The sequence below is a fragment of the Lutra lutra genome, chromosome 8 (assembly GCF_902655055.1).
Source record: "Lutra lutra chromosome 8, mLutLut1.2, whole genome shotgun sequence".
In the NCBI taxonomy this organism is placed as follows: domain Eukaryota; kingdom Metazoa; phylum Chordata; class Mammalia; order Carnivora; family Mustelidae; genus Lutra; species Lutra lutra.
Window position 1 is genome coordinate 51762081 of NC_062285.1, and position 280427 is coordinate 52042507.

Sequence of the window (280427 nt, forward strand, 5' to 3'; positions counted from 1 at the left end):
CAAACTCATCCACTCAATGTTTATTTCCTGAATATAGCTTATGCTTAAAAAATAAATTTATTTATTTATTTATTTATTTATTTATTTATTTATTTGACAGAGAGAGACACAGTGAGAGCAGGAACACAAGCAGGTGAAGTGGGAGAGGGAGAAGCAGGCTTCTCTCTGAGCAGAGAGCCCTATGTTGGGCTCAATTCCAGGACCCTGGGATCACAACCAGAGCCGAAGGCAAACGCTTAATGACTGAGCCACCCAGGCGCCCTAGCTTATGCTTTTCTACCTCAGTGTCTAAGTTCGCTATTATGATGCTTTCTATGTTCAGATAACATTAAAGGCAGAAAACATACGTGACAATTTATATTTTAATATGTAAAGAGCTCTTACAAATCAACAAGGAAAGACAGTCACTCCAACAGAAAAAAATAGCAAAGTACATAAACAGACAATTCCAGTTGATATGGTTGGATTTAAATCTATCACCATGCTGTTTGTTTTTTATTTGCCCTATTTTTTAAAAAAGATTTTATTTACTTATTTGACACACACACACAGAGATCACAAGTAGGCAGAGAGGCAGGCAGAGAGAGAGGGGGAAGCAGGCTCCCTGCTGAGCAGAGAGCCTGATACGGGGCTTGATCCCAGGACTCTGGGATCATGACCTGAGATCATGACCTGAGCCGAAGGCAGAGGCTTTAACCCACTGAGACACCCAGGTGCCCCTGTCCTATCTAATTTTGTTCCTGTTTTCTTGCTAATCTTGGATTGAGTATTTTTATCTTCCCTTACTAACTATATATATTTATTTAGTAGCTGCACTAAGGCTTACTATACACATCCTTACCTTACCACAGACTGCCTTCAAATAATATTATATGATTTCATGTGTAATGTAAGAAATGTATAGTAGTATACTTCCATTTTCCCTTTGTACATTCTTCTTGCTATTGTTGTCATACATTTAATTTCTACATATTTATCCCACTCTATATTGTTACTATTTTTGTCTTAAAGAATATTGTTTTTATTTATTTACTTATTTTAAGTAATCTCTACACCCAATGCAGGGCTCAAACTCACAACCCCAAGATCAGGAGTTGGGTGCTTTACTGACTGAGCCAGCCCAGTGCCCCAAAGAGTCAATTATCTTTTATTTATTTATTATTTATTATTATTATTGTTATTTATATTATTATTATTTTTAAAGATTTTATTTGTTTGACAGAGAGAGACACAATGAAAGAGGGAACAAGCAGGGGGAGTGGAAGAGGGAGAAGCAGGCTTCCCAGGACCCTGGGATTATGACCTGAGTGGAAGGCAGTCTTAATGACTGAGCCACCCAGGCACTCCTCAATTATCTTTTAAACAACTTTTTGAAAGTGTCTTTTATATTTACCTACATATTTACTATTTACATTCCCTTAATTTGTTTGTGTTGATCTCAGTTTCCATTTGGTATTATCTTTCTTCCATCTGAAGAAACTCTTTTGACATTTCTGGTAATGTAAGTGATAATTTTTTCAGCTTTGTTTGTCTTAAAATTTGTTTTTTGTCTTCATTTTTACATCCACTGAAAATACTATCATAAGTCAATATTTTTTTCATTTAGCACCTTAAAGGTGTCAATCCATCGTCTTCTGTCTTGAATGTCTTTGTTTTGTTTTATTTTTAAAGATTTTATTTATTATTTGACAGAGAGAGACACAGCAAGAGAGGGAACACAAGGGGAATGGGAGAGGGAAAAGCATGTTCCCCACTGAGCAGGGTGCCGGATGGAGGGCTTAAACCCAGGATCCTGGCATCATGACCTGAGCCGAAGGCAGACGCTTAATGAGCCACTCAAGCGCCCCATGTCTTGAATGTTTCTGATGAGAAGTTAATGCTTATACTTGTCTTTGCTTCAGTATTTTTTTTAATTTTTATTTTTAAAAAAGATTTTATTTATTTATTTGACAGAGATCACAAGTAGGAGAGAGAGAGGGGGAAGAAGGCTACCCGATGAGCAGAGAGACTGATGCGGGGCTTGATACCAGGACCCTGAGATCATGACCTGAGCCGAAGGCAGAGGCTTAACCCACTGAGATACCCAGGCACCCCATTTTGCTTCAGTATTTGTATCTCTTTCACTGTCTTCTTCTCAGATTTCCTTTTTATCATCGGTGTTCAGCAATCTGATTATGCTATGTGTCTAGGTATAATTTTGTGTTTATCGTGCATGAGGTTCATCACATTATTTGGATCTGGATGTTGATATTTCTTCACTAAATCTTGTGAACTTTTTGCCATAATTTCTGCAAATATTCTTTTCTGCTCTCCTTGTTTCCAGTGCTCCAAATTACGTATATGGTAGAATGCTTGATATCATCCAACAGATCACTGAGGATCTCCTTATTTCCCCTCCAGCTTTCTTTTCTCTCTGTGTTCAGTATAACATAGTTCTTATTTCTATGTCTTCAAGTTCACTGATCTTTTCAACTTACTCTAATTTTCTGTTAAGGCCATACAATGATATTTTTCATTTCTTTTGTATAGTCTCTGTATCTTTCCTCATTGGATTCATGGTTTTCTTTAAATATTTGAACTTATTACAGATGTTTTGAAAACTTTTCCTATTAATTGCATAATTTCTATCATTTCTGGGTCTATTTTTACTGTCTAATTTTTTCCTGGCTATAGACCACGTTTTTTTTTTTTAAGTGCTTATTTATCTATTTATTTATTTGATGGAACTTGTTTATTAGACACTGGACATTCTAAATGTTACATTGGAATTTCTGGATTTTATTGTCTTTCTTGAAGCGTACTGGGCTTCGTTCTGACAGGCAGTTAATTTACTTGCATATCAACTTGATACTTTTGAGGCAAGTTTCTAAACTTTGTTAGGGCAGGTCTAGAGTAGCTTTACTCTTGAGTTTGGCCAGTTTCAAGGAGTCTCCCCTCTCATGCCATGCATGTGCCGCCTACTGTTCAGCCAAAGACTCACAGGACCTCTATGTAAATTTGTGGAGCTCTTTCTTTGCATAGTTCCCTTCTCTCCAGTACTCTCCCACACAATCCAGCCTCCTCAGCCTCCTCCAAATAAAAACTCTGTCTTCTCACCTTAACAAAGTCAGTGTACTTTGCTTGGATTTCCCATCCTTGTGAGATATGCATATAGATATAGATAGATAGATAGATAGATGATAGATATAATCTGATGAGAAATTATGGGCAGATAGTTGGAATAATTGGAAGGTACACATAATTTGGTTTTTCCTTTTCTCTTAGGGATCACAATCTTATGCTGCCTTTGCCCAATATCTTAAAACAGTAGTTTCATATATTTTGTGCAGCTTTCTAGGTGTGTGTGTGTGTGTGTGTGTGTGTGGTGGGAGGGCTAGTCTGAGCCAGTTACTTTGTCATAGTCAAAAATAAGAAGACAATTCAATTTTCACTTGATGTAGATTCCAGGTTTTTCTTTTAGTACTTGAAAGATGTCATTCCATTGTCTTCTGACTTGTATTGTTATCTTTGTTTTCCTATGTGAAATGTTTCTTTATCAGAAATGAAAAGTAAGGGGTACCTGGGTGGCTTAATGGGTTAAAGCCTCTGCCTTCAGCTCAGGTCATGATCCCAGGGTCCTGGGATCGAGCCTCACATCGGGCTCTCTGCTCTTTGGGGAGCCTGCTTCCCCCCCCAACCCCCTGCCTGCCTCTCTACCTATTGTGATCTCTGTCTGTCAAATAAATAAATAAAATATTTGAAAGAAAAAAAAAAGAAATGAAAAGTAAAAAACCAGATACACTTTATTCTTATGTTATTAAAGGGAAAAAAAAAAGAGCTCAGTGTGGTATCAGGGAAATGGATACATTCATACTTCTCATGGTATAAATTGTCAAAGTGTTCTTGTGGGGACAATCTGACCTAAGATACTAATCACCCAAAATATTTTTCTAGGCACATAGGAGAATAAATATATATAAAAGAGCTTTTTAATTAAAAAGAAATAGGAGTCTGCTCCCAAATGCATCTGTAATTCAAAATGTCACACCCATACCTCCAAACTATGCCCTTCAATCCCAGTAACCCCTAAGTCTTCTTTGATGTGGATATTAGAGGGGAGCAAGTTGGTCGAACTGTCTTAGAGTTGTTTGCAGATGTACTCAAAACTGCAAAAAATTTTTGTACCTTGTGTGCAAGAGAAAAAGGCATTGGGGGCGCCTGGGTGGCTCAGTGGGTTAAAGCCTCTGCCTTCGGCTCAGGTCATGATCCCAGGGTCCTGGGATAGAGCCCCGCATCGGGATCTCTGCTCAGCAGGGAGCCTGCTTCCTCCCCACAACCTCTGCCTGCCTCTCTGCCTACTTGTGATCTCTGTCTGTCAAATACATAAATAAAATTATCTTAAAAAAAATAAAATAAAAATAAAAAGGCATTGGATCCACTACTGGGAAACCTCTCCATTTCAATGGATGCCCTTTCCATTAACTTATTAAGAATTTATGACTCAGGGTGTAGACTTCTCATATCAAAATGGGACTGGTAGAGAAAGTATTTATGGTGAAAAATTTGAGGATGAAAATTTATTTTTTATTTTTATTATTTTTTTAAAAGATTTTATTTATTTATTTGACAGAGATCACAAGTAGGCAGAGAGGGAGGCAGAGAGAGAGGAGGAAGCAGGCTCCCCATGGAGCAGAGAGCCCGATGCGGGGCTCGATCCCAGCACCCTGGGATCATGACCTGAGCCGAAGGCAGAGGCTTTAACCCACTGAGCCACCCAGGGGCCCCTGAAAATTTATTTTTTTTAAAGATTTTATTTATTTATTTATTTGAGAGAGAGAGACAGAGAGACTGAGAGCATGAGCAGAGAGAGAGAAGCATACTTCCTACTGAGTAGGGAGCCCAATGGTGGTCTCTATTCCAGGACCCTGAGATCATGACCTGAGCCAAAGGCAGATGAAAATCTACTGAGCCAGCCAGGCACCCTGAAAATTTCTCTCTTTTTTTTTCTTTTTCTTTTTCTTAAAGATTTTATTTATTTATTGGACAGACAGAGATCACAAGTAGGCAGAGAGGCAGGCAGAGAGAGAGGGGGAAGCAGGCTCCCCGCTGAGCAGAGAGCCAGATGTGGGGCTCTAACCCAGGACCCTGAGACCATGACCCGAGCCGAAGGCAGAGGCTTAACCCACTGAGCTTCCCAGGTGCCCCCCTTTTTTTATTTTTAAAAAATATTTATTTATTTATTTTAGAGAGAGAGGGCATGAGCAAAAGTTGGGGGAGGGGCAGAAGGAGAGGGAGAGGAAGAAAGTCTCAAGCAGACTTCCCACTGAACGTGTAGCCGGAGGCAGGGCTCCATTTCCCGACCCTGAGATCATGACCTGAACTGAGATTCATTCAGAGGTTTAACTGACTCAGCCACCCAGATGTCCCCGAAGATGAAAATTTCTATTATAAGCATGATCAGGGAGGTTTACTGAGCATGGCAAATGAAGGCCCCAATACAAATCGTTCTCAGTTCTTTTTCACGATAGTTTCAACTCTTCATTTGGATGGGAGAAAGGTGGTATTTGACCCAGTAATTAAAGGAATTGGTGTGGCAGGGATACTGGACAATGCAGACATGAAAGGTGAAAAACCTGCCAATTTGTGCATTATTGCAGAATGCAGAGAATTGAAGGGAGGGATGATTGGGACATATTCCCAAAAGATGGTTCTGGTGACAGTCATCCAGATTACCCTGAGGCTACAGATATAGATTTAAAAGATGTAGATAAAATTTTATTAACAACAGAAGACTTAAAACAGCAGAAATACTTTTTTCAAATCCCAGAACTGGGAGATGGCCATTAAAAAATATACAAATATTTTAAGACATGTGGCAGGTTCAAAGACTGTTGTTGAGAAAGCAGATTGAAGCTGCTACCGATAGCTTTAAACTGTGTGCTGAATATTGGTGCTTGTAAACTGAAGAAGTCAAACTGGCAGGGAGCAACTGACAGCTGTTTGGAGGCTCTTGAAATTGACCCATCAAATACCAAAGCATTGTACCCTAGAGCTCAAGGATGGCAAGGAACGATCAAGCATTGGCTGATCTTAAGAAAGCTAGCACCAGAAGATAAAGTTATCCAGGCAGAATTACTGCAAGTCAAACAAAAAATAAAGGCACAGAAACATAAAGAGAAGCAACATATACAAAATTGTTTGCCTAATAAGGAATTAAGTTTTACTTAAATATTATGCATTGATTATATAAAGGCAATAAAGAAAATTTAAAGGTTTTTGTCTGTTATATATGATCCCTGATGTGTTTGCTTTGATATTTCAGTTTCTCATTATTTACAGTTTAGGAATACTAAAGAAAGTTCACTCTTAAAAAAAATTGTTACAAAAAACAAACAAATGCCACAAAAAAACAACAAACAAGAAAACCAAAACAAAAAAGAAATCATACTGATTACATTTACATAAACTACAAAAATGAGCAAGACCAATTACTACTGTTAGAAGTTAAGATGGTGGTTACATGGGGCGCCTGGGTGGCTTAGTGGGTTGAAGCCTCTGCCTTCAGCTCGGGTCCTGGTCTCAGGGTCCTGGTCTCAGGGTCCTGGGATGGAGCCCCGCATCGGGCTCTCTGCTCAGTGGGGAGCCTGCTTCCTCCTCTTTCTCTGCCTGCTTCTCTGCCTACTTGTGATCTCTGTCTGTCAAATAAATAAATAAAGTCTTTAAAAAAAAAAAAGATGGTGGTTACATTTGGGGGGTAGTGATTAAAAGGGACTTAAAGAAAATTTTTGAGATACTAGGTAAATAAATAAATAAATAAATAAATAAATAAAATATTTTTTTAAAAGATTTTATTTATTATTTATTTGACAGACAGAAATCACAAATAGGCAGAGAGGCAGGCAGAGAGAGAGGAAGGGAAGCAGGCTTGCTGCTGAGCAGAGAGCCTGATGCGGGGCTCGATCCCAGGACCCTGGGATCATGACCTGAGCTGAAGGCAGAGGCTTTAACCCACTGAGCTACCCAGGCGCCCCAATAAAATATATTTTAAAGATTTCACTCATTCGTTTATTTATTTTAGATTTTATTTATTTATTTGACAGACAGAGACCACAGGTAGGCAGAGAGGCAGGCAGAGAGAGAGGAAGGGAAGCAGGATCCCTGCTGAGAAGGGAGCCCAATGCGAGGCTCGATTCCAGGACCCTGGGATCAGGACCTGAGCCAAAGGCAGAGGCTTTAACCAACTGAGCCACCCAGGCACCCCTAATTTATTTATTTGAAAGGAAGAGAGAGCACACAGGAGTGGGGGAGGAGGGGCAGATAGAGAGGGAGACTCAGAGTCCCTGCTGAGCAGAAATTTTTTTTTTTTTCCAGCTCCTGGGATCATGACCTGAGCTGAAGGCAGACACTTAACTCACTGAGCCACAGAGGTGCCCCCGATATATATATATGTAATATATATATATAATATATATATAATTATTTTGTAATTATATTGTAAAAACCCCAAAGCAAACAAAGAAAAACTTGGTCACTTTTAGAGGTTTCTAGGTTATCAACTAAATATTCCTAAACTTTATAAATAGAGGAAAATATCAAACATATATTCTAACCTGTAAAGGACCTAATAATTAATAAGAGAAAAAAAATTTTTTAAGTAGGCTTCAGCCTGGGAGTGGAACTCATGACCTTGAGATTAAGAGTCAGATAACTTGGGGGAAAAAAATTTTTTTTTGAAAAATCACAGCTAACAACTGCAGAAGGAATTAGGGAATTCGAAAATCACCAGTAGGGGAGATATAGGTTTTATATGAAGTTTATGCATTTTGACAAATCCTTTTTTTTTTTTTTTAAATTTTATTTATTTATTTGACAGAGAGAAATCACAAGTAGGCAGAGAGGCAGGCAGAGAGAGAGGGGGAAGCAAGCTCCCTGCTGAGCAAAGAGCCAGATGCAGGCCTTGATCCCAGGACCCTGAGATCATGACCTGAGCCGAAAGCAGAGGCTTAACCCACTGAGCCACCCAGATGCCCCACTTCTTTATTTTTTTTATAAGATTTTATTTTTTTAAGTAATCTCTATGCACAACATGGGGTTCGAACCCACAACCCCAAGATCAAGAGCCACACACTCCACCAACTGAGCCAGCCACACACCTCGTGCCTTTTCATCATATCTTTTTTAAAGATTTTTGACAGAGAGAGAGAGAGAACAAGCAGGGGAAGTTGCAGAGGGAGAGGCAGGCTCCCCAGCAAGCAGGAAGCCTGATGGAGGGCTGGATCCCAGGACCCTAGGATTACAACCTGAGCTGAAGGCAGATATCCAACCGACTGAGCCACTAAGGCGCTCCAGCCTTTTCATCCTATTGTCAGTCATTTTGTTCTACTTTCTTGGAGATTGCATTCACTTTAACTTTGAACTTTTCTAAGGGAATGTTTTTTTTTTTGTTTTGTTTTGTTTTTTTTTGGCTACCAATTTTTAATTTTCATGACTTCTTTCTTTTTTTATTTTTAAAGATTTTTAAATCTTTAAAACCCAGAATCCTGGGTGTGCTTAGATGGCTCAGTCAGTGGGTTTTTGACTCAGGTGATGATCTTCAGGTTGTGAGACTGAGCTTGCTTTGGGCTCCCTACTCAGCAGGAAGTCTGTGTCCCTCCCCCTCAGTCTCCCTCTGCCCCTGGCCTGCGCATGCATGCTTTCTCTCAAATAAGTAAATCTTTTTTAAAAAATTGTATCCTGTACTTGTTTCATGGTATTGTTTTTTTAATCTTTCTGAAGATATGAATTATATATAAATATATAATAAAAAGATTTTCCTGTCATTTAGTCTTTTTTTCCCAAGTCCCGCCCTTCCTTTACTGTTGTTTGTTTTGGTCTCAGTTTTCCATATGGGAAGCTTTTCTCAGATTACCTTGCGAAGTGTGAATTGTGACTGTCCATTCATCTGTGAGAGTTTGGAACTGAAGAAAAAAACAACAATAACAGAGAAACAACCAAAAACGGTTAGAAGCTCTGTGTGTTTCAAAGGTATGTTGATAGATAAGTTTCATTGTGGGGTGAGCAGGCAATGAGTTGGCTTTTTGTTGAGGGGATCCCAAGTATCAGTAGCTGTAAGTTTCTCTGGAGTTACTCAGTCTCTCCAGAAAACACTCCACAGTTTTCTGTGTTGTAGGTAAAATTGTGGCTTCCTTCCCAGCAGCTGGGAAGGAAAAGGGGTCTCAATGCTTCAGTGTAGCAACTGCAGTAGGCACAAAAAAATACACCCTCCACAAGACACATTGACTTTCTAGTCCCTAGAACCTGTCAATATTATATATCAAGAGTGACTATTTCCTTGTATGGAACGATGTAAGGAAAAGAATGATCTAAAGAAGAGTTTATCCTGGATTATCTGGGTGGACCTAATGTAATTACACATATCCTTATATGAGAGAGGCCATGTGAAGCTCGAGACCGAAATTGGAGTGATGGAGCCATAAGCTGCATCTAGAACCACCAGAAGCTGAAGAGGCAAGGAATACATTCTTCCCTAGAGCCTTTGGAGGGTATGAGACAGCTGACACTTTGGTTTTGAACTTTTGTTCTCCAAGCTATGAGAGAATAAATCTCCGTTGTTTTAATGCCACCAAATTTATGGTAATTTGAGAGTGCAGTCCTGGGAAATGAATACAGTGACCTTCACTTAAACCCCTGTTTTCAGTCTGATTTCATGTCCTGCTCTCCTCTGGGTCCTCTGGCTCAATTTCTCTGGAGGAAGAACTTTATATTTCCTCCTGGGAAGTTCCCTGAGAAAGTTACCTGGCTGCAGAAACATGGGAAAGGGGATCTTATATAAACTATATAAACTGTCCTTTTCCACTGCCATGCGAGGGACTGGTGCCTCCAAGCTCTGAGGCTTCTGGAATGAGGGGTAGGGTGGGGTTGTAAATTGGTTGGCTTCTTATTGGTTTCATCCACTGTGGGTATTTAGGCTTCAACTTGCTCCAAATTGTGAGGTTGTCCCTCCTCTATTGGATTTCCTTCTTCCAAAATGTGTCATCTCCCATAGACAGTTGACTTTTTTCCTACTCTCCTTGTCCTTGTGGGTTTGTTTCTTTTTTATTCCTTTACTAGCATTTTTGAGGAGAGAGTATTCTATGTGCATGTTTAACTGTTTTTTTTTTAACTTTTCAAACTGATTTTTTTTTTCTATTTCCGAATTTACAATTGTTTTTGGAGATTCATTTATTTCCCTTAGAGAGAGAGAGAGAGAGCATGAGCAGGAGGGCAGAAGAAGAAGGAAAGAGATTCAAAAGCAGAACCCATGCTGAGCACCCTGAATCCAGTCGTAGGACCCCAAGATCATGAACAGAGCCAAAACCAAGAGTTGGACATTTAACCAACTGCACCACTCAGGCCCCCTCTATTTCTGAATTTTAAATGTTTATTTGATCATAATGGCTTCTGGGTTTTGCTTCATGCTTAAGAACACTTTTAAAGAATACTTTTATGGTTCAATAACTTGCCTTTCAATCACTGCTTGATGTGCAATTTCTTTGAGTTCATTTAATGACATAAGATCTAACTTTTCTTTTTCAATGGCAAATAATTACCCTAATTCTACTCACTGAAAAATCTACTCTTTCCTCACTGACTTGAAATATCCTAGTTATTATATGTGCTATTTTTAAAAAAATATTTTATTTATTTATTTGACAGACAGAGATCACAAGTAGGCAGAGAGGCAGGCAGAGAGAGAGAGGAGGAAGCAGGCTCCCTGCTGAGCAGAGAGCCTGATGTGGGGCTCGATCCCAGGACCCTGGGATCATGACCTGAGCCGAAGGCAGAGGCCTTAACCCACTGAGCCACCCAGGCGCCCCATATGTGCTAATTTTTTTTAAAAAAGTTGTTTCTTTGATTAATGGGTAATATTATTTCTAACTTTAGAAGGGCCGTCTTATATTTATTCCCATATATACACTAGTAATGTTTTAAATTAATAAACTTTATTTTTTTAGAGCAATTTTAGGTTCACAGCAAGGCTGATTTGGTACAGAGAGTTCCTATATACCCCTTATCCCCACACATGCAAAACTTCCCTCACTATTGACATCCTAATCACAGTGATTACAATGTTGAACCTATATTGACACATCATTATCACTTGCAGTCCATAGTTTACATTAGGGTTCACTGTTTTGTTTTTTTTTTTGAAGATTTTATTTGTTTATTTGACAGAGAGAGATCACAGGTAGGCAGAGAGGCAGGCAGAGAGGGAGGGGGAAGCAGACTCCCCGCTGAGCAGAGAGCCCGACGGGGGGGGGGGGGGGGGGGGGGGGGGCTCAATCCCAGGACCCTGAGATCACGACCTGAGCCGAAGGCAGAGACTCAACCCACTGAGCCATCCAGGCGCCCCTAGGGTTCACTCTTGCTGTTGAATGTGCTACGGGTTTTCACAAATGTATGATGACATGTATCTACCATTGTAGTACCATACAAAATAGTTTCACAGCCCTAAAAGTCATCTGTATTTTGCCTGTTTGTCCCTTCCTTCCCCCAACCCATGGCAACCTGTATTTATAGTTTTGCCTTTTCCAGAATGTAATATGTAACCTTTTCAGATTGGTTTCTTTCAGTTAGTAATATGCTAACATGTAATAACATGGTTCCTCCATGTGTTTTCTTGGCTTGATAGCTCATTTTTTTCACCACTGAAAAATATTCCATAGTCTGGATGTATTACAATTTATTTATCCATTCACTTACTGAAGGATGTTTTGATTGCTTCTAAGTTTCGGCAATTATGGGTAAAACTGCACATAAACATTCATGTGCAGGTTTTTGTGTGGACATAAGTTTGGCTTCATTTGGATAAACAGCAAGGCGTGTGATTACAGGATTGTATGGTAAGAGTATGTTTAGTTTTGTGAGAAACTGCCAGTCTGTCTTCCAAAGTGACTGGACCATTTTGCATTCCCACCAGTGGATGAATGGGAGTTCCTGTTGCTCCATATATTTGTCAGCATTTGGTGTTGCCAGTATTTTGGATTTTGGCCATTCTAATTGGTATGTAGTGTTAACTTGTAGATTTAATTTGTAATTCCCTAATGATATAGGATGTTGAACATCTTTTCATATGCTTTCTTGTTATCTGTATATCTTATTTGATGAGATGTCTAGGTCTTTCACCCATTTTTAAAAAAATCAGGTAGTTCGTTTTCTTATTATTGAGGTCTTTAAAAAAAAAAGATTTTATTTATTTATTTGAGGGGAGGTGGGGCAGAGGGAGAGGAGAGAGAGTCTTGAGCAGACTTGCCGCTGAATGCAGAGCTTGACTCAAGGACTTGATCCCATGACCCTGAGATCAGGACCTGAGCTGCAAACAAGAGTTGGAAGCTTAACTGACTGAACCATCCAGGCGCCCCATCTTATTACTGAATTTTAAGAGTGTGTGTGTGTGTGTGTGTGTGTGTATTTTGGATACTAGTCCTTTGTCAGATGTGTCTTTTGCAAATATTTTCTATCACCCTGTGGTATATCTTCTTTTTCTCTTGATATTATCTTTCTCACAGGAGAAGTTTTGTTTTTTTTTTTAAAGATTTTATTTATTTATTTGACAGAGAGAGATCACAAGTAGACAGAAAGGCAGGCAGAGAGAGAGAGAGAGGGAAGCAGGCTCCCTGCTGAGCAGAGAGCCCGATGCGGGACTCGATCCCAGGACCCTGAGATCATGACCTGAGCCGAAGGCAGCGGCTTAACCCACTGAGCCACCCAGGCGCCCCCAGAAGTTTTAAATTTTACTGAAGTTCAGCTTATTAATTGTTTCTTTCATCGATCATGCCTTTGACATTGTCCCTGAAAAGCTTTGTCATGCTCAAGGTCATCTATGTTTTCTCCCAGGAGTTTTATAGTTTTATGCTTAGATTTAGTTCTGTGATCCATTTTGAGTTGATTAAGATCTGTGTCTAGATTCATTTCTTTTTCATGTGAATTTCCCCATGTTGAGACCCTTAATTTTATCACCTGTAAAGTCCTTTGTGCCATGTAAGGGAACATATTTAGAGGTTCTGGGGATTAGGACATGAACATATTTTGGGGCCATTATTGAGCATACACATTGGGTTACAAGGAGTCAAGAGCAAGGATGCATCTGGTTTTGTGGGGCCATCAAAGAGATAATACCATGAATCCAGGCATGTTCTTCCTCTCTCTCCTCTTATCTTGCCTCTGACCTTCTGTTTTGGGCTTTCCTAAGAATAGGCTTCTTCTAGTTCTGTGTCCTCAGAGGAGGGAAATATAGCCATAACTCATTGTGTGAGCTTTACATGTTTCAGATCCAGTCACATGAAGAGACTAACTTACTTCTTTGTCAGGCCCAGTTCCTAGGGGGTGAGGGGGAATAAATCTGCTTGACTCAGTTATCTATCTCTGGTTCAGTTAGCTGGTCTGGACGGCAGAGTTTTTACATAGCATAAATATGGCTGCTGGCAGTCACCCATTTAACCATGTGGAAGGGGGACAGAGAAAGGTGATCACTATGAGATGGGCAAATTTCCCAAAGAAGTAACCACTGCATTTATGTACATATACCTTTACCCTCTGACCATATATTTTCATTATCTACCTGGGGAATATTGGTGGAAAAGTTTTAGAAGCACTGATAAATTCACTGATAAAAAGTGAAGCAATGAACGACAGATTAACCCAAGCTAGGTTTAGCTTCTTATGCTCCTTCAACTCTCCAATCTTTTACTCACTTCTTTTTCACACTCTTTTGTCACTGGCCTTTCCCATTGACCTCATAGTAGAGGGCTAACATGCTTGCTTATCATTTCTTTCTCTTATCTTATTGACCACCATGGCTACTCTGGTCAGGGATCAGCCTTAATTTGTGACCAGTGATCAACTAGATATTTCTCCATCTGTTCCAGCTCTTGGTTTCCAAACATCTCTCAAATCTTTCCTCCCAGTGTGCTTCTATCCATCAATATCCAGCTTCCTTTTTGAAGGCAGGCAGTTAGGTATCATCTCAAGTTTTTACAACAGGGAAGCATCACTCCTATAACAACCCCCCCCCCCCCAGCACACACACACACACACTCCTAGTGGACAATAGGCAACAAGCAAGAATACACACCCTTAAGAATAGCTTCTGGATAAAAAACCTGAGAATACATGGGGTGTCTGTGGTTCAGTCTGTTGGGCCTTCAACTCTTGAATTCAGCTCAGAGCATGATCTTTGGGTCATGGGATCTAACCCATGTTGGGCTCCATGCTCAGTGGGAGTCCGCTTTTCTCCCTCTCCCTCTGTGCTCTCCTGTGCCCCTCCCCCTGTGCTCTTCTGTGTGCTCTCTCTCTAAATAAAAGTGCATAGATAAATCTTAAAAAAAACAAAAAACTATATATAGAATATAATGTTCTTTAGGATCAACAGTCTTCTTTCTCAATTATCTTTTTCTATTTCCCATTTCAAAAACTTCTTTCACAGCCTACGGATAATGCTTATTATGCCAAACCTGCTTGCAGCTTGAACTCAGACTGGAACTTTGCCCCTTGATGCTTTATTATTATTTTTTTAAAGATTTATTTATTTACCTTAGAGAGAGCAAGCACAGGATCAGGGAGGGGCAGAGGCAGAGAGAGAGAGAGAGAGAGGGACTCTCAAGCCCATTCCGTGCTGATCAGGGAACTCAACATGGGGCTCGTTGTGGTACTCAATCTCATGACCCTGAGATCAGGACCAGAGCCAGAGTCAAGAGTCAGACACTTAACTGACTGAGCCACCCAGGTGCCCCTTGCCCCTTTGATGCTTTATAATCCTTTAGCTCTTTCTTGGCACCTGGGTGGCTCAGTGGGTTAAGCCTCTGCCTTTGGCTCAGGTCATGACCTCAGAGTCCTGAGATCAAGCGCCGCATTGGGCTCTCTGCTTGGTGGGGAGCCTGCTTCCCTCTCTCTTACTGCCTACTTGTGATCTGTCAAAAAATAAACAAAATCTTTAAAAAATAAAATCCTTATCTCTTTCTTGCTCACTATATGCAGGATACACTTGTTTACTATGTTGATCCTTCCCCCATTGTCAAATTAATAAATTCACTAAAAAACAAAAATATAACCACACTGGTCAACCCTCCACTATCCTTCTTAAGTAAGTTAGGAACAAAACAAGGGGCACAAAGGAGAACCTTCTCCCTATGTGCCTCCACCCTTAAGGGCTGCTTTCTTACCCCACTAGTCTTCTCTGCAGTTGCTGGCCTGGCAGAAGCAGAATTGGGTTATTTCTAGGTCTCCTTCCCCCATTCAGTTACTACCCTTTTCAAAAGGGGAAGTCAGTGCTGAACTATTTCCTTTGCCAACCTCCTACCAAAGCCTTTTGCCAATAAAAAAGGGATCCAAACATGAATTCTCCAGGCTCATGACAGTTCCCAAACATGAGGACAGATCTGTTTCCTGGGATCACAAAGTGAGGGCAGGAAGCCAACGTACTTTCCCACATCCCACTGTCATTGGGAAAAACAATAAAGATAGTTTGGTTTTCATTAAGAAAAAGGCAGTCACTTCCAGAAGGAGCAAAAATCCTTTGTGTTACCATCATTTCCCTATCATCCTAGTTGCTGGAAGAACATTTAAGTTTTTTCCCCTTTCATTAATTATTTTTTTAAAGATTTTATTTATTTGAGAGAGGGAAAGAGAGCACAAGCAGGAGGGAGAGGCAGAGGGAAAAGGAGACTCCCCCTCTGAACAGGGAACCTGACTAGGGGCTTGATCCCAGGACCCGGGATCATGACCTGAGCCAAAGACAGCCACTCAACCAACTGAGCCACCAGGCACCCCTTCTCCTTTAATCACTTTTTAAAAAATATTTTATTTATTTGAAAGAGAGAGAATGCGAGCATGGGGGCAGAAGCAGAGGGAGAGGGACAAGGAGACTCCACACTGAGCATGGAACCTGAGGCAGGGTCTTGATCCCAAGACCCCAGTATCATAACCCGAGTCTAAATCAAGAGTTAGGTGCCCAACCTACTGAGCCACCCAGGTGCCCCCACTTGAGCTTCTTATTCCTCTACTTCCTCCTTACTCCAGAGGCTAGAATTGATCCCTTCAAACATGCCTTTGGCACTGTACTGGGTAATGGGATAACCAGCAGAAGCCTCCAGCAATCTCTAGAAGAGTCCTAGGGGATGATACTTTCTCCTCTACACTGGAAACAAGGAGCAGATCTTGGTCTTCCTCACACTTTGACAGGAACTGGAGAACGGAGAATGTAAGGATTTGGTCTGATATCCTCTCAACTGAGCCAGTTCGGGCCAGTGCCTGAGTATGTGTGTGTTTGAGGAGCTGTAGGTGGGTGGAAATGTTTGTGATGGGGAAGTGCTTGTAGGGGGCCTGAGGAAGTCTGGAGCATCCTGGGAACAGAATGTACTAGTGCAGCCCCTGAGCCATCCCCAAACCCCTCCCACTTCTCTCGTCACTAACCGGTTCCAGCTGTGCGCAACCCAGGCCATTGTTTCCTATCGGGCTTCTAGGAACTCATGATTAATTAAAGGAGTGTGTGTTGGGGGGAGGGTCCTCTTAAAAACAGAGGTTTCCAGGGTAACAGCTTGGAAAACTCAATCTCATTCAGCCAGGGAAAGTTCCCTCTCTCCTGATTCCCTCAGGGCTCAGGGGAAACAGGCCAGAAGCTAAGACCGCATTTCTCTAAATCAAGAGCAGTGTCTGGGCTGGTGAGTTATAACTTATGTTTTTCTCACCTCCAGTTTCCAGTTTCAGGTCCCAGACTTGCTCTTTACACCAGGATGTCCAACCCCTAGGGGCCACCTCATTCGGGTAAGGGTGGCTGTCAGAGAGGGCGGGTGGTGGTTTTAGAGACCCACTTTTCTTGGACTAAGAGACTCCTGACAAACCTTTACCATACAACCCATAGCCCTATTACCCCCCTCCACCCCCATCACTAGAAAATACTCTAAGAATCTAACCTACTTCCTCCTGTTATGGTTTAAAATATTTTAACTAAAAATATTTCCATACACAACCCTACAACCACATTCTGTGGATAGAGAGGGAAACTAGTTTGCAGGAAGGGAGCAAGCAAGCCAAAGAATGCAGGAGTTCTTTCCCTCGGAATCAAGTTCTCTTTTTGGGGCAGGCAGAGCACATGTCCTAACCCTTTGCACACATCCCCATATCTCCCGCAGCGAGAGATGACAAATTCAGAGGGGAAAAGAGCTGGGTCAGCCTGGCTCAAGGGGTGGGGGGTTGTTGGTAGGGGTGGCCATGATGTCACTATGGGACCGGTTAGTCATCTGTCCTTCCGCATGTGCCCCCCTGCAGCTCCTGGCTCTAGGGGGTTTTGTCTGGGTGCCTGCGGGGAAACTCGGGAGGCTGCAAAGATCATCACAGGTTGAGCCTGAGGCTCAACTGCTTCCTAGCTGTGTGACCTGAAGCAACCTATCAGAAACTCCGTTTCTGAAGGTATTAATACCAGCCCTGTTGTTGAGGGTAAATGAGGTAAACTATTTCGCAGCTTTTACTATTTTACTCTATTCTCTCCTGGCTCCTTAATATCTAGATGTGGTTCCATGCCAGAGTGAGTGCCCACCTTTTGTAATCATCTCTCACTAATATATTGTCACAGGTTTTGAAGTGTCCTCCCTGCTCTTTTTTTTTTTTAAGCCCTCACCTGAGGTGCCTAAAGGGAAGGAGATCAGCTATCACATTCATCTTACTTCTTTCTCTCACATCCTCCCTGTCTGTATCCTCCTCTCTCCCCATCAGTCTCAACTCCTGTCCCTCCTCCATCATCACCATCATCATCACTATTATTATTGTTGTTATTATTATTTTACTATTTCTTATTGCTTTCTCTTCCATTCTAGCCCCAGTCCCTAGGGGCTGAGTCTGGACAGGCTAGAGCTAGAGCTGAACTCAAAGCCACAGAGTTGCAAGAAAATGGCTCAAATTGTTACTAGTGATTCTCTTCTGGGTAACATTTACTGGTGGTTTTCATGTTCTTCCTTGTTTATTTTGGTATTTTCCAAATTTACTACAATGAGCAAAGAACAACTTTTATTCAGGAAAAAGAGAAAAATTTACTTATTTATTTATTTTTATTTATTTTTTTATTTTTTTTTTTAAAGATTTTATTTATTTATTTGACAGAGAGAGATCACAAGTAGACGGAGAGGAAGGCAGAGAGAGAGAGAGAGAGGGAAGCAGGCTTCTTGCTGAGCAGAAAGCCCGATGTGGGACTCGATCCTAGGACCCTGAGATCATGACCTGAGCCGAAGGCAGCGGCTTAACCCACTGAGCCACCCAGGCGCCCATTATTTATTTATTTTTAAAGATATTATTTATTTATGTATTTGACAGAGAACAAAAGAGCACAAGCGGGAGGAGCACAAGCTCCCCTAAGTGGGAGCCGGACGATGTGGAACTCCATCCCAGGACCCTGGAATTATGACCTGAGACCAAGACAGACGCTTAACAGGCGGAGCCAGCCAGGCACCCAAGAGAAAACTTTAATCAGAAAAAAATTATAATTTTCAACTGGACCATGTCCTGTTCTCAAAAAAGGAGGGAGTGAGGGGTGGAGGGTGGAAAGAGGGGGGAGAAGAACAAGGTTGCGAAAGAACCCTGCAGTGGGCTGAGTGAGAGGATAGCTGGTTCCTAAACCCCGTCATTTCCTGGGGACATCAGCCTTGATGATGGCCTCAGTCATGGCCTTTGTCACTTATCGGTCAGAAGGTCTCTGTACTTCCTTGCCTGTCACTGGCCATTTGGGACCTAGTCACCTGATTATTACCCAGTTGAGGGCTGGGTGGGTCAAGGGCTCAGCATCATCGAGGGCAACAATATGAGTCAGGAGTATTCCTCACCATGACCCAGGAGTATGAAGGGTTCCCCTGTAAAGCCTGCCAGTTTTATAGCATAGCATATGCAAAAGGACTTGGCATTGGGGTCCTACTGAGAACGTGAGTTCAGTAACCCTTTCTCCCAGTCCTATCCTTACTTCTTTGTGCATTTGAAGGATATGCAAATGTGTGGCGCATAAATGAGAGTGGAACCCTTAGTGGCTCCTAAACATTTGAAGAACAAAACTGAGAGTCATCAGTGTGGTGGCTGGGAAGAGTATGGGTTATGATAGGTTATGGAGTCAGCAGAGCGATTTGAATCTAGCCAGATCAATTGGGAGCTTCATGTGCTCAGTCAAGTTCCCTCTCTGGGTCTCCATTTCCTTTTATAAAAAATGGCCAAAAAAAACAAAACAAAAACAAAAAACAAGAGGCAAAACAAAAACCTAACAAATGGATGCCTGAGTGGCTCGGTCGGTGAATCTGCTCCCTTTGGTTCAGGTCATAATCCCAGGGTCCTGAAACCCGAGCACCTAAGCTGCTCCCTTCCCCTTTAGTTTTATTTTTTTTTCCTATTGTTGTACAGACAGGGACCCATGAAGGTTGAAGATGAGGAGTTTGCTGTCCCCAGGTTCCTGGGGCACAAGAATGTCCAACTCCAGGGGATAGTCATGGTCCCTACCCTGGTCTCTGCTGGGATTCTGCTTCTCCTCCTGCCAGGATGCTCACCCCCAGGACAGTGTGAAAAGTCTTCCCATCTCCAGGGTAGGACTCTGTGGGAATGGACTCTGCTGGGGGCTCTTCTTGACAGAAGCTCTGTGGCAGGGCAGGGGTTAATGGTGAATTGCAACATATCTCTGGGCTGAGTCACCTCCCACTGCCACTCCCCCCAATTTCCCTCCTCTGAGGTTTTATAAAGAGGGCCAGAGACTGGAGAGTGGCAAGAACTGGAGGCAGGAGGTCCCCCGACCCAATCTGCTCCCCCAAATTCCCAGAGATCTCAGGGCAGAAGGCCCAGACAGCCTTTGGAGTTGTTGCCTGGTTCGACCATGGACTGGCAGTGGCTGTGGCTGGTTTTATTACTCCCTATGACAGTCTCAGGCCGGGCCCTGGGGCCTGCAGGGAAAGAGACAGCAGTGGTGAGTTCTCCAGGGAAGGAGGGACCCAGGCCCAGGAAGGGATTGGGGTATTACGCCACAGTCCCACCCAAGCCTCCCTCCTGACCTTCAACCTGCCTTTCTCTTCCTTCTTCTGCTCCATGATCTACTCCTACCCATCTCACGCTTCTTGCCTTTGTTCCACCTGAGCCCCTTCCCTGAGATGCCCTTCCTTTAGTCCTTCCATGTCTGCCCCCTCCTATCCTCATGAGTCTGTTAGGCCACTGAGAAGTTTTACCCTGAGACTCATTCCCCTTTTATTCTGCTTACCGTGACCCCCATCATAGGATTACCTGTTACAATATGGGTACCTGCAGAAGCCTCTAGAAGGATCTGATGACTTCAGGCCAGAAGATATTATGGAGGCTCTGAGGTGAGAGGTCATAAGGCACATGCCTTATTAAGGGTCAAGGTTGCAAGGTCATCTTTCCATCTGCTTTTTCCATCCCTTCCTCTCACCAGGCCCACTTCTGCCTGACCCCAATCCATGCTGGGGAGCTAGGGAATGGGTTGCTATCACTCTTAGGGGGGTGGGGCATGGAATGAGATGGGGATTCAAAGATGAGGAGCAGTCATTGGATCTTCCTAGACCCTGAGCATCCCTTTGGAGGCTCCATTCCACATTGTATCCAATACACTATTAGCGACATACCACATGAAGCATAATTTATAGATAAAACTATGAGTCGAGTTGATTTGGAGTTGAGTTGTTGGGATGATGTTGCTTTTTGTGGACATTTAATTCAGCATTTATTTCTATTTTGAAGTTGTCTTTTCCTATTTTGGATCTAATGGGTAGTTTTTCTTTCTGCTCTCAGCTGTGTTCACAGTTCCTTGAAAAGCCGCAGTGCCTGCAGGGCCTGAGCTTTGAAATTGCCCCAGAGCAGGCTGGGCTGGGAGGGGAGTCCAGCCATCAGGAGAAGGCTGAGGGAGGACAGGTTCTCAGGTTGGACCAGTGGTGGGAGAGTCTCCAGAGCAGGGGGTGGGGCACTTCCCCAGAGCAGAAGAAGTTTAGAAATTGCAGTAGGGGAAGAAGGCTACACCTGAGGGAAACCTTACACAGATAAGAGACTGAAGATGGGGAGGTGAAGCTGGAGTATTGCTATTTCTGCAGAACAGAAGAGAAAGTCCTAATTATGAAGACTGGATACGGGAGTGACCCCATCAGTTTCAGAGATCCTGTGCCATTCTCACCTACCACTGTGGGCAGAAGGGGCCAAGGAGCTATCCCCAGTTTCCAGTCATTCCAGACTCCCCTGCCCTGCTGGGCCCATCCCTCTCCCTCTTTTCAGAGCTTTTCAGGAAGCATCTGAGCTGCCAGTCTCAGGTCAGCTGGATGATGCCACAAGGGCCCGCATGGGGCAGCCCCGTTGTGGCCTGGAGGACCCCTTCAATCAGAAGACCCTTAAATACCTCCTGCTGGGTGAGGACTGAGACTGGGAAAGGGAGGGAAAGGAGCCTGTGGCATAGCTCTGGAGTACAGGTGGCATTGGGACAGGCTGGTCCAGCTCAGTGTTGAATGGATGATCACCTGGTGATTAACTGATCATTGCCTGCCTGGAGACATAACTTTTTTGAGTGAATGCCTAGACTCAGGGGAGCTCTTTGGGGTTGGCAGAGGATCTCTGTTTCTAACCTATTTTCTGTCCAATAATCAGGCCGCTGGAGAAAGAAGCACCTGACCTTCCGCATCTTGAACCTGCCTTCCACCCTCCCGCCCCACACAGCCCGGGCTGCCCTGCTTCAAGCCTTCCAGTACTGGAGCAATGTGGCCCCCCTGACCTTCCGGGAGGTGCAGGCTGGCTTCGCTGACATCCGCCTCTCCTTCCATGGCCGTCAGACACCATACTGCTCCAATTCCTTTGATGGGCCTGGTAGGCACCAGCTCTCGGTTCTCACCTCACAGACATTTGAGATGATCTCTGTCCCCTTGAGCCAGTGACTCTGCAACCTTAATGTTCAGGCTGCTCCCTATGCCCAACTGCACCCTACACTCTCTAACCACCTTCTAATATTTTCTTAGAAAGCAGCTGGTCACCTCCCTGGGGTCTTATCAAGCTTCCTCTTTGAAGCTTATGCTTTAGTCCTTGGTTTAAGTTCCCCTACTCAAGACACCCCTCAGAGAGGACTGGGCCAGAGAGAAGAGAGTGGTTGAGAAGTATAGAGACAGAGGGATGGGCAACGCAGAGAGAACTGGGTGATGACAAGGGAAGGTGAAAATTGAGAGAGAGGCATCTGAGAGACTGAATACAGTTGGAAATTTAAGGGAATGGAGAAATTGGGGTTTATAACATGCAGGGGATACTTTAGCCTAGGAGACTCTGACCTCCTTCCTGTCCACCTTTGTCTTTGTCCAGGGAGGGTCCTGGCCCATGCTGACATCCCAGAGCTGGGCAGTGTGCACTTTGATGAAGATGAACTCTGGACTGAGAGGACTTACCGGGGGGTGAATCTGCGCATCATTGCAGCCCACGAACTGGGCCATGCCCTGGGGCTTGGGCACTCTCGATATACCCAGGCCCTCATGGCCCCTGTCTATGCTGGCTACCGGCCCCACTTCAAGCTGCACGCAGATGATGTAGCAGGGATTCAGGCTCTCTACGGTTAGTTTTTTCCCCAGGTTACGGCTAATCATGACCCCTAGTGATCCTGAGGTCAGTGTGACCAGCATCTCTTCAGGCTGAAGAGACTGGTCTAACCTCCATGGTGGGAAATGACTTGGCTTCTTTCTCTTCCTCCTGCCCAGTTATTTAGGCTTCTTCATTTTCAGGAGTTGTTTTTCTGACACTTCCATGTCTGACCTTCCTTTCAGGCCTCTCTCTCCTCTTACCCATTCTTGGGGATGAAGAAGAATCAGTGTTCCAGCAAACTTCCTTCCTCCTTTCTGGTGCCTCTCAAAACTAAAATGTGTCTCCTGTCGATATCAATATGATCTTGCCTCCCACCAAGAGAAATTCTCTAGGATTCCCTTTTCCACTTTCTATGGGAACTCTGAGGCAAACTTAGAGAAGAGTGGGGAGGCCAGGTGCTGTGAGTTCTCTCCTTGAGCAGCATTATGTGGCCTTGCAGGGAAGAAGAACCCAGAGATAGAAGATGAGGAAGAAGAGATGGAGCTCCCCACTATACCACATGTACCCACAGAACCCAGTCCCATGCCAGACCCCTGCAGTGGTGAACTGGATGCCATGATGTTGGGTGAGGCCCTTCCCCTCCAGGCTATAGGCAGGCAGCAGCAGCAACCCACTGATCTTGAGACCTGGACAGATAGGAATGACGTGGGACCTCAGCATGAGCAGAAGAGGTTAGATACCAGACAGGGGTGAGTGGCCATGGAAGAAGGCACGTGGCATGGAGAGGAAGGCTTCAGAGCCAAATTAAAGGTGGGCTAGGTGGGCATTTACCTCAGTGTCTTCCCTATAATGGCCAGCAAAACATATCTGGTAATATAGCAAGGTGAAGAAAACTCTATTTCTTAGAATGTCTGTTATAGAAGGTATCATACCTGCATGGAAGGACAACTTGGAAGCTACTTGGAATAGGAGGTGAGGTCCCCAAAGGTGAGCTATCTGCAGGGTTTTTGTTTTATTGAGTGAACCAGAGCTGAATTGGTCTGAATAACAAAGAGGCTGAACACGGAGTCTTCCTTTTCTACCTTAATCCTCTCTTTAAGTTAAAGTTGAATAAAGTTTTGAGGCCCATTCTGTGGGAAGAGAGCAAATTATCAGCCTGCCTGCAGTGCCCGTAAGTCTTATTTGACCCAAGTCTTTTTGACTTGTCCACACTTTACCCTCAGGGCCCCGCGGGAAGACTTATGCCTTCAAGGGAAACTACGTGTGGACGGTGACCGATTCAGGGCTGGGTCCCTTGTTCCAAGTGTCTGCCCTTTGGGAGGGGCTCCCAGGAAACCTAGATGCTGCTGTCTACTCTCCTCGAACACAATGGATTCACTTCTTTAAGGGTAAAAGAGAATGGTTTACGGTGTGTTACCTGAGGAGGGCCTACGATTAAAGAAGCCATAAAAGGGAGGGAGAGATGAGAAGTTTCTGGAAGGGTGGAATGGGAGAACCAAAAGCTATCACCTGGAGACAGATATAACCTTGTTCTTTCCTTACCGGCTCTCAGGAGACAAGGTGTGGCGCTATATTAATTTCAAGATGTCTCCTGGCTTCCCCAAGAAGCTGAACAGGGTAGAACCCAACCTGGATGCAGCTCTCTATTGGCCTTTCAACCAAAAGGTGTTCCTCTTTAAGGTACAAAGTTCAAAGCAAGGGCAAATCCCTTCTTAGGAGAGGTGGGCTACCTCACACTGAGAAGCGGACTTGCTCTTGAAGGGAGATCATTTGCAGCTGGGGGTAGATCTGGGTATCTTTAAGCTCTCTCCTTATCCTCTTCTTCTCCCTACCCACCCTACTCCTAGGGCTCCGGGTATTGGCAGTGGGACGAGCTGGCCCGAACTGACTTCAGCCACTACCCTAAACCAATCAAAGGCTTGTTTACGGGAGCGCCAAACCAGCCCTCTGCTGCTATGAGCTGGCGGGATGGCCAGGTCTATTTCTTCAAGGGTAAACAATACTGGCGCCTCAACAGGCAGCTACGAGGAGAGAAAGGCTATCCCAGAGATACTGCCCGCCACTGGATGCACTGTCATCCCCAGACCTCAGTCCCCACTCTGTCAGGTTTAGATGCCACTTCTTTATCCTCAGGTACTGACCACTCTGCCATAGGAACCACCTTGGGTTCCACTTCCTCAGCCATAGGTACCACCTTGAACACTGACCACCCACCCAGAGATCCTATCTTGGACATTAGCCCCTCAGCCACAGGCTCCCCCACCCTTCCATTTCCTGGTAATGTCACCAGCCCTGCCCGGAGGCCTGAGAGGAGTCAAATGTCGGTTCCCTAGGCTGCGGGGCTGCAGCAGGGGGATGAACAATAGACTTCAGGGCTTGAAAGGTCCCAGCTCCAGCCACCACTCCTCTGTGCTCTTGCCCTCCTGGGCAGTGACTCCCTAACTCTGGGTCAGCTCCCAACTTTATACATTCCTTCGCTCATCCTACATAGCTCCTTCCAACTGTGTTATCTACTGTCTGGAAGACAGCAGTAGAAGGAAGGCATCCCTCAGGACCTTGGCTGACAGGTGGCAACAGCTGGGAAGCTAAATGCCTGGGTCCCATTCTTCCCAGACAAAGTGCAAGAAAATGGCATGGCCAGTAAAATGAGCAAGGGCTTTGGAATCCTTTAAGAATCACATTTATTTGCTTATGACTTTGGGCAAGTTAATTAACCTCATTGAGCCTCAGATTCCCCATCTGTTCAATAAGGTTAATACAGGTCCCTCAGGGTGTTTGCATTAAATGAAATACTTTTTGTGAAGTGCAGGGCACAATGTCTGGCACATTTGTGCTTAATAAAGGCTAACTCCATGTTTGTTAAAGAGGACTGAACAGCTCTTCCTCTGGCTATGCGTGTGTGTAGCTGTGAGTCCGGTAGTCCAGTCCGGTGAGGATAGCCGTATCAGATCTTTAGGGGACAGAGGACTTATCAGTCTGGCTAACTGTTTGGGGGAGCAGAGAAAGAAAAGAGCAGCAACAGCAGAGGCTGGACTCCCTGGTTCAGTGTTCAATGCCATTTTATTCACATGCTCCATGTTCTTCCTCCCTCCCATCATAGCTTTGTTGCCCAGGGGAGGAGCACATCTTCCTTCATGCTGTCCGGGGAACCAGGGAACAAACTCTGAGCAGGAAAATCAGAGGAGGGAGTTAGAATGGTTAGTGGCTGGGATAAAGTTCTAGTGAAGGAGATGAGCATCACCTACAATGGGAAGCAGAGAAGGCACTTGTCTCCCATGCAGCGGTGAAGACCAGGCTGCTTTGGGCAAAAGGGCAAGACTCTGGCATGTGTGCCAATGGTCTCCCCTTGGAGAAGTAGACAGCTGTGGGGGGAGGCAGGTTCTGTGCCATGCATTGCCCCGTGGTCTTCCCCACATTAAGGAGAGAAAGGCAAGCACCATGGAGGACGGTATTCCCAAATGAGGTAGGAGAACGGGACTTGAGCCTATGGAAGCCAGGAGCTCCTCTGTGCCCTTCTCCCCATCAAATAGCTATCAAATGCTTTAGGGAGCTACCTGGTTTTCTGTAGGTCCTACAACAACAAAACCCCCTATTCTACCATCGTGAGGCACACTGAGGCAAGTATGTAAAAGGCTCTTTGGGTAAGGGCCCTCCTTGGTTTGGAGGGAATTAGGAAGCCAGTTACTCTAGGGGCAGGGCACCTCTATTAGTGGACAGAGGTAGGTACTCATCCTTCCATTCCTCTCCCCTCCTCACAAGATTCCCCTTTATCTGTCCCTGAAACATATCCCTACAGGACTGGTCTGGTTTGGAGTACAGATTCTATCCCCAGTGACAGAGGTGGGGATGTTTGTGTGTGGGTCCTGTGGGCTCAGGCCCTGCACACTTGGTGTTCCAAGGCCCTTGCTAGGGGTCGAAGCATCAGTGGAGGTTTAGGCTCAGGTCCGGGTGGAACCAGAAGGTGTGGTGAGGGGTACAGTGGAACCACAGTCGGAATCCAGGTCCAGGACGGTGTGGGGGGCTGTGGCCTGGGGGCCTGGTCCCAGTTGGCGCTCTCGAAGGCTCTGGAGATAACTCTGGAGAGGCACAGGGCAGAGAGGGCAGAAGGTAGGGCCTGGGTCAGAACCCCCCATCCCCGACCCCAACCATCCCCATGTGCCCTCTGCTCCATCCCCAGGTGTGCTCCTCCCCTCACTCACGGGAGCCAGACTATCAGCGGGGCTCCGGGTGTTGGGGGGAAGCTGGCGCCGGTAGCTGCCTTCACAGAGCCCCACCCCAGCAGATGTCCGGTGCAACTTGGCCTCTTGCTGGCGGATCCGAAGGAGTTGAAGATGCCTTCGCTGGTGGCTCAAGACCACTGCTTGGGAGGGGGCCATACGGAACTCAGGAAGGCCCCTTGAGACCCCGAATTCTACCCCCAAACACCTTTACCCTCTACAGAAACCCATTTGATCTCCCTATTGTATCTCTCTCAAACCTCATTTCCTCCCTGGTTATTCTGAAAGAAACTCTTCTTTGGAAACCTCCTGCACTTTCCTCTTGGGCTTCCCTGAGACCTTTCTTTCCTTCCATAATAGTGCCCAGGAATTAACTCCTCTCTGCTTCCTCTGACAATTTTCCCTCATTCTTACCCAGACCGTTGGCTCCTCCAACTCTAACTTCCTTTCAATGCCCTACCCATTCATCTCGGACACCGCCACCCTTAAATATATTTTCCCCCTTCCCACCCCGCTTCCCGCCACCGCCTGTCAAGTCTGGGAACTGGGGACATGAGAAGGCACAGGTTGGCTGCTTCTGTACCATGGCACTAACTCACCATTGGCGTGGCCTCCATGTTCCTCATCCATGAGCTTCCACTGGGCCAGGGCCCCAAGGGCCCCCAGGGCTGGCCAGGTGCCCAGCAAGACCCAGCTATACCAGCAGAGAGGAGGCAAGGCTGGAAGTGCCTGCAAGCGTTGGCCCAGCCGACTGCCCAGTGCCAGCCCCTCTAGGAAGTAGTCAGCACAGGCCACCAGCACCGCAGCACCCAGCAGGGCTGTGCCCAGAACTGTGAATGGACGTGGCCACCGAAGCGTGAGCAGCGCTCCCAGAAGTGCCAGCCCCACCAACCCCCCAGCTGGCACCCAGGCTGAAGGTGGTTGGTAGATGGGCTCTGTGCCCAGCAGGGCCCCGGCACCCAGGGTCAGGCCTAGCAGGAGACCAGTCAGGAAGAGCCCAACGCTGCGAACCAACATGGTGACCAGGCCACAGAGGAGTCCGATGCCCAGCGCAATGCCCGCGCTCACCTCCAGGCTCAGCTGTGTCTCTAGCACTCGCTCCTTGTGGCACAGCAGGAAGATCACCAGAGCTCCCGACAGCAGGCCCGAGAGAAACATTACTGCCTTGAAGCAGCGGTAGCCTGGGAAGGGAGGCAGGAGGCACTGAGAGACAGAAAGTAGACATCTATAGGGACGGCTCTGATGAATTAGAAGGGAGAGGAGTGGCTAATCAGAGGGGCAGAAGACAGGAGCAGCAGCCCAGGGACCTCAAGGCAAGGGGCAGAAAGGGATCATCTCAAGAAAGGCAGGGACCTTCCGAAAACTGTGAGGAGGTGGGAGGAAAAAAATCAGGAGGTAAGATGGATACATTGCAGGGAGTAAATACAGAAGGAAGGTTTAGTACTTCCAGGAATGGTAGACAGGAAAAAATCAGCACAGGCCAATTCAGGTTATTGGGGAAGGGTTGAAGAAGACTTAAACATGGAGGATAATGTGGGAATGGAGTTTTGAGGTAGGGGGAAGGGAGAGGCAAGTGAGAATTGGCAGGGGTCAGAGCTAGAGGGCATGGATATAGGGTGTGGACAAGAAGAGCTGGCACCACTGAAGGTAGGGATCCCCTGACAGAAGAATAGAGGTGGCTCAGGAGCAAAGGAGAAAGTTGGCATCATCCTTGAGGGTGACAGTTTTGGGCAGCTGCCCCCCAGAATCCTGGCCCTGCCCTCACCGAAGCAGCAGTAGATGATTCCAAAGCAGCAGCAAAGAGCACACACCAGGGCGGGTGCCAGTTCAGGATTGTCCTGGGGTTCCAAGACACATCTTGGGTCTGGAGGCTCTGGGAGTTGTTGATTAAAGGGCCTGGGGTCAGAAGTCATGGCCAGGGGCAACAGGGCTTCCTCCATGGCCGAAGAAAAGGTGATCCCAGAGGGGAAGATCAGTGTCAGCTCCTCTCATCCATCCATGAATGTCTTGAGGGGGATGGGAAACCTGCAAGGGGGTAGGGGGCAGGAACTCAGGTGCCCATGAATCTTGAGAATTCTGCACCTCTGGAAGAAAGGCCAATTTCAGGAGGGAGTATGGCCTTGCTGGAGTAACTGAAAAAATCCACAGGATTGGGTCAAGAGGAACCAGCTGTCTTTTTACTACCCTCTGAAACAAGGACACGAAGTAAAACTTAAACTATCTTATAAATCTTATAAGGTTATGAAACTTTATCTGCTCCCTAGCTTCTCAGGGTGGGTTGGAGAGAGTAAAAAGTCCTAGGTCGGTGGAAGGAGGGGCCCAGGGACACTAGTGAGACTGGGTGCTAAAGGCCAGTAGCTTGTTCCAGCTAAAAGAAAGCTTGCTCCATCTGCAGCTGGGACTCAATACTACCTCACTGGACAGGGAAAGGTGGGGTTAATTGAGGGGGTAGGAGGAGAAAGAGAAGAGAATGAGTCATGGTGGGGTCTCTGGACAGCTGTTCCAACCCCAGGGAAGGAAGAGGGGAGAAAAGAAACAGACACTAAAAGAGTTTGGGACAAGGAATCGAGTAGTGAGAGTCCCCACACTTTGCCAAGGTTCTGAAGCCCCAGCTCATGTGGAGATGGAGTTGTTGGGGGGAAGGGGCATCTGGCCACAGTCCAGTTCCCATGGTCCCTCTTGGACTAAGCAGGCACCTTGCCCACAGACATCTCACATCCTGGTACACCGCCTCTTGCTCCTCCTCTCAGGACATTGGTGGGACTTTTCCTACCCCTCCCTTTCCCCCCCGGGGTGTCGCGGCTGCCAGTAGAATTTGAATTCGGCTCCTGAAAGAACATCAAGGAGGGGCTGGTACTGGGGGCACTGTGGGAGTAGGGTAGGAGGGATGCAGGCACTTTCATCCATCTTCTTTTGGACACCAAGGTCCTAACAGTCTAGAGGGTTGGCGTGGGGATTCCCTGGGGCTCCTCTCTTCAATCCGCTTGGAAGTCTAGGCACTCTAAACAAGGACAGATTGGGGAAGGAGTGTTAACTACTCACCACCCTGCCAGGACTCAGGAGAGGAGGGGGTAGAAGTGCTTCCCTAACCCCCCTGCTGCATCCTTGCCCGGAGGTCCTAGGCGTCGGGGGCGGCTGTCGGGCCTGGGCACCCCCAGGGTCACTCTGTTCGTTGCCCCCTAAACTCTTGCAAGCCGAAGCCCAAGCCCTGTGAGCTAAATGCAACCAGCCTGGGGGTGGAGGAAGGGGACAGGGTGTGTGGGGGGTGACATCACGGGGCGGGCCCCTCCAACTCTTTTCCCTTTGGGTGGGGGGGACCCAGTTTGCCCACTGCTCTAGGCTGGGACCAGAGATCCCCCACCCATAGCAGGGACAGGTTTGGGGGACACCACAAGACGTTTGGGGAAAGATCTCTGAATGCTCAGGCGATGACTCTACAACTAGACGCTCTCAAACTCCCAACTGGGGTCCCAGCGCCCCCCCTAGCCCGGGCTTGGTTTCTTCCACTTCCCAGAGAATTGGAGTATTGTCTTCTGGAGAACCTGGTGGTCGAGATCGGGGACCCGGGGAAGGGGCTTTTACAGGACTGGGGGCGCCGGCGAGGGGCTCATGGGCGGAAAAACTTGCGGAGCAAGACGGGGTCTGGAAGGGGGACTAACGAGAGAAGCGCGAGCAGAGGAGGGGACCCAAGCTGGGTCCGCGTGGGGGCGGGGGCGCGTGTCGACGTTGACCGAGAGCTGCTCGGTATGCAAATGAAACGCAAAACAGCATGTAGATGAATGCAGTGTTTTTTGGCACTCCGCTTGGGTACTGAGCCCAGCGGAGGTACGCTCCTAGTCGCCCAGAACCGCTCCGTTGATAGTGCCTTGGAGCAGCGTCCCGAGGGGCGGATCCGGGCCGTGGGAGCTACAGTTATACCGGGCAGTTCGCCAGCTGGGTCAGGCGCAGTGGAGGCCGAGGACTGCTGGGAAAGAAGGGGTAGTGCAGGGAGGCCAGAGTGGGGGCTGGCCCGGGGCGTCCTCCCCTCTGCTCCACCTCCGCATGATACAAAAGGGTCTCTGTCCTCGCTACAGGCAGCAGGGAAAGGATCGGGGTGGTGGCTCTTCTACGCTCTCTGGTTTTATCTGCAAGGGAAACACTGTGGCTCGGTGGCTGTCCTCAATCTCCCAGTCTCGGCCAAGCCCGAGAATACAGCCGGAGGAACCCTGAAAAAAAAAAAAAAAAAAAAAAAAAAATCTGTCCCGCGTCCACAGGCACTGCTACAGCGCCCACCAGTGGTGCAGCCTGCGGAGCTATCACTCCAGCACTCGGAGGGTGGCAGCAGAGAGCCCTTTAAGGGGCGGGGCCAGTTCTTCCTCAGGACCTCCTCCTCTGATTTGAGTCAGCGCTTGCTCAACTGGCTCGCGCCTCCGCCAACCGCTTTTTCGTTTCCTTCCCGTCTCTTCCCTGGTGACCCCGGAAGTGGAAGTGGGCGTAGGTCGGCGGCCACGGCGGGGACGGAAGGCGGAAGCAGAGCTTGAGCGGGAGGCGGAGCCGGGGGAGCTGCTCTCGTAGCTCCCCCTGGCCCTAGGCCCAGCTGCTCGAGGGGGAGGAGTTACCGCCGCTCTTCGGGTACGTTACCTTCGCCCCCTCTACCCAGCCCAAGGGTTTCTTGGATGTCTTTCTCATGGGCAACCCCAAGCTCCGCCCCCAGGTTTTCTTTGAGAGCCGCACGATCCCCACCCTTTTCTGGCAGCCTGCGGCCCCCCCTTTCCAGTCGTCTTTCCCATTTTACCCAAGAGTGACCCCCGGACCACACCCTTTGAGTTACCGCCCTCTTTCCCTCATTCTGGATTATGACTTTCTGGGGAAAGAAAAAAAACTAAGGGGTTTTGGAGGGGGAAAGGGAGCACGGTTGTGGTTAATGTAGTATTGGCTTATTGGTAGGGATAACGAACGCTCCAGAAGAATTAGAAAACAAGGGAGGTGGGTGCATTAATTATATCCTCAAATTAAGGTTATTTAATCCCTTTCTCGGTTCAATTCTGATAATCCCCACCTTGATACCTTTGTTGCAGGCATCAGAACTTATCATGATGGCTGTGACCTAAAATCCTCAGGAAGCCCTGGGGTCATGGCCCAGAAGCACCCCGGAGAAAGAGGGTTGTGTGGAGCCCACCACAGTGGTGGTGCCTCCTTCAGGACTTTAGGATCCTCTGTGGACCCTGAAATACTTTCATTCTCAGGACTCAGGGACTCAGCGGAGCCTGCTCCTAATGGTACCCGCTGCCTCACAGAGCACTCTAGTCCTAAGTACACACAGCCCCCAAACCCAGCCCACTGGTCGGATCCAAGCCATGGCCCCCCAAGGGGTCCAGGACCCCCTAGGGATGGAGAGGACCCTGATCAGAGTGAGGCATCTTCAGAAGAAGAATCAGGAGTGGACCAGGAACTCTCAAGAGAGAATGAGGCTGGGTACCAGGAGGATGGCAACCCTTCTTTTCTTTCCATTCCATCTGCTTGCAACTGCCAGGGAATCCCTGGAATCCCTGAAGGGCCTTACTCTGAGGGAGGAGATAGCTCTTCTAGCAACTTTTGTCACCATTGTACCTCTCCAGTTTTGGGGGAAGATGAAGAGTTGGAAGAGGAATATGATGATGAGGAACCTCTTAAGTTCCCCAGTGATTTTTCACGTGCGCCCAGTGGGAAGAAACCACCCCGGAGACAGCGGCACCGCATCCCGGCCAAGGAGGATACTCGGGAGGGTGGACGCAGAGATCCCAGGTCCCCTGGCCGACATAGGCTGGGCCGGAAAAGAAGTCAGGCAGATAAGCGCAAAGGCCTGGGATTATGGGGAGCAGAGGAACTGTGTCAGCTTGGGCAGGCAGGCTTCTGGTGGCTGATTGAACTGCTGGTATTGGTGGGAGAGTACGTGGAAACTTGTGGCCATCTCATCTATGCATGCAGGCAGCTGAAAGGCAGCGATCTGGACCATTTTCGAGTCTGGTTGGGAGTCTGGGCAGGGCGGCTGGGAGGCTGGGCCCAGGTAATGTTCCAGTTTCTGAGCCAAGGATGTTGCTATGGGGCAGGGCTGTTCACCCGTTTTCTTAGGCTACTAGGTGCTTTGCTGCTTCTGGCTCTGGCCCTCTCGTTGGGCTGTCTACAGTTGGGCTGGCGGTTTCTGGCGGGACTGGGTGACCGGTTAGGCTGGAGGGGTAAAGCCACTTGGCTCTTTTCTTGGCTGGATTTTCCCACCTTGCAGCGTTGCCTGATTCTGCTGAGAGATAGCAGGCCATGGCAGCAGTTGGTAAAAATGTTTCCGTGGGGTTGGCTGGAGTTGCCTTGGGTCAAGCCAAGGACTAATAGGCAGGGGAATGCACCTGTAACTGGTGGTCGCTACTGCCAGCCTGAAGAAGAAGTGGCTCGACTCTTGACCATGGCTGGGGTTCCTGAGGATGAGCTAAACCCTTTCCATGTGTTGGGGGTTGAAGCCACAGCATCAGATGTTGAACTGAAGAAGGCATATAGGCAGCTGGCAGTGATGGTGAGTATCTTTCCCCTGTTTCCTCTTCCTCTTTGTTGTCTTATTTTCTATTCCAATTTTAGGAAGAGTAGGATAAAGAGAAGGCAGAGTTAAAAAGTCAACTTGAAGCTGGAGCAACATTAATTCTTAGGAAACAGTCATAAAGACTTTTTCCCCTCTGCTGTGGCATCTGACTTCCTTCATTTTAAGCTTTTTGTCTTGAGATTCTTTTTTTTTTTTTAAGATTTATTTATTTGAGAGAGAGAGAGAGCACTAGAGAGTCTGCAGGGCAGGGGGAGGGGCACGGGTGGCGTGGGGGAGAGGGAGAAGCAGACTCCCTGCTGAGCAGGGAGCCGGGTGCAGGGGCTTGGTCCCAGAACCCCAGGATGTTAGACCACTCACCTTGGAATATCCAGGTGCAGTCCCTCTAACCACCCTGTAGGGTGGAAAAGAGGCCTCATTAGAAAGCCTGTCAGTTCTGTACCCTGAACTAATGAGGGTTTTTTGAACAGGGGGATATCCAGCTATCTGTCCCAGATAGGCAAGTGTGGACTTAGTGTGGGAAGGTTCAGGGGGTGCATGTGATTGTTCCAGGACTAGGTGAAAGAAAACAAAGTATTTCAAGACCAGCAGTCTAGAATGGAAAAGGGAAAGAGAATGGAACATAAACCATGGAGAGGCATGTGCATCTGTATGTCATACATATGGCTGTTTTTAAAGATTTCATTTTTTTTTTAAAGATTTGATTTTTTATTTATTATCTTGACAGAGAGAGAGAGATCACAAGTAGGCAGAGAGGCAGGCAGAGAGAGAGAGAGAGGAGGAAGCAGGCTTCATGCTGAGGAGAGAGCCCGATGCGGGGCTCGATCCCAGGACCCTGGGATCATGACCTGAGCCGAAGGCAGAGGCTTAACCCACTGAGCCACCCAGGCGCCCCAAAAGATTTCATTTTTAAGTAATCTCTACACCTGATACGGGGCTCAGACCCACAACCCTGAGATCAAGAGTCTCATTGTCCTACTGACTGAGCCAGCCAGGCTGGCATGATATGGTTGCTTTTATTGATTGGGGGGGGGCGGGAGGGGGTGGTACAGGTGGAGTTGTGATGCCCCATATGCCTAAGGGAAATGTTTAATACAAGCATGCAAATTGCTATTAGTAGATATTAATTTGCTATTTTTAGATATGATCTTTATTGCTTTTTCTGTAAGTAAAACTGTATTATAAGTAATGTGTGTAAATTCCATTGGAGGCTGATTTGAGTGTATGGAACTGGACTGGTAAAATTATCATGGTGTGCAAATTACGCCAGTGACTGCATGGCAACAAAAAGGAATGGGTTAACCAAGGTGTCCATTAACCATTCAAGACACAGTAAGGTACCAGGCCTGTAAATTAGCAGAGGACTAAGTTTGGTGGGAAATGCATGCCCCTTAGTGGATAGACTGGGATATTCTTAAGAGTGGGGAATGGCAGTTTACACTCAGATTGTTACTAGCAGTAGAGCTCTTTTCTCACTTTCATGTCTTTTAGCAAACATCCTCTCTTGGGGAATAACATTCTTAGAAGAAAATTTCATTTTCAACTTACTTTCTTGGAGTAGAGATATAGTTAAGTTCCCTGATCCTCAATATACCTGCCCTGCACCTCAAAGTACTCCCTTGTTCTGGGCCAGTGTCTGTGGGCTTCTTTTACAAAACCTCTCACTGTCCTTATGAAGCCTCAGAGTGACCATGACTGAAAGCTGTTCTGTAAGCTTGGGTATGTGGAGTATTAACGGCATTCCCTTTATTTGGCATCATCAGGAGATTAGCTTTATTCTGTTCTTTTGGAAGAGGAGGATGGGAACAATCAGGAAGCTGTAGGAGTTGAGGATACTATTTGTCTTAGAGGAGAGGCTGAAAAGTGGATAAAAAGCCTGTGAGGATCACAACATGCTAATTCATTTCTGGGACAGAAGGGCAAACCATTATGGGAAGTACATACTAGAATTTTCTAGTTAGAATGAGTTTGAAGATGTAGTATCTTTGGAACTCTTACTTTATGGTTGACGATAGAGTTAAAATGTGAGGGCTTAGTATGCATTTACCAGTAGGGTGACCAACCATCCCTGCTTCCCGGGATTGAGGGTTTCCTGAGACATGAACTTTTAGTGCTAAAACTGGGACAGTCCCAGGCACACTGATAGGATGGATCACCCTAGTGCCAAATTCTGTGTATATATGTTGTGAGTATTCTCCCAGTAATCCATGATAAATAGCTAATAGTGACAGAGCTAGAACTTGATCCTATATATGTGTCTGCAGAGCCAGAGCAATTAGTCATTAAGTTATATTGATTCTCTAAAAGGGTGATGAAAGAGAGCCATTTGATACAAGGGTTATTATTATTATTTATTTTTTTTAAGTAGGTTTCATGCCCAGTGTGTAGCCCAAGGTGGAGCCCAACCAGGCTTGAACTCAGAACCCTGAGATCAAGAATCAGATGCTTAACCCACTGAACTATCCAGGCATCCTGATAATGAGGTTATTTTGACCTAAGATGGGGAGATGGTTGGAATGGATTTGGGATGAAATCTTTGTCTTGGTAGGTTCATCCTGACAAAAATCATCATCCCCGGGCAGAGGAGGCCTTCAAAGTTTTGCGGGCAGCTTGGGACATTGTCAGCAGCCCTGAAAGGCGGAAGGAATATGAAATGTAAGTTGGAAATGGGAAATTGTCAGGTGGGATGAATGAGTAATCTTCAAAGTAGAGGTCCCTGGACTTGTGGGTGAAGCTCTCTGAGGTGGAGAGAACAGGGTTGCTTATCTTTCTAGCTGGCCAGGGGCCTCAAGAGGGTTAAAGGTTCATCTCCCTTTGTCCCTTGATCAATACCTTCTGATTTACAAAGGCTTTCTTCTCTTAGGAAACGAATGGCAGAGACTGAGCTGAGCCGGTCAGTGAATGAGTTTCTGTCCAAGCTGCAGGATGACCTCAAAGAGGCAATGAATACTATGATGTGCAGCCGATGCCAGGGAAAGCATAGGTATGAAATAGGGCAGGGATGGGACAGTCACAGATTAGCCATTGGGTAGCCAAAGACTTCCATTTGAGTATTACTGGTAGTTGGGGGATACAGCTGATGAGTAAAAAGACCCTGAGGTTTCTACTTTTGCCAGTGTCGAGATTGGGAATTTGAATTTGTACTAAGAAAAAAAAGTTAATATTTTTAGTTGTAAGAGAGAAGGTTGAGGGTACGGGTGTTTGTAGACATATGTAACAACTGAGTGGAGATAATTTTAGATATATTAGCTATTTGTCAATAATGATGACACTAAACACTTGATCTTAGCCAAAAGGCCAAAAAATGATTATAACGATGATAGTATAACAGTGTTGTAGGCTTGACAGATGAAAAGGAACTTTCCTTTTGTTGGGTTGTAGGAGGTTTGAAATGGACCGGGAACCTAAGAGTGCCAGATACTGTGCTGAGTGTAATAGACTGCATCCTGCTGAGGAAGGAGACTTTTGGGCAGAGTCAAGTATGTTGGGCCTCAAGATCACCTATTTTGCACTGATGGATGGAAAAGTGTATGACATCACAGGTATTCTTCTGTTCTCTAGAAATATGGGCTCATGTATGCTCAAAACTGTGATGTTTTGGCTAATTATTTCTCATGCTTGTAGAGTGGGCTGGATGCCAGCGTGTGGGAATCTCCCCAGATACGCACAGAGTCCCCTATCACATCTCCTTTGGTTCTCGGATTCCAGGCACCAGTGGGCGGCAGAGGTAGGTGTTACTTCTTTCAACAATCTACCTACTGTTGTAGTTCTGAATATGATTTCAGATGACATGCTGCTTAGGACACCTAGAGGTCTTACCCTTAAGTTTGGCAGCTGACTCAGTATATCTTTTTCTTTCCCCCCAGTGCATCTTTAACTTAGGTGTAAACAGGTAACAGAGGTAACCATATAACTCTTAATAGCTCTTGCCTCATAATGTCTTATATTTTCCTTTCAGAGCAACCCCAGATGCCCCTCCTGCTGATCTTCAGGATTTCTTGAGCCGGATATTTCAAGTACCCCCAGGCCAGATGTCCAATGGGAACTTCTTTGCAGCTCCTCAGCCTGGCCCTGGGGCCACTGCAGCCTCTAAGCCCAACAGCACAGTACCCAAGGGAGAAGCCAAACCGAAGCGGCGGAAGAAAGTGAGGAGGCCCTTCCAACGTTGACACCCCTTCTCTTCTTTCCTCAGATCAATGTCAGGGAGTCAAAAGGGCTGTGTATAGCACAGGATGGAGTTTTGACTTGTTTATTTTTAAATATTTAAAAAAGGGAAAATTTTAAGCTCAAATTGTTCACTCAGTACTTGTAGGAAGCCCCAGAACCACTCTCCCTCCTCCACCAGCACCTAGGAACTGAATCTTGTCTTCTGACAATACCAAAGAAATAGGGGGTGGCTAAAGCAAAGATCCTAGGCCTGGACCTGGGCTGGACAATATCTCCCATGCTAGTGTGGGAACTGGTATTTCCCTGGGGTCTGTATGCCTTTGTCTCTTGCTTCTAGAGCAGATGACACTTTCCCCCCTTTTTTTAAACTACGAGTCTATCTTATAATTTCTTGACCCATTTCAGGAGGGAGCCCCCTCCTTTACCCCAACATTCTAGTTAAAAGAGAACAAGAAAGCATGTAGCCCTAATTATAGGAGATTATACATAGAGTTCAGAGAGTGGGAACTTTGAATTTTTCCTCTGACATTCACCTTGTGGGTAATCACCCAATTTCATGCTTGTTGCTGCAGGGATGGCCAAACTAATAATTTTTAAAAAGCAGACTCATGCCCTCTGCCCTTGGGTGAGGGAGAAGGATAAAGGGGCTCCCAGAAGCCCCCTTATGATCCAAGGGTTTGTATTTTTTTAAGTTTGTTCATATTTGTATGTACATATCTATTTAAAGCCAGGGGATTATCTTTCTATAAATATATAAACTGGCAACCTGTATCTTTCCTCTCTTCTTTGCCCTTTTTCTCATTTGAGAATCCTTTCCCTAAGTGTTAGCTGAGTGAAGGGCACCTCCTACTGGATCAAGGGAGAGGGGATTAAAACAATACCTTAGAGAAGTTTTATATAATAAGTTGCTATTCCTTGTTTCTTCCCCAGCCTTATGAGGACATCTCCCTACCCTTCCTGCTGACCAAACTATAGCCATATCTCAAACAAACAAACAAACAAACAAACTTTATTATAGGGAAAATACACAGCAAAACAGAGTTGGCAAGTGGTGCAGGTAGAAGATCTGGAAAAACTTAATCACCAAACAAACTGCTCAAACATGGCTTCCTGCTGTGAGGGAGACTGATTTGGCCCTTATCTTTGCCACCTTTCCTGATTCAAAGAAAATTTGTTTTTAGTAGGGCTGAGCCCAGGGAGCCCCATTTTCCAGTCTGTTTTCTTCCTGGGAGTTTGGGAAAGGTTATGTAGTTCTCAGGGTTTCAAGATAAAGAAGACAATACAGAGAAGGAAAGGATGTTGCAGCCCTTTGGTCCAGTGTTATTCCCAGCCCCATCCCTCAGTATTTGTTGATGCCAAAGAGTCGAACCCCATGGAATTGGGGTAACTTAGGCAGCAGTACGCTGAGCAATGAGGCTGTGTTGATGAGGAAATGAGCAGCATCATACTTGGTGTAGAAGCTGGCCAGGAGGTAGCTGGGGAGAGAAGAAATGGGTTAAGTGAAGTTGGCCTTCCCTAGTTGTTATTTATGGCTTTGCAGTGACTTTTCTCTTCTATTTTTAAATGACCAATTTTATTGCATGTAGTCCTAGAATATCTGAAAATATTCCAGTTAAATTAATAGTATTTACTTTGTCATTGGGGAGATAATCAGCACTTTTAGCTGGAGATTTATAAGTTAGAGAGTTTTTCATTGTTAATGATGTGGAAATGACAGCTGAAGTCTATGTGGCTGTTAGAGTGCTTTTGCTTCAATTCCCCACAGTTTTCACAGATTTATATCTGTTCTGCTTTATTTATTCATTTCCTTTGAAGTGTAAAACCATTTGGTTTTGCTTGGGTGTTTTCTCAGTCCTTTCTCCATTCCCCTACCACCAACGGGCAGCAAGGAATGCTTGATTACTATCTTCTACTTTTTATTGCTCTCCCTAGATTCAGACCATACCATAATATCTTCAAAGGGTCTAAGTGAGAAGTCTGCTTTTTTAAAGCTTCCCTATGGAGGTTTCTCCTTGATGCTTGGAGCATTCCCTGTATCTCCCCCTAGACTCACAGTATGATAGGAGAGATGCTGAGGAATTTGCGGGAAGAGGTAAATTGGAGCCCGTAGTCCATCTGTTCCCAGTGTGTCAGTAGCCGAGCCTTTCCTTGGTCAGGGGTCTCAAAAGGTGTCCCTTTCACCGTATGTAAGAAGACATACATAGCCTGGGAGGAGGGAAAGGCGGGGCGGGGGGTGCAGTGTGAGGAGGCAGAAAGTAGTCCGTCAGCCCAAGAATTATGCTGAGATCGCGAAACGAAGACATAAATTCCCAAATAATAAGTGATTTGGGGTTTTGGTTCGGAAAGGCCTGGGTTGGGTATAAGGGTATGGTTTAGTGCTCACCAAGTTATGGATGACGTTGGTCAGGGTCCAGACAACAGGAATGCTGAAGAAGGGGATGCTGAGTAGAACCACATGAAGCAGTCCTACCAAGATGATGTAGGCCAGCCAGATGCCCCGGCTATTCATCACTCGAGTGTTGGGGTTTACTTCGCTGTGTGCCACCCCCACATTCATCCTACCGCCATGGGGGAATCAGGCAGGAGTCCAACTCAATTTCCTCTTAACCCCTCTTTGAATTAGTTCCCCCAAGTTGTCTCCTGGATAGCCCAAATCCCCTTAACTCTACTGGGAATAAAAAAACTTACCCATTGTGCACAAAGGAAAAACTGAAGACTTAGGAAAGAAAACTTAAAAGGCAAGACGGGTGCTCTCTACTTTTAGAGACATTAATGGTAATCTTTACTCTGATCCTTACACTTCAACTGTAACCTAAGGGGTCTAGGCTTGGGGCAGGGACTTCTGACAGCAGGGGTTAACAACCACCAATAAGGGGTAAGGGGACAAAACTACTTCTAATCCCCACCTCTTCCTATGTGGCTTGCCCGTCCAGTCTCCCATCCCCTTGGCATGTAAGCAGACCGCATCCCAATCCCTTTCTCAAGCGAAGGGCGCTGCCGAGTATTTACCCAATGGCTTTTGGATTGAGCTAGGAAGGAACCTGAGCTCAGCATCTCGAGTCACGGAGCCTTATTCCCGAATCAAGGGGCGGCTCTGATTGTCTGAACTTGGCTCTTTAAAATCGTGCTTGTTGATGTCAACTTGGGAAGCAAATCTTGCTCGCCCGTCTTTACCTGAAATTCCTTAAACCCTAGTGTTGAACCCGCCCCATGCCCCTCCCAGCTTCCCTCTCAAGTTTGTCGTTCTGTTATTCTCAGGGGTCTCTTCAGAGCTCCTCTCGGTATTTAGGTTGCCGACGTTCCAACCTCCCTCCGACCCCGCCCTCCATCTTTCGCCCGGCACCACTTTTCCTCTGTCCCATTTCTAGTCTCCCGGCAGCCCCTACCTGCAGGCTTCAGAAGCCCGTCGGACTCGAAGAGCGGCGTTCGCTTCCACACCTGTGGTGTCCAGGAAGCACACGCCCTCGCCCATCTGCGCTCTCCCTATTCGTGGAACAGAATCGGCGCTGCCGCCACCCATTGGTTGGCAGTTTGCAATGGTGATGCGCAATTGGCCGCCATTTCCGCCGTTCAGGACGTTCAGAACCCGCCCCTCTCCCTGTCCCACCTTTTGAGAGAGGTGGGGAAAGCTGCTAGGAGGAGTGAGAACGGCGTCCGCTATTGACTAATGGGAAGAATTGATAGTGTGAGGTGGGAGTAAGAGTGACAGCGATTGGTTGGCCGTGGTTATCAGCGCCTAGGCGGGAGCTCCTGGAAGCGGAGGCAGTGGGTGGGGGCCTAGTGGACTGGAGGGTAACAAGATGGCGGCGGAGACGGTGGAGCTCCATAAACTGAAGGTACCGTGAGGCGGGGAAAGGCTAAGTTAGACCTTTCTGGGGACTGAATTCTGCCGGGTGGCTTGCTATTTTTACTGCATGTTCATCTTTCAGGCTTTTCCACTTCGTTTTTTGGCTCCCGCCGTAGTTCTTTTCTTTTGTGCCTCCTTTCTTCCCACTACGCCTTCCCTAATTTCCCATTTCTCCGTTGCGGTTTTACAGTATTCTTGTTATTTCGGCCCTTTCTTCATCGTTGTATCATCCGTCACTTCCCCACCGGTATGCAAGTGCTTTCAACCTGTTATACTCCTTTCACGTTTCTCGTCAGAGCTGCATTACGTCAGTGGTCCCCTCCTCTTTGCCCCATGCTGGAGCCAGGACCCCCTTTTTCTTTCCTGGGTCGATGCTTTTCAGTCTATTGTCCAAAACTGGGGTTCCCGTTAGCAAACGATGGCAGCGTTGTGTATTTCTATCTACCCACATTTCAAACAGGATCCAGAGAATGCTTCCACTCCTTTTTTTTTAGGTGGGGTTACGCCCTCGGAGCTAACTTTGAAACCTGAGGAGCGGCCTCAGAAACTAGGCCTCTCCTGAGAAGCCAGGGATTTCGGAGACCTTAAGGGTTAGTAAAGGCATAGATACCTCAGATTTAAAAGTTTCTCGAATTCTCACGCGGTTCTCAGCCCGCCAGCCTTACCCCCTACCCTTATACCTTATCATTAGAAAGACAGCTCACTCGTAACTGTAATATTTTGGAAGAGCAGTTCCGAGGTTAGGTTTATCTTTTCCCATTTCATATCGCAGATGGACCCTGCATCTCTTGGTGTCACCACTGGGTGACACTCTCAGTCACAGGGCGGTTTTAAGTTGTATCTTTTGGGAATCTTGGTAGCTTCCTCACATTGAGATTATTAATCTCCTAGAAGAAATGAGTAGTTTATTTTAGGTGAATTAAGAGAAGATCTTGATTAGTTGTCCATGTGTGGTTTCACAAGTAGTTTTTCCCATCAGATGTTTTGGTCGTATCATCCTGGGAACCTGGACAAACCACGCTGATTTAGCCAAAGCCAAAAACTGATCGTTTAAAGTTTGATGAGCTTTAAAAAAAAAAAAAGGAGTAAAGAGAATGCGGGTAGGGAGTACACATGCTGGTTGATACCAGTTAGTCTTTCTGTGAAATCTGATTTCTCACCCATGGATTTTAAACTGTTCTAGTGGGTTTTCGTGTATCATGGAGTTACTGTTAAGTTGGTAGCACTGAAATCTGTAGATTATATCAGTGGTCTCTTAAAGCAACAAGTAAAAATTGAGTAACTACCTCTGTTATATGTCTCCTTACTTAAATTATGTTCTGCCATACTGTTACGTCTGTTATAAAACATACCAAAAAAACTAAAAATATTTTTAAAGATTTTATTTTTTTATTCTACAGAAACAGTGAGAGGGAACACAAGCTGGGGGAGTGGGAGAGGGAGAAGCAGGCTTCCCCCTGAGCAGAGAGCCCGATGCGGCGCTCCATCCCAAGACTCTGGGATCATGACCTGAGCGGAAATCAGGAGTCAGACACTTAGCCGACTGAGCCACCCAGGCACCCTGAAAAGAAAAGTTTTGAGTGAGATGAAAAGGAAATACGAATAGACAATTTAGTATTTTCTTTTTATTAATTCCACTTTTGAAGTCCCTGGAGTAAGTCACTAGTCTTGTGACTTGCCTTTGTGGATTTTGTGTTGGTTTGTGGAGTGATTCTTTCCATAAAATCTGTTTGTCAGGTCTGTATTAATTTGATTTTGATAGGATAATGTCCTCCGATGTGTTTTCAGGCATTACAGTCTGAAAGAATATGAGACCCTCCTGACAGCCTGAAAAGGATCCACTTTTTTTTTTTAAGGTTTTATTTATTTTTAGAGGCGTGAGGGAGAGAGCATGAGCAGGGGGAAGGGCAGAGGGAGAGGGAGATGGAGAGAGTAAGCAGACTCTTGGGGAGCTGGATACCGGGCTCATCTCCTGACCCTGAGATCATGACCTGAGCTGAAATCAAGAATCGGACACTTATCCAGCTGAGCCACCCAGGTGTCCCTGAAAAGGATTCACTCTTTTAATCACGTTTGCTTGTCTTTGCTTTTTCTCTAGAGCACTTCTTAACCTTTTGGAGGTCACAGATATCTTTGAAACTCTGATGAAAGGTATGAACCCTCTTCCCAGAAAAAGGCATGTACATATACTTTGCATGCAATTTGAGGGGCTTCATAAAACTACGTTGTAGCCCTGAGGAGTCCGTGGACCTCTGGTTAAGAACCTATGCCTTTAATTCTGACTTCCAGGATAGTTAATGCTTGGTTCCACTGTTAATCTTGATGGAGTGATCCTGACTTTTGCATTGACCAGACTTTTATCTCTTTTTTAAAAACCCCAGTTTTATAAAGAGAATTTGTGGCTTTAGTATAGAGTCTCAGATGGAAGGAACAAGCTGTGAAATAGGAGGGAAAAATATTATCTGAATTGATATGTAACTCTATATCAACAGCAAATTTCTGAAGATTTTGTAGAAATGTAGTCATTCTAACAGTGGGAGAGAGAGACTGAATGTGGGTGAAAATGTCTTGAACTGTAGTGATACCAGATTTCCATTCAATGGTGAAAAGAGGGATTACTGCAGAGGAGAGAACCACAAGGATATTTAGTGTCAGAGTGTTGAGAACAGTGAGACATTTGTAATATTGAAGCATAAAGTACATTTGTGTTGGTGGTTGATGATAATTTGGAAGGAAAGGTAGGTGAACTGTGTGACCATAAAGGTAGAATGGAATGATATTGAAAAGGGCCTTTTAACTTGTGTAAGGTGTTTGGTTTTTGTCACATAGGCAGAAGGTGAGGAGCCTTTGAATATTTGAAAGGAAGAGCTGATGTGATCAGTTTGTGTTCTTTTGGCAGTATGAAGGATGGGGTCTGGAGAGCAAGAGATTTTTTTTACCAGTTAGATTTTTATTATAGTAGTCACTGTGCTGCTTAAAACCTTTTAATTATACCCCTGGCAATCTCTCCAGCTTAGTTTCTCACACTCCCAACCACTGTGCTTTACTACATTTCATTCCTCAGAATAGTTGTGTTCATTAATTACTAACAGTTACTTAGAATTTACTATGTGGCAAGGTCTGGTCGAATCTATTTACATACATTACCTGATTTAATTCTCATAATAATCTTGTAAGGTAAATGCCTTTGTTATTCCTGCTTTAAAATAAGAAAAATGGAAGCTCAGAGAGATTGAGTAACTTGCCCTAGGTTGCAGAGCTAATAAGAAGTGGTGACTCAAATCCAGGTAGTCTGTCTCCAAGGTCATGTTCTTAATCACTGCACTACCGTTTTTCTTTAGCTCAGAACCCAGAACTGTTATACATGCTTTCAGCTTTAGTGTTCCTTGCCACCTCCATCCCCCATACCTTTGTCTAATTAAGTACTAATTCCCTTCAGATATCAGCCAAACATCATTTACCCAAGGAACCCTTAGGTTAGATAAGTTCTCCATATCCACACACATGATCAGACTACTTTTTAAAAACTTCTGTAGGCCCCAGTACCTTTTTATATTAAACATTAAGTATGTGATCATTGGTTGCCTTGTTTTCTTACTAGATTGTAACCCTCACATGAGCAAGAACTCTCTCTCCTTTCTTTATGATTATTTTTCTTGTGTCTAGGATAATGCTTGATGGAGTGAGTGCTTAATCACTGTCAAGTGAATAGACTTAGTAAGATCTAAATTAAAGTAGTGGATATTAGAATGGGAATGAATTTGAAAGAATTCGGGATGTAAAATTGTAAGTATTTGTAAATGAGTTAGATGGGAGAATGAAAGGTGAATCCAAGGTTTGAGTAGTCTAGGTTGAGAGAAGCCAGTTTTGGGCAACAGAGAAGGTAACTTCAGTTTTGTACTTAATGTCTTTGAGGTTTGCACTTGGAGATGTCTAATAGTCAGTTGGAAATATAGGTCTCCTTTTCAAGAGCTGAGAGCTAATAGTAAAGGTTTGGGACTTATTCAGGAAGTATTTATGGAGTGCCTACCATGTGCCACTGCCATAGGTTCTGGGCATAGAGCAGTGAACAAAGCAGACAAAATTCTTGTTGTCATGGAGTTTATATATATATATATATTTTAAAGATTTTATTTATTTATTTGACAGAGAGAGATCACAAGCAGGCAGAGAGGCAGGCAGAGAGAGAGGAGGAAGCAGGCTCCCCGCTGAGCAGAGAGCCCGATGCGGGGCTCGATCCCAGGACTCTGAGATCATGACCTGAGCCGAAGGCAGCGGCTTAACCCACTGAGCCACCCAGGCGCCCCCATGGAGTTTATATTTTACTAGGGGAAGGCTCAATAAATAAGTAAAATTTACAGTATGTTAAATAGTGGTAAGGTCTGTAGAAAAAAATAGGAGAGGTGTTAGGTAGTAGTACTCTGCGATTTTGGGTATTGAAATTTTAAATAGGGTGACTGGGGAAGGCCTTAATGGAAAAGGTGATGTTAAAGCAGAGACTCGGGGGTAAAAGAGTGGGGTGTTTGTTTGTTTGTTTGTTTAAAGGTTTTGTTTATATATTAGAGCACAAGCAGGGAGAATGGGAGAGGGAGAAGCAGTCTCCCTGCTGGGCAGGGAGCCCGATTTGGGGCCCAGTCCCAGGACCCTGGGATCATGACCTGAGCTGAAGGGAAAGGCTTAACAGCTGAGCCATCCAGGCGCCCCAAGGAGTAGGTCTTGTGCAAAGTGTTACAAGAAGACCTTAAGGTGATCATTAGGATTCTGGCTTTTACCCTTGAGATAGGAAACGAGTTGGAGGGATTTTGAAAAGAGGAATGACATGTTCTGACTTTAATTTTTTTTTTTTCTGACTTAAATTTTTTAAAGTTCACTCTGGGTACTTTGTGGAGAATAAACTGTGATGAAGTGCAAGGGTTAAGAGTTACAGTAATCTGTATGAAAGACCAGAATTAATTAGATTCTGGTTATACGGTAGTGTCCTCCACCCCATTCATGGGGGATATGTTCCAAGACCTCCCAGTGGTTGCCTCAAACCTAGGGTACTGAATCCTTATGTATACTATATTTTTTCCTATAAATGCACACCTATAATAAAATTTAGTTTATAAATTAGAGACAGTAACAGATTAATAACAATAACATTGTGGTCTCTTTCAAAATACCTGCTATACTGTACTCACCCTTTTTGTGATGCTGTGAATGCCTACGTGATGAGATGAAGTGAGGTGAATGATATAGGTATTGTGACATAATGTTAGGCTATTATTGATCTTATGAATGAGCCAAAGGTCGGGGGTTAGTGACTCAAAACTGGTGGGGGCTGAGATTTCAGTGACCAAAGGCAATGGCAGGGCCAGTGGCCAGCAGTGATGGATGCTATCCACGCTACGCAACCAGTTGTACCAATCTGTCAGCTCCCAAGTCTAAATCAGTAACCTATGCAGAAACCATCACTGTCCATTTCCCTGTCAGGGAGTTTTTGTAAACCTTGGCTTTATGTAGGCACAATTTGGGGAAGGAAAGAGAAGGGAAGAACAACTCTGTTAGAACGTTGAGCTTTGAATTGCCTGAATATTTACGAGCAAGCGTTAACTTAAACCCAGGGTGGTGGTGGGGAGGAATGGAGGCTTCTGAGAAAGATTAGGGGTAACAAGAGATAAAGAAGTTGTGTTCTTTGTAAACAACAGCACCCTCTAAGCACACGCACACAAATGATATCCTTAAAATGTTAGATGATGTCCATTTGCTGGGGTTATGTAAGACTTTTATTTTCTTCTGTACTTTTCAGAATTTTCAAACTATTCTACAGTAAACATAATACTTTTATAAAAAAGAAAACTTTTTAAAAAAGATTATGTTTGGGGCACCTGGGTCGCTCAGCGGGGTGTCTGTTTCTCCTTCTCCCACTACCCCTGCTTGTGTTCCCTCTCTCACTGTATCTGACAAATAAACAAAAAAGCTTAAAAAAAAAAAAGATTGTATTTATTTGAGTTAGTGAGAGAGACGGTTCACGAGTGCACGTGCGCATGCAGGTGCATGCAGGGGGAGGAGCAGAAAGAGAAGGGGAGGGAGAAAGAATTTTACGCTGACCCCATGCGTAGTGATGACCCTTACATGAGGCCTGATTCCACGATCCGAGACCATGACCTGAGCCCAAACCAAGAGTCTGGCGCTCAACTGACTGAGCCACCCAGGTACCCCAAACGAATGAAACTTTTTATTTTTTTATTTTTATTTATTTAAAAAATTTTTAAAAGATTTTTATTTATTTATTTGACAGAAGCAGGCAGAGAGGCAGGCAGAGAGAGAGAGAGGAGGAAGCAGGCTCCCCACTGAGTAGAGAGCCCGATGCGGGGCTCGATCCCAGGACCCTGGGATCACAACCCGAGCTGAAGGCAGAGGCTTTAACCCACTGAGCCACCCAGGTGCCCCACGAATGAAACTTTTTTAAAGTGTAACTAAGATCAAAAGCCTTGTTCTCCAGGAAGCAGAAAGAAAATGAAGAAACATGTTACCAATGTAGGAAAGATCCAGGTTCTTAAGAAATGGACCTTAGACATCATTTAGAGTCTCCATTCTAGATTAATAATATTTAGGATATGGTCTGAAGGCCAGTGTAGGGTCATGAGCTGTTACTGGTTAGCAATAAGTTAAAAAAAAAAATGAGTAAGCTTTTAGAAACTTTTATAGCAGTTTGGCATCACTGCTACATCCAAGTGTGTGATCGTTTTCCAATAACTGGTTTTTATTGTTTTTTTACAAACGTATCAGCCCACCTGGCTGGAATATTTTAAGAAGTTGGCAGCCCCAATCAGTCTGCCTAATTAAAAATATATTGATCTGTGAAATTTGGAAACCTGTGAAGCAGTGATTCTGTCTAATCTTGTCTAATCTTTAACCCAGTGTCTAACACTTATGAAGTGCTTACTAGCTGCCAAGCACTATTGTAAAAGCTTTACAAATATTACTGATTTAATCATCCTAACAGCCCTAGGGACTAGGTACTGTTGCCTTATCCCTATTTCATAGGCAGCTGAGGCACAGAGAGGTTAAATTAGTCATCCAGGGTTACACAGCTATAGGTGGTAAAGCTGAAATTTGAACCCAAGTGACTTTAGAGAGGCCATGCTATGCTTTTAATGGGCGATTTACTACCATGTTTCTCAGTAGAGGGTGCTGTTTGTTGAGTAAGATAGTTCTCCACACAGTATCCCTGCTTGCCTGACCAACTCACTGAATGCTCCACCTGCCCAGTCATTGTATTGGGGGAAAAAGCGCCCCTCTCCATTTTCAGATGCTCCCTTGGTTGAAAGCCTTCCAGAGATGCCTGGCATATTCCGTTAATTGTAAAGTTCTTTCTTTTATAGGGATCTGCTTTCTGACTTCTCCTGGTTGATCTTAGATCTGTACTTCAAAGCCAGTGAAGTCGTCTTTCAGTGCCCATCTATTTGTGCACTGATCTGCATATAGGATTTCTGGAGCTTTCCCTTTTCTGCTTGTTCTCCTTGGATCAGCGTGTCATTATGCTTCTTAAAATAAGAATCAAATAATCATTTAATGTAGATTCTGTTTTTCGGTTACCGTAACATAGAATTACTTTTGGTAGCAAATCATACTGTTAACCCTCTTTGTACTTGTAATCATCTAAAATCCTGAGGTCTTTATCCTTTGAGTTACTGTTGAGTCAGATCTTGCTCATCCGATTTTTGAACAATTTAAGTTTTGAATACAAATGTAATACTTTATAGGGATACCTAGTCCTTCCAAATAGAATCTTCTTTTTGGCTCATTGCTCTCTGAGGAGCTCCCCTTCTTGCCCTCCCTGCCCTTTAGTTCTATCAGTAATCTATCAAGTCTTCCTTCCTCCTTCTGTTGTTTGCAAAGTTGGTAAGCATAGCTGTTATATGTTTAGTCAAGTTACTGATTTAAAACTTCCACAGAACTTGATAGCATGCCATTAGATATTTTTCTCATTTTGAAATAGATCCTTTAGTTGATCCATTGTTGACATTAAACTATCTAATATATACGACTACCTAATTCTTTAGTGGTAAGGCTTATGTGCATGTAAATAGTAAATTGCAGTAAGGGATTTGGGATAATAGATAGTAAGAAGAATCTGCTTTTAGATGATTCATTTTTTTCTATATTCTAGCTGGTACAGTAATGGGGGGGTGCAGACACCATCCCATCCCCAGAAATACCTAGGGATTTGTGATGATAAATAGTTGCATGAATAGGTAAGAATTCTATTAAAGTAGGACATTTATTCTTCATCATCTTTTAGAAAAGTCTTCTTGCATATTGAATATCATTAGAGAGATCCAACTTTGTGGATCTGGAGGGTTGGTGGGTTTAAGAGTGGTAGTTTGGGATTGAACTTTTTTGAAATCACCAGGTTCATTCTGTTAAACTAAGGAAAAGCTTTATTCTTTTTTCTCAGCTTGCTGAACTTAAGCAGGAATGTCTTGCTCGTGGTTTGGAGACCAAGGGAATAAAACAAGATCTCATCAACAGGCTCCAGGCATATCTTGAAGAGCATGGTGAGTGTTTTGTAGAGGTAGAGTGATACGAGTGAAGGGTTTAATTTTTTTGCCTCTGCCATATAGAAGATTTTTCCTTCTTTAGGTTGTTGGTGATATAAGCTCTCAACTCTATCAGAAAACTCTTGATCATCCAAAACAGTGATTATAAAGCAAAGAAATACATCCTTCCCTTTTTTTAAGACATTAAATTTTATTTCAGCAAATTGTTTGAAAGGAAGTATGCTAAAACAAGTATCAATAGACTGAGAATTGGAGAATTTGGATTCTGATTCCTCTTATGCCAGAGATTTACTTCACTAGGTGTCTGTTCTGATCTATGAAATGAGACAAATGTTGCCACCCTTGAAATTCATAAACATAAGGAATCTCTGGTCCTAACTCTGACATTCTATAATTCCACCTTTTTAAAAACCAACAGAACCAGCTTTATTTAAGGCATATTATCATCCCAGCTTGTACAAGGCCCCGTTCTAATTTTTGTTTCCTTTTGTACCCATTCCTTTTATCCCACCTCCTTTAGGCAGCTATTCTAATGTGTTTGATATGTATTTTTTGTCTTTGTCCTTGTATAAACCTTGTGGTATTGTTTGGTATACAGTATTTTTTTATAATTGGCAGTGAGGCCATAGCCTTACTTTGCTTCTCACTTGTTTTCTCTAAGTACTGTGTGTTTTTAGGATATATTCATATTTGTGTGGCCTGTGGCTGTGTAGTCATCTAGTTTATTGATTCAAATTCTTGTATAGTGTTCTATCATGTATGGAATCCACCACATTTTACTTAATTCACCTGGCAACAAACACCTATATTGCCTCCTAGACTACTTCTTTCATCTTCCTTTATATTTCTGTGTGAGTGTCTTTCTGGGGTACATGCTCACGTGTGGGATTGCTAATTAATATCTGTTCATACATGTACTCTTGGTATGATAAAGCACTGCCAAATTGTTTTCCAAAATCGCTCTGTAAATCTACACTCTCATCATCAGTGCATAGGGGTTCTTTTATCTCCTCCACATACCTAAACTTGACACTATCCTATCAAGTGAGTTAATTTTTGCTAATCTTTTGGTTTGATTTACATTCCTCTAATTATTATAAAGTTTGAACATTTCTTGTGCTTATGGTTCTTAGGGTTTTTTCTTCACCGTGGTTTCAGTGGGGTTCCCCTGAATGTAGACATTTTGTACTCCTGGCAACTGGTCCCTTTTGGTTTTAGAAATAAATACCTTCTTCATCATTTCTTTTTCCATGGTGTCCTTAGTTTTGGAAAATCTGCAATTTTTCATATATTACTTTTGCTTCAGGGTTTTGTTTGTTTGTATGTTTGTTTCTTTAAGAAATCCTTCCCCACCACTAAATCTTAAAGAGATTCTCCTACATTACTTTTTATTAATGTTATAGTTTGACCTCATTACAGTTTTTTAGTCTAGCTGGAGTTCAATTTTATATTAATGTTAGGTAGAGAATATAGTCTTAATCATCTCCATGTAGAGCAGATTTTATAAGCATCAGTTCTGCCTTCCATTATTGAATTTTATTTTGGGAAAGCAAAATGATTATAATTTTAGCTTAAGTACAGTGATCAAGATGGTTTTTTAGCAGGGCTTGACCTGAATATTTTAATATTCTTTAGCTGAAGAGGAGGCAAATGAAGAAGATGTACTGGGAGATGAAACAGAGGTGAGTTGGAGAGAGTAAGGTTAGTCACTGGCCTGGCAACGTGCTGCTACCTTGGCCATATTGCTTAACATCAATCAGTAGAGGCCTTAAATGCTAACTTGTTAGGGGAGCATAGAGGGGGAATGAAGGTTCTGGAAAACTGGTTCATTTTTGAGTTCTCATATTCTTTTATTGATGGGTATTTACTGTTGATTTATATTAACCATTGTTTCATTTGATTTTAGGAAGAAGAACCAAAGCCCGTAGAACTGCCTGTCAAAGAGGAAGAACCCCCCGAGAAAACTGTTGATGTGTAACTATCCCTTTTTTATGATCTGACTACAGGGCAGATAGTTCTGGGTTTTGGAGGGGTTCAGTCTTTCATCTGTTTACCTCTTACACATTCCATTGGCTTTTTCATTTCTCATTAGATCATAAATTTTCAGAAGAGTCTACTTCATTTCAAATACATGGTCCCAGGGAAGCAAGTTAGTTTGTCTCTGGGTAATATAATAGATAATTAGGATGGGGAGAGTTCAATCCCAGACTGAGTTTAGTTCTAGTCTTTGTTGTAGTACCATAATAGATGATTCTTTTTCTTTGTAGAGAATCGTCTAGATTCTCTGTGTATAAGGAATTTTGTAAGGGAGGAGGGTGCTGAGCAGAGATGATGTCTCTTAGGTAACTCTGTATTCTTTCTTCCTTTTTGATTTACAGTGGAGGAAGGGAGGACAGAGTACTAGAGTGGAAAGTGGACCTTGATTTATTTAAACTGTCCCACAAGGTTGATCACAAACTAAAGGTTGATCATAAACATTTCTTGGTGGGGGCTCTCAAATCCAGCACATTAGTAACAGTTGAATCCTTGTTAACATTTTTGTTCCTCATAGCTGTATTTATGCACTATAAAAGACAGTATATGTGCTAGTGAAAAGTCAAGCACTACATAGAGGAGTATATAAATTAAAAATTATGTATCCCTTGTCTCCACCCCCTGTCTGACCTCCAAGAGGTTTTCAGTATATTCTTTTAGAATGTTTCATGGGAAGTTTGTGTATATGTGTATATACAGATACATAGACGCACTAGGTGTATTGTGGGTTTCTTGATTTTTCTCACATCTTTTTGTATCATTATACAGTAATGTTTTTATTTAAGTGTTAGTTATATACAAGGCAGGATTCTAAGTGTTTTACATGTATTCTCATTTAGTCCTCACATCAACCACATAAAGTGGGGTAATTATCTTTGTAAATGGTAGGTCTCTTTTTTAGCTTGTTATTGTGGGAAATTGCAAGTATTTCCATAAGTTACGAGATAAGTATAGTAGACCCACATATACCTATCACCCAGATTTAGTAGTTTTCAGCTCAGAACCTTATGCTTTCTAGCAGCTAATAGTACTCCATTCTACGGGTGAACAGTAATTTCACCAGTCTCTTTTGATGAACATTTAGGTAATGCATAATAGCAGAAAATGTAGTGCTGCATGTCCTCATGCAACTATTTTTATATGATAAATTCCTTACAGTGGATTTGCTGCATCATAGGAGATGTACATTTAATGTTTCATTAGATTTTATCTAATAATACTGCCTTCCCCTCACCCCTATTAAGGAAGGGGAGTGAGGGGCTAAGGGAGAGAGAGAATCTTAAGTGGGCTCCATGCCCAGCACAGAGCCTGATGTGGGGCTCGATCTCATAACTAACATCATGACCTGAACTGAAATCAAATTAAGAGTTGGACACTTAACTGACCGAGCCACCTAGGCACATCTAATAATACTGCTTTTTAAAGCCAGGTAATTATCTTCCATCATAGGAGATTTATGGTTAGATATAATGCCTTAAGGAAATGCTTAGGAATACCTTTAAAGTAGCGATGTTTGGGGGACCTCTGGAGCAAAAAGGAAGATGAGGTGAATACAATGATAATTGGCTTGTGTGGATTAACAGTGAAGTTTGAAAATTTTATAGAAGTTCATTATCCTTAGAATATGTAAAATGTGTGATTCCCTTATTTAGAGTGCTTAAATTTTATTAAAGAATTTTTAAACAAGGAAATTGAAAATGTGTATGCTGGGAGGATGATTTTCTTTTTAGAGTGATAGTAGTGTTTAGACTACTATGTATGTTAAGAAAGGTTCTGGGTCCCGATAGTTTGGAGAATGTCTCATATGTGACTGTGGGTAGGCGAGAAATTTCTCAGCGAAGAGAATAAATTTCCCGTGAGTTCCAGAATGTGATTTGTTATTTATTGCTTGAGCTTAATTGTACCTGAGGGAGCTGGAACACAGCAGAAAGAAGCATCCTTTCTGGGGTTCCCTTTCTGCCACGAGGTGTACTGCAGTGATTGTGCTTCAAGATGGGAATGTGAAGAAAGTCATTAGCTTAGGGGTTGGTGGAGAAGACTGTTGTCTTAATGGCACTGGACTTAAAGTAAAACATCAAACTTCAATGTCCCTTTCTATCTGAACAAGACCGAGAGAGGGTTGGGGAAGTGTGGATGACCGGCAAATGAGAATTCAGGAATTTCTTTAATAATATTCAGGGCTAATTTAGGTACTTTGAACATTCAAAAGGAGATGCCCTTCATCTTTGGCTTGAGGTTCTCCAAAAATATGCTACTGTTTCTTTCTAGTTTGATTCCTCTCACTCCCCTACCCCTAACCAGGGTAGTTAAATATTGTAGGATGTAGTTATGGTCAGCAGGGGGCACCCATTGCTTATCTGTCAGTCCAGGGATCTCCAACAAAAGGATGGAGAGAGTAAGTTCCTGTTCCAGAATTGCTTCCTCTGAAAATGCCATTAAACCATTACTACCTTTCAGGGCATCAAATGGGAAAAGTGTCCGGGATATTGGAACAAAGGCTGCCCATGTCTCTAAATGAGGGACCTTAATGAGACTGGTTATGACCCACAGTTTTATGGGAGTTGTTTGGTGGATGGTTAATGCCCTTCCATTTATCCTGGGTACTTCCGAACTTTGTCTCCCGCCCCGATGGTCCCCCCTCTTTTGTTTTCTCTTAAACCTTTTGACTAGTAACTTAGCCATGTTTTCCTAATTCAAACTCCCCTTAGCCTTTTTTCTTCCCACTCCCTCTGGCATTTTTATTTGTCTCAATTTGACTGTTCCAGCTGGAGCTACACTCCCTGTGGGAGAAATAAGGCATTTGTAAAAGAAGGAAACCAGAGCTTGTAGAGCACTCGTTAATTGTTGTGATGAAAATTGAGAACTGCCATTTAAATGAGGGTTGGAGAAATAGTCATTAGTCCAGAAGTAAATTTAAGGTTCCTAAAAGTAAAAGAAGTGGTTTCCGGTGTCCTTTGAGTGTTTCCTTTTCAAACCAGTATATTTAACCGGACTTTTTCCTGATTCCTTTTTTATAGTTTAGCAAAGTAGGTTAGTCTACTGTCTGAACTCTTATCAATAGATGGCAGCTCAAGGAACTGAAGTTCTAATGGGCTTTGTATTTTTTTTTTTGGACTAAGGGGTAATGGAGAGATACGGGACAGAGGACATGATTCAGGTGAATTCTTACACATTCTAAAGTTGTGGGTTAGAATATCAAGTTTTCTGGTTTTAAAAAAATTTCTTCTTTTCCAGGGCAGCAGAGAAGAAGGTGGTAAAAATTACATCTGAGATACCACAGACTGAGGTAAGTATTTTGCTCCCTAGAAGACCAGCAGTCTCTCTCTGTATCTTTCTATTTCTTACCTTTTGTTTTACCTGTATGATCACTAAAAAATTGACTCATAGGCAGAAAATCAGTATTGACAGATTTTGGTATTGATATATTTTTCTACCACCTTACTTGGGAAAATATCGGGGCTGGCATAGTCACCTTCGAAGTCCTAGTTTTTTTGTATATAGTCCTAAGGCCTTAGTGTTAACTCTATTTAAGATGTTTACAAACTAGATTAGAGTTTGGGAGGATTATTCCTTAGAAGAGATGAAAAGTAATAAGGGAAGATGTCACTACTTCATAGCTGGTAAGACTGAAATTTCTCTGGATTCTGTGTCAGTATCTCTGAAGGTCTCCAATTGAGATCTCTGTGGAGTTTTTTTGTACCTTTTAAGTAGAGATGACATAGGACAATGCTGCCTCATTTCTAACTGAAAGAGTACCACTAATGTTGGAATCAAGCTGTTCCTTTGATCCCCTTTCAAAGGTCAACCAAACACAGCTTTTGTCTTCTTGGCTTCGTGCAGAATGTGGGTTTTATTTTATTCCTTTCCTTTTGTTTTTGAGGACATGAATGTAATAATAGTCTTTTGTGTTTGCATTCTGGAAAGGGCTGTTGAGTTAAGCCCTGGATAGATACAACCTGATAATCCTCTAGAATTGTCGGTATTCTCAGTTTAGACCTTGTGAAATATACTCCTCATGTTCGAAAGCTACATACTTCTAAACAACTTTTCTCCTTAAAGAAGGAAACCACACATTAATTTTTCTCTTACCCTTTTTTTGTCTCTTTATCACCTAGAGAATGCAGAAGAGAGCTGAACGATTCAATGTACCTGTGAGCTTGGAGAGTAAGAAAGCTGCCCGGGCAGCAAGGTGAGTGTCCTAGACTTTTGGATCTGAGACAGTGATAGTATGAAGGCCCTAGGTTTTAAATACAATTGTTAATTTTAAGTAGAATAGAGACTTTGCTGAAAAGAAACGCTTTTTTTGGCTCTCTTCAGAATTCTCTGCTGATTTGCATGTAGTAGCTATAGATTGGGTCTCATCAAGCAGGATTTTTGTAATAGGTGAAAGTCAGGAACTGACTGTTACTCCCGGTTTTGATAAGGTTTCCTTTTAGCTTTTTCTCTGGTCTCTTGGTGAGAAAAAGAGTAAACTGAACCTCTTTCATGGGGTTGTTAGAATTAGCTAATGATTGCAAGTCTTGAGATCACAAGCAAGAAGTGCCATATGTACACTTGACAAGGAGACAGACAAGCAGGAGTGTGAACAGCTTCCTAAAATTTAGCTTGTTTTTCTTTGTACAGATTTGGGATTTCTTCAGTTCCATCAAAAGGTAAGAATACAGAGACTCTTCTAAAAAAAAAAATTATATTTTAACTTTTCTGTCCCGACAGATCTCATTTCTCCAAAACAGTCACCTTTTTGCTTTGCATAAGACCATACTTAAGGCTTCCTTGGCACTTTAGAGAAGGTGCTGAAGTTATGAGAGAGTGGGAGGAAGTATTGACATTTGTTTTCCTTTTCTTGGACATCTTTAGAGAAGTTTCTGGTACCTTGCCTGCTTATTCTGGTGTCTCAAGTCAGTGTGTAATTATTACGTACCTGTCCCATGTTATACTGCCTTGTGTAAGTGGTGAAAGAGAGAAGAGAGTATCTTTTACCTCAACAATCTTAACTTCTAGGAATTTCCAAGGAAATCATGTTGGATGTGCTTAAAGACCTAGTTAGCCGTAAGGATTATCACAGCATTATTTTTCGTGATCAGTAAGTAGAAATAATGTAATACACAGTAGGGAATTTGTTAAATAAATGTCTACCATGGTATAGTAGACTATGCAGTTTTTAAAATGATATTGAAGAGTATTTGTCAGAAAAATATTAAACATAAATTATAAAATTAGCAGTATATTTCCCTTTTGGTAATAGAAGTGCATGTATTTATAGATAAATAGGTTTGGGGGCTCTTGGGTGGCTCACTTGCTTGAGTGTCTGCCTTCAGCTCCGGTCATGATCTCAGTGTCCTGGTATTGAGCCCCATATCGGGCTCCCTGCTCAGCGGGAAGTCTTTCTCCCTCTCCCTCTGCCCAACCCAGCTCCCCCAGTACCCCACTCATGCTGTCTCCCTCACTCTGTCTCTCTCTCTCTCTCAGATAAAAAAAATCTTTAAAAAAAAAAAAAGGAATTTTCTTAAAAACAGGTTTGGGGGGGGTGCCTGACTGGCTCAGTTGGTGGAGCATGCAATTCTTGATCTCAGGGTTGTGAGTTTGAGCCTATGTGTGGTGTGAAGTTTACTTAAAAATAAACATTTTTTAAAAATGGGGGGCACCTGGTGGCTCAGTTGGTTAAGCAACTGCCTTTAGCTCGTCATGATCCCAGGGTCCTGGGATCAAGTCCTGCATTGGGCTCCCTGCTCGGTGGGGAGCCTACTTCTCCCTCTCCCTCTGCCGCATCCCCTGCTTATGTGCACCTACTTTCACTCTGTCAAATAAATAAATAAAATCTTTAAAAAAAATGGTTGGAGGGAATATGTGCTAAATCCTTAATACTCATTGTCTCTAGTTGGAATTTTGAGTGCTGCTTTCTGCTTGTCTGTGTTTTTTAAATTTCTGCAATGAGTATCTTGTAATAAATTAGGAAGAAAGTTACATTTATCTATTTATTTATTTATTTGAAAGTTACTTTTAAAAAGAACATAGACCAGTTTTAGAGACTTAAATTTTAAATGTAATCTCTTAATCGAATTTAGTTTTCTTAGTGATCTGTCCATTTGAAGTGTATTAAGATGTCCTCTAAAAATGTAGCATTTTGCTCTGCTTTTTAAAAGACTAGCAAGAGGGGGCGCCTGGGTGGCTCAGTGGGTTAAAGCCTCTGCCTTCGGCTCAGGTCATGATCCCAGGGTCCTGGGATCAAGCCCCACATCGGGCTCTCTGCTCAGCGGGGAGCCTGCTTCCTCCTCTCTCTCTGCCTGCCTCTCTGCCTCCTTGTGATTTCTGTCTGTCAAATAAATAAATAAATCTTTAAAAAAAAAAAAAAAAAGACTAGCAAGGGGCGCCTGGGTGTCTCGTGGGCTAAAGCCTCCCAGGGTCCTGGGATCCAGCCCCACATTGGGCTCTCTGCTCAGCAGGGAGCCTGCTTCCTCCTCTCTGCCTGCCTCTCTGCCTACTTGTGATCTCAGTCTGTCAAATAAATAAAATATTTTAAAAATAAATAAATAAAAGACTAGCAAAATTCTGGCCACTATTGCTACATGTTTTATTTTATTTTTGTTCCCAAAGATTTTATTTATTTGAGAGAGAAGCGCAAGCTGGGGGGAAGGGCAGAGGTAGAGAAAGAAGCAGGTTCTTCGCCAAGTGCAGAGCCCAGTGTGGGTCTCGATCCCAAGATCCTGAGATCATGACCTGAACTGAAGGCAGATGCTTAACTGACTGAGACATCCAAGTGCCCTCACTACATGTTTTAGAAACAAGATATTTTCCGGCTTTTAGTTATATCAGATATCAAGAAAGATGCAGTAGGATTGGTGGTAGTACAGCAAAAATTATTAAAGACCTTAGGTGGTGCTATTTGAGGAAAGACAAAAGTTAAAATTAATAGTTTCTAAAAAGGAAACCTAGGGGCACCTGGGTGGCTCAGTAGGTTAAGCCTCTGCCTTCAGCTCAGGTCATGATCCCAGGGTCCTGGGATCGAGCCCCGCATTGGGCTCTCTGCTCATCGGGGAGCTTGCTTCCTCCTCTCTCTGCCTGCCTCTCTGCCTACTTGTGATCTCTGTTTGTCAAATAAGTAAATAAAATCTTGAAAAAAAAAAAAAGGAAACCTGATCAATAAAATAACGTATTGATAACATTTACAGTATCATTCATGTAATTCTGACATCTTTAACCTATAGAGTATCTCTTAAAAGAATAGAGTTTGGCAACATTTGAAAGGAAATGCTTTTTATGAGTAAGAACATAAAAACATCTAACAGTTCCTAGTACATGGGTTGTGGCAAAAGTTGAATCTGTACCTGAATGTTTATAATGGAGAGTTAGGGAACCAATTATACAAGATTGTGATGACTTAAAATTCTGAAAAGGTGTTTTTTTTTTTTTTTTTTTTTTTTTTTGCCTTAAAGATTTTATTTATTTGAGGGATGCCTGCATGGCTCAGTTGTTGGGTGTGTTCCTTTGGCTCAGGTTACGATCCTGGGGTCCTGGGATCGAGTTCCTCATCGGGCTCCTTGCTCAGTGGGGAGCCTGCTTCTCCCTCTGCCTGCTCTGCCTGCCACTCCCCCTGCTTGTGTGCACACACTCACTCTCTCTCTGACAAATAAAATCTTTTTAAAAAATTATATACTTATAATTCAGTGGTTTTTAAAAAATACATTTACAGGGTTCTGCAACCATCATCTCAGTCTAATTTTAAGACATATTTATCACCCCAAAAAGAAACCCTGTACTGATAAGCAGTTGTTTCTCTCTCCACCCCCACCCAAGCAAACACTCATTTTTTCTATGCATATTAATTTGCTTTCATATAAATGGAATTGTACAATTCATAGTTTTTTGTACTGGCTTCTTAGCACTAACATATTCAGGCTTTGTTCATGTGTGATACATTAGTACTTAATTTATTTTTATTTTATTTTATTTTTTTAAGATATTTATTTATTTATTTGACAGACCGAGACTACAAGTAAGCAGAGGAGACAGGCAGAGAGAGAGGAGGAAGCAGGCTCCCCGTCGAGCAGAGAGCCCGATGTGGGGCTCGATCCCAGGAGCCTGGGACCATGACCTGAGCCAAAGGCAGAGGCTTTAACCCACTGAGCCACCCAGGCGCCCCCTTAATTTCTTTTTAACGTTGGATAATATTTCATTGTTTGGGTATACCACATTTTACCTATCCATTCATTAGCTGATGGACATTTAGGTTGTTTTCACTTTTCGGCTGCTATAGATAATGCTGCTATGAACATTCATGTACAAGTTTTGGTGCGGATGTATGTTTTCATTTCTCTTGTGTGTATCCTATGAGTGGGATTACTGGGTCATATGGTAAACTCTGTTTAACTTTTTGAGAAACTGCCAAATTGCTTTCCAGAGTGGCTATACATTTTGTGTTCCCATCAGCAGTGAATGCAGACATGATCTCTAGATGCAATGTTTGCTTTTTTTCCCCCCTTTTAAGAGAAAGGATAATTGTCCTTTATACTTTTTCTATACTAATTTGATTTGAAGACTGTTAGCTCCCTTTATGATTTTTAAAAATGTTAAGTAAAACTTGTGTTTGCTTCTTTAGGTCTGTCATCTGATGCCAAGCCTATGGTAAGAAATCTTTTTTTATACCTTGAGGGACAAATCTTAACTCTGGTTTTAAAGTTGGAGATAGCTCCCCAGATCAGAGGAATTTCTGAGATCATATGAGTTTGGTGACTGTTTTCAATACAGTGTTTTATGTCCTGAATAAAATGGATTGAGTACTAAGAGGTCAGGAAAATTGCTATATATTTCAAGTCACTATAGACATCCTCCTTCCTGTCATTCCTCTTGAAAAAATGAGTAGATTTTGTTAGCTAGAGGACAGTTCATATAATTCTTTGTTTTATGGTACTGTAGTTTAGGCCTTGTCTAATGGCTCTGAAAAATGTCTAATTCTTAGTTACCACAAACAGATCTCTGGAAGCTGCTTATGAGTTCTGACTTTATGAAATCCTGCTCTTGAGTTTATAGTGCAGTATGGGAAATGAAGCTGAAATGTAGGAGTAGCAGAAAATTGAGTTGGGTTCTAGTGGTAGATTTGTCTTCTGAAGAAAGGAGAGCTGTGTATAGAGTTAAGAGCTACTGAAGAGACTATAAGATTTAATGATTTTGAACTGTGAATAGTGGACTTGTTTGGAGGTGATTATTTCAGATATTTGCTTTTTTAAGCAGTGTTTGGCCTGCTTTTATCTTAAACCCTCTTTAGGCCCTTGCCACCTTTGATGAACAAAGGAGGCTGAGTTGAATGTCCTATTGCATTCCAGAAGAGGTCTTTTAATAATTAGTGGCATGGATGGGTGCTGCTTAGTGTCCTGATTTGCCATATAGGGTATCTTTGATATTGTAGGCTTATTTGAACTCTTAGCTTTGGACTATAATTTCTGCCTTTTGTATCTTCTGATTTTTTAGAATATGGGTTTTTCCCCCTGTGTTTTTATAGGTTAACCTGGATAAACTAAAGGAAAGAGCTCAAAGATTTGGTTTGAATGTCTCTTCAATCTCCAGAAAGGTAAAGTACTGTTTTTGCCACCTTAGAGCAGCTGGGAGACTACATAGCCTGGAAATGACTGTCCTGAGAATATAGCTAGCTATTCATATTCAGCACTTCATTTCATGAAGTTTTTTGACTGTCACCTCCACTCGCGCACTGTTGATTACGTTATAGGAATTATTTCACATAGCAAATAGGTTTTGTTTTTATTTCTTGCAGATTTTTTCCATAGCTTCCACCCAAGCTGTTAGAACATGGTCTGTATTTCTCTTGGTTAAGATGTTGTAGTCATTGATGGTAAAAACTTACTACATCTACTTTAACTTCTGATATAGTCTTTTTTTTTTTCCCCCCAAAGATTTTATTTATTTACTTGAGAGAGAGTGGGTGAGGGAGCAAGCATGGGCAGGGGGAGGGGCAGAGGAAGAGGGAGAAGCAGACTCCCTGCCAATTAGGGAGCCCAATGTAGGGCTCTGTCCCAGGACCTTGGGATCATGACCCAAGCTGAAGGCAGTTGCTCAGCTGACTGAGCCACCCAGGCACCCCTCTTATATAGTCTTAATGGAAACAGGAGACGAAAATCCTGTCATTGGGTCAAAGGTACTTAAAAACGAAGTTCCCTAGAACAAAAATAAGAAAGTTATTTCATTCTTTCTGCCTCTCTGCTAACTGACATTATTGAGTTTATTAAGCCAGTGACTTTGTTGACACCGTGCTGCGTGGAGTGATGAATTTTATAGGGCATTGTTGTGTTTGTGGAGTTTTGCCAGGCACGTTCTTTTGGAGAAGATGCTGAGGATTCTCCTTTGCTTTGAGCAGGTAGTCTCTTAATCTGTGTTCTGTGAGAATGAAAGCACGTTTCTTGGTTGTGGAAGTGGGGGCAGGGTTAAGGGAAGACTCTTTCAAACCAGAGGAACTATCAAAAGAAATAAAGTCATTGGGGCACTTGGCTGGCTCGTTGGAAGCAGATATGACTCCTGATCTTGGGGTTGTGAGTTTGAGCCCCACGTTGGTTGTGAAGGTTATTTAAGTAAATAAACAAACTTTTTGAAGGGTCATTATTTCCCACTGAGTATGGAAACATTTAGCTCTCTGGAAATCCATTGGGAAGCACTGTCCTCTGAAAGTGGCTGTTAAAATTTTTGCTCAGGGGGCGCCTGGGTGGCTCAGTGGGTTAAGCCTCTGCCTTCGGCTCAGGTCATGATCTCAGGGTCCTGGGATCAAGCCCCACATCGGGCTCTCTGCTCGGCAGGGAGCCTGCTTCCTCCTCTCTCTCTGCCTGCCTCTCTGCCTACTTGTGATCTCTCTCTGTCAAATAAATAAATAAATAAAATCTTAAAAAAAAAATTTTTTTTTGCTCAGGAGAAAAACTGAGCACTGAAAAGTACAAACACGTATGCCCCAATGGGACTTTCTAACCTTATACACAACTGCTACATTTTCCTTCCGTTTAGGTTACATTTTTTATGTTTACTGAAGCATAACATTAGGTCTTTGTGCCCAGCTCGATGCTGAGACCGTAGGTGTTCAGTAGGAATATTTCCTAGTTTATGTGAAATTTTTAAAAATTCAGGAGTTCAGAGTAGACAGAGTATGTGTTTCTTAAGCCACATGCAGCTTTTTTTTTTTTTTTAAGATTTTATTTATTTATTTCACAGAGAGAGAGATCACAAGTAGGCAGAGAAGCAGGCAGACAGAGGAGGAAGCAGGCAGACAGAGGGGGAAGCCGGCTCCCCCTTTTTTAAAGTAAATTTTTCCCCAAAAGTTAGTTATTCTAGATCCAAATCCTGAAATTGCAGCTGGCTACATTCTCAGTGAAAGTTCTTTGGTTCAAAATCTAGTGTTTAACTGTTCTCTATCACCAGAGATGATTTGCTACCTAGTATTTGGTTGGTCAAGGTTAGTGATATGATTAAGTTTGTATTTATGGAACAACTAGGTTAGTATAATGTGCCCACCTCGTCCTGGGTTCCAGTATAGACTCCTCCTATATAATTCGGTCACCGTCTAAGTTTTACAATTCTCTAGGCACAGATCTCTTTCAGTTAGATAAGATGCAAATGGTGGAGAGTAGCAGGTAGGGTAGAGATTTCTTTTCATCCTAGTATCCTGAAAAGGGCAACAAGAAGTAGCACCTTCTGTCGTGTCTGTTGCATGATTTTGCTTGATCCAGCTTAAGGCCCAGATTTCTTGTGATTTCTCTTTGGTAGATTTCCTCTGCAGACCAGTGTGTATGATAAAGAGAAAGTGTGTGAGAGGAAGTGAGCCATGGAGCAATAGTGTTTATGACTGATTTTTTGTGTGTGTGTGTGTGTGTGTCATAGTCTGGTTATCTTTTCTTTATATTTTGGATTTATGTTTTGAGCATTTTGCAAATTTGAGGTTACCAAATCACCTCTCTTATTCCTAGGCTGACTTTTGTATGACTGCTCATATATTTCAACGTTCAGCTCCACTAGTATACTATACATGTTAGGCGGCACACAGAAACTTAAAGAATTATCTGCGCACCCACCACCCCCATCTCAGTCATCTTCCTCCTTTCCCCCTGCCCAAGAAAGGCCTGTCCGTTCATGTTTCCAACTCAAGTCTCAGTGAATAGAATCCTGTTGGTTTAGGATAATGGGAAGTGACAGGGCAAAGAATGGCACTGGCATTTATAGACATTTTTTACACAAGAGGCTGTAAATTGTCCCCTCCAACTCTTTGGACTATTTGAGGATAGAATGGCATGCCTTTTCTCATATAAGCCTCATGGTGACTATGGGCTGAGAAACATCCCACCCCCTCAAACAAAACAAAACCCAGATAAATAATCTCTGCCTGGTTGGTTCTGATTGATCACCAGTTAGGTTTTCAGTCTTGTGCTTGACTGGTTGTTTTTATTGTTTTGTTTTGTTTTTGTTTTTCCTTCTCTCTGTCAGTTTTTCCGTGCCTCCCAAGAGAAGTAGTGTTTGGGTTAGTCCTATTGGTGAAGGACAGGGCTTGGCTTGAAACATAAACTCATCTTTAAAAGGAGTGAGAGATGGATGGAGGGAATAGATGGGAAGCCAGCTCAGTTAGTAGATGATGGTCATAGGACATTAGTTTTATAAAAACTAAGTCTGGGTTTAAAGTTAGGATGTAAACTGATAATAGCTAATTTGGATTGTTTTGTTTTCTTCATCCCCTCCCTCCCCCCGCCAAATTGGCATATTTGGGAAAGTGAAACTTGATACTTCAGGAAGTTATAGGACATCCAGCTAAGTAAGTATTACAAGCAAAATAAAACCCAAGCCCAGGCACTAAGTAGGAAACGGAAATGTGGTTTATACTCTTTTCCCCCTTCCCCGAGAATGTGAGGGGCATGTGTTACTGCTTCTTGGTTCTTGATTAGTAGTAGAAAATATAGGCATCTTTTATCCCTATTGACGTTAGTACATCTTCCCCACTTCTCTGCTGCAATATTATTGTGTTTCCCTATCTGTAGCTCATGTTAAGGTAACTATCCTAATGAGTTATCATAAGGCCTATAAACAATAAAAGCTGCTTTTCCTGTGTTGGGATTTTATCAGTTTTCTTCCCTAATGATTTTGGTCTGTGTTATACAGACCTATAAACCTATAAAAAGGTTAAAAAGTTAAATATCTCTTCATTGGTCATTATTTTGTTGTTGAGGCTGGTAGCTAGAAGATTGTTAGGTGGCTGCAATGATTAGTTTCAGGAACCTTTCGTATAAGTATAGATTTTTGCTCACCATTGCTTGGGGATGAACCACTTCAGAATGAGAGAGATAGTGGACTTTCCTTGAATTTGAGGATCTTGTCACTGTAATCTGTTGAGATATCAAAGAAGAAGCTGTGACGGAGTCACTTCCAAGCACAGGAGAGCACCAGTGTGTCCTAGCATACAGATTTCGCTGTGGCTAACTGATTGTGAGCTGGTCTCCATTCACTCTTCTGGAATGCATATTTGATTTTATCTAAATCCCTTCCACCATCTGAAATAAATGAAATGTTTGTTCTTCTCTTTCAGCAGTGGGTTTTGGTATAGAGGGATGTGGAAGGAAGAACGTTTATTCTATGGATTTAGAAGTTGGTCACCAGCTTTCTCAGAGGGTTTATAATTGTTAAGAGTTTAGGTATGTGTGTATAAACCTTTTCCAAAGGAAGAACTGTGGGACAGCCATGCATAGGACATTGCCAACATGGTGCCGTAAGACCCTGAAGAACCATAAACCATGGTGAGGAGTTTGGCAGAATTTTTTTTACAGGGGTAGTGGTAGAAGATTTAGATCCCAAGATAAGTTGGAGAAGTAGTCTGCTAAGTGGTTTTGGGTTCTTTTCCATCCAAAATACACTCAAATAGCAGTACCTAGGCTAAGCACACCAATTAAGTCTCTATTCCTCTTTCTTATGCCCCATGAGACCAAGAGAAATGGACATAGTAGGGTTGTAGATGGGAAAAACTTTCATGTAGATCTTCTTAGACATTTCATTGAGCAAGAGTTTGGGGAGAATATCCCCGCCCCTCATCCTAGATTGTTGTTTTTTCTAAAAATGCTTCTTCCATTTGAAAAATTACTTCTCTTAACTTATATTAACCAATAAGAAAAGGCAGTAAGAATGGGAGAGAGAGAGAGAGGGGTGTGTGTGTGTGTGTGTGTGTGTGTGTGTATGTATGTGTGTATAGTAGATAGAGATAGCAGTTGAGACTGTCAAGGTGAATTTCAGGAAGAGCTAAGATCCAAACCCATGTAGGTTTCAGCATTTCTTGCAGCATTTTGGGGCTCAACTAAAATTTAACCAGTCTTAAATCTTCTTCTAGTTAATAATGATTTGAAAATTAATATTTGGTCTTTTTCTGCCTTCTCTCCTCTAAGATAAAAACTGCTGTTTCTCCACCCGCCCATTGGAACAAACCTTGAGGGAGTGGTGAAGGAGCTGTTTAAAGAGGAAACAATAGGGAAAACTCTCTGACCTCAGTTTATCCCCTCATCTGGTTCTTCATTTGTCCCTGCTGAGGAACAGAACTTGTCTTTTGTCTGTAACACAAATACATCTTCACCTCCCTCCCTTCCTACTCCCCCCCCACCACCCGCTCTTCTCACTCCCTTCTATTATAGTTCCAATCAATGATGTCATTATGTGTGCCATTCAACTGCTGTTGAGCCACTTGGCTATAGGAATTTGGAAGAGCAAAGAGGCAGAATGGAATTTTTCTCTGTCCTGCCTAGGGCTCTTGAAAATGTATTCTAATTTTAACTTGAGAAGTAAGAGTCAGATTTTTCTTTGCTTAATTTCTTCTTCTACCCTCCCACTCTATGTTCTAACCCTTAAACACAGTTTTTACTAGCTCTGTATGAGGAAAAAAATGGATAAAAAATGTTAGGAATATAAATTGAACACCTTAAGAGGAAAAGCTTTAAAGATTTGTGCAAGCAAGATGAAAATTTTGATGCCTTGTCAGGATTTATGCTGTTTTGCCCTGTTTATTGTAAGCTGGGCCTTTGAGAAGTTTCTGGTAGAGGGTTATACTTCCCTAGGGTGTATGGTTGAAAACACTAGGGATCTTGGACCTTTTCATTTTATTTTTTTTTTTACATGATTTTATACATTGAGTTTGAATCCAAAGAACTAGAAGAGGTAAGAAAGCTTGTAGTAAGAGAAAAATGCACTCTTTTCTGTCTCTCCTGTTCAAAATCCCACCCCCACTTAGGTCTTTGCATTCCTTCTTCTAACATGTCAGAACTGATGACTTTGATAAAAAACAAGTTTTATGCCTTTTTGTGGTCCCCCTGTAATCTTCTCCCCAAGAGTAAATACAGCCTGGAAAAGGAGGGGAATGAGTCTGTTTCACTTTTAATACATTTAGTTGCTTTTGCCAGCCAAGTTCTTGAGATGGGATCCTTCTGAATGTCAGTTTTTAAAATTAAAAAAAAAAAAAAAAAAAAGTTCCACTCATGGTACATAAGATAAGTAATTTTTAAAATTTATTTGTAAATATATCTGTATATCTAGTTGTATGTCTAATCTGGGGGTTACCAGTACCTGTGTCTAATTTGGGGATGACCCAATAACTGGCCTGGCTTTTCTAATTATAGCAATATCTAGTATCTCTGTCTGATTGCTCTCAGATATTCTCCCTGCCTATGGTGAAATGTGAGCCCACTTTCTGAATCCAAGTCTGTCCATTCTTCAGAATCTGTATGAGAGAAAAGAGAATGGAGTGGTTTTTTTGTTTGTTTGTTTTTATTTTTGTGTGTGTGGTTTTTTTGGTGTGTGTATTGCTAGTTTTTGGGCGGGACAGGTAAGAAGTTTTGGTATTCAAAGGTTCTTTGTGATGTGAGAGCTGTAGCAGTATAAGGATGTTTAGGATGTATTTTAATACTTGAGAGGCTAACATTTAGCTAATAGTGTTCTTTGGGCTGACATTGATAAGAAGAAGTGACCTTTTATTTTTGAAAATTATAGGTTCATGTGGTGCCTGGGTGGTTCAGTCAGTTGAGTGTTCTGCCTTTGGCTCAGATCGTGATCCCAGGACAGGATTGAGCTCCGCATTGGGCTCCCTGTGCGCACTCGCTCTCTCTCTCTCTCTTCCTCAGATAAATAAATAAAATCTTAAAAAGTATATATATATATATATAAGTAGGTTCAATTCAAGTAAAGTTTTTTCAAGTAAAATTTAAAAATTACATGGCAGTTCATTTTCTTACATATTCATTATTAATAGCAAAGTTGCTTTTCATGTCTGATAGCCATAGGAGATCAGAAAAATCCAGTAGTATTTAGAGATAGGAATGGGATGAGGCAGGGCATCAGATTGGGAGATATTTTATAGGGGGACATTTTCTTGTAATGTTTGCAAACTAGCAAAGGCCCTGTTTTGTTAAGTTTTTAAATTTTTTTAAGTAATCTCTGCCCCCAACTTGGGGCTTGGACTTACAAACCCTGAGGGTCGTCATATGCTCTGCTGACTGAGCCAGCCAGGCACTGTGAAAGCCCATGTTTTTAATAAAATCTGAGGTGTCTTGTTAAGATCTAGAAAATGTTAACTCCTTTCACCCCTCCCCTTTCCTTTGTTACTCTTTTCTCACATTTTTAAAATAGTATTTTAACCAAATTTTACCTTCTCATACCGAGAGCAGACTCTTAGGACAGAAATGGAAATGTATTTTCAAGATATTCTACACTTGAATTCATATCAGACACTGAATCCTTAAATCCCTAGCAGTGAAGATGTGTTACTGAGAAAGATACTGTGTTTGAAATGCTTGCTGTCTGGATTTTAAAAAACATGGATGAAGAGTTCATTGAGGTATAGAGTAGAGGAGGCAGTTATAGAATTTTCACTACCATATTCATGCTTAGGTATGAAGTAGTTGAGGAAGTACACTAGAAGTGAAGAGAGCTGTAAGATCAGAGAGGCCTCTTTAGTGCTGTTTCAAAGTGAATGAGCAAAACACAAGCCTAAGACAATTCCTATCTGTTCTTCTTTCTGATCTCTACTTTGTTGATATCCCCCTTGTACTCTGTATCAGTTCTGCAGTGGGAAAAACAAACAAACGAACAAACCACCTTTGTGTGCTTGAACCTAGTTGCTTGTGTTTCCCCCCCCCTCCCCATACCTGAAGTTTTCCCTGATCTTGTTTTGGCATGTTTTTCCTATATTGAACTCCCTTGTCAAAGAGTCTCTCTGTTCCTCTACTTGAATTCTATGAAGGCAAGCAATACAGGTGTGCTTCGTAGAGCCAGTTGTGATTTCTTCATAGTTTCTTTTCCCCTTCTCATTCCCTGTGGCTGAGAGACCCTATTTGTAGGAGCATAAACTTTTTTGGAAGGCCACCTAGTGCTTTGGGGGGGAAAACTGGAGTGGAGTAGCAACTTTGCTTGGACTTGGTGAGATTGATTGATTGATTTTTTGGGCTGTGCTTTCTCAAAGCCATTTGTAGTTGTTCCCAACTATAGCAGCACATAAGGGTCACCAGGGGACCCTTTTTAAAATACATCTCCCTAAGCTTTTCCTTTTGAGATTCAGATTTATTAGTTTGGGTGAAACCAGAAATCTTCATTTTAAAATATTACAGGTGGGTCTCCTGGCTGCCTCAGTTGGTAGACCATGAGACTTGGGTCTTGAGTTCGAGCCCCATATTGGGCATAGAGCTTACATTAAAAAACAGGTAGATAAAGATATATTTTACAGGTGAAAAGAGCCTGCTTTCCTAGTGCTCACTGTAATTTCTGAATGCTTAGGTAACTGTCCTCCTTCATTCTCTGTATATTTGGTTAAGATAGCATATACCTCCCTTCAAAGTTTTTAGCTTCCCTCTACTGACATTCTTGACATTTTGGTAGCTCTGCATCGCTTATCCTTAAAAGCAGCAGCTTCCTGGCTTTAAGGGAGGGAGGTGGGACTTTTAATTAGAAACTTGGGTTTCCGGGGGTCTCCAAGTGTAAAGCCTTCATTTCCTCCACTTGCTTTGCTTTGTCCTACAATCAGCTAGAGCAAGACCGAGACGACCTCCTCTGGGGTTGGAGAGGAATGGGGGTGGGGGAAGAGCTTGTTTTGGAGAAAGAGAAAAAGTGATGGGAGCTAGTGACTGAGAACAGTGTTTGGTTCTGAGCTGATTGTGTTTTGGGGGCTTTCAAATCCTGTAAAGATAAAGGGATACTACAGTTTCTAGCCGTCTCTAAATCTCATGTAGCTTTAAAGTTCCTGGCACCCTGATGGCCCTAGAAAGTTGATTCTGATCTCACAGTTAAAATTTTTGAGAGTGGGTAAGATGGTTTTATTGGAGATACTTTTTTGTTACGTGTGTGGGAGTGTTAGAGTGTCTCTTTACTATCTATGTGCTAAAATGGCATAACCTTTTACTAGTCCAACCTTTTGCTTTGTCTTGCTTAGTTAAGGCTCTGTGCATTAGTTTTTAGGACCACCCTCATGTTTCCTTGGTCTGGCTGACATAAAGGCTCAGGAATAAACTTGTTCAGATGAAATTTCAGAAACGGGGGCAGGGAGGTGACAGCTGTGTGTTAAGCATTGCAGTGGTTTCTGAGAGAAAAACCATCAGTTGGCTGTCATTCACCCTGAGAGTATAAAATTGGAAGCCCACTTACCCTGGAGTGTTTCATAACCTTTACCTCAGGGGAGTCAAGGCCATATCATATTAATCTACCATCGCCTGAAAACCCCCAGCCTCTGCTTTTCATCCTGCCATCAGTCATGTAGCAGTGAGTCAGAAAAGTGACCATAAAGCGCCATCCTCCTCATTTTGCCTCACTGTTTTACATTTCTTTGGAAAATCAGACTGGTCTGAGTACTATTAACATCTTCATATCGTTAATTCATTTATAAAAGGAAACAGTTAGAGCCACCACTTGGGTGGCTCATTCGTTAGACATCTACACTTTGATTCAGGTCGTGATCCCAGGGTCCTGGGATCGAGCCCCATATTGGGCTTCTTGCTTAACGGGAAGCCTGCTTCTCCCTCTCCCAGTCACCCTGTTTGTGTTCCCTCTCTGTCAAATATAAATAAATAAAATCTTAAAAAAATATAAAGGGGTGCCTGGGTGACTCAGTCGTTAAGTGTCTGTCTTCGGCTCAGGTCATGTCCAGGGTCCTGGGATTGAGCCCACATCAGGCTCCCTACTCAGCAGGAAGCCTGCTTCTTCTCCCTCTCCCACCTTCCTGCTTGTGTTCCCTTTCTCAATTTCTCTCTCTATGAAATAAATAAATCTTAAAAAAAAAATAAAAGGGACAGTTAACTTGTTATTTTTGCAAAATGGGACCATCTTAGCTCACTATCAGTCTCTTTCCCATCATTTCAGGAGAAAGACTTCTGAGAAAATAACTGTTAAAGTGGGGTACATAAAGTGGCAGAGTTTAGGTCTTGATGGAAATATACAGCAGACTCTTACACTGAAGAGTGTTGAATGTGAAGAGTAGCTGTCATTAAAACAGCCATATGAGGGGGCGGCTGGATGTCCCAGTTGGTTCAAGCCTTCCGTTGGGCTCCACATTGGGCCTGGAGGCTACTTGAAGCAAACAGACAAAAAAAAAAAAAAAAACAAAAAACACAGTTATAGGGACACCTGGGTGGCTCATTCAGTTAAGTTTCTGCCTTTGGGTCAGGTCATGATCCTGGGAGTCCCGGACTGAAGTCCTGTATCAGGCTCCCTGCTCAGCAGGGCGTCTGCTGCTTCTCCTTCTGGTCCCCCCCAGCTTGTGCCTTCTCATTCTCTTTCTTTCTCCCAAATAAATAAACAAAATATTTTAAAAACCAAAACACCAGTTATAGGAGAACACCCAGCTCCAACTCATAGCAGTACCTGAGTTGAGCTTCCCTGAAGTGCTCTTTTCTGCTTATAAGGATACCTCTGACTGAATTTTTTAGATTGTAATTTCTTTTTCTTACACATGTGTAAGGAGGGATGATGAGTGAGTGAGCTGTTGCACTGACCAGGAAGAATGTCTGGCTTGGTTAATTCTTTTGGTCTCCTCTGAGAATAGTGAGGATATCTCATATTTAAATTCAGTAAGTACTTCAGCTTTGGGTTTTGGGAATTATAGTTCCTTAAATAAGCCTAAGTTACATTTGGGCCACTGCTTTGTTTTTCCTAGTTTCCTTTTTTTTAAAAGATTTTATTTACTTACTTGACAGAGAGATCACAAGTAGGTAGAGAGGCAGGCACAGATGGGTGGAAGGGAAGCAGACTCCCCGATGAGCAGAGAGCCCCATGCGGGCTCTCCTGATCCCAGGACTCTGGGATCATGACCTGAGCTGAAGGCAGGGGCCCAACCCACTGAGCCACCCAGGTGTCCCCCTCCTTTTTTCCTTTAAGATTTTATTTTTTTAAAGATTTATTTTTGCATTTTGGAGAGAGAGCACAAACGGGAGGGGAGAGGGAGAGAATCTCAAGCAGACTCCACTGTGAGCGCAGAACAAACATGGGGCTGGATCTTACGGCCCTGAGATTGTGACCTGAGCCAGAACCAAGAGTCAATCAGATGCTTAACCAACTCTGCCACCCAGGCACCCCTGATTTTTTTTTTTTTTTAAAGATTTGATTTATTTATTGGGGGATAGGCAGAGGAAGAAGAGGAGAGAGAATCTCAAGCCAAGAGCCTAAATTAGCAGGGCTGGATCCCAGGACCCTGAGATCATGACCTGAGCCAAAATCAAGAGTTGAACGCTTAACTGACTGAGCCACCCAAGTGCCTATAAGATTTTATTTTTTTAAGTAATGTCTACAACCCTCGTGGGTCTTGAACTAACAACCCTGATAACAAGAGTTGTACACTCTACTGACTGAGCCAGCCAGGCACCCCCTCCTAGTTTCTTTTTATGATCCAGAGTGGCACTGGTAATAAAATTAAAAAGGTGTATGTTTTCAGTACATAGCCCATGGAGTGCTAAGTAAATCAAAGTAGGCTCCTCTTGGCAGAGCAAATAACCCTGGCACACTAAGTTTGGAGTGGTGTTCTTTATTGTTTATTTATTTTATTCTTTATTGTTCTTTTACAGGATAAGACCAGTAAGTTTTGAAAAATGTTCTCTTGAATTTTTATCTTGAAGAAGCAAGTTGGGTTTGGAGGATAACAAAGCCACACTCTACTCCCATCTTAGGTAGAGATCTAATCCTTGGAACTCTGCCATAGAACAAAACAGTTTAGAAAGTAACTGTGATGTTCAGGCTGCCAGTTGTTGTAGCTGATCTTCCATTTGGGACTTAATTCCTGGCTACAGCGTATATGCCTTGGAAACCATTGACAAGAGTCCTTAATTTAAAATTTCTAGGGGCTCCTGGGTGGCTTAATCATTAAATGTCTGCCTTTGGCTCTGGTAATGGTCTCGGGTCCTAGGATCGATCCCTCTATCAGGCTCCCTGCTCGGCAGGAAGCCTGCTTCTCCCTCTCCTACTCCTCCTGCTTGTGTTCCCTCTCTTGCTGTCTTTTTCTCTGTCAAATAAATAAAATCTTTTTTAAAAAAAATAAAATTTCAAATGATAACTTGGTACTTCCTTCCCCTCTCTTTTTCTTTCTTGGAGGTACTGAAGTATTTTTTAATTAATCCCATTATATTTAGAGAGGAGTAAGTTCTTAGGGGACCAGCAGCAACCCTGTAACTAACTGTACTTCATCTTCTAAGTTTCTGCCTTGGGATCTAGGTGTTGGATCCTTGTCTTTGGATCTCACCTCAGTACTTCTCTCTCACCTTAATACATCTGGCTAATAGAAAATATTTTCAAAACTGCTTGCCAGAGGCAGGCCACACATTTGGCTCCAAATTTTATAGCTGTCAGAAGAAAGAGGAGAGCAGTTAAAGTGTTATAGTGATTCACAGAGTTGGGAAGATGAAAACTTAAAATTTGCTCAGCAAAACCATAATTACATGTGGTGACCAGAAAGAAGATATCCCTGTGGGTCCTCATAATGCAGTAATGTAATGAACAGGGGCTCCTGGGTGGCTCAGTTGGTTGAGCATCTGCCTTCCACTCAGGTCGTGATTCCGCGGTTCCAGGATCAAGGCCCCCATCAGGCTCTCCACTCAGCCGGGTGTCTGTTTCTCCTGCTCCCTCTGTGATGTCTCTCATTTTCACTCTCTCTCAAATAAATAAAATCTCTTAAAAAAAAAAACCTTAAAAAAAAAAGTAATGAACAATGGCATGCATCTTCACTTTTACTCAGTCTTAAATTTGTAAGTCCCATGAGGTTTAGGATCTTTGTCTTACTCATCTCTTATTCCCCATGCCAGAATAGTTGCCTAACCTAAGGAAGACACTCAGTGGATATTTGAAAGACTAGTGTATGAATGGATTAATTTTGAATGGATTAATGGTTTAATTTAAAATGTTGATGGGTTGGGGCGCCTGGGTGGCTCAGTGGGTTGGGCCGCTGCCTTCGGCTCGGGTCATGATCCCAGGTCCTGGGTTCGAGCCCCGCGTCGGGCTTTCTGCTCAGCGGGGAGCCTGCTTCCTCCTCTCTCTCTGCCTGCCTCTCTGCTTACTTGTGATTTCTCTCTGTCAAATAAATAAAATCTTTAAAAAAAAAATAAAAATAAAAATAAAAATAAAATGTTGATGGGAGCAGATGTCTATAACTCATTGAAAGCAATTCTTCAGGGGCCTTTAGAGTACCTTAAATTGGATCTGCAGAGTTAGAGTTTGGATCCTTGCTCTGTTCCCTTGAATATTACCTAGATTTTTTTTTTTTTTTTTGTCATTATTAGTTTGATGAAATCAGTAAAGCCTAGCAGCATAGATTTTTTTTTTTTACGGTTTCATAAGCAGAAGGTGGTTTAATAGTACCACTGGTAGAGATGATTATGGTTTTGGCTGGTTTCTTATTCTGCCACACTTTACCCCTAAATCTGCTCATCAGTCCAAATACTTATTTGCCTTGATGCTAATGGGAATTCCTTGTATTGGTAATGAGTCTAATTCTTACCCACTTTTTTTTTTTTAACTTTTTATTTATTTATTCATTCAAGTAATTGCTACACGAAACATAGGGCTCAGATTTCACAACCCTGAGATCAGGAGTTGCATGCTCTTCCCACTGAGTCAGCCAGGCACCCCAAGATTCTTACCTACTTTTTTTTTTTTTTTTTTTAAAGATTTTATTTATTTATTTGACAGAGAGAGATCACAAGTAGACAGAGAGGTAGGCAGAGAGAGAGGGAAGCAGGCTCCCCACTGAGCAGAGAGCCCGATGTGGGACTCGATCCCAGGACCCTGAGATCATGACCTGAGCCGAAGGCAGCGGCTTAACCCACTGAGCCACCCAGGCGCCCCTCTTACCTACTTTTGATGACTTTTTTGTTTGTTTGTTTGTTTGTTTCAGGGGTAGAATTTAGTGATTTCATCAGTTGAATGTAACACCAGTGCTTTTATTACAAGTGCCCTCGTTAATGCCCATTACCCAGTTATCCCTTTCCACACCCACCTTCCCTCCAGCAACCCTCAGTTTGTTTGCTAGAATTCAGCATTTCTTCGGATTTGTGTCCCTTGTCCCTCTCAATTTTCATCTTGTTTTATTTTTCCTTCCCTTCCCCTATGTTCATCTCTTTTGTTTCTTAAATTCCACATGAGTAAAACTATATGGTATTTGTCTTTCTCTAACTTACTTCATGTAGTGTTATATCCTCTAATTCCATCTGTGTTGCAAATGGCAAGATTTCATTCCTTTTGATGGTTGAGTAATATTCCTTCATAGATAAGCACACCACATCCATTCTTTTCTTTCTTTCTTTCTTTTTTTTTTTTTTTTTTAAGATTTTATTCAGTTGAGACAGAGGGAGACAGCACAAACAAGGGGGAAGATGGAGAGGGAAGGGGACTGAGCAGACTCCCCGCTGAGCAGGGAGCCCCATGCAGGGCTCAATCCCAGGATCCAGAGATCATGACCTGAGCGGAAGGCGGACACTTAACTGACTGCGCACCTCGATGCCCCTTGATGCCTTTGCTTGTAATGTAGAAGCTTAGCTTCAGAATTTTGTTGGTGGTTTCACACTCTGTTTCAAAGACCAGAAGGAAGGTTGCAGTAGAAATCCTCGCTGCCATTTATTGAGGAGCTTTGTGAGAACCCCTTTATTCTGAGCTGCAGTTTCACACATGTGATTTGTGTCTTGGGGCAGCCTTGAACATCTCAGCCTTTTCCTGCATCGAGCACTGTTTTCTTTATGTTGCTTGAGGATTTTCCAAATATGAAAGGGAAACAAGGAGAAAAGTGAATTTGAAAGTTGAAGACGTTGTCTGAAGAGCTCAGTTTAGAATGATCTTATTCCAGGATGGGAAATACAGTGATAGGATTCATGGGGGGTACTTGGCTTTATTAAATATACGTTCTGCTTTCCATCTTGTGCTTTGAATATGGATATTCTCCTCTTCTGCACAACTCTCTTTCTCATTTTTACCAATGATCTTCTAAAAAGAAAAACAAGGCAGCTATTGGGAGATAGGAGGATTATGTATGCTGAAATTACTGATGTCAGTTGGGTTGCTATTTAAATCTTGAGTGAGAGGACGGGCAAGTGAAGTATATGGATCGATCTGAACATCCAAGGCCTGTGTTTAGTCAGTGAGGACGGGTTCCTCCTCTGGTTTTGAATGCAGGTTGTATGTTTTGAAGAGTTTCCACTTGATAGGAAATAAGGGCACTTCGGATTCCAGCACTGTTCTTCCCACACAGGAGCATACATGGGAAGAAAAAAAAGATTTGCTGGTGGTTAAGGGATCGCGGGAGGGAAGTGGAGGAGGAATGAAGAAGGGAAAGGTTTGCAAATGCATGACACTGAGCTAGAGGGGTCAGTGCTGCCTGCAGATAGTTGCACAACCCCATTTGTGCACTTGAGCATGGCCTGAGGGAGCATTGGCCTGATGAATGCAGAGAGAGATGCGTTTTGACCGAGGTAATTTCCCTCAGATGGGTCTCACCATCCCATGAATCAAAACCTGTCAGCAAGGAGCTAAAGATGGAGTGAAGTTTATTGTACGTTTGTTTCCATGCGACACCGTCACGCTAGAAGGGTCAAGTGAGAGAGATCATTAGAACTGTGTTGATTTACTGGGCCTGTTGTGCACTTTCCCTGCAGGGCAAGGGGGAAAGAAGCTTTAGGAGGGAAGCTGAGGGGCTCTGGGTGGGGAGGGAAGGGCAGGCATGCACAAAATAAATAAAACCCTCACTGGTCTCTGCGGACGAGGGGTGGGCAGGCTGTTTGTAGGCGGGTGGGAGGATCTGTATTGTTTTGTTTTGTTTTGTTTTTTTTCTTTTCCCTAGAGACCCTGGTAGATTTGCAGCAGATGCTCTGCCTGGATGTCCAGGAGAGACACCAAAGGTCTGATTAAAAAGGGAAGCTCATGGAGAACTCTCCCATCTTAGCCTTAGTGGCTAGAGACGTGTACCCTCTCACCTTCCCTCTCTCTATCTTTCCTCACCTTTGAGCTGAAAAAGAAGCACAGAAAATTTAATTTGGAAGTCAAAATCCCTGTTTCAGGTTGTAGCAAAATAAAGAACCAGAGAAAAGGCTGTCCACACATTCTAAATAGACATAAGCTTTGTGATGAGATTGTGGTAGGGAGTGGCCCCAGGGTTTGTGCTGAAACACACACACACACACACACACACACACACAAAACCAGCTGGGTTTTGAAAGTACCATCTCCGTCTCTCTGATTTGAACTGGCTGAAATAACCTTACCTCTGAATTGAATGAAAATAAGTATGTAGTAGTAGTTCAGCAATATAAAGGTCTAGTTCAGCCTTTCCTCAAGAAGGATATGGGATGCTCCTTTTATTACTCCTAACACTGTACTTGGCCTGGAGACTTAGTGAACTGGAGATATTTCACCTAGAATATGCTCTAGAGATTCTCATTTTGAGTGTCCATTTTTATCTCTTACTCCTTTAGTCTTAATGGGTGGTAGATAAATTAAAGAAAACTTTTCCTAGTTACTATATGAGGGCTGTGTTCATTGGAAACCTTCCTAATTCTTTTATTACAGTTCAACAGATGGAGTAGCCAATTGGCAAAATTAAGAAACAATTCATTAGAGGAAATCTTTAGTGTAAGATTACAAACTGGAGTCTTTTCCCAGATCCCAAGTAGTTACAAAGTTGAGGTATACGAAGGGGGTGGGATCCTACAGTGACCCCAGGTTATTTGAGTGATACGGAAGTTGTTGAACTAGTTTTACAGCTGCCTTTGTCTAAGGATCCTTGCGATCCTCTTCCTTTGGGAATTAAGCACTTCTTCCATTCTGCTTTTATTCTTCCAAGGAAAGGGTTGTGTGAGATACCTGAGGAGATGGTAGAGCTAAGAAAGTGGATTCTTGAGTAAAATGTCCTGGGTCCCATTCCTGGCTCTCTGCCACTTACTATTTGTGAGACTTTGAGCAGGTTACTTAATTTCTCCAAGTTTCTATTTTCTTATCTGTGAAATGAGTTTAGTCATAGTACCTACTATATATGTCACAAGTACCTACTATGTTTGAGATTATTAGAAGAAGTAAATGAGGAGTATCTGGTTGGCTCAGTTGGAAAAGCGTGTGACTCTTGATCTTGGGGTCATGAGTTCAAGCCCCACATTGGGTGTAGAGATTAATAAAAAGATAAACAAATGAATAAACTTAAGTAAATGAGATATTTCATGTAAAAAACTTCATACAGTACCTGGCACAAAGCAGACAACTCAGATGTTAGTGACTATAATATTATCATCATTATTTTAATTTCTGATTATGAAAAACAAGAATACTTTTGGGGGGGTGCCTTGGTGGCGCAGTCGATGAAGTGTCCAACTCTCGATTTTTTTTTTAAGATTTTATTTATTTATTTGACAGAATGAGACAGCAAGAGAGAGAACTCAAGCAGGGGAAGTGGGAAAGGGAGAAGTAGACTTCCTGCCAAGCAGGGAGCCTGATGCAGGGGTCAATTCCAGGACCCTGGGGTCATGACCTGATCCAAAGGCAGATGCCCAACCACTGAGCCACCCAGGCACCCCGATTTTTTTCTTTAAGATTTTATTTATTTGAAAGAGTGAGCAAGAGAGAGAGAGAGAGAGAGAGGAACGGGGGGAGAAGCAGACTCTCCTCTGAGCAGGGAGCCTGACTTGGGCTCTGTCCTGGTACTCCCTGATCATGACCTGAGGTGAAGGCAGACAACTGACTGAGCCCCCAACTCTTGATTTTTGACTCAGGTCACGATCTCAGGGTCCTGGGATCGAGTCCTGCATTGGGTTATGTACTCAGTGGGGAATCTGCTTGAGAATTCTCTCTCTCTCTCTCTCTCTCTGTCCCCCCAGTTTCAAACTGTTGAGAGCCTTCTGTGACTTTGCTGGGCATTCATAATGTTTGGCTTTCTTTGTACATTCTTCAGAAATACCACTCTGGCCTCTTTGTCTTCTTCCATCTTTGGCAAGTAAATGGAATTTGTAAGCAGTGTTCAAAAGTAGTTTGGGTGCCTTCTACCAACATTTTGTCTTCATGTGTTACCCATTTAAGCCTCAGTGTTCCATAACTCTGAACTATTAGAATTTCTGCTGAAATTTGTTGTATTTGTTGTGGGTAGTTCTTATGTTTTCTTGACTCCGTGTCTCTCATGAATATTGAAACCCTACTTAAAATTAAGTTTTTAGTCATTCTTAGGGCCAGCATACTGTATGCTTCCTTAATCAGTTTCCTGTCTATTTTTTTGTGTGGTGATCCTTAGTTTTTGGTATAAGGTTGGCTGGTATATTGTAACCATTAAGTTAGAATTTCATCTCATGAGTGGAGGCTAGCTTGTTTCAATTCTTTTCTTTGTCCCTGAATAGTCTGAAGATGATGAGAAGCTGAAAAAGAGGAAGGAGCGATTTGGGATTGTTACAAGTTCAGCCGGAACAGGAACCACAGAGGATACAGAGGTAAAATATACCTAGAGTGCTTCATAGAGCCCTTTCTTGAAAGGAAGTGAGGGTGAAGAAACATTATTTTCCTGGCCTGCTTCTTAAGTGCCCAGATAATAAGATCTTTTTGTTCTTTGCTTTATATCTGTTCTCTGGGTAAAGTAGCCACACTGAATTCCATCAGTATACTTAATTTGGTGTTAGAGCCATTTAGCCTAGAAATGAGCACAAAATTTGGAATCACAAAAGCTTGAGTTTGAAAAGTGACTCTGCCACTTCGTATTACTTACAAGTTATGGCAGTTCTCTGAGCCTGTTTCATCATCTGGGATGTGAGATAATACCTACCTCAAAGTGGTATTTTAAGCATGAAATTATTCTATGTAAAAAGGGATGATACTATGTAAAATGCTAGACACAAAGCCTGTCTATTACATTTGGTAAGTAGCAATGTCTCTGATTATCGGCTAGCCATATTTCTTTGATCATTTAATGAAGGCTTGTCCAACTCAGACACAAGTATAGTTGTGCCTAACTCCCCTCTGGAATACCTCAATGGACTCAAAAGAGATTTCTTATTCTTATCACTTTATCTATAACTCGTTTCTTAAATGAAAGAGTAGCTTTTTTAATTTTGTTTTTGTTGTTTGTTTTGTGTTTTTTGTTTTGTTGTTGTTGTTTTTAAAGATTTGTGTTTGTCTATATCCCAGCTTCCTCTGGAGTAACTCACATTAATTGAGACCCTGAGCATTGGCAAGACTACTCAGAGGTTTGACAGACAGTATTGATTCCAATACTGATTTGGTGATTTAACAGTATATCTATAATAGGGGCTGCTGGCTCGTTCGGTAGAGAATGTGACTCTTGATCTTGGGATTGAGAGTTCTAGCCCCATGTTGGGCATAGAGATTACTTGGAGCCGGGGGCAGTGAGTATTTATGATGTCACCAAAGGTGTACATAAAGAAGAGTTGAAGTAGGGGCGCCTGGGTGGCTCAGTGGTTAAAGCCTCTGCCTACGGCTCAGGTCATGATCTCAGGGTCTTGGGATCGAGCCCCACATCGGGCTCTCTGCTCAGCAGGGAGCCTGCTTCCCTTCCTCTCTCTCTGCCTGCCTCTCTGCCTACTTGTGATCTCAGTCAAATAAATAAATAAAATCTTTAAAAAAAAAAAAGGAAAGAAAAAGAAATAGTGAATATGTTTAGAATTCTGAAAGTTTCTTGGGTGGTGAAGAATTTGCTGTATTCTTTCTTCCTTTAAATATACCTCTGGAGGTGGCTTTTGTTTGTTTTGTTTTAAAGTAGTCTCCATGCCCAACATGGGGCTTGAACTCAAGATCCTGATTTCAGGAGTTGCATGCTGTACCAACTGAGCAAGCCAGGCAGCCCTGGAGATGAACTTTGAAAATCTATTACCTCACACACTCAGAATCTTATAAAGTATTTTTATGAATAGATAACCAGAGTGAGTCTTATAAATAAACCCTTGTAAATAAAACCTTGATCAGTTTAGATCTTCATTAGGAAGAAACTTGAAAGACTTTGTATTCTTTGAGCTAGTAATTCAGAATAAAGCATTACTTGTTGTATCAGCTTACTTATTGACTTGCCACGATGAGCTAGAAGTAAACTTAAAGGCTTGTTTCAATTCTAGTAAAATTACTCCCCCTTTGCCAAAGAAACTGTTGAACCATCCATATTTACTAAGGTAGTACATTTGGCTTCTCCAGGATAATACAGATGATTTTGTTGGTTGACAACAAATAGTAGCTTTTGTTGGGAGAGTCAGTGCATATAAGGGAGTAGTAACTTTAGATGTTGATGGTGTTTACATGAAACAGATGACTAATTTATTTGATTCCAAAGAATTGTGTCAGTAATCCAGGTAGAGTGAGCTGGGCTTATACACACTTTTCTTTTCTTTTTACTCTAAATTAAACCTGTGTGAATGGAATGGGGGAAAAAAAAATCACTGGGCACCTGGGTGGCTCAGTCAGCTAAGCATCCAACTCGATTTTGGCTCAGGTCATGATCTCAGGGTTGTGAGATCAAGCCCTGCTTCAGGCTCTGTGCTTTGTGTGGAGAACCTGCTTAAGATTCTTTTCTCTCTGCCCCTCCCCCTACCGTCCCTCTCTTAGAGAAAAAAAAAGTTCCCTCTTGCTGGGGGCAGTGGTTTGAATCAGCCTGAGGGACTCACTGCTGTTTTCAGTCACTCCCGGGAACAAAAAGTTCTTTCTCTCCTACCCCACTTCTCAGTTTGTGCTTCTCTCCAGTGCTGACTCCCTTGAAGAGATCCATGTTGGGGACTCCCCTCCTTCCCATTTATTTTTTTGACACTTTAGATTTGTATACCTCTCTGTGGATTTGGAGGCCCAAGGAATAGCTCCTGCTTGGGCCTTACTGCCTAGAAGGGCATCCCCTTCACCTCTATGAAAAGATAGCATTTGCCAACCCTTTGACCTCTGAGATCTCCCATCTCCCCGCTGACTGGAAGATTCCCCAATCTGTTAAGAGTCCATTGTTTCCAGACTAACTTGCTATAAGGCTGAGTTGCCTTCTCTCCTTCAGGAATCTACTACTGTTCTCTTCCTCCTCTTCCTCCACCCCTACTCCTCACAGTCTTCTCCCCTTCGTTCCCACCAAACCTCCCCAGGTCTACTGGATAACTAAGAGATTCAAGAATGAAATCTCTGACTGCCAAGCTTAAGCATGGGTCTTCTCTCCTTCTTGGACCTTGTGATAGTTCATCTGAGTTTGGATTAAAGCCGCCAGGAACCCATGCCACTGTTGTCTTGCAATCTAATTTTTTTCTTCTTGCTTCTTTTTCACAGGCAAAGAAGAGGAAAAGGGCAGAGCGCTTTGGGATTGCCTGATGAAAAGCTCTTAATGCTTTCTGTTCTCCAGTGGTTTCCATCTCTCTGACTTTTCTTGGTCATATATATACATAAATGCACAGTCATGTGCCTAGGCCCTGCCTTGCAATGAGATAGCATGTACCCCGGGTACATCCAGGAACTTCAGCAGCAGTTTGACTCATTGCTGTTCCAACTTTAAGGTTGTTGTTCTTGTGTTGTTGTTTTTTAATTATTATTTTGCTTGTTAATAAAAAACAAATAGAAAAGAAAACAGTGTGTTTTATTAGGTGCTTCTTTGAGTTTTTAGAGCCAGACTAGACCAGATAAGGGGAGCTTCAGGGACAAATACTACAGGGAATTAGTCATAATGCCTTTATCCTTTAGAAAAGAGAAGAAGGAAAAGGATTTGAGTCTATTCCTTTAAGCCTATTTATTCCCTTCTCTCATACTCACAGGCATCCTTTTTATCCTTCATGAAGAGGCCAAGTTTCACCCTGCACCTTTGCTTCAGCAGGTTGGCATGACCCATTGGGGTACAATAGGGGGAACACTGAGTTTTAGGTATAGAGAATATAAATATAAGGACTGATGATTGGTAGTCTGTTATGGACTGGAGTCTAGAAGGACTCTGTTTTCAAGAGTGACCTAATGAGATACTGTCTAGTTTCAGCCAAGGCCAATATGTAGGACCCTGTTGGTTATGCAGTTCAGGAAAGGAAATGGGTTGGGTACTCCTCAGAGCTAGAAGAAAGTGGAAGGATTCAGAGCATGACAGGATGTTAGAGGTGTTAAGCATTGTTGTCTAGATCCCGTTGAGAACATGAGCAGTGGACTGGAGGCCTCTGTTTGTGTGTGTGTGTGTTTATAATCTCTACACCCAGTGTGGGACTCAAACTCACGACCCCAAGATCAAGAGATTAAAAGCTGCATGCTATTCCGACTGAACCAACCAGGTGCCCCTGGAGGTTTCTACTTTCTAATCAAGTCCTGTGCTAGTTTGTCTTCCTCAATTACAGAAGTATACTGTTGTGGTGGCAGCGTTTCTTAAATATTACTAAAATCCATTTTCCTTGCTGAGCCTTCTACTTAGAAAGGTTTGATTTTCTCCAGGCAGGCTGCTCATTTGCATTTGATATTTCACCAAGATCTGAGACATGCTACTTTTCTTTTTGGGTATTTTGGTGTACGGTTTCTCCTCCTAATATTTGTTTCTGCACATCTCTATAAAGTTCATTTTTGGTTTTTTTGATTATAAAACTTAAGAGCCTGGCACCTTACCTGAGAACTTTATAGGGATCAGATCCTGTGTTGTGATTTAATTCCTTATTTCCATTTCTACTACAACCTGTCTGGTTTTTGATTAATAGAAAAGTAATAGTTTGATCCCTTCCTAACAAGAATCTCTTTTCAATAGAGTCTTTTCGATTGCTGAGTAGGGCAGGAACCCAAGTTTTGATGCTTTAGGAAAACTGCCTTGGAGAGCAGAAGCAAAGTTTGCCCATTTATTGTGAATTTTGCCCCAATTTGACTTTGGAGAGGTGAACAAAAGGGAGCACTGATTAAACAGTTCTTCCCTCCCTTCCCTCTGGCCTCTTCTTTTTGCCTGCCTTTTTTTTTTCTCCAGACCCTGATCTTGAGGCTGACTTTTCTCTCTGTTCTGTTTCTGTCTGAAAACAGAGCCACAGAAAATTAGTTGTTTATAGCTTAAGAGAGATTATAGATTCAGTAAGGGTTTTCTACCCAAGAATGGAAAAATAAGAAATAGGTAAAGGAATAGAGCACTGGGTTCTTCAGAAATTTTCTGTACTTTGTCTCTATCTTCTGATTCTCTTTTTGAAGCTTAATCATTCTTTTCCCCACTCAGCTCACTTCCCCAGATCTTTGGTACTGTGTTTTTTCTCAGTTTCTGTGGATTTTTAAATAACTTTTTTCATCCCATTCCAGCAGCTGTTTTTCTGTCAGTCAGAAGTCTCTCCCCTGCAAGCCTGATCACCATATCCTCCTCTTCTTGTCTCATGGTAGTCATTCCATGCATACTTTCTGAGTATGAAAGTTCAGGATGCCTATGTCTTTTTACTAATTCAGTCTTAAAATAGGAAGTCCAGGCTTGCAGTTCTTTATCTGGGATCCAAGTACTCTTCCTTCCTATCCCCCAGTATCCCTGATTGAGGATTCATATGCAGTTAGCTGACTCTAGTCTTTTCCTTATCCTGAAGCTGTGACATTCTCTGCATACCTGGGAGCTCTTAATGAGGGAGTCTATAAAAGATGTGGAGGGAACTAGTTTCCTCAGTGGTAAATCTGCACCTTTTATGGTTCTCTTAAGAACCATGGGATCTTTTCCTTTTTCCTCCCACCATCACTCTAAACTGTCCCTTCCCTCCACTCCAACTCCTGGGAACTTCTGAATTACAACACTAGAAGCTTCTACAGGGGTGAGAGCTATAGGAGGAAGATGTGAATAAGAGCAGGACTTCTTGGGTTGAGTTCCATTGCCATGTCTGATATGAGAAACAGATGAGGGGGAAGGGAAGGAACTTCTGTAAATAAGGGAGAATAGCCTTTCTCGTCTTTTTTTCCATGTGGGCCTCTGACAATGTTGTTCCCTCTGATTATTGAAATACTAAACTCTAACCTCTCCTTCGTGTTCCATGTCCATTCTTGTTTTTCCTTTCAAAGGAACTGAAAAATAATGGCAGGTTTCATACCTTTGCAGACCCTTTGTGCCCAAGGTAGATCCCAGCTTTCTCTTTATTTTTCTTGTCCCTTGCTCTCCCTGCCTTTAGTTTTTTTTCTCAGATTACTATTAATAGAGTAGATTACAGTGGAATATTATTAGTATTTAGGTGTAATTTGTTCTCCAGTACTAGCTCTGCTGGCTCTGAGACTGGGCACCTCATTCCATGACTCTCCATACTGTACCAATAGCAAGTGACCCTATTGTGAAGGCTGCTATGAGGACAGATAATAGATTATATACTCAGCACAATTTGCTTACTATAGTTTTCATAGTAATCATTCAGTAAGCTCTTAATTTTATTAGGTGATTTACAGGGGAAATTTTTCTTTTCCCTGAGTAGGTTCTAGCTAGAGGGTAGAGAGGGAGCTGAGAGGACTCATTTGAACATGGGGGAGGAGGGGACTGCATGTATAGGTGAATTTAGGGCTTCTGAGAGTGGGAAGAGGTGAGAGCCCCAGTTGCTCCTTTACCCCCACCTCACAGGCAGGAAAGCTGACCTTGTGGCCTGGGGCATCGACTTCTCACTACAGATGAGAAGTTGTAAATGCTACTGCCTGCTGGTTCTTAGCTTGGGGCTCTGCTGCCCAGAAAAGAGGCCAAGGAACAGTATAGGATAGCTAGCTACTTGTGCATTGAGTTGGAGGTTGTTTAGGGATAAAAGTCATCTGGCAATCTCTTCTGGGTGTCCTTTCAACATAGGAAACAATGAGCAGTGAGGGAGAAAACCTATTTTTAGCTCAAGCCAAAAGCTAGGAGTAGATGTGGATAAGACAATTCCTTGGGAAGATACCGTATGTAGCACGTTGATCATCTCTCAACCTCACTCTTGTAGTTGGCCTGAGGTGGGGTCAGTCTACTGACAGAACTGACAGGGCAGGGAAAATATGGTGGCACACTGACCCCACAGTGGCCCTGGCCCCCATCGTGGATCAGGTCAATGTGACAGAAGCTTCCTTCCCCCCCCCCCCAAATGTGAGGCAAGATTCTTTTGTTTTACACAGAAGACATTTTTATGGGGAAATCAAAGACCATTTGAGATGCTTAACCATGTTGGTACATTTACAATTTGAATGGCTATGTTGGTTTGGTTTGTGGATTTTGGTGAAACTTAGTTAAGGGAACTCTGGGAGAATGGGACTGACATTAGCTGGATCATCTTAAGAGAACTTTTAGATTCTGTTATGTGGAGGCTGGGAGAGGGTTTTGGTAATCTTTGAGACTGTTTTGGATCAAGTTTTCCTGAGAAGAGTTGTTTTAGGTCCCCTCCCTTTCCCATTGTCTGCCCTTCCTCCCTTGGACTGTATGTTCCCACTCTCATCCCAAATACACTTAGTGTTTTTTTCTTGCTCCAGACCCCCCGTGTTCTTATTCTTTGAACAAAAGGGTTTCATCCCCTCTCGGATCCTCATTTGTTCCTGGTCTCCAAGGTATAAATGTAGCGCTTGGTTAGGGAGAAGATTTCATCACTGAATTCTAAACTCTTTGCTTTTATTTATTTATTTTTTTCAGGTTCAAGTGCTGGATTGTGTCATGTGACCATCCCAAAACTCAGAGCACCCTATGGCCATCTTTGCCCTCTGTCACATAACTTGAAAACTGCCTGATGGCCTTTTTGCAATGGTTCCCTCCAGGAAGCCTTGATCTCAGTGAAGAAGTCCTTTCCCGGCATTCCAATGCCCCTGTCACCCCCATACTCCTCAGTCACCCTTAACAAACAAAGGCAATCACACACATGGTGTAACAAATACACAAAGTAAATAATAATTACACTACTAATGATCAGAGGGGCACTGGCCAGGTCCACACACATTATAAAGTGGGAGAGGGGTTGCTAGTTCCCACTAGGTTGCTGGACTGTGCACCCAAGCCTCTTTACCCCATGCCTCTTGGGGGTGAGGAGGACAATGGAATGAAACTTTGACTCATAATTTATGTTCAGAAGAAAAAGACCCTCCCCCACCCCAACAAAGGTCTTTATTTGGTGGTGTTAAAGGGGGATATTGTAGGTGTCCCCCAAGTCTAATGCTCCAGCTCTCTAGAATTTGTAGAGAGAAGTCACCTGATGTCTATTGTCCAACCCCCACCCTGTGCCAAGATCAAGAGACATGAGCATTTGATCTTGGAGGAGGCATCTTCTGTTCTCTGTTCCTCTCCTTCAACCAAGGGAATATGAATGGTGTTTGTTGATGGTCAGGTGTATCTTGTTCTCCGAGGTTGGGGTAGAAGGAGGGATGGAAGAACAGGGCCAGAGAGGAGGGGCTGGGGGCTAGCATTAGCTGTTACATGGGAGGCAAGTTGAAATGCTTAACAGCCCCTGCCCATTCCTGTACCAAAATACCTCATCTTAGTTTTTCACAATGGGAATGGGAATAAGATACTAAAGCTCACCAACATCACCTTCCCAAGGGTGGTCACATACCTTTGCCCCTTCCACCATCTGGGCCAGACAGGAGAGTCATACTCTTGGGAAGAACAAGCCTTCCAGGTCAGGCTTTAGTACTGTTTGCATCAGACCCATAACTGCAGGCTCTACTTAAGAGTGGCAGTTTTGCTGAAGGTTCCGGACCTCCTCTCTCCACATCCTCTAGGCTCTTGCCCAGAGCCAAGAGGTCTGGTGGTGAGGTATGGGTAGGGTGTGGATCAGGAGATATCTCAACTCCTTGGCTTCAGGCACTGTCCATCTGGGAGGCAGAGGGGAACTTGTACTCTGAAGCCTGTGACTCTTCTAAGCCTCACATCTCTTCACCACTGCTCTGGTGCCCTGGTCATCTGTCCCACAGCGAGAGGTATTTTATGTCCATAAAGTGCCCGTGGTAAGTGCTCAGAATTCATCTCTTGGCTGTGGCGGGTGCTGCTATTTCTCATTCCATCGAGGGGAAGAAACTGAGGCACAGTGAGTCCAGAGGATGGTGGGTCAGGATTGTGGGGGGGATGAATAGGCCTAGCTAGTGACTGGGAGTGGCGACCAGTCCCTGCCTGCTTCCTAGCCTTCCAAACCATGGAGTCTCCATCCTTCCAGTCCTCTGTTCTAACTGGCCTTGTCAGATGCTTTTCCCTTCCCACTGTATTGTTCCCTCCCTGCTGCCAGGTACTGCTAGATTCCAAAAATAAAAGATAAAAATAATTATAGACACTCTGCTCCCTTGTTCTCCCCGCTTCCACCCTGAGCTTTGGGGTTGGGGGAACTAAAATGTCCCCCCTCTGGAATCCCTTCCATCTTGGTCTGCTGGCTCTATTCCCTAGCCCAGAGCAGTGATTTGGATTCAAATGCCCTGTAACCTTTAATCTCCTTACTACTCCTTTCTTGACCCCTCCTAACCCTTCCCAGACCTGGGACTCTGGGATCTCTATACTCTTTATTGACCTGAAGATAGAGGCTGGGAGTAGGGGTATTCCACAGGCTCTTTGGTCTCTCTTGGCTGGGGGGAATTCGGGCATATGTGGGCCACACCCTCTGGCTAAATAACTCAGGACTATGAGGGTGGATCTCAGGGTAAGTTTAGTAGCTCTCATAGATCCTGGATGTTGAGGGCTCTCCTCTCCCCTTCCCCCCGACCCCCAGCTCCTAAACCCTAACCTCATACTGTTTCTGTGACTGCTGGAATTTAGTTCAACCCATTTGGCTCAGGAAGGTCAAGTTGGGTAATTATGGGTTGGAAAATTTCATGTATTAGCCCTCTTGCCCTCTGCTCCCATTCCCAACCCTGGAGGCTTTATACAAGTGCTTAAGTAGGTGGGTATTGAGGGAGAACAGGGCTTTGGGGAATAAGGGGGAAATGGGGCACAGTGGGCAGGGGCCCTTCGATTTCAGTAAAGCCAAATACCAAAAAATGAAAAGTCACAATAAATAAATAAATAAAATTCCCAAATCCTTACTTTTGTCCCTGCCCTCACTTCCCTTCCCTGGCCATTGTTGGAGGGAGAAAGGGAAGAAGCTAAGAATGGATTTTTGATTTCCTCCTAATGAGAATGGTAGTCAGGGGATCTCCCCAAACTATACCAAGCCCCTCACTTTGCCAGTGGAAGAAAGGAGGCTGGGTGTGGGGCTTTCTCTTATTACTCCATTTCAGCCTCTTTCTCATCATTTACCTCTGCCTGATCTCTGTCTCTTCTGCCTCTCTCTCCCTTTGCCTTCTCATTGCTGCTTTTTGTTCCTCTGTCTCTATCCCTCTGCTCTACCTCTGTCTCTACGTCTCTCTGTCTTCTTGCCAAACCTTCTCACCTGCAAACCTCAAACACTCCCCACCTGACCATGCCCCCTCTTCCCCCTGTTCCCCAAACCCCTCACCTGTCAGTCCCCACCTGCCTCCCTCTGTTGTATTGCACACTGCTTGGGCAGGGAACAAGGTGTGATGTTCATGGAAAGAGGTGGAGGGAGCTCTAGGGTCCGGGGGTTGGGGGGTCAGGGCTGGGGGTCTAGGGGTAGGGTCTATGGGGGAGGCATCCTCTGTCCCCCACCTTAGGAGCAGCCACAGCGATCCACCACCATGCCAGGGATCTTGCCGTAGATAATCTGCTGCTTGTCATTGAAGTAGAGCATGTTGATTGGGGACATCTTGGTGGGAGTACAGCAGGGCCCAGCAGAGCCTCTTGGATTAGCCTGTTGCACCAAGTGGGTGTGCGGATACTTTTGCATGAACATGTACTCGCACTGGCCGGAGCAGTAGTTGGCCTTGTATCGTTTAGGCGCAATGATCCAGTCCCAGCCAAAAGCCTCAAAGTCCACTGTGAGGGGATATCGGCAGCAGCGGGACTCACTCGAGTGCTCATCGCAGTCCAGGCCCAGGTTCCGCCGGGACCGTTTTGTGTTCTCTAGGACCCGAAGCTCCATGAAAGGATGCTGGGGGTGAGGGAGAGGAGAAAGAGATGTGATAAGAGACTCGAAGAGCACCTACTCCCTTTCCTTTCTCATTTGCCCCTGAACAGGGGCATCAGAACAGACAGTCGCCTTCTCAGCTTTTCCCCTGCTCCTATTTCCAGCCCTATCTTCTACTCACTTTTCTCACAAGCTAGCTATGTCTCCTTCAACTCACCCCTAATTTTCTCCTGGCAACCTCACCCTGATCGCCCCCTTGGCCCCAGGCTTCATCAACAGACCATTTTTGTGTTTTCTTGGATCTCCCATCAACACGACCCCAAATCCAGTTTCCACCTGTTGCCTGGCTTGTATCTGAAAAGTGATAGCTGCCACTCCCCACCCTATCTGCACCCCCAAAACTGCTCCTCTAGAATCAGCTCCTGGCCCCAAAGAAATAACGCTGGTGCCCAGCCCCTTCTCATTCCTGGTCTACCTTTTCCAACATCCCACCTCCTCAGGGCCAGGTTATACATATCTGGCACCATCTCAGGCTCCCTGCTCACCAGCCCCTCAGCTCCCGGCCCCAGGGAGGTAACAGCCAGGTCTGTGCCACTGGGATCAAAGGCGTTGATCTCGATGCCCCAGTTGCTCTGTGGCTGTCGGAACCAGCTGTGTAGCACTTGCTTGAAGTCGATGCTCTGCCAGTGGCCTGAGCGTGAGTGCAGCTCAATCTTGAGTGAGCGGATTCGGATGTGACGCCGTCCTCCGCCCCCTCCCCCTGCAGTCCCTTCCCCAGTTAGGGGTTTCAGTCGCAAGATCTGCAGGTAGACTGTGGCTGGGCGGGGCACCGGCCGTAGATACACCCACAGCTGGGCCTTCAGTACCTTTGTGAACATCACCTTGGGGCTGAAGTGGAAATGGCAGCAGAGGGGGCTGCCATCTGTCTGCACCGCAGGGTCCGCTGATAAGAGAGAAGGGGGCACAGCATCAGCAAAGGGTGTTTGTGAAGGGCGTCAGCAGCCCTGGGTGGCACTGGCAACTTGAACGACTCAGCCTGAGTTTTCCAGTTCTTTACCCTTCTCTCGTGTTGTCTTGTTGACTACTGTGTCACTGGTACTCAGAACAGCGCCTCCTCTCTTTCCCTATAGGATGATGTTTCTATCAGGGCTTTCTGATATGCATCCATTCCTTAGTCCATTTGTCCTAATACATAGGCCCAGGTCTATAGATAACCTGCACAGACAGTTATTAGGGATATCCCCTCCCACCTGCAGCCTTCCATTCCCCCAGCATGTAGGGCTCCAAATTTTTCAGAACTTTGATGCTCTTCATAGAACCCAAACCTCATCACACCTGCTCTTCTTAGGTCACCTTGCCCCATTTCTGCCCTGTTTTGTGTGGTGGCCAGGTGAAGCCTTGGTATAACCCCCACCCCCAACCAGATGTCTCAAGAGTGGGTAACCAGGGTCCAGATAGGGAGCAGGGGCTAAATGTATTTCATGAGGTAAGCCAGAATCTAGATCTAGGCTTCTTAAACCATTCCTGCCAGAAACAATACACTCAGAAGAATGGATCAACTCAAGTGCTGACTCTTGTATATCTGACTCCCCAGTCCCTTTAATCCTGAGAACAAGTTTCCTCAGCTGTTTCCTCCTCCTTATCACCGTTACTGCCTCAGTTTTTAAGGAAGGGAAAAACTACCTCCATGTTGTTTACGCCCATTGCCCAAAACTTCAGAAATAATATTCAACACATCAGATCAACTGCAATGTCTTCTTTTCTCCCCTGAGCTTCCTTTGGTTTCTCAGTCCAGTGCCAGTAAGTCTTTACAAAGGTTTAACATCCCAACTTTACATTTTGGCCCATTACATCTTGTTCTAGACCAGAAATTGACCCTTCTTGGGTCAAAAAGCTGATTCTCAGCATCTGCCACTGCTTCCATTTCAGGTCCTCTGGGTTTCCCTTTCTAATCTCTTAAGTCAGTTGGAAATGCCCTAAATCATGTTTCCACTGGACAGGAATATCCATTCTTGCTCTAAATAGACTGAGAGAACAAGAGTCAGGAATGAGCTTCCAGAACTATGTAAGTATGATCAGGAAGTCCAGCCCTTATGTATCACTCCAGGTCTTGAGTTCTGTGTAATTATGGAGGACTTAGCATCTGTTGTCTCCCATCAGCACTCCCCCACCCCAGGAGAACGAGGATCCTCCAAGTGAGATGAGGAGGCAAGTGCTCAATGATCTTCATATATTCAGGAATGAGACACACATTTCCTCTGGTAGCTTCCTTTCCCTTGGTTCTTCTCTGAGGTTCCAGGGCACTGGTAGTCCTCCCAGTTATCCACCTGCTGGAGCTGCAATGCTGGCACAATGAGGGAGGATTCAGGGAGTAGAGATTCAGAGATTAGGAGAATTAGGAGAGTAGCTGCGGCAGGGAAACTGCTGGTGAGATGGGGCTATTGTGCCTAATTTCATAGGGTTGTCTTATTTTCCCACCTGTCTTCGTTATTAGCTACTAATCTCCACGAGGGTGGACACTTGACAATACTGTCTGTTTTGCTCACCATTATAGCTTTAGTGTCTCCCATGTTACCAAGCAGTGTTTAGTAAATGCATGCTGAATGAACTCCCTTACCTCCAAATCTTAAAATATACAGGCAAATGCCTAAAAGTTCTTCCTGGCATCTAAACACTGTTCTTAGACTACAAAGTGGGTTCAGTTACTGCTCGACTCCTCATTAACATGTATCTGACCTTTCCCACCCAACAGTCTCAGTGATACAGATGATAATTCTTGTTTCATAGGAGTGCTGAGCATTAAATAAAGAATGAAAATAGTAGTAGCTTCTCAATAAATGCTGGATTATTGTTAGTTTTGTAAGCTCTAAGCATACTCCCCTACCTAAGCTGGCCTAGGGGATTGGACATTAGGGCCCCATCCCTCTAAGTCTTTGGTTTCTTCAGAGTCCCCCACCCCTACCCCAGGGACTCAGCATGCACTTCTCTCCCAGGGAATGTGCAGACAGTTGGTACTACAAGAGGCCAAGATGGATGGAGAATGAAAGGGAAAGGGGAAGAGACAGGATAGAGACTGGAGGTGGTGAGGGAGGTAAGAATAGAGAAGAGACTGTTAGTGATGAAGGCAGTTGGGAGAGATAGTCAAGAGAACTGGGAGAGAGAAGGAAGGGAGAGAGAAAGGTCATGGTGGGGCGAAAGAAATAAGCTTGGGAGTTGAATATTGGAGAGAAGGGGCAATGTGAAAGGAGTAGACCAGGGATAAAAAGTGAAAGAAGGAAGGTAGCTAAGCCTTGTGGGGTAAAGAGAAAGGATAGAAAGATACAGAGAGAGGAACAAAGAAGAAGCAGGTAGTGCCACAGAGGGAAACAAGAAGCTTGAGAGAGTCCCCAACACACACATATAGGCCCAGATCCCAAGGGGAGGGGAAGGAGCCACATCTGTGTTGGATTGATCGGGTTGGTGGCAGGCAGCAGGTCAGGTTTAGTAGGCGGTGCTGGTCTGGAGAGAGGTCATTGCACTATTTTCAGCAAAAGCCCAACCCCCTCGAAGCTCACCACCTCCTCCTCTATGGCGCCCCCCCCCAACCCCCTACATACTCTCCATACCCAGGCTGGAAGGCCTAGGGGCAGGAGGTTGGGCTGAGAGGGCAGGGGCCTCTTGGTGTAGGAAAGGAGAGAGAAACTGAGGGGCTGGGCTTGGCTCCCAGAAGGGCAAGGGGGCTGGGTTCCCAGGATGAAGGCTGGGGTGGGAGAGCCTGAGAGGGTGGAGGGAACTAGGGCAGGCACTGCAGCCTAGGAGAGGTGGGGGCTGGGGTCCAGGGCTGAGTGCTGGGGGAGGGGAGGAAGGGGGAGGGGAGCGGAGGCCATCTCTGCTGACAAACACCTCCCCCGATTAGCAGAGCACAAGTCTCTTATTAAAGCGGGTCCCTGGGGATTAGACTATAAAAGTCTCTTTTTCCTTTTCCCCTCTCTCCCTCCCTTCCCCTCCGCTCCCCCTCCCTCTCAAAAGAGCTCAGCTTGGCTCTTAAAGGGGACGTACAATACCTGGCTGGAGACCCAGTTCCCTAGTTATCCAAGTCCTGAAGTAGAATGAGGGCGGAAGTTGGGGTAGAACCCCACCTACTGGTGTCCTTCCTGGTCCCCCCCAACCTAACCTGCAATGTCCGATCCATGCACGCAGAGTGTGCTCACTCCCTGCATCCCCATTCTGAGGGCTAACTCTGGGCTCAAGCCACTTGGTTAAGGGATGCTAAGGATAGAAAGAGACAAGGGGAAGTCCATAAATCCATCACCCATTCTGAAACTCCACATACACACCAAACCACACAGACCAGAGTGTGTTTTTCCTCTGTACCCTTCATCTTCTTCCAGCATACTCTTCTTCAGAATTCCTCCACAACTGTTTCATAGAATCCCCACCCCCACCCCCGCACTCAGTCAATCTTAGACTGACCCTAGCTTCTATAAAGCAGAAACCTTAAGAACACAAGGGAGGGGCGCCTGGGTGGCTCAGTGGATTAAAGCCTCTGCCTTTGGCTCAAGTCTTGATCCCAGGGTCCTGGGATCGAGTCCCAGGGTCCTGGGATAGAGCCCCTTATCGGGCTCTCTGCTCAGCGGGGAGCCTGCTTCCTCCTCTCTCTCTGCCTACTTGTGATCTCTGTCTGTCAAATAAATAAAATCTTAAAAAAAAAAAAAAGAACACAAGGGAGACTGAGGAACATAGACAGATCCCAGGCTTTCACCACCACCACAACCCTCCTCAAGTTTTCTAGTCCTTGGGGTTTTTTCTTTATCAGCCTAGCCAAGTATTGTGGAGTTAGGGTCTGCAGAGAAACTGGTGGCAGTATGAGGCACTCAGCTTCACAGATGCACACCTGGGTTCCTGTGCCTCTCCCATGGGAGTGGGCCACTAGGAGTCCACCTCAGCCCCCAGCTTTTTATGACCCATGTGCCAATAAACCAGTCCCCCCCTCTTCTGTTCAGAGCCATAAAACTGAACTATGGAGTGGGGGAGCGACTTTGCCAAACCACTAGGGAATAAGAGAGGGCCTGGTTCCCTGGAGTTGGAGCAGGGAAGGGGTGAAGGGACCTCAGTGGGGGAGGGGAAAGGGAGTCATCTGACCCTAGGGAGAGCTGGGAGTGGGGTGGGGGGTGTTGGCCTGGATTTTCCAGGCCATAAAATTTCAAAGCAGCTCAAGTCTATTAACATGTTCATCTTCCGTTTGGCCAGGAGCTTGAATGCCTGGGTTCCCCCTCCCTCCTTATCTATTTCTTTTTCTCCCTAGGTCTCCCTCTCTCTCCTCAAGTCCAGTTTTGAGTAGGGGCGGGCGAATAGGGAAAGGAATGATAAGCTTAGTGTAGCCGAACGGGTGCCCTCAACCCCAGTGCAATGGAGTTGAGTTCTCTGAGCCCGGTCAGTACCAAGAAAGTACAGCTTTCCCAGCCCTGGGAGACCGGGTGTCAGAAGGGCTCTGGTGAAATGGGTGCCAGCTGGGCTGCGAGGAGAGACACTGGGCTCTGGGAGGGACCTCGTTCCTGCTAGAGGGAGAGGAGCACTCAGTTCTCTGCAGCCCGGTGGGCGCGTTGCGGAGCCAGAGGTGGAAGGGGCGGAGAGTTGATGCCAAGGGCCCCGGTAGCAGACAGCTCTGCAGCCCGCCTGGGACTGTGGGGGTCCCGAAGCGTCCCGATTCTGTGCTCCAGCCTCTCCTCCATGGCCCTTCAGGACTGAGTTGCTGCCCCTTCCATTCCGCTGCGACTGGGCTCTAGCTTCCCCAGACTCCCCGCAACACGGGTCTTTTTTGAACACCCGGGTGGGAGGAGGTATCTCGGAACCCTCTCACTGTTTGCCGTCCCACCTCGGGGAACGGAGGGTGCACACAACTCCGCGGCCATCTCCAAGCTCGAAAAACTTCTATGGAGCAGCCCCCCCTCCCCAATCCGTCAAGTTTTCTCAGAAAAAGCTTCTGGGCCGGAGCAGCCGGGAGCGCCCCGCTTCGGAGCGGGAGGCGCTCACTTTCCCAGAGCCAGCACCCCACTGCTCGCGCCCCGCCGCCCACTTACTCTCCTGGGCCATGCTAATGACAGTCTCGGTGGTGGCGTGGTACTCGTCCTCCTCCAGGAAGTCTTCGGGCTGCAGCGCGTCTCCCTGGAAGTCGTGTAGGTCCAGGATTTGCTGCAGCGGCGGCGCCTTGGGCAGCAGCTGCTTCACCACCTCGCGGCTGATGTTGGGCGCCTCCTTGAGCCGCAGTTTGCTCAGGATCTGCGACTTGATGCTCTCCAGGCGCAGCTCGCGGCTGTGCTGCCGCCACACGCATACGGGGCAACCGTCGGGCTCGGGCGCCACGGACGGGGCCGGCCGGCTCGAGCGCTCCCCCCCGGCCCCCGCCGCCGCCGCCGCCGCCGCCGCCGCCGCGGGGCCCTCGGCCGCCTCCCCCCGGGGCCGCAGCTCCAGGGCGAGGAGCAGGAAGCCCAGCAGCAGCGGGGCCGCGAGCACCATGCTGGAGGGGAGGGAGGGAGGACTGGGGGGCGGGGACGCCGGAGTCCGCAGGGAGGGGGCGGAGGGAGAAGGGAGGGAGGAGGAGGGGGTCCGGGCGGCGCGGGAGTGGGGGCTGCCCGGCCGAGGGGGGGCACGGGGGGGCCGGGGGGCGGCGGGCGCGCGGGCGGGGCGGGCGGGCGGCCGGGGCGGGCGGCTGGGGGGGCCCGAGCCCGGGCCAGGCCCTTTATAGCCCCGGCCCCCGTGTCGTCAGCGGCGGCGATTGGCTGCGGAGCCAACAAAAGAGGCAGCGCTGTCATCCGAGGCGAGAGAGGGAGCCGGAGAGAGCCGAGGAAAAGAGAGAGAGAGAGGGAGAGAGAGAGAGCGAGGGCCCAGAGAGAGATGAAGAGGGAGATACCGGGGTGAGGGAGAGGAAAGGAGAGATAGAGAGAGAAAGTAAGAGTCAGAGAGCCCAAGGAGAGACAGAGATAAAGGGGCAAGAGACAGATGAGACACAGAGATAGGTAAAGCAGGAGGAAGAGGAGAGAGAGAGAGAGACAAAGGGGGGATAAGAGAGAGTCAGATGAGAGAAGACAGAGGAGAGACTTAGCTGGAGAGAGACAGAGACAGAGAAGGAAAGAGACTGGTATAAACTAGTGGGAGAGTTAGGGGGAGAGAATCAGGGACAAAGACAGGGGAGAGAGACCAGAGGGAGAAGAGAGGTATGGCTAGACAGGAGAAGGGATGGAGGTCCACAGAGCCTGATCACAAGAGGTCAAGAGTGCAGAGAGATGGGAATAGGGACAGAGAAACTGATGGGACAAAGACCAGAGTCCTGGGAAAGAGAGGGAGAGAAATCAAGAAGAGTAGGCTTGGGAGATGCCAAGGGAGCCCCTGAGGAGGCAGACACAGAGGATCAGGGGAAGGCAGAGATGAAAAGACAGACTTTTGAGGAGAGGAGAGACAGCACAGTGACAGGGTCAGCCTTGGTGGGAGTATGGAGAGCCTGAGGGGGAGAAAGTGGGGAATTTGAGCCCAGAGGAGCCCCAGCTACTGGAGGTAGCCCAAAGAAAATGTTTAAAGAAGCCCTGGAGGGCAGCATCAGGCTGGGCTCATTGGGAGCTCAGAACAGATGGAAGGATGGGACATGGGGGTTAGCAAGGAATACAAGGAGAGAAGGAGGCCAGAGATAATCGGAGCAGGTGGGGAAGTGGTGGGAAGCCCTGAGACAAGAGCAAGTCTTAGATCTGGGAAGAGCGTGATCTGAAATTGAGGGATAAGGGAGCCAGTAGGCTGGAAAAGGAGAAAAAGCAGGAACAAGGGACCACTGGGGGCCACTGAGGGAGGGTGGGTGGGAGGAAGCAGGCTGGAAGCCACTATGCTTGCGGACCTCTGAATTCCTAGTTATACTTTTGCATCTGCAGGGTCTTAGAAGTCTGAGAAGGCTCTTGTAATTGTAGGGGTGAAAATGAGAGAGAGGTCTTCCCTCAGATGCCTGAGTTGCAGACAGCAAGTTACAAAGGGAGAAACCTAGTTGTGGGACCAGCCCTAGTTTCCAGGTGTGACCCTGGGTACAGCCAAAGGGCAGAGTGGAAGAGTGTTAAAACGCTCCCGAGGTACTTGACTTCTGGTTCTGGAGTCCTCTTCCCAGTCCTCAGTTTCTCTAGGCTGATTTCTTGAGTCCAAAGCCCTGGAGATCAATAGACAACCAATAGATTGAACATGTTTGGGGGTGTGTGCCTGGGTGGCTCAGTCGATTGGGTGTCTGCCTTTGGCTTGGGTCCTGGGATCCTGGGATTGGGGGGAGGGCGTGGTTCTCTGCTCAGCAGGGAGCCTGCTTCTCCCTCTGCCGGCTGCTCCCCCTGCTTGTGCTGCTTCTCTCTCTTTCTGTCAAATAAATAAATAAAATCTTAAAGAAGGAAGGGAGGTAGGAAGGAAAGAAAGAAAGAGAGAAAGAAAAGAAAGAAAGAAGAAAGAATATTTGAGGGGATTAGGTCTTGCTTGTTTCCTGGTATACACGATGTTTATTGAGTAAAGAGATGAATGTTATTGGGCTTCTCAGGCAAAATAAAGAGACGCCAGTTTCGTCTCTGGATTAGAGCCCAAGAGAATGTCTTTAAAACGGGCTTGATGGAACACCAGGCGTAAGGACAAAGTTGGGGGGTGCCTGGGAGGCTCAGTGGGTTAAGCCTCTGCCTTGGGCTCAGGTCATGGTCTCAGGGTCCTGGGATCGAGCCCTGCATTGGGCTCTCTGCTCAGCTGGGGGCCTGCTTCCCCCTCTGTCTCTGCCTGCCTCTCTGCCCACTTGTGATCTCTCTCTCTCTCTGTCAAATAAATAAATAAAATCTTAAAAAAAAAAAAAAGGACAAAGTTGGGTTGGGGAGCTGGAGTGAAATGAGGAAAGAAACTGGAGGTTCGGGTATGAGGAAGGAAGGTTGGGTAGGGGTCAGGAAGACCAAGCTGGGGAGCTTTGAAGAGATGAACATCTCTGTGGAGTACAGGAACTAAGACCACAGCACAATGCAATAAATTTAGACAGCGGGTTCTCTCCCTTGCTTTGGACCAAGACATGGGTCTTTCAACATTTCATCACCTTTCTTCGTCTATAAAATGAGCATCACATTGTCCCCCTCAACTAGTTGTGAGGATTACATAATAATCAATCAATAGTGGACTTCATGGGATCTTTCTTTCTTTCTTTTATTTTTTTTTTTAAGATTTTTATTTATTTATTTGACAGATATCACAAGTAGGCAGAGAGGCAGATGGGGGTTGCTGGGAGAGGCAGGCTCCCCACTGAGCAGAGAGCCTGATGCAGGGCTCCAGAACCCCAGGATCCTGACCTGAGCCGAAGGCAGAGGCTTTAACTCACTGAGCCACCCAAGCGCCCCCGTGGGCTCTTTCTTATGATTCTTTTCTTTCCTTTCTGATTTCTTTGAGTAGCAACTGCCTTTACCACATATTCTGGCATAGCCTGTTCTCCAAAACATTTCTCTGATGTCATTTCTTCAGCAAAATTGCAAACTCCTTGAGAGCAGAGGTGGTGTCACCTCCTTCAACTTCCATGGAGTCAGTGGCTCAGCCTTCACTTCCTCACCAAGTGTGTGTCTAATGGTAGGTCTATGATAGATGCAAAGACAAATTTTCTCAGGAAACATTTAGACTGGACAGAACACTAGATAAACAGTGTACAAGCCAAAACTCCAAGCCAGGGGCTCCTGGGTGGTTCAGTTGTTAAGTGTCCACCTTAGGCTCTGGTTACGAACCCAGGGTCCTGGGATTGAGCCCTGAATGGGGCTCTCTGCTCAGCAGGAAGCCTGCTTCTCCCTCTCCCACTCCTGCTTGTGTTCCCTTGCTGTGTCTCTGTCAACTAAATAAATAAAATCTTAAAAAACAAAACAAAACAAAAAAACAAACAAATCCAACAAACTCCATGCCAGATAGATGCCTCTTTGATATCCATCTGGATGTCCCAAGGCACCTCAAACATCATGGGTTAAATATGATAATCTGAGAACTCCTTCTCTCCCCCGAAAATGTGCCCCATCTTGCTGAGGCACATTTTCATTTTACTGAATGACAATCATCCCAGACCAGAAACCTAGAGGTAGACTTCATCTTCTTTCTCTTGATCATCTCTGAATCTTCGCATAAGTTTTCTCTTCCTAGAACAACACCCCTTCCTACCTCCATTGCCCCCATTCCCCAGTATCTTGGCCAAATTTGTTCTTTCCTCAGGTTTCAGTATAGACGAGATTTTGGACACGTGTCTTCCAGGAATCTGTTGCTGACTCCCAAGCCCAGAGTAGATCTTCTTCCTAGCTACATCTGCACCATTCTGTGTGGTATGGAAGTTACTCTAGCTTCTAGACCAGAACAAGGCTGTCTGGGTTCAAGGTCCAGCCCTCCCACATTTCTGGCAGTGCGAACTTGGCTCTGTATGCCTTGAAGGGGATAACAATATAGTACCTAGTACCTTTTTCATAAGGTTATGAGGATTAACTGTCCGATATGCAATTCCTTTTTTTCCTGACATGCAACCCTAAATGAGTTAGTCATTACTATTATCCCAGCTTATCACCCTTACACTGTGAGTGGGACCCAAGAGAGCAGGAAATTTTTCCACTGAAGTGTTCCTTAGCTCCTTTGAATGAAGAATGAATGAATCCTGTTAACTGGATCTGGTCAGAGCCGGGTTGGGGAGAGAAAACTGGGTATTTATGGTCATGAAGAGTTATGGGTGTCTGCCAAATGCCAGAGAGTCAGGAACAGCTTGTGAGACAGAGGATTTCCACCTCCCCGCTTCATCCCCACTAGTTTCAGGACTGGACTTAATCCACTGAGTGGGCAAGACTGCCATCTGGTGGTAGAATCCGGAATTTTAGCTTCTTGGAGGTGGGACTAAAACTGGTTTTGCATACTTCTTTAGATTTCTACTTCAAGAAGTTCTATATCAAAATGCATTAAGCCTTGTTCCTCTCTCCATCCCCTCCTACATCTTGCTTCTTTCCTTAGTTCCCTCAGGTTTGGTTACTGTTGGGTTTCCCTGAGTTGCTGGAACTAATCCCTGGGAGGTCTCTTTCGGGAGCTTCAGACTTCCAGCTGCCCTAGACCCAGTTCCCAGGGGGGTGCCCTGCAGGCTTCATAGAAAGGAGCTGGGAGAGATCTGGACCTTTAGATCTTTTCTCATCCCAGTACAGGCTAACTGGGGTTTAGGGCCCCGCCCACTGTGCTGGTCTCCCGGGCAACTGTCTTCCGCCGGGGGTGCCCCCCCACGGCGTTACCCAGGCAACCTTCAAGGCCCGCCTCCTTCAAGGTCCTGACTGGTTCATAGCAAATGTGGGTCTGGACCTAAGGGAATGCGTTAGGGTTGGAAGACCTCGAGTCGCCAGGAGAGAAGCAGGAGGTGTCCCAGGGAGAGGGAAATGAGGTTTCAGGAGCTACTGGAAGGAAGAGAGGCTTGTGTAGCCTCGGGTAGAGGGTCAGTTCCATCCTCAGGCAGAGGAACTATAGGTCTTGGGACTGGTCGTCAGGGTTCAAGGCCAGAGACACCTGGGCTGCTCTCAGAGCAGCAGACCCCAGAACTGGGAAATCTCTGTAAGGAGGAGGGGCTCCTGTTACCCTGCATCCCCACCCCACAGACCACCCCGCACACCCAAACTGCACTGTCTATCAGAACTGGGCCAGTGGGCTGCAACTTGGGATCCCTAATGGCATCTTTTCTCACTTTTTCCTCCTGAAGTCCCTATTTCTAGGATCAGTGGCTCATTCTCTGGCACTACAGGTCTTCCCAAGGAGGGGAGGGCCTGGGGTCATTGAGAAGCTGCTGAGGGGTTTCCCTACCAGGCTTGCTTCACCCTTCCTCTGCCCTCCCAGCCTGACCCTTTGGGAATGTGGTATGGGGAGGCTATTCTGGGCTACGGCTGGAATGTTAGTGGAATGGACCCCTCCCAGGTCTCTGCCCACAAATCCTGAAGCCCCCAGAGAGGACCTCACTGTGTAATTACCGTCCTCTTGCACACCACGCTGGAAATCCTATAATTATCCTGCTGGATTTCCTAGCAGGCCTGGTAAACTCCTTAACCCCCAGGCTCTTGAAGAGAAGTTGCAGGTCAGACAGAGGGCGCCAAGGAGCTTGTATCTGGAGGGTAGCTGGTGGAGGTGGAGTACAACTGGGGGAACTCAGAATCATTTGGGGTCACACCTTCCTTTGCCCTGGGCCTTCCAGAAGACTGCCCGGCCTGCCGCCCTCAGCTTCCCTTATCCTCTTAGGGCAGGCCCAGCCCTCCAACTCTACAGATGTACCTTGTTTCCCACGTTCACTCAGTCTCCCCAGGCCTCTCCCCTCTTTCTGTCTTTCTTACCAATTGCTCCCTCTCCAGGCCCAGGCCCAATATGGGGTCCTGCTGGGGGTGGTGGTCAAGGCTGTCCCCATGCCCAGTTTGGCCAGGAGGAGGCACCTGCTGGTCAAGGGAAAGGACAGGTCTGAGCCCAAAGCCTGCTTCTCATTCTCCAGGGACTTCGAAACGCTGGGAGGCCTCTGCCACCACAGAGGTGACAAAGTCTGATGTGGGCTGCCAGGGGAGGGGAGCTGGAGTCAGGAATGCCCAGAGGGAAGCTAATGTCCAGGAGAGAGTGCAGGGCAGTGAAAATCAAGGTTGTTGCCAAGTGAGGGGGGTGTGTGTGTGTGTGTGTAGCAATGGTGAGGGTGTGTGGGTGGCCAGAAGATTTGGCTGAGGTCTGGGAATGGGAACCAGAAATTAGTAATGTGAGAGCAGAAAAGACTTCTCTGGACTCTGGCTGGCAGTGTCAAGGACCTCACCCCTGCCCCCTCCCTGGCCACTCAGACCCTGCCTGTCTCCTCACTTCTAGTTCCCTGAACTGCAAGGCGATTTGCAGAGGGAGGAGTCTACGGTGTGCACAGCTTGAGTGAGTGCTCCCCAAGGCCTTCTGTGCTCTGCTGCATCCCCCCCACCTATGTCAGGTGGCCCCTGGCATCCAGGACTGCTCTTTGGCACAGCCTTCCCCACACTGTACTTTTGTCTGTGCCCAAAGGTTGTAATCACCTCGAAGGCTGAACCCTGTCTCACTCGTCTCCATAGAGTCCCAGTGCCCAGCATGTTTAGGGCTTTCAGTGGAGCATGGGTGGACGGATGGATGGATGCCCCAAGGAGCAGGAGCTGGAAGTAACCACCACATCCCAATATTGCTTCTTCTCATCGCTGCCATGTTCCTATCTGCTCCATTCCAGGGGAAAACTTTGTTGTGCGGGTCTGTGATTCTCAGGAGGAGACCACCACCTCCTGAGCTGGCTCGGATCAGAACCACACAGCAGCTGACCTCCTGGGCAAGGCTGTGCTTGAAGATGCCATGGGATGGGGCTGCTGCCCTTCTCACTCACCAGCTGCTCACCTGGACTGACCCCACAGGCAATAGTGAGGAGGCTGAGGCAGGAGCCAGACAAAGTTGGGGAGAATGAGGAGCCAGAAGTCAGGGGCTGGGGCCCAAGGAGCAGGGAAAGGAATAGGCAAGGACAGAGGCAGAGTGCTGAGGAGGGAACCTGAGCAGTGAGGGGTAGCATGGGGTGGGGTTGGAACCAGAGCTGAGCCCTAGGGCTTGAAATGGGACCCTGGGCCAAGGCCAAGGTGGGAAGGACTGCTCTCCCTCCTAACCTGTCTCTTGGCCATCTTGTCAACTGAGGCGGAGTCCAGATATTTATTCATTTATTTATCTATTTATTTATTTTATTTTTTATTTTATTTTTAAAGATTTTATTTATTTGACAGAGAAAGAGAGAAAGAGAGAACAAGCAGGGGGAACTGGAGAAGCAGACTCCCCGCTGAGCAGAGAGCCCACCACTGAAACCAAAGTGGGGGCTTGATCCCAGGACCCTGAGATCAGGGCCTGAGCCCAAGGCAGATGCTTAACTGACTGAGCCACCCAGGCACCCCAAGATTTTTCTTATATTTAAGTAATCTCTACACCCAACATGGGGCTCAAACTTACAACCCTGAGGTCAAGAGTCACATGCTCTACCGACTGAGCCAGCCAGGTGCCCCAAAATCTCAGTTCCCTGATTCAGACCCAACCTTCTGACCTTAAGTTCCAGCCATCACCCTTCCTACCCTCCCTAGTGAAGAGATGGCCTTGGTGCTAAGGCACCCTTTGGTTTTTCTATCTCCCGCCCCTCCCTCCCTCTTCCTCCTCCCCACCTTTTCCCAGGCATCTGTTTTCCCCTCTCTATCCCTTCTGTGCCTTCCCCTATTCTCCCCTGCATCTTCCAGCTGTCCTCAGCTCTTCCCTTCCCTTCTCTCTCCTCCTGAACCCCACCCCCACCCAACCTCTGCAGGTGGCAGCTCCTAGTTCATAGACCCTCTCCTACCAGCCTACCAGGGTGGTCCTTATCCACTTATCAGGCTTATCCCTGAGGCGGCCCCTTCTAGTGGGGTGGAGGCAGGTGCAAGGGGCCTACTGGGTGGAGGGGAGAAGGTATGCATGCAGCAGGTGCTGGGCTCCCTGTGTGGATGTGGGCTTCAGAAGGCCTTGGGTGCTGGGGAGGGGCAAGCGTGCTCACCCCAGCTCACTAACTAGCAGGCAGTGTCTGGCTCCCAAGGGACAGGGGTAGGAGCTAATCAAGGCAGGTGCCCAGCTGGATGGCATATCTGGATGCCAAGCACTTGGAGCAGGCGCTGGAGTCTCTGAAGGACATGATGTGAGGGGCCGGGTCCCAGCCAGCTGTTTCCCTGCTCAGAGGGACACAGGGCTCTATGCTGATTTTCCAGACTAGGGGAGTGAGCCATTTGTGTGTGTGTTTGTGTGAAAATACATTTGATATAAATCTACCAATCGAACCATTTTCAAGAGTACATCGCAGTGGTGGGCAACTATCTCTGCCATCCATCTCCAGAACTTTCTTATCTTCCCAAACTGAACCCCACTGATCACTAATCCACCCAGCCCTTGGCAACCACCTTTCTAGTTTCTGTCTCTATGAATTTGACTAGGCGCAGGCTTTTCCCCCTTCTGGCTCCACACTGGCTATTCTCCAGGGGTCTCCCTGGCCCTACCCTTTCCCATCTTCCCTGCACCATTCCTTCTTCCCCTTCCTTGATGGAGCTGCTGCTGCCACTCTGTGCTCACCGCCGTTCGCTCCGAGCTTCTTTCCCTGCTGCTCCTCTCCTAGGCCCCCATGCTCCTGACATTCACCTCAGCTCTGCCCTTGCCCACCTGGATGTCTCCACCTTCCTCTCCTTCCTTCCTGGACCTAGCAGGGGGTCTGGATGCTGCCCTGACACAGCTCTGGAGAAGGCCACACCATCTGATCACCTTCTCTTGTTTCTCACTCAAGTTGACCTTTCTATACTGTTCAATGCTCCTGGCCACTGTCCCGTCCTCCTGTCATGACGTTCTCTTTTCTCTTGGCCCCCAGGAGAGAGTGGAAGAACCCAGGCTTTGGAACCCTCAGAGACCTGGGTTCCAATTCTAACACCGCCCTTTACTGGCTTGGCCTCTGGGCCTGTCAGTCCCTGTCACAGAGTCTCAGTTTCCTCATCTCTAAAACAGGACATGTCATACAGATCTCGAAGGATTGTCCTAAGGGTTAAGTGAGCTAATGGGTATAATGCCGGCCCCAGCCCAGCAGCGTGTGGGGGCCAGCTCCACACCTTCCTTTCTCTTCCGCTCCTTTCCTGGCTACTGACCCCTCCGGCCTGTTCCTGAGATGTAAGTGTTCCCTGCAGCTCTTGGTTTCCTTCTCTTGCTCCGGCCCTCACCTGTCTAAGAATTTAGATAGCACTTTTTCTCTCTAGTCTGACTACTTCTCTCCTGCGTTTCACATCCGCAGTTCCTGGTGGACGTCTCCACGTGGATGCTCCTTGCGGGCCTCCTGCCTTGGGCGACCGCCACCTTCTCCTCTGGGCATCCAGGTTCAGAAGCTCTGAGTCATCTTGGGCTTTTCTTACTTCCTCTCCCCTCCACAGGTAAGCAGTCATCTAGTCCTTTATTTTCTCTCTGAACTACCACTCAGACTTCTCTGTCTTCCATGGTTCCAGCCTTCATTACCTCTCCCTTGGATGGCAGCTGTAATGTCTCAACTATCTTCTGGGCCACCTGCTTTTCACTTCCCTTTCTTTCCTTTTTTTTTTTTTAATTAATTTATTTATTTGTCAGAGAGAGAGTGCAGAAGCAGGGGGAGTCGCAGGCAGAGGGAGAAGCAGGCTCCTTGCTGAGCAAGGGGCCCAGTGAGGAACTTGATCCCAGGACCCTGGGATCATGACCTGAGAGAAAAGCAGATGTTTAACCAACTGAGCCACCTAGGCACCCCTCATTCCCCTTTCTTTTTTTTCTTCCTCCCTCTCTCCCTTCCCTTCCTTCCAGGTTTTTTTTTTTTTTTTTTAAATTTGAGGAGAGGGAGAGACAGTGAGAGAGGGAACACAAGCAGGGGGAGTGGGAGAGGGAGAGGGAGAAGCATGCTTCCTGTTGAGCAAGGACCCTGAGATCATGACCTGAGCTGAAGGCAGATGCTTAATGACTGAGCCACCCAGCTGCCCCTCACTTTTTTTTTTTTTTTTTTTTAAGTAATCCCCACACCCAGCATAGGGGTTGAACTCATGACCCCAAGATCAAGAGTCACATGGTCTGGGCGCCTGGGTTGCTCAGTCATGTAAGCATCTCAGCTCAGGTCAGGATCTCAGAGTCTTGACATTGAGCCCCGCACTGGCTCCATGCTCAGTGTGGAGTCTGCTTGAGATTCTTTCTCTCTCTTCCTCTGCCCCTCCCAATCATGCTTTCTCTAAAATAAATAAATCTTCAAGAAAAAAAAAAAAGTCCCGTGCCAGCCAGGACCACCCCCTTATTTCAATGTAGGTCAAACCCCAAGATCCTTCACCCTTTCCAAAACACCCCACCACTCCCCACCGCCTTTAGGACATTCCCAACCTTGGGGCACCTGGCTGGCTGAGTTGGTAGAGCATGGAACTCTTGAACTTGGGGTCATGGGTTTGAGCTGCACATTGGGCACAGAGTTTGCTTGAAAACAACAACAACAACAACAACAACAACAACAACAACAACAACAACAAAATACAACATAGCTTTCTAGGTCCTCAATAGTCTTATTACGTAGTCTCTTTGCTTTTTATTTTTAAAAAACTTTTTTTTAAAGTTTTTTTTTTAAAATTTTATTTATTTATTTGACAGATAGAAATCACAAGTAGGCAGAGAGGCAGGCAGAGAGAGAGGAGGAAGCAGGCTCCCCGAGGAGCAGAGAGCCCGATGCGGGGCTCGATCCCAGGACCCTGAGATCATGACCCGAGCTGAAGGCAGAGGCTTTAACCCGCTGAGCCACCCAGGCGCCCCTATTTTTTAAAAAAACTTTTAAATTTTTATGATTTTTATTTTTTTAGGGAGACAGTTCATGCACACACTAGCAGCAGGGGAGGGACAAAAGGAGAGGGAGGGAGAGAATCTTTTTTTTTTTTTTTTAAAGATTTTATTTATTTATTTGAGAGAGAGACAGTGAGAGAGAGCATGAGCGAGGAGAAGGTCAGAGGGAGAAGCAGACTCCCCATGGAGCTGGGAGCCCGATGCGGGACTCGATCCCGGGACTCCGGGATCACGACCCGAGCCGAAGGCAGTCGTCCAACCAAATGAGCCACCCAGGTGTCTTGGGAGGGAGAGAATCTTAAGCAGGCCCCACGTCCAGCAGACTGATGCAAGATGCAAGGCTCAGTCTAACGACTCAGACCATGACCTGAGCCAAAATCAAGAGGTGCTTAACCGACTGAGCCACCCAGACGCCCCAAGACTCTCTGTTTTTTGCTTCATCATTTTGTGAAGTATTCCAAAGCAAGTACAGATATGACATTTCCTCTTAAATATTTCAGTATGCATCTTTTTTTTAGTATGCATCTTTAAAAAATAATTTTCTTATATAATCATACTATCATCATAGCTAACAAAATTATATTTTCTCATGTCTAATTCCCAGTCCATATTCAAATTTCCCCGGTTGTTCCCAAAATGTCTTTCCCAGTTCGTTTGTCCGGACAAAGATGTAATCATTACACTTGGTTATTAGGTATCTAAAGTTTCTCAATCTTTTTTTTGGTAAAGATTTTATTTTTTTATTTGACAGAGAGATCACAAGTAGGTGGAGAGGCAGGCAGAGAGAGAGAGAGGAGGAAGCAAAGCAGGCTCCCCACTGAGCAGAGAGCCCAATGCGGGGCTCAATCCCAGGACCCTGGGATCATGACCTGAGCCGAAGGCAGAGGCTTTAACCCACTGAGCCACCCAGGCGCCCCTAAAGTTTCTCAATCTTGACTTCAGAACACTTTCCCGTCCATTTTTCACCACATCCTTCCTGAACCCTTTGAGCTAGCCATTCCCAGCCTGCCATCAACCTTGAAAACTACTTTTTAAAATACTTTTTAAACTTTTTTGTACTTGGGTCTTTCCTTGTCTCTGGAACTGAGAGCTTGTTTCTTTATTCTATAAAGTCACCTCCGAAAGTATCACCCACCTTTGTGATACCAAATCTGTTCTTTTTCCTCTGGGGCAGAAGCAGCACCTGTCCCTCCCTCTGAGAGTGTCTACCCTCCACCAGGGGACTGTGTGTCTGTTCACAGTGTGGGCTTGGCTCCGAGTGTGGGCAGATGGCAGGGCCACTGTCTCCCTTGCCTGCCCCCCCTCCCCCAATCTCCTGTGGGTGGCATGTGCCTGGCCTCTAGTGGCAGCACAATAAAAAAACTGATGAATACTCCTTTTAGCATCTTCGCTCCTCTTCTCACAGCTTGCCTACGTGATAACTGGGGAGCAAAGTCCAGAATGGGCTTGGTGTCCCTTGCTGGAAGGTTGTGATCCTGGAAACTGGTTCTTAGCCTAGTCCAGATCTCTTTCCTTTTGCTTTTACAGTTTCTTTCCTTCTTTGTGTACACATACAAAGATTCAGGAAGTGGTTCTTAAGTCAGGACTAGAAGAACCTGAGGGGTGGGGTCCAGGCTGGGTAGCCCGGAATAGTGGCTGGTTCTGTCCTTGGCCTGTTCACACAACTTCTGGGAACCACCAGGGCACACATCGGAGGGAAGCAACCCGAGGCCGCCACCTCCCTTTCCAGCCTTCACCTTGCTTTACCCCCTGGGATGTGAAGTGCTGCCTGCTAGGCCGGGATGGGGAAATCCAGAATATCTATCCGCGCCTGCTTCAGCGTCCTTCCCCAGGCCTCCATCTGATAAGAGGCTGATCCAGGAGTGGTGGGAGCATAGACCTTGTCCACCCTCCCCCGGAGGGAGGGACCGGACTGTGACTGCTTCCTCCTGTTCTCAGCCCGCTACTCCGGAGCCCCAGAAAATGGAGAAGGGACTAACAGAGGGGGGAACAGGAACACCCACTCCAGAATGCTGGGGGACTCCCAGAATGTGAGGCCAGGGACTTTCTGGAAGTGTTCTGAACCCACCCGATCCCAGGGAGCTAACAGCGCCCTCTGCCGACTCGGGGATGGGGGTGGGGGGGCTTCAACAGAGATGGGAGTCAGAGGAAAGAAGTGGACTTCAGGTGGAGGACCAGGAGGCCTCTTGAAGACCACCTCGTCACCTTCACGGCCCAGTCTCCCGGCGCGGGGCCTAAGAGTGTAGCTCCGGGCCGCTATCCCCACCTTGGCTCGCACACGCTTCCTCCGCTTGCCCGAACCGGGCAGAACTAGGCGACGCTGGGTCCCGCCCTCCAAGCCCGAGGTGGCGCGGGGACCAGGGCACCAGGGCACCAGAAGGACCCCAGGCACCCTGAGATCCTGCCCTCGCCGCTTTCCCTCCGCGGGGGTGGGCGCTGCTTTCCGGCTAGGGGCCACGTGGCCCCGGCCGGATGGGGGGCTCGGCCCTCCCCTCATGGGCCGGGTGACTCAGGCCGCAGCTGTTCCCGCGTCACATGAGGGAGGCTGGCGGCCACGGGGCGGAGGAGGCGGCGGGGGAGAGGGCTGTGGCTGGAGGCCGGGGCGGGGCCGCGCGGCGGGCGGGGCCGCAGCCGGGGGGCGTCGCTAGAGAGCCCCTGAGCCGCGGCCGGAGAAGAGCGCACAGCCTCGGGGAGCCCAGGTGAGGCCGCGGGTTCCGCGGCCGGCCTTTGTCTTGGGTGGGGGGAGGTCGTGGGTAGCTTCCTCCGCTGCGGCTCGCCTCGGGTCCCCGAAGACCCGCCGCGCTCCCGGACGCTCCCGAGGCCCTCGCAACTTTGCGGAGTTCCGGAGGCCAGGGAGGGTTCGGTGGGGGGCGGGCTGCGCTTGTGTTTTGGGGGAGGTCAGAGCGCAGGGGAAGACGGCTGGGGGTCGCGCTTGGGCCGAGGGCCGTTTGTAGGGGCTGGCTAGGTGGGGAGGGGATGTTGGAACGCGGGGGGTGTTGGCGGGCCGAGAGTGGTCGGCGGGCCCCGGCCGGGGTGGTGGCGGGGCGGGTCCGGGCTTCGCGGCGGTCGCCCCCACCCCTCTCCAGCCTGGGAGAGGAGGGGGCTGGGAGACGTGGATCTGACCGCGGGTTTCCGGGTGGGAGGGGCCGGGAATGGGGGCCGCGCAGGGAAGGCCTCGAGGGCCGGCAGGGAGCACGGAAACCGAGGTCCCCCTTCGCCCGGTTCTCATCCCCCTGCGCTCCCCTCTACCCCAGGCCCGGCAGCCATGGCGGTGGAAGGAGGAATGAAATGTGTCAAGTTCTTGCTCTACGTTCTTCTGCTGGCCTTCTGCGTGAGTGGGAAAGGGGACGGTGGGGGGCGAGCTGGCAGGGTGCGGGGAGACCTGGATCCGGAGTGGTGAGGGCTTAGGGGCCGAGAATGAAGGCAGCTGGAGACCAGATGTGGAAGGAGAGCCCAGGCCGAAGACAGCATGGCCACCCCACCCCCTCCAGCTTTCCGGGTCCTCTGAGGCTTGTTTGGACCAAGAATGGACAGCGTGGGTGCCTAGCACCCTCCCCCTCGCCCCTCCTGGCCCTTCCTGTCTGGTGACCCAACCACTTGTGATACCGGGCAGTGGGGCAACCAGCCAACGGCCGGCCTGATAGCTATCGCCGTGGGGCTTCCCTCTCCTCCCCACCCTTCCCTACTCTCTCCCTTACTTCTCCTTACTTTCTATTCCCTCATCCCTCTTCACTCCTCTCAGCTGCTTGGGGGTGGGGAAGGGCTCTCTACCCACAACAGTCTGTTCCTGTCCTGGGCTCCTGGCTTCAGAGGCCGCCCTTTATTCACGGAGGGGCACCCCACTCCTGTCTCTTTTTCTGATCTCTTCTCTTCCCTGGCCTAGTGGGCCTGAGGAGCCCTAGAACAGCTGATGAGGATGGAGTGGGCACTAGAAGATAGAGGGCAGTTCTGGGATCCCTAGAGGCCCATAGGAAGCACCACTCTAGATGAGGAATATGTGCCCTGGGGTCAAGGCTTTCTGGGAACTTCTCCTTTGGCATTTGATCAAATTGTGGGGAAATATGGGCCATCCTCTTCCCCTGCAGTCAAGTTTCCTGGAGGTATGAGAATCCGTCTCTCTGGGATGGGGCTAAGACTGTGTCCTGGGTGAACCCACTGTGCTCTGAGGGCTGATGGGTTGTGGGTCTGGCCTAATTCTGACCTGCCCTCCTCACAGGCCTGTGCAGTGGGACTGATTGCTGTGGGTGTAGGGGCCCAGCTGGTCCTGAGTCAGACCATTATCCAGGGGGCCACGCCTGGCTCTCTGTTGCCTGTGGTCATCATCGCAGTGGGTGCCTTCCTCTTCCTGGTGGCCTTTGTGGGCTGCTGTGGGGCCTGCAAGGAGAACTACTGTCTTATGATCACGGTGAGCTGGGTGTGGGGCCAGGGTGGGTATCTGGGACTGCGGGGAGGTTACCCTACGGAGGGGGAGGAAACCTTCATGAGTGAACTAGAGGCTGGCTGGGCCACAGCAGGCCACTCTCACCAAGACTCCAGCCTGACCCTTGTCCACTGTGCCTGCAGTTTGCCATCTTCCTGTCTCTTATCATGCTGGTGGAGGTGGCCGCAGCCATTGCTGGCTATGTGTTTAGAGACAAGGTAAGCAGGGGAAAAGGGGGAGGGCCCTGCCTCAGAGGTCTCGCTGCTCTGGGATGCGTGTGCCCTGGAGTGTGACCTCAATAGTGCCCCTTCTTATTCCTAGGTGATGTTAGAATTTAATAAGGACTTCCGGCAGCAGATGCAGAATTACCGGAAAGATAATCGCACGACTTTGGCCCTGGACAAGATGCAGGAAGATGTGAGTGAAGGTTGCTGGGAGCAGGGGTAGAGGGGGAAGAGGAGTCTTATCTTCAGTATTGTAGGTGGAGGTGCACATACTAACCTTCTACTCCGTATTTCTTCTCTCCCGCAGTTTAAATGCTGCGGGGCAGCGAACTACACGGACTGGGAGAGCGTCCCTACTGTGCCCAGGGGCCAAGTCCCTGACTCCTGCTGCATCAATGTCACAAAGGACTGTGGGGCTTCTTTACAAATAAATAACATCTACTCTGAGGTAAGGAAGAAACTGGGATAGAGGGGACTTGGGAGACCTGGGAAATATTTCAAGGGTTGAGATAGAGAGAGGGACCAGGGATGGAGGTGAAGAGGGTTGGGGCCCTGGGATGGGGAGGAGGTCTGGGAATGCTAGGGGTAGGGTGAAAGGTAAAGAGAGCGGGGGAGAGAGAGGGAACAGAGAAGGTAGGTGGGAAGTTTCTGATTATGTTCTTGCCTTGTGTGCCTACTACCTTTCAGGGCTGTGTGGAGAAGATCGGGGGCTGGCTACGGAGCAATGTGCTGGTGGTGGCTGCAGCAGCCCTGGGCATTGCCTTTGTGGAGGTAAGAGGCACCTTTGGGACTCATTCTGGGGCATCTGGGCACTAGGGGCAGTGGGAGGAGGGTGCTGGGGAAGTCCTGGCCTGGGGACAGGGGCCCTGGTGGTGTTTGGGGTCTGCTGGGTGGGTCTGGGATACTTTGCCTTTGTGACTCCTTTCCACCCCTCTCTCTTTACTTTAAGGTACTGGGAATTGTTTTTGCCTGCTGCCTCGTGAAGAGTATCCGGAGTGGCTATGAAGTGATGTAGGGTGTCTGGTCTCTTCAGTCTCCTCATCTAAGGGAGTGGGGTAGTACACTCCAGGTTTTTCAATTAAACGGATTATTTTTTCAGACTGAAAAAAAAAAAATGGTCTCAGTTTGTCTTGAAGTGTGATATCCTTTCCTTCTCCTCACCTGTGTTCCTGTCCTCTGGGATCCTGTTCTATATGCACCTCAGTAAAGAAAGGCGTATGGTGGTGGTGGGGGGTGGTTGTTGGGGGAAGGCGGGTTTTGCTTAAGACACTGGTGGGGTTGGCAGTGGAAGTGGGGATCTGGAGGGGCTGGGGCCCACGGCCCTCCCTGTCTCCTAGTCCTGTGCTGCCAACTTTGGGGCTGCAATGTTCATGAAGCCATCTCCTGCCAAAGTCAGAGGGATTCCCCACAATGGCCCTACCTGGGAGAGGCCAGCCCACATCTACCAGGGACATCTCCCTGGTGTTCTGCCCACCTCTGAGGGCCTAGCAACTCCCTCCCAACAAAGGGGACCCGGCTCCTTTTAGGGCAGTGATAAAATGCTATCACACCTTTGTGGCCCGTATCCATTAGATAAGAGGACAATTTAGGGGTTCCTGGTTGGCTTGGTCGGTTGAGTGTCCAATTCTTGCTTTGATTCAGGTCATGATCACAGGGTCATGAGATCAAGCTCCATGTCTAGCTCCCAGCTCAGCAGGGAGTCTGCTTGCTATTCTTTCCCTCTGCCCCTTCCCTCACTTGCAGGGTCTCAAATAAATAAAAATGTAAAAAAGGAGGGGGCGTATGGGTGGCTCAGTCAGTTAAATGTCCTGCCTTTGGCTCAGGTCGTGACCCCAGGGTCTTGGGATTGAGCCATGTGTCAGGCTCCCTGCTCAGTGGGGAGTCTGCTTCTCCCTCGCCCTCTGCCTCTCCCCCCCAACTCATGCTCTCTTTTGCTCGCTCTATCTCAAAGAAACTCTTAAAAAAAAAAAACAAAGGGGTGCCTGGGTGGCTCAGTGGGTTAAAGCCTCTGCCTTCAGCTCAAGTCATGATCCTAGGGTCCTGGGATCGAGTCCTGCATCGGGCTTTCTGCTCAGCAAGAAGCCTGCTTCCCCCTCTCTATCTGCCTGCCTCTCTGCCTACTTGGGATCTCTCTCTCTGTGTCAAATAAATAAAAAAATCTAAAAAAAATTAAAAAATGAAAAACAAAATTAAAAAGAGAGGGGATAATTTAAGTTGGTATTGCCTTTTTTCCTTCATGGAAACCACCCAGCCTGATCCGGACCCTTCCTCACTACCTTCCCTCCCTCTTAAGAAAAATAGGTACTCCTCATAGAAAATAAATGTCCAACAGTGCCCTCTGGTGGCCATTCCAGGTGCAGCTTCAAAGGACCCATACAGATGCCAGAGGGCCTGGGGTTGGGGGGTGATACCCAGTGGTTGCTAGTGGCTTTGCAGATAATAAACAGGCCAGAGACTCCAGCATCAAGTCAGCTTAGGGGGCAGGGCTTAAATGGGGTCAGTCTCCCACTGGACAACTTCATTTCTGCCCATCTACAGTGTTTTTTGTTTTTTAAGCAAGACATTTATTCAGTACATGTTTTATGCCAGTCATTAGGCAGTACCTGGGTGGGGACAGAAGGCTGGCAGGCTGGATTCAGCAGACTGCCTGGGCAGGCTTGGGAAGGAGCCAGGTGAGCACAGCATCCACCAGGCTGGCTGGCAGGTAGGAGGCTGGCAGCCAGAGCAGCTTGGCGTCCCAGCCTGGGCTGTAACGGGTTCTGGGGTAACGAGCAGTGAGGGCATGCTCCAGGCACCTGCTCACCTTGGTCAGGTCTGGATCACAGATCAGGTTCATGATGCGCTGCTGTACTTCCAAGTCTGCATTCCAGGAGATGGTTGTAATCAGTGTCCCTTCCCACTCCGGCCCATCTCAGGCCCTATATTCTGGGTTCTAGAGCTGGTCCCCAGCAAAGGTCAGAGGGTTCCTTAGTGGCTCCCCAGTATGGCAAGTGGGCAGGTTCCAAATGGCCTGGGTGTTCTTCTCTGGCACCCCAATTCACCCTCACCTCCTCCCAGCAGGCTGGTGTAGGATGGGCCTTTCTGGCGCTCTCATTTCCCTTCATGTGCCCGTGTGGGCCTAGATACTCACATTTGGTGAGGAAAGCCTCCCCATAGCGGGCCTGTGTGGCAGAAGGTAGCCGTGCCCAGCACTCCTGCAGTGTATCCTCCAAACTCTTGAGATTTGTCACAGGGGTTCGGAAGAAGCCAGGCTCCACGATGGAGACTCGGACCCCGAAATGAGCCACATCCCGCCTGGATGGGGATAGAGGGAGGTTTCTGGCTTCTTCCCCTAATTAGGAAAGGGATCCTCGGGGACTTGGTTGTAGGGGCTAAAATGGGAAAGTTATCACAAGCCAGAGACTGGGGTCCTGAAGGAAAAGGGGATCCCTGCTGTTCTGGGATGGGGGCAAATGGGCCATGTATTTTTGAGGTTTGTTTCCCTTTGTACTCTTAAGATCTAGAACAGGGGTCAGTAAAAATTTTTTTTTTTTAAAGATTGTATTTATTTATTTGACAGAGAGACACAGCAGAGAGAGAGAACACAAGCAGGGGGAGTGGGAGAGGGAGAAGCAGGCTTCCCATAGAGCAGCCCAATGGGGGCTTAATCCCAGGACCCTGGGATGACCTGAGCCAAAGACAGACGCTTAGTAACACTGAGCCACCCAGGCGTCCCAGTAAACTTCTTAAAGGGCTAGACAGTTAATATTTTTGGCAACAGGGGCCTAAAAATTATTGATATCAGGTAGGTACTTACATAACCATTAACAATGTAACCATTTAAAATTGTAAACACCAGTGGCACCTGGGTGGCTCAGTTGGTTGGGCATCTGACTCTTGATTTTGGCTTGGGTGGTGATCTCGGGGTCATGGGACCAAACCTTGTGGCAGCTGGGGGCTCTGGTTGAGATTCTCTCTCCTCCCTCTGCCTCTGCCCCCATGCACATGCTCTCTCTCTCAAATAACCTTTAAAAAATAATAAAATGTAAACACCATTATTAGCTGGTAGGCAATTGGCCAGATTCTGCCTGAGAACCAGTTTGCCAACTCCTGACCTGGAACTACTCCATTCCCTAGGTCCTAGAGCACAGGGTTGAGTCCTGAGTGCTGGACATGAAGGGTGTAGACTGGTATTTGCTGGGGAGACTGCAGAGACACATCTAACCTCCTTGACACAGATGCAGAAATCCAAGTATCAAGCATGTGTTCCATGATGCTGATTGGAAAATTAAAGAACCAAGGGATAGGGACGAAAGTATATGAAATTCTTTGCTGAGTGATGGTGTAGAAGGCAGACTTCCTACAGAAGGTGGGCTGGCTGGGAGGCAGGCCCTGCTCCTGTGTGGTACTTGTCAAGTCTCCTTTGTGTTCTCATGGGACTTTGAACATTATTTAATTTTAAAAAATTTCTTTTTTTTTAAAAAAGGTTTTATTTATTTGAGAGGGAGAAAAAGAGTGCGCACTACAGAAAGCAAGCAGGAGTTGGGGGCAGTGGGAGAGGGAGAAACAGATTGCCCATGGAGTAGGGAGCCCAACATGGGGCTCGATCCCAGGACCCTGGGATCATGAGCTGAGCTGAAAGCAGCTACTTAACTGACTGAGCCACCCAGGCACCCCTGAACATTACTGTTTAAAGATGAGGGCAGGAAAACATAAAGATGAGGGGCAAGCAGATCTGGGGTAAGTCCCACTGCTTCCACTAACTAGTTGTGTGGTCTGGGGTAAGTTATGTTACCCTGCAGATATCAATGCCTATTCCTTAGAGGGTTGCTGGGAGAAATAAAGGAGAGAATGTTCTGTAAAAGTACTAGTTCACCATAAGTAACAGTTACTAATAATAATACTAGGGGCACCTGGGTGGCTCAGGTGGTTGAGTGTCTGCCTTTGGTTCAGGTCACGATCTCAGGGTCCTAGGATTGAGCCCCAGTCAGGCTCCCTGCTCAGCAGCGGGTCTGCTTCTCCTCCCTCCGTCCCTTCCTCTGCTTGTGCTCGCATGCACATGCTCTATCTTCAATTAAAAAAAAAAAGAATACTAATAATGATAGCAGACTTCTTGGGGCATTTTCTACGTGCCAGGCTCTATGGCAGCCTTAGAAGTACCTCATTTTACTCCCAGCACCCATGAGGTAGATATTCTCATCCTGATTTAACAAATGAGGAATGAACTGGTGTAAAGAGAGGTAACCTCTCAAGGTCATGAAGCTCCCATGAGAGGAGATTGGGGTTTGAACCCACAAAGTTGAGCCCTAATGTCTCCTCTTCAGGATCCCACTATGCTGTGTTTTATTTATTTTTTTTATTTTTATTTTTTTTAAAGATTTTATTTAGTTATTTATTTGACAGACAGAGATCACAAGTAGGCAGAGAGGCAGGCAGAGAGAGAGGAGGAAGCAGGCTCCCCGCCGAGCAGAGAGCCCGATGTGGGGCTCGATCCCAGGACCCCGGGATCATGACCTGAGCCGAAGGCAGAGGCTTTAACCCACTGAGCCACCCAGGCGCCCCCCACTATGCTGTGTTTTAGTCATCTCTGCAGGGCAGTCCAGGGCTCTGCACCCCTCACCTCAGACAGTCAGAGAAGGCCTCCAGGCCAAACTTGGAAACACAGTAGCCCCCGCCATTGGCTGCCAGGCGACCCAGAACACTGGTGATGTTGACCACCCGGCCCCGGGCCTGCTGCAGCAGGGGCAGTAGGGCAAGGGTGACACCGATGGGACCCAGTGTATTCACGTTGAGCACCCGATGGAAATCGTTCTGTGTGAGCCACGGGGTGGGCCCAATGATCCCGGCCACACCAGCGTTATTCACTAGACCAAAAAGCCCTAAGGAGAGAGGAGACAGATAGCACAGGGTAGGTAAGGCATTCCAACGCGCTCTCTCCAGATTGCTCTCCTTCCCCACGCCGTCCCTCCAGCTTCCCGAGGCCCCTGTGAGCACCCTGCACCATGGTACCAGTGGTCCCACGGTCCTGGAGGCCCCGCGCTACTCACCTGCTTCTCCAACCTGTGTTTCCACCCACTTGGCTGCCCGCTGGACACTCTGGGGATCCGTGACATCCAGCAGGGTGGTGTGGAGGCGGGAGGAGGCCACCCGCTGTAGGTCCTCTGCCCCTGAGGGCGTCAGGCAGCTGGCCAGGACTCGGAAGCCTCTCTGGTCCAGTCTCAGGGCCAGAAGCCGGCCGAAGCCTGAGTCACAGCCAGTGATGAAGACAAAGGCGTCGCTGGCGGGTAGGCTCTGCCGGTCCCTGAGCAACCACAGTGCTGCCCAGAGCAAGACTCCCAGCAGCAGGGGCAGCCACATGGCCAGAGCCCAAGCAACCTGCAGGTGGCAGCCGAGGCTGGACGGGAGAACTTGTCTGGTTTACTCGGGCTTGGAAACCCTTGCCCCTATTATCCTCCCTAGCTGGTAGTCCGCTCTGAGCAGACTGAGAAGTTCTCTGCTTGGCAGGGAACTGGCAAATTCTGGCTCATTTAAGCCAATCAAAGATCCAGGCAGACCCTGTATCGGGGGCTACCTTAACTAGAGCCTGAGGGGCCGGGGCCAGGGTGCAGACTCTGGCACACACGCGAGCAGAGGAATCTGGCTGGCTTTCAGCTCTCCTGCTCAGCCAGCGACATCTGAATTCTCTCCATGTAAACTAGGCCTTATTTTTGGAAACACATACAGGGCACAGAGCACTTCAGCCCTGTTGGCCACAAACTTACTGTGCGATGCTGAGTGTCTCACCGCATCTCTGAACCTGTTTTCTATTCTACCAGCGGGGCCAACACCAGCCGTGGCCCAGCTGGGAGCTGTGGAGGGTCAAGGGCAATCAAGTGTGAGGAAGCGCATGAAAAGCTTCCGGCTTTGACTTATCAACACGTGCGATATCAGGTGAGCCCCCTCAGAGCACCCAGCTCCCGGGACCCTGCTTACCTCCTCTGGGGAAAGCTAGCAGGCAGTACAGTGCCCGAAGCTCCTTCTCGTGCTCTGTTTGAGAGACTTTGCTCCCAGTCTTTCCAGGCTCCCCGCACTAGCTACTGCTAATGCCAAAGTCCACAGCGGGTGGCCTGGGTCCCAGAGGTATTAAGTATGTGTGGGGGGTTGTTAGGGGAGAGGCTGGGAGGAGGAGCCAGGGAAGCTGGAGCCTGGCAGTCAAAGCCAATGCTTGGCACAGGCCAGGCCTGCCGCAGCCCCCAGCCGGGGGGTGCCTGACCGCCTCTGTCAGGAGGAGGGATATGTCAACGACATCAGCTGCCCCTCTCTGTTGGTGACCTTGGACCTGCCACTCCTCCTCCTTCCCAGCCCTGAAGTGCCCCCATGCCCAAGAATTAATCCCCAACCTGGTCCGGACTCATGACACTGCTTAGCACCAGGCTGGGAGAGGCCACGAGCACGTGGAGAGGCAGAGCGCCAGAGCGGGGACCAAGCCTGCTCCCTGTCATATTTCTCCTCTGCGGGGAACCAAAGTCCTGAATTAGGAAGCTTGGGGCATAGCCCACTAACCTTCTCTGGGGAGGTGTGGGAAACTTCCGCCCTCTGCTCATGCAACATGCACCTGCACCAGGCCCAAAGAGGGAAAGAGGAGTGGGATGGTAAGAGGACGCTTGCTCCACCCTTTACCCAAAAGGTAACTGTCACTTAGGGAAACGGTCTTTGAATCTTCCACTCCTATCCACCCATGCTGGGCTAGTAGCTCTTTGAAACATACCACACAGAAATGGAGGCTTGTGTTTTATTATTGGCCTATCAGCTTCCCCCATGGAGGAGGCAGGAGGGGTGGGGTAGGGGTTAGGAAGGGGGGAGGGGCTAGGAGGGGGCAGACTGCAGCTGCCCTTTGTACACATATTCCAGTGCTGTGGCAATGGTGCGCATGTCCAGCTCGATGCTCCGAGCCCAGTTCTCCACATCCCCGATTTCCTGGGAAGGGGAGGAGGTGGGAGGCTTCGAGTCAGAGTGTGTAGGGTAGAGTGTGGCTCTAAGGAGACAGATAGGGGCACTTTCCATCCATCCCCTAGAAAGGGCTCTGCTTGAACCCACCAATTACTTTTATCTCTCTAGCTTCTCTGACACTGGGGCCACAGATACCAACCATTGCTGGGAGCATCCCCATTTCCTTTTTAAACTGAGCCCTGAACTGACCTGCCTGGAGGCAGTTAATAGGGTCCCACGGATGTAGGGAGTGTGGCCCACCTTGAGTGCCTGATTGAAGTTCTCCACCATCCCGATCCACTGGCCTGTTTGCTTGGCAAACTGGGCAGCCTGGACCTGCAGGGTCTTCACCTCATGGTCCAGCTTTCTCTGGTTCATGTAGGCCTGGGCCACACTAGAGGTTGGAAGAGGGATGAGATCAACTCCCCCATCCAATGGGGAGTGGTCTCCCGGACTAATATTCCACTGCAAGGGTGGGAGGGCAGCCAGCAGTCAAACTGGGGAAAACCGTGTGATTTTGGCCGTTCTTGGATGTGATGCAAATGACTACCGTTCATGCAAATGAACCAGCTTCTTCCTCCCACTCTCAGCATTCCCAGGAGAGCCTAGCTGGGAGCTGACTGAAAACTTACCATCTCCTACCCCATCAAAGGAATTCCTAAAGCTGGGTGAGAGAAGGGAGGATTAACCTGGAGGGAATATCCCTGGGGAAGAAGCTGGAAGAGTAAAGGAGAAGCTGGGAAAATCCAGCAGCAGGGAGAAATCTGGCCATGCTTGGAAGCCCAGGGATCTGTGCAAGAAGTTGGGAAGGGAAATTGGGCCCCTCCCTGAATCTGGGGTGGGATGGGAGAGCAGCCCCCCTCCCCAGGAACTCAGGGTCAAGGGAAGATATCTCAGGGGCTTCTTCTTGGCTCTCAGTCTCTCTCCCAACCCTTCTCCTTTCGCCCACACAGATGAAGGAACACACACACATACACACAAACATACACACACACACACAATCTGTCTCTCTCTCTCTCACCCTTTCTTCCTTCTGCTCTAGGCAGTTTTTCTTTTTTCCTCAATCAAGACTGGCTGCAGTTATTGTTAATGCCTTGAGGTTGCTACCCCCAACCCCCTACACTGCCCCTCTTCCCCCAACCTCCCCATCCCACAACTACTGTTCTTTCTCATTGGTTGGAGAGTCTTTGACTCCCCATCCTAAAGTTCTAGGTCATTTGGGAGACTCCACATCCGGTGCCCACCCCCAACTGGAATCTGTGAGGGTTGGAGGGGGCAAGGGGTTGGGGAGGGTGGAGAGAATGGGAAGGACACCTGACAGGGGCTGAGATAGATTGAGCCTTTGTTTTCCTTTCCAGGGAATGAGAGGACCCGTGGGCAGCAACACAAAACCCTTTCTAATCTGGCTTTGGCTTAGCTGTCCTCTAAGCTGAAAGAGGGGTGGCCCCTAGCAAAGGAGGAGCGGAGGGAGAAGCCTGGGCCAATCTCAGAGCACAGCCCAAGAGGCGCCAATGTGGGAGGGAGGAAAAGGGGGCAGACCCCGTCCTTTCTCTTTGGGAGACAGCTTGGCCATAGTACAGGCTGGTGCAGGAGCTCAAACAGCAATAGCAGGGGGCTCCCGATGCTTTAAGAGATTCCCCTGGGAGTTCCTAAAACCCTAGTTTTTCCTGTTGACCTCCCACTTTCACACTGAGTGAAGGGAGAGGTCTGCAGGGGAGGGAGATCAGAGGCCTCAACCACAGGCTTGTCCCCTAATCTTCCCCAGAGATGAGTAATTAAGATGACAGTCCCTGCATGGCTCACTTGGGTGACTCAGTCTCTGCATTCACAACCAATTATTCTATTTGTCCTGGGGTGGAAGGCATCATACTGCCCCTTTTCTTCCAGTCATCATCTCAGCACTCTTCTGGGTTACTCAGGGTCAAGAGACCATATTCTTTGCTCCTTCCCAAGTCTTTGGTTGTTACTGGCATTCTCCTATAGGATTGGCGCAGGGGGGCGGTCTCTGGAGACTGGGAAGGAAGGGACAAGAAGGCTTGGCTCTGCCAGAGCTCCTGGTGTAGATTCTGCCCTCACCCTCACCAGCTGCGCCATCTCTTTCCTGCCAGCTGCTCCCCAGGCCTGCCTGAGGGTGGGAGGTAGAGAAAGAGAGGGTGGCAAGTTCTGGCGAAGGAGGGTGCTCTCCCTCCCGCCAAAGTGACAGCTGGACTTGGAGGGATGAAGGGAAGTGGGCAGATGGCATCAAGCTGCGAGCACCAGGGAGGTTATTGTGGGGAGAGGGGAATCTGGCTGCTTCTCCAACCACTGCAGCTGCTCCTCCTAGTGCAACGTTAGAGGTCAGAGCTGAATCAAGCCTCTCCCCATAAAGTTAAGCTGGGGGAGGGGAGGGAATGATGGAACATCCCACCCCCTCAACAGCAGTCTGAGGGTTGGACCTTGCCAAAGCCTAAACTTGCGGGGGGGTGGGGAGGTAATGGTGTTGATGGGAAGAAGTTCATACCCCACATTGAGGTGATCCACCAAAGCTTCTGTCAGGCAGGTCGCTGCAGTGATAGCCTCTCGCCTCCTCTTCTCTAGGGATGAGGGGAAAAGGGATTGGAGTAGAGAATCGGTTTTTTGAAGGGTGGTGCTAAAGGGCCGACACTCATTGCTATTCCGCTAGTAGCAGGAACATCTCAACAAACCTTACAGTGCTGGGGCTGAAACGGACTTTGCAAAACATAAAGCAAGACTTTTCATTTTATTAAAAAATTTTTTTTTTCCCCTTTAGTCTTTTCTTCTTAGAGGTGAATTAACTGGTACCCTGGGAACGGAAGCGACTCGCCCAGAGACGCTAACGAGTCAGTGGCGGCGCCCAGGACTCCAGACCCCCGGCACTATTTTCCACTCTCCTGGCTTGAGGATTAGGAACTCCCCGATTCCCAGGCCAGATCCTGGAAGGGCCCCACCCCCATTTCCGTGGTTTCAGGCCTCCAAGAATCTCATCTCAGCCTGGCCCCAGCACGCTCCTCCCCCAGGAGCGTCCCTTCCCACTTTTGGGACCAGAGGCTCCCTGGGCCAATCCGCACAGCGCTGTTCCTCGCGCGAGGGCCAGAGGAGAATGCGCGGAAACTGAGAGTGGGGGGCGTTATGGGGGGGGCGGGGGGGGCGGCTCGCAGCGTAGTCAAAGGCACTAGAGCCCGCTGGCAAGGTAATGGCATTTCCAAAAAATCGCCCCCACCCCCTCTCCGACGCCCGCGCCCACCAGCCCGTGTCCTTCCCAGGATCCGGGCCGTTACTCGAGCTCCAGGTTCCGGGCTGAGGCTAGGCCGCGGCGGGAGAGAAAACAGCGGACGGGGACGATCGGCTCACCCTGCAGCTCCTTGCGTTCGTTCTGCTTGGCCTGGTGTTCTTTCAGCAGACGTGACAGCATGGTGGCGGCGGGCTGGGGGCTGGGCGCGCCCGGCCCCCTCCGACTCTGGGAGCTGGAACCCGTACCTCGGCTCCCGCGGGGTCTGGGTCACGTGACCGCAATGTCACGTGAAGCCAGGACCGCCCCTTTTTGAGGCCGCAGGGTGGAGAGCGTGGAGGAGCTTGGCTTTGAATGGAGGGACTAGCAGAGGGTTGGGGGCAAGTGAACTCTGGTCTTTACTGGGCGGGGGGGCTCCCTTTTTGGTGAGTGTTGGGAGAAGTTTTCTTTAGTACCCGTATTGCAGAGCCCGTTTTGATCGTCTCCTTTGGATCTCAGGCCTCCCGGGAGGGTCGGTACTTCCGGACTGTGCATCATTGTTCCGTTTTGGGGGAGCAGAGGCTCCCTGGGCTCATTGAAATTCTTTTCCTTTCCTCGCCTTTCCCTCCTGGCAGCTCTGGTCGGTTCTCCGTTGATTCTCAGCACCCACCCCCTGGGAAGGAATGCTTTCCTCTTTTTTCCAGCCCCTTCGCTTCTCACCACCCTGCCAAGATCCCTCAGCTCTGGGTGATCACGGTGGAGAAGAGGCATTTTCGGCATTTCGAGCGACCTCTTCGGGAGCTTTGCTAATTTGGCTGGCTGTGTATGGTGAATGTATAATCCCATCTCTGTCCTTATGTGGTCAGGGAATGCGAACCCTTTCAGTCTTACCAGAATAATGTCTCAGTAAAAGGTAAATCATGTAACACCTCTCTGAACTAAAGAGAAATGCTCCCGGGATTAACTCCAACAGGAAAGAATTATAAACATCATCAACCTATTCTTGCTATTGCCATCAGCTCTCTTGGTGCACCAAGCACCAACCGGCTGAGTGTCTCTGGGCAACTTGCTTATGCTCTGGATTTGGTTTTCTCCCTAGAAAAATAAGGGGATTGGATTAAATCAGTAGTTCTCAGCCCTCAGCTAAACATTAGAACCACCTGGGGAAGTTTTTAAAAATGCCCTGGCCCTAGATTGAGTAACAGGATCTCCAAGGAGTAGAGCCCAGGCAAGTATTTTTTAAAAAGTTGTTCAAGGGCGCCTGGGTGGCTCAGTGGGTTAAGCCTCTGCCTTTGGCTCAGATCATGATCCTAGGGTCCTGGAATTGAGCCCCACATCGGGCTCTCTGCTCAGCAGGGAGCCTGCTTCCTCTCCCCCACCTGCCTGCCTCTCTGCCTACTTGTGATCTCTGTCTGTCAAATAAATAAATAAGATCTTAAAAAACTTTAAGAAGTTGTTCAGCTGATTCTAGTTTGCATTGGACTTTGCCAGTCACTGGACTAAACCATATCAAGGTCTGTTCCCAACTTTGGCATTCCCTCATTTTGTGATTCAGTTACATAGTAGAAAATTGGCTTCATGATATATACTTAGAGGGGAAGAGAAATAGGTGCTTATTTATTTAGGTGTTAGAAATAGGTGCTGATTTAAACAGACATTCAGCTGTTTTCAGAGTAGCATCTTAAATCCTGGGAGGTGTGCAACCCTTGAAAAGATTAGTGAATGAAATGTAAAGTGGTAGCATAAAGCAGAGCATTAAATGCCACCAAGAGGGACGACTGGGTGACTCGGTCAGTTAAGCCGCTGCCTTTGGCTCAGGTGATGATCCCAGGGTCTTGGGATTGAGTCCCACATCGGGCTCGCTTGGCAGGGAGCCTGCTTCTCTCTCTGCCTCTGTCTGCTTGTGCACTCGCTCTCTCTGACAAATAAATAAATAAAATCTTAAAAAAAATGCCACCAAGATAAAAATTCTGAATAAAAATGTTCAATACTGCATATGTAAATGTCTATGCTTATATGTGTACTGGTTTATTTTCCGAGCATTTCCAGAGTACTTACCATAGGTCAAACACTTTACACATACTAATTCATTTAATCCCTAGAACTATCAGAGGCAGTGAATTACTGTTGCCCTCAATTTTCAGATGAAGAATCTGAGGGACAGAGAGGTTGAGTAATAGAGCTTGGTGGCAGAGCTAGGCTACAAATCCAGGCTATCTGATTTCAGAGCCTGAGTGTAACCACTGTCCCATGCTGCATTAACTGTGGGAAAGAGACACCAGGATGGGAAGTTCTGTGTCTTGTCACTATGCCCTTCTAGACTGTGGGTACATTTGAAGGAAATCCTGGTAGGGGAGGAGTGTTTGGGAAGAGGCCTCGCTCCAGTGGGGCACTGATCAATAGAAGCGGGAAGAGTGAGAGCATCACTGGGCAGCCTAGTCCAGTCCTTCCCCCAACCCCCGCTTGGCTCCAGCTTCCAACTGCAGTGAGCCAGCAAAATAGAAGCACATTGGAAGATCCTTGCTGCCTCACTCCCAGAGCTGTGGGGCCTGGGAGAGAAGAGCAGGGGTTGGAGGGGGTACCAGAAAATAGTTATTTGGGGATGTGAAACAGAGGGCAGGGGCTAATGAGGGGGTTGGTGTTGGGGGTTTCGGTGGCGAGTTTGTGAATGTTAAGATTAGGCTGACTCAGGGAGAGTGCCAGCCCATCCTGTATTGCCGTCACCCCCCTGGCACAATCGCCTGACATTTTCACAATCAGTATAGAGACTGCCAGGAATCTGCAGACATCAGCCCTGCCCCCCTACCCATGCACTGGCTGTTCCTTTGCCCTAGAGCTGGGCAGAGAACATGGGGACCTCGATCTGGGGACCCCAGCTGATCGCTCCAGCATCATCCTCCAGATGCTATTTTTTTCTAGGCTTTTGTTGCTCACTGTGTAACTTCAGTTTCTGCTGAGTTGAAGCTCAGCTCCCCACCCGCCTTTGGTTGATTGGACACAAGCTTCATGTGTTTCTGGAGAATGACTCTTGATGTTTGAAATCTCTTTCTGCCCACATCTCCTTAAACTCCTTCCCACCCCACAGATTATTTTCTCTTAGAATGAATGAATCCAACTCCACGCTCCTTTCCCTCCCCTCTCATTTCTTTGTTCTTTTGAGGTCTTCTTGTGAGTTGGCTTTACTTAGCAAGTTCTAAACTGAATGCCTGGGCCAAACATGAAGGCCAGAAGCTGCTGAGTTGTTAAGGGTTGGGTGAGGAGGACTGAAGGAGAACATGGAGTGAGTGCAGGAGGCTTCTCATACTGGGAAGTCTGGCTGGGTTTCAAGGGGGCGGGAGGGTACTGTTGGTGGTGTGGCCAAGTTCCAAATGTTGGCCTGAGGCCAGTGCTCAAAGAAAAGGGGCCCTCAAGACAGTCTAAATGGCTCCCTGTGGGAAGTGACCTCCCAGTCCTCCAGAAAATGCATGGGTTTCCCTTGTATCCTCAAAGATGAGAGCAGTCAAGTCATTTCTCCAGTGATTCCTCTCAATCACATTTATATTCTCTCTCTCCCAGCCACTCCCATAGTTCAAGCTTTGGCTACAGCCAGAATTCAGACGCAGGCAGAAGGATTCCAGTGCTGGAGAGGTGGGTGGGGTGAGAAAGTCCTCCTGTTGTGTGTGTTGGGGAGGAAGAGGCTGACCCTGGGACATATGCTCTAAGACTCTGCTGCCAGATGAAGTGGAGGGAGAAGTTAACCCTGCAGTGTGTTCTGGGAGTGTTTGCCTGTAAGCTAGAGGCAGCAGCTGGAAAATGTGTAATCCAGGGAAGCTGAAAAACAGGGATCCCAGATGGAAGAGAAGAAGGTTGTTAAAGGGGGAAGGGGCTGGAGAAAGCCCCAGCTTCCGCTCCAATTGGGGTGAAGCCTTTGCTGGGCCTGGACATTAATCAATTTTTAAAATTATTTTGAAATAGTTATAGACTCAGAGGAAGTTGCAAAAATTGTACATGAAGTCCCATGTACCCTTCACCCAGCTTCCCTTCCTGGTGACATCTGATATAACTGTAGCACAATATCAAACCCAGGAAGCGGTGTTGTTAGTTTCAGGTGTAATGTGCTATCTATTTATACTTACCTCCTCCCATCCCTGTCCCCTGGCAATCACTAATCTGTTCGTCATCTCTATAGTTTTAATTTTGTGAATTTCCAACTCCTGACTCAAACACAAGATGTTCTCAGCAGGTTTGTTTATTCAAACACGGAGCTTCATTCTCCAGATCCCTCTAGCTTCTTCATTCTGTGCCCCACCCCCCTTCACCTACAACATTGTGTCCCATTCCAACAATCTGGTCTCACTTCTCCTTTAGGGAAAACCGACATGTCTAAATTTACTAGGCTGGTCTAGGACTCTTACATTCCCCTCTTCTCACCCTCCCTTGCCCCACTATTTATAGCCAGGCTAATTTTGAGCAGCCTCTCTCTCTCTCTTTTCCTGCTCCTTCCTCCTGTGGCGGGTGAGATGACTTCTCAAATATTTGGGCAGAGGAGGTCAGAAGCAGATTCTTGGCATCTGATTTAGCCCTGGATTTAGCAGGAGCCAGCAGGGTGAAGATGAAGGGTGGCAGACATCACAGGTGCAGCAGAGAGGAAGGCACCTGGGCTTCTGAAGGCATTTGACCTTGGTAGGAGATCTCAACTCAGAGTCAGGAGTCCTGGGCTCCATATTGATTGTACTATTCTGCATTCTTATATCAGCTCTACTGTGTTGGGGCTCTGCGATAGAAAAGGGACAAAGAGGGCAGATGTGGGGGATAATAAAGTAGGCTCCTGGTTCCTGCTAGTTGGCAGCACATGTGTTTCCTCGATAGTCCCTAGTTGGAGCTGTGCTAGTCCCCTGGAGGGGATGTCTACAGTGTATTGTTGCAAAAACGGAGACCCAGATATTCAAATGTATAGTAACTTACCCAGGACAATGATTGTCCCAGGACCAACAGAGTGAGAGGCTACCCTTCTGTTTGTTTTTAAAAGTATAATCTTGGGACGCCTGGGTGGCTCAGTGGGTTAAAGCCTCTGCTTTCGGCTCAGGTCATGATCTCAGGGTCCTGGGATCGAGTCCCTCCTTGGGCTCCCTGCTCAGCGGGGAGCCTGTTTCCCTTCCTCTCTATCTGCCTGCCTCTCTGCCTACTTGTGATCTCTGTCTGTCAAATGAATAAATAAAATCTTAAAAAAAATAAAATAAAAGTATAATCTTGGAAAAAGAAGTAAGAGAGACAAAGGGAGCATGGGAAGAGAAATTAGGTAGGGGACATTGGGGCTTTTAATAAAGGGAGGTGAAGAGAAAATATTTTTTCTTTTTCTTTTTAAAGATTTTATTTATTTATTTGATAGAGAGATCACAAGTAGGCAGAGAGGCAGGCAGAGAGAGATGGGGAAGCAGGCTCCTCACTGAGCAGAGAGGCCGATGCGGGGCTTGATCCCAGGACCCTGAGATCATGACCTGAGCCGAAGGCAGAGGCTTAACCCACTGAGCCACCCAGGCGCCCCAAGAAAATATTTTTTTGAAATAGTTCATATTTAATCTTTCCCCCCAGCATGGGGCTCAAACTTATGACCCTGAAATTAAGAGTTGTGTGCTCTACCAACTGAGCCAGCCAGGCACCCGATGAGAAAAGAAAATCCTAAGGATATGATAGAGACATTGAGAAATCTTTGGAGAAGGGTTCCAAGTGATAGAGACAAGAAAAGGGACAAAAATAGAGTTTGGGATGAGACAAAACCAGATAGTGAGAGAGGGAAGGGAAAGACGGACAGGTGGATATACACAAGACCATCACCAGTGAGTAGAGGAGCCAGTGAATAGAGGAGGTGGGAGCAAGCAAAGTTCCAGTTGTGCCAAATTATTTCCTATCTCTCCTCCTAGCCCCATTTCTGGATCAGAGTTATAAATAACAGAGGGTTGGAAAATGTCCCCCCTCCCTTTGCTTCAGTCCCAGCCTGGGGGGAAGGGAGTGGAAGAGATACAGGCTTGTGGGTCCCTGTGGAGATCCTTGCAAAGCCCCACTCAGATCCTGCCTGGACCAGCCCAGGGAAGCTGCCTTCTCCAATTCTTTCCCGTCAAAGGGGGGGAAACCGACATTTCAGGGAAGAGGTCTGAGAGCCAAAGACTTCCTTTTCATCTCTCTGCCTCTTGGTACAATCTTTTTCATCCTTGCCCTTGCCCTTCTTTGACCTCAACTCCCTTTTCCCCAGCTTAATTAATTTCCTCTTCCTCTATCAATCACCCTCAGTAATTTTCTTTTCTCCCCTTCATTCCAACCCTCCCCCCTCTTTTTTTTTTTTTTTTTTTTTTTTGGTAAGCTCTGTGCCCAAGATGGAGCTGGAACTCACCATCCCCAAGAGCAAGAGTAGCACGCTCTATAGACTGCTCTATATGCAGTCAGGACCATCCGCGCCCCCCCCCCCCCCCCCCCCCCCCCCCCGCCCACCGCACTCCCTACCCGCCCTAGCCTCCAAACCATTCTTTATTGATCAAACTCTTGCTCTTCTTTCTCCATCTCTTTTCTCTGTTTTCTTTCTACCTGCCTCCTTTGCTCTTTTCCCCAGACCTGGGGAATTTCTCTCTCTCCTCTTGCCTCTATCATGACTGCAGACGATGTGGCTAGCATAGCCCTAGTCACTGCCGGGCTCTGAGGGGTGGGATGGGATGGGGCGGGATGTGGTTTGATTCGAACAGCATGCTAGGCGCTCTACGCGATCGCGGAGAGAAGGGAGCACCAAAGAACCACACAGGACCCTGCCCTTTCATCTCCCTGTGTACATCTCTCTTCCCAGACTGTCCTTTAGCCTCAAGCACTTATCATTTCTTACCCTCCTTTTTCTTTTTAGATCCCTTTCTTTCTGTACTTCTCTCTCCCTCCCCATTCCCATGCACCGCCCCCACCACTCGCGGGCTTGGGCAGGAGTCGGGGGTGGGAGGACAGGAGAGCGCAGGCAGGGCCAGGGCCGAAGCCGGGGTGGAGATCCTGGCGTGCAAGGCGGGTTCCCACCCGGAGTCGCCCGCCTGGATCTCCCTTTACCACGCCGCGAAGCCTCCACCTGCCGCTCGAGCGAGGGGCGGGGCAGAGGGCGGGGCCGGGGCGGTGCCCCCGGGAGCGGAGGCGGGAGCCCGAGCTCTCGCCCGGGAGGCGGCTGCTGCAGTCATCCTAGCCGGTGCTGGGGCAGCCGGGCAGTGGGGAGGTGGAGCAGCGGGGCGGAGGAGCGGAGGGAGAGGGGCGGCGAGGAGAAAGGTTGCGAGACCCCTAAAACACCTGCGAGACCCGAGACCAAAGACCGGCCGTGGGGGACCTGCGGCTCCGGGCGCGAGCGAGTTTTCTTGCGCTCGTGGGGAGCGCGCCCAGGGTTCGCCGCATGGCCGGGACTCCGGGCCGCGATCCTCGGGGAGGCCCCGGGATTTGTTACTTTCTTGGCTCCCTGATGGCCGGACTGCTCGCCCCGGGGGCTGTGGCCTTCAATCTGGACGTGATGGGCGCCCTGCGCAAGGAGGGCGAGCCGGGTAGCCTCTTCGGCTTCTCTGTGGCTCTGCACCGGCAACTGCAGCCCCGACCCCAGAGCTGGTAAGTCACCGCACTCGCCCAGAGTCCCCGTGGCCAAGCCACAGATTTCCCCCCACCCCAACTCCATCTCTCAGTCTTCCAACCCCACGACCACTCAGGCTATCCACAGATATCTCATACTTTAACCTTGCCTTATCTCTCGGGGGTTCAGAGACGTACCCTTAGGGCCTGAGACCCGGGTCTTGCTTTGTGGTTGAGTTGGAGAGTGAGGTTCTTGTCTTGGCAGGTTTCCCCCAGCTTGCATCCTTGCTTCAGTCCCAGGGTCTGTGACTCCCCTCCTTCAGAGGGCTAGAGTCCCTCAGGAAGGGGGACTGGACATCTTATGTCTCCTTAGGGCAGGAGGAGAGGGAAAGGACAGAGAGGTTGAAGACACCATGGGAGGTTGGAAGGTAGACTCCAGAAATAAATTCCGGTCAGAGCATTGCCATGGGGTGGAAAGAAGACAGTAGGACACTGGAGGCCAGGAGAGCCCTGCCATTTTATTTTGCGGCTCAAGAAAGGTTGGAAGAGGACTTGGGAGGGGAGGGTATGGCAGCCTGTACTAGATGGTTTGATGACAGAGTGGCAGGAAACAGAGCCCCCCTAAGTCGCAGCAGCAGCAGCAGCTGCAGCCAGAGAGAGACCCAGGAGGGATGCTGGCCAGGTTGTTCCCCTTCCTCCTCCAGGTCTAGGAATCTCAGCAGTGGGGGAAGGCAGGGAGGAGTGAGGGGCAGAGGACAATTCTAGTTATTTTCTAGTCAGTTCAGGACTCATGGGAGATGGATACATAATGTGTGGGGCCTGTGTCTGTCATGTTTCTTGTGCTCTTGGCTCTGCTACATGTATGATTTTAGAAAGAGAGACAAGGGGAAGAAAGCTTCCCACCCTCTCCTGCCAGGGGGCTTTTCTCTCCTAGGCTGGTGCCTAAGCCACACTAAGTGTCCATTAATGGGATCAATGCTGTCCACTGGGACTGTCTTCTCCCCCATACTATTGGCTTGGAGGCAGAGGACAGGAGATCATTTCTCTTCCCTTGCTTGCTTGAGGAGGAGGGGTAGCTCTAATCTTCCTTTTTCCATTATCCCTGTCATCAGGGAGCATAGTCAGTGGTCCCCCAAACTTTGGGAGAGATAGAAAGCAACTGACTTCATCTCTTCCTCAGCCTTCCATCTGCTTCCTACCTCATCTCTGTTTCCCTCCCTCCCTTCTTCCCCCATCTGCCAGAGTTCCAGGACTGGAGGCCTTTTTAGGACATGCTGAACTCTCTGAGCTATTTCTAGGCAAATTCTAGGTTATTTTTAATAGCTTGGTCTCTTGTTATTTCCCCCTCCTCTCTGAAGGTGGCCCCTGGTTCGGTCTCCCTGAGCCAAGCTGGGGGCTTTCCCCAAGGAGCCTGACTGCCTAACCCTGCTTTTGCTCCAGCAAGGGGGTGCTCCGCTGCCTCGGGGCACGTGAGAGACCAGGTTCCTTGCTCGTTGGGTCTCTACCTTTTGAGTTGCTAGTTGCCTTCACCAGCATCCACAGATTGAAAGAAAGGCTTCACCCATTTTGATGACTTTCAGTCTTGCCCCTGGATGAGACCTTGAAGTCTAACCTTTGCTCTGTAGCTTCAGCCTCCTTTATATCTTTCAGTTGTGAAATGGAGTTTTGATAGTATATATGATAGTACTATCAGATAGAGTTGTAGGATTTAAGAGTTCTTAGTATATACAAAACCCTTAGAATAGCGCAAGGCCCAGAGGGAGTGCTGTGAAAGTGTTAGCACCGTGGTTCTCCTATTGTGCTCCGCTGAGCTAGGGAATAGCTTCAGTGCCTTACTGAAAACCTGGATCCAAAGGCTTGGCTAGATCACCCTGGTTGAGTCAGCCTTCAGGCCAAGCACCCTCCCCAGAGGGCCACCCAGATTGAGAATCAGGAAGGGCAGGCCTTGGGTCAGAGCCCTGGAGTGTGTGCAGAATCGGGAGGTGTGGTGGTAGTGGGCTACTCCTTTGCTTCCACTTAGCCAGGCCCCCTGGGAATCCCGCTGCCCCCAGCTGCAGACATGATGGTGCTTTTGTAGGCAGTGGCTGCAGCTTTGGCTCCTGTTCTGTCCAGAGGCCCGGGTGGCTGGGGATGGTGAGAAAAGTGTGTGGCTGGGGCAGAAATGGAGAGACTAGAGAAGCTGTGTGTGGGAACTCTTGTTCCAGGAAAAGTGGGCTGGTCTGTTCTCTACTGAGAGTGAGGTTAGCCGTATGTATGCACACCAGCTTCTTCCCTCCATAGGGACCCCTTTCCTCCAGCATCCTCCCTACTCTAGACCTCTACGGGAGATGTGAACCCTGAATGCTGATACTAGCTTCTCCTGGTGCTTAGCTATGTGCTGACCAGCGGAGGTGCTGGGTGAATAAGAGAGCCCCAGTCCTCCAAGAGGTGGCCATCTCTGAGTTTGGAGGTAGGGGGGATACTCCGGACTTGTCTGAAGGTTGGCCATACCACCTGGTTTCCTTTTCTGTGTGGGGTACCCTCCCCTCACCTTCCTCCTGTTCTTTTCCTGGAGTGGCCTGTCACAGTGTTCTGGAGATGGCCCGTCATTAGGTATGGTGGAAAACGCATGGGTTTTGGAATTAGGCAGGCGTGGATTTGAATTCCAGCTTCCTACTTAATGCATCTCAGTGGGTTTCCTCAACCGAAAGACAGAAGAATCCTCACATAGGATTGTCGTGAAGCTTCAGTGAGAGAATGCATGTAAGTTGCCTAGCCTAATGTCTGAGCGTTGGGTGGAGGGTGACCAACGTTAGTTCCTCATATCCCTGGCATCTAGCCTAGGGCCTGACCCATAGTAGGTGCTGGATACTATTACTTCCTGGTCTCGCCAGTGCCTGACACGGGGCCTGGCCGATGATAGGTTCTCAATACATAGCTGTTAATGAATGCTGAACGCATGCCCTCTTCCTTGCTGCTCCCCGCCCCCTCCTTTCTCTGGACACTGGCTCTGATGCGGGATGACAGCTGCTAAGAGACCAGAGCTGTGGGAAGGGAGAGTGGCTCTGTGCCCTTCCCTCCCCCTCAGAACTGGCACAGTGCCCTGTAGATGCCTGTCTGCAGTATTGCTGGACACAACTTCAGGCCTTGTCCCCCAGAAAGGGAGATGGAGGAAAAGAATGTGGGACAGAGGCCTCCAGGTCTGCCTGCTTCCACTTTTGAGTCTGTCCTTCTGTGAAGAGAGATCCTTGTAGTCAGCTGGGTGCCAGTCACCTCACCTTACCCCTTCCTTCACTCCTGGCCTGCGGTTCAGCCCCAGGAGACCCAGGCAGCCTCCATTCCCAGCATAGTCCTCCCTTGGGGAAGAAGCCTTGGCTGTGATCATGGAAAATTGTCCTGCCAAGAAAGTTGTAGCTGGGAAAGCATCTGGGGGGAGGTAGGAGAGGGGACAGGGTGGGGGCAGGGAGGGTGGGAGGAAAGGGGAAAATCATGGATGTGGGGAAGTATGAGCAGAAAATGGGGATAGGATTGGGGACAGATGAGAAACTTGCCCCTACCTCTATGCCAGCTAGAGTGACAGAGAGAATCCCAGGCTGGCAATGTTGCAGGGGGGATGGGGTCTCTGATGGGTCCCTGATGAAGGGTTGGGGGACAGACCCATATCGACCCCTTTGCTTGGCCTCTGAAACTGGTCCCTGGGTCACCTCGTGGTGCCAGTCAGGGCCCCTGTTACTTTTGCTCTCAGCATTCCTGGTATTTCTGGGAGGGCTCCAACTGGACTGGGTTTGGGGAGGAGGGCAGAGCCTGAGGTTGGGGCCAGGAAATGGATAGGGAAGGCCTGGTCAGGAACAGGTGCTGGGAACAGGCAGTTGTTTCAAACTAGCTGCGCTGGCCAGGCCACTTGGTTTGGTGTGCATGTGTGTATCTACAGTGCACATGGGTCCTCATCCAGATAGTATGTGCATATGTAATGTGATGATTGTGTCGCCAAGTGTATTAATTTGCCTTTGCCAGGACTCGGGGAAACTGACTTCCGGCCTTCCTCCTTAGTTCTTTTTTTTTTTTTAATATTTTATTTATTTATTTGACAGACAGAGATCACAAGTAGGCAGAGAGGCAGGCAGAGAGAGAGGAGGAAGCAGGTTCCCTGCTGAGCAGAGAGCCCGATTCGGGGCTCGATCCCAGGACCCTGAGATCATGACCTGAGCCGAAGGCAGAGGCTTTAACCCACTGAACCACCCAGGCGCCCCTCCTCCTTAGTTCTTAACATTGGCTTGGTTCAGAGGGGTCAGGTCTGGGCTGCACTGGGGAGGCACAGCGCTCTGGATGCTAACTCCGCCCCTGCCCCATTGTGCAGGCTACTGGTGGGCGCTCCACAGGCGCTGGCTCTGCCTGGGCAGCAGGCGAATCGCACCGGAGGCCTCTTTGCTTGCCCCCTGAGCCTGGAAGAGACTGACTGCTACAGAGTGGACATTGACCGAGGAGGTGTGGACCCCGTGGGGCTGGAGAGGGAGCATGGCCCGGGGAGGGCAGGAGAGGACTTGGCCTCCTCTTCCCTCTCCTCATTCGCGCTGTCCTGCCTCCAGCTGATGTGCAGAAGGAGAGCAAGGAGAACCAGTGGTTGGGAGTCAGTGTTCGGAGCCAGGGACCTGGGGGCAAGATTGTGGTGAGTACCGCTCTTTGTGACTGTATGCAGGGGTGGGGGGTGTGCGCGTGATGGTGTGTGCATGTGCACAGGTGTGCTTATAGAACACAGGCTGGCGTGTGGTATGATGGCCTGATTCCCAGGACCAAAGGTATAAGACATAGTGCCTGTCCTTACAAAGTTAAAACCATCTAAGCATCCATCTATACATTTGTCAAACTCTTACTGAGAACCTTTTAAGCATCAGGCATTGTACTAGTTACTGAGAGAGGAAACATAAAGATGGAGGAAAAGCCTGGTCCGTGGGTCACAAAGCCTACTGCAGAGTTCTGGAAACTCGTTCTCTGTTTTTATGTGTCTGTTTCTCTCTGTATCATCACTAATACATGAAAATACAGTTAATAATCCAAGTTACTGTGGGAGCAGAATATGGTTAATTTTTTTTAGATTTTTAAAATTTTTATTTATTTGACAGAGTGAGATAGAGAGAATGTATGGGGGAGGGGGAGAGGGAGACGCAGACTCCCCACTGAGCAGGGACTCTGATGCGGGCTTCATCCCAGAACCCTGGGATCATGACCCCAGCCGAAGGCAGATGCTTAACTGACTGAGCCACCCAGACGCCCCAGAATATGGTTAATGTTAAGTGAGCGGTACAGTCTCCAGTATGTGAAAGTCCAAAGGAGGAGTAGTGAGAAAAGCCTCCTGCGGGGGGAGTAGGGGGTGGAGGGTAGAGTTCAGCCAGCCTTTCAAGAATAAGCAGTCCTTCAAGAGTGGAGAGGGGAGGAAGTTCTTTGCAGGCAAAGTGGTGGCACTGACAAAGGTCCAGAGCCAGGAACAGCTTGGCATGTTGGGGATAGGCTCATAGGGCGTGATCACGGAGGCATGAGTGCCCTGTGCTGGCTTGGTGCCTGGGGGTCCAGGCAGAATGTGGAACAAGGCGTCTTCCTACAGCGCAAGGCAGTGAGTGCAGACGGGACAAGTATGTGTATATTGCCTAATGCTGGGCGGGGTGGGGGGTGGTCCCCAAATGATGTGTATGTGTCCATGCGCTTGCCAAACGTCTCATGTGCGCTGTGTGGCTCTGGCTGGTCACGGCCCACATGGGGCAGGGTGTGGGGGGGCATGACCCTGCGTCGCCTCCTCCCACAGACCTGCGCGCACCGATACGAGGCTCGGCAGCGGGTGGACCAGATCCTGGAGACCCGGGATGTGATCGGTCGTTGCTTTGTGCTAAGCCAAGACCTGGCCATCCGCGATGAGCTGGATGGTGGGGAATGGAAGTTCTGTGAGGGGCGCCCCCAGGGCCACGAGCAGTTTGGGTTCTGCCAGCAGGGCACAGCTGCTGCCTTCTCCCCCGACAGCCACTACCTCCTCTTTGGGGCCCCGGGAACCTATAACTGGAAGGGTGAGTCACTCCTCAGGGAGGGGACAAGGGAACCAAAATGTCCTCTGACCTCAGAGGCGGGATTGGGGGGCAGCACGTGGCCAAGCATGCCCACACATTCCCTGCCACGGCGCCCTGGGGCACCGCCACGTCTGCCAGCCCCCTCACGCCAGCACACACACACACACACACACACACACACACACACACACACACGGGGGTGTCTCCTCTCCTTCCAATGGCCGAGTGTTCCCCACCAAGCCAGCATGAGCCCCCACACGCATGGCTGGGCCTGCTTGCTCCAACACCTCAGCCCCACCGCGTCACTCCCATTCCCGTCTCCGCACGCCACCGCTGGCTGAGCTGACACTCGGTGAGTGGGGTGGCGAGTCTGTGGGACCAGAAGCTTGGGCTGGGCCAGGGGCAGTGAGGGGGCTGCAGAGGAGAGGAGGGGCTTCCCCGTGTGCCTGTGGAGCCAGTGTCTGGCCTGAGAGGGGCTCCTCGCTCCCCCGTCCTGGGCACTAACAGGTCTGTCCTTGCAGGCACTGCCAGGGTGGAGCTCTGTGCACAGGGCTCAGCGGACCTGGCACACCTGGACGACGGGCCCTACGAGGCGGGGGGTGAGAAGGAGCAGGACCCCCGCCTCATCCCAGTCCCTGCCAACAGCTACTTTGGTAGGGACCCCTCCCTGGCCCAGGGCTGCTCTAACCCTCTGCTCCTCTTTCTTGTCCTCCCTCTCCACACTCCCATCCTTCTGTCTCTGTCTCTGTCTCTCACCCTTTCTCTCTCTGTCTTTCTGTCTCTGATTCTCATCTCCCTGGTCTCTTTGTCTCTCTCATATTCTTTCTCTCCCTCTTCCTCTTCTACTGCCTTCTTCTTGCCATTATGTCTGGCTCTGTCTCCCCATTCTGTGGTCCTTCCTCCTTCCCTGGTGTGTCCCCCCACCTGCCCCCGCAGGGTTGCTCTTTGTGACCAACATTGATAGCTCAGACCCTGACCAGCTGGTGTATAAAACTTTGGACCCTGCTGACCGGCTCCCAGGACCAGCCGGAGACTTGGCCCTGAATAGCTACTTAGGTTTGTAAGCTCCCACCACATCCCCCTGGGCCCTGTGGGCTTGGCCTGGTCTCCCTTCCTCTCCTGTCCTGCCCTCACTAACACACACCCAGGGAAAGACATATTGGGCCCAAATTTCAAAGAAGCGCTGGGCCCAGTGACCAGGCCTGAGAAGATGCCCCAAGGGGGGACGGCCTAGGGGGCTGTGAACAGGGGTCTCCATGGAGAAAGAACCAAGTGGGCTGAGACTGTACTGGAAAAGGAGAGTAGAGCTCTAGTGGGACTTTCTCTGAGAGATGGATGGTGGGCACATGCCAGAGAAAGGTCTATCCTTGCTGGTAAGTCTCTTTCATTGTCTCGTCTGCAACCCTCTGCAAAGGGGAGGAAACCAGGCCTGGGAGATGTTTGGGTGAATCAGGTTCTTTCCCACTCCCCCTTCTCTCCCGTTTATCCATGTGAAGTCTTCCTCTCCCTGTGAGCATGGTGGGAGGAGGGGCAAAGAAGGTGCATCCGATGGGGCTGGGGCCTCCTGGGTGTGCAGAGGGGAGAGCAGCTCCCTGGGGGATCTTAGGCGTGGTGCCCTGCTCTGCTCTTGGCCAGCGGGCTGGACTTCCTAGCCATTGCCTTTCTCTTTGTTCCCCAGTCCCCGAGGCTGATCTCACTGCACGTCTTGTGCCAAACTCCAGTTTCTGGGTGTGGGAGGACAGCCAGGCCCCTGGAGGGGGAGGCAGAGCAGTCTAGCTGTGCTGGTGATAACTTGGAGGGCACCCTTACCTTTTTGCTACAGACCTGTGAGGAGGGGGTGGAGTCGGGGGAGCCCAGACACACCTTGGCTCCTGAGTCTTTCGGGGAGGGCTCATTGCTAAGTCACCCCACTCAGGTTTCTCCATTGACTCGGGGAAGGGTCTGATGCGTGCAGAGGAGCTGAGCTTTGTAGCAGGGGCCCCCCGTGCCAACCACAAGGGTGCTGTGATCATTCTGCGCAAAGACAGTGCCAGCCGCCTGGTGCCTGAAGTTATGCTGTCTGGGGAACGCCTGACCTCTGGCTTCGGCTACTCGCTGGCTGTGACTGATCTCAACAATGATGGGTGAGAGTGGCCACAGGGGAGTGGAGCCTGGGAGAGGCTGGGGAGGGAGCCACACTGACTGTCTCCGTCTCTCCGTCTCTCCCTAGCTGGGCAGACTTGGTAGTGGGCGCCCCCTACTTCTTTGAACGCCAAGAAGAGCTGGGGGGTGCCGTGTATGTGTACCTGAACCAGGGGGGTCACTGGGCTGGGGTCTCCCCTCTCCGGCTCTGTGGCTCTCCTGACTCCATGTTCGGGATCAGCCTGGCTGTCTTGGGGGACATCAACCAAGATGGCTTTGCAGGTGTGATTGGGAACTGGAAAGCCTTGGGGGAGGGAGGGGCAGCGGCAGGGATGGGAAGGGCCTCAGAGGTCCAGGGAGAGGCCTTCCGAGGGCTCTGGGACAGAAGTAATCTGGGCTGGCGTCATCTTGAGCTTTACCAGCTGTGTGACTTGGGTCAAGTGAACTTTCTGAGCTGGTAATGTCTGCAGAGAGTAGCTAAGAGGCTTAAAAATGATGTGTGCAAGGTGCCCAGGACTTAGTAGCCTCTCAGTAAAATAACAAACATATTATATAGAACTCAGTGACTGAGGGAAAGTTAGGGTCTGGATGACCAACCCCCACCCCCCGCCCCAAGTCTGACTACCTTTTTCCCATACCCACAGATATCGCCGTGGGGGCTCCCTTTGATGGGGATGGGAAAGTCTTTATCTACCACGGGAGCAGCCTGGGGGTTGTTGTCAAACCTTCCCAGGTGAGGGGGTTCGTTGGGATGAGGTGTGGGGGAGAGTGGGTGTGGGGGGAGTTAGAGGGAGCACAACAGCAGAGGGCAGGGGGTGGAGCTGGGGGTGCCGCTGTTGGGGAGCTGATGGTCTGGTCCCGCAGGTGCTGGAGGGTGAGGCTGTGGGTGTCAAGAGCTTCGGCTACTCCCTTTCGGGGGGCCTGGATGTGGATGGGAACCATTACCCAGACCTACTGGTTGGCTCCCTGGCTGACATGGCTGTGCTCTTTAGGTGAGGTCCTCTGTCTCCTCTGCCTCAGCCTCTCCCTCCCTGAGGCCCATGCCTCTCTTTCCCTGCCTCAGAGTCTCATGTTCCTTGTGCTCAACTCCCTGTTCCCCAGGGCCAGACCTGTCCTTCATGTGTCCCACGAGGTCTTCATTGCTCCCCGAGCCATCGACCTCGAGCAGCCTAACTGTGCTGCTGGCCACTCGGTCTGGTGAGGCGGGGCCCGAGGGAGGCAGGGAGCTTTCAGGGCCGACTTCTCCCACTCTCCCTTTCCCTGCCCAGTGTGGGGCTGCAGCTGGGGTGGCAAGGAGGCGCTGGCCGGTCAGCTTTGCCTGGCTCAGGAGTTCCCCTTGCCCCCACAGTGTGGACTTGAGGGTCTGTTTCAGCTACATTGCCAGCCCTAGCAGCTACAGCCCTATTGTGGGTGAGTGAGGTCCCACTGCTACTTCCCACTTGGGTTTCAGGGTGGGTCACTCTGAGGTGGAGAGAAGCGAGTCTCAGAGATGGGGTCAGATGAGAGCAGTTCCCCAGCTCACTGGTTCCTCTCTCCTCTCCACACGCCACAGCCCTGGATTATATGTTAGATGGAGACACAGACCGGAGGCTCCGGGGCCAGGTCCCCCGTGTGACCTTCCTGAGCCGTGGCCCAGATGACCCCAAGCACCAGGCCTCAGGCACTGTGTGGCTGAAGCACCAGCATGACCGAGTCTGTGGAGATACCATGTTCCAGCTACAGGTGGGCCCTGACCCTTGGCCTCTGTGAGTCATTGTCATTGCATGATTTCTTCTCTTTGATTCCTTTTAGCTTCCTCCCTAACATGTTCACACTTCATTCTTTGATCTCAACTTTTGGGAATCTTCCCTTCTGGGCTGACCTCCTCCTCACCTGCTGCCTTCTGTGTCTTCTGCCTTCTGTGTCCAGAGTATAAGTTCTGTCCTACCTGGAGATGGAGATGGCAGTTTCCTTTGTCACACCTGGTCCTCAAAGCCCTGAATCCTGGTCTCCTCCCTTTTCCACCCCAGTTGCTCTCCCTCCCCCTCACTCTGGTCTCTACCTCTCTCTCTCAGCTTCTGACAGCTCTGGACAGCTCTTGACAGCTTTCAGAATCTGTCCTAGGTCTGGCCAGCGCCTGAGGATTGTTCTAGTATGCATGTCCATCTTTCCTGTTCCCAGGAGAATGTCAAAGACAAGCTTCGGGCCATTGTGGTGACGCTGTCCTACAGTCTGCAGACCCCACGACTTCGGCTACAGGCTCCTGGGCAGGGGCTTCCCCCAGTGGCCCCCATCCTCAATGCTCACCAGCCCAGCACCCAGCGGGCAGAGGTGAGCATGGGTTCTGGCTTAGCTCAGAAGGAGCTGGAAGGAGTAATGATCATCATCCCTCATAGTGACAAGCATTCATAGCTTCCAGAACTCTTTCACATGCTACCCTAGCAGTTCCTCACATCTCTAGGTGCTGTGACAAGTAGATCACAACATGGTAAATAGCTCAAGTGATCACATGTTCCTCATTCGAGGGGACACTAATCCTCCATTCCATGCATTCATTCAGGGGCCTGGGCTGACGGGGATCTGCCATCTTCAGACATGGCCTCCAAGGTCCTTAGGTCACCTCCATCCCTGTCAGTTGAAAGGGGGAGCGTGAAGCTCTTCTGGTCAGTCTGGAAGTGATGTTTTTCACATTCGAAATCTGGAATCAGTCGCATGCAATGTTGGCTAGGGAGATGTGGTCTTGTTGGCTAGGGAGATGTGGTCTTGTCGTGGGCTGTTCTGCTGGCCTCTACCTTAGCATCATCTCTTGCTCGCTTCACTGAGGGCCACGTAGCTCAGGGTGGTTCAGTGACCAGCTCAGTGTCACACAGCTAGTAAGCAGCAGATCTGAGAGTCAAAACCCCCTTGCTTCATCTTGTGATATGCCACCCCACTGTGTCCCATGGCGACACATTCACCTCTTGCCTCACCCCTAGGAATGACTCTCTCCTCGCCTCTCTCCCTAGATCCACTTCTTGAAGCAAGGTTGTGGCGAAGACAAGATCTGCCAGAGCAACCTGCAGCTGGTCCATTCCCGCTTCTGTGCCCGCGTCAGTGACACGGAATTCCAGCCTCTGCCCATGTGAGGGGAAGTGAAGGGTGGCGGGGGCGGGGGTGGGAAGGCAAGAGATCAAGGAAGAGAAGGAAGCCCCCTCAGGAGGGCCAGGCCGAGGGAGGGCGGAGGCTGATAATTCAGAAGATGAGGGTCAACAATGGGGCCACAGAGTCTCTCTTGGCAAGGAATACACCTTCCCAGGATGTATAATGATAATGGTAACTCCTACCATTAGCTCCTCTGTGGATGGAGAACAGGGGCCTAAAGAGGTTAGGTTCCTTGCCCCAGGAGAATAGGTAGAAGAACTTGGACTGGAACAGCGGTCTCCTGGCTCCCTGTCTGGTTCTCTCAAGTGTGGGAAGGCCTGAGGCTTGGACTGGTGGGGAGGGTGCTGCGGGGGAGCCAGTGGGAGGAGAGGCCAGGGAGCGGAGGTGGGAGAGGAGGAGGCAGGAGAGGGAGAGGCAGAGGAAGGCATTTAGATTTAGAGCGAGAGTGGGATCTGACCTCCAGGGATGCAGATGGGACAACAGCCCTGTTTGCCCTGAGCGGGCAGCCAGTCATTGGCCTGGAGCTGACGGTCACCAACCTGCCCTCGGATCCAGCCCAGCCCCAGGCTGATGGGGATGATGCTCATGAAGCCCAGCTCCTGGTCACCCTCCCTGCCTCTCTGCACTACTCAGGAGTCCGAGCCCTGGACCCTGTGGTGAGGGCCTGTGGCAGGGTGTGGTGGGGTTCCTCTGGGGCTCCGGTAACCCAGACTGACCTCTCCCTCTCTCCCCACTGCAGGAGAAGCCACTCTGCCTGTCCAATGAGAATGCCTCCCATGTCGAGTGTGAGCTGGGGAACCCCATGAAGAGAGGTGCCCAGGTTGGCGTGTCAGCCTTATCCCTGTCTGAGTGCCTCTCTAAGCCCTGAGCCCTTCTGCACCCCCTTGCCTTCCCAGACTCTAATCGCTCTCCACTCTTGGCCTAGGTCACCTTTTACCTGATCCTTAGCACCTCAGGGATCACTATCGAGACCAAAGAGCTGGAAGTGGAGCTGCTATTGGCCACGTGAGCCTGGGGGCACCTGGCGGTGGTGAGGGGAAGGGCAGCTGGGTTGATGTCCACCTGGATGGGGCTCTGCTGTCTTCACCTGAGCCCTCGGGGTGGCACCTGTGCCCCGTTGCCCAATGTGTGCTCCTGCACACTTACCAGGATCAGCGAACAGGAGCTTCATCCCATCTCTGTCCGAGCGCTTGTCTTCATTGAGCTGCCGCTGTCCATCACTGGGTAAGCTCTGTCCAAAGGGGCACATTGGCCCAAGGGGTGGGCACTACTACTCCCAAGCTCTGGCCTGGGCTCTGCCTCCTGGCCCTCCAAACAGCCAGGCCTCAGGCCTCCTCAGCGCCCCCATTCTGACCCTTCCCCACCAGGGTGGCTATTCCCCAGCAGCTCTTCTTCTCTGGTGTGGTGCGGGGTGAGAGTGCCATGAAGTCCGAGCGGGATATAGGCAGCAAGGTCAAGTATGAGGTCACGGTGAGTGTTCTGGTGAGGCCCCTGGTCGGGCCCCTTCCTTCTTGGTGCAGAGAGAGGCTGAGACATGTTGCAAGGCTGTAGTTCTCCTATTATATGGCGGCATGATAGTCCAGTGAGTTCAAGGCCTCCCCTTGCTCCTGGACCTTGATTGTGGGCAGGTATTGGTGTTGGGACCTTGTCATGGTCATCTCTGTGTGGACATCTCAGTTGCTGGTCTGGGTAGGCCATGAGGGTCCTGGGAAGCTTTAATATCAGGGGCTTTGGCTGAGGGATGGGGCCGAGGGGGAGGAGGACTGATGTCTCTCCTTAGAACTCTGCTCTTGTTTGGCTGGGGCCACCCCACCCTCTCAGGGACATCTCCAGGCCTTCCTGGTTTTGGGGTAGGAGAGAATGATGCCTAGTGGGGTCTAGGATCCCAAGTCTTTGTTGAAATTCTGCTTCTGGGGGGCCGTCCCCTCAGCTCTTGTCCCCACTTTCTCTGCAGATCTGTGACCCACTTAGAAACAGAGTGCCCTCCCTTCACACTCCCTTCTGCCCACAGGTCTCCAACCAAGGCCAGTCACTGAACACCCTGGGCTCTGCCTTCCTGAACATCATGTGGCCCCATGAGATAGCCAACGGGAAGTGGCTGCTGTACCCCATGCGGGTGGAGCTGGAGGGCGGGCAGGGGCCCGGGCAGAAGGGGCTCTGCTCCCCAAGGCCCAACATCCTCCAACTGGTGAGGCTTAGGCAGGGTGGTCAGGACCACTGAAGCAGGGTGGAGGGGGTTAGACCTCGGGAAGGATGTTGTGGGGGCTGTGGGAGGCCCATGGGAAGGCAGTGGGGAGGAGATGCCGTCTTGGGATTGCTGCGTTCAGAGTGACACTCACTGCTCACATTCCCCGCATCCAGAATGTGGACAGCAAGGACAGGAGGAGGCGGGAACTGGAGCAGCCTGAGCAGGAGGAGCCGCCCGAGCCACCGGAGCCCAGCACATCCTGGTGGCCGGTGTCCTCCTCTGAGAAGAAGAAAAACATCACCCTGGTGAGGGCAGGGCAAGCATGGGGCAGTCTGAACGAGAGGCGGGGGTGTTGGTGATGAGGATGCGGGGGGACAGGGAGTTTTAGGGTGCTGGGTGTCCAGGAGGTTGGCCCATTGACAGTCATGATGGTCACATACCTGGAGTGAGTTGACAAGACAGTTTATATTACAACTGTGAAGCAGCTGCTGCAGCATGGGTTCCCCTGTGACCACCAAGTATTCTCCAGAGGGGGGGGTCTTGGCTGGTGGCCAGTTGGCCACACAGTCAGTTCCTTGTTTGGCACAGTTTTATTCTTCAAGTGGATGTATTGAGCCAATGAGCATGCACTCTGTGCTCATCCCTCGTAGGATGGCACTGGCCGTGAGTGTGGAGCGGACAGATTGTGGGTATTTGGCCTGGTTTCAAGGAGATGGAAACCCAGGTGTGGAAGGGCAGGCAATAGAAGGAGTCAAAGAGACTATTGGTGGGAGGATGTGAACAGCTGGGCCAGGTTTGGCGTTGTCTGTCTGGAAGGGAGCTCCACTGTCACACCCTGTCTCTCATGGGGGGCCCTCAGCTCCCCTGCTCTTGGAGAGCGTGGTGGGAGGCAACATGAAGGCACGTGGGGGTAGCGTAAACTTGCGTCATGGTTGGTTCCCTGTTACGGATATTGTCCTGCCTTCTCCACGTGGCTGATTTCCCCCTGAAAGGCCTCCCTTTCTAAGGAGAACTTGGAAATGGATTCTTTTACTTAAAATTACTTTTCGACAAACTGACCAAGGATTCTTGAACTGCTCGAAGGTGGCAAAATGAAAGACGAATCAAAGAACTCAAATGCTCTCAAAGCCCTTCTCCTGTACAGGAAGTGCAGTGCATGTAACATAATATTTAGAAAAGATTTTATTTATTTATTTGACAGAGAGAGACACAGTGAGAGAGGGAACACAAGCAGAGGGAGTGGGAGAGAGAAAAGCAGACTTCCCTCAGGGCAGGGAGTCTGAATCTGATGTAGGGCTCGACCCAAGACCCTGGGATCATGACCTGAGCCGAAGGCAGATGCTTAGTGACTGAGCCACCCAGGCGCCCCTGTAACAATTTTTAGGCAGACTGGATCATCAGGTGGGATTGGGCCAAATGGATGTGGGTCAGATCTGGAAGGAGATGGGCTTATGTCCCTGGTCCCCCAGCAGCTCCTGGGACAGCCTCCACCTCCTTCAGTGGGTTTGGGCTTACCATAGGAATGCACAGACCTGGATTCAAATACCTGTTCTACCGCTTACCAACTTGCCAGCTGTGCGAACTGAGCCAGGTCACTTGGCCTCTTTTTTTTTTCTTTTAGAGAATTTATTTTTGGGGTGCCTAGGTGGCTCAGTGGGTTAAGCCTCTACCTTCAGCTCAGGTCGTGATCTGCTCAGCAGGGAGCCTGCTTCCCCCTCTCTCCCTGCCTTTCTGCCTGCTTACGATCTCTCTCTGTCAAATAAATAAAATCTTAAAAAAAAAAAAGAATTTATTTTTAAGGGGCGCCTGGGTGGCTCAATTGGTTGAGAGTCTGCCTTTGGCTCAGGTCATGATCCCAGGGTCCTGGGATTGAGCCCCGCATTGGGCTCCCTGCTCAGCAGGTAGCCTCCTTCTCCCTCTCCCTCTACTGCTCCCCCTCCTTGTGCTCTCTTGTACTGTCAAATAAATAAATAAATAAATCTAAAAAAAAAAAAGAAAAAAGAATTTATTTTCAAGTAATCTCCACACCCAATGTGGGGCTTGAAGTCACAACCCCAAGATCAAGAGTCTCATGTTCCACTCACTGAGCCAGCCAGGTGTCCCTCCCTCCTCTCTCTCTCTCTCTTTTTTTTTTAAGATTATTTATTTATTTGACAGAGAGAGAGAGATCACAAGTAGGGAAAGAGGCAGGCAGAAGGGGAGGGGAAGCAGGCTCCCTGCTGAGCAGATTTGGGATTTGGGAATCGATCCCAGGACCTGAGATCATGACCTGAGCTGAAGGCAGAGGCTTAACCCACTGAGCCACCCAGGCACTCCCCTCCTTTTTTTTAAAGTGATTTCTTGGGCCAACATGGGGCTTGAACTCATGACCCCGAGGTCAAGAGTTACATATGCTCTATGGATGGAGCCAGTCAGGTGCCCTGCACCTGGCCTCTTTGAACTTTAATTTCCTCATTTGGAAAATGGGGGGTGATGATAATATGCACCTTGCAGGACAGCTTTGATAAGTCCCTTGCAGATAGCAGGTGCTCAGTAAATGGGACTGTTGTTCTGTAACACAAGCATTAACTGGGGAAGCTACTCTGTTGCTGCTGTCAAATAAGAGACCTCCTCCCTGCTCCCCATGTATTCCAAGGCCAGACAGACCAGATTTGGGTAGACTGCTCTTTTGGACCATGGGGTTAGTCTGGGAAGACTTCCTGGAGGAGGTGAGTTTGAGGTCGGGTGAGGAGAATGGGAGAGAGAAGAGTGAGGAACAAGGGCAGTAGGGGGTCCAAGGTGTGGGAGCTCATGGATGGACGGTGTGAAGTCTCTGGGCAGATTCTGTGTCCATGTGAGCACCTATATCAGGGTGCTGGGCCCTGGGGAGGCTCAGTGGGCTGGGGCCAACTGGCTCAGAGCCCTGCCTGTCCTGGTCCCTAGGACTGTGCCCGGGGCACTGCCAGCTGCGTGGTGTTCAGCTGCCCTCTCTATAGCTTTGACCGCGCCGCTGTGTTGCATGTCTGGGGCCGCCTTTGGAATAGCACCTTCTTGGAGGTAAGAGCACCGTGGTCGTGGGGCTGGCATCTTCTTCCCCAGACCCACTGCTCTTTCTGCCTTCTCCTTGTCTGAATGCAGCACTCTCTTAACCCAAGACAGGCAGAAATGCCCTCTGTGTTGGGCACGATTCCACTTACAGTTTTGGGAGCTGGGGTGGGGGGCCCTGGAGCATTGAGGAGAAGGCGGTCCTCCTCTGCTCCCGTAGGAGTACTCAGCCGTGAAGTCCCTGGAAGTCATCGTCCGAGCCAACATCACCGTGAAGTCTTCTATCAAGAACTTGCTGCTCAGAGATGCCTCCACAGTGGTGAGCTGCGGGCCTGGGCATGTTGGTGTGGGGAATCTCTTCTTTCCCTCTGCTCCAGCCCCTGTTCCTTTAACTCTTCATTCCCTAGATCCCCGTGATGGTTTACCTGGACCCTGTGGCCGTGGTGGCAGAAGGAGTCCCCTGGTGGGTCATCCTCCTGGCCGTCCTGGCCGGGCTGCTGGTGCTGGCACTGTTGGTGCTTCTCATGTGGAAGGTGAGGCTTGGGGCTGGGGATGCTGGGCTCCCTTGGCTGGCTGCGGGCCTTTCATGCTACGCTTCTCTGTCCCACCTGCTCTCTCATTTCTTTGGCCCACCTGCACCAAACACTTGTATGTCCCAGGGACTCTGTTGGGCTCTAGATGATTCAGAGAGAAGTCAGATGCAGATCTGATCCTCTGGGAGTTGATAGTCTAGTGGGGGTGGCGAGCTCTGTAGGAAGGACCAGGCAGAAGGCACTAAGGCAGGAGAGAGCCATGGGAGTTCAGAGGTGAGAAAGCTGGAGATCATGGGGCTTAGCAGAAGGTGGGGTCATAGGATCTGGAGGTGGGAGATGAGGTGGGTGGGACCGTGGGAGGCAGAGCCATGGAGGTGGGGGAGTGGGGTCTGATTTAACCAGAGCATGGCAGGGAAGGCTGGGAAGGAAACTGTGACAAAGAAGACACAACAGCACAGAGAACCTTCTCCAGGGACTGCCTCCAAGACTGAACTCAGACCCTCCATGTACCAGGCTCTACATGGAACCGTCTTCATACACACAGAGTGTAGACAGAATCCCGTTTGTGCCAGGGCTCCCACCCAAAAGCACACGCATGCACATGTCAGTACGGGAATCACTTCCATCACCCATTGTCATACCCTGAACTGCATGCCACATTTGGGCTGTGGGGTACCATGCATGTCTTTGGGGCCCTCTGGAGAACTGCCCCCCAGTCCTCCCTGGACTAGTTGCAGAGCACAAGTACTGTTTGGCCAATGTGAGTCATCAGCGGACTGGGCCCCTGGATGAGCTTCAAGTTCGGGAAACCTGGCCAGCCTTCGAGGAGGTTCATATTTTCATGAAACTGGCTCCAGAATCCCTGTTCTCTGCTTTCTTGGAAGGGGGACAGAGTAGATAAGGGCCCCATCTCTCCTGAGTCTTCCCATCCTCCACCTTTTTTGCTCCCCTCCGCCCTTGATATCCCAGTGTGGCTTCTTCCATCGGAGCAGCCAGAGCTCATCTTTTCCCACCAACTATCACCGGGCCCATCTGGCTGTGCAGCCCTCGGCTGTGGAAGCCGGGGGCCCGGGGACTGTGGGGTAATTGTGTGTGTGTGCATGTGTGTGTGTGTGTGAGTGTGTATGTATGCGTGTGGTAGAGCCCCCAGCATTCAGGGGACCAGGGTGAAGAAATGAGATTGCACGAGGGTGGTGTGAGCTCTAGGAACGGGGGTGGGAGGTCATTATAAGGGTGAGTATCCACAACCGGAGGCACGCGCAGTGGGTTGGCTGGGCTCATGCAGTGTGAGCATGTGGGAGTGCAGGAAGGTGCTGTGCATGGCTTCTCTGTGGGCATGAGACAAATGTGCAAGGACATGCTGTGCAGTCTGAGCATGTAGGAGCCTCAGGTGGCCCCGAGTGTGCAAGGGGCATATTTCCACCTTGGTATGGAAGGGCCAGCATCTTCATGAGGTAGGGAGGGGCGAGGCCACCCTATTCACGGACCAGAGGGCCCTGCCCCAAGGGAAATGCCATTTGGGTACATGGGATGAGTGTCTGGGGCTTGGGAGGACTCATTCCCAATAGGCAGGGGTCTAGAAAGCCATCATTTGGTCTCAGATCTTGTTTATGTTCTGGGGCATGCTGTTGGGTCTCTTAAAAGGCTTGAATGAGGTCAGTGGTCCTGCTGTTCCATCTTCAGCCCCCTCTTCCAGGACCCAAGGTAGAGGTCCTTGGTCCTGCATCTTTGGCCCCTCCTGGTCTTTCTCTGGCCATGTGCGAGGACCTGGGGGCCTGGCATGAATTGTGGCACCTGTGGGGGCCATGCACTGCATGGGACGCTGTCTGCCCCAGCTCCTTCCTGCTGCAGCGGTGGAGGCAAGGTGCTGGGCTGTGCTGGGCATCTGCCCCGGGGGCCTCAGCCCTGTAGGCTCCTCACATCTGGCCTGGGGTCCTTACAGATGGGATTCTTCAAGCGGGCGCGGTACCCCGAGGCCACCGTGCCCCAGTACCACGCGGTGAAGATCCCGCGGGAAGACCGGCAGCAGTTCAAGGAAGAGAAGACAGGCACCATCCTGAGGAACAACTGGGGTAGCCCCCGGCGGGAGGGCCCTGATGCGCACCCCATCCTGGCTGCTGATGGGCACCCTGAGCTGGGCTCCGATGGGCATCCCGTGTCAGGCACCGCCTAACACCCTGTGTCCCAGCCTGGCCCACGGGTCCCCTCCACCCTTTCCCCAGATATGGCTCCTTGGGGTGAAGAGGGTAGAGTGGGTTGTTGGCATCCCATCAGGATGGGACAGGATCTGCTTCCTCAGGGGCATAGGCATCCCCCGCCCCAACAAGGAGCATCCCCCAGGACTTCCCCTTAGAACACTGTGAGATGAGGGTGGTAAATCAGGAATGGGGTTGTGAGGTAGAAGGAGAAGGACAGTGATGTCCTGATGAAAACGTGGGAGAAGGGACCCTGATCCCTCCCTCTCCCATTCATCCTGTTTAACAGGACCCCGAGGACCTGTCCCCCGGAAAGTGCCTTAAGCCCAGAGGGTTGGGGAGGAGGTTGTGTTGCTGACTCAGGGGCTTTTCCTTCCCTAGTTTCGCCTCTCCTCTGACCTTAGTTTGCTGCATCAACCTAGTGGATTTTGTCTATTTATTAAAAAATATTTGAGGACAAAACTTCTGGCTTCTTTGCTGAGTGTTGCTCTCCTGCCTCCAGGGTCTCCAGGAGAGGACTGCTTCTCTGCACCCCCACAGCTCAGGACAAAGGTGGCAGTGGGAGGGAGGGCCGGGGGGCCCAGCAGGAGCACATGACTTTTGTGACCAGATCCTGGAGGCACATGGCTGTGGTCTCAAAGAGGAAGGGGACCCTTACTATGGGAACAAGGGAGAGGGACAGGGAACCACCTTAGCAGTGGGTGGGCAAAAATTGGGAGACCCAGTGTAGGAATTTGTTAAGGATATGACAGGATATTGCTTTCCTCCCTGTGGTCAGGTTAGGAATAGAGCTTTTATACTTTGGAAGGAAGGATTGAAATTAGATGCCAGGCAGAGATGGGGGAAGGAAGGAGAGGGGCTGGTGGGGGGAATGGCTTCTCTGACTAGATCCCTCTCAGGAGAAGACAGGTTAGTCGGTGGGTGGGATTGCTCTGGCTGGAGGCAGGAATCTGGGAAGGGTTATTTCACAGCCTTTCCCATGATGTGGGGCCCAACAGGCAACCACTTGAAGGGAGGGGGCTGGTGTTCCATTTGGAGTTGAGAGAACTGGGCACTCTCGAGGTCCTTCCAAGTCTCTCTGGTGAGGCAGCAGCCATCCCCAATATGTTTCCAGGTGGGCTCTAAAACTTGCTGCCACAGAAAGGCCCAGCTTCCACGTGGCTCAGCCACATGCTCCCAGAAAAAAAACACTCCTCCCTGGGATAGAAGAGAAAGTTAGCGTCACTTCTTTGCTCCATTCCACAACCTTCCTCCCACCTCACCTCCACCCTGCTCTTGGTGAAGTGAGGGTTCCCAGGTTTATGAAGCACGTTATTCTGCTTCTGACTTTCTCTGTCGGCCCTGGCTCCTCCCCTCCCACTCAAAAGCGCATGTGAAGAGCTGCCCAGTGGGGGTGATGGGTGAGCCATCTTTAAAGGATGACTGAGGGACAGCCTAGCAGAGGGCAGATGGATGGGGAGCTGGAGAGAGGGGAGCAGAGATCTCACTGTAGGCTGAGACGCTGTCTTCTACACTTGATCTTAGCCAAAAGGCCTAGAAGCGATAGAGACGCTGTCTTCTGAGACTCAGACGCATACATCCAAACTTATCCTTTGGCCAACATCCTAGGGGAAACTTGCACCTGACTCATGACTAATACTGGGGTTCCTTCCGCCCTTCTCTCCTTGCTGAACCCTCTCTAGGTGATCTCATGCACCCCTGTGCTCTGAATTTACAGCTTGTAACTTCCACATCTTTCTCTGACTTCCAACTGCCTCTATGGCTTTCCTGCCTGCCTGTTTCAGTGGTACCTCAGACCTAACAAGTCCCAAATAGGTTTCTCTCATTTCAGCAACTGAGACTTCCCTCTACCCTCCCTCTTTCCCTCCAGCAGTCACTAATGCCAGAAACCGGGAAACCGTACTCAAATCCTTTCTTTACCCATCCCCAAATCATATGGATTCTATGGACTCTAATATCTCTATCCAGAACCCTTTTTTATTTTCCTCACTTCCCCACATCCTGCTTAATCCCTCAGATCTCAATGTAAACATCACTTTGTTAGGTGTCTCTGTCCCCGGGCCCCGGCAGCTGCTGCTTTAGGTGGCTCTCCTGTGGGCTTCTACAGCACCCTATTCTATCCCTTTGGAGGCCCGGTCATGTTCACTGTTGACCAGCAGGTGGCGGTGGATGGGTGTCTCACATGCTAGCACACCAGAGTCCGGATCCCAGAGCCACGGCTGTCGCTTGCCCCACGCCCATTCCCTTTCCACGCTGCTCACCGGCCTCAGCACTCTGTGGACTTCCTGCAGGACCCTTTTCGGACTCTGCACGGAGCACAGCACCAGGGTGCTGACCACCACATCCATGCAGCCGTCCGCCAGTCCTTTCATGTCCTCTCCGGAAGCCACCATAAACTGTTCATACTGGAGGTGCCTGTTCTCTGCCATGCTCTTGATCAGGAACTTCTCGAAGTGGGGGTTTGGGTCCAGGCAGGTGATCCTGCAGCCTGCTGGGTAGAACTGGAAGTTGGTCCCAGTGCCGCAGCCCAGCTCCAGCAAGGACACCTTCCCGGAGGTTCCCGCAAGCCCCTTTATCTGGATGAAGAGCTGCTGTTTCTTACTCTCCATCTTGCGGTTGCACTTGGCCGTCAGTGCGGACATCAGGTAGGGGAAGCACATTTTGCACAGGGGCTGCCAGCAGCCCAGCAGAGCCAGCAGGTGCAGGGGCAGCGTCAGGAGCAGCACCAGCAGCTGCAGGAAGCGGACCAGGGCGTCCATGACTCGCCAGTTTGGAGCCAAGTTCTGCTGGGACACTGGCCTTTTCTCTGTCTCCAGTGCCACAGACGGGAGCCTCTCCCCCTCCTGGGTTGGGACTTTGTTCCCTGTGTCCTATTTGTCAGCTTTCTCTTTGCCAGGGTACAGTGGGTGCATGGAATCCCTCCAGAGGGCACAGGTCCTACGGCCCCATAGTTTTCTGTGGAGTGAAGGGACAGGTGACATTAGTGCCCTGAGTTCTGGGGCGCTGTGTGTTGAGGGTAGGGGTGTGCTGATCATTTCAGAGAGGAGTGGGAAGGGCAGAAGGGGTTAGGTCTCAGATCGCAGCTTTGTGGGGGCCAACCCGGGACGGGCCTGACTCATGGGCCTGTGCTGGCCTCATTCTGTCTCCAGAATCTGGTTATGCAAGCTGGGAAGTCTGGTTGGGTTCCCCTGGCACACCCCCAGTGTTCTGTAAACTGTAACATGCCTTTGCCCCAGATAGAAGCCAAGCACAGAGGATTCCGAGTAAGGCCAGATTGGTCAGGAGAAGGAGGGAGACTGCAGGTGAAAAGAAAGGCATTTTCTCAGCTGACTGGTGTTTATTATTGCATTCAAGACTGCACTGCCCCAGCAATAGAAGAAAAGAAGGGAGAAAAAGACAGTGTGGGGAAGAAGAATCAACAAGCCCGGATCCCATTATAACTTGTCGTGTCTCTTTGGGCAAGTCTTTTTACTTTCTGGGCTCCAGCTTCTCATCTGTAAAATGAGGAGATGAAGACAGATTGGATGGGCCTTCTGTAGTTTCTAAGGGCTCCTTCTGCTCCTGCATTCGTGTGATCTAAGGGGAGTGGGGGAGGACAGGCGGCAGGTGACCCCAGCTCTCCTCACAGCCCAGGATGGTACCCCCAAGACTTTGGTCCCAGGCTGCCACTGAGGCAGGGCAGTCTCAGAGCCCAGACTTTGGGGTCACAGGCATCTTAGCAGAAAGTCCCCACATGATTAAGCTGTGGCTTCTCTTTGGGCGGAAGCGTGGGGGAAGCTCCCCACAGACAGTTCCACAGGCTGCCCACCAATTGCCTAGTGGCCAAAGGGAATTTTGTATAGAGAAAAGAAAATCAACAGCTTGGCATTATATAAGAGGGAAATGACAGTAGTCTAAAAGATCATGAGTAGCATTTCCCAGGGCCACTGATGGCCTCTGGGGGAGGACTGAGTTTAAACAAGTCTCTGGTGGAGAGGGCTGCTCTGTCAAAGCCCACTGCAGCAGCCCTCCAGTCGAGCCCACTAGGGGATCTGCTCTGGACTATGGGGGACTTAGAGAAGAGCTGTGGGGATAACTATGAACTATTTCAAGAAAGTGTCTTTTCCCACACAGAGCTGCCCGAGCCAGGGGCAGCCCCTGTGCTGCTGCTCAGGAGAGCAAAGGTTTTGTGACCTCCCACAGTCAGACGCAGCCTTCTCTGGGCTTAGCTTCTAATGTGACTGTAAGGGAGGCAGCATTCTCCATAGCAGGGGTACGAGCTCAGGAAGGAAGTAGCAATGACCCAAGCCTGGTCAGAACACGGTGTGGGCACCCAGCGACCTTCTGCAGTAGTGAAGAGAGTCAGGGGAAGCCAGGCCAACTGGGGGCTACCTCTTTCTGGAATGGGTGAGGCGCTCAGTTTAGTGGAGAATGGGGTGAGCTGGAGAGGTGGTGGGAGGTGAAGTCAGAGAGTAGTCACTCCTGACAGGTTTCTTTTTGCTTGTAAAAGAATCGTTAAACTCTTTCTTGGAAAAGTAATACATTCACATGGCACAGAATTTAAGAGGTACAAAGAGATTACAGAGAAAATTCTCTCTTCCACTTTAGTCTCTCAGTGACTCAGATCCTCTCTCCTGAGGCACTAAACATCACAAAGGCAATTTCTTGGAATCTTTCTGGAGATGGAGATGATCTGCAAAATAGCAAATGACACACCCACCGCACATTTAGATGTGTACACACGTGTGTGTCCACATATTCCTCTTTCTTTACACAAATGGTAGCACATTGTCCACACTCTTGAATACCTTGCTTTATTGGGTTTAGCCGATACTGCCAAAGGATCTTCCAAAGTAGCTGTTTTTTATTTTATTTTTTAATTTATTTGACAGGGAGATAGAGAGCACAAGTAGGCAGAGTGTCAGGCAGAGGGAGAGGGAGAAGCAGGCTCCCCGCTGAGCTGGGAGCCCTATGTGGAGCTTGATCCCAGGACTCTGGCCATCAGTATAACTGACTGAGCCACCCAGGAACCCCCAAAACGGCTATTTCAATTTACACTTCCACTAGTAACATTTAGTGTTATGCATCTTTTATCTATCTATCTATCTATCTATCTATCTATCTATCTATCATCTATCATCTATCTATCTATCATCTATTATCTATCATTTAGCTATCTATCTGCCTACCTATCATCTCTACTCATTCACTCATTTATATTACTATTGACTCACAGATTTCCTATTTTATTCAATGGGTTGTAGTCTTGATGCCCTCTTTAGGTACAGTTTTATTGATGTATAATTATGAACAAGAGAACATACATAGTTACAGTGTATGCTTGATGGATTTTGACATATGAATACATCTGTGAAACCGTTACCACATTCAACACAGTGAACATGTCTACCAACCATGAGCATTTCCCCACGTCTCTTTGCAATCCATCCTTCCCTCTTTCATCCCCATCTTCAGGCAACTGCTGGTCTGCTCTGTCATTATAGGTTAGTTTGCATTCTCTAGAATTTTATATAAATGGAATCCTATAGTATGTACTCTTATTGTCTGGATTCTTTCTTCCTTCCTTCCTTATTTTTTTTTAAAAGATTTTATTTATTTATTTGAGAGAGAGAGAGCAAGCGAGAGAGTGCACACACAAGCAGGGGAGCAGTAGGCAGACGGTGAAGAAGGAGGCTCCATCCCATTAAACAGTGACTGCCCGTTCCCCCCGCCCCCAGTCCCTGGAAACCACCATTATAGTTTGTCTTTATGATTCTGACTGCTCTAAGTACCCCCTATAAATGGAATCATACTGACCTATTTTGCTTAGCCAAATGTCCTCAAGGTTACCCATGTTGTAGCATATTGAAGAATTTCTTCCTTTTTAAGGCTGAATAATATTTTGTTATATGCATATACCACATTTTGCTTATCCATTCATCTATCAGTGGACATGGGTTGCTTTCATGATTTAGTTACTGTGGATAATACTCCTACAGACATGGGTATACAGGGGTACCTGGGTGGCACAGTGGTTAAGTGTTGGACTCTTGGTTTTGGCTCAGGCCCTAGTCTCAGGGTTGTAGGATCAAGCCCACCTCGGAGTCTGCTTCAGATTCTCTCTGCTCCTCCTGCTCATGCTCTCACTCATTTTCTCTAAAATAAATAAATAAATCTTAACCATCCGCCCCCCCACCCCATGTAGGTGTGCAAATATCTCTTTGAGACCCTGCTTTCAGTTCTTTTGGGTATATTCCTGGAAGTGGAATTGCTGGATTATATCATAATTCTAGGTTTGATTTTTTGAGGAACCACCACACTGTTTTCCACAGCACCCATTAAGAATGACATGGGGTTGGGCCACCTGGTGGCTCAGCCAGTTAAGTGTCTGCCTTCGGCTCAGGTCATGATCCTGGAGTCTGGGGATGGAGTCCTGCATCAGGGGTCTGCTTCTCCCTCTGCCCACTTGTGCTCTCTCTCTTGCAAATAAATAAATAAAATCTTAAAAAATCCTTGTGTTCAAAAAGTAGTTACATTTAAGATAATTTTACTTCTTCCTTTGCAATTCTGACGACTTTTATTTCTTTTTCTTGCATTGCTTAGGCTAGAATTTCCAGTACTGTGTTAATACAAGTGGTGAAAGCAGGCATTCTTTTCTTATCTATCTCAGAGGAAAATTTTTAGTCTATCACCATGGAGTGTGATGTTTGCTCTGGGTATTTATTAGGGTTATGTGAAATATATTTTAGGGAGAACTGACATACTTTTTTTGTCTGAAAGTATGTTATATTTCCTCAATTGTTCATATCTTCTTTTGTCCTGTCAGTAGTATTTCAAAGATATCTTCATGTAGGTACCTAACATACATTCATTTCTTTCTTTCTTTCTCTTTCCTTCTTTCTTTCTTTCTTTCTTTCTTTCTTTCTTTCTTTCTTTCTTCTTTTTAAAAAAATTTATTTGACAGAGAGAGACAAAGTGAGAGAGAGAACAGAAGCAGAGGAAGTGGAAGAGGGAGAAGCAGGCTTCCGGCTGAGCAGGGAGCCCAATGTGGGGATCAATCCCAGGACCCTGGGATCACGACTTGAGCCAAAGGCAGACGCTCAACAACTGAGCCACCCAGGCGCCCCAGATACCAAACATTTCTTAAGCTTATTTCTAGTTATATTACTTTTTTTTTTTTACTAATACAAAAGGAAGTCTCTTCTTTACTTCTATCTTCTTACAGGTTTCCATTTGTATATATATCTCATCATTTTTGTTTCCGAATGTTAGTTTTGTACCTAGTCATCTTATTAAATGCTCTTATTGTTTATTATTTTTATTTGATTCTTTTTCAAAAAATATTTATTTATTTTAGAGAGAGGGAGAGGGAGAGTGCGAGTGAGGCGAAGGGCAGAAGGAGAGGGAGAGAGAGGGAGAGAAGCAGACTCACTGCTGAGCTGAGCATGGAGCCCCACAAAGAACTCAATCTCAGGACCCTGAGATCAAGACTTGAGCAGAAATCAAGAGTTAGACACTTACTGACTGAACCACCCAGGAGCCCCTCTTTGGGTTCTCTAAGCATAACATGATCTGTGCCAGTGATAATTATTTACCTCTTCCTTTTCAATTTTTATATCTTTTATTTCCTTCTCTTGCTTAATTGCTTTATCTAATTCCTTAGAGAAATATTAAATAGTAGTATGGGTACTAAATCTTTTTGTTCCTGAAATTAATGGGACTGCTTCACATGCTTTACAGGCTGTATCTGTTTTCCCTCAGCTTTTCACCCACCCTTTTATTCTTTGCTCTGTTATTGCTGGCGTTAAGAGCCTACGTTTACTTGGCTCACTTGCTTGCTGGCTTCTTTGTGAGTTCTGCAGTAATAGGCACTGCAGGGAGAGCAGACTGTGGGAGGAAGAAGGCGTGTTCGTGCTGCCAGCTGCACCGTGTGGCAACTGTTGGCAGTGGTGGTTCCATAGGAGCAGTGGAGATGGGGTGCTTCCAGATTCCATCTGCCTGAGCCAAAAGCTGCACCATTTCAGCCACTCCAGCTGTGCGCTCTTCAGCAGATCTAGAACATGTGACATTGTCTGCAGGACAGTGGCAGGATTTGTGGGTTCCAGGGAAGTTAGCAGTTTATGATCTCTGGGTATCATCTCTTATTCCTCTTGTCCCCCACTCCACTTCTTAATCTCCCTTAGGGGGGAGGAAATATATATAAAACCAAGGGGGAAAATATATGTGTATGTTTTAAACCAAGGGAAAAACATATATATATATACACACACACACACACATATAATATATGTGTGTATATATAATATATATGTGTATATATACACATATATATGTTTTATATATGTGTATATATATACACATGTTATATATTTATTATTATATATATTTATATGTTATATATATTTATATATATAAATGTTATATATATATTTGTTTTATATATATATTTATATTTAACATATATATTTATATATATGTATCTATGTTAAATATATATTTAAATATATCTTTAAAATATATAAAACATATATATAAATATATATGTTATATATTTAATATATTTATATTAAATATATAACATATATATTTATATATATGTTTTATATATTTTAAAGATTTTGTTTTTATTTATTTATTTGAGAGAGCCTGAGAGAGAATGAAAGAGAGCAGGAGCTGGGGAGGAGAGGGAGAAGCTCAGCAAGGAGCCTGACTTGGCTTGGGATTCGATTCTAGCACTCTGGGATCATGACCTGAGCTGAAGACAGATGCTTAACTGACTGAGCCACCCAGACGCCCCCCCCCCCTTTTTTTTATTTTAAGTGCCCAGCATGGAGCCCAATGTGGGGCTTGAACTCACAACCCTGAGATCAAAAAACTTGACCTGAGACTCTGAGATCCAGACTTGAGCTGCAATCAAGAGTCAGATGTTTAACTGACTGAGCCATCCAGGGGCTGCACAGCCAAACTTCCGGAGTCATCTGCTCATGTTATCTCAATGTACTCCCCATTCACTCTTCCACCCCCTCCAATCCAACACTGTAATAAAAACTGTTCTTATCTTATTTGAACATTGCCAGATCCAATAGCTCTTCCTGTCCTTATCTTACCAGCCTCCGGAACAGTTGGCTACTACTTCCTTCTTGGAATACTATCTCATTTAAGCTATCCCAACATCATGGCCTTCTTGTTTTTATACCCCTGGCTGTTCCTCCTCACACTCCTTTCTTAGGAGTCTTTCTTATCTACTCAGCCTCTGTATTTTGTTTCTTTAGGTTTAGCCTTAGATCTCCCTCTGTCTACATTATCTCATTAAGTAATTTCATCCATTTTCATGGGTTTAATTATTCACATATTAATCTTTTTAAAGCAGATATCCCCCTCCCCAGTTTCCTTCAGATTTGCATAAATCCAACTGCCTACTTGACAAATTCCTCAGCATGTGTCCTGAATGTGTCACTTAACACACCCAAAATGATCCTCTTCAAGTCTCTTTTGCCCATTCTCCTCACCATCTCAATAAATGACACCATGAACTTCTCAATTGCTCAAGCAAAAACCTAGGGCTTGTTTTATTTCTCTTTCTCTTCCTTCTTTCACCCCTCTTCCCCCTCACCTCTTCGTTCTCCTCCTTCTGCTGCTTTCTCCTTTTTAAACTTTGTATAACGGAAGATTATGAATACACACGAAAGTTGGCACAGTCACAGACCCCCGTGTATACATCATCCAGCCACAACACAACCATCAAGCCCTGGGTAACCCTGCTCCATCCACACCCTCATCCACTGCTCCCTTCCACCCTGGGTATCGTTTTGAAGTAAACCCTAGACATGTCATTTCATCTGTAAATATTTAAATACATATTCTTAAAAGATATGTAACAAAAAATATAACCAGAATATTATCACACCTAAAAAAGTCTAGCATAATTCCTAGGACTCACTTTTTTGAGTTTCTTTTTCCCTTACTCCCCTATCCAAGCTCTCCCCAAGTCCTGCCAGCTCTATGTCCCCATTTATCTTTAATTCAAGCACTGCTAGCATCTTCACTGGCACAGAGCAGGCCACAGCCCTCGTCTGTGTGGCCCATTACAATAGCCTCATAACTAGTCTCCCCACTGCCACCCCCTGCTTAAAATCCTTTAGTGAATTCTCATCACCATTAGCATAAAATCCAAAATCCTTATGGTGGCCCAAGCCCTGCAGATCCAGCCTCTGCCCACTTCACCCCATTCTCCCACACTCGCCAAGCTTCAGCTATACAGTCTTTCACTTTCTCACATTCTCACTTTTTTGCTTCAGTGCTTTTGAGCTTGTCATTTCCTTTGCCTACCATGTCTCTTTTTCTGTGGCAGTCCTCTTTTCCCTCCTGCCTACTTAACTTTTACTTACCTTGCAGGTCTTAGGATGAAAGCATCCCTCCCTTTCCCCCATCGAGGCCAAGAACTCTTACCTCAGTTTGTAATGACTGTTTGTTGCTGTTATTATCTAATTAATATCTGTCAATAAGTTCCATGAGAGCAAGGACTATGTCTTTTTTCCTTATCATCACATATCCAGCACCTAGCATGGTGCCGGGCAAGTAGTAGGCACTGAAAACGAGACAGATAAACTAATGGGACGCCATGAAAAGCTGCTTTTTTGTTCCTTTTCCTGCTTCTGTTCTTGCTAGGACCTATAGCCTAGCCTTACACCTGCCTTATAGAACAGATAATGTGTGTCCTGCCCGTAAAGGTCAAGGAGTTAATGATGTCTTTTGATTCTTGCAGCACAATAGACAACATCTAAGGAGTGATGGGGTGGGGTTGTCAGAAATATTTTCCAAGACCACTGACTCACCAGGATCCCTGGCTGCAGGACGTAAGTGCCTCATGGAGGACACCTAACCACTTGTCTTTGTTCCTGCATGCCTGAGAAGACACATCAGGATCATGATCCTCAACAAGAACCCAGGACCCCAAGCAAAGATGAGACTCACTCTCCTTTCCTTTCCCAGTCTCCCAGACACTCTGTATTTATCTATCTACACTCTCTCTGTGTCTTCAATAAACTACTTTCACTTCCTCTCAGCTTGTATTTGATTTGCATACTGCATGAAGACAAGCACCTTCTTGGCTGGTCTTGCGTGACCTCCTCCTCCCTCTGGTCCTTGGACCCAGCCAGCCTGCATCAAAAACATGTGTGGTCAATAAATAACAAAGAGTTTTATCACAATTTATAATTGAAAACTTTCTGTCAATAATTTAAAGCGTGCTGTTTCCTCTAGTGAATTAATGCTACATTGTCAGAAAGCATATTTTCCTCTTCATTGCCTTATATACTCAGAGCCATTTCCAGTGTCAGTCTCAGAGATCACTCAATCCATCATATTTATTAGATGGATGAATAAAAGGTCCATATCCTGAAAAAGGGCCCATTTCATTGAGAAATGTATCATTGAGGATCTTATATGCCAACCTAAGGTGTTTGGATCTTATTCTATAGGAAATGGGAAGGAGTCATATGGTCTGATGGCTTGTTGGAAGCATCTCTCTGATGACTGGATTTATAGGAAAAAAGACTGGAGGATGGGATACCAGCTGAGAGCTGATTTGCATTGACATCAGCTGTAGAAACATTTTTTCCTAGATATATCTCCTTTAGCAAACGAAGCAAAAGCAAACTTAAATTACCAGGACAACACCAAAATATAAAACTTTTGCACAGCAAAGGAAACCATTAACAAAACAAAAAGATAACCCACTGAATGGGAGAAGATACTTGCAAGTGATATATCTGATAAGAGGTTAATACCAAAAATACATAAAGAATTTATACAACTCAATGCAATAACCCCCAAATAATCCCATTAAAAAGGCAAAAAATATGAATAGACATTTTCCCAAAGAAGATATCCAGTTGTCCAAAAGATACATGAAAAGATGCTCAACATCCCTCATCATCAGGAAATGCATATCAAAACCACAATGAGATATTATCTCATGCCTGTCAAATGGCTAAAATAAAAAACCTAAGAAAAAAACAAACATTGGTGAGGATGTGGAGAAAAAGGAATCTTTATGCAATGTTGGTGGGAATGCAAACTGGTGCAGCCACTCTGGAAAACAGTATGGAAGTTCCTCAAAAAAGTAAAAATAGAATTACCATATGATCCAGTAATTCTCCTACTGGGTATTTACCCAAAGAAAACAGAAACTCTAATTCAAAAAGTATATGTGCCCCTATGTTTATTGTAGAATTATTACAATAGTCAAGATGTAGAAGCAACACATGGGGCGCCTGGGTGGCTCAGTGGGTTAAGCCGCTGCCTTCAGCTCAGGTCATGATCCCAGGTCCTGGGTTCGAGCCCCACATCGGGCTTTCTGCTCAGCAGGGAGCCTGCTTCCTCCTCTCTCTCTGCCTGCCTCTCTGCCTACTTGTGATTTCTCTCTGTCAAATAAATAAATAAAATCTTTAAAAAAAAAAGATGTAGAAGCAACACAAATTTTCAAAGATAAATGAATGAATGAAGAGGCTGTGAGATATATATATTATATACAGATATAATATATATATAAAATGGAATATTACTCAGCATTAAAAAAGAATGGGATCTTGCCTTTTGCAACAGTGTGGATGGGCCTAGAGTGTATAAGTGAAATAAGTCAGAGAACAACAAATACCATATGATTTCACTCATATGGGCAATTTAAGAAATAAAACAGATGAACAAAGATGAAGAGAGGCAAACAAAAAACCAGACTCTTAAATACAGAGATGAGACTGATGGTTGTTGGGGATGAGGAGGGGGTTGGGAGGAGGGCTGAAATAGATAAAGGGGATTAAGCGTACTCTTATCATGATAAGCATGGAATAATGCATGGAATTATTGAATCACTATATTGTACACCTGAAACTAATATAACACTGTATTTTAATTACACTGGAATTTAAGAAATAAAAATTAAAAAAAAATAGATGAGGGGCACCTGGGTGGCTCAGTTGTTAAGGTCTGCCTTTGGCTAAGGTCATGATCCCTGTGTCCTGGGATTGAGCCGCACACTGGGCTCCCTGCTTAGTGGGAAGCCTGCTTCTCCCTCACCCACTCTGCCTGCTTGTGTTCCCTCTCTAGCTGTCTCTATCCTTGTCAATTAAGTAAATAAATAAAAATCTAAAAAGAGAGAGAGAGAGATGACTTACAATGGTCTGGGGAAAGGATAATGAAAAATGGAGCAATAGTGGGGACAGAGAGGAGATTTACGTAGGAGGTGGTAAGAGTAGCATTTTGTTTTTCATTTACAAAATTTTGGTAAAATATGCATAATATAAATGTTACCATTTAAATCAATTTTAAGTGTATAGTTAATGGCATTAATTTCACTCTCACTACTGTGCAATCATTGCCACTGTCCATCCCCAGAACTTTTTTTTTCTTTTAAGATTTTACCCACTTACTTCACACACACACACACACACACACACACACACACACACTGAGAGCACAAGCAGCAGGGAGCAGCAGGCAGAGGGAGAGGAAGAAGCTACTACTCCCTACTATGGGGCTCTATCCCAGGACCCCAGGACCATGACCTGAGCTGAAGGCAGATGCTTAACTGACTGAGCCATTCAGGCGTCCCATCCCCAGACCTTTTTGATCTTCCCAACTGAAGCTCCATGCCTATTAAACAATAACTTCTCATGAGCTCTTGGCAACTCACCATTTATCTATATATTTATTTTAAAAAAAGATTTGGTTATTTATTTGAGAGAGACAAAGAGAGCAAAGGGGTAGGGGCAGAGGGAGAGGGACAAGCAGAATCCTCACCGAGTGGAGATCCCCATGTGGGGCTCGATCTCAGGATCCCGAGATCATGACCTGAGCTGAAGACAGATACTCAACTGACTGAACCACCCAGGTGACCCCAAAGATTTATTTATTTATTTTAGGGGGAGACGGGTAGGGAGAGTCTTGAGCAGTGCAAAGCCTCATGTTGGACTCAATCTCAGGACCCCGAGATGAGGATCTGAGATAAAACCAAAAATGAAACCAAGAGTCAGACGCTTACCTGACTGTGTCATCTAGGCACCCTGTAAACATTTATAATTCTTAACAATTATTCTGAGACTTCTGACTCTGGTCACTAGAGACAATTTATCAGAATAAGGACTTTTGGGGCATCTAGGTGGCTCAGTGGGTTAAGCCTCTGCCTTGGGCTCAGGTCATGATCTCAGGGTCCTCGGATCAAGCCCCCTATTGGGCTCTCTGCTCAGCAGGGAGCCTGCTTCTCTCTCTGCCTGTCTCTCTGCCTAGTTGTGTTCTCTGTCTGTTAAATAAATAAATAAATAAGTAAATCTTAAAAAAAAAAGAATAAGGACTTTTTTTTTTTTTTTTAAAGATGGTGAATTTGGTTTTGGCATGCTAACTTGGAGGTGGTATGTCCAGAGAGGAGTTAAATATGTGATTCTGGAATTTTGAAGAGCATTTTAGGCTAGAGATAAATACCGGAGACCCATTAGGATAGAGGTTGTTTCTGGTCTGGAACTCCAATCCAGCAACTCTTCCTGTCCTTTCTGATTTGGTTGGATACATTGTAATTCCCCCAAGCCAAGTGCCAGGGAGCCATTCTTCCCCCTCCTGTTCTCTCACCCTGTCCCCATTCAATTCAGCACTAAAGCTTGCTGTGTACTTTCAAATACCTTCTCAACATCCCTTGAATCTGTTTCCTCTCTCTTATCCCAACCGCCAGTGCTGTAAATTCAGGCCCACATCATCTGGTTCCTGGACCATGAAAACAGCTGCCTAGTTTTCAAATCCATTCTCCACACAGTCAACAAGCATGATTTACCTAAAATACAAACATCACCATGCCATGCCCTTATTAAAAATCTGAATTGTTTCCTCATTGTCATCCGTAAGATAAAGTCCAACTGCTTACTATAGTAGAAAGGCCTTCTGTGGTCAGCGCTGGTGGACGGCTCAACTTCTTCTCTGAGGCTGTCTCCTTTGCTATTGTGCTTCGACAACCCCAAGTGTGTGCAGTTCCCCTGCTACCCAGCCCTTTCATGCTGGAGCCTCTGCCAGAAAGGGCCCCTACACTCACTTGGCTTACTCCTTCTCTTTGTTCGATTTATTCCGGCTCTCCTTTACCCAGAATGGCTTTCCTGTGGACTCCCTAATTCTGATACTGTCCTGGGCCTCTTTTCCCTCACACTTTATACAGATACTATTGTTGTACTTACCATAGTGTGCCAAAAATACTTATTTATGTGTCTGTCTCCTTTAAAAGTCCATTGGCTTATTGAGCCCAGGGACTATGTCTTAATATGTTCCTCTAGTCCCAACACAGTAATAATGTTTTTTGCAGAATGAATGAATGTTGCAGAGGAACCAGATGTATAAGCAGTGAACAAAACACAGATACAGGACACTTTTAAAGCAAGTTTTTATTTAAATTCCAGTTAGTTAACATATAGTATATTAGTTTCAGGTGCACAATACAGTGCCTCAGCACTTCCATACAACACCTGGTGCTCATCACAACATACAGCAAACTTTTATGTGAAATTCAAAGCACTATTATAGGTCATTAGTACAAAATATGCATGCGACAGACTCCAAATTCTGTCTGCTGGAGAAAACTATGAGGGAACAATTTCTCCTCTTCTCTTGGTGACATTACGGCTGTTGTTACCCGGAAATATTTTTTTTATTTTGCAAAATGGCAATATTTAGTATTCCAGAAACTTCCAACTCAAAGCGTAGCCCTGGACCAACAATATTGGCCTCACCTAAGTATTTGTTAGAACTGCAGTCTTAGGCCCCACCCCAGACCTCCTGAATCTAAATCTGTATTATAACAAGGTCCCTAAGGGACAGGCGGGGCTAGGTAGAGAGAGAGAGACGCAGCTAGGTGATCAGGCTTACAAAACTCCCCAAAATGTGCAGGTGTGGGAAGACCAGAGATAAAGGAACAAACTGGACCACTCTGCCCAAGGACCGTCCTGCCCTAGGTGTGGGAGGTGGGTATCTTTTTTATGATAATCACCTGTGACCAACAAAGAATAACCAGACCCTACAAAGGAGGTGGGCCATTGAAGGTGTTATCACTAGTCCTTGTTCAATGGTGTTATCAACAGAGAGGTTAAAAGGCTTTAAGGTCCCTGGTTGGCTTTCTATAAAAGACTAATCCTAAAGGCCCTCATTGGGACTTGCCAGAACACCTCTTGCCGTGAGAGCTTTTTCTGTATCTTTATTTAATAAACTCTATTGCTTTGCTCACTTTCCTTTGTCCCTGAGATTCATTCTTGGACTTTGTGAGACAAGGACCTAGCTCTCCCGTGTCACCCAGGTCATTCCTCTGTGTATTCAAGTTTGAGAAGCACTATCTTTTAAGAAATCACTTTATTGGGACGCCTGAGTGGCTCAGTTGGTTAAGCAGCTGCCTTCGGCTCAGGTCATGATCCCGGCATCCTGGGATCGAGTCCCACAACCGGCTCCTTGCTTGGCGGGGAGCCTGCTTCTCCCTCTGCCTCTGCCTGCCATTCTGTCTGCCTGTGCTCGCTCGCTCTCCTCTCTCTCTGACGAATAAATAAAATCTTTTAAAAAAAAAGAAATCACTTTATTGTCTGAAAAGGGGTCTGAAGCCTCATGAGCTCAGTTTGTGAGCCTTAGTTCGTCTCACTCCTCCGGGAAGCAGTGCTGTGGAGGGCTTGGCTGGCTGGACATTCCAGAGCTTGACCTCAGGGAGGAGTGGTGGCAAAGGACCAACGTAGCAGCTGTTCTCATAGTCAGGTCTAGAGTATGAGCCCCTCACTGGTAGGGTCAAACAGGAGCTGTCTGGGGCCTGCGACTGGGCTTGGGTAAGTAGGACCGATGGAGTCCAGCCAGGATTAGTCAGGGAGATGTGGCAGAAGGACCTGGATGGAACTGTTGGGGGAGACAATCAGGGGCCTGGTCAGTGAGCATTGGTCAGGGCCAGAGGATCAGTTGAGCCCATTCCTGGGCTTGGGGCAGGGACTGGGGCTGGGAGCTCAGCTTCAGGAATGGGGTGAGGCACAGGCTTGGAGTAAGGGTCAGAACGTTGAGTGTAAACAACATTCTTGTTAGCCCCAGGCACGAGGTTTACCTTTATAAGGGGTGGCTGTGCTAAGATGTCCTGCTTTCTCTTGCAGTGGACAGACTTTCATCTTCCGTCTCTGGTCGTTAAGAACAACTCCCAGGGAGCAGGTGGTGGAGGGCCAGAGTGGCTGGGGCCCTCCAGCTCCTCAGTGTGCTCTTCTAGTGTCTATATTTGTTGTGTGACTCCTGCATGTACCCTTTTATGTTCAAATGTGATGTTCTGGTATTCTGCAACAAAAATCATGAAAGCCATCAGGTGTTAGAATGCACACTGTGCATTAGAATGCTCTGTGATCTGTGTTAAGCATTAACACCTGCCCTTTTCTTCTGTAGAGGAAGAGAGTTGTTGATCAGAATTTGTACCTTGCACCTGGCCTGGGAGGGCTGAGCAACCAAGTAGAGATACTGCAGCCTTGGGAAGAAGGCAAGTGTTCCTTAGCTCAGTCCTGTTAGGGTTATCATTTTGAAGGAATAGGGTCAAGATCTTAATATCAGGGCAATATTTAAATCTTTAAAGTTTTTAAACATTAAAAAAAATTTTAATGTATTTATTTGAGAGAGAAAGCAAGGGAGCGCCTGAGCAGGGGGGAGGGGAGGCAGAGGGAGAGGGAGAGAATCCCAAGCACACTCCCCCTGAGCATGGAGTCTAATGTGGGGCTCAATCTCATGACCCAGAGATCATGGCCGGAGTGGAAATCAAGAGTTGGACACTTAACTGACTGAGCCTCCTAGGCGCCCCAATATATGATTTCCTAATACGAAAGTGGATTTTATTGATTTGGGAAAAAAATGAATCCTCACTAGGATGAGGTATGCTTGGTTTTTAGGTAAATGGTGAGGAAGTTGGCTACAGCACACAATGTCTACTTTATGAAATCAGAGATAATTCGAATCTGGTAAAATCTGGACAGAGGAAAGCTTCTGTTAGCGTTTGGCTAAAACCTGAAGTTTGAACATGGGTAGAAAGAGAGCAGAAGAGGCCACAAGAAATCCTTTTCTCTGAAGATCTAGGTCTATAAGGACTCTTTTGCTTGTATGGTATAAGGGAATGGTTTCTTTAGATAAAGCATCTCTTCTAGTTGTCTTCTGGACTGTTCTGTAGTAGTTCCCTCTTACAGAGTGCTGTAGCGCTCCATGAGAACACAGGGGGTGATTTTTTTTCCTCCTGGGGAAGCCCAGAAAGGCAGGAGGACATGATCAGGGCCTGAGGTGAAGCCATGAATTGGAGAGGATGCACTTCTCCTCAACTCCTTGGGTGTGTGAGGAAGCCCCACCACTTTGATCTGCTGAGCTGTATGTAGGTGGCTCTCCTAACAAGAGAGAACTTGAAGTTGGTGTATCTAAATTCTCACTCCCACCCCCCCACCCCAGGAAGCAAAGGACTCCCCAGTAGTCTTATTACTTGGGAAACCAGGAAAACTACAGGGTCTGGCCTCGTATCCATGAGGGGCCTCAAGTACAGTGTTTGCTTTATTGCCAACTAAGGTCACATTGTCTTTGCGTTTATTAGTTGTATTCAAAGTTTTGGCTAGCTAAAAAAAAGTATCTAAAATATATCGATATTTTAGTAACTCTGTTCTGGCATTTCTTTATTTTTTAATTTACCCAAAGCCTGAAAAAGGAAGAGGACTAGTTTTTTTTCAGTCTCTGAGTGGCCCTGCCTGCCACATCCAGGTTGTAGATAGAATGTGAAGTCAGTTAAGACAATTGTAGAAAGTTACTCATGGTTCTGTATGTTGTGAAACACCGTGAAAATTATTTCCCCTTGGTAACATAGGCACTAAAAACAATGGAAAACCACGAGTGCTAGCTAGTCTTATGGACTGACTTACTAATATCACAAAAGCTGGTGACTCACTCGTCACTCATCCCAGCAGCGCCAGTCCTGCCCAGCTCCTGAGGCACTCCCTGTCGGCACTGGCCCTGGTCTCCCAACATGGCTATTATACCCCCAACCTCCAAAAAAAAGTGTCCAACTCATGGTAGTGGGGAAACAGAGGGCTCATCCTGAGGTTTTATGATTCTGGGACCTGGCAAAAGGCAGACTTGAAGTCTTTGAAATCGTTTTGGTTCCGTTGTTTCTGCAGGACCAACCTCTTTCTGAGATCCCAGGGAACCATGGAGGAAGTGTGATGAAAACTCAGAGCAGGAGGAAGCCCTTCTGGAATGGTGGAGTAAAGACCTCTGAAAACAAGTTTTTCCATAAAAGCAATAAGAACACTGACAAAAATTGTCAAAATCAGGTGTTTCAGAACTCTGGAAATTAAACAAAGGCTTAACAACCAGGGGCATTTTTTTTTTTTAAAGAAAAATGGTGGAATCTTGCAAGAACAGTGAGTTTTGTGGTGTTTTAACCTGCCCTGTTCTTACCCTCTTTCCCCAGTTCCACGTTGTCTTGAAATCAATGGCCTTGGATCCACAGTAACTGCAAAACCCAGACTCTTAGCAGCTGCTGGAAGGTGTAGAATGAACTTGAGCTCCCAGAAGAGCTGTTTTCCAGACACTTGTTACTATTTGACTTGTCTGAAAGATCTCTGGGAAAGCCCCATTTATCAGGGCTTCTCTTTATTTGCTCAGTGAGGAAATCTTTACCTTTAGGGCATTGGTTAGATAATCAGTGGCAATATTTAAAAATCGCTGTTGCCTGATGTGGCAATCTTGTGGGGCAAACAAGAGGCTGGCTAAAATTATGAAAGGAGGATTTGGGGATGTTGATAGGGAGCTTTGAAAATCTGAGGGTCTAGAATCAGGGTAGCGGTGCAGGGCTGCACATCTGTCACCTCTGACTGACTTAGGGACTCTATTCAAGCAGGAAATGAAGACTAAGTGGGAGTTGTAAACTGCTGGAGAATCAAAGGCGTGCCAGGACACACACACTCCACGTCAGCAAAGCGGGGAGATTTAACGGTCAAAGTACTTAAGGAAATACTTAGGGAAATCTGTTTGATCATTAGCTCATTGCTAAGCTAGCCAAGCAGAGAGTTAGGTGGCCACACGAAACAAAGAATATAGACTTTATAGAATTAGTCCAGGAAAGTCACTCTAATAAACAACGGTAACAAACAGCAACAACAAAAATCCCCAGGGATGTGGGAATCTGATTTTTAGAGCTACCACAATGTTATTTAAAATGTCCAGTTTTCAACAAAAATTATGAAAACATGCAAATAAACAGGAGAGTGTGGCCCATCTACAAGAAAAAGAAAAAAAAAGCCATGAATAGGATGGCCAAGGAAGGCCAGATGTTGGACACATAATATTCTCTTATCATCTTTTTGTTTTTTAAATTAATTTTTAAACAATTTTATTAATTTATTTGTCAGAGAGAGAGCAAGAGAACGAGAGAGCACAAGCAGAGGGAGCAGCAGGCAGAGAGAAAAGCAGGCTCCCCACACTCAAAAAGCCCAATGCAGGACTCAACCCCAGGACCTTGGGATCGTGATTGGAGTGGAAGGTAGACGCTTAACCGACTGAGCCACCCAGGTGTCCCAAACTTTTATTCTTTTTCTTGACCAGTCTAGCTGAAGGCTTGTCAATTTTGTTGATCTTTTTTAAAGACTCAGCTTTTTGTTTTGCTGATTTTCTCTATTTTTAAAAAATTCCTACTTCATTTATTTACACTTAATTTAAAAAAAAGATTTTATTTATTTATTTGACAGACAGAGATCACAAGTAGGCAGAGAGGCAGGCAGAGAGAGAGGGGGAAGCAGGCTCCCTGCTGAGTGGAGAGCTCCATGTGGGGCTCGATCCCAGGACCCAGAGATCATGACCAGAGCCGAAGGCAGAGGCTTAACCCACTGAGCCACCCAGGCGCCCCTCCACTTAATGTTTATTATTTCCTCCACTATAGAGTGAATCCTGTATCCCTGTAAAATGTTCTTCTTTATCTCTAGTAATAAATTCTGTTTTAACCTCTATTTTTGCCTGGTATTGGTAGAGCCACTTAGAGACAAATAGAGGAAGGCAAACCTGGCAGAACTGAAGGTAGAAATAGACAACTGAACAGTAATATCTAGAGACTTCCACACTCCACTTCCAATAATGGACAGAACAACTAGGAGGAAGATCAACTGAGAAATAGAAGGTATGAACAACACTATAAACCAAGCAACAAGTGCTGGATGTGGAGAAATTAGAACCATCATTTATTGTTGGTGGGAATATAAGAGGGTGAGGTTATTTTGGAAAACTGGCAACTTGTCAAAATATTATACTTATAGCGATCATATAACCCAACAATTTCATTCTTAGGTATATACCCAAGAGAGTTAGAACCAAACGTCCACACAAAAGCTTGTACGTGAAAGTTCATAGCAGAATTATTAATAACAGCCCCAAAGTGTAAACAACCCAATGTCTGTAAACTGAATGAATAAACAAAATAAATTTCCATACAATGGAATATTATTTGGCAATCAAAAGGATTGAGGTACTGATAATATGGACCAAACTTGAAAAAATTATGCTGAACGAAAGAAACCAGGCACCAAAAAAATGTACTTTGCACGATTGATTCTATTATATAAAATGTTCAAAATTGACAAATCCATAAGAGAGATACCAGATTACTTGTTGCCAGAGGTGGAGGTGTGGGAGATTGTGTGTGTGAGAGGAGGAGAACAGGGAGTGACTACTTTGGGGTATGGAGCTGTTATTTATTTATTTATTTATTTGACAGACAGATCACAAGTAGGCAGAGAGGCAGGCAGAGAGAGGAGGAAGCAGGCTCCCTGATGAGCAGAGAGCCCGATGTGGGGCTCGATCCCAGGTCCCTGGGATCATGACCTGAGCTGAAGGCAGAGGCTTTAACCCACTGAGCCACCCAGGTGCCCCTGGAGTTGTTTTTGAAATGATGAAAATATTCTAAAATTAAATAGTGGTGATGGTTACACAACCCTGTGAATGCACTAAAAAACAAAACAACACTGAATTGCATATTTTAAATAAGTGAATTTTTATGCTGTATAAATTGTACTTCAATAAAACTATAAAAAAACTATAAAATAAAAATAAAACCGAGTCCCTTCTTTGCCTCTCCACATTAAAAAGAAAATAAGAGAGATGATTTCTACTGTGGGATCAGTGGTTCTCAGTGATTTTGTCCCCCAAGGGACATTTGGTTGTATCTGAAGACATTTTTTTTGGTCACCATTTTGGGGAAGGGTGCACCTGGCATCTAGTGGGCAGACACCTGGGAAGCTGTGACTCTACAACGCACAGGACATTCACCAAAGAATTATCTGGCTCCAATCCTCAGTAGAGCCAAGGTTGAGAAATCTTCCCTAAATCAAGCTCTATATCAAGACAGAGCAGGGTCCATGGTGCCCCCCACCTCTCTCACAACCCCAGAGGTCCTTCGGTGTGATGGCCTCCCCTGTTGTTAGAAGCCATCCTGGGTAACTCACTCTCAAGGCCATGCAAGGATGTGAGCCATGGTCATCTCTCTAGGATTGTCCTTGGGTGAAATTTCTGTCGGATCTTGGCTCCAAGAATAATTGTACTGCCCTGAACAGCCTTTCTGCATTGTATCTCATGGACACCGGAACAGATGAGACTCCTTTTTGGATTGGCTGCTAACCAGTTTGGGCCAAACTTGTGGCTCACCCTCAAGTAGGGCATAGGTCTTACATTTTGATTTTTAGTTTTATTCCTGGCCCCATCTTTCTTTTTCTTTTAAAAAAATCTCCTTTCTTTCTCTTTCTTTCCTTTGTTCCCACATTTCATTTTTGCCATCTGGTGGTGTACGATCTGTCCTGGCGAGTTATTCATGCTGTGCAACAAGAACCAAGACAGGATGTTAACACATAGAAGTAGTGAGTTTCTCTGGGATGGAAGGGGGAGGGAGGAGCAGATAATCGGGTGGAATTGTGGTGGTGTTACGGGGCATAGTGAAGACTGTGGGCTGGGAGCAATGGCCATCCTCAAAGGCTGCACTGGTCCATGTTCCAGAAGCCAGGCTCGGTGGTGAGAGCGTGAGGAAGTGGGGGACCTCTTGGAGGAGGTTTGCTGTTCCTGGTTGCTGTGTGGGATGCTGTGGCCTCTTGGTGTTGGAAGGAGCTGGGCTTTCAGAGGTCACAAACCCATGTAGGGACAGAGCTGGTAGGAGAGGGAGCCCCACAATGGGCAGGACTGGGTGGTGCCTTAGGGTGTCCTGGACCGCGAACCAGGGGTTTGGCTTCTGGTTTCAAGTCCCAGTTCCGCTCTTGTCAGACAAGTGACTTTGCAGTCACACGATTCCTTCAGTTTCCCATCATCAGAATGTGGGAGTAATAGCTGTTAGGCCTGTCTCTAGGGTCGGTGTGTGAGGACCGAATGAGATAATGAAAAGAAATTGCTGAAGTGCTCTGTTCATTTGCTAGGCTGCCAAGTTTTTCTTTTTTTTTTTTTAATGTTGAGGGACAAAAGTCATTGTGGAACTATTGTGCTGCTGTGCTCACTGAGACAGTTCTCATTTGGAGCAGGTAATTGCTATTGCAAAGGCCCTGGGGGCTGTGGAGCTGGGAAGCAGGACTGAGGGAGACACAGCGGACAGGAGGGAATTAATTAAAACTTACACAACACTCACGGGGAGCAAGTATTTGGTAGTCATTCCATACACACATCTGGAGGGATGCAAGTTACCACTTAGGCTTTAGTTTTTAGAAGATTTTATTTATTTGTCAGAGAGAGAGAGAGAGAGAGAGAGAGAGAGAGAGAGCACAAGCAGGGGGAGTGGCAGGCAGAGGGGGAAGCAGGCTTCCCCCTGAGCAAGGAGCCCGATGTGGGACTAGGTCAGGACCTGAGTGGAAGGCAGATGCTTCACTGACTGAGCCACCCAGGTGTCCTTGTTTAGGCTTTTTTTTTTTTCCTAAAGATTTTATTTATTTGACAGACAGAGATCCACAAGCAGGCAGAGAGGCAAGCAGAGAGAGAGAGAGAGGAGGAAGCAGGCTCCCTGCCGAACAGAGAGCCCGATGTGGGGCTCGATCCCAGGGCCCCGGGATCAGGAGCTGAAGGCAGAGGCCTTAACCCACTGAGCCACCCAGACGCCCCCTTGTTTAGGCTTTTAAAGTAAAAATGTCTCAGGGGTTGGAGAGGCCAGTCCCCGGCCCCCAACTCTTTCTCTCGGGAGCTCTTAGCACCTATGAGATCTTTGCTCATCAGTTTCCCTACAAAGAGAAAGCTTGCCTCAGGAGAGTGGGGGGTTCAGGGTAAATGGATCTCCTAGATTCATGTGTTCTTTCATGATCTCTAGAGGGAAGGAAGTTCTAGTTTCTTGGGTCTAATTGTGATGTCTTCAGCTGCATCTTGAGGCCAGTTTCATTTTCTGATATTTGTGGGGTTGGCTAACAGTTCATTTTCCTTTTCCTTGGCTCTCCTCATGTCCCCCCACGAACACACACTCCAGATGCTGCAGCCAACCAATTTTTCTTTGTACCTGAATAAAAATGTGACCAAGAAAACCTTCTCCTTGCCTTTGTGGTCTATGAGAGGAGGGCCTCCTGAGCCTTCCGTTCACTGAAAGTAATAACTTTCAAGGTGTTTTTCCTTCAGTCCCACACTTTCTCCAAACTTGGTACCCTTTTTTCTTATGGTACTTTTATTTTACTGTTTTCCCAGACTAGGGTGGAAATGGATATAGTAAACTCATCTCCATCTCTGATTCATGGGGGCACAACACTGGTTTGATTATATACCAGACATTGTGCTAAGTGCTTTTCAAACATTATGTTGTTGAATTCTTTTTTTTTAAACATTTTATTTATTTATTTGACAGTGAGAGAATGAGAGAGAGAGAGAGAGAACGAGCATGGGGGGCAGTCAGAGGGAGAAGCAGATTCCCTGCTGAGCAGGGAGCTCAATCTGGGGACTCCAGGATCGTGACCTGAGCCGAAGGCAGTTGCTTAACCAACTGAGCCACCTAGGCACCATGATGTTGTTGAATTCTTGCAACAACCCCAAGAGGTAAGAATTATCTTTATTTTACAGATGAGAATACCAAGCTTCTGAGAAGTTAAACAACACACCCATGGTCACTCAGCCCGTAGGCGGTGAAGCCAGAAATCTAACCTGGAAGTGGTCAGTGGCAAGTAGTTGAGGTAGAAAGGGCATGGGCTTGGGTGAGAGCTTGGGTTTGAGTCCTGGCTGGGTCATTGACTAATGGGACCTGGAGCAAGTTGCACACATTACCTCTCTCTCTGGGACTCAGCACTGTGATCTGCAAAGAGGGGATCATGATGCCTGGCTCATTAGATGGATGAGGGGATTTAACTAAAGTGGTTACTCAGCCCGGCGCTAGGCTCAGGGGCTGCTCAGGGAAAGCCACTGTCACAGCTGCACGGTGGGCAGCAGTCTCTTCGCTGGCCCCCACCACTCCCCATATCCTGGGGGTCGAGCCTTCAGATAACCCCATTCCCTTGAGCCAATGGAGACATCAGGTCCTTGTCTCATGGGCCTTTCCATTGGGTGGCTCACAACATGGCAGATGCCCTCCCTCTGAGAGAGACAGAGAGTGAGAAAACCAAAGTCACAGTCCTTTTGTAACTAGGATCTCTTTGGCTAGAATTAGTGACTCACTCATAACTAACCATGCACAGTGAAAGTTATGGGATGTCACTCTGGAGATCAGGTCACACTGATCTGCGACTTGTCTTGCTCACTCTCTCTCAGTCTCTCCTTTGTTCCCTCACTTGAAGGGAAGGCAGCTGCCACGGTGTGAGCCGCCCTGTGAAGATGCCCACGTGGTGAGGAATTGATGTCCCCAGGCAGTAAGCAGCTAAGGCCTGCCAACAACCCCATGAGTGAGCTCGGAAGCACACCCTTTTCCCAGTGGAGCCTTGGGTGAAGGCAGCCCAGTTGACATCTTCCTTGTAGTCTTGTGAGAGCCACAGCACCCACTAACTCACACCTGGACTCCTGCCTCAGAAACCACGAGATAGTAAATATCTGTTGTTTCAAGTTACTAAGTTTTGAGGTAATGCTGCATGGAAGACTGTGGGGTGATGTGGTTTCTGTGGGAGAAGCAGGGGAGCTTTCTCAGGGGAGGTGTGTCTGTGCTGGGCCTGGAAGGGTAGACAGGATATGAACTTGAGGAGTAGGTAGAGGAAGATTCTCAAGCTGGGGAACAGCTAATTGGAGTTTTCCAGGAATGTGAAATCTGGTTTGGTGGAAATCACCTCACCTACATTCGTACCTGGATGAAAACATCCTACATGAGGCAGGAGTGGCTCTTCTCTGTTAACAGTACGTGCCTGCACTGGGCCTGTGGTCTTTGTGCTGGGCTCCTTCCCATCATGCCCTCAAGTTGTCTGGCATGAGCTCAGTGGCACTAGGCACCCCCACCTCAGGGGCATCAGGAAAGTTTCTCCCTTGTCTCCGGTCATGCTTTTCCCTCTCCTGCCAGTGCTGCCTTTTCTTCCAGCTTTGTTCTGTCTCTCAGTTTGCCTGCTTCCCCTCCACAGGATCCACGTGGAGGCTCAGACATGGAGCTCTGCACTGAAGAAGGATCATGGAAGAAGCTAAGCTTCTTGGTTGGGGGAGGTCTGCTGGGCTTCTCCTGGGGGAGGAAAGGGCTTAGGGTGTGAGCCCTGCCTATTTATAGGATGTCTGACCCCCCCTCCCCACCAGTGGCCTCATGTGTCCCTTTGAGCCTCGGACACTGGACTCCGGGAAGAACAGTTGACCCTTGAACAGGATGGGTTTGAACCACATGAGTCCTGTAGGTCTTTTTTTTTTTTTTTTAGTTCAGTACTATGAATGTGTTTTCTCTTCCTTAAGATTTTCTTAATAACATTTCCTTTTCTCTAGCTTACTTTATTGTGAGAATACAGCATATAATAAATAAAACATACAAAATAGGTATTAGTTGATTATGTGACTGGTAAGGCTTCTGGTCTACAGCAGGCCATCAGTAGTTATGTTTTTTGGGAGTCAAAAGTTTTAAGTGAATTTTTGACTCTGTGTGTGGGGAGGTTGGCCCTCCTAACCCCCATGTTGTTCAAGGATCGACTGTAGACCCCTGGGTTATGGCACCACTGAAGCATCCTTAGTCCCTCAGGGCCCCAGTTGTGGTGCCTTACACCATGGTTGACTCCTTTCTTCCTTTACTTTGGTCCAAACACAAGGCCCTGCAAAGGGGCAGGTGCCAATGTGAGAAGCTTCTGTTACTGGTGGGGCCTCCTCTGGGGTTCTCATGGCTCCTCTTCCTATGTGTAGGATGGTCCCTGCACACACCTGTATGGAACACATGTGCACCCACACAGCACATGTGTACACATGCATGTGCATGTACACAGAGTTGCAGTAGATTGGTAGGTAAAACAGAGGCTGAGGGAGGGCCTTAGATGAGGAACCTGCCCTTAATCCTCGCTCTGTCCCTGCATCTATCCCTCCGCCATCTTTGTTTCCTCTTTTGTAACATGATGAGACTAGAGCAGGTGTCTCCTAGGTTTCTTCTCTCTGTGATCTAGATCTAGATCTAGACACGTTACATGTGGGATAGGTGTTGGGTTTGACAGAGACTGGGTTTATAGTGTTTACACTGGCTTTGGGCGCAGATAGACTGTGAGTTCTGGCTCTGCTGCTATCGGGCTGTGTGACCTCAGACAAGACACTTCATCTCTCTCACGCATTCCTCAACTGTATGGTGGAATTAATGAAACCTCATTGTGTCAGGCTTTGGTGAGGTGATTTATGCAATGATGTCATGACCTATAAATGACACATGTTATTATTGGTCTCAGCTCTGCCCTTAATTCACTGAGTTATCTTGGGTAATCCAAATGAGATTTCCTAGATCTGTTGGAGAAGGTCATTGAAAAGACGTGACCACTGGTTGACCTGTGAGGTGGGCCCCAGTGATCATAGGCTCCTCGCCCCCTCCCCTGTGCTTGGAGTGTGGGCTCCCCTTGCCTTTCCTACTCCCAGGGGCTGCTCCAAGGCCACAGCCTTGAGATAGCGACGTGGTGTTGACAACACATGCACGGTATACGTGACTGAACCCAGTTAGGGCCTCTTTTTTTTTTTTTTTAAGATTTTATTTATTTATTTGACAGACAGAGATTACAAGTGAGCAGAGAGGCAGGTAGAGAGAGAGAGGGGGAAGCAGGCTCCCTGCCGAGCAGAGAGCCCGATGCGGGGCTTGATCCCAGGACCCTGGGATCATGACCTGAGCCGAAGGCAGAGGCTTTAACCCACTGAGCCACCCAGGCGCCCCCAGTTAGGGCCTCTTTGTAAACCCTTAAGATGCAGTGGATGGGTGCAGGGATCCATTCTTCTTGTTGTCACCCAAGACAAGCCTTGTATGTAAGTTCCCTTTGCTTAAAACTGCCACCTACTCACCTGGAGTGGCCCGCTTCTTTCTTCTGTCTCTCCCTGAGCTCTGAGCATGGGGCTGGTTTCAGATTTCACCTGGGAAGCTCCCTAGCAGGTTACAAACTGAGAAGATCTCAGTTCCCTCCTCCGCAGACTGAAGTTGTGATGAGTAGATCTTCCAAGCCCTTTCCTTTTACCACCCTCAACACGCTCCCAGAGAGGAGCCAAGGTCGAAAATGTCTTTTCTAAGATTGGCCACAAGGAGGCGATGCAATTCCATTTTGAACAAACCCTGGCATTTGGTGTTCTTTAGGAAAAAAAAAACCCTGCCTTTTTGGGTTCCTTTTCAGACTTCTCACGCCCCCTGCTGTTTTTATTTGTAACTCTTAAATTGGAAACTTGCAGAAATGCTCAACATCATGGATTTGAAAACAACCTGTGTCCAGAACTGTGTGACTCGTAGCTTTGGAAATATTCAGAAACATTCACTATTGATGAAATTGCAAAATTAAACTATTAATAAAAACATTTCCAAAGGTGTAAGTAGGCATAAATGACTGAAAATAAATCAGACATTTAAAAATATCAAAATACGTTAAAACAAATTTCATCTTTTTCTTCTTTGTTTTTATTTTTAAAATTTTTATTTATTTATTTATTTTTCAAAGATTTTATTTATTTATTTGTCAGAGATAGTGAGCACAGGCAGACAGAGTGGCAGGCAGAGGCAGAGGGAGAAGCAGGCTCCCTGCTGAGTCCCGATGTGGGACTTGATCCCAGGACGCTGGGATCATGATCTGAGCCGAAGGCAGCCACTTAACCAACTGAGCCACCCAGGCGTCCCTTATTTTTATTTTTTAAATTTTATTTTATTTTTAAACAATTTTATTTATTTGACAGAGAGAGAGCAAGAGCGCATAAGCAAGGGGAGTGGCAGAGGGAGAAGGAGTGGGAGAGGGAGAAGCAGGCTCCTCGCTGAGCTGGGAGCCTGACTTGGGGCTGATCCCAGGACGGGGAGATCACAACCTGAGCCAAAGGCAGATGCTTAACCACTGAGCCACCCAGGTGTCCCTCTTTTAATGTTTTATATATTATTTTTTCCTACTGTGTGGTCGTTGGATCAAAAAATATTAAGAGGCACTTTGGTGGCTCAGTCAGTTGAGTGAGTGACTCTTGGTTTCTGCTCAGGTCATGGTCTCATGGGTGGTGATATGGAGACCTGTGTCTGGCTCTGTGCTCAGTGGGGAGTCTGCTTGAAGATTTTTCTCCTCCCTCTCCCTCTGCATCTCCCCCGACTCTCACATGCACACCTGTGCCGTCAAATAAATAAATCTTAAAAAAAAAGTGTATCTATCTATCTATCTATCTATATATATATGTGTGTGTGTGTGTGTGTGTATAAATGTGTATATATATGTGTATAGATGTATACACATATATATAACCAATACAAAATAAAGGAACATAACAAAAACTCCAAGTCCATTCCATTTAGAGCCTATCATTGTTAGTACTTTGGTGTCTATCTGATATTATTGAGAATTTATTGTTTTTTTATCTTGCTTTTTTCACTAAATATGTTGTATACGCCTTTCTCTTCTCAACAAATTAATTTTTTTTTTTAAGATTTTATTTATTTATTTGACAGAGAGAGATCACAAGTAGATGGAGAGGCAGGCAGAGAGAGAGAGAGAGGGAAGCAGGCTCCCTGCTGAGCAGAGAGCCCGATGCGGGACTCGATCCCAGGACCCTGAGATCATGACCTGAGCCGAAGGCAGCAGCTTAACCCACTGAGCCACCCAGGCGCCCTCAACAAATTAATTTTTAAAGACACCCCTCCCCACTGCTAAAAGGTTATTATTTTTTTTTTTTAAAGCACAGGGACAGGATGGGTAGGCAGAAAGAGCTGCTCTGGGGCTGTGAGGAGCAATTGATAATATACTTTGAAGTTGGGTGAGGCAGAGGGAAGTTTCTAAATAGGCTTTCCTATGCTAAAGACCCACAGGATCCTGGAGACCTAGATATTGTCAAGCTAAAGTTGTTTTTCCCTCTAGCAAAAACATTTCAGAGTTTTCTAGAGGAACGTCATATTGTGACTGCCTCAAGTATTTGTCAACGGCTGCGCGTTAGAAGGAAATTTAATTTTATCTACATTTCCTTCTTGCCTTTGTTCTCCACATCATTCCCCCCTGCATAGTTTTGACCCTTTTCTTTAAGGCTGCTGAGGGCGGAAGGTCTTCTCTTCTGTAACTTCTTCCTGCTGAATAGGGGTATAGAGATGTCCCTGCCCATGGCAGGGACCCTTACACATAGGAGTTACCAAAGGCAGAGGCAGCTGATCTAACATGACCTGAGCTGAAGGTAGATGCTTAACCCACTGAGCCACCCAGGTGCTATTAAGAAAAAAAAAGAAAAAAAGAGAGAGAAAAAAAAAAGAAAAAAAAGAGAAAAAAAAAGAAAAAAAGAGAAAAAAAAAAGAAAAAAGAGAAAAAAAAAAGAAAAAAAAAAAAAGACTTGGAAGGGTGGGAGAGAATCCTCAAGCAGACTCCTGGCTGAGAAGGAGCCTGAGGCAGGGCTTGATCCCAGGACTTTGAGGTCTTGGCCTGGGCTGAATCAAGAGTGGGCTGCTTAGCAAATGAGCCACCTAGTTGCCCCAAGGGTTTTGTATTTCGAATGCTTTCCTCAGCAGCTGAGGAGAGGGTTGAATCCCTGGGCTGGTTTGGGAAGTTCTACCAGAAGTCAGGCCAGTTGCTATCCCAGCAATTTCTTTTCTTCGAGTATTAGCACTGTTTTACAAGAGGATTTTGAAAAAGTGTTTTCTTTTCTGCTTTCTGGTCCTGGCAGGCAGAAACCTAGTACCAGTTCTGGGAACGGACCATGACTGAGGGTAACTATTAGGGCCGCAGGCTGAACAGTTTGGCAGATAGGCACTGGTCTGGGAGCTAGAACGCTTGGTTTCTCGACCCAGATTCGTTCAGACCTTGCAGAGGGACACCAGATCCATACCACCTCCTCTGCATCGTGGTCTCTCTGTTGTCCTTGGGGTGGGATCCGGACCCTGGACTTAACTGCAGGGAATTCCGAGGTGCTTAGGCATAGTGATGGGGCAGGAGGAAACTGCTTCCTTCTTCTTGGACCCCACACAAAACTGCCTTCCCCCTCCTTAGCTTCCCCTGCCTACTTTCCCTCCCTATCCTCTGGGAATCAGGCTCTTGGGGGGACAGAGATCCTGGTGATGTGCCGCCTGGGAAGGGTGTCCTGAGGGCCGCGAGGACTCATCTGTGGGTAAAAGCACCCCCATGCCTTCTCTCTGTAGCCTGTGATCCTGTGTCTTCTCTTTCTCTCTCTTATTCTCACTCCAGCTCTTCCTCTGCCTCATGATGGATCTATTTTTCTTCTACTTTCCTGCCAGTCTTATTTATTCTGTCTGCTCACCCACCTTTCTGCCCAGTTTCTCCCCCACTTTCTCAAAAGAGAGCTGTTCCACCTGTCCCTGCTCTTTGCTCCTAGAGCCCAGTCCTTGTTGAATAGAAGGACCACCCTGGTGTCATTCAAGTTCCCAGGCTGGAGGAAGGTCTGCCTTCTCCCTCCACTCCCCTGGTGTATCTTCTTTCTGTTCTGAGGGATGTTCCAGGAGGGAATTGCTAGCAGCTCAGGCACTCACCTGTCCTATTCCTGGGAACTGGAATGTTCTTGTAGGCTATTTCACGCCTTTCCTGCTGCACTGGGAGCCTTTGTCTTTGCCTGGCTACCTTCTGGTGCCGCATGAGCCCCCTCTTGGATCCTTGAGGACTTGGCAGGTGGTCTGGACTTGAGGACATGGCAGGTGGCAATGGCACAGCAGTAATAGAATTTGTTTTGCTGGGGTTCTCAGGTTTTGGTTCCCTTCCGGGCCCTTTGTTTTGGGGAGGGCTTTGTATCTACCTGGTTACCTTGTTGGGCAACTCCCTGATCATCCTCCTCACGCTGGCAGACCCTGCCCTGAACTCCCCCATGTATTTCTTCCTTCGCCACTTCTCCGTGGTGGAAATCCTCTACACCACAACTATTATGCCTAGGATGCTGGCTGACCTCCTGGCCTCCTGCCCCACCATTTCACCTGCCAGCTGCTTCACCCAGCTGTATTTCTTTGCCCTCTTTGGCATCACTGAATGCTGTTTGCTTACTGCCATGGCCTGTGACCGCTATGCTGCCATTTGTAGGCCCCTCCATTATACCACCCTCATGAACCAGGGAGCATGTGTGAGCATGGTGGCAGCCTCCTACCTCATGGGCATCATCACTGGTACCACTCACTCCATCTTCATCTTCACTTTGCCCTTCTGTGGTGCCAACACAATCCACCACTTCCTGTGTGACATTCTGCCTGTGCTGAGACTCGCTAGTGCCAGCACCTTCTGGGGTGAAGTGGGCAATCTTGCCCTTGCAATCGCCTTTATCCTGACCCCCTTCTTACTGATCATAGCCTCCTATGGCTGTATCCTTGCCACCATCCTGGGGATCGCGACATCTCAGGGCTGTCGGAAAGTCTTCTCTACCTGTTCTCTACCTGTTCCTCCCACCTGTTTGTGGTCATGATCTTTTTTGGGACTGGGACTGTTGCCTATATGAGGCCTTGGGCAGGCTCCTCGCAGGACATGGACTTCGTCTACACAGATCCTTGCCTTCGTCTACACAGTTGTCACTCCCATGTTCAACCCTTTTGTCTACACTCTGAGGAACAAGGAGGTCACAGGGGCAATGAAACGCCTTGTGAAGAGATACATTTGGAGCCCTTGATTCCCTTGAGTTCTTGATGATAAAGGCCTGATCCTTGGGTATTTTCAGAGGGAGAAGCTAGGACCCTCAGTCCCCAGGACTGTCTGTTCCTGTTCTGTGCATTGTGATTGTGGGATTCCTTGGCCTGCCCAGCTGGAAGGCCCAAGCCACTGATGTGCTGCTCAGCTCCATGTCTGGAAGTCTCCTCTTATGGCCTTGACCTGACTTGTTTGTAGGTGCAGAACTGTAGAAACATGCACTTGAGAGCAGGATGAGGAGGGAAGGTGACTGTGCCCATCTTGTATGCAGACTGAGCAATTCTGCTCTGTTCTGAGGCTCAGGGCACCTTCTGGGGCTACGATTCCTAGAGATATCTCTTTCTTCTTCTCCCAGACTCCATATGAGAAAAGCCTTCTCTCTTGTATCAGTTGCCTGTGGTACAGCAAGAGCTTCATTTACCCCAGGCACAAGGTCTGGTCTGTGTGACTGGGTTGGCAAGGTAGGGTCTGGCTCAGAGGCTCAGGTGCCCAGTCTTTCTTGGTGTTGCTTTAGGTCTGGAAGCATCTGTTTAGTACTTCACTCCTGATTTACAACGGCTATCCTGGGATCCCTGAGATGTTGATATTCTCTACTTAGCTTCCTTCTGTCTGCTGCCTGACTTGCTCTCTATTTTCTTCTCTGGTCCTAAGGTAAAAAGGCACATACAATTTCTCTCCTATGACCTATCAAAAGGTCCAACCTGACCCCTAGACTCCCAAGACGATGCTTTTGTTTCTTGTAAACTGTCCCCTATTTCTACCTGGAGGCCACCTTGATTTGCTGGCTGGAGAGACCTGGCACCATTTTGTTTTTCTTGGGAAGCCAGTTCTTGTTTGTTTATAAACTTCAGAAATAAGCCATAGGAGGGTCCAGTACAAGTGGGAAATTACTCTCAAAACACAGTAAATGGGGTTTTTTAAAATAGCATTGATTTTCAGTTTACAAAATCACAAAATTGCAGAGAATTTTGCATTCAGAAGAAAAGAAAATAACTATTACCATTTTGGTGTTAATGTCCTTGGGAAATTATTGCACTCAGATTTCCCTCCATATGTGTATATAAATATATTTTTAAGAACTAAAAATGGGATTTTATTATTTAAATTGTTCTTTATTTTCCACTTTATTAAACTATATTTAGCACTTTACCATACAGGTAGACTTAAAAAAATTTTTTTTTTACTTATTTTTAAAATTTCTTTTCAGTGTTCCAGAATTCATTGTTTATGCACCATACCCAGTGCTCCATGCAATACGTGCCCTCCATAATACCCACCACCAGGCTCACAGAACCTCCCACTCCCTGCCCCTCCAAAACCCTCAGATTGTTTTCCAGAGTCCACAATCTCTCATGGTTTGTCTCCCCCTCCAATTTCCTCCAACTCCCTTCTCCTCTCCATCTCCCCATGTCCTCCGTGTTATTTCTTATGCTCCACAAATAAGCAAAACCATATGATAATTGACTCTCTCTGCTTGACTTATTTAATTCAGCATAATCTCTTCCAGTCCCATCCATGTTGATACAAAAGTTGGGTATTCATCCTTTATGATGGAGGCATAATACTCCATAATATATACGGACCACATCTTCCTTATCCATTTATCTGTTGAAGGACATCTTGGTTCTTTCCACAGTTTGGCGACCGTGGCCATTGCTGCTATGAACATTGGGGTACAGATGGCTCTTTTTTTTGCTACATCTGTATCTTTGGGGTAATATCCAGTAGTGCAATTGCAGGGTCATAGGGAAGCTCTATTTTTAATTTCTTAAGGAATCTTCACACTGTTTTCCAAAGCGACTACACCAACTTGCATTCCCACCAACAGTGGAAGAGAGTTCCCCTTTCTCCACATCCTCTCCAACACATGTTGTTTATGGTCTTTTAAATTTTGGCCATTTATTTATTTTTATTTATTTTAATTTTTTTTCTCTAAATTTTATTTATTTATTTATTTTAATAAACATATATTTTTATCCCCAGGGGTACAGGTCTGCGAATCGCCAGGTTTACACACTTCACAGCACTCACCATAGCACATACCCTCCCCAATATCCATAACCCCACCCCCCTAATTTTGGCCATTTAATTGGTGTAAGGTGGTATCTCAATGTGTTTTTTTAAAAAATTAATTAATTAATTAATTGATTGATTTTTATTTCTTTTCAGCATAACAGTATTCATTGTTTTCACACCACACCCAGTGCTCCATGAAATACGTGCCCTCCCTAATACCCACCACCTTGTTCCCCCAACCTCCCACCCCCCGCCCCTTCAAGACCCTCAGGTTGTTTTTCAGAGTCCATAGTCTCTCACGGTTTACCTCCCCTTCAAATTTCCTTCAACTCCCGTCTCCTCTCCATCTCCCCCTGTCCTCCATGTTATTTGTCATGCTCCACAAATATGTGAAACCATATGATAATTGACTCTCTCTGCTTGACTTATTTAATTCAGCATCATCTATTCCAGTCCCATCCATGTTGCTACAAAAGTTGGGTATTCATCCTTTCTGATGGAGGCATAATACTCCATAGTGTATATGGACCACATCTTCCTTATCCATTCGTCCGTTGAAGGGCATCTTGGTTCTTTCCACAGTTTAGCGACCATGGCCATTGCTGCTATGAACATTGGGGTACAGATGGGCCTTATTTTCACTACATCTGTATCTTTGGGGTAAATACCCAGTAGTGCAATTGCAGGGTCATAGGGAAGCTCTATTTTTAAGTTTTTGAGGAATCTCCACACTGTTCTCCAAAGTGGCTGCACCAACTTGCATTCCCACCAACAGTTTAAGAGGGTTCCCCTTTCTCCACATCCCCTCCAACACATGTTGTTTCCTGTCTTGCTAATTTTGGCCATTCTAACTGGTGTAAGGTGGTATCTCAATGTGGTTTTAATTTGAATCTCCCTGATGGCTAGTGATGATGAACATTTTTTCATGTGTCTGATAGCCATTTGTAGGTCTTCATTGGAGAAGTGTTTGTTCATACCTTCTGCCCATTTTTTGATATGATTATCTGTTTTGTGTGTGTTGAGTTTGAGGAGTTCTTTATAGATCCTGGATATCAGCCTTTTGTCTGTACTGTCATTTGAAAATATCTTCTCCCATTCCATGGGTTGCCTCTTTGTTTTGTTGACTGTTTCCTTTGCTGTGCAGAAGCTTTTAATCTTGATGAAGTCCCAAAAGTTCATTTTTGCTTTTGTTTCCTTTGCCTTTGGAGACATATCTTGAAAGAAGTTGCTGTGGCTGATGTTGAAGAGGTTACTACCTATGTTCTTCTTTAGGATTCTGATGGATTCCTGTCTCACATTGAGGTCTTTTATCCATTTTGAGTTTATCTTGTGTATGGTGTAAGAGAATGGTCGAGTTTCATTCTTCTACACATAGCTGTCCAATTTTCCCAGCACCATTTATTGAAGAGACTGTCTTTTTTCCAGTGTATATTTTTTCCTCCTTTGTCAAAGATTATTTGACCATAGAGTTGAGGGTCCATATCTGGGCTCTCTGCTCTGTTCCACTGGTCTATGTGTCTGTTTTTATGCCAGTACCATGTTGTTTTGGTGATCACAGCTTCATACAGGTAGACTTTTAAAGCATGATTTTAATATCCTTATAGTATCAATATATGGATAGATGCTATAATATGTTTTTTTAAGATTTTATTTATTTATTTGACAGACAGAGATCACAAGTAGGCAGAGAGGCAGGCAGAGAGAGAGGTGGAGGCAGACTCCCTGCAGATCAGAGAGCCTGATGCGGGGCTCGATCCCAGGACCCTGGGATCATGACCTGAGCTGAAGACAGAGGCTTAACCCACTGAGCCACCCAGGCACCCCTAGATGCTATAATATTAAGCAACTCCTATTATAGGACTTACTCATTTTTGGTATAAATATTACAGAGATAGAAATCATTGCACTTATATCTTTGTATTCTTATGTCTTTTATGAGCACAGACTTCTAGAAATAGAATTGTTGACTAAAAGCATGTACAGTTTTAGAGCTTTTGAAAGATATTGGCAAATTGCCTTCTAAAAGAATTTTTATTGTTTTACAGTACAATTTTCAGGGCAAGGAAGTGAATTAAGGGTCAAGAATGTGTTGGTGTTAGATGGCCAAGGGAAAATAAACATGGGGAGGTATGAATATTTAATATTATCATAGTGCAGAAAAGGTCTGATAAAGAAGACAAAAACCCACTTTGCCTCCGTTGACCAAGGACTGGGTGAGACAGGTGGACCAAGAGGCAACATGAGGCATCACAGTCATATCCAAGGATAACTTCTTGACAGAGTTGGTGTCTGAACAAGATGAGGGAAGAGAACTTTTCCTCTACTGTTCTGAGCTAGGGATGTGACAAGAGGAGGGCATGATGAAATCAGACTGTATCAACCCTAGGTGGCTTAATGCTTTTCTCACTAGAGAACATGACATCAGCTCTGGAAGCTAAGGTCCCCTATTTTCAGGGTCCTAGATAGAATTGTTAGGAACATACAGAATGCTCTGTTAAATTTGGATTTCAGATAAACAACTAAACCATTTTTTAGCATAAGTATGTCACATAAAATATTTGGTCACAGGGATTTAGCACTGTTTTATATTTCTAGGGAAAGAAATATTCCGGGGATACCTAACTGGCTCATTTGGTGGACCCTGTAACTCTTGATCTTTGGGTTGTGAGTTTGAGCCCCACGTTGGGTGTAGGGATTACTTAAAAATAAAATATATTTTTTTAAAAGAAATATTGGGGAGATGGAGAGAAGTGAGTTGGGGGAAATTGGAGGGGGAGACAAACCATGAGAGACTGTGAACTCTGAGAAACAAACTGAGGATTTTGGAGGAGAGGAGGGTGGAGGGTTGGGTGAGCCTGGTGGTGGGTATTATGGAGGGCACGTATTACATGGAGTACTGGGTGTGGTGCATAAACAATGAATTCTGAAACACTGAAAAGAAATAAAAAAATATTTATTGTTCATCAGAAAGTCAAATTTAACTGGACGTCTTGTGTTCCCATTTGTTAAATCTGGCAAACATGTCCCCAGGTATTATTCAAGCAAGGTTGGAAGTCCATTTGGAGATGAGGAATTAGATAAAAAGCTCTGCTCACCTCCATTCAGGAAGAAGGAAGCCTCTTGGGAAATAGAGTAGTTTTCTGTGACATGAACTTTGTTTGACCAGAGCTCTGCTCTGAGTACTTGTGTGAATATTGCTCTCCTCTAAGTGCACAAGAGGATGTGGAATTCTGAAGATGGAGAACCCCATATCTATCCTGGGGAATCAAGGGCATTAAAGAGTAGAATGGGGTCCCTTATTTTATTGGAAAGTCTAGTAGTGGAGAGTATGGAGCTGGCTAAGGAAGTTTGACCAGAGGCTAGGTTATAGATGACAGTATGGCACAGTGCGTTAGAGCTTGGTTTTGGCGTGAGGCAGGTGCAAGATCAAATCCTGACTGCTGTTTACTATCTGTAAGACCTTGGGAGATTTCTTTCTTTTCTTCTCTCTTTTTTTTAAAAGATTTATTTTTTTTTATTTGAGAGAAAGAGAGAGCCTGGGTGGGGGGAGGGGCAGAGGGAGAGAGAGAGAGAGAAGCAGACTCCCCACTGAGCAGGGACCCTGACATGGGGCTTGATTCCAAGTCTCCGGAATCAAGACCTGAGCCAAAGGCAGATGCTTAACCAACTGAGCCACCCGCGTGCCCCACTTTTTAAAGAAGATTTTATTTATTTATTTCGGAAAGAGAGAGTGTGCACAATGCAAATCTGAGTGGGGGGAGGGGCAGGTGGAAGCCCACAACCTGCTGATCAGGGAGCCTGATTTGGGACTCAATCTCAGGACCCTGGGGTCATGACATGAGCCAAAGGCGGATGCCTAACAGACCAAGCCACCCAGGTGGCCTCTACGATGACTTTCATAGAGGTTTTCAGATCGTAAAAATTGGAAACTTTCTCCATTAAAAAGAGTTCCCTTAAGTTGCTGGAAAGTCTAAAATGTGTTATGTTGAAAAGAGGCAAGGGAGAAGTGGGGTGCAGGCCTTTGAAGAGAGGGGATTTGGAAAATAGGAGATCCTGCTGCAAACTGTGAATGGGGATGGGCCATGAGGGAGGAGGAAAAGGGTAGCAAGTAAGCAACTCTGGGATGGAGAAAAAAGGACTCCGATGGTTCACAGAGTTGGTAGAAATCCTGGAGAAGCAGGCTTAGAAAATGATCAGGAACGAAGAGGACTTTAGAGACCAGAGCTGCAGCTAAGGTCATGCCACAAGAGTGGTCTCATTAGGAGGCCACTTTTTTTTTTTTTTAAAGAATGCTACAACATTCTACATGCTACAGCATGGAAGAGTCTTTTTTTTTTTTTTAAGATTTTATTTATTTATTTGAGAGAAAGATAGTGAGAGGGAGCATGAGCAAGGAGAAGGTCAGAGGGAGAAGCAGACTCCCTATGGAGCTGGGAGCTGGATGCGGGACTCGGGCCCTGGATGACACCGCTGCCATCACCAAAATGAGTTGTAAACTTTACTCTACTCTTTGCATCACTGGCACTTGATTTAAAGTCTTGAGCACTAGAAATAGCCAAGGTCATAGACTTGTGTCTTAGTTGCCAGAGTTTAGGGAAAGCCAATATTGTGGCCTTTATTGGCTTTGGTTTAGAAAGGTAGAGATTTGGCTTCCACAAAGCTCATCACCACCAACCCAAACTAAATGGCAACTTGTTCTCAGCAGTGGTAGTAACTGAGTTCGGTTAGTAAGGATAAGCCCTTTTTTGTCAAGTTCATGCATAGCCTCCTTTCTTGTAATTGTGGCCATTTTATTCACAGGCCCATTATGAATGAACTGGGTGTGATTTGCTGGGGAGGGAGGTAGATGAAATTTTTTGTCTTCAGGATGTGCTTGGGTCCTATCTGAGTTTGACACTTACACTTATTTTTTTTAAAGTTTTAATTTAAATTCCAGTTAGTTAACATACATTAACACTTCCACTTATTGATGAAGTGCTACTGGAAATACCTAGCTTTAGGCTGGGTGGATCAAATGCCACCCAATCTATGGAGGGCAATATAGTTCAATGGTCAGTTGGTATCCACTGGTCAGGTATTAAGTACATAAGGTTACCTGTAAGAACCACAAGAACAGTTTCAAAAGAAGATATTGATTATTTTTCCCAAAGAACAAATGCTCCCAGATCTGTGATTCACCTCTTGGATTTACCACAGTTTCCACTGTCCTCAAGACTGAGCATTTTAGGGTCTACTGGGTAGTTGAGAGGGCCAGATTGCAGAACTGTAGCCTGGATCATCTTGAGAACATTTTCTTGCTCTGGCTTTTAAGACATCTGACAAGTGCTGTATGTTGCTTCCAAAAGCTATACAGCCACAGGGGGTCCTTTTCAATGAGAAAAGTGAGACGCAAAGAAGATGTTTTGGGGATGCCTGGGTGGCTCAGTCGGTTAAGCGGCTGCCTTTGGCTCAGGTCATGATCCCAGCGTCCTGGGACAGAGTCCCACACTGGGCTCCTTGCTCAGCAGGAAGCCTGTTTCTCCCTCTGCCTCTGCCTGCCACTCTGCCTGCCTGTGCTCTCTCTTTCTCTCTCTCTATGACAAATAAATAAATAAAATCTTAAAAAAAAGAAGATATCTTGACATCCCCCCAAAATCTTCACTGAGGTGGCCAGGACCTAAATTTGATAAGATTTATTTCCCAGTCTCCAGTATGAAGGTACCGGAGATATGTCAGATATACCTGACATATCTGCGATTTGCTTCTTTCCAGGTGCTATGAGTATAGTCTCCTCAACAGAAGGGGCCGTGTGGTGTCCTAAGCTTGGTGAGATGATGACAATACCTGTGGATTCTGTGGACATTGAGCTGGCCAGTTCAGCTGGTCTAACTCTGAGGCAAGACAAGAAAGACAAACTTCTGTACCTTCCAGGAGAATGCCTACCAATTCTGGAGGTTTCCCACTTATAAGATAGGAAAAATTCTCTTTCTAAACTCAAAATTCACACACCCAGTATGAGGTGAGAAGTGGCTTTCTGCCTGTTCAGGCTGTCCTACTGCCTCTCGGTGCCATTCATTTCCTCTTCTTCCTCCTGTTTCTCTGTTTATTCTCTTCAGCTCCTTGTCCTCATCTTCCTACTTTCTCCAAATTCACATTATCAGAGGGAGAATTTACAATGTAGAGAGTTAAAAGTGTGGGCTTTGGAGTTAGAAACTCCAATCTGTTACTTCCTGACTGTGTTACCTAGGGAAAGTTCTTCAACACTCTGTGCCTTGGTTTCCTTCTTTTGTTGAAATTGACATAATAACAGAGTCTACACAGAGGTTTATTTACTGTGAGGCTTAAGCTTTTGGGGCTCTTAACTTGTATGGGCTCCCTATAAGGGCCTGGAAAGAGCTCTAGCAATTGTGTATATATGGTTATATATTGTTATGAAAATTGCAAAAGTAACGTATTTTAACCATAATCTGTAGCCATTTCTGTCTCTCTCCACTCTGACTTCCTCTCTGTCAGATTTCCCCCTCTGGAAGATAGTGTTCAAGTGGTCATGGATATTCTTGGATTTAAGGTAAAGTTGAGTTGGAGATAGATTAAGTTTGAGTTTGGTGGTATGTGTTTATGTAGCTCACAGTCATTTCTTTCTTTTTTTTTTTAAAAGATTTTTTTAATTTATTTGACAGAGAGAGATCACAAGTGGGCAGAGACGCAAGCAGGGCCCCCTGCAGAGCAGAGAGCCCGATGTGGGACTCCATCCCAGGACCCCGAGATCATGACCTGAGCCGAAGGCAGAGGCTCAACCCACTGAGCCACCCAGGTGCCCCACTCACAGTCATTTCTGTGTAGGCTAAAGTGATTGCTAGCAGTCCTGATGTAGGAATGACTTCCAGGAATGTGCCTTTCACCCAGTGTGCTCTATCACTCAGCATTCCAGCACGAAGTGAGGCACCAGAGGTTAAATCATGATAAAAATGTGTCTGATGGTGCCTGGCATTGAAAATCCATGGGTAGTAGAGGAAAAACAAGGTTGGAATGTATGGCTTGAAAAGTTGCTCTAGGGATAAAAACCTTCTTTTTTAAAAATTTATTTTTAAATGGGGCGCCTGGGTGGCTCGGTGGGTTAAAGCCTCTGCCTTTGGCTCGGGTCATGATCTCAGGGTCCTGGGATTGAGCCCCACATCGGGCTCTCTGCGTGGCGGGGAGCCTGCTTCCTCCTCTCTCTCTGCCTGCCTCTCTGCCTACTTGTGATCTCTGTCTTCAAATGGATGAATAAAATCTTTAAAAAAAAAGATTAAAAAAATTTATTTTTAAAGATTTTATTTATTTATTTGACAAGGAGAGAGAGATCACAAGTAGACAGAGAGGCAGGCAGGGGCGGGGGGAGGCAGGCTCCCTGCTGAACAGAGAGCCTGATGTGGGGCTCGATCCCGGGACCCCGAGATCATGACCTGAGCCGAAGGCAGAGGCTTAACCCACTGAGCCACCCAGGTGCCCCAGATAAAAACCTTCTAATTATCACCTGTGTGAAGGTGTAAGCAAGGATTTGATTTTCATCTTTTTTCATTTTAAATAAAGATTTGTACCTGATTTTATTTTATTTTATTTTTTAAATTTTATTTATTTATTTGTCAGAGAGAGAGAGCACGAGCAAGGGGAGCAGCAGGCAGAGGGAGAAGGAGGCTCCCCCCTGAGTCAGGAGCATGATGTGGGACTCGATTCTAGGACCCTGGGATTGTGACCTGAGCTGAAGGCAGATGTTTAACTGACTGAGCCACCCAGGTGTCCCCCTAATTTTATTTTAATATTTTTGTTTTATTTTATTTAATAGGGCCATCTCAAATTATATAAGCTTTAGGTCCCACAAAATTGGTATCTATCCTTTTGCCTATCACATAGGTTTTGTATGGGAATTAAATGAGACGATTATGAGTCAAGAGATTGTGATCATGTTACTATATGAGTCCTATACGTACTCACACACAGTATTAGCTGTTATTATTACCATTCATTCTGCCTCCACTACCTTTCTGTGCTTCATGTTTAGGCCCTAATCACTTCCTTTATGCCTCAAACTTCTACCAGCTCACTGCCCTGTATTTTTCCCTTCGTTTCAATGGAGAGTTTGCTAGAATGGTCTGGTAAATTTACAAATTTACCATTTGTAAATGGTAGACATTTGTCTTTTTTTTTTTTTTTTGTCTTTCTAGCATCTTTTCAACACCCCTCTAATGTTTGGGAAGTTTCCTGTCTTATAAATCCCCTCTCTCTAAAGTAGTAGCCAGGAAACTTGCGTTCCCAGCTGCCTTTGCAGCTAGGGCACTGGCTTGTGACTGGGCTTCTGCTGGTAAGTCATACATTGGTTTGGAGCTGAGCAACGGGACAGGGTGATGCAGGATTTATGGTCTGGAGGGTGTGTGGAGAAGTCATCTGGCTTTTGGGGGCAGCTGTGGCAGAGCTCTGATGTCCAGTCCTGAGGGTCATCAGTATGCACTGGGTAGAGCTGGGTGAACTGAGTGCTGGTGTCAGGAGTGTGGATGCTGGAGTGCCCTTGTGGGCTGTTGAGTTTCATCCCTGACATGTAGCTGAGGACCCCATGCTTTCTGCATGGCTAAGTCTTCTTTGATTAATTTTTTTCTGCTTAAGATGATCAGAGCAGAATCTGTTGTTTGCAATTGGATGCCCTGATTAGGAAACTTGTTAGTGGTCCCTGGGTCTCTTTTTTCTGCCACTGTTATCTATTCTTCACATCACAGCTAGAATGACCTTTTAAAAACTCAAGTCCCATCTGTCACTCAGGAGGAGTCCCCAAATTCATAAATGACCCCCCACAGCCATCCCTCATGCTCTGTCCTTGGTGGGGGTGGGACCACATCTGGTATCCTCCTCCTTAGGTTTTCCACAAAATGAGTGGATTTTTATTCCCTTTCCATAAGGGAATAGAGTAGTAATATCCCTTGCCTTTCTCTCAGCTTCACTCAATTCCTGAGATGAGGAGAACTTACTGGTGATGCTGGAGAGAGTTTTGCCCATGCATGGCCTAAGCCCTCTTTGGCTTGCTTTCTTAGGCTGGCCTGCTCTAGGCTGCACACACTCCCTCTTCAGGTGGCAAGCTTGAGGCTGGGCTTGCTTGGAGTGACTTGTAATTTGTACAGATTTTCTGCCTGTAACTGGGGGAGGGTGGTAAATGTGGGCAGTAGGAAGCTCATTTTGACTTTGGGTTCAAGCCATAAAGTCCAATTCAGTAAGAAAGCTGACCTACTGCTCCCTCTCTATTACCAATATATTTTATTAGTTGGTAGAAAACCCAAAAGGGAGAGAGGTTAACTTGTTAACTGGATCTCTTCATGCCCCAGCAATTTCTCTCTCCCTCCTGTTTTGTCTCTTCCCTGTTACTCACTATACTCAGTTGTAAAGGATGCCTTGCAGTTTCTAGATTGTGCCACACTCTCTATCACCTACGGGCTTCTGTACATTTTCTTCCCTTTCTTGCCTCTTCCCGTGGATAATTTCTTATTATTCAGACTTCAGTTAAGATATCCTTTCCTACCTGAAGCCTTCTCCATCTCTCTCAGATTGGGTCAGGATCTCTTCTTTGCCTCTTACCACCTATGTTGCTGCTCTTTTTGGTACACATCTCATATAAAATTATAAGATTGTAATTGGCTGTTAACTGGCCTGCAACTGAGGTTATGTTTTATTCTCCTCTGTCCTGAATTCCTGGCACACAGCTTGACATAGTATTTTCTTTTTTAAAAATTTTATTTATTTATTTTTGAAAGATTTTATTTATTTACTTGAGAGAGACAGTGCATGAGTGTGGGGAGGGACAGAGAGAGAGGGACAAGTAGAGTCTTTGCTGAGCAGGGAGCCCAGTGCAACGTGGGGCTCCATCCTAGGACCCCGAGATCATGACAGAGCTGAAGTTAGATGCTCAACTGACTGCTGTCTAGGTGCCCACTGACATGGCATTTTCTGAATGAAAAACTGATCTTCCTAAAGGTGCATCATGGCACACTGGAGGGCCACTCATATTGGAAGTGTTCTGTAAGAGAATGATCCTCTAAGTGCTTAGTTTCTGCATGCGTGGGGTCTTGGAACAGACAGAGCTCCCCAGCCGGTTGGATCTGGCTATGAACAGCCTTGCCTGGGACTCCTCAGGGGGAAGCCCAAAAGGAGTGGGGTTTGGGAATGCATGCTGAGGTTCCTGCAGTTGTTGAGAAAAATGAGCCATAGCCATTGCTTGGCCTCAGTAGGCTGAGGGCCACCCAGCATGGGCTCTGCGACCTTCATGTCTACTCCAGCAGCCAGCGCCTGAAGGTCCTGCTGCCTCCTGTGGATGAGGGGCCTATGGAGCTGTCAAGGAGTTGGGCTTTCATGTGCTCAAGGAATATAGAGTGCAACCCAAGGTGTTGCCCTCATGGGTTGGAGGGTGGGGAGTCTAGGGGACCTTCTGAGAGGTCAGCTGTCCATAGTGGTCCTGAATATCTCTCTTAATGCATATCCAATACTTTTGTCTGTTACTTGCTGGCACCACTGTGGTATTTAAGCTGGCCTCGTGGAGGCTGCTTTAACAGTGCCTGTGCATTCTGCGCAGTAGAGCTCCAATGGTGCTTTGTTGAAATACTTGACACGAGAAAGTACAATTGGATATGAAATCCTTTTTCATTATTACAAAAACTTTCAAAATTATCATTTGTCAGTACAAGAAAAGGAAGAGCTAGTAAACACAAATATGTCCTCGCATGTAATTCCAATTATTGCAAAATTTTGAGTGTCTTTGAAACTGTTATCCAGTTTTGATCACCCACTTCTGTGAGTAGTTTTCTTTGATGGTGACCATCAGTTATTATTATTATTTTTAATTTAATTTAATTTAATTTTTTTTCAGTGTTCCAAAATTCATTGTTTATTTTATTTTATTTTATTTTAATTTTTTAAATTTCTTTTCAGCGTAACAGTATTCATTGTTTTTGCAACACACCCAGTGCTCTGTGCAATATGTGCCCTTCACAATACTTACCACCAGGCTCACCCAACCCCCCACCCCACCCCTCCAAAACCCTCAGTTTGTCTCTCAGAGTCCACAGTCTCTCATTGTTTGTCTCCCCCTTTGATTTTTCCTCAACTAATCAGATCAAGATCTGATTAAAGATCTTGATCAGGAGGCATTTATTCATTTTCAAGCACAAAATCTAGTATAAAAATTATGTTTACAGAACCAAGCTCAAGTTTCTTATAAAAATATGAATATTTTATTTGGAAGTTTATGCAAAACAAGTATTTAAAAACTTCCATATTACTATATATTTTCCTTATAATTATATAGTGAAAAGAGAGTACAATGAATTTTTTTCCATCAAGTCCTATCTAGATGCCCTTGTTTACTTTCAGTTTACTCTGGTGTGTCACTCAAATATTAGCACTTTCTATGTGTGCCATGGTGTGAGGAAGGTTGGAAAGTATTGCACTGAGTGGCTTCTTCCAGCAAGAGTTCCAGAAATACCCTCAAACAATTATCAATCATTAACCTTTCAATGCATGCTTATACATTTTTATAATTATTCTCATTATATTATGTTTCTGCCGGTTTGTTTTCTCTCCAATCCAGTCTCCCCATGAGCACCCCCAGATCAGGAGTCCCAAGAGAGCAACGTATTTTCTGAATATCAGGAATGCCATAGAGCTGTGGGCTCCTCGACTCTGATTCTTTGTCTGAGGATGTTCTCTGACCCTGAAGTTCCCTTTAGCTGGTCTTTTTTTTTTTCTTTTTTAGATGGTCTTTCTAAACAGGGTCCAGACCATTTTATTCCTAGTACAGTACACCAGGATTAAGGTTTTCCCTCTGATGCCTCCAGCCTTCAAAGTGATTGCATCAGTCAAAAATCTTTTTTTTTTTAATGCATCACTCAAAATTCTTGACAAAGACAGAAGCTGCCTGGATGAAAAAAACAGAATAATTGATTAACAAAATATAGAGGGATGAGGACTGTGATAGAGGCTAAGCTTCTAGGAGTAACTTCCAAACATGACCTGGTCAGCTGACAAAAAGTGCTACCTGGGGCTGCCACCAGGGACCAGATACCACTTCTATGCCAGAAACTTGCTGTTGCAGCTTTCTTTGCTGTCCTCCAGGAAAAAGTGCTGCTCCTTGTCTCTTGTGGGCACCAGCTACTAAGTGAGGCATGGGTACCTTTATTGGTGGAACTAGGTGGAACTAGGAACTAGGAACCCTAGGAGTGCTGGGAAGAGGTCTCAGCTGCACAGAGGGCTTCTCTGTCCAGCGGACTTCTAAAGAGGAGAATTCTCCAGATGTCAAAAGAGGGTCAAATGCTAGGTGGCCAAAATGAACGTTAAATGTTTACTCTCTAGGTCCTCTCCAAGATGGCCCGAGGCCTTCACCCAGTCTGAGATGCTGGTGAAGGAGGTATGGGATCAAGCTGATGGTACACACTGGGAGGGAAACAAGGAATCCAGGGAGAGTCTCTTGTCAGGCTGGACATCCTATCACCTGTTATGGATGATGTCAGAAATCAAGGGTGGAGAAAGACAGGGAAGAATATTTAAATATTTATGTGGAATATTCCAAGGGGGGAATAGCTCTCTCTCTTCTAAAAGGCCCCAGAGCATAAGACTATAGTGTGTTTCTGGGAGAAAACTAGATCGAAGAGCCAGGCAAACTTCTTCATGGGCACTGGGGAGGTGACTGAGTTAGTGTCAGTTTTATAGACATTTGTCTTCATAACTGACACAGACTTCTCATCACTGGTATAGACACAGCAATCACCTTGCTCAGGGATCCAGAGCAATCTAGAAGATGCTCTTCCCCATAAATGTTCTTCCTTGTGAGCAGCATTCCCTTCCATTCTATCTTGTCCTAATAATCCATGCTCTAATAGTGAGTCTGGGGTGTGGGACAGGAGGTAAGATACAGATCTATCTCTGTTTTTAATTCCAACACTTTCTGCCAGGGAGCCTTATTTCTTTGAGGGCCTGCATGGTTTCTGTTCAGCTGGGGTTTAAATCCAGCACCTGAAGGAGAAGGAGGAGTTGGTGAGTGAGCAGACGTCCCCTGGGTCCCTTCAGAGTGAGGAGACCTGGCTCTTGGCCATGTGGTGCAGGGCGCCTGCCACCTCCTTGTTCCGAAGGGTATAGATGATGGGGTTGAGCATGGGAGTGATGACTGTGTAGAAGAGGCTGAGGATGCGGTTCATGGTGACAGAAGAGCTTGCCCGGGGCCGGATATAGGTGATGCTGGCTGTTCCAAAGAAGAGGCAGACCACGAGCAGGTGGGAGGAGCAGGTGGAGAAGACCTTGTGGCGGCTCTGGGTGGAGGCCATTGCCAGGATGACCCCCAGGATGCGGGCATAAGAGGTGACAATCAGAGAGAAGGGGACCATGATGAAGACCACAGTGGCTGTCACCACAGAGATTTCACTCCTGTGCTTCCCAGCACTCGCCAGCCTCAGTACTGGTAGGATGTCACAGAGGAAGTGTGGGATGATGGGGCGGCTGGGGAAAGGGAGAGTGAAGATGAGGGATGAGTGGGTGGTGGCTGTGATGATGCCCATGAGCCAGGAGGCAGCCACCATGGCCATGCAGGCCCTCCAGCTCATTAGGGTGCAATAATGCAGGGGTCGGCAGATGGCGGCGTAGCGGTCATAGGCCATGGCTGTGAGCAGGCAGCACTCTGAAATGCCCAGGACAATGAAGACATACATCTGGGCTACACAGCTCTGGAAGGAGATGACCCGGGGCTGTTGGGAGGCCAGGTCAGCCAGGGTCCGGGGCACGATGTCCGTGGTGTACAGGAGCTCCAGCACTGAGAGGTGACGCAGGAAGAAGTACATGGGGGAGTGCAGGGTCGGGCTGACCTGTGTGAGGATGATGATCATAGAGTTACCCAGCAAGGTGACCAGGTAGAACAGAAGCACCACCCAGAACAGGGGGCCCTGCAGGGACCGGAGGTCAGAGAATCCTAGAAGGAGAAATTCAGGCAGAGTCTGATTTTTCTCAGCCATCACTTCAGGCCAGAACCTACGGCACAACCAAGGAAGAGATATTTATACAGAAAAAAGCAGAATGTCTGTAATTTAGTAAAGCACTTCTTATACAGTCCCTCTGGAATCAACGGAGAGAATTAGGGTCTCTACTTTATGGAGGATTCCATTTTGTCTTGGAGGAGGTAAATAATTTGCTGAAATAATACCAAGGGAGTTGCAGGCCTGGGACTTGAACCAAGATTTCTTGGCTCTAAATTTGCTGCATTTCCCACTGTTCCCGATGCTCTGAGCCCTGGTGAAGGGCCTAATTTTTGAGACCCCTGCCCTGTACTTTGGGTCTTTCTTTGGAGTGGAGATGGAGCAGTGCTATGTCCTAAGCCCCTTTGTATTTCCTGGACTGAACCCCCAACCTGAAAGAGACAATGTAGCACCTGCATTGTGGGCTCAGCCAGGGACTGTCCTAAGCTGGTATCTGATGATCACTGCGGGTTTTGGATTTAGAATGCCATGCAATGATGGGATTGTGATAAAACTGCCTAATTGTATCATGCCTTGGGATTCTATTAGGCCCCCTGTCACAGATCACTGGGTTTCAGTCTGCGCCTTGCAAAGGGAGGGGGCCAGGGAAGGGTCACACTGTATTTGGCTTCCTCTTATCTGGGTCTCTGTGTTGAGCTACACCAGCTACTCTGTTTTAGTATGCTAGCTGGTCTCCCAAGCTTTTACAGAGTGTGCCCCTGCAGAGAATGTTTCTAGGCATTCTGTTAAAATCCTGCTCATCCTTCAAGCTCAACTCAAATTCCACCTCCCCTATGGAAGCTTCTCTGCACCTCAAGGTCAGAAATGATTACCTGTGGCATTTTGGTATTCTATGTGTCAATAAAGGTTATATTTTTTTAGCATGGCTCCAGGCTTATCAACATCTTCGTGGGATGCTGGGCAGTGTCTGTGGGCACATCTGCAGTGATGGGGAGCTGACCATTTTTGGCGCTAGCCTAATCTAACTTTGGCCTCCTCTGCTTGTAGGATGGGTCTTTCATTATATTTGTCTTGGCTAAATTTTTAGCGTTTTACAGAATGTGTCACCCCCTCTTGCTCCAGATAGCTCTTCCCCCATTTGAAGATAACACCTTCCTCTGTGTTCTTGTGAGTTATTAGTTGTGTCTGGGTCCCAGCCCTTTTTAGTGCAGTCTCCACCGTAAGGTCCTGCAGGACAGTTGGGGAAGTAATAGGGGGCCACCTGTTTTAACAGCTATGGGTGCTTTCCAAGTGCCTGGTCCCTGCCAAAGGGATTAACATTCTCGAAATCATTGGATCTTCACAATCACACCATGACATAGAAACTTTCTCCATTTTACAGATGAGCAAATGGAAGCCCAAACAGCGTTAATACCTTTCTCGAAGTCACTCTTCTAGTAATGGAGGATGTTGGGGTTTGAACCCAGCCCCACCTAATAACCAGAGTCTGTGCCTTTAATCATCTCTCTACTGTCATAAAGGCAGTTTAATTGCTGGATAACTAACAGGAGATCTTGCACATGCCAAGCGCTCTGCTGAATATTTATTAGAAAAATGAATGAATCCTACTTATAAAGATGGGGGAACTGATGAACAGAAAGATGAAGTGATCTGCCTCAAGTTAGGCAGCCAGTGAGACAGACAGGACACTGGGCCCAAATCTTGTAGAAGTCTGTGTTCCCAACATTTGCAGGGCCTTATCCCCACGTTCACCCCACACATGAGATTAGCCCGGCCATCTCCATTGTTAGGCAGGAGAGTCTCACACTTTCTGCCTATTGCTCATAGACCCAATCTTCCTCCCACCCCCAGTTTGTCTGCTTACTGTATTTTTTTTTGCCTTATGTCATTTACTCTACAGCTTACACTTAGAGATTACTGTATGCTGGGCATTGTGCCCTATCTCAGGGGCCTTCATAACAGCTCTTGTACTAGTTGTTATCTCATCATTGCAGAGAAGGAACCAGAGCTCTGAGAATTTAAATTGCCGACAGAACCTGGCAGAACCAGAATATTAACTTGAAGCCTGAGGTTTTAACAATCATGCCCGCAGTATCTCCAGCAAGGCCTACAGCCTTACCCTACACTTCTGGGAGATAAACTCCATCTAGTGGGTTTGGACAGAAATAGTATCTGAGTCCATTGGTCCTCTTCTCTTTTGGTTATAACCCTTCAGAGGCTCACACCACTACAAATAATGTATGGAAGAAATCTTGTTATTTTCAAATTAAAAAATGTTATTTTTGCAATTAAAATACTTAAGAAATATTTGGAGTAAAGTCGTCTATGATTTCCACACCTGAGTTAATTTCTTCTCTTTCTTGTATATTACCCTCAAGTCTTTGTCTCACTGCAAACCCATTTTACATGCTTGTAATCATAGTGGATATACACTTTTGTCTTGTCCTTTTTGTTTTGTCCTTTCCTTTTTTAAAAAGGTTTTTATTTTTTTAAGTAATCCTTATGCCCAATGTAGGGCTTGAGCTAACGACCCCGAGATCAGGAGTTGTGTGCTCTTATGGCTGAGTCTGCCAGATGCCCTTTTCCATTTCCTTTTTAATGTTTGCTTGAAGCATTTTGCTCTGTGATCTTTTTTTTTTTAAGATTTTATTTATTTACTTTTGTGTGTGTGTGAGAGAGAGAAAGCACGAGTGGGGGGCAGAGAGAGAAGTAGACTCCCTGCTGAGCAGGGAGCCCGAAGCAGGACTCGATCCCAGCACCCTGGGATCATGACCTGAGTGGAAGGCAGATGCTTAACCAACTGAGCCACCTAGGTGCCCCTCTGAGTGATCTTATTAAAAGTTCATTAGCAGTCTGTTGAATTTCTCCACCACCATTTAACCAACACTTCTTATACTCTTGCAAAATTCTTCTACTGGGTGTATTTGTTCTTTTAGATAATGATGGAAACAATATCTTTGTGTATTGTCTCGTTTTGTTTCTGTTAACTTATTCCCTTAGGAAAAATTTCTAAGAGTGGTAATTGGCTAAAGGTATGGACATCTTTTTGTCCATACATGTCTTGACATGTAATATGTACTTTTGGATTTCCTTTAACTGAACGCAAGTGGCCATGCCAGCCTTCCTTCCCTGAGTAAAGCTGGGATTCTTCTTCATCCTGTCTGTCCTCATCAAGCCTCTCCCACCATCATCAGCTCATCTTTTTTTTTTTTTTTTAAGATTTTATTTATTTGAAAGACCGAGAGAGTAGGCAGAGAGAGAGGAAGGGAAGCAGGCTCCCTGCTGAGCAGAGAGCCCAATACGGGGCTTGATCCCAGGACCCTGGGATCATGACTTGAGCTGAAGGCAGAGCTTTAACCCACTGAACCACCCAGGCGCCCCCGTCGCCTCATCTTTGCCACACTGTGAGCATCTCTTTAGTTCCGTCCTCTAATTACGTTTCACCCCAAAATATCATCTGTGAAGGGAGAGAGATAAGTTTCTCCTTCCTTAATTTATCTTCTCTCTTCCCTGCTCTATCCCCAGCTACATCTCCCCTGTTTGCCATCTGCCTGTGATAATTTCCCTCTTAACTTCTCTTATCTCCAGTACATCCTGACACAGTTGGGACAATCTTCAGAGAGACACTGGCCCTGAGGACACTCTTATTTTCTTCAAATTCTCCCATAGAGGGACAAAGAGAAGGACAGAGAGCTTTTTTGGGTCATAGAGAGGGGCTGAGGCTCTCTCTCTCTCTCTTTTTTTAAAAAAGATTTTTATTTATTTACCAGAGAGAGAGAGAGAGAGAGGGAGAGAAAGAGAGAGAGAGAGAGAGAGAGAGAGAGAGAGAGAGAATAAGCAAGGGAGGGGCACAGGTAGAGAGAGAGAGAAAGAAGCAGACTCCCCGCTGAGCAGGGGCTCAATCCCAGGACCCTGAGATCATGACTTTAGCCAAAGCAGATGCTTAACTGACTGAGCTACCCAGATGCCTTTTTTTAAAAAATTATTTTTAACTGTGGTAAAAACACATAACATAAAATTTACCATCTTAACCACTTGTTAGTGTATGGTTTAGTAGTGTTAAGTACATTCACATTGCACATTGAAAAGAAATAAAATAAAATGATAAAAAAGAAACAAAGGAAAGTATATTAAGTATATTCACATTGCTATGCAACGAATCTCCAGAACTTTCTCATCCTGCAGAATTAAAACTCTATACCCATCAAATAACTTCCCATTCTCTCCTCCCTGACACTCATTTGAAAACCAAACCTCTCACCCCCAATGCCTTCCATAAGTCTTAGTGACATAGGCAGCTGGATAAATCAATCAGGTAAGTGGTCTGTGGATGGAGCAACAGATAACTTGTGTTATCTGGCTAAATGGACAGAAGGTGAAGGGACAAAGGTGTGGCTGTCTGGCTGTATGACTGGTTAGCCTAGAGAGCCCTAAGTCCAGGAGGTGAGGCTCTCAAAAGGGGGCAGGAATGGATAGTAGCTCTTTAGGGGTAGATCTGATATCTTAGGGGCAAGGGAGCTGGGATTTTGGAACCGACGGAAGGATGTGGGAAATGGGGGGAGGACTGCCTTTATGAAGTCAGGGAGGTCTTGGGGAGCATAGCCAGGCAACTTATCTTTGTCCTTTCAGACTTCTTTTTTTTTTCCGCCTGAAACATTAATAACAGGAGTTGCACATGGGTGTGTGTGTGTGTGTGTGTGTGTGTGTTAGGGAGGATACAGGGCAACAAAGGAGGATGTGAGTAGCTCTGTGGATGGGGACCATTAACAGGAACCTGGGAAAGAATGTCTTAAGTTTTCATAAGGCATTGACCATAGACAGTCTGGAGACTATGCATGCCCACCTGATTTACCTACCACTTGTGATCCCACAGACTTGCATATGCTCGCTGCCCACTGCCTCATTTCCACCTCTTCGCCGTACACACCTCATCACACATTGAAAGTTTTGTGTAGTCTGAGAATGTACACACTTGCCTTGCTGTATTATACGCAGTTTTATCTGGGAGAAGTTGTCCGGATCCCCATTCCCTTCCCTTTCTCATTCCTTCTCCCTGTCCAGCCAGCCTGGTGGCCCCCGAATCACACCTTTGCAAATGCAATGGTAAGGATTCGGGAAACTTCAGCTGGATTCTTTTCTCCAGTGCCCAGGGACAGGTGTTGGCTCCCAGCCCACAGAGAGAGGTTCTAAGGCCCTCTGTTTCTCTTCCTTTTCTACCCTTGGCAGGGTCTAGCCTTGTCAGAGAAGGGCCAAGGCTGCCCAGCACTGTGTGGGGGCACATACCTGGGGGAGATGAAAGAGCTGCTGGGCACAGACTTGGGCTCTGCTCTTCCTTCCCCTCTTGGAAGTCTCAACTTCTGTGGTGCCCACAGTTATTCTCCAGCTACTGTTATGTCTTCACCCCCTTGGGACCTAGGAGGCCCTGACTCTTCGCATTTCCCTAGGTGACTCTGAGCTGAGGTAGTGTCATGGGCCAGGTGATTCTGTCTGGGTCCCCAGTGCCTACTGTATCCTCTCATCTCTCCTTGATCTTATTTCTCTTGGCCAACCTGGGTCCTCTTCCCTTCCTCACACCTTGTTCCCTCACCTAACTTTTTTTTTTTAAGATTTTATTTATTTATTTGGCAGAGAGAGATCACAAGTAGGCAGAGAGGCAGGCAGAGAGAGAGAGGAAGGGAAGCAGGCTCCCTGCTGAGCAGAGAGCCCAATGCGGGGCTTGATCCCAGGACCCTGGGACCATGACCTGAGCCGAAGGCAGAGGCTTAACCCACTGAGCCACCCAGGTGGCCCACCTGTCTAACTTTTATCTTCTCACTCATTTAGGGTCTCCTTGTTCACAGACTGCATTAGATTTGAGGGTCTCCCTCTGATATGTCTAGACTCTCCAATGGGTAATTCATCCATCTGCATGAAGCCTTGGCTTCGAGTTAAATGTGGAAACTTCTGGAAAATTCTAGAAGTTAACTATAGTGAAACATGATTTAGCCACATTAATCTCCATTCTTAGTTTTATTTTAGATGGAAAGTGTTCCAGTGAAGACATTGCCTGTCTGGTTGCCCAGGCAGGCAGGGAGGACAGGATTTCCATCAATCTCCAGGTCTCTTGTGTCACTGCAGACATTCTTAGTGGTGCCATTAAACAGAGAGTAAGCATTCTGAATGTTTTCAGTCTGGGAAGGGTGTTGAAGTTCAGGGGTAGAAGAAAGGTATTACCTGGAATAACCAGGGCCAGTCCCCCAACTTCTGATGCCCTCTAGTGGACACTGGGTTCTTTTCCACTTCTTATCTCCTGTTTTCTGCATTTGTCCCTACAACTCCACTGAATCTTACTAAAACCACCGACAATCCTGTTTTGTCAAATCCACTGGCTAATTTTCAGTCTTCATCTCAATCTCTCAATGGTATTTGGTTAGCTCTCCTTCTTAAAACATTTTATTTTTTAACTTCTAGGACTCCCAAGCACACATCTTTGACTCTGACTTCTCCTTGTATACATAGTTGAGTATCTCCTTTTTGATGTCTCAGAGCATCTCAAACTTATTGTGTCTCAAGTAGAACTCTTGTTCCTCTTCTGAGCTTCCTCATCCCAGCAAGGGAGCTGTTCCCTCTCAGTTGCTCAGATCAAAAATCTAGCCCTCCACTTTAATTCATTTAACACTCCACATTCAACTTCTCAGCAACTTCTGTCAGTTCTGCCTCCAAAATGTAATCCCAACCATCTCATCATCTCCATGGCTATAATCTTAGTACAGCAAACTGTCCCTCCCTAGGGCCATCCTGTTCTCCAAATTGTCTCTACCCAGCCAGCGTGATTTTCTCCAAGTGTAAGCTGATGATACCATTCCTTTCCCTTAAATCCTCTAGCAACTCGGTAACTTCTGTTTAGATAGAACAAACTACAAAGTCCTTCCCTTGATTTATAAGATGCTAATGATTCGGTCCCTGCATATTAAGCATGTCTTTTTATTCTGATGTTTTGACATCTGGAACCTTACTCATCCTGGTTAGACTGCCCCTCCCAGGGTCAGCTAATTCCTAGAGATAACCAATGACTCATCTAGAAATGTGCCTCTCATATGCAGACCAACAATCCAGAGGCTGTACCCTCTGCCCACTGCCTTTATTGGGCTCTAACACTCTAGGCCCACATATTCTTGGGACCTAATCATCCCAGAGTTAGGTGCCAGACAACCAGAGACAGCCCCTAAACCTAGAACTGGCTGAAATTATCCAAACTAGGTAAACCGAAACTTGTCTAATCTGTGCCTTGCCTGTTCCTTCCCTTGAAAATCACAATACAGGCTCTTGTCCACAGGACCACTCCCTGCTGATCTACCCCAGTGCTTCTCCATGTGGCCCTGTGTGAAGCAGCATCCCCTTCTCTTGGGAACTGTGAGTAACAAACTATATCTTCAGTGGGAATTGTCTTCTGATCTGTTGCCCTCATCCTAGTGGAGAAATAACAATGAAACCTACATTTTACGATACCCTGCCCTTTTTTCCCTTCCACTATGCTCCTGCCACACTAGCCTTTGTCCTTGTCCTTAACCATACTTCGGGTTCTTCATGCTTGCTGTTCCCTCTGTTGAGAGGCTTTGCCCTACATCTTCCACAGGTGCCTTCTCATTATCATGTCTCCGCTCATATTTCATCTCTTTAGAAAGACTTTCCAAACTGCCCTAGGTATTGCAGCACCATACCCCGATCATCCTATTTCATATCCCAGGCAGAACTATAATCTTTGGTGCTTTTGTTTGTTTGGGTGTTTAGTGTGTGTCTCCCCCACTGGGAAGTATGGTCTGTGCAGGCAGGGACTTTGTTTCATTCAAAGCTGTTGTTTCAGAGCTTGGAAGAGCCACGGGTTGGTAGCTTCGCAGAGATGCTCTGACATGTGTTACCGAGGACGCATTCAATTCCATTTCACCTCTTTCATAGCAGAGCAACTCTTTCTGTCTCCTGCTAAAGATGACAGTCCTCAAACTCCCTTGCAGCTCTTATTTGTCTAAGAATTTCTTAGTTTCAATTTCAGTTTTTTTAAAACATTGGAGTATAGTGGACACACAGTGTTAAATTAGCTTCAGGTAATTTGATTGAACATCTCTCTGTTATGCTGGGCTCACCACAAGCGTGGCTGCCGTTGGTCACCGCACATCGCTGTTACAATACTATTGACTATATCCCTTATGCTGTACCTTTCATCCCTGTGACTTATTCATTTCATAACTGGAAGCCTGTACCTCCCACTCCCCTTCACCTATTTTTTGCCCATCTCCCCAAGGCTGCCGTCTCTGGCCAGCATGTATGGTAAGTACCCTATCAGGCCAAGTTTCTAAGGTTGCCACCTGCCCTCGCCTCAAGGCCAGATAGGCACATTTGCTTTTCCACTGGTCCTATTGTGTACCCACTGTCATTGTTCCCCCCTGCGTTGGTTTGGAGGATGGTATAGCACCCACAGAAGCCCTCACTAAATTCGCTCAGCAAGCCTTAAATGATAGCCAGCCAAAAATGTCTTTCTTGAACACTGAAATGTCTCCAATGAGAAAAGCTGTGCTCCGAAATAGAATGATCTTGGACATTATTATGGCCTCGAAAAGAGGCATCTGTGCTATTATCCAAACAGAATGTGTGTGTTCATGAGTCTGCTGATGGACCCTCTTTATTAAATCACACGAGGACACAAGTGATGCCCTGAGTGATCCAACCTCCCACCTAAGGGACTTAATAAATCAGTGAGTGATTCAGATTAGGGGACTCTGGGTGGAAAAAAATGGTCCCTTATTTTGGGAATCATTCTGTGAATCTTGGTTTTTTTCTTGCATGTGCCTATATTGCTCTGTGACACCTGTGTCCCATGCATCCAGGTAGCCACCCAACGTGACACCATCACACCAGGAAAACCCTTTGCTGCCTGCTCAGGGCGTATTGCAGAAGACAGAGAGTGGGGCATGCAAGATTGTAAGAGCTGGTCCCCAGGCGTGCAGTGCAGAAGGAGGTCATTGGGAGGATATGACTTCGGGTTGACCCCAGGGCTGCATCTGCGCAATCGGGGGCTCCTTATCCCCTCCCCTGTCCTTTGAATGTGTCTTCCTCCCACTGTGGGGAGCCATTTTCAAGGACGTAATGTTGAGGGGACAAGGTGTTGTTGAGACCTTCTGGATGGTGTTTGTTACCGAACTGGGTTAAGTACTCCATACCAACTTCTACGATTCTGGTGGGCGGGAGCTGAGATCAACGTATTTAGTGGCTGCTGGAGACCAGCCTGTAGGTAAGTTTGCTCGTGTGGTAAACCTGCCACCTGCCAGTCGGAGCTGCGTCTTCCTCAGGTTTCTCTTTGTTCTCGGTGGATCCGGCCCAGTTTATGTACTGACAGCTCAGAGCTGCCTCTGCTGGGTCAGGAGACCAGTGTCCCAGGTTCTGGGTGCGGGGACCCCAGGAGGATTTTGTGCGATGCCCGGCGGTGTGCCCCGGTTCCCCTGGGCCTAACAACAGAAACTGGTTCCCTGCTCCCGAGGTGGCATTCCTGCCTCATTCGCAGAGCAGCTCCCTAGAGAGGGGTTTGTAGTAAGGCTCTTTGTGTATCTGAAAACTAATCTGACAAGTCCAGAACAGATAGGTGGACAGATGGATTGCCGGACAGATGGATTGCTGAATAGATGAGTCCATAAAGGGATGGATGATGACCACGTGGGCAGAAGATGGGTAGCTGGGGGTGTGGCTGGCGGGCTGGATTAACTGGGTGGCCAGGGGGCCTGTGAAGGCAGGAGGTGGCACTCTTGGACGAGGTGTGAAGTAGAGGCTCCTGAGGGGAGAGGTTGACCCCACAGGGGCAGAGGACGTCTGACTCAATGTCAACAGGAAGCCGTTTGGAATTTGGAACAAGAAAGACAATCTTTTCTTCAACTTGGGACCTGAGAAAGAATGTCCAAGATTACCCTTTGTCACTGGCTCTGGGAATGGAGCCTGTGGTGTGTGTAGTGTCTGTGCAGGGGGGGAGATGTGGTCAGACAGTGGATGTAGACATGCCCTGTGCAGCTGGAGTGTGACGGGCCTGTGGGTGTCTGTGATGTACCCAGGGTGTGCTATGTGGAAGAGACTGTCTACAGATTCCTCTGGACTGTTTTCCTCAGCCTGATGTACAGCTTCCATCTGGGGATGGCTGGGAATGCCTTTCACTCTCTTTTGAATTGGAGCTCCTGCTTCCCGGATCCAAGGTCTTTTTCTTTCTGAGTTTGAATGGGGTACATTCTCCAGTAGCCTCAGGTGTTGTTGGGTGGTGGACAGGAAATAAAGTTTTTGGGACTTTGCACATCTGAACATTCTTTATTCTATCTAATGTGCTTGATTGAGAATTGGCTGGGTATAGTAGTCAAGGTGTGATTAAGTAATTAATTAATTATTTAAAAAAAATTTTGAAGGTATTATTCCATTATCTTCAAGATACCAATGCTATTGTTGAGATAGCTGAATCCTTACATGATCATCTCCTCTTTACGATCAATAATCTGTTCACGAAAAATGGATGTTCTGGGTGAAAGTGCTACTTGGGAACTTATTTCTCATCATTTTAAATGGGAAAAAATATGTGATAATATCATCTCTAATTTTCTAATTTCCTAAAAAATAGTTCAACACAATAAAAGGTAACCAAAATATAACACACAATAACAAACTATCATGTTCGGTTGTAAATTGCTTAAAAAATCATCCCGACCATCGGTTAATATGGTTGTTCACAGATCGTTGCCTTGTATGGAACAGAAACTCTCTTCTGGCTGACAACAGCCAGCATGCACATTCTTTTTCATGATGCTCATTTCAGATCATATCTGTGTAACTCAAGGCTTTTACCTCAGTGTTTTGCTAAAGTGCTTGCAGTGTTAGCAATGTAAATAGAAAACTCTCTTACATAAACACTAGCTGGGAATGGTGCAATTGTTAAAATGTTTCCAATGCATCACTATAAACTCTTTAAAATTACTTTTTTAACAGGGGCATCTGGTGGCTCAGTCTGTTAAGTGTCTGCCTTTGGTTCATGGCATGATCCCAGGGTCCTGGAATTGGGCCCCATGTTGGGCTCTGCTTCCTGTCTCCCCCTGCCACTCCCCATGCTTGTGCTCTCTGGCTTGTTCTCTCTCTCCAAAAAATAAATAAAATCTTAAAAAAATTACTTTTTAACAGAGACAAACAGGAATGTCTTGTCCCTTTTCAGCTTAAACTCTGCTGCAGATCTCTCCTCTTCCACTTTCCTTCTCTCTCTCTCCATCCAGTCTGTCTGAGCACATTCATATATTCATCTTCTATTTTTTTTGTTTTTTTAATTTTTGATGTTCAATTTATTGAACCTGTTGTAAAAACTTTGAGATCATAGTCACTATGGATTAATTCCCACAACTTAAAAAATTTGTCAAATTAGCAATCATGAACTCCACACATTCAAATTTGAGTGGTCATGTAAAATTAACCACACATGCAATGATATACATGTACACAACAATACTTACATTAGCTGTAAAAAATTTTGAATTGGGGACAAAAGGGCTCTCTAAAAACTTTTATAATTAGATTTAGTTCCCTTATGTACTGTTGAATTCCTGCCATAAATGCTTTTACCAAATCATAATAAGTTTGCTCTCTTGAGGTGGAAGGCTCTTCATCAGTTAAAGATAATATATCTTCTATCTACCTCTTGATGAAACATGTCCACTAATACCTTATCAGCACACATTGCCACTTTAATATCTTGCTTTGTAATTTCATAATGCCCTGTGTTTTGTACATAATTCCCCACCAGCTTTAAAGTGTCTGCAGAAATGTCTTTTTTTTTTTTTTTAAAGATTTTATTTATTTGTCAGAGAGAATGGAGAGCGAGCGAGCACAGGCAGACAGAATGGCAGGCAGAGGCAGAGGGAGAAGCAGGCTCCCCGCCAAGCAAGGAGCCCGATGTGGGACTCGATCCCAGGACGCCGGGATCATGACCTGAGCCGAAGGCAGCTGCTTAACCAACTGAGCCACCCAGGCGTCCCTGCAGAAATGTCTTCTAATACTGCTACTATGTAAACAGAAACCTGGAGGTCAATTTTGTAAACTATGACTTCTTTTAATAAAGGATGAATTTTTTCTACTGGGAGATATAAAGGATTTCTTCACCTCCTCTTTCCAATTGTCAATTGGGCATCTGCTATTGCCCTCTTAATAACTGGATGAAGGAAACTTTTTTGAACACATTGCTCTAACACTTCGGGGCAGAGCTAGGTGTAGCAGATTTAATAATTTTAAGATTAATTCTTCAACATATTGAAGAGCATCATCACTAGACTCAAGAATCTGATGAATTTGCCCCTGGACGGTTTTCAGCGCCAGCACCAGCAGCCCCCACCACTTGGGTGTGTTGTCCTCTCTGAAAAACTTGTACGGCAGCAGCTGCCCATATATTCATCTTTTTTTTTTTTAAAATGTTCAATTGGCCAACATATAATACCTCATTAGTTTTTGATGTAATGTTCAATGATTCATTAGTTGCATATAACATGTGGTGCTCATCACCACATGTGTCTTTCTTAATACCCATCACCCAGGTACCCCATCCCTCACCCCCCCTCCCTTCCGTGACCCTCAGTTTGTTTTCTGGAGTCAAGAGTCTCTCATGGTTTGTCTCCCTCTTTGAAGTCTTCCCATTCAGTTTTCCCTCCCTTCCCCTGTGGTCCTCTGAGCTATTCCTAATGTTCCACATATGAGTGAAACCATATGATAATTGTCCTTCTCTGCTTGACTGATTTCACTTAGCAAAATCCCCTCCAGTTCCATCCATGTTGATGCAAATGGTGGGTATTCATCCTTTCTAATAGCTGAGTAATATTCCATTTTATGTATGAGACACATCTTTATCCATTGAAGGACATCTTGGCTCCTTCCACAATTTGGCTATTGTGCACATTGCTACTATGAATATTGGGGTGGATGTGCCCTTTCTTTTCATTATATCTGTATCTTTGGGGTGAATACTTAGTAGTGCAGTTGCTGGGTCATAGGGTAGCTCTGTTTTTATTTTATTTTATTTATTTATTTATTTTAAAAAGATTTTATTTATTTATTTGACAGCCAGAGATCACAAGTAGGCAGAGAAGCAGGCAGAGAGAGAGGAAGAGAAGCAGGCTTCCCGCTGAGTGGAGAGCCCAATGCGGGGCTCAATGCGGGGCTCAATGCGGGGCTCAATGCGGGGCTCAATGCGGGGCTCAATGCGGGGCTCAATGCGGGGCTCGATCCCAGGACTCTGGGATCACGACTCGAGCTGAAGGCAGAGTCTTTAACCCACTGAGCTACCCAGGCGCCCCTGTTTTTAACTTCTTGAGGAACTGCCTTACTGTTTTCTAGATCGACTGCACCAGCTTGCGCTCCCATCAGCAGTGTAAGAGGGTTCCGCTTTCTCCACATCATCTTCTAAATAGAAGTTTCAAAAACTTTTTTTTGCATCTTTACAAATAAAATCTTAAGTCTCTATAAAGTTTTTAAAAAATTTATACTTAGAAGGAAATTCCTAAGTAGAAAGTAATTTTGCAGAACCCATTCCTTGAACACCTGAAAATGTATTTGTAAATAACACTTTCAAGATCAGTGTTTCTGTCTCCTTTCTTTCTTTCTATTTTCCCTATTTCTTTCCCTTCTTCTCTTTTATTTCCCTCTTTTCTTCCTTCCTTCCTTCCACCTCCACCCCTTTCCTCCAGTCTCCGACCCCTAGAAGGTGCTGTCTCATCTAGGATAAGCACAGAGGTGATTGTGGACATATTAAAACAGAATGAAAAGTTAGAGCAGTACAGAGCTCCACCCTCTCCTTCCCCTCAGAGGAAGAAAAAAAGGAAGAAAAAACTCCATGTCACTGTTTTCCCTGTTTGAGCTATGCAGCAAGAGCAGACAGCAGATGTGTACTCAATTCTGACTATTTTCTTTGAGGATTTTACTTTGGTCTTTTAATTTTTATTGAAAGTCCTTAGATGGCTCTTGGGAATTGTATCTAAACAGAATTCCTTAATCTGTGAGTACTCTGCTTCAGTGTTCTAAACCAACAGTATTTATATTCTTAGTCCTGGTAGATCAGAAAACCTACTCAACCATTTAATTAATCTTTCCCATTAACACCAACATGCTACTTAAATTAATAAAGTTTTCATAGACAGGCATCCCCCTAGATCTGGTATTTTCTTTAATTAAAGTTAAAATAAAAATACATTTAACTAAGGCTTAAAATAAAAATCCCCATAATTCATAACCCTAACAGACTAGGAAGAACTACTCAACAATTAAAAAAATCATCCTACTAATACCACTGCATCACTTAAATTTCTAAATTCCCTATGGGCAGACATCTCCCTAGATCTGACTTGTTAATGTTTCGTTATTAAAGCAAGGCACTGAAAATGCCTAGATGAGTTTATTAACTCCATAAATACAGCTTTTAATTAATTTTTATTAAATTAATTTTAACCAAATTACACACGAAAGTATCTGCATCACAGGGAGAGTGCCCTCCAAATCAACAGCTATTAAAAGGAGCAGGCATTGAGAACAGTAAAAAGTAGCTCACAATGCCTTACATAACCTGATCACACCCATATGGGACATAGCAGTGATAAAAATTAATCCATAAATTAAAGTTTGACTAAGTTATATTGGTTAGGGTTGGTCAGTTTTGGGCCAGCCACTGTAGCTGACATTTTCTAAAACAAAACAAAACAACACAACAAAAATCCTTAAGGGAGGGAGGTGTTTGTTTAGGTCATTCCTGGGACAGTGATTCCATTGTTTGAGAACTCAAATCCTCTGAGTTTCCTAAACTGTAGTGTGAGTGTGACATTGTAAAAATAGAAAATCCCACTAGAGAGAGCCATTTACCAGATTGTTTCTGGTTCCCTGCCTTGAGAATCTGGTTTCTTCAGCAGGTACACGTTTTAAGTGGCTTTCTGGGTCATCACTCTCTCTCTGCATTCCTGTTCCGGTGGGGGGGCCTCACAAAAGAGTTACCTTCAGATCCTGATAACCTCAAAGTGGAAGGTGTATTGCATTTATGAGGTACTGATACAATGTGCTGGGGCTTGAGATGAGAACAAAATGTGTGTATACAGAGCGTTTGCCTGCTTTGGACTTGGCTCATAAATTGTGTCTTTACTGGGTTTGGAGAAAGGAAAGGGATACATTCAATTAAGACTGATCTGGGCTGAGAAGTGAGTGAATCAGCACATCGTCTTCCTCTCTGACTGTTTCCCGCAGCTTCTGAGAAGCAGACACATAGCCTGGGGAGCCCTGGGTCTCTCTCGTGTGGACCATGACCTTCGTATGAGACTTTTTTTTCTCTGGGGAACAGAGATCCTGGAAAAGGGTGTCCTAGAAATGCTCCTGACAGGAGTGTGGGGACTTGAGGCTCCAGGTGGCTTCTGAGTTTTCTGGGAAACTCATTGCACACAGAGAATGTTCAAATCAGGCTTCTTGGGATAAGACTTTCAAAGTCTACTGGGGCAACATCCCCATTTGAGTCTTACTTTAGGGGCCACATTACCTGGGAGAAGGACATGGAATGCCCCAGAAGAGAAGTAAATAATTTTGCCTCAGTTTGCTTTAGGGCCTATTTCTTGGTAACTTTCTCTGGCCTGCAACTATAGATGAGAACAGATGGAGTTCTCTTTCCTGACCTAACCAAGCCAACTTGAACTCACTTCTTAATCTTGGATCCTTAACCAGGAAACAGTATGTGTTTACCATATATATTTACTTTTGCTTGGTGTACTGGTTAATTTTTGTTGAATAATAAACCACTCAAATACTTAGTGGCTTATAATAACCACATTTATTTGGTTCATGATTCTGTGGGTTGGCAACTTGGGCTGGGCTCAGTTGAGTGGTTCTTCTCTTGGTTTTTGATGGGCTCATTCATGCATTGCCAGTTGGTTGCTGGCCACCTGGGCAGGGTGTGTGTGTATGCATGTGTGTGTGTGCGTGCATGATTATTAGTAAATAATAGTAAAGACAATGGTGACAAGGAGGCCTTGGGTCTTTTAACATCTAGAGGATAGCCCAGACTTGTTCACATGGCAGTCAGAGAGTTCCCAGGGCTTTTTAAATTTCTGCTTGCATTCTGTTTGCTATTGTCACAATGTGTGAAACAAGGCACATGGCCAAAGCCAGAGTCCATGTGGGAGGGTAGTACCAAAGAGAATGGTGGTAGGGAAGCAAAGAATGTGAGACCATCTTTTGCAGTCTCTGATAGTTGGTCATATTTGACATGTGGCCTGTGTGCTGAGTGTTGAAATACAGGGATAGAGTGAATCTGAGAACCCTTTTGAGGGAGGAGACAGTAGGGGTGGGTGACAGATTACAGGGAAGGGTCAGTGATGACTTCAAGATGTCTAGCTCTAAAGACTGAAAGGATGGTGGTGCCACAGATATAAATGGGAATGACTTGGCACTAGTTTGGGGAACCAATGCCTCTCAGAGGAGGTATTTCTCCCTATTACCTCAAGAGAAGCAGCATGGGGGAAGCGAGTGTACAAGGCAATAGGGACTCAATTCTGGGGTGAAGGACCAGCTCTAAGGGGTTGTGGGGGGCAAGAAATGGGCTGGAAGCATCAAATGTTTTCTGTTGCAGACTATTTTTTAGAAGAGGAAACCAAGGCTCAGAGAGACGAAGTATCTTGTTCAAGGCCGCCTAACTAGAAAGCAGAAGAAGTAGGATCTAAATACAGGCCTGCTTAGCTTGAGAGTTTGTATTCTTTTTAATGCCCCATGCCCCGTGTTATGTCTTTTGAGGTAATAGAGATCCAGGATCCCTCCTTCTCTGAGAGAGGGGGAAGGATGAGAAAGCGGATGCAGGGCCCAAGGTGTGCTGAGTTGAAAGGAGAGGGTGTTTCTGAGCTTAGGTTGCACAACTTCATCCTTTCCTGAAAAGTAGGTGATAAGCTCACCAAGGGAAACAAGTGGGAAAAGGCAGGGATCATATGATTCAAGAGAGAAATATTATCGCACAGGGATATTTGTCAGGGATTTCAGAGGTAAGGAAACGGATTTCTGAACAGCCCTGAGGGCCAGGTTGAAAACCCAACAAGCTGGTCTTAGGGCCTCATATTTCTTTGGGATCATGCTATCTTGGAAGCAGAGGAAAAGCAGGCTGACATGGGGTGAATGTGATGGGCTGGGTGTGAGGGGCTTGGGGAAAGGTTAGGAGGGTGAGTGCTGCCTAAGTGCTGCAAGTCTTTCTGGAGTATGATGAAGTCTGGGACGGTGTGTGCAGCTCAAATTTCCCCTCAATGTCTCCTTCAGAGCCTGTTTTCCTGGAATTTCAGAGCTGCCTCCCCATACAGAGGAGCATTTAGATATTGCTGTGTTTTGAGTGGTCCCTGTTCAGACTCTTGCCCCAGTCCTACCCACTCTTTTGTCATCTTGCACTGAAATAAAGTTCTCAGACACCAATCTGAGCAGCCGTGCAGGGATGCCAGTGCAAGGGAGAGCAGTAGCCGCTGAATCCTGCACATAGCTTTTATTTTATTATTTATTTATTTATTTAGTTATTTATCAGACAAGCAAGGACAGATGCCTGCAAGTGTGGGAAAGGTGTACCAAGGGATGGCAAATATCCTGAAGCTGTAGAGCAGATCTGCACCGTCTCCTACATGCCGGCACACAGGGAGGCAGTTATGGGGTAAGGGAGGAGCTGGAAGTTTGGGCTGGCAGTCACCAGGTGCAGAAAGGGGGGACTGGGATTACATTCTTTCATAGCTCCTCACTCGTGCCCTGCCACTGGGGATCATGGGATGCCACTGGGGATCATGGGATCCTGTTTCTACCGGGCCATTTTGTTCAATAGCCTGAGCATGGGAACGCTTGATGTTTCAATGGTTTTCACAGTCACGCCTCAGGTGACAAGATTTTACAATATATTTTCCACATCTCCTTTTGCTTTCCCTCCTTCCCTGATCTCACAAGGAGCATTGGTTTTTGTCCCACAGGCATAGTTCCACCAACAACCAAGTGAGTGAACTTGGAAGCACATGCCCTCTCAATCATGCCTTCAGATGAGGCCACAGCCCTGGTTGACAGCTTGACTACAGCCTTATGAATCACCTTAAGTCCGAGTTACCCAGCTAATCAGCCAGATTCTGGCCCACTGAAACTATGAGATAATGATCATTTGTTGTTTTAAGCTACTGAGTTTTGTGGGTAACTTGTTAATTGATAATAGATAATCAATACAGATTTTGGTACCTGGAAGTGGGGTCCTGCCATAAAAAATACCTAGAGTATGAGAGTGGCTTTTGGGATGAGGGAATGGGTGGAAGCTGGAAAAGCTTTAAGGATTTCAAAGAGGACTATTCATGAAAGCTTAACCTTGAAAATACTTTTTGTAGTATTTGGGCTCTGAGGAGAGTCATGTTTCCCTGGAAAGAGCCTTGTTAGGGTTGTCATTTATTTTGGAGCCAACCCATTTTCCTGATCAGGTCTTTCACTACTTGCTTAACTTGTTGGTTCCTGAGAGTATAGATGAAGGGATTCAAGAGGGGGGCAATAATTGTATTTTTTTCTTTTTTTAAAAAATTTTTTATAAACATATAATATATTTTTAACCCCAGGGGTACAGGTCTGTGCAATAATTGTATTGATTAGAGACACTCCTTTGTTGAAATCAACCCCCTTGCCTGGAGAGGGCTTGATGTACATAAAGAAGCAGCTGCCATAGCACATGGTGACCACAATGATATGGGAGGAACAGGTAGAGAAAGCTTTCTTTCTCTCTTGGACAGAGGGGATCCTGATGATTGTTCGGATGATCTGGACATAGGATATGGTGATCAGCACCAGAGTGCTGACCAGAGCCACCACGGCCAGGGTGAAGGCCACCATCTCTAACACCTGTGGTCCGCTGCACACCACCTCCATGAGAGGTGTATAGTCACAGCAGAAGTGGTTGATGTGGGTGTCACAGAATGGAAGCCGACTGGTCAGGATGACAGGCACGATGATGAAGGAGAACCCTGCCAGCCAGCAGGTAAGGATGAGCTGCGTGCAGACTCTGTTGCTCATGGGGATGGGGTAGTGGAGGGGCTGGCAGATGGCGATGTACTGGTCATAGGCCATGGCTGTGAGGAGGAGGAACTCTGTAGCCCCCAGGAAGATATGGAAAAAGTCCTGAGTGATGCAGCCAGCAAAACTAATGGTCTTGTTCCTGTGGCAATGTTGAGCAACATCTTGGGCACGATGACGGTTTGGAACCAAATTTCTAGGCAGGACAGATTCCGGAGGAAGAAGTACATTGGGGTTTGCAGGCGGGTGTCCAGCAAGGTCAGACTGATTACAACCAGGTTTCCAGAGACAGTCACGAGGTAGGCGAGCAGCAGGAGCAGAAAAACTGCCACCTGAAGCTCTTTGGTGTCCGTCAGGCCTTGGAGGAAGAACTCAGTCACTATGGTCCGATTGGCCATGGTGGACCACAGCCCTTTCCACAAACGTGCAAGTCTGGGAGGATAGGAGCATCAGAAATTAGGATGAAGAAGAGAAAAATTTCTCCCAAGGTCCGTCACTCCTTTGCCTGTTCACTGTCTCTGGATTCAGGGAAGTGGAGCAGAAGTTTCTGGAGACACTTCCTTAGTCAGAAAAGTCACCTCTTTCAGAATCTTTGAGGAATTATTGAATGTCAGTGACTTTCTCCTCTCCTTTCTTTCTTCCCTTCCTCTTTTCTTTCTTTTATTCTTGGCTTTTATTTCCTCTGAGAATGGCTACAAAGAATTCTCTGCTGTTTCCCCAGTTCTTTTTAGAACTGACAGACACCTGTTCATCCTCCAAGATCCAGCCTAAGTGTGACCTATTCTATGAAGCTTTTCCTGGAAGCCCTAGTCTGAGTCACCTGCTCTCTCCAAGCCCCGGTTAACACATGTTTGTGCCTCTGTTATATTTCTGTAGAGTCAGTGATGTGGGATAGAGTTTGTCTTCCCCACCAGACCACAAAAACCTTGAGCCTAGGGACTGTTTTGTGTTCATCTGTGTATCTCAGCATTTACCTTTCCTTCCTCAGTAGATGCACTGGCTTTCTCAGATCTGTATTCACAACAAAATCTTCCACTTCCTAAGGCATGGCTCACATATGTAGCATGTATTTTGGAATAAGAAGGGTTTTTCGCTCACCTTGCTGTTTACTTATAGTGAACGTTTATTAAAAATTGTCTGGTGGTGCCTGGCTGGTGCAGTTGATTAAGGGTCCGATTCTTGGTTTCAGCTCAGGTCGTGATCTTAGGGTTGTGAGATCGAGCCCCTCATCAGTCTCTTCACTCAGTGGGAGTCTGCCTCAGACACTCTCCCCCTCTGCCCCTTCTCCCTGCCCCCTCTCTAAAATCAATCAATCAGTCAATCAGTCTTTAAAAAAATTGCCTGACGTTTGCATCTGGAGTATCTTGCATATTTTTACTCAGACTCCTTTCCTCCCCCACCAGTTTTGTTGTAGTATAATTTACAAATAAAGTTGTAAGATATTTAAAGTATACAATGTGATGACTTGATGTATGTGTATATTGTGAAAGGACTTCCCCCCACACAGTTAATTAGCACATGCATCACTTCACATATTAACCTTTTTTCTTCTTCTCTTTTTTGGTTACAACATTTAAGTTACTATAAGAGACTATATCTCTTAGGAAATTTCAATTATACAATGTAGTATTATCAACCATAGTCACTATATTATACATTAGACCCTCAGACCTTATTCATCTTATAACAGAAAGCTTGTACCCTTTTACCAACCTCCTCACCCATTCCCACCACCCTCCAGCCCATGGTAACCTCCATTCTAGTCTGTTTCCACGAGTTTAAGTTTTTATTTAGATTCTATATATAAAAGATATCATACAGTATTTGTCTTTCTCTGTCTGGCTTATTTCACTTAGCATAATGGCCTCCATGTTAATCTGTGCTATTGCAAATGGCAGGACTTCCTTTTTTTGGAGGCTGAATAATATTTCATTATATATCTATATCTATATATCTATATCTATCTACATCTATATCTATTTATATTGTTTTCTTTTCCATTCATCCATTGATGGACAGCTAGGTTTTTTCCATACCTTGGCCACTGTGAATAATGCTGCAAAGAATATGGGTATCTTTTTGAGATAATGATTTTGCTTCCTTTGGATGTATACCCAGAAGTGGGATTGCTGGGTCACGTGGTAGTTCTGTTCTTAATTTCTTGAGGAACCTCTACACTGTTTCCCATAGTGGCTGTGCCAGTTTACATTTCTGTCAACAGCACACAAGGGTTTTCTTTTCTCTGCATCCTCACCAGAAGTTGTTACCCCTTGTCTTCTTGATAATAGACATCCTGACGGATGCAAGGTGATATATCATTGTGGCTTTGATTTGCATTTACCTGATGATTAGTGATGCTGGCATCTCTTCATGTATTTTTTGGCCATCTGTATGTCTTCTTTGGAAAAATGTCTGTTCAGGAGCTCAGACCCCTTTCTCATACTGATTCCTGACATGTATAGTTACCCGTGAAGATTGCTAGGATGGTTTGCACCAGCTTTGATAAGAAAAATAAACCTAGTAGAAATTAACTATTGGCTCAGGGCCATGCTGAGAATCTAAAAAATAATAATAATAAATAATCTAAAAAATAAGTGCAAGCCACTTGATGTTTCCTTGCCTTGATCATATTCTCTGAGACTCTCAGGCATATTGTATTATGAGTAGAAAAGAGATTGTTTTCTAGGGAAATCTATGGAATTCTTATGAGGGATTTTTTTCTCACTTCTTTTCATTTGAGACCAATGGTCAAGACCGCCTTGGTCCCCCTCATTGCTCTTTAAATGTGGAGGGCACCCACATTGTGGGGTGTGCCAGATGATTGATGTATGGGAGGGAGATATTAGAGCCTTCTAGTTCAATATATTTCACAAAATTTAAGGTACAATTCAATGTGAATTACACTATTATTTTATGTGCTATTAGGAAAGATACTACCCCAATTAGACAGTGACCTTCTGCTAAAATAACATTGATCATAAGATGCCTTCGAATTTCAGAGATATTGAAACGGATGTCTGGAAGCTGATAAACTATGAAATTTAGTTTTAGCTCATTAAAAAATTCTGTTTCTCCAGGGATGCCTGGGTGGCTTAGTCAGTTAAGTGGCTGCCTTTGGCTCAGGTCATGATCCCAGGGGACGGGGATGGAGTTCCGCAATGGGCTCCTTGCTCAGCAGGGAGTTTGCTTCTCCTTTTCTCTCTCTGCCGGCCACTCCCCCCGCTTATACTCTCTCTCTCTCTCTCTGACAAATAAATAAATAAAATCTTAAAAAAATGAATATAGAGTATTTTTAACAAAATAAAGAAAGGAAAAAATTCTCTTTCTCCAGAAAAATGTTGCTAAGACCACTAAGATGTTATCACCTATGTTTTCTTTTAGGAGTTTTATGGTTTCAGGCCTTACTCAAAACTAATGTAACATTGTCAGGCAATTATATTTTGTGAAAAAAATATGTTCTATGTATGTTTTAAAGCATAAACTATGCATTTATATATCACTAGATGTAAAGAATTTAAAAATTAATTAACATACACACATATATTGGTGATACTTCCTCAACTTCACTTGAAAATTTTCACTGATGGGATATACAATTAATAATGTTTGGAAAATTCTTGCCTAGGGACCTGTTGCCTATCTCCCCATCCATAGCCAGCCAGTGTTTGAAAAGAGGCCCATTTTATTTTTGGAGAGGATAATCCTTTAGCTTCATTTTTAAAAAAAGGTTTCTGAGCTGGTGGTTTTCTCAGAATGAGTGCAAGGAAGCTCCCAGGAGTAATAGAGAACTTGCCTATTGTTTCAGAAACCTGGGTGTTGGGTCATTTCTGGGCCCTGGCAAGGGAAGCCATGATCTGCAGCAACCTCCCTTTCTGCGCAATGACTGGTTATCTGAGAAGTGGCCTCAGGAAATCACCAGACCAGGGACAACACAAGCTTGTCAGGTCTCTGAGGATCCCGCAAGGAGGAAGCAGGGAGTGTGCAGTCTGGAAAGTCCTATGTGGTTTCATGAAAAGAGCTCATTTGCAGCAAAATGTGGTGACAACTCTGTAGAAATATAGTATTACATTCGATAGAAATCTTTTCTTGACTCATTCTTTTTTTCTCTCTGGCCTCCAATATATCTTCCCCTTCAGCAGCAACAGTCCTAAAACTTGGCTATCCAAGAAGAAAATTTTGTTGCTTACTCAACATCTAAACCATGCAGCAGGAGGGTCAGGGAGAGTCTGAGATGGGACTGGAAGCTTCCTGTCTGTGCTGTGGTTATGGTCCCCCCCCCCCATCCTCCTGGAATCTAAGGTTCTGAAGCTTTAGGGCATGTAAGAGGCTTCTGAACAGGTTACTTTCAATGAAAGGGGACATTTGCTTTATAGACTCTTTTATTATAGACTTGGGGGATCAATTCTGGGAAAACAAGTGATGCTCCAGGGAATTTGTAATCAGAATTCACTAATTTGCTCAAGATATAACTGTTTTGGCCACAAATTGTAAGCAGAGCAATTTGTCAAAGATCCCCGGAGAAAATGACAAAATACTTACCTAAGACTTTGCTCCTTGATGAATATTTGTGTCCTTGTCAAATATTGATAATGTAGTTGGTAATATCTGTTGGCAATTTTTAAAAAGATTTTATTTATTTATTTGACAGACAGAGATCACAGGTAGGCAGAGAGGCAGGCAGAGAGAGGAAAGGAAGCAGGTTCCCCGCTGAGCAGAAAGCCCAATTCGGGGCTCAATCCCAGGACCCTGGGATCATGACCTGAGCCGAAGGCAGAGGCTTTAACCCACTGAGCCACCCAGGTGCCCCGGTAATTTTTTTAAATTAAGTTTTTAATTTTAAATCCAGTAGAGTTAACATGTAGTGTTATATTAGTTTTAGGTGTTCAGTATATTGATTCAACAATTCTATACAGTTTTCCATCCTGATATTATCATGATAAATGTGTTCTTAATCTCCATCACCTATTTCACCGACCCCCCCAACCTCTGTTTTTTCTCTATAGTTAACAGCCTGTTTATTCTGTTCATAAATATTTTTGAGAACTGATAAGTAGGTCAGAAGGCATCAAAGACAACTTTGCTATCCTTGAATCCACGTGTAGACTTCTTGGTAGGGTAATCTATTCCCATTGGTTGCTAAAACTCATAATTTGGCAGATTTTAACATATAAAACCATATTACCACCTTATTTTTTAAAAAGATTTTATTTATTCGACAGACAGAGATCACAAGTAGGCAGAGAGGCAGGCGGGGGGGGGGAAGGAGGCTCCCCACCAAGCAGAGAGCCCTGACGCAGTGCTCGATCCCAGGACCCCGGGGTCACAACCCGAGTTGAAGGCAGAGGCTTAACCCACTGAGCCATCCAGGCACCCCCATATTACTACTTTATATTCTTTATCAATTTATGAAACAGGCATCCATGGCTTATTATAAACAAAAACAAAAACTTGGGAAAAATTTAAAAGAATGGAGTCATATCACAGAACTTGCTCTTTCTAATATCTAACAAAAGTAAACATGAAGATGAAAATAAAATTACAATAGATTAATTAATTTTCAAATGGCATAGTGAATTACATTGATGGATTGTTTTTATTTCATTTTGAAATGAAAGTACCATACTGTTTTGATTATTACAGCTTTGTAATATAACTTAAGTAAGAACATTTTTGAAAAGCTGAGTGCTTCCACATAGTTTAGTAACATCCTAATGCATTGTAGAACGCTCGTTACCATTTGAGATACAAGCGAAACATCATCTGGTGTGTTCACGTGCTTTATATGTGGTACTATTGTTGAGTGGAGTGATGCTTCTTGAACATTTAAGAAACAAGCTCTACTGGACTGGTTATGAGAGAAAATTTCCAGAACCACAGAAAATAATGAAGATTACATGGTATTTAGAGTAAAAGGTCTTTTATATAAAGGTGTTCCTATTTGGAACATCTGGATTTCTTTGATGACTAAGCTAGAGATTAGTGATGACTTTTAATTTATTACAAATTGTTGGGGAACATGATCAAAAAGACATGGCTGCAGCTGGTTGACCTGTGAGCTGGACCTGGTACTTGGAGGCTCCTCACTTTATTTATTTATTTAGAGATTTTTTTTTTTATTTATTTGAGAGGGAGAGAGAAAGAGAGAGTGCATGAGCAGAGGAGGGACAGACTCTCTGCTGAGCAGAGAGCTTGTCTCAATCCCAGGACCCTTGGATCATGACCTAAGGAAAAGGCAGACCCTTAATCGACTGAGCCACCTAGGCACTCTGAAACTATACTTACTTAAAATTCTTGCTGTTTCTGTTCCAGTAATAACTTCTTTGCATCATGTGTTGTCTGGTGTGTAATCTTGCTTCTCTCCCTCAGTGGATATATTCCTAAGATGGGTGGTTATTTTGGCTTCTGAACTCATGACCTCTGTATGGCCTTAGCTCCACTGTCTAGTGATGCATATAAACAGAATCTGAAGCCTTGGTTTGTGACCTTCTGAATAAATAAATAATTTATTTATTTTTTTAAAAGAAGATTTAGTTAATTTATGTATTTTAGAGAGAGAGAGAGAAAGAAGGAGAGCAGGGGAAGGGGTGGTGGGAGAGGGGTAAGAGTAAGTAGAGTCTGTGCTGAGCACAGAGCCAGATGCGGGGCTCAATCCCGTGAGCCTGAGATCAAGACCTGAGCCAAAATTGAGAGTTGGGCACTTAACCGAATGAACAACCCTCTTCTGGATAAGTTTAAAGAAATGACAAAGATGATTCTCAGGCCAGATAGCCCAAATCATTATAGAATTGTTCTTACATAACCTGCCATCTTAAAAAGTACTCTTTTTTTTTCTTATGGATTTTATTTTTAACATTTTGCAAGGAGCAGCATTGGGAGAATACTACTTGTTTTGATGTGTAATCTGTAGTCCATAATCTCTGGGGGTTTAGGGAGAGTGGATAGAGGAACCGGTGCTGAAGTGTGGTGGCCCTTGTTTTCATTATCTACTCGCTCTAGCGCAGCTCTAATGTTATCCTGAGAAGGCTAGTAGCTAAAACCGTTTCTTTTGATTCTTCTTTCAAAATAATTAAAAAAAAAATTTTTAATTTATTTTCAGCGTAACAGTATTCATTATTTTTGCACCACACCCAGTGCTCCATGCAATCCGTGCCCTCTCCAATACCCACCGTCTGGTTCCCCCAACCTCCCACCGCCCCGCCCCTTCAAAACCCTCAGATTGTTTTTCAGAGTCCATAGTCTCTCATGGTTCACCTCCCCTTCCAATTTCCTGCAATTGTATTTTATTTTAGTGAGAGTGAAAGGGCGTGTATGCAAGAGTGGGGTGGTGCAGTGGCAAAGAGAGAGGGATGGAGAGAGTCCTAAGCAAGCTCCATGCTCAGCACAGAACCAATGTGGGGTTCAGTCTCACTATCCTGAGATCATGACCCGAACCAAAACCAAGAGTCAGCTGCTCACCTGACTGAACCACCCAGTGGCCCCTCTTTTGATTCTTGTCTACAGGGGTGACAGGAGGGATAAAGCCCACCAACTCAGACATTTAGAAATTGAACATTCCAAAGGCTCAGCTGCAGAATCAGTAAACTCATACCTTTGCTGATCTATGACTTGGATTACATTCCAAATATGGGCTAGCATAAAGCCAGTTTAGCGAACAGTTGCAGAAGAGCATGACCTTTTTTTTTTCTTTGACAAGCTTATTTAGAGGGTGATATGTTCCCTCTCAAATAATTTCTAAATGCTTATATTATGAAGGCTGGGTGAAGCCCTGCTTAGTGTTCTTAAACTTCGCCTTACACCAAGTACCCTTCTTCCTTATCTCAGCATATTTAGAGATCTTCAGAGCATATGGAGTTGATGTAGTCAGTTCTAATAATCTCCTGCCAAATGTTCTGATTGGCTTTATGTCAAGTGTGGATAAGTCGATCTGTCTACCGAAGGATGCAACTGGCCATAAGAGAGATGTAAATAAGCTGGCCTTCCTGCAGAGGGATTTCAAGTAGAATGACCAACATGTTTACAGTCCCATTATGTTATACCAATCAATTTAATATCTATTCTTACTAATTAAGCTGCAGTTTCTTGAGAAGGATATTGTTCATACTGTTCCAATGGATATTACTTATTAAATACTTAAGTATTGGCTTTTAAATGTTTTATACTTATTTTCTCATTTAATGCTCAAAACTATTGTATATGATAGACATGATTATTATCCACATTTTAGAGTTTGAGAAAAGTAAGCCTTAGTGAGGTCTATCTAGTAACAATCCCAAGGCAACTCTTGTAGAAGGTTGAGAATCCAGGATTTGAACTAACATCTATATTTTTGACCACTATATGGTATTGTGTTCCACTTCATCATAGATTTTGGTAGAAATGTGGATTTGGGTGAACCTAATGATTGAAATGTGGCTATTTAAGAACATTTCTGTATCAGTTGATAGCTCAGTGAATTTGTGTTGGTTTGTGCCTTCTTGGGAGCTTCCCAGGTGGAATCTGAAACCAGCACCCATACTCAGAGGGCAGGGAGAGATGGAAGAAAGAGACAGACCACTCCAGGTGGGTAAGTGGCAGTTTTAATAAGCAAAGGGAGCTTATATAAGAGGCTTGTCTTGGGTGGCATCAAGACGAATGGATTGCTGCACCTGTCCGCTGCATCTTAAGAGTTTATAGAGGCCTTAACTGGGTTCAGTCATCTAAATGGTTCAGGTGTTGTCAACACCACCATCACCATCTGTGTCCTTTGAGCAGCCCCTGGGAGTGGGAAAGGCAAGTGGAACCCACATTGTAAGCACAGGGGAGGGAGCATGTGGTCACCTCCCCTGGACCCAGCTCATGGGTTAATCAATGCCATTATGCTTTTTTGATGATGTTCCCCAACAATTTGTAATAAATTAAAAGTCATCACTAATTTCTAGCCTAGTCTCTAAAGAAATCAGATATTCCAAATAGCAATACCTTTACAAAAAAGACCTTTTATTATTTTTTTTAGATTATTTATTTATTTATTTATTTGACAGACAGAGATCACAAGTAGGCAGAGAGGCAGGCAGAGAGAGAGAGAGGAGGAAGTAGGCTCCCTGGCGTGCAGAGAGCCCGATGTGGGGCTCCATCCCAGGACCCTGGGATCATGACCTGAGCCAAAGGCAGAGGCTTTAACCCACTGAGCCACCCAGGTGCCCCAAGACCTTTTATTCTAAATACCATGCACTCTTCAATATTTTCTGTGGTTCTGGAAATTTTCTCTCATAGCAGTCCAGTACAGCTTGTTTCTTAAATGCGCAAGAAGCATCATTCCACTCAACAATTGTACCACATGTAAAGCACGTGAACACACCAGATGATGTTCCACTTGTACCTCAAACAAAATCAGCATTCTACAATGCTTTAGGATTTTACTAAACTCTGTGGAAGTACTCAGCTTTCTAAAAAATGTTTTCAATTAGTTTGAAGTTGAGGTCCTACCACCACCAGTTCATATTCAAGCTGTTGTGAACTTGAGGCCCTGTGTAGAGTTCTTGGTAGGGTAGTCTATTCTCATTTGGTTGCTAAGACTTATACATTCTAAATTCTAAATATAAAACCATATATTTTTTAAAGATTTTATTTATTTATTTGACAGAGAGGTCACAAGCAGGCAGAGAGGCAGGCAGAGAGAGAGGAGGAAGCAGGCTCCCTGCTGAGCAGAGAGCCCGATGCGGGGCTCGATCCCAGGACTCTGAGATCATGACCTGAGCCGAAGGCAGCGGCTTAACCCACTGAGCCACCCAGGCGCCCCTATAAAACCATATTTTTTTTTCTAAAGATTTTATTTATTTATTTGACAGAGAGAGATCACAAGTAGGCAGAAAGGCAGGCAGAGAGAGAGAGAGGAGGAATCAGGCTCCTTGCTGAGCAGAGAGCCCCATGCGGGACTCGATCCCAGGACCCTGAGATCACGACCTGAGCCGAAGGCAGAGGCCCAACCTACTGAGCCACCCAGGCCGAAGGCAGAGGCCTAACCCACTGAGCCACCCAGGCGCCCTAAATATAAAACCATATTATATTTTATATGCATTATCTGTTTACAAAACAGGCATCCGCAGCTTATGTTAATGAACAAAAAAACTTGGAGAAAAGATAAAAGAATGGAGTCATATCACAGAATTTGGCCTTTCTAATATTTAACAAAAGTAAACAAACATGAAAATAAAATTTCAAGAGGAAAGAACGAATCACCAGAAACTACCAAAGAGAGAAAGAGAAAGAGAGAGAGAGAGAGAGACTGAGAGATCTCAGCCATTAACTTAAAATGATCCTAGCTAGAAAAGCAACAATAGATCCTGTCTAGAAGCAGAAAGTTTTTAACCTTGGCTCTAGAAGCCTCTTTTATCCACAGCTTCTGGAGAGTGGATGTGGAAGTTGACAAAATCTTGAGGGTTCTCTCATTTGGAGAGAAGCGGACCAAATGTATATCCTTTTAATTTTCCTTTAGGGAAGGATGAAATTTGTAATGGCTACAACTGAAAGATGAATGACAAAGAGGAGGAGAATCAAAATTACTCACACCTTGTCCAAAGCTTAGTCTCCAGGGCTCGCTGAGGAAGAGCAATGCCAATGCCAGATTTCCTTCAAAATAATGCTGAGGATATAACTTCCTTTCTCAAAACTTCTCTTGACTCACCAATGTCCACTGACTCTGTAGTTTGTAACTAAATAATACCTTCATGATGGTCCCTTCTTCTCATTCTAAATTCTTATCCTTCCACTCTTCTAAATAAGCAATGTCTTTTGCCTTTTAAATTTCAGGTCATTTCTGGAAAATAATTAACTCCCTCCAACTGTTCTTTTTATGGATTCTCATTCTTGCTCCCTAATAACACTTACCTTGTTCTTTTATTTTTGGTAAACTTACTACGTGAATTTACAGTTTAACATCTTTCTGCCATACTAGGCTGCAGATTCCTTGAACTTAGGATCTATGTCATTCCTATATTTATCCTCAAGGGCCAGTTCAGTATCTGAGACACTTAGTACCCATTTAGTAAGTGCAATATATTTTTCATGGAAAATATATTTTCATGGAAACATATTGTGTTTTAAAGCTTCACAATCTTTTTGATGGTGTCCTTGAATGCTTGCTTCACTTGCTGATTTCTTAGAGTATAAATGAAGGGGTTTAACAAGGGAGTAATTGAGGTAATGAGCACAGCCATTCCTTTGTTGAAGGCACCTTCTTCTTTTGCAGAGGGATTAATATACATAAACATGCAGCTGCCATAGGAGAGGCAGACGACAATCATGTGGGAGGAACAAGTGGAAAAAGCCTTTGTCCTTTGCTGGGCAGAAGGGATCCTCAAAATGGTCCTGATAATGAATGTGTAAGAAAATGTCACTAGCAGTAGAGTAACCACCAGAGTCACAACTGCCACGAAGAGGACCATCACTTCTAGGAGGCTTGTGTCTGAGCAGGCCAGCTCCAGAAGGGGCCCATAGTCACAGTAATAGTGATTCACAACATTGGAAGCACAGAAATCTACCTGGCTCATCAGGATGATTGGGGGTAAGATAGCTAGTAATCCTCCCAGCCAGGAGCAGAACACGAGTTGTATGCAGACCCTGTTGCTCATGATGGTCAGGTAATGCAGGGGTTTGCAGATGGCAACATAGCGGTCATAGGACATAGAAGCCAAGAGGTAAAACTCTGTTGCCCCAAGAAATATAGCAAAAAAATATTGAATGAAACATCCAGCAAAACTGATGACTTTATTTCCTGTTGTCACGCTGGTCAGAAATCTGGGAATAAAAATGGATGTGAAGGAAACTTCTAAGAAGGAGAAATTCCGGAGGAAGAAATACATGGGGGTCTGGAGGTGAGGGTCTACTAGAGTGAGAATGATGATAGTCAGATTTCCTAGGACACTTATCATGTAAATGAGGAACAGAAAGATGCATATCACAGCCTGGACCTGAGGTTGATTTGTGAAGCCCAACAGAATAAATTCAGTCAACGTCCTGTTTTTCATAGTAGACCTTTAGGGGATCTGAAGGAGAGAAGTGAGTGATGAAAACTCAAGTTTCTCAGGGTAGGAGAGACAAAGCTGAACCTAATGAGTCATATCATATATTCATCTCTATGCAGTTGATGTAAACCAGCATTGCATTACACTGGCCTTGGCTCCATGGAAGCCCAATTATCTTCTATGTGAATGACCTTATTCCTAAAATCTTTTTAATTCCCCAAGTTGATATATTCCAGACACTTACCAGACTCTATTACAGAACAATTACTCAATTTTTTTTCAGAAGAATAACGTTTTTGAACCTATTCTTTATTTTTTTTTAAATTTCTTTTCATCGTAACAGTATTCCTTGTTTTTGCACCACACCCAGTGCTCCATGCAATCCGTGCCCTCTCTAATACCCACCCTCTCTAATACTCCCCCAACCTCCCACCCCCGCCCCTTCAAACCCTCAGATTGTTTTTCAGAGTCCATAGTCTCTCATGGTTCACCTCCCCTTCCAATTTCCCTCAACTCCCTTCTCCTCTCCTATTCTTTAATCCCAAAATGTTTACAAAATCTGAATATTTAAGCCACTTTCCTCTGACTCTGTTAATTTTCATACTTTTTTGCTGTTGGTAGAACTATTTTTTTTTATCAGATTCTGTTTTCTGTGCTTTCCTTTCTCCTCATTGTACTCTTCCCCCTTACCTGTAGTATTTGATGTTTCACTGGCTCTCTGCCATAGATCCTCATCTCCATTATTGTCCAAATCTGACTTCCTTGTTTCAGCAACCATTAGGACATTCCTCACATGGATATGGTTGAAGGTTTTGATGCATAAATGATTTTTTTTCCTCTACCCCTATTTCTTTGGAAGCATACGTTTGTAATAGATCTTTAAGATCTTTGATTCAGTACTCTCTCATATTATATTGTGAGCATTTCTGACTATATGAACAAGGCTCTGGTGTCAATAAATTATATTAATTAGAATTTTCTTATATGTCTCTCTGTCATGTTCCAGGTTTTATAGGTAGATTTGGGATATATCTCTGAGAATAGAGATTTTGAAATATCCACAGGCAGTACCTCAGAGTGGATTTTGCTAAGCCTTAATGAGTCCTCAATGGCAAAGTAAGGATGACAGTTTATCATGCCTAAACGTTTCCTGTTCTCTATTCTTGGCATAAAGAAACCAGGAAAAGGGACACTCATGTTTTTCACAAGAAGAGTCCTTTATAGATAAATTGGTAATCCCCCAAGAAGGAAACTTTAGTGGTGGTGTCCTATGTGCACATTTGGATTTTTGTGATTCAGAGGCAAAGGCAATAGAAAAGACCAATCTAATTCACATGCATACAAGTTAGAAAAAATCACATTCTCGGAATTCTTCTTGTCAATCTCCCTATTATTCCATACAGCTGTTGGAGGCCCAAGGTGATATTAAACTTTGACCTGGATTTGCCTTTAGCCCTTCCTTCCCTGTTTGTACTAGCCTGTGGTCTTTGGCAAGTACTGCATTTTCATCCCGATTTTCACAATTGATTGACTTCATGATCCACATTTATAGGATAATAACATCAGTGACTTTAAAAACATACAGTGCTCATGCCCTTGACAATTTGAATGATTGCAGTGGGATGTTTCCCTTGTTGTTCCAAAGAGGTGAATCAAAGGTGAGATGTGCCATGTTAGTCTCTGAGTAGTATCGAATTTAACATGCTGTCTATTGGCTTCCCATCAACATTCTGCCCTTCTTTCTCTTTTTGTTGTTGGAGTCACTAGCCATAGGTGGCTATTTATTTATTTAAGAAATTGAATTATAATTGACATACAATATTACATTCGTTTTCTGTATGCAACATAGTGATTTGATATTTTTATGCATTATGAAATGGCCGCCACAATAGGTCTCATTACTATCTGCCACCATAAAAGCTATTAGAACATTATTGATTATCACTTATGTTGTACATTATATCCCTGTGACTTATTTATTTTATAACTGGAAGTTTGTACCACTTAATCCTCTTCACGAACTATTTTGCTTCCCTCCCCCCAGCTTCTCTGCACTCTGGTAACCATCAGCTCACTCTTGTATCTATGAGTCTGTTTCTCTTTTGCTTAGTTGGTTTTATTTCTTAGATTCCACAGGTAAATGTTTCACTCTTCTCTTAATGAAAGTACCCAAGTGTTTGGGCTTGCCTAGGAAGCATATTACCTTCCATTCTATGACTCCAAACCAGAATCCAATCATAGATTCTGAGAGACACAGTCCTTCACATATATAATAAAAAAGAAAAACAAATAAATAACCCACCTCCCAGCGGGGCACCTGGGTGGCTCAGTGGGTTAAAGCCTCTGCCTTCAGCTCAGGTCATGATCTCAAGGTCCTGGGATTGAGCCCCACGTCGGGCTCTCCGCTCAGCAGGGAGTCTGCTTCCCTTCCTCCCTCTCTGCCTGCCTCTCTGCCTACTTGTGATCTCTGTCTGTCAAATAAATAAATGAAAATCTTAAAAAGAAATAACCCACCTCCCAGCAATGATAGAATTAGAAGAGTGGAATTTGATAGATAGAAAATTCCTTAATAATTTTATGCTAAAGGAGATTATTTTGAAGTCAGAAGGCAAGGCTTGGCTTTCTCTGCATTTCTATGTTAGGCAGAGTGACACAGATTTTATCTGCTCTTTTGAAAATAGGCACATGGGAATTGATTTCCTGAAGAAGCTAAGCATGCCCTGTGGACTTAAGTTTAAATGCTTCACATGAACCTCAATTGTTGACAACTTTGAGAACAAGTTGTAAACATATGGCTGAGGAGAGATGGTCCAGAGAGACCATGATAACGGGTTCCATGAGAGAAGCTGCTGGAGACATGATGCTTGTGAAGTTTAGAGTGACAGAGCGAGATCCCTGGGGATTGGTGTGTCTGGCCTACTCATTCTTCCTATTATCTCTCCCTTTAATAACCCAGTTTGGCCAGTGCTCAAACCTGAAATAAATGAATTCACTTCACAGTGATTTACCATAATCTTAATGCCATCATGGCCTCCATTAAGATCTGCATGCCTAATTTTACTGAAATAATAGGAATCAGCAACTGGAAAATATTTTACTGTTATAGATTTGGTTGATATGTTCTACTCTGTAAATAGTTCTTTACCTTTGAAGAAATGATACATTTTATTTATCTCCCCATGAGATATTTGGGGAGCCTTGCCAATGCCCACACCTTTATAGATCTTAACCATGTTCAACTTATTCCAAGAACACAGGTATGACATTATATCGATAACATCCTCCTGCAAGGATATTCAGACTTTCCAATCGGGATAAGCCACTGCATGCTGCAAAATTCAAGGTACTTCTATTTTAGTAGAATCTCCAGACATGACTTGTCAGCCTGGGGATGATCTATACCTGGTTCAGGAAGGAACCAACTCTTCATTGACATCAGCTCTTACTACTTTAGAGTAGACTCAACATTTAGTGTGTTTATTTGGGTTTCAGAGGTGATATCTTCCTCATTCACAAACTTTCTTTAAATTCATTATGCTGTTACTCACAAATTGGCTCACTTTGAATGGGCCATCTAAAGACAAAAAGCTGTAGAGTCTGTCTAAATTGCAATTAAATAGGCACTCCCATTGGTCTCTACCCAGAAGCTCCTTCACTGTAGAGGCTTCAGCAACCTCTTTGCATTCCTTCCAGAGTTTCTGGATCCAGCACAGTGGCCATAAATTGTTCATGGGCTTCTGGTGCAAGAAACTGCTTTCCTTGGCTGAATCAACACACCATCAGGATGGCAACTGTTGGTTATATAGTGGGCTCTTCTTGAGATAAATGCTTTCACAGGTCCTGAGCTTGTGATTATCTGAACCTAGTTGTCTGTCTTGCCTTTGGTCATTGAGGCAGCACTCCACAAAGTTGGCATGGCCTTAGGGGCCTCATTAGGAAAAGGAAAATGCTAATTATGAAGCCAAACTGGGCCCTCTGGCATATCTCACCTGTAGGTCCTCAGTCCTTTGCTAGATGCAATGGTGCCAAGAGGTCACCCCTCTCCCATATCTGCTGGCTACTTAGGGACCCCCATGGGATGAACTGAATGATTAGGAAAGGGAGTCTGTAGATGTTACAGGTGTCAGCACCACTGTCATGCTTGATAGAGCCACTGAAGAGCTGCTGCATCCCATTTCCTAAACTGGGACATCCCTAATCAAGGATAGGACCCACATTCAGCAGTTATCTTAGCACTAGAGGGCGTTCTGGCTAACACTTGGTCCCTTCTGCACATTTTTATAGACTCTAGGCCATTGTCAATGGTATGATCATCTGGTCTGACTAATGGCAGCAACAACAATTCCTTATCAAAGGTGTTCCCCCCTCTCTGCTGGGGTAAAGAACTTTGGGAATTTCTTGCTTCCCAGATACCCAAAATACAAATCAAGCCCACACATATTCTCCACATACTAAAATTCACTTTTTAGGAGCTTATTGCAATGCACAGGCAGATAGATTGGCTTCTGAGACACATATTGGACAACCTCAGATCTGATCTAACTTTAGACTGGTGGGCCCATGAAATATCAGGCCATAGAGAAGCCACTGCCCTGAGGTCCTCAGAAGAATGAAAGAGACTCTCCTCCTCAGTCCTGAGTAATGTAGTGACTGACTCATGTACCGCATGTGGGAAAATGTGCCACTGTCTATATAGTTGAGAAGACTCGTGTCTCTGGGGACTATCCAATGGTAAATAGATTTTACGGGGTCACTGACTCCCTCTTTGTACTATTCTCTGACCATGGTGGACACTTAGAAGGGACTATTACTCATCTATCCTTCCAGACATGTTACCAGTGAAGCCTTAACAGGAGCATTAACAAGACACTTATTCACTTTAGAGTTCCAGACATTACTAATATTAACCTAGGCACTTATTCACTTCTGAAAATAGACAATGCTGGGCTCTTGAAACAGCATTCATTAAAACTCCCCACCGTTTCCTCCCCACACACTTTACCAGCCTCAGGCTGCAGGCCTTAGAGAGTGGAGTAAAGGCTTTCTTAAAGAAACCTTGCTAAGTTTATAGAACAGTACATGATCTGCTCACTGACTCTCACTACCTTCAGCAACCTCAGTTATGCTCAACTTCTGACACTTAGGGCCCCTTGCTTTGTCCTGATCATTGGGCTTACTAGCACCTTATAAATAGAAACCTCGCCATACAAGATATTCTGTCAAAATAGTCACTCCTGTTAGGCCTTTTGTTTCACTGTTATACTCCCCACTCATATCCCACTCCCAGGCTTTCCTCCTGACATCACCTGTGAGCCTTTTATGCCAATATTTTATTTTGGGCAACGGGATTTCCCTCAGTCTCAACACCAACATGATCTTTTCTTGCTAATTGTGCTCACTTTGCTCAGGATCCTGGGAGTCACAGACCTTGCCTCAGGTGCACGCAGTGCCCCTGCAAAAACTTACATTATTAATGCCAGCCAGGTAATATCTAAGATACTTTCTAAACACATGCAACAGCATGCATGAATTTACCATTAAAATGATTTATGCATTTTACTACTGATAGAAATTCAGGTTGTTTCCATTTCAGGGAAATTCTGTATATGTTACAGTGAACATTTTTATATACACATGCTACGGAGTATGTAAGGTTTATTACAGAAATATATCAAGATTATTCAGGAGTGCGTTTAAAAATTTTCAAACGGGGATGCCTGGGTGGCTCAATCCGTTAAGCTCCGACTCTTGATTTCAGCTCATGATGTGATCTCAGGGTTGTGAGATCCAGTCCCGGCTCTGGCTCCATGCTCAGTGGGAAGTCTGCTTGAGACTCTCTCTCTGCGCCTTCCCCCAGTCGTGCTCTCTCTCTCTCTCTCAAATAAATAAATAAGTAAATAAAATCATAAAAAATTTCAAACATATTACTGTTTTCTGGTTGTATTTTTATATTGATTTCTGGTTTAAGTACACTGTTGTCAGAGAACAAATCCTTATTTCCAATCTTTTGAGATTTCTTGAGATTTTCATTTTGGTCCTGTTATTCTAAAAACATTCTTTTTTTCTTTTTTTTTTTTTGTTGTTTGTTTATTCTTGAAAAGAAAGTGGATTTTGGATTTGTTGGGTGTGGTATATTTCTGTATTTTTATTAAGTCCAGATTTTAATCTTGTGCCTTAAGTCTATATATTTTTTGTCTTGTCTTACTATTGACTTCATGGCTAAAAAATTGCACCATGATTTTATTTTATTTTTACAGATTTAATTTATTTATTTGAAAGAGAGCATGAGTGGCCAGAGGGGCAGAGGGAGAGGGAGAAGCAGACTCCCTGCTGCCTCAGCCAGATGCAGGGCTGGATCCTAGGACCCAAGGATCATGACCTGAGCCAAAGGCAGATGCTTAACTGACTGAGTGACCCAGGCACTGCTTAACTATCTTTAATAAGTCTACCAATTTTTATTTTGTTAATTTTGAGGCTTAGTTAGTTGTTAGGTACACAAAAAATGATCAAAGTCTATAGTTACTTAGTATCTTTACCCTTCTCTCAGACAGTCAAAGAAATATACGGCTTTATCTCCATTTCATATCTCAATTAGTATGACATTTTATTTTTTAAAAAAGATTTTATTTATTTATTTGACAGAGAGATCACAAGTAGGCAAATAGTCAGGCAGAGAGAGAGAGGAAGAAGCAGTCTCCCTGTTGAGCAGAGAGCCTGATGCGGAACTTGATCCCAGGACCCTGAGATCATGACTTGAGCTGAAGGCAGAGGCTTAATCCACTGAGCCACCCAGGTGCTCATAGTATGACATTTTAATCTATATTTTTAGACTCTATATTTTGTTAAAACCACATACTATATGACTATTACTGATTCTGCAGATGTTGACTTAGATTTACCTGTATATTTACATTTTTATTTTTATCCATTCTTTCTTCTGTGTGATTTTTTCCACTGTAGACCCTAATACAGAGAGATACCTCAGAGAGAGCCTATATATCTTTTACTAGTTTCCCAAGATAGTGGCATCTTGAAAAACTGTAGTGTAACCAGGATATTAATATTTTAATAATCCATTGACCTTTTATGATTTGTTATGGCCTGGTTCTTCTCATGGCAAATGTTTTTAGCTTTTTATAAGTGAAAATCTCTTTATTTCATCACTTTAAAAAAATTTAAATTTTTTTATAACATATATGTATTTTTATCCCCAGGGGTACAGGACTGTGAATCGCCAGGTTTACACACTTGACAGCACTCACCATAGCACATACCCTCCCCAATGTCCATAACCCCAACCCACTCTCCCGATCCCCTCCCCCCAGCAACCCTCAGTTTGTTTTGTGAGATTAAGAGTCACTTATGGTTTGTCTTCCTCCCAATCCCATCTTGTTTCATTTATTCTTTTCCTACCCCCCAAGCCCCTCATGTTGCATCTCCACTTCCTCATATCAGGGAGATCATATGATAGTTGTCTTTCTCCGACTGACTTATTTCGCTAAGCATAATACCCTCTAGTTCCATCCACATAATTGCAAATGGCAAGATTTCATTTCTTTTGATGGCTGCATAGTATTCCATTGTGTATATAAACCACTTCTTCTTTATCCATTCATCTGTTGATGGACATCTAGGTTCTTTCCATAGTTTGGCTATTGCGGACATTGCTGCTATAAACATTTAGGTGCACGTGCCCCCTCAGATCACTACGTTTGTATCTTTAGGGTAAATACCCAGTAGTGCAATTGCTAGGGTCGTAGGGTAGCTCTATGTTCAACTTTTTGAGGAACCTCCATGCTGTTTTCCAGAGTGGTTGCACCAGTTTGCATTCCCACCAACAGTGTAGGAGGGTTCCCCTTTCTCTGCATCCTCGCCAGCATCTGTCATTTCCTGACTTGTTAATTTTAGCCATTCTGACTGGTGTGAGGTGGTATCTCATTGTGGTTTTGATTTGTATTTCCCTGATGCCGAGTGATGTGGAGCACTTTTTCATGTGTCTGTTGGCCATCTGGATGTCTTCTTTGCAGAAATGTCTGTTCATGTCCTCTGCCCATTTCTTGATTAGATTATTTGTTCTTTGAGTGTTGAGTTTGCTAAGCTATTTATAGATTTTGGATACTAGTCCTTTATCTGATATGTCAGTTTGCAAATATCTTCTCCCATTCTGTCAGTTGTCTTTTGGTTTTGTTAACTGTTTCTTTTGCTGTGCAAAAGCTTTTGATCTTGATGAAATCCCAATAGTTCATTTTTGCCCTTGCTCCCCTTGCCTTTGGCGATGTTCCTAGGAAGAAGTTGCTGCACCTGATGTCAGAGGTTGCTGCCTGTGTTCTCCTCAAGGATTTTGATGGATTTCTTTCTCACATTGAGGCCCTTCATCCATTTTGAGTCTATTTTCATGTGTGGTGTAAGGAAATGGCCCACTTTCAATTTGCTGCATGTGGCTGTCCAATTTTCCCAACACCATTTGTTGAAGAGGCTGTCTTTTTTCCATTGGACATTCTTTCCTGCTTTGTCAAAGATTAGTTGACCATAGAGTTGAGGGTCTATTTCTGGGCTCTCTATTCTGTTCCACTGATCTGTGTATTTGTTTTTGTGCCAGTACCATACTGTCTTGATGATGATGACAGCTTTGTAATAGAGCTTGAAGTCCGGAATAGTGATGCCACCAACTTTGGCTTTCTTTTTCAATATTCCTTTGGCTATTCAAGGTATTTTCTGGTTCCATACAAATTTTAGGATTATTTGTTCCATTTCTTTGAAAAAAATGGATGGGATTTTGATAGGGATTGCATTAAATGTATAGATTGCTTTGGGTAGCATAGACATTTTCACAGTGTTTGTTCTTCTAATCCAGGAGCATGGAACATTTTTCCATTTCCTTGTGTCTTCCTCCATTTCTCTCATGAGTACTTTATAGTTTTCTGGGTATAGATTCTTTGCTTCTTTGGTTAGGCTTATTCCTAGGTATCTTATGGTTTTGGGTGCAACTGTAAATGGGATTGACTCCTTAATTTCTCTTTCTTCTGTCTTGTTGTTGGTGTAGAGAAATGCAACTGATTTCTGTGCATTGACTTTATATCCAGACACTTTACTGAATTCCTGTACAAGTTCTAGCAGTTTTGGAGTGGAGCCTTTTGGGTTTTCCACATAGTATCGTATCATCTGCAAAGAGTGATAATTTGACTTCTTCTTTGCCTGATTTGGATGCCTTTAATTTCTTTTTGTTGTCTGATTGCTGAGGCTAGGACTTCTAGTACTATGTTGAATAGCAGTGGTGATAATGGACATTCCTGCTGTGTTCCTGACCTTAGCGGAAAAGGTTTCAGTCTTTCTCCATTGAGAATGATATTTGCAGTGGGTTTTTCATAGATGGCTTTGGTGATATTGAGGTATGTGCCCTCTATCCCTACACTTTGAAGAGTTTTGATCAGGAAGGGATGCTGTACTCTGTCAAATGCTTTTTCAGCATCTATTGAGAGTATCATTTGGTTCTTGTTCTTTCTTTTATTAATGTATTGTATCACCTTGATTCATTTGCGGATGTTGAACCAACCTTGCAGCCCTGGAATAAATCCCACTTGGTCGTGGTGAATAATCCTTTTCATGTACTGTTGGATCCTATTGGCTAGTATTTTGGTGAGAATATTTGCATCTGTGTTCATCAAGGATATTGGTCTATAATTCTCCTTTTCTATGGGATCCTTGTCTGGTTTTGGGATCACAGTGATGCTGGCCTCATAAAATGAGTTTGGAAGTTTTCCTTCCATTTCTATTTTTTAGAACAGTTTCAGGAGAATAGGTATTAATTCTTCTTTAAATATTTGGTAGAATTCCCCTGGGAAGCCGTCTGGCCCTGGGCTTTTGTTTGTTTGGAGATTTTTGATGACTGTTTCAATCTCCTTACTGATTATGGGTCTGTTCAGGTTTTCTATTTCTTTCTGGTTCAGTTGTGGTAGTTCATATGTCTCTAGAAATACATCCATTTCCTCCAGATTGTCACATTTGTTGGCATAGAGTTGTTCATAATATGTTCTTATAATTGTTTGTATTTCTTTGGTGTTCGTTGTGATCTCTCCTCTTTCATTCATGATTTTATTTATTTGGGTCCTTTCTCTTTTCTTTTTGATAAGTCTGGCCAGAGGTTTATCAATCTTATTAATTCTTTCAAAGAACCAGCTCCTAGTTTCGTTGATTTGCTCTATTGTTTTTTTGGTTTCTATTTCATTGATTTCTGCTCTGATCTTTATGATTTCTCTTCTCCTGCTGGGTTTAGGGTTTCTTTCTTGTTCTTTCTCCAGCTCCTTTAGGTGTAGGGTTAGGTTGTGTATTTGAGACCTTTCTTGTTTCTTGAGAAAGGCTTGTACCACTATGTATTTTCCTCTCAGGACTGCCTTTGCTGTGTCCCACAGATTTTCATTATCATTTGTTTCCATGAATTTTTTCAATTCTTCTTTAATTTCCTGGTTGACCCATTCATTCTTTAGAAGGATGCTGTTTAGTTTTCGTGTATTTGGGTTCCTTCCAAATTTCCTCTTGTGATTGAGTTGTAGCTTCAGAGCATTGTGGTCTGAAAATATGCAGGGAATGATCCCAATCTTTTGATACTGGTTAAGACCTGATTTAGGACCCAGGATGTGATCTATTCTGGAGAATGTTCCATGTGCACTAGAGAAGAATGTGTATTCTGTTGCTTTGGGATGAAATGTTCTGAATATATCTGTGATGTCCCTCTGGTCCAGTGTGTCATTTAAGGCCTTTATTTCTTTGTTGATCTTTTGCTTGGATGATCTGTCCATTTCAGTGAGAGGAGTGTTAAAGTCCCCTACTATTATTGTATTATTGTTGATGTGTTTCTTTGATTTTGTTATTAATTGGTTTATATAGTCGGCTGCTCCCACGTTAGGGGCATATATATTTAAAAATGTTAGATTTCTTTTTGGACAGACCCTTTGAGTATGATAAAGTGTCCTTCTTCATCTCTAGATATAGTCTTTGGCTTACACTCTAATTGATCTGAATAAGGATCACCACCCCAGCTTTCTTTTGATGTCCATTTGCATGGTAAATTGTTTTCCACCCTCTCACTTTAAATCTGGAGGTGTCTTTGGGTCTAAAATGAGATTCTTGTAGATAGCATATAGATGGGTTTTGTTTTTTTTATCCATTCTGATACCTTTTGTCTTTTGATTGGGGCATTTAGCCCATTAACATTCAGGGTAACTATTGAGAGATATGAATTTAGTGACATTGTATTGCCTGTTAGGTGACTGTTACTGTATATTGTCTCTGTTCCTTTCTGATCTACTACTTTTAGGCTCTCTCTTTGCTTAGAGGACCCCTTTCAATATTTCCTGTAGAGCTCATTTGGTGTTTGCAAATTCTTTCAGTTTTTGTTTGTCCTGGAAGCTTTTATCTCTCCTTCTATTTTCAGTGATAGCCTAGCTGGATATAGTATTCTTGGCTGCATGTTTTTCTCGTTTAGTGCTCTGAATATATCATGCCAGCTCTTTCTGACCTGCCGGGTCTCTGTGGATAAGTCTGCTGCCAATCTAATATTTTTACCATTGTATGTTACAGACTTCTTTTCCGGAGCTGCTTTCAGGATTTTCTCTTTGTCGCTAAGACTTGTAAATTTTACTATTAGGTGACGGGGTGTGGACCTATTCTTACTGATTTTGAGGGGGGTTCTCTGCACCTCCTGGATTTTGATGCTTGTTCCCTTTACCATATTAGGGAAATTCTCTACAATAATTCTCTCCAATAAACCTTCTGCTCCTCTCTCTCTTTCTTCTTCTTCTGGAATCTCAATTATTCTAATGTTGTTTCATCTCATGGTGTCACTTATCTCTTGAATTCTCCCTTCGTGTTCCAGTATTTGTCTCTCTTTTGCTCAGCTTCTTTATTCTCTGTCATTTGGTCTTCTATATCACTAATTCTTTTTTCTGCCTCATTTATCCTAGCAGTGATAGCCTCAATTTTTGATTGTACCTCATTAATAGCTTTTTTAATTTCAACTTGGTTAGATTTTAGGTCTTTTATTTCTCCAGAAAGGGCTTTTATTTCTCCAGACAGGGTTTCTCTTATATCTCTAATATCTTCCATGCCTTTTTTGAGCCTGGCTAGAACCTTGAGAATCGTCATTCTGAACTCTAGATCTGACATATTACCAATGTCCGTATTGATTAAGTCCTTAGCCTTCGCTATTGCCTCTTGTTCTTTTTTTTTTGTGGTGAGTTTTTCCGCCTTGTCATTTTGTCCAGATAAGAATATATGAAGGAGCAAATAAAATACTAAAAGTATGGCAAAGACCCCAGGAAAATGTGCTTTAACCAAATCAGAAGAGACCCCAAATTGTTGCGGGCAGAGTAAGGGGATTAAAAAAAAGTTCAGAAAAAAAAATAAAAAAAAAACAAATTTAAAAATATATAAAAAAGAAAAAAATATATATATTAGACTGGTGACTAGAACAGGGTCACCCACTTAATGTTGGGGGTATTTTGGTCTCTTAGAAGATGCTATCTCCCAAAATTATTTATTTATTTATTTATTTGACAGATAGAGATAGCAAGTAGCAGAGAGGCAGGCAGAGATAGAGGAAGAAGCAGGCTCCCCGCTGAGCAGAGAGCCCGATGTGGGGCTCAATCCCAGAACCCTGGGATCATGACCTGAGCTGAAGGCAGAGGCTTTAACCCACTGAGCCACCCAGGTGTCCCTATCTTCCAAAATTTTAACAAATGAAAAATATATATAAGGGTAAACACAATGAAGGGATGGAATATGCCTATAAAGATGAAAAAAAATTTTTTTTAATTTCTAAAAATGGAGTTGATAAAGTAAGTTGGTTGGGAGAATAAAGAAAAAGAAAGTGGAGAGATTTTGCTCACGCTGGAGACTAGAACAAGGCCGGAGCTAGATTTAGGGTATATTTTGATCTATTAGAAGAAGTTGTACCCCACATTTTTTAGAAGAAAAAATCCCATGTGTATACAAAAAATAAAGTTAGATACAATGAAGGATAAAATATTGCTATCATAATGAAGGTTCAAAAATGATTATTATTATTTTTTTAAATGAAAGGTATTGTTAAGATAAACTAGTTAAAAAACGTTAAAAGAGGAAAGGGTAAAAGTTAAAAAAATTTAGAAGAAGAAAAAAATAAAAAAAATTAAATAACTGCAAGATTAAAGAATCATGGGGAGGAAGTCATGAATTCCATGCTTTGCTTTCTCTTCCTCTGGAATTCTGCTGTTCTCCTTGGTAAGTGAACTTGGTCTTGGCTGGATTTCTTGTTGATTTTCTGGGGGAGGGGCCTGTTGTAGTTATTCTCAAGTGTCTTTGCCCCAGGTGGAATTGCACTGCCCTTACCAGGGGCTGGGCTAAGTAATCCACTCGGGTTCGCTTTCAAGAACTTTTGTTCCCTGACCGCTTTCCGTAGAGTTCTGGAGGACAGGAGTGAAAATGGCAGCCTCCCAATCTCTGGCCCAGAGGAACTGAGAGAAAGCTCGGGGCCCCACTCCTCAGTGTGCCCTCAGAGAAAAGCACTCAATCATTCCCTTCTCCCTGGCCTCTGGCTGCATGCCGAGTTCACCCAGCCTGTGACCAGTTCAAGGTAACCCTGAGCTGAAAGCTCACTTCTTTGCTCTGTCTCTGTAGCCGGCTTCCCCACTCTAATACCTGTGAGCTCTGAGACACTCAGATGCCCCCGATCCTTCTGTGACCCTGCAGCATCTGGGGCCACACTGACCCCGCATGGGCTTCACCCTGGTTTAGTCTCTGGAGTGATGTCCCTCAGTGGAGCAGACTTTTAAAAGTCCTGATTTTGTGCTCTGTTGCTCCGCCACTTGCTGGGAGCTGCCCCCTCTCCCCACATGGTCTATCTTCCCGTCACTTTGGATTCACTTCTCCACCATCCTACCTTTTAGAAAGTGGTCGATATTCTGTTTCTAGAATTGTTGCTCTTCTTCTCTTCAGTCTCCCATTGGATTTGTAGGTGTTTGCAATGGATTGACAAGCTATCTAGCTGATCTCCTGCTACCTGATGTAGTCTCAGCCTGCTACTTCTCTGCCATCTTGACTCCTCCCCCATTTCATCACTTTTAAAATAAATCTTTTATTTAAATTTAACAAGCATTAAAAAAGTACACAAAAGGAAGTACCTATATTGAGTAAATATCACATCTAAATAACCAGCACCCCAAAATTTAATTGTTATATGTTTTGGTGTGTATTTCTTTGGCTTTATTCGATTTGAAATCTGATCAGCTATTTGACCCTAAAACAACAGAATGCTCATTCTTCTCGAGTGCACATGGAACATTCTCCAGAATAGACCACATACTGGGTCACAAATCAGGGCTCCCCCAATACCAAAAGACTGAGATTATTCCCTGCATATTCTCAGATCACAATGCTTTGAAACTGGAGCTCAACCACAAGAAAAAGTTTGGAAGGAATTCAAACACCTGGAAGCTAAAGACCACCTTGCTTAAGAATGCTTGGGTCAACCAGGAAATCAAGAAGAACTTAAACAATTCATGGAAACTAATGAGAATGAAGACACTTGGGTCCAAAACCTATGGGATACAGCAAAGGCAGTCCTAAGGGGGAAATACATAGCTATCCAAGCCTCCCTCAAAAAATTAAAAAATCCAGAATACACCAGCTGTCTTTACACCTTAAAGAACTAGAGAATCAAAATCAACACAAATTAAACCAACTCCACACACAAGAAGGGAAATAATCAAGATTAGAGCAGAGATCACTGAGATAGAAACTAAAGATACAGTAGAACGTATCAATGAAACTAGAAGCTGGTTTTTTGTGAGAGTCAATAAAATTGATAAACCATTGGCAAACTAATCCAAAGGAAAAGAGAGAAGACCCAAATTAATAAAATTATGGATGAAAAGAGAGAGATCTCAACTAACACCAAGGAAATAGAAACAATCATCAAAAATTTTTATCAACAGTTATATGCCAATTATTTAAGCAATCTAGATGAAAAGGATGCATTCCTGGAAACCTATAAACTTCCAAAACTGAACCAGGAAGAAATTGACAACCTGAATAGACCAATATCTAGTAAGGTGATTGAAACAGTGATCAAAAACCTCCCAAAAAATAAGAGCCCAGGATGGACTCCCTGGGGAATTCTACCAAACTTTCAAAGAAGAAATAATACCTATTCTCCTGAAGCTGTTTCAAAAAATAAAAGCAGGGGCACCTGGGTGGCTCAGTGGGTTAAAGCCTCTGCCTTTGGCTCGGGTCATGATCCCGAGGTCCTGGGATCGAGCCCCGCATTGGGCTCTCTGCTGGGCAGGGAGCCTTCTTCCCTTCCTCTCTCTCTGCCTACTTGTGATTTCTCTCTCTCTCTGTCAAATAAATAAACAAAATCTTAAAAAAAAAAAAGCAGAAGGAAAACTTCCAGACTCTTTTTATGAAGCCAGCATTACCCTGATCCCCAAACCAGGCAAAGACCCTACCAAAAAGAAGAATTTCAGACCAATATCCCTGATATATACAGTTGATCTGCTATTTGAATCTGCAGGTTTATGTGTGTTTTTTTTCTTTCCAAATTTGGGAAGTTTTTGGCAATTCTTTCTTGGAATCCTTTCTTAGCTCTACTCTCTTCTTTCCTTCTGGACTACAGTTTTGCCAGTGTTGGCTCTTTTCTAATTGTCCCATGGATGCCTGAGGATTCATTCATTTTTAAAAAATGTATTTAGTTTCTGTTCTGAGTAAATTCTACTGATCTGTCTTCAAGTTCACCTATTCTGTCTTCAGTCATCTTTATTAATGAGGTCACTCAATGAGTTTTCAAAATTTCTGTTACTATAATTTTAAGTTCTATAATTTCCTTTTAGTTCCTTTTTATAACTTTCTTTATAAGCTTTTCTATTTTTTCACTTATTTAAAGAGAATCCAATTGCAGTGAAACATTTTCATGATGGTTGGTTTAAAATCCCTGTGAGATAATCCCAAAATTTGATTCATCCCAGTGTTGGCATCTATTGATTGTCCTTTTCTCATTTAAGTTGTATTTCTGGTTCTTTGTGTGATGAACAATTTTTTAGATTTTATTTATTTATTTGTCAGAGAGAGTGCACAGGCAGGCAGAGTGGTAGGTAGAGGCAGAGAGAGAAGCAGGTTCCCTGCTGGACAAGGAGCCTGATGCAGTACTCGATCCCAGGACCCTGGGATCATGACCTGAGCTGAAGGCAGTGGCTTGACCAACTGAACCACCCAGGTGTCCCATGATGAACAATTTTTAAAAAAAAGATTTATTTATTTTAGAGAGAGAAAGAGCTCCAGAGAGCTCCAGAAAGAAAGAGTGTGTGAGTGAGGGGAGGGACAGAGCTATAGGGAGAGAGAGAATCCTCAAGCAGACTCCCTGCTGATCACACATCCTATTGTGGGGCTTGATCCCAGGACCCTGAGATCATGACCTAAGTGGAAAGCAAGATTCAGGCACCTAACTGACTGAGCCACCCAGGTTCAGTGTTAAGTGTCACCAGATTAAGTGTCACCAGGTGCCCATGATGATCAATTTTTGATTGTTTTCTTGATATTCTGGATATTTTATTATAATATTCTGAATCCTATGTAATATGTTTTTTTTAGCAGCTGGTCTCTTTGTTGAGGTGTAGCACAAGGCCAAGTGACTGCATAGTTTCATCTTTTCCTCAGTGCTGCAAAAACCATTCTGTCAAAAGTGGAGTACTTTAGACCTGCTGCCCCATGGCAGATGGGTGGCATCCAAGTGCAGCTTCCTTCTTGGCCCCAGTGAGACCTTCACACTGAAAGTAAGGCACTGATTCACACTGTCTGTTTTGCCTTTAGTGGGGGTGTACACTCAGCAGGGAAGGTAAAGCCGAGATCTGACTCATGCCTCTTTGTTGTGGCAGCGTGGGACATCCCACTTCCCTGCTAGTCTTTGCTGGCCAGGGGAAGTCGGTGAGTGGGTGGCCAATTAGCCTATGATCTAGTATGACCTAGTGACCTAGTATGTACTCTATTCTGGAGAATGTCCATTGTGTTCTTGAGAAGAATGTCTGTTCTTCTGTTTTAGGATGGAATGTTCTGAATGTATCTGCTAAGTCCATCTTGTCCAGTGTGTCACTCAAAGCTATTGTTTCCTTGTTGATTTTCTGTTTAGATGATCTGTCCATTGACAGATCAATTGAAATTGGGGTGTTAAAGTCCCCTCCTTTTATTGTGTTACTATCAATTAGTTGCTTTATGTTTGTTATGAATTGTTTTATATATTTGGGTGTTCCCATATTGGGTGCATAAATATTTACAACCATTATATCTTCTTTTTTTAAAGGATTATTTATTTATTCATTTGACACACACAGAGAGAGAGAGTGTGTATAAGCAGGGGGAGCCGTAGAGGGAGAGGGAGAAGCATGCTCCCTGCCGAGCAGGGAGCCAGATGTGGGGCTCAGTCCCAGGACCCTGGGATCATGACCTGAGCTGAAAGCAGACATTTAATCGACTGAGCAACCCAGGCGCCCCACAATCATTATATCTACTTGTTGGATTGTCCCTGTATAATTATATAGTACCCTTGTCTCTTTTTATAGTCTGTTTTAACATCTAGTTTGTCCAATATAAATATCGTTACCCTAGCTTGCTTTCCTTTTTTTTTTTTTAAAGATTTTATTTATTTATTTGACAGAGAGAGATCACAAGCAGGCAGAGAGGCAGGTAGAGAGAGAGGAGGAAGCAGGCTCCCTGCTGAGCAGAGAGCCCGATGCGGGGCTTGATCCCAGGACCCTGAGATCATGACCTGAGCCAAAGGCAGTGGCTTAACCCACTGAGCCACCCAGGCGCCCCCTAGCTTTCTTTTGACATCCATTTGCATGATAAGTATTTCTCCATGTCCTCACTTCTGATCTGCAGGTGTTTTTAGGTCTAAATTGAGTCTCTTGTAGGCAGCATATATATGGGTCTTTTTTTTTTTTTTTCCAAAATCCATTCTGACACCTGCCATCCTTTGATTGGAGTGTTTAGCCCATTTACATTCAAATAATTATTGATAGATATGTATTTATTGCCATTTTATGACTTATGTTGCCATTGTTTCTGGGGATTTTTCTCTGATCCTTTCTTGTCTTTCTCTCCTTCATGTTTTGTTGATTTTCTTTAGTGATATATTTGGATTTCTTTCTATTTATTCTTTGCATGTTTATTAGGGTTTTTGATATTTGGTTACCATTAGATTTGTATATAACCTTTTTTGGAAATAGTCTACATTAAGTTGATGATCGTTCAAGTTTGAATGCATTCTTTTTTTTTTTTTAAGTACACTCCACACCATCGTGGGGCTTGAAATCATGAACCCAAGAGGAAGAGTTGCAAGAGTTACTGACTAAACCATCGAAGCACCTTGAATGCATTCTTTTCTCCTCTTCTCCCCATGTTTTAGGTATATGTTATTATATTTTTTATCCTTGTTTTTGGTATGAGTTCTTTGACTGATTTTTATTGCTTTTGGATTTCTTTTATATTGTCACTTTTGGTCTCTCCTTTCCACTCACAAAGTCCCTTTTAATATTTCTTGTGGGGCTGGTTTAGTTGTCACGAAATCCTTTAGTTTCTATTTTTCTGGGAAACTCTCTCATTCTATTCTGGATGATAGCCTTGTTGGATAGAGTATTCTAGGTGTAGATTTTTTCCATTCAACACTTTGAATGTATCGTGTCAGTCCTTTCTGACGTGTTCTGTTTCTCTTGAGAAATCTCTAGCTAGCCTGTGGGTTTTCCCTTACAAGTTAATGACTTCTTTTGTCTTGTTGCTATTTAGATTATTTCTTTATCAGTATATTTTGCAAATGTAATTACAATGTGTCTTGGTGTTGGCTTGCTTTTGTTGATTTTGATGAGAGTTCTATGTGCCTTCTGGATCTGGATGTCTGCTTCCTTCCCCAGATTAGGGAATTTTTTTGCTATTAGTTTTTCTTTTTCTTTTTTTTTTTTTAAGATTTTTATTTATTTATTTGACAGAGAGAGATCACAAGCAGGCAGAGAGGCAGGCAGAGAGAGAGGAGGAAGCAGGCTCCCTGCTGAGCGGAGAGCCCGATGCGGGGCTCGATCCCAGGACCCTGAGATCATGACCTGAGCCGAAGGCAGCGGCTTAACCCACTGAGCCACCCAGGCGCCCCATCTATTAGTTTTTCAAATAAATGTTCTTCCCCCTTTTCTCTTTCTTCTCGTGGGTCTCCTATAATATGAATGTTATTATGTTTGATGGAATCACTGAGTTCCCCAAGTCTATTTTCATGTTGCATAATTCTTTTTTTCCTCTTTTGTTAAGCTTCATTATTTTCCATTATTTTGTCTTCTAGGTCATTAATTCATTCCTCTGCTTCTTCCAGCCTGATGTATGTTGCATCGAGCCTGTTTCCAATTTCATTTATTGCAGTCTTCATCTCTGATGGATTCTTTTTAACCTTTTATCTCTATGGTATGACTCTCACTGATGTCTTCTATTCTTTTCTCAAGCCCAGTGAGTATCCTTATGATTGTTGTTTGAGATTCTCCATTAGACATGTTAATTATATCTGTTTTGCTGAGAACTCTGGCTGTGGCCTTGGGATACATTCTCCTGTCTTGACATTATATCTAAGTCTCTGTCTTTTTCTCTGTGTTGGAAAAGCCAGTTATGTCTCCTGCTTCTGAAAGTAATGGCTTTATGAAGATGAGGTTATTAAATGCCCTGGGCCTTGTGCTTTAAGGGACATCTCCTCTGTGTGCTGCCTGCAGTCTTCTGTGAGATTATGGCTGCTCTATCCTTCAGGCCAGTCATCTGCAGAGGCACTCCTTGCATGCTGTTGGCAGTGTTTGGTTTTGTCCTGAAGGTGGCAAGTTTTAAGTAAGTATGCTCTGGTCTGCTTGTGAAATGAGACCTGTCACCACCTCCACTGGAACTGAGGCCCTAATAAACCACTTGGGGTGGGAAGGGGTTTGTGCTAATCTTCTGGGTGTGGGACCTGTTGTTGTGGGACTGAGGGAAGCTTGACTGAGAAGGGCAGTTCACCTGGAATGCAGGGGCTTGGTATAAGCAAGTTAGGCAGCCAGTGTAGGTAATCTGCTGCTTCCTGAGAGGCTTTGTGTTTATGCTGAGGTCTTGGTAAGGGGAATGGTGCTGGTCAGCTGTTTTGTTCCCAGAGAGGTGTCTCCATGAATGCTGTCTCTCAGAGACTTCCTCCAAGAAGTATGAATAAATTCCCCACTGTGTGCCTCAGGCATACTTCAGATCACTGTTTCCACACTATCTGCCCCCAGGTTGTTTTCCGGCCTTCTCTCCAGGAGCAGCAAAGTGGCTCTATCCTAGCCAAGCCCCCTGTCCTGTACAACTTAGGCATCTCTTCAATAAATGTTGTTGAGCAAAGTGGATGGCAACATTCAAAAGAAAGAAACTGGACCACTTTATTACACTATACAAAAACAAATGCAAAATGATTAAAGACTTAAATATAAGACCTGAAACTGTAAAAATCCCAGAAGAGAACACAGGCAGTAACTTCTTTGATGTTAGCTCTAGCACCTTTCTAGATAATGTCTCCTGAAGCAAGGGGGAAAAAAAAGCAAAAATAAAGTATTGGGACTTCATCAAAATAAAAACACTTGCATAGTGAAGGAATAATCAACAAAACTAAAAGGCAACCTATGGAATGGGAGAAAATATTTGCTATTGACATATCTTACAAGGGGTTATATCCAAAATAGGTAGAGAATTTATAAAACACAACACCTAAAGCTGGAATAATCCAATTAACAAATGGGCAGAAGACAAAAATAGACATTTTTTCAAAGACATCCAGATGGCCAACAGACACATGAAGAGATGCTCAACATCATTTGTCATCAGAGAAATGAAAATTGAAACTACAATGAGATATCACCTCACCCCTGTCAGAATTACTAAAATTAACAACACAAGAAGCATCAGGTGTTGTTGAGGATGGAGAAAGGGGACCACTCTTACACTGTTGGTGAGAAGGCAAACTGGTACGGCCAGTCTGAAAAACAGTTATGTAGGTTCTAAAGTAATTAAAAATAGAACTACCCTATTATCCAGCAATTTCATTACTAGGTAGTTACCTAAAGAATACAAAAATACTAATTCAAAGGGATACATGCACCCTGATGTTTATAGCAACATTATCTACAATAGCTAAATTGTGGAAATGGCCCATGTCCAACAATCAATGAGTGGATAAAGAAGTTGTGGTATATATTTACAATGGAATATTACTCAGCCATAAAAGGAATGGGATCTTGCCATTGCAATGACATGGGTGGAGCTAGAGAGTATAATGGTAAGCAAAATAAGTCAGTCAGAGAAAGACAAAAATACCATATGATTTCATTCATCTGTGGAATTTAAGAAACACAACAAACCACCAAAGGGAAAAAGAAGAGAGAGAGAGGCAAGCCAAGAAATGGACTCTTAACTATAGAGAACCAACTGATGGCTACCAGAGAGGAGGTGAATGGAGGGATGGTTTAAATAGGTTGCGGGGATTAAGGGGTGTGCATGTACAAGCACCTGGTGTTGTTGGGAAGTGTTGAGTCATTATACTGTACACCTGAAACTAATATTACATTGTATGTTAACTAACTGGAATTAAGATAAAAATGAAAAAAAAAACCTATAAAAAATGAAAAAAAATTACATACATTTGATATATACACCTTAATGAGTCTGTGCATTGACAGATATTTTGAAGCCAGTCATATTTCCAGCCAGTGGTCATAATATATTATCATTTTTAATATATTGCTTGATTAGGTTTGGTAAATTTTATTCAGACTTTAACATCTACATTTATGGAAGATATTGATGTGAAGTTTTTTGAAATGTATTTGTTTGGTTTTGGTATTGGGGTAAGGTGGGTCTCCAATGAGTTGGGAAGTACTTCTTTCTTTTCTAATTTTCTGGAAGAATTAATGGAAAATTGGTATGATTTATTCCTTAAGTATCTGGTAGAAAATACCAGTGGAGACACCCAACCATGTGTTTTCTTTGTGGGAAAGATTTTAATCATATTTTCTTTTTTTCCATTTTATTTTATTTTATTTATTTTGAGTGTTAATCATATTTTCTATTTCTTTAGTATTTGGTTGTTGGGCTCTTGAAAATATGCATTTCTTCTTTTTATTAAGTTTTAAATTTTAATTCCAGTGTGATTAACATATAGTGTTATATTAGTTTTATGTGTATGATGTACTGATTCAGCAATTCTGTACATTACTCAGTGCTTATCTTGATAACTGTACTCTTTAATCCCCATCACCAATTTCACCCAACTCACCACCCACCTCCTCTGCCCTGAAAGATGGTAATGGAAGGAATAAAAAGGCTGAGGTAGGTAGAATGATGTAAGAACATCAGATCCACTAGAAGATTTGTTCTATAGGAGGGGCAATGGGATGCATCACAAGGGAGATAAGGAATGTGCTGCTGAGAGGGATATCAGATCCTGCTGAGAGGGATACCAGAAAATTCAGTAATGACACTCATTCATCAGGGATGATGGTAGGACAGATGGTCACAAATCTGGGCTTGTTAATTTTCATGGATATGATGGGACCCAAAGGAGGAGAGGCCAAGTGGCTCCACTTGACTGTCAGAAGCATTTACAAGGATTGGCAAAGTCAGTGGGGTGACAAAGGGACTAGAACTGCAGGAAGTTGTGGAGATAGTCAATAGATCATAGCATCCTAAGGCCTCCCTAAGTAGCATCTGTAACACCTCCAATCTTCTCAATTTCATTTATGAATGTACTCTCTAAAAGTCAGGCACACTTTGTCACACTCCAGCTTTTACAGATTTTGGTCATTGTTAACAAGGTCTAAGATATCACTTCACCTGATTTTTCCTTTACTTTTTTATTTTTAAAAAGATTTTATTTATTTATTTGACACAGAGAGAGATCACAAGTAGGCAGAGAGGCAGGCAGAGAGAGAGCGGAGAGCAGGCTCCCCGCTGAGCAGAGAGCCCAATGAGGGACTCAATCCCAGGACCCTGAAATCATGACCTGAGGCGAAGGCAGAGGCTTAACTCATTGAGCCACCCAGGCGCTCCCTGATTTTTCCTTTAAATTGAGTCCAGGGGCGCCTGGGGGGCTCAGTGGGTTAAAGCCTCTGCCTTCAGCTCAGGTCATGATCCCGGGGTCCTGGGATCGAGCCCCACATCAGGCTCTCTGCTCGCCAGGGAGCCTGTTTCCTCCTCTCTCTCTCTGCCTGCTTCTCTGCCTACTTGTGATCTCTGTCCGTCAAATAAATTAAAAAAAAAATCTGTTTAAATTGAGTCCAAAGATTCCTTAGTTAACAGTTTTCCTTCTGATTTCAGCTCTCAAATGAGAGTCAGAGTTGTCCTTGTGAACAATCATGAGATTCCATGCTGTCCCCTAGAGTGGGAAATATTTTCTGTAGGAGATGCTAGAAAGAGGTAATCTTTAAGAACTATAAGAGGGAGGAAGCTTGAGAAAGCAAATTGGTGAAAACCTGAGAAAGATTATCTGGAGTAGAATTTGTTTTTGTGTATGACCTCATAAATTACATTTTCTGGGAAGTACCTAGGAATTTCTGACAAAAAGTGCCTACAAGTTTTTGATAGTTATTGATAAGATGAAGAGCTTCTTGTTGAAAAATAGACTTATTCATTCAGCTGATCACCAAATTTATGATAAGCAAAATAATTTTTAATCACATAGTTCTTTTTTGTATGTACTTTAAAGATATTTTTCCCTAGTTTTTGCCTTTATTAAAAGATATGTATCATAAAAATTATCTTTGAATATCTTTCTCTTGCTTGCAAATTTGAAATAAAATTTTGATACATATGCATAATCCATTGATATGAGCAATTACTTTGAAAGATTTCAGAAACTCAAGTTATCAGTTGGAGTAACTTCATGAATTTCATTCAGAATTTTTATTGATTTTGAGGCCATTAAAATGAATAAAGACGCACTATTTTCCTGGTGACATCCTTGAAAGCTTGTTTTACTTGTTTGTTCCTTAGAGTGTAAATGAATGGGTTCAATAAAGGGGCAACTGAGGTATTGAGCACAGCTACTCCCTTATTGAAAGCAACTCCTTCTCTTGCTGAGGGCTTTATATACATGAAGATGCAACTGCCATAAGAAAGGGAGATGACAATCATGTGGGAAAAACACGTGGAAAAGGCCTTTTTCCTTTGCTGAGCAGAAGGGATCCTGAGGACAGTCCAGACAATGTTTGTATAGGAGAGAATCACCAGTACCAGTGTGACCACCAAGGTGACAACTGCTAAGATAAAGTCAAGCAGCTCCAGGAATCTTGTGTCTGAGCAAGATATTTCTAGGAGGGGCCCATAGTCACAATAGTAATGATTCAGCATGTTGGAGGCACAGAAATCCAGCTGACTGGTGAGGATGATTGGGGATATGATGATTAGAAATCCAGCCAACCAAGAGCAGAGAACCAGCTGGATGCAGACCTTGCTGCTCATGATGGTCAGGTAATGCAGGGGTTTGCAGATGGCCACATAGCGGTCATAGGACATGGCAGCCAGAAGGTAAAACTCCGTAGCTCCGAAGAAGATGGCAAAGAAATACTGAGTGAAACAGCCAGCAAAGCTGATGGTCTTGTTGCCAGTTGTGATGCTGAACAGCAGCCTGGGAGTGAAAGTGGTTGTAAAGGAAATTTCTAAGAAGGAGAAATTCCGGAGGAAGAAATACATGGGAGTCTGGAGGTGGGAGTCTAGTAGTGTAAGGATGATGATTGTCAGGTTTCCAATGATGCTGAATATGTAGGTGAGGAGGAGAAATATAAAGATTACAAGTTTGATCTCTGGGATGTCTGTTAGTCCCAACAGAATGAATTCTGTCAGAAAGGTTTGGTTTTTCATTGCTAACCTTTGCTGCCTGTGAAGCTGAGAAGGAGACAAATGAGTGATGAGAAGAATAGCAAAGTTCAGGAATATTGAATGAGGATGTGGCTTTACCTTGGAATTTGTTCATGGGAAATTCTTTAGTCCAGCTGACTAAAGGAGAATGTTGATCTCAATCTGGCCCTTCACAAAATCTGTATAATAAAGTCCCCATTTAGGAGGTTTTATTTCTGAGACCTTTTCCTTAGAACAACACATGGCCACCGAGCTCTTCTTAATGTATATTGTGTATTTTTTCTTTTCTTTCTTTTTTTTTTTTTTTTAGAGATATAGAGATAGCGATAGCGATAGAGAGAGATAGCATGTGAGTGGGGGTTAGGGGAGGAACAGATGGAAAGGGAGAGAGAGAGAATCTTAAGCAGGATCTATACCCAGTTTGGAGCCAGTGCTGGGCTCGATCTCATTATCCTGAGATCATGACCTGAGCTGAAATTAAGAGTCAGATGCTTAACCAACTGAGCCACCTAGGCACCTGGCATATTATGCATTTTCATTTTTACTGTCTTTTTCTTACTTTTCCTCTCATATCTATGCAGCCCTTTTCCTATGATAGGAATGTCCCTTTCTTCAGCCTTATTGCTTTAATTATTTGCTTCATTGCCCTCTTCAACATACTGGATATCTGTCCTATCCTTTTGTTCTATCTGATAACAATCCCCAGCTGTGCAATGCAGGAGTGGCTAGTTCTTTTTATGTGTTCTTGCTTTTGTGTCTGGCAGCAGGGCTAGGGAAAGCTTTGGAACATTGAATTCTTTCTGTCTGAAGCCCTTTCTCCTGGTTTCAACTGACTGGAGAGAGATAAGAGATTTTTTAATAATTCCAGGAAAGCTTTCTTTAACTGCTTTAAATACTCAGGGAGGAATGTTTATCTAGACCTGGATCCCTTCTTATACTCGTTCAGACTCTAGGACATAGATAAAACTCTGGTGTAGACAACTGGGGAAAGGTCACCCTGGTCCTTAAGATTAGAAGGATTGCTCCCAGGAAAGAACTTGCTAGGTTCAAGGATGCGCTTGGGCATTTACCTTGCATTCTGATCTTCCAGATTCCCAGAAACTAAGGAATGTCAAGATCCTTTCTGAGGTGAGTGCTTATCTGGAACAAATACACAGTGGAACCCATCCATGAACGTGGATCATTGTTATCATTGGACTACAAGGTCTAGGAAATGTCATACTCTGACTGGGAGGCTTAGACTTTTGTTCACTAGCTTCTGGTCTTTGATGAATTATTTAGATTGTCATTCAAAAATTTACATTCATATTTCACATAAATACCAGCATAGGTATACATATCTTTGAACATATTCATTTTATCATTGTTTGAAATATTGAAAAATTGTCAACAATAAAAATTCCACCAATAGGTGAATGGCTAAATAAGTTATGATCATTCCTAGTTGGAATAAATGGGAGGTTGATTTATACTGCCTTGGATATAATCACAGCACATTGTTAGTGAAATTAACAGTTGCTGCTCATTACATATTGTGTGATTTTATCTGTGTAAGGAATTGGAAATTTATATGTATATTTCGAAGTGCATAGAAAATAATCTGGAAGAATACCAAATGATCAATGATAGCTATTTCTGGAGTGCCACTGAACAAAAAGATGGAAGACTTTTCCTTTTACTTTATACCCATCTTGATCATTAAAATAAAAAAAAAAAACCCATAATTTGTAATGGTAAAAAACAGTAGCAATCACAATCAGGTCTTCTAATCCATCATCATAGAAGGGGTAACACTGATGACTGTGAACATACTCACTTTTGCCACTTAGGAAAGATGATGAGAGATTTTACCTCTGGATGCTATGGGTCAAAATTGCAATGTCAGATGTAGATGAAAAAGTAGAATAAAATGTAACATACTTTCTTTTCTAGTGCTGATCCATAATCTGTTTTCTCACAGGGCATACAAGCTTCTTGAGCACTAGTGTGAGAAGAAATAATTTCTAGCTCTTGCTTGCTACTGCTCTTTCTATAGTAATTCAGATTAGTATTGGATCCAAAATTCTTGAAAGCAGCTGAGGCTTATATAAGCTAATGGAGCTCTTTAGTATTCAAAATCCACTTTCTTCATTTTGTCTGAAGACCTGTTATGGACTTCTTTGTGACTTTATACCAGTTTGAAGGATACACATTTTATCTAGTAACTGAGCAGAGACATTAAGGGATAAATTATTGCCCTGGGGACCCAGGTCTAGAGAAGTCTAATTAGTCCTTAGAAGAAATAATGTTGGGGAATAACGTTTGACAGGTAACTAGAGAAGATGTTCCAAACAGACTCATGAGGAAGTTGCCACAAGGGTATCAGTTACAGCATAAAAGCCTTGTGGGAACTGAAACAATAATAATGATAACAATAGTTTAAAAAATGCAACAATATTAGTTTCTTGAGCAGCTTACTTCAGCTGGGCAGGGTTGCAGCAACTTCCATTCCTTTTATCATTTTATGCTTACAACATTTGAGGCAGTAGTTATTATTAGGCTCTCAGCTCACTTACTATTAGGTGTGTGACTTTTAACAAGTTGCCTAGTCCCTCTGTGCCTCAGCTGCCTCATCTCTCAAATAGTGGTAAGAGTAGTACCTGTATCATGTTTGTCACATGAACTAAATGTGTTAATATATGTGGAATGCTTAGAAAAGTGCTTGGAATATAGTAACTACAAGACAAGTTACTATTACTGCTATTACTATTTTACCCATTTTGTAGATGAGGGAATTAAGCATCTAGAAGTTACATAACTTTTGCAAAGTCACACAGCAGGTACCCTGGATTATTGGCATTTGAGAGCAGGTATGTCTAATTCTACAGTATGCTCCAAGCCTCTTCAGAAACGTGAGGGATGTAGAAGTGGTGTTTGCTTCCTGGAGTCGGCGGCCTCTCTGCCTTTGTGATCTCTGTCTGTTTATCTTTTTGATAAATCTGGCTGGGGGGGGGGTTATCAATTTTATTAATTTTTTCAAAGAACCAGTTCCTAGTTTCATTGATACATTCTAATTTTTTGGTTTGTATATAATTTATTCTGCTCTGATCTTTATTATTTCCCTTCTTCTGTTGGCTTTAAGCTGTATTTGTTGTTTCTTTTCTAGCTCCTTTTGGTGAGGTCTGGTTGTATATTTGAGACTTTTCTTGCTTCTTTCTTTAAAAAAAGAATTTATTTATTTATTTGACAGAGAGAGAGAGAGAGAGAGAGAGATCACAAATAGGCAGAGAGGCAGGCAGAGAGAGGGGGAAGCAGGCTCCCTGCTGAGCAGAGAGCCTGATGTAAGGCTCAATCCCAGGACCTTGAGATCATGACCTGAGCTGAAGGCAGAGGCTTGAAAAAAGCATTAAAGATACTAGAGAATCTCTTTTTGGAGAAATAAAAGAATTAAAATCTAACCAAGTTGAAATAAAAATAAAATAAAATAAAATAAAAAAGGCTATTTGCCATCAAAATGGAGGCTCTAATTGCTAGGATAAATGAGGCAGAAAAAAATTAGTGCTGTAGAAGACCAAATAAAGGAGAATAAGGAAACTGAGAAAAAGAGAGATAAACAGCTACTGGGCCATGAAGGGGGAATTTGAGAGATAAGTGATACCATAAGATGAAACAATATTGAAATAATTGATATCCCAGAAGAAGAAGAAAGAGAGAGAGGGGTGGGAGGTATAGAGGAACAAATTATAGCAGAGTACCTCCCTAATTTGGGGAAGGAAATAGGCAACAAAATTCAGGAGGCACAGAGAACCCCCCTCAAAATCAATAAAAATAGGTCAACACCCTGTCTTCTAATAGTAAAACTTACAAGTCTTAGTGAAAAAGAGAAAATCCTGAAAGCAGCTGAGGACAAGAGGTCTGTAACCTACAATAGTAGAAGCATTAGATTGGTAGCAGACCTATCGACAGAGACCTGGCAGGTCAGAAAGGACTGGCATGATAGATTCAGAGCACTAATGAGAAAAATATGCAGCCAAGAATACTATATCCAGCTAGGCTGTCACTGAAAATAGAAGGAGAGATAACAATCTCCCAGGAAAGAAAATTATCATATGGTTTCACTCATATGTGGAACATAAGGACTAGCACAGAGGACCACAGGGGAAGGGAGAGAAAACTGTATGGGAATAAGTCAGAGAGGGAAACAACCAATGAGAGACTCTGGACTCCAGGAAACAAACAGAGTTACAGAACGGAGGGTGTGGGGGGATTGGGTAGCCGGGTGATGGGTATTAAGGAGGGCACCTGTGGTGATGAGCACTGGATGTTATATGCAACTGATGAATTCCCCCCTGCCCGTTTCTTTCTTTTTTTTTTTTTGGTGTGTGTGTTTTTGTTTTTGGTGGTTGTTTTTGCTTTATTAACATATAATGTAATATTTGTTTCAGGGGGTACAGGTCTGTGATTCATCAGTCTTATACAATTCTCAGTGCTCACCATAGCACATACCCTCCCCAATGTCCATTATCCAGCTTTTCCATCCTCCCACCACCCTCCTCTCCAGCAATCCTTAGTTTGTTTCCTGAGATTAAGAGTCTCTTATGGTTTGTCTCCCTCTCTGATTTTGTCTTATTTCATTTTCCTCCTTTCCCCCATGATTCCCTGTCTTGTTTTGCAAATTTCTCATATCAGTGAGATCATACAGTAATTGTTTTTCTCTGCTTGACTTATTTCACTTAGCACAATTCCCTCCAGTTCCATTCATGTTGATGCAAATGGTGGGTATTCATCCTTTCTGATGGCTGAGTAATATTCCATTGTGTATATATATATACACCACATCTTCTTTACCCACTCTTCTGTCAGTGGACATCAGGCTCTTTTCGTAGTTTAGCTATTGTGGACATAGCTGCTATAAACATTGGGGTGCACATGCCCCTTCAGATCACTACATTTGTATGTTTGGGGCAAATACCCAGTAGTGCAATTGCTGGGTTGTAGGGTAGCTCTATTTTAAACTTTTTGAGGAACCTCCATACTGTTTTCCAGAGTGGCTGCAGTAGCTTGCATACCACCAACAGTGTAGGAGGGTTCCCCTTTCACCACATCTTCACCAACATCTGTTGTTTCCTGACTTGTTAATTTTAGCCATTTGACAGGTGTAAGGTGGCATCTCATTGTGGTCTTGATTTGCATTTCCCTGATGTGAAGTGATGTTGAGCACTTTTTCATGTGTCTGTTGGCCATTTGGGTGTCTTCTTTGCAGAAGTGTCTGTTCACGACTTTTGCCCATTTCTTGACTGTATTATTTGTTCTTTGGGTGTTGAGTTTCTTGAGGTTCTTTGTAGATTTTGGAAACTAGCCCTTTATCTGATATGTCATCTGCAAGTATCTTCTCCCATTCTGTCTTTAGTCTTTTAGTTTTGTTGACTGTTTCTTTGCTGTGCAGAAGTTTTTTTTTATCTTGATGAAGTCTCAGTGGTTTATTTTTCTTTTTGTTTCTCTTGCCTTTGGAAACAAGAAGTCTAGCAAGAAGTTGCTGCAGTGAGGTTGAAGAGATTGCTGCCCATGTCCTCCTCAAGGATTTTGATGGATTTCTGTCTCACATTAAGATCTTTCATCCATTTTGAGTCTGTTTTTGTGTGTGGTATAAGGAAATGGTCCAGTTTCACTCTTCTGCATGTAGCTGTCCTATTTCCCCAACACCATTTATTGAAGAGACTGTCTTTTTTCCACTGGACATTCTTTCCTGCTTTGTTGAAGAGTAGTTGGCCATAGAGTTGGGGATCCATTTCTGGGCTCTCTATTCTCTTCCATTGATCTATGTGTCTGTTTTTGTGCCAGTACCATACTGTCTTGATGATGATAGCTTTGTAATAGAGCTTGAAGTCTGGAATTGTGATGCAACCTGCTTTGGTTTTCTTTTTCAACATTCCTCTGGCTGTTTGGGATCTTTTGTGGTTCCATACAAATTTTAGGATTATTTATTCCATTTCTTTGAAAAATGTTGTGGGTATTTTGATAGGGTTTGCATTAAATGTGTAACTTGCTCTAGGTAGCATAGACATTTGCACGATACTTATTCTTCCAATCCATGAACATGGCACATTTTCCCATTTTTTTGGTGTCTTCCTCAGTTTCTTTCATGAGTATTCTATAGTTTTCTAAGTACATACTCTTTGCTTCTTTGGTTAGATTTATTCCTAGGTATCTTATTGTTTTTGGTTCAATTATAAATAGGATCAACTCCTTAATTTCTCTTTCTTCTGTCTTGTTTCTGTTATATAGAAATGCAACTAGTTTCTGTGCCTCTCCGCCTTTGTGATCTCTGTCTGTCAAGTAAATAAATAAAATCTTTAAAATCTTTAAAAACTGTAAAAAAAATTAATGTTTGGTAAAATTCCCCTGGGAAGCCACCTGGCCTTGGAGTTTTGTTTTTTGGGAGATTTTTGAATACTGATTCAATTTCTTTGCTGGTTCTTAGTCTATTCAAATTTTCTATTTCTTACTGTTTCAGTTTTTGTAGTGTATGTGTTTCCAGGAATTTGTCCATTTCTTTCTGATTGCTCAGATTGTAATTTTTCAAAATTTTCTCTTATAGTTGTTTTTATTTGTGTGGTGCTGGTTGTGATGTCCCTCTCTCCTTTGTGATTTTATTTGTTTGGACATTTTTCTTTTCTTTTTGATAAATCTGGCTGGGGGGGTTATCAATTTTATTAATTTTTTCAAAGAACCAGTTCCTAGTTTCATTGATACATTCTAATTTTTTGGTTTGTATATAATTTATTCTGCTCTGATCTTTATTACTTCCCTCCTTCTGTTGGCTTTAAGCTGTATTTGTTGTTTCTTTTCTAGCTCCTTTTGGTGAGGTCTGGTTGTATATTTGAGACTTTTCTTGCTTCTTTCTTTAAAAAAAAAGATTTTATTTATTTATTTGACAGAGAGAGAGAGAGATCACAAATAGGCAGAGAGGCAGGCAGAGAGAGGGGGAAGCAGGCTCCCTGCTGAGCAGAGAGCCTGATGTAGGGCTTAATCCCAGGACCTTGAGATCATGACCTGAGCTGAAGGCAGAGGCTTTAACCCACTGAGCCACCCAGGTGCCCCTTTTCTTGCTTCTTGAAGTAGGCCTGTATTGTTATATACTTCCCTCTTAGGAACTTTTTTTCCTGTATCCCAAAGGCTTTGGGCTATTGTGTTTTCATTTTCATTTGTCTCCATGCATTTTAAAATTTCTTCTTTAATTTCCTGGTTGACACGTTAATTCTTTTGCAGGATGTTCTTTAAGCTCATGTATTTGTGCTCTTTCTAAGTTTTTTCTTGTGGTTGTCTTCAAGTTTCATAGTGTTGTGGTCTGAAAATATGATCTCTGTATGATCTCTGTCTTTTTGTAGTTGTTGAGGTATGATTTGTGACCTACTGTGTGATCTCTTCTGGAGAATGTCCCTCATGTACTCGAAAAAGAATGTGTGTTCTGCTGCTTGAGGGTGGAATGTTCTGAATGTATCTCTAAGTCCATCTGGCCCAGTGTGTCCTTCAAAGCCATTGCTTCCTTGTTGATTTTCTGCTTAGTTGACGTGTGTCCATTATTGTATGGGGGGTGCTAAAGTCTCTTACTATTATTGTATTATTATCAATGAGTTTCTTTGTTACTAATTGGTTTATATTTGGATGCTCCCAAGTTGGGGCATAAATATTTAAAATTGTTAGATCTCCTTGCTGGAAAGACCACTTTATTATGTTATACTGCCCTTCTTAATCTCTAGCCACAGTCTTTGTTTTTTCAGTTTTATCTAGTTTTTTCAAAGTAAGTATTGCTACTTTTGGTTTTCTTTTGGCATCTGTTAACATGAGAGATGTTTTACATCCCCTCATTTTTAAACTGCAGGTGTCTTTAGGTCTAAAATGAATGTCTTGTAGGCAGCATATAGATGAGTATTGCTTTTTTAATCCATTCTGACACCCTATGTTTTTTGATTGGAGCATTTAATCCATTTACATTCACAGTGATTATTCATAGATATGAATTTACTGCCTTTCTATTACCTGTAGTGTCAGTGTTTCTGGAGATTTTCTCTGTTCCTTTTTAGTATTTGTTGCTTTTTGTCTTTCTCTCCCACTCAAAGATTCCCCCTTAATATATCTTTCAGGGGTGGTTTAATGCTCACAAACTCCTTTAGTTTTTGTCCAGGAAACAATTTATGTCTCCTTTTATTCTGAATGATAGCCTTGCTGGATAAAGTATTCTTGGCTGCATATGTTTCCCATTCAGCAGACTGAATATATCATGCCACTGCCTTCTGGTCTGCCAAGCGTCTGTGGAGGGATCTGCTGATAACCTTACCTGTCTTCTCTTGTAGGTTAGGGTTTTTTCCCTTGCTCCTTTCAGAAATCTTTTCTTTTCTTTTCTTTTCTTTTCTTTTCCTTTCCTTTCCTTTCTTTTCTTTTCTTTTCTTTTCTTTTCTTTCTTTCTTTCTTTCTTTCTTTCTTTCTTTCTTTCTTTCTTTCTTGTGAATCATCAGCCTTTCTTTTAAAATTTATTTTTATTTTTTAATTCCTTTTCAGTGTTCCAGCATTCATTGTTTATGCATCACACCCAGTGCTCCATGCAATATGTGCCCTCCATAATACCCACCACCAGGCTCACCCAACCCCCCACCCCTCTCCCCTCCAAAACCCTCAGTTTGTTTCTCAGAGTCCACAGTCTCTCATGGTTCATCTCCCCCTCCAATTTCCCTCAACTCCCTTCTCTCCTTCACCCAATGTCCTCTGTGTTATCCCTTATGCTCCACAAGTAAGTGAAACCAGATGATATTTGACTCTCTCTGCTTGACCTATTTCACTTAGCAAAATCTCTTCCAGTCCCATCTATGTTGATACAGAAGTTGGGTATTCATCCTTTCTGATGGAAGCATGATAATCCATAGTATATATGGACCATATCTTCTTTATCCATTCATCTGTTGAAAGGCATCTTTGTTCTTTCCACAGTTTGGTGACTGTAGCCATTGCTGCTATGAAAATTGGGGTACAGATGACCCTTATTTTCACTACATCTGTATCTTTGAGGCAAATATCCAGTAGTGCAATTGCAGGGTCATAGGGAAGCTCTTTTTTTAATTTCTTAAAGAATCTTCACACTGCTTTCCAAAGTGGCTACAGCAATGTGCATCCCACCAAGAGGTTTCCCCTTTCTCGACACCCTCTCCAACACACATTGTTTACTGTCTTGTTAAACAAGACAGTTGGCCATTCTAACTGGTGTAAGGTGGTATCTCAATGTGGTTTTGATTTGAATCTCCCTGATGGCTAGTGATGATGAACATTTTTTCATGTGTCTGTTGGCCATTTGTATGTCTTCTTTGGAGAAGTGTCTGTTCATGTCTTCTGCCCATTTTTTGACATGATGATCTGTTTTGTGTGTGTTGAGTTTGAGGAGTTCTTTATAGATCTTGGATATCAGCCCTTTGTCTGTATTTTCCAAAAGAAAAGAGAAAGGACCCAAATTAACAAAATTTGAATGAAAAGGGAGAGATCATGACTAACACGAAGGAAATAGAAACAATCATCAGAAATTATTATCAACAGTTATATGCCAATAAGTTAAGCAAGTTAGATGAAATGGATGCATTCCTGAAAACCTATAAACTTCCAAAAGTGAACCAGGAAGAAACTGATAACCTGAATAGACCGATATCTAGTAAGGAGATTGAAGCAGTGATCAAAAAATCTCCCCAAAAAACAAGAGCCCAGAACCTGACAGATTCACTGGAGAATTCTACCAAACATTCCAAGAAGAAATAATACCTATTCTCCTGAAGCTGTTTCAAAAAATAAAAGCAGAATGAAAACTTCCAGACTCTTTTTATGAAGCCAGCATTACCCTGATCCCCAAACCAGGCAAAGACCCCATGAAAAAGGAGAATTTCAGACCAATATCCCTGATGAATATGGATGCTAAGATTCTCAACAAGATCCTAGCTAATAGGATCCAATAGTACATTAAAAAGATTATCCACCATGACCATGTGGGATTTTTCCATGGGATGCAGGGGTGGTTCAACATTCACAAATCAATCAATGTGATAGAACAAATCAACAAGAGAAGAGAGAAGAACCACATGGTCCTTTCAATTGATGCAGAAAAAGCATTTGACAAGATACAACATCCATTCCTGATTAAAATGATTCAAAGTATAGGGATAGAGGGAACATTCCTCAACTTCATAAAAGCTATCTTTGAAAAACCACAGCAAATATTATCCTTAATGGGGGAAAGTTGACAGCCTTCCCTTTGAGATGAGGAACACGACAAGGATGCCCACTCTTGCCACTCTTGTTCAATGTAGTACTAGAAGTCCTAGCAACAGCAATCAGACAACAAAAAGAAATAAAAGATATTCAAATTGACAATGAAGAAGTCAAACTCTGTCTTCGCAGATGACATGATACTTTACATGGAAAACCCAAAAGACTCCTCCCCAAACTACTAGAACTTATACAGCAATTCAGAATGCTTTTCTTATCCCTGCATTTTTACTATGATATGTTTTGGTGTTGGCCTGGTTTTATTGATTTTGAGGGGAGTTCTCTGTGCCTCCTGGGATTTGGATGTCTCTTTTTCCCCCTAGATTAGGGATGCTTTCAGCTATAATGTGCTCAAATAAACTGCCCCCTTTCCCTCTCTTCTTCTGGGATTCCTATGATATGAATGTTATGATACTTTATGAAATTGTTGAGTTTCTTAAGTCTACATTCATGAGCCATTCTTTTTCTATCTTCTTTTTAGCTTCATTATATGCCATATTTTTTTCTATTTTATTTCTTTTCAGTGTTCCAGCATTCATTGTTTATGCATCACACCTAGTGCTCCATGCAATATGTGCCCTCCATAATACCCACCACCAGGCTCACCCAACCCCCTATCCCCATCCCCTCTAAAACCCTCAGTTTGTTTCTCAGAGTCCACAGTCTCTTGTGGTTCATCTCTCCCTCTGATTTCCCCCAACTCCCTTCTCTCCTTCACCCAATGTCCTCCATGTTTTTCCTTATGCTCCATAAGTAAGTGAGACCATATTATAATTGACTCTCTCTGCTTGACTTATTTCACTTAGCATAATCTCTTCCAGTCCCATCCATGTTGATACAGAAGTTGGGTATTCATCCTTTCTGGTGGAGGCATAATACTCCATAGTATATATGGACCATATCTTTATCCATTCATCTGTTGAAAGGCATCTTTGTTCTTTCCACAGTTTGGTGACTATAGCCATTGCTGCCATGAACAGTGGGCTACAGATGGGTCCTTCTTTTCACTACATAATTTTACCTTCTATATCACATATTCATTCCTTTGCTTCTTCCATCCTTATTGTCATTACATCCAGTTGGTTTTGCATCTGGTCACAGCACTTTTTATTTCAGCCTGACTAGATTTTAGTTCTTTTATGTCTGTGCTAAGGGACTTCTCGATGTCTATTACACTTTTATTTCTTTCTTATAGATTTGATTTATTTATTTGAGAGAGAGATAGAGAAAGAGAACATGAGAACAGGATGAAGGGTAGAAGAAGAAGCAGGCCCCCTGATGAGCAGGGAACCTGATGTGGGGCTGGATCCCAGGACCCTGGGACCATGACCAGAGCTAAAGGCAGACAGTTAACTGACTGAGCCACCCAGGTGCCCCTACCCTGCTTTTCTTTTCTTTTTAATATTTTATTTATTTATTTGATAGAGATCACAATTTGTCAGAGAGGCAGGCAGGGAAAGAGGAGGAAGCAGGCTCCTCACTGAGCAGAGAGCCCGATGCAGGGTCCGATCCCAGGACCCCGGGATCATGACCTGAGCCGAAGGCAGAGGCTCAAGCCACTGAGTCACCCAGGTGCCCCCTACCCTGCTTTTCTTAAGCCCAGCTAGTATCCTTATGATTTTTGTTTTAAAATTCTGATTAAGGCATATTACTTACATCTGTTTCTATTAGATCCTTTACTGTGATGTTTTCTTGTTCTTTCTTTTGGGGTGAATTCCTGCATCTCGGTATTTTGTCTAGGTCTGTCTTCTGTGTGTTATGAAAGCCTATTCTGTTTCCTGTTCCTGAGAGTTATGGCTATATTAAGAAAAGGTCATATACTATCCAGGTCCTGGCATTTTGGGAAGTATCCTAGGTGTATGCTATGCGTACTCTGCTATTGTGTTTTGGCTGCTCCTTTCTAAAAGTCGGTTGTTCTGCAGAATTTCTCCTTGCTTGTGGTGGGGAGTGTTTGGATCTTGGCCAGAGTGTGGTGAACTTTAGCTATGTGTGTTTTGGTCTGCTTGTTAAAAGAGGCTAGATCCTGTCTCCCTTAGAGCTTAAGGTTGGCAGCAGTCTATGATCAGCTAATGTGGTGCGTGCAGGGATGGTTTGTGTTGGTCTTCTGGGGGAGGGGCCCACTGCTCTTCTGATTATTAGGTACACTTGCCCTCATTCAGAAACACCTGCACCGTACAGGGGGTGGGGTCTGGTATAAGTGGCTCAAGCCTCCACTGTGGGGCACTGTGGTGCTTGCTGAAATCCACATGTCCTGATGGGCAGTGGGGAAATATGACATCAGCTGGCTCTCTCATCTCAGGAGAGGGCAGTTTGCACCCACCCCTGTTCAGGAAGTCATAGAAAAGTGAACTATCTCTCCTTGTTTGTCCCAGGCATTCCTCAGATCCCTGCCTTGACCCTTTCTTTGTCCTAGCCATCTGCCCACCCAGCAGTGCAGTGCTCCTGTGTTTTATCTCAGGTGTACCTGCTGGGTTTCAAAACTCCAAATTTTTAGGGACCCATCACAGCTCAGACTTGTGCTGATTCTCTGGGGGAGTGTGACCCTGTGGCTTGTACCATTTTGTCCCAGAAGGGCAATTGCACAATGGTGTAGGGGTAGGAGTTTGTGGTAAAGCTCAGCAAAAAGCAAGCATCCAGGTTATTGTGGTCAGCAGGTATCTCTGCTTGTAAGCTAATGAATGGCACAGTTGTTCCTGGAGAGGCAGTACCACCTCTCCCAGATGCACTCCAAGAAGGGGAACTATTTCTCACAGTGTGACCCAGGGGATCCTCAGACAACACTTCCTGCTGCTGGGCCTCTGCCCTCCTTCTCTACAGAAGCACCTCTGTGCCTGCCCCAAGCTCCACCTATGATGGTGCAGATTTCTAAAATTTTAGTCTTTGAGCTCCATGGCTTGTAGAAGCTTGCAATAATCAGCCCATCTTTTTTTTTTTTTTTTTTTTTTTTTACCCATCAGTGGATCAGTGGTTTTAGGGGCATGTTTTTCTTGTGCGATGCTTTGTGCTTTGTTCACACACTCTCTCTTTCTCTCCTCTCTTCTGATTAGGGCTTCCTCCCTTCGGCAGCACTGCCAGTTCTTTTCTCCCCCACATCACATCTCTACATCTCCTACCTTCCATGATATGGCCTTTTTTTCTCCCTCTAGTTGTACAGTTTGTTCTCTCAGTCCTTAGATGATTTTCCTGGGCATTCAGAATGATTTGGTGTTTATCTAGCTGTGTTTGAGGGATGAGGCAAACATAGGGTCTTCCTACTCCTCCTCCATCTTAACTCCTCTCCTGAAATCTACTCCTCTTGAATCATTTTCTCAGCTCAGCCATATCCTTGCCACCCACTTACACCCTTTCTCTTTCTCTGCTCCTTTTCCTAACCACTAAAGTAAGCTTCCTCAGGTTTTAAAAATATTTCATAGTAAGCCTTCAAATAGTTGGATCATTTGTATATCTCTGATGATGAGTGATGTTGGGCATCTTTTCAATTGTCTATAGCCATTTGTATGTCTTCTTTGGAAAAATGTCTGTTCATATCTTCTGGCCATTTCTTAACTGGCTTATTTATGTTTGGTGTTGAGTTTGATAAGTTCTTTTTATATTTTGTATACTAAACCTTTATCAGATATATTATTTGTAAATATCTTCTCCCATCCTGTACAAATTAAAGCCGCAATGAGACAGCACCTCAAACCTGTAAGAATGCCTAAAATTAACAACACACAAAACAGCAGATGTTGGTGAGAATGTGGAGAAAGGGGAACTCTGTTACACTGTTACACTGTTGCTGGGGATGCAACCTATGCAGCCCTTCTGGAAAACAGTATAGTGTTTCCTTAAAAAGTTAAAAATAGATCTATCCTATGACCCTGTAATTGCACTACTGGGTATTACTAAAAGGATACAAATATAGTGTTTTGAAGGGGCACAAGCATGCTGATGTTTATACCAACATTATCAATAATGGTGCAACAATTGAAAGAGCCCAAATGATATCCATTTGAATCCTGCCATTTGCAACGCTGTGGAAGGAGCTAGAGTGTATTATGCTAAGAGAAATAAGTCAGTTAGAGAAGCACAAATACCATATGATTTCACTCACATGTGCAATTTAAGAAACAAAATAGGTGAACATAAGGGAAGGGGAAAAAAGAGAGAGGGAGGCAAGCCATAAGAGACTTTTTTTTTTTTTAAGTGAGAGAAGGAGTGCATATGAATGGTAGTGGAAGGGTGGAGGGAGAAGGAGAGAGAATCCCAAGAAGGCTCCACACCCAGTGTGGAGCCTGACAGGGCTCAATCCTACAACCCTGAGATCATGACACAAGCTATAATCAATAGTTGGATGCTCAACTGACTGAGGCATGCAAGCATGCTGAGAGACCTTTAGCCATAGAGAAAAACTGAGGGTTGATGGAGGGAGGTGAATGGGGGATGGACTAAATGGGTGATGGGTATTAAGGAGTATGCTTGAGATGAGCACGTGGTGTTATATGTAAGTGATAAATCACTGAAATCTACACCTGAAACCAGATGACAAACCAAATGACTAACTAAAATTTAACTAAAAACTTGAAATAAAAAAATAAATTAGTTGGATCAGAAGTTAGATTTACAGAAGACGAATTAAAATCCTGATCTAGAGGGGAGCCTGGGTGGCTCAGTGGGTTAAAGCCTCTGCCTTCAGCTCAGGTCATGATCCCAGGGTCCTGGGATTAAGCTCCACATTGGGCTCTCTGCTCAGCAGGAAGCCTGATTCCTCCTCTCTCTCTGCCTGCCTCTCTGCCTAGTTGTGATTTCTCTCTGTCAAATAAATAAAATATTAAAAAAAATAAAATCCTGATCTAGAGTGGAGTCAAGAGATGTAATTAAGGATCTTCTTAACCTCAGGAAGATAGATATTTGCTGCAGAATTCATAATTTGTTAGCTGCATATTATCCCAGATTACTAGATTTACACTAACTAATTCTATAAGCTGTCAGCCCCTTGGATGGGGAAAAATAGCTACAAGCTGCAGCATGGGAAAGATCAGAAAAAGATTAAAAAAAATCCTAGATCTGGGAGGAGTAACATCACCAAGGTGTTGGAATAAGAGATCCCCCAATATTACTCCTTCTCACCAGTGATAATTTGGCAATTATCCATGGCCTAAAGTGCCTATATGGGAGCTTTGGGATCCAGGTAGGAGATTGTGAAGCATTGGCAGAGTCCAAGACAAAGGAGAACTGTTTTGAGAAGGCAATCCTACATCCAGGTGGCTGACTTGCCCACTTGTGGTCCTACCTATAGACTTAGGAACAGTATACCCCATGGATTTAGCTACAGCCCCATTTGGCCTTGGCCTTGTTATATCTGAAAGGGACTTAGGAAGGGGTCATGCCCAACTGTGCCTTGGGAAATAGATATACAGAGTTTGGTGCTGGGTATGGACTCTGAAGTCGCCTATTAACTGGCTCCAAACTGTCTTAATCACAGTCCAGGAGCTCCTGGAGGTAAGCCTGCCAAACTCAGTCCTGCTGTAGATTTCAAAGCTGTGACTGGGTTCCAGTGCCTCCCAGTCTGGGAGTAGTCCTGATGGTACAAGAACCTGGTAGGAAACATTTCTTTCTGTGCCCCAGAGATTCTGAAAGGGCCCTATGCTCAGCACCAACTACTCCCAGTTGCGGTTTATTAGTCCTGTTGGTACAGGGGCCTAGCAGGAGGTACTGCAACTTGTACATCTGGAGATCCTAAAATGTCTCTATACTCAGATCTAGGCCCTGTGGATATTGTCAGGTAGCAGTCAAGCCCACCCAATGACCTGGCAGGAGACCAGACCATCTGTGTCTCCAGATCTTTGTCTACAGATATCATTCTTGGTGGCCTTAGGACTCAGTTCACTCTCTGTCAGCCATAGTCTGGGGTCAATCCTGACCACTCAGGCACCCACTCAGTGACCTGACAAACTCTCCCAGGGATCTGGTGGGACCCACATCTCTTTGCATAACTGGAAACAAACCTTCTGTCTAAGGACCAAACTGTGGATCCTGAAGCAGACCTTTGTTCCAGTGCCACCTGACTGAACAAAGTCCTGGAGGCAGTCCCATCTACAAATTGTGGATCCCAAAGCAGACATTTGTCCCAGTGTCACCCTACTGAACAAGGCCTTAAAGGCAGTCCCATTTACCTAAGGGTCAGAAAGGATCCTCATACACTCGAGCTTCTGGTAACCATCCCATCAACTGCAGAATTACTGCAGACCTAGAAACAAGTTCCTACATGCCTCAAATCCAGCACAACTGTGATTGTAGAAGTAATCCCATCAGCTTTGAAAATTGGGAGAGGAAGGTATTTACCTAATGAAACCAGTCAGTAAAACCTGAAAGAGATGTTTGCTGCTTTAAATGCACAGCCATCATTTCAAGCATACATGGATCACAAAGAATCAGACAAATATATTACCAAAGGAAATGAATAAAGCTCCAGCACCAACCCCAAAGAAATGGAGATCTACAAATTGCCTGACAAAGATTTAAAAATAGTCATTTTAAAGACACCCAACAAAATGGAAGAGAACACACATAGACAACTAAACAAAATCAGGAAAACAATGCATAAAGAAAATGAAGAAAATGAAAAGTTTAATAAAAATACACATACACACATGGAACAATATTATCTAGCTGTTAAAAAATTAGGAAATCCTATGATTTGTAGCAACATGGATGGGACTTTATGGCATTATGCTAAGTAAAATAAACCAGAAAAGTACAAATACTGTATGATCTCACTTATATGTGGAATAAAACAAAACAAGAAAACCCCAATTCACCAAATTCAAGGAAAGAGATCAGACATGTAGTAACTAGAGATGGAGGAGGGGGGAATGGAAACTTGAGGAAGATGGCTAAAAGGTATGAATTTCTAGTTATTAAAAAAAAGATAAATACTAGGAATGTAATGTACAATGTAAGGACTATTGTTAACACTGCTGTATGACATATAGGAAAGTTAAGAACGTACATCCTAACAGTCCTCACTACAGGCAGAACAATCTTTTTTCTTTTTGTTCCTTTTCTTCTTTCTTTTCTTTGTATTGCATTTATATAAGATGAAGGAATTTAGTTGAATCTATTGGGATATACGTTTCACAATATATGTAATCAAACCATCATACTTTTCCCCTTAAACTTACACAGTGATGTATATAAACTATTTCTTCATAAAACTGGAACAAAATAGACACTGAAAATAGAATCACACAGATCTTGAGGTGAAAAATACAGTGAGAGAACTGAATAAAAGTTCAATAGAAAGCTTCAAGGGTAGATTCAAAAGACAGGTACAGTGAATTCAAAGACACATTACTTAAAATTGGGCAGTTAAAGGGAAAAAAGAAACAACAAGAATGAAAATGAGTGAAGTAAGCTTATGTGAATTATGGGACACAAACAAGCAGAGTCTAAGGAGAGAGAGAGGGAAAGAAAGCTTCAGGATCTATAAATAACTCCTCAAACTCAACACACACAAAACAGACAATCATATAAAAAAATGGGCAGAAGATATGAACAGACACTTCTCCAATGAAGACATACAAATGGCTATCGACACATGAAAAAATGTTCATCATCACTAGCTATCAGGGAGATTCAAATTAAAACCACTTTGAGATACCACCTTACACCAGTTAGAATGGCCAAAATTAGCAAGACAGGAAACAACATGTGTTGGAGGGGATGTGGAGAAAGGGGAACCCTCTTCCACTGTTGGTGGGAATGCAAGTTGGTGCAGCCTCTTTGGAGAATAGTGTGGAGATTCCTCAAGAACTTAAAAATAGAGCTTCCCTATGACCCTGCAATTGCACTTCTGGGTATTTACCCCAAAGATACAGATGTAGTGAAAAGAAGGCCCATCTGTACCCCAATGTTTATAGCAGCAAGGCCACGGTCGCCAAACTGTGGAAAGAACCAAGATGCCCTTCAACGGACGAATGGATAAGGAAGATGTGGTCCATATACACTATGGAGTATTATGCCTCCATCAGAAAGGATGAATACCCAACTTTTGTAGCAACATGGGTGGGACTGGAAGAGATGATGCTGAGTGAAATAAGTCAAGCAGAGAGAGTCAATTATCATATGGTTTCACTTATTTGTGGAGCATAACAAATAGCATGGAGGACAAGGGGAGATGGAGAGGAGAAGGGAGTTGAGGGAAATTGGAAGGGGAGGTGAACCATGAGAGACTATGGACTCTGAAAAACAACCTGAGGGTTTTGAAGGGGGTGGGGTGGGAGGTTGGGGGAGCCAGGTGGTGGGTATTGGAGAGGGCATGTATTGCATGGAGCACTGGGTGTGGTGCAAAAATAATGAATACTGTTACCTGAAAAGAAATAAAAAAAAAGAGGGGGAGGAGTCAAGATGGTGGAGAAGTAGCAGGCTGAGACTACATCAGGTAGCAGGAGATCAGCTAGATAGCTTATCTAAAGATTGCAAACATCTACAAATCCAACGGGAGATTGAAGAGAAGAAGAACAGCGATTCTAGAAACAGAAAATCAGCCACTTTCTGAAAGGTAGGACTGGTGGAGAAGTGAATCCAAAGTGATGGGAATATAGACCGTGGGGGGAGGTGTTGGCTCCCGGCAAGTGGCAAAGAAACGGAGCACTAAATCAGGACTTTTAAAAGTCTGTTCCGCTGAGGGACATCGCTCCAGAGGCTAAACCAGAGTGAAGCCCACGCGGGGTCAGTGTGGCCTCAGGTCCCGCAGGGTCACAGAAGGATCGGGGGTGTCTGAGTGTCGCAGAGCTTGCAGGTATTAGAACGGGGGAGACAGCTACAGAGACAGAGCCGAGGAGTGAGCTCTCAGCTTGGGGCTACCTTGAACCGGTCGCAGGCTCCGTGAGCTTGGAGCATGGCTGGGGGCCAGGGAGATGGGAGTAATTGGGCGCTATTCTCTGAGGGCGCACTGAGGAGTGGGGCCCCGAGCTCACGGCTCCTCCGGGCTGGAGACTGGGAGGCCGCCATTTTCATTCCTGTCCTCTGGAACTCTACACGGAAAGCATTCAGGGAACAAAAGCTCCTGAAAACAAACCGAGCTGATTACTCTGCCCAGCCCCTGGTAAGGGAGGTGCAATTCCGCCTGGGGCAAAGACACTTGAGAATCACTACAACAGGCCCCTCCCCCAGAAGATCAACAAGAAATCTAGCCAGGACTAAGTTCATCTACCAAGGAGTGCAGGTTCAATACCAAGAGGAGCAGTGAAATTCCAGAGGAGGAGAAAGCAAAGCATGGAACTCATGGCTTTCTCCCATGATTCTTTAGTCTTGCAGTTAATTTAATATTTTTTTCTTCTTTTGCTAAATTTTTTTTAACTTTTACCCTTTTCTTTTTAAATGTTTTTTAAACTAGTTTATCTAATATATATATATATATATATATATATATATATATATATATATATATAATTTTTATATTTTTTCTTTATTCATTTTCTTTTTTTAATTGTTTCTTTTTTTTTTGTGAACCTCTTTTTATCCCCTTTCTCCCCCCCCACACGATTTTGGATCTCTTCTGATTTGGTTAAAGTGTATTTTCCTGGGGTCTTTGCCACCCTTTTAGTATTTTACTTGCTTCTTCATATTCTCTTGTCTGGACAAAATGACAAGGCGGAAAAAATCACCACAAAAAAAAAGAACAAGAGGCAGTACTGAAGGCCAGGGACCTAATCAATACAGACATTGGTAATATGTCAGATCTAGAGTTCAGAATGACGATCCTCAAGGTTCTAGCCAGGATCGAAAAAGGCATGGATGATATTAGAGAAACCCTCTTGGGAGATATAAAGCCCTTTCTGGAGAAATAAAAGAACTAAAATCTAACCAAGTTGAAATAAAAAAAGCTATTAATGAGGTGCATTCAAAAATGGAGGCTCTGACGGCTAGGATAAGTGAGGCAGAAGAAAGAATTAGTGATATAGAAGACCAAATGACAGAGAATAAAGAAGCTGAGAAAAAGAGGGACAAACAGCTACTGGACCACGAGGGGAGAATTCGAGAGATAAGTGACACCATAAGATGAAACAACATTAGAATAATTGGGATTCCAGAAGAAGAGGAAACAGAGAGGGGAGCGGAAAGTATATTGGAGAGAATTATTGGAGAGAATTTCCCTAATATGGCAAAGAGAACAAGCATCAAAATCCAGGAGGTGCAGAGAACCTCCCTCAAAATCAATAAGAATAGGTCCACACCCCGTCACCTAATAGTAAAATTTATAAGTCTTAGCGACAAAGAGAAAATCCTGAAAGCAGCTCGGGAAAAGAAGTCTGTAACATACAATGGTAAAAATATTCGATTGGCAGCAGACTTATCCACAGAGACCTGGCAGGCCAGAAAGAGCTGGCATGATATATTCAGAGCACTAAATGAGAAAAACATGCAGCCAAGAATACTATATCCAGCCAGGCTATCATTGAAAATAGGAGAGATAAAAAGCTTCCAGGACAAACAAAAACTGAAAGAATTTGCAAACACCAAACCAGCTCTACAGGAAATATTGAAAGGGGTCCTCTAAGCAAAGAGAGAGCCTAAAAGTAGTAGATCAGAAAGGAACAGAAACAATATACAGTAACAGTCACATTACAGGAAATACAATGGCAGTAAATTCATATCTCTCAATAGTTACCCTGAATGTTAATGGGCTAAATGCCCCAATCAAAAGACAAAAGGTATCAGAATGGATAAAAAAACAAAACCCCTCTATATGTTGCCTACAAGAAACTCATTTTAGACCCGAAGACACTTCCAGATTTAAAGTGAGGGGGTGGAAAACATTTACCATGCTAATGGACATCAGAAGAAAGCTGGGGTGGCAATCCTTATGTCAGATCAATTATACTTTATGCCAAGACTATAATAAGAGATGAGGAAGGACACTCTATCATACTCAAAGGATCTGTCCAACAAGAAGATCAAACAATTTTAAATATCTATGCCCCTAACGTGGGAGCAGCCGACTATATAAACCAATTAATAACAAAATCAAAGAAACACATCAACAATAATACAATAATAGTAGGGGACTTTAACACTCCTCTCACTGAAATGGACAGATCATCCAAGCAAAAGATCAACAAAGAAATAAAGGCCTTAAATGACACACTGGACCAGAGGGACATCACAGATATATTCAGAACATTTCATCCCAAAGCAACAGAATACACATTCTTCTCTAGTGCACATGGAACATTCTCCAGAATAGATCACATCCTGGGTCCTAAATCAGGTCTTAACCAGTATCAAAAGATTGGGATCATTCCCTGCATATTTTCAGACCACAATGCTCTGAAGCTAGAACTCAATCACAAGAGGAAATTTGGAAGGAACCCAAATACACGAAAACTAAACAGCATCCTTCTAAAGAATGAATGGGTCAACCAGGAAATTAAAGAAGAATTGAAAAAATTCATGGAAACAAATGATAATGAAAATCTGTGGGACACAGCAAAGGCAGTCCTGAGAGGAAAATACATAGTGGTACAAGCCTTTCTCAAGAAACAAGAAAGGTCTCAAATACACAACCTAACCCTACACCTAAAGGAGCTGGAGAAAGAACAAGAAAGAAACCCTAAACCCAGCAGGAGAAGAGAAATCATAAAGATCAGAGCAGAAATCAATGAAATAGAAACCAAAAAAACAATAGAGCAAATCAACGAAACTAGGAGCTGGTTCTTTGAAAGAATTAATAAGATTGATAAACCTCTGGCCAGACTTATCAAAAAGAAAAGAGAAAGGACCCAAATAAATAAAATCATGAATGAAAGAGGAGAGATCACAACGAACACCAAAGAAATACAAACAATTATAAGAACATATTATGAACAACTCTATGCCAACAAATGTGACAATCTGGAGGAAATGGATGTATTTCTAGAGACATATGAACTACCACAACTGAACCAGAAAGAAATAGAAAACCTGAACAGACCCATAATCAGTAAGGAGATTGAAACAGTCATCAAAAATCTCCAAACAAACAAAAGCCCAGGGCCAGACGGCTTCCCAGGGGAATTCTACCAAATATTTAAAGAAGAATTAATACCTATTCTCCTGAAACTGTTCTAAAAAATAGAAATGGAAGGAAAACTTCCAAACTCATTTTATGAGGCCAGCATCACTGTGATCCCAAAACCAGACAAGGATCCCATAGAAAAGGAGAATTATAGACCAATATCCTTGATGAACACAGATGCAAATATTCTCACCAAAATACTAGCCAATAGGATCCAACAGTACATTAAAAGGATTATTCACCACGACCAAGTGGGATTTATTCCTGGGCTGCAAGGTTGGTTCAACATCCGCAAATGAATCAAGGTGATACAATACATTAATAAAAGAAAGAACAAGAACCAAATGATACTCTCAATAGATGCTGAAAAAGCATTTGACAGAGTACAGCATCCCTTCCTGATCAAAACTCTTCAAAGTGTAGGGATAGAGGGCACATACCTCAATATCACCAAAGCCATCTATGAAAAACCCACTGCAAATATCATTCTCAATGGAGAAAGACTGAAACCTTTTCCGCTAAGGTCAGGAACACAGCAGGAATGTCCATTATCACCACTGCTATTCAACATAGTACTAGAAGTCCTAGCCTCAGCAATCAGACAACAAAAAGAAATTAAAGGCATCCAAATCGGCAAAGAAGAAGTCAAATTATCACTCTTTGCAGATGATACGATACTATGTGGAAAACCCAAAAGGCTCCACTCCAAAACTGCTAGAACTTGTACAGGAATTCAGTAAAGTGTCTGGATATAAAGTCAATGCACAGAAATCAGTTGCATTTCTCTACACCAACAACAAGACAGAAGAAAGAGAAATTAAGGAGTCAATCCCATTTACAGTTGCACCCAAAACCATAAGATACCTAGGAATAAGCCTAACCAAAGAAGCAAAGAATCTATACCCAGAAAACTATAAAGTACTCATGAGAGAAATGGAGGAAGACACAAGGAAATGGAAAAATGTTCCATGCTCCTGGATTAGAAGAACAAACACTGTGAAAATGTCTATGCTACCCAAAGCAATCTATACATTTAATGCAATCCCTATCAAAATCCCATCCATTTTTTTCAAAGAAATGGAACAAATAATCCTAAAATTTGTATGGAACCAGAAAATACCTTGAATAGCCAAAGGAATATTGAAAAAGAAAGCCAAAGTTGGTGGCATCACTATTCCGGACTTCAAGCTCTATTACAAAGCTGTCATCATCATCAAGACAGTATGGTACTGGCACAAAAACAAATACACAGATCAATGGAACAGAATAGAGAGCCCAGAAATAGACCCTCAACTCTATGGTCAACTAATCTTTGACAAAGCAGGAAAGAATGTCCAATGGAAAAAAGACAGCCTCTTCAACAAATGGTGTTGGGAAAATTGGACAGCCACATGCAGCAAATTGAAAGTGGGCCATTTCCTTACACCACACATGAAAATAGACTCAAAATGGATGAAGGGCCTCAATGTGAGAAAGAAATCCATCAAAATCCTTGAGGAGAACACAGGCAGCAACCTCTGACATCAGGTGCAGCAACTTCTTCCTAGGAACATCGCCAAAGGCAAGGGGAGCAAGGGCAAAAATGAACTATTGGGATTTCATCAAGATCAAAAGCTTTTGCACAGCAAAAGAAACAGTTAACAAAACCAAAAGACAACTGACAGAATGGGAGAAGATATTTGCAAACGACATATCAGATAAAGGACTAGTATCCAAAATCTATAAATAGCTTAGCAAACTCAACACTCAAAGAACAAATAATCTAATCAAGAAATGGGCAGAGGACATGAACAGACATTTCTGCAAAGAAGACATCCAGATGGCCAACAGACACATGAAAAAGTGCTCCACATCACTCGGCATCAGGGAAATACAAATCAAAACCACAATGAGATACCACCTCACACCAGTCAGAATGGCTAAAATTAACAAGTCAGGAAATGACAGATGCTGGCGAGGATGCAGAGAAAGGGGAACCCTCCTACACTGTTGGTGGGAATGCAAACTGGTGCAACCACTCTGGAAAACAGCATGGAGGTTCCTCAAAAAGTTGAACATAGAGCTACCCTACGACCTAGCAATTGCACTACTGGGTATTTACCCTAAAGATACAAACGTAGTGATCTGAGGGGGCACGTGCACCTAAATGTTTATAGCAGCAATGTCCGCAATAGCCAAACTATGGAAAGAACCTAGATGTCCATCAACAGATGAATGGATAAAGAAGAAGTGGTTTATATACACAATGGAATACTATGCAGCCATCAAAAGAAATGAAATCTTGCCATTTGCAATTATGTGGATGGAACTAGAGGGTATTATGCTTAGCGAAATAAGTCAGTCGGAGAAAGACAACTATCATATGATCTCCCTGATATGAGGAAGTGGAGATGCAACATGAGGGGCTTGGGGGGTAGGAAAAGAATAAATGAAACAAGATGGGATTGGGAGGAAGACAAACCATAAGTGACTCTTAATCTCACAAAACAAACTGAGGGTTGCTGGGGGGGAGGGGATCGGGAGAGTGGGTTGGGGTTATGGACATTGAGGAGGGTATGTGCTATGGTGAGTGCTGTCAAGTGTGTAAACCTGGTGATTCACAAACCTGTACCCATGGGGATAAAAATATATTATATGTTTATAAAAAATAAAAAATTAAAAAAAAGGATAATTACTAGTATCGTCTGGAAAGTATCTAGTATTTCTTAAAATTTGGATAACTTTCTGAAAGAGTTTTATTAAATGAACAGCCTCACATAAAAAGCTAAACTTTACTGGTTTTAAGCCCAGGATCATCAGTCTTGTTACATTCTAGAAATTTTTTTGGATACTCCTTTCTTATACTCAGACTAATAGTGTTATACAGTGACATCCTTTTCCTATGAAATT

The 280427-nt window shown here is 45.0% G+C and overlaps 15 protein-coding genes and 3 pseudogenes across 28 annotated transcripts; 7 read left to right on the forward strand and 11 right to left on the reverse strand.

The window, feature by feature from the left end:
• Positions 1 to 4018: 4018 nt before the first annotated feature.
• Positions 4019 to 6185, forward strand: LOC125107439 (peptidyl-prolyl cis-trans isomerase D-like; annotated as a pseudogene).
• Positions 6186 to 19734: 13549 nt separating this feature from the next.
• Positions 19735 to 25394, forward strand: MMP19 (matrix metallopeptidase 19). The gene is made up of 9 exons (XM_047739504.1): positions 19735 to 19942; positions 20248 to 20333; positions 21253 to 21383; positions 21619 to 21834; positions 22318 to 22563; positions 23030 to 23155; positions 23754 to 23918; positions 24083 to 24210; positions 24378 to 25394. The coding sequence occupies exons 1-9, from the start codon at positions 19853 to 19855 to the stop codon at positions 24861 to 24863; spliced, it is 1674 nt and encodes a 557-aa protein (XP_047595460.1). The 5' UTR covers positions 19735 to 19852; the 3' UTR covers positions 24864 to 25394.
• Positions 25395 to 25571: 177 nt separating this feature from the next.
• Positions 25572 to 30186, reverse strand: LOC125106036 (transmembrane protein 198-like). 5 transcript variants are annotated; one of them, XM_047739508.1, is made up of 5 exons: positions 29790 to 30186; positions 28513 to 28620; positions 27347 to 27928; positions 26730 to 26890; positions 25572 to 26606 (listed from the first exon to the last, which is right to left on the reverse strand). In XM_047739508.1, the coding sequence occupies exons 3-5, from the start codon at positions 27903 to 27905 to the stop codon at positions 26469 to 26471; spliced, it is 858 nt and encodes a 285-aa protein (XP_047595464.1). In that variant the 5' UTR covers positions 27906 to 27928; positions 28513 to 28620; positions 29790 to 30186; the 3' UTR covers positions 25572 to 26468. The 5 variants fall into 5 exon arrangements, with proteins under 5 accessions (XP_047595464.1, XP_047595462.1, XP_047595461.1 ...); XM_047739506.1 differs by having other exon boundaries at positions 26730 to 26887; positions 28513 to 28772; XM_047739505.1 differs by having other exon boundaries at positions 28513 to 28772.
• Positions 30187 to 30385: 199 nt separating this feature from the next.
• DNAJC14 (DnaJ heat shock protein family (Hsp40) member C14) lies at positions 30386 to 38465 on the forward strand. The gene is made up of 7 exons (XM_047739503.1): positions 30386 to 31358; positions 31805 to 33270; positions 35840 to 35946; positions 36155 to 36274; positions 36673 to 36833; positions 36916 to 37018; positions 37250 to 38465. Exons 2-7 carry the CDS (start codon positions 31861 to 31863, stop codon positions 37458 to 37460), a joined length of 2112 nt encoding a protein of 703 aa, XP_047595459.1. The 5' UTR covers positions 30386 to 31358; positions 31805 to 31860; the 3' UTR covers positions 37461 to 38465.
• On the reverse strand, positions 38448 to 41112 carry ORMDL2 (ORMDL sphingolipid biosynthesis regulator 2). Its single transcript, XM_047739513.1, has 4 exons — positions 40845 to 41112; positions 39842 to 40016; positions 39512 to 39663; positions 38448 to 38933 (listed from the first exon to the last, which is right to left on the reverse strand). Exons 1-4 carry the CDS (start codon positions 40976 to 40978, stop codon positions 38798 to 38800), a joined length of 597 nt encoding a protein of 198 aa, XP_047595469.1. The 5' UTR covers positions 40979 to 41112; the 3' UTR covers positions 38448 to 38797.
• A 20-nt stretch (positions 41113 to 41132) lies between these two features.
• On the forward strand, positions 41133 to 82905 carry SARNP (SAP domain containing ribonucleoprotein). Of its 2 annotated transcripts, XM_047739511.1 has the most exons (11): positions 41133 to 41294; positions 49749 to 49848; positions 51487 to 51533; positions 51758 to 51825; positions 55120 to 55171; positions 56001 to 56074; positions 56509 to 56537; positions 60482 to 60507; positions 61382 to 61450; positions 79722 to 79811; positions 82621 to 82905. In XM_047739511.1, the coding sequence occupies exons 1-11, from the start codon at positions 41259 to 41261 to the stop codon at positions 82660 to 82662; spliced, it is 633 nt and encodes a 210-aa protein (XP_047595467.1). In that variant the 5' UTR covers positions 41133 to 41258; the 3' UTR covers positions 82663 to 82905. The 2 variants fall into 2 exon arrangements, with proteins under 2 accessions (XP_047595467.1, XP_047595468.1); XM_047739512.1 differs by lacking the exons at positions 79722 to 79811; positions 82621 to 82905 and adding an exon at positions 72936 to 73402.
• A 3946-nt stretch (positions 82906 to 86851) lies between these two features.
• GDF11 (growth differentiation factor 11) lies at positions 86852 to 96807 on the reverse strand. The gene is made up of 3 exons (XM_047742522.1): positions 96260 to 96807; positions 90746 to 91143; positions 86852 to 90224 (listed from the first exon to the last, which is right to left on the reverse strand). Exons 1-3 carry the CDS (start codon positions 96693 to 96695, stop codon positions 89844 to 89846), a joined length of 1215 nt encoding a protein of 404 aa, XP_047598478.1. The 5' UTR covers positions 96696 to 96807; the 3' UTR covers positions 86852 to 89843.
• A 13306-nt stretch (positions 96808 to 110113) lies between these two features.
• Positions 110114 to 113321, forward strand: CD63 (CD63 molecule). The gene is made up of 8 exons (XM_047743050.1): positions 110114 to 110254; positions 110810 to 110886; positions 111772 to 111960; positions 112119 to 112193; positions 112297 to 112392; positions 112507 to 112647; positions 112887 to 112970; positions 113149 to 113321. The coding sequence occupies exons 2-8, from the start codon at positions 110821 to 110823 to the stop codon at positions 113212 to 113214; spliced, it is 717 nt and encodes a 238-aa protein (XP_047599006.1). The 5' UTR covers positions 110114 to 110254; positions 110810 to 110820; the 3' UTR covers positions 113215 to 113321.
• Positions 113322 to 114713: 1392 nt separating this feature from the next.
• Positions 114714 to 119851, reverse strand: RDH5 (retinol dehydrogenase 5). Of its 3 annotated transcripts, XM_047742377.1 has the most exons (6): positions 119278 to 119552; positions 119151 to 119233; positions 118226 to 118572; positions 117799 to 118057; positions 115330 to 115493; positions 114714 to 115058 (listed from the first exon to the last, which is right to left on the reverse strand). In XM_047742377.1, exons 3-6 carry the CDS (start codon positions 118533 to 118535, stop codon positions 114835 to 114837), a joined length of 957 nt encoding a protein of 318 aa, XP_047598333.1. In that variant the 5' UTR covers positions 118536 to 118572; positions 119151 to 119233; positions 119278 to 119552; the 3' UTR covers positions 114714 to 114834. The 3 variants fall into 3 exon arrangements, with proteins under 3 accessions (XP_047598333.1, XP_047598331.1, XP_047598332.1); XM_047742375.1 differs by having other exon boundaries at positions 119151 to 119851; XM_047742376.1 differs by having other exon boundaries at positions 118226 to 118553; positions 119151 to 119789.
• An 84-nt stretch (positions 119852 to 119935) lies between these two features.
• Positions 119936 to 123665, reverse strand: BLOC1S1 (biogenesis of lysosomal organelles complex 1 subunit 1). The gene is made up of 4 exons (XM_047742378.1): positions 123498 to 123665; positions 122647 to 122719; positions 120408 to 120540; positions 119936 to 120134 (listed from the first exon to the last, which is right to left on the reverse strand). Exons 1-4 carry the CDS (start codon positions 123556 to 123558, stop codon positions 120024 to 120026), a joined length of 378 nt encoding a protein of 125 aa, XP_047598334.1. The 5' UTR covers positions 123559 to 123665; the 3' UTR covers positions 119936 to 120023.
• A 6380-nt stretch (positions 123666 to 130045) lies between these two features.
• ITGA7 (integrin subunit alpha 7) lies at positions 130046 to 150584 on the forward strand. Of its 7 annotated transcripts, XM_047741274.1 has the most exons (27): positions 130046 to 130947; positions 135245 to 135372; positions 135474 to 135553; positions 136685 to 136940; positions 137462 to 137539; positions 137877 to 137996; positions 138856 to 139063; positions 139150 to 139343; positions 139706 to 139794; positions 139926 to 140053; positions 140163 to 140258; positions 140410 to 140471; positions 140614 to 140783; positions 141222 to 141371; positions 142046 to 142161; positions 142645 to 142837; positions 142921 to 143001; positions 143107 to 143186; positions 143331 to 143405; positions 143549 to 143651; positions 144193 to 144369; positions 144543 to 144674; positions 147292 to 147405; positions 147614 to 147712; positions 147801 to 147926; positions 148896 to 149008; positions 149869 to 150074. In XM_047741274.1, the coding sequence occupies exons 1-27, from the start codon at positions 130742 to 130744 to the stop codon at positions 149927 to 149929; spliced, it is 3435 nt and encodes a 1144-aa protein (XP_047597230.1). In that variant the 5' UTR covers positions 130046 to 130741; the 3' UTR covers positions 149930 to 150074. The 7 variants fall into 7 exon arrangements, with proteins under 7 accessions (XP_047597230.1, XP_047597235.1, XP_047597228.1 ...); XM_047741279.1 differs by lacking the exon at positions 148896 to 149008 and having other exon boundaries at positions 130051 to 130947; positions 137462 to 137593; positions 149869 to 150584; XM_047741272.1 differs by lacking the exon at positions 148896 to 149008 and having other exon boundaries at positions 130052 to 130947; positions 149869 to 150584.
• Positions 150585 to 150895: 311 nt separating this feature from the next.
• On the reverse strand, positions 150896 to 153031 carry TMT1B (thiol methyltransferase 1B). Its single transcript, XM_047741280.1, has 2 exons — positions 152383 to 153031; positions 150896 to 151318 (listed from the first exon to the last, which is right to left on the reverse strand). Exons 1-2 carry the CDS (start codon positions 152878 to 152880, stop codon positions 151082 to 151084), a joined length of 735 nt encoding a protein of 244 aa, XP_047597236.1. The 5' UTR covers positions 152881 to 153031; the 3' UTR covers positions 150896 to 151081.
• A 29274-nt stretch (positions 153032 to 182305) lies between these two features.
• Positions 182306 to 183265, forward strand: LOC125106064 (olfactory receptor 9-like). The gene is given in 3 exon segments (XM_047739583.1): positions 182306 to 183016; positions 183019 to 183129; positions 183131 to 183265. Coding segments are annotated over 3 exon segments (957 nt in total).
• A 15088-nt stretch (positions 183266 to 198353) lies between these two features.
• On the reverse strand, positions 198354 to 199292 carry LOC125106869 (olfactory receptor 10P1-like). Its single transcript, XM_047741476.1, has one exon. The coding sequence runs from the start codon at positions 199290 to 199292 to the stop codon at positions 198354 to 198356; it is 939 nt and encodes a 312-aa protein (XP_047597432.1).
• Positions 199293 to 210755: 11463 nt separating this feature from the next.
• On the reverse strand, positions 210756 to 214815 carry LOC125106870 (son of sevenless homolog 1-like; annotated as a pseudogene).
• A 2881-nt stretch (positions 214816 to 217696) lies between these two features.
• On the reverse strand, positions 217697 to 218713 carry LOC125106871 (olfactory receptor 2AP1-like; annotated as a pseudogene).
• Positions 218714 to 229393: 10680 nt separating this feature from the next.
• Positions 229394 to 230320, reverse strand: LOC125107582 (olfactory receptor 6C4-like). Its single transcript, XM_047742822.1, has one exon. The coding sequence runs from the start codon at positions 230318 to 230320 to the stop codon at positions 229394 to 229396; it is 927 nt and encodes a 308-aa protein (XP_047598778.1).
• Positions 230321 to 254281: 23961 nt separating this feature from the next.
• LOC125106872 (olfactory receptor 6C4-like) lies at positions 254282 to 255220 on the reverse strand. Its single transcript, XM_047741478.1, has one exon. It carries the CDS (start codon positions 255218 to 255220, stop codon positions 254282 to 254284), a length of 939 nt encoding a protein of 312 aa, XP_047597434.1.
• Positions 255221 to 280427: the final 25207 nt, after the last annotated feature.

What these genes read in the sequence shown, in the direction of transcription:
- MMP19 (XM_047739504.1), top strand. Translation starts at nt 19,853, where the DNA reads ATGGACTGGCAGTGGCTGTGGCTGGTTTTATTACTCCCTATGACAGTC. An exon ending in CAGGGAAAGAGACAGCAGTG is followed by an intron (nt 19,943 to 20,247) that starts GTGAGTTCTCCA and finishes CCCCCATCATAG; the next exon opens with GATTACCTGTTACAATATGG. An exon ending in AAAAGGTGTTCCTCTTTAAG is followed by an intron (nt 24,211 to 24,377) that starts GTACAAAGTTCA and finishes CCCTACTCCTAG; the next exon opens with GGCTCCGGGTATTGGCAGTG.
- LOC125106036 (XM_047739505.1), bottom strand. Translation starts at nt 28,687, where the DNA reads ATGGAGGAAGCCCTGTTGCCCCTGGCCATGACTTCTGACCCCAGGCCC. An exon ending in ACATGGAGGCCACGCCAATG is followed by an intron (nt 26,891 to 27,346) that starts GTGAGTTAGTGC and finishes CCCCCTCCCAAG; the next exon opens with CAGTGGTCTTGAGCCACCAG. An exon ending in CCGCTGATAGTCTGGCTCCC is followed by an intron (nt 26,607 to 26,729) that starts GTGAGTGAGGGG and finishes GTGCCTCTCCAG; the next exon opens with AGTTATCTCCAGAGCCTTCG.
- DNAJC14 (XM_047739503.1), top strand. Translation starts at nt 31,861, where the DNA reads ATGGCCCAGAAGCACCCCGGAGAAAGAGGGTTGTGTGGAGCCCACCAC. An exon ending in ATAGGCAGCTGGCAGTGATG is followed by an intron (nt 33,271 to 35,839) that starts GTGAGTATCTTT and finishes TTGTCTTGGTAG; the next exon opens with GTTCATCCTGACAAAAATCA. An exon ending in AAAAGTGTATGACATCACAG is followed by an intron (nt 36,834 to 36,915) that starts GTATTCTTCTGT and finishes TCATGCTTGTAG; the next exon opens with AGTGGGCTGGATGCCAGCGT.
- ORMDL2 (XM_047739513.1), bottom strand. Translation starts at nt 40,978, where the DNA reads ATGGGTGGCGGCAGCGCCGATTCTGTTCCACGAATAGGGAGAGCGCAG. An exon ending in CGGGCTTCTGAAGCCTGCAG is followed by an intron (nt 40,017 to 40,844) that starts GTAGGGGCTGCC and finishes CCATGGCGGTAG; the next exon opens with GATGAATGTGGGGGTGGCAC. An exon ending in AGCATCTCTCCTATCATACT is followed by an intron (nt 38,934 to 39,511) that starts GTGAGTCTAGGG and finishes TTCTCTCCCCAG; the next exon opens with CTACCTCCTGGCCAGCTTCT.
- SARNP (XM_047739511.1), top strand. Translation starts at nt 41,259, where the DNA reads ATGGCGGCGGAGACGGTGGAGCTCCATAAACTGAAG. An exon ending in TGGAGCTCCATAAACTGAAG is followed by an intron (nt 41,295 to 49,748) that starts GTACCGTGAGGC and finishes CTTTTTTCTCAG; the next exon opens with CTTGCTGAACTTAAGCAGGA. An exon ending in GGCATATCTTGAAGAGCATG is followed by an intron (nt 49,849 to 51,486) that starts GTGAGTGTTTTG and finishes AATATTCTTTAG; the next exon opens with CTGAAGAGGAGGCAAATGAA.
- GDF11 (XM_047742522.1), bottom strand. Translation starts at nt 96,695, where the DNA reads ATGGTGCTCGCGGCCCCGCTGCTGCTGGGCTTCCTGCTCCTCGCCCTG. An exon ending in CATTAGCATGGCCCAGGAGA is followed by an intron (nt 91,144 to 96,259) that starts GTAAGTGGGCGG and finishes CTCTCTTATCAG; the next exon opens with CGGACCCTGCGGTGCAGACA. An exon ending in GGCCGGGAGCTGAGGGGCTG is followed by an intron (nt 90,225 to 90,745) that starts GTGAGCAGGGAG and finishes CCTCACCCCCAG; the next exon opens with CATCCTTTCATGGAGCTTCG.
- CD63 (XM_047743050.1), top strand. Translation starts at nt 110,821, where the DNA reads ATGGCGGTGGAAGGAGGAATGAAATGTGTCAAGTTCTTGCTCTACGTT. An exon ending in GCTATGTGTTTAGAGACAAG is followed by an intron (nt 112,194 to 112,296) that starts GTAAGCAGGGGA and finishes TCTTATTCCTAG; the next exon opens with GTGATGTTAGAATTTAATAA. An exon ending in TAAATAACATCTACTCTGAG is followed by an intron (nt 112,648 to 112,886) that starts GTAAGGAAGAAA and finishes ACTACCTTTCAG; the next exon opens with GGCTGTGTGGAGAAGATCGG.
- RDH5 (XM_047742375.1), bottom strand. Translation starts at nt 118,535, where the DNA reads ATGTGGCTGCCCCTGCTGCTGGGAGTCTTGCTCTGGGCAGCACTGTGG. An exon ending in GCCTTCTCTGACTGTCTGAG is followed by an intron (nt 115,494 to 117,798) that starts GTGAGGGGTGCA and finishes ATCCCCATCCAG; the next exon opens with GCGGGATGTGGCTCATTTCG. An exon ending in GGAGGCTTTCCTCACCAAAT is followed by an intron (nt 115,059 to 115,329) that starts GTGAGTATCTAG and finishes CCTGGAATGCAG; the next exon opens with ACTTGGAAGTACAGCAGCGC.
- BLOC1S1 (XM_047742378.1), bottom strand. Translation starts at nt 123,558, where the DNA reads ATGCTGTCACGTCTGCTGAAAGAACACCAGGCCAAGCAGAACGAACGC. An exon ending in CGAACGCAAGGAGCTGCAGG is followed by an intron (nt 122,720 to 123,497) that starts GTGAGCCGATCG and finishes CCTCATCCCTAG; the next exon opens with AGAAGAGGAGGCGAGAGGCT. An exon ending in ACTTCAATCAGGCACTCAAG is followed by an intron (nt 120,135 to 120,407) that starts GTGGGCCACACT and finishes TCCCCTTCCCAG; the next exon opens with GAAATCGGGGATGTGGAGAA.
- ITGA7 (XM_047741279.1), top strand. Translation starts at nt 130,742, where the DNA reads ATGGCCGGGACTCCGGGCCGCGATCCTCGGGGAGGCCCCGGGATTTGT. An exon ending in CCCTGCCAACAGCTACTTTG is followed by an intron (nt 137,594 to 137,876) that starts GTAGGGACCCCT and finishes CTGCCCCCGCAG; the next exon opens with GGTTGCTCTTTGTGACCAAC. An exon ending in TTGTTGTCAAACCTTCCCAG is followed by an intron (nt 139,795 to 139,925) that starts GTGAGGGGGTTC and finishes CTGGTCCCGCAG; the next exon opens with GTGCTGGAGGGTGAGGCTGT.
- TMT1B (XM_047741280.1), bottom strand. Translation starts at nt 152,880, where the DNA reads ATGGACGCCCTGGTCCGCTTCCTGCAGCTGCTGGTGCTGCTCCTGACG. An exon ending in TCCACAGAGTGCTGAGGCCG is followed by an intron (nt 151,319 to 152,382) that starts GTGAGCAGCGTG and finishes CTTCTATCCCAG; the next exon opens with GGAGGAGTGTTTTTTTTCTG.
- LOC125106869 (XM_047741476.1), bottom strand. Translation starts at nt 199,292, where the DNA reads ATGGCTGAGAAAAATCAGACTCTGCCTGAATTTCTCCTTCTAGGATTC.
- LOC125107582 (XM_047742822.1), bottom strand. Translation starts at nt 230,320, where the DNA reads ATGAAAAACAGGACGTTGACTGAATTTATTCTGTTGGGCTTCACAAAT.
- LOC125106872 (XM_047741478.1), bottom strand. Translation starts at nt 255,220, where the DNA reads ATGAAAAACCAAACCTTTCTGACAGAATTCATTCTGTTGGGACTAACA.